Source organism: Carassius auratus, chromosome 14 (genome assembly GCF_003368295.1).
Source record: "Carassius auratus strain Wakin chromosome 14, ASM336829v1, whole genome shotgun sequence".
Classification (NCBI taxonomy): Eukaryota; Metazoa; Chordata; class Actinopteri; order Cypriniformes; family Cyprinidae; genus Carassius; species Carassius auratus.
In genome coordinates this window covers 12,604,210-12,863,160 of record NC_039256.1, presented here as the reverse complement: position 1 = coordinate 12,863,160, position 258,951 = coordinate 12,604,210, and the positions used below count along the sequence as shown (strand labels likewise).

General features: G+C 38.8%; 18 protein-coding genes and 3 long non-coding RNA genes across 34 annotated transcripts; 9 read left to right on the top strand and 12 right to left on the bottom strand.

Annotated features, from left to right (window-relative positions):
* The first annotated feature begins 3,642 nt into the window (after positions 1-3,642).
* On the top strand, positions 3,643-6,146 carry LOC113113674 (uncharacterized). Its single transcript, XM_026280065.1, has 5 exons — positions 3,643-3,778; positions 4,303-4,586; positions 4,698-5,313; positions 5,420-5,688; positions 5,809-6,146. Exons 2-5 carry the CDS (start codon positions 4,376-4,378, stop codon positions 6,105-6,107), a joined length of 1,395 nt encoding a protein of 464 aa, XP_026135850.1. The 5' UTR covers positions 3,643-3,778; positions 4,303-4,375; the 3' UTR covers positions 6,108-6,146.
* A 676-nt stretch (positions 6,147-6,822) lies between these two features.
* LOC113113673 (uncharacterized) lies at positions 6,823-12,515 on the top strand. The gene is made up of 5 exons (XM_026280064.1): positions 6,823-9,671; positions 10,198-10,482; positions 10,594-11,209; positions 11,316-11,584; positions 11,707-12,515. The coding sequence occupies exons 1-5, from the start codon at positions 9,224-9,226 to the stop codon at positions 12,003-12,005; spliced, it is 1,917 nt and encodes a 638-aa protein (XP_026135849.1). The 5' UTR covers positions 6,823-9,223; the 3' UTR covers positions 12,006-12,515.
* A 9,477-nt stretch (positions 12,516-21,992) lies between these two features.
* Positions 21,993-22,687, top strand: LOC113113671 (dual specificity phosphatase DUPD1-like; the record flags this gene model as incomplete). The annotated part of the gene is made up of 2 exons (XM_026280062.1): positions 21,993-22,233; positions 22,350-22,687. Coding segments are annotated over 2 exons (540 nt in total), but the record flags the coding sequence as incomplete, so codon positions are not given.
* Positions 22,688-23,692: 1,005 nt separating this feature from the next.
* On the top strand, positions 23,693-28,548 carry LOC113113670 (uncharacterized). Its single transcript, XM_026280061.1, has 5 exons — positions 23,693-26,186; positions 26,710-26,994; positions 27,106-27,721; positions 27,828-28,096; positions 28,211-28,548. The coding sequence occupies exons 1-5, from the start codon at positions 25,745-25,747 to the stop codon at positions 28,507-28,509; spliced, it is 1,911 nt and encodes a 636-aa protein (XP_026135846.1). The 5' UTR covers positions 23,693-25,744; the 3' UTR covers positions 28,510-28,548.
* On the bottom strand, positions 27,312-39,101 carry LOC113113672 (uncharacterized). Of its 2 annotated transcripts, XR_003293620.1 has the most exons (11): positions 38,663-39,101; positions 38,350-38,525; positions 38,025-38,183; positions 37,696-37,851; positions 37,552-37,626; positions 35,597-35,756; positions 35,354-35,443; positions 35,096-35,180; positions 28,187-28,386; positions 27,804-27,942; positions 27,312-27,727 (listed from the first exon to the last, which is right to left on the bottom strand). It is a non-coding gene; the product is annotated as an uncharacterized LOC113113672 (long non-coding RNA). The 2 variants fall into 2 exon arrangements; XR_003293621.1 differs by lacking the exon at positions 35,597-35,756.
* Positions 39,102-40,563: 1,462 nt separating this feature from the next.
* On the bottom strand, positions 40,564-58,341 carry LOC113113669 (spondin-2). Its single transcript, XM_026280060.1, has 6 exons — positions 58,223-58,341; positions 53,863-54,067; positions 50,125-50,345; positions 44,391-44,582; positions 43,076-43,238; positions 40,564-41,793 (listed from the first exon to the last, which is right to left on the bottom strand). Exons 2-6 carry the CDS (start codon positions 54,065-54,067, stop codon positions 41,606-41,608), a joined length of 969 nt encoding a protein of 322 aa, XP_026135845.1. The 5' UTR covers positions 58,223-58,341; the 3' UTR covers positions 40,564-41,605.
* A 5,945-nt stretch (positions 58,342-64,286) lies between these two features.
* On the bottom strand, positions 64,287-84,510 carry LOC113113667 (C-terminal-binding protein 2-like). 3 transcript variants are annotated; one of them, XM_026280059.1, is made up of 11 exons: positions 84,359-84,510; positions 83,237-83,298; positions 82,903-83,059; positions 73,537-73,691; positions 73,310-73,454; positions 73,014-73,220; positions 71,255-71,469; positions 69,407-69,537; positions 68,645-68,772; positions 68,332-68,452; positions 64,287-67,762 (listed from the first exon to the last, which is right to left on the bottom strand). In XM_026280059.1, the coding sequence occupies exons 3-11, from the start codon at positions 82,958-82,960 to the stop codon at positions 67,573-67,575; spliced, it is 1,350 nt and encodes a 449-aa protein (XP_026135844.1). In that variant the 5' UTR covers positions 82,961-83,059; positions 83,237-83,298; positions 84,359-84,510; the 3' UTR covers positions 64,287-67,572. The 3 variants fall into 3 exon arrangements, with proteins under 3 accessions (XP_026135844.1, XP_026135843.1, XP_026135842.1); XM_026280058.1 differs by having other exon boundaries at positions 82,903-83,062; positions 83,241-83,298; XM_026280057.1 differs by lacking the exons at positions 82,903-83,059; positions 83,237-83,298; positions 84,359-84,510 and adding an exon at positions 79,886-80,039.
* A 2,299-nt stretch (positions 84,511-86,809) lies between these two features.
* LOC113113666 (ankyrin repeat domain-containing protein 13D) lies at positions 86,810-99,829 on the bottom strand. The gene is made up of 16 exons (XM_026280056.1): positions 98,927-99,829; positions 98,705-98,840; positions 97,711-97,835; positions 97,500-97,545; positions 97,057-97,200; positions 96,793-96,982; positions 93,748-93,814; positions 93,563-93,644; positions 93,340-93,401; positions 93,113-93,243; positions 92,853-93,010; positions 91,426-91,539; positions 91,177-91,349; positions 90,003-90,082; positions 89,694-89,918; positions 86,810-87,290 (listed from the first exon to the last, which is right to left on the bottom strand). The coding sequence occupies exons 1-16, from the start codon at positions 99,008-99,010 to the stop codon at positions 87,227-87,229; spliced, it is 1,881 nt and encodes a 626-aa protein (XP_026135841.1). The 5' UTR covers positions 99,011-99,829; the 3' UTR covers positions 86,810-87,226.
* An 830-nt stretch (positions 99,830-100,659) lies between these two features.
* LOC113113665 (lysine-specific demethylase 2A-like) lies at positions 100,660-112,574 on the bottom strand. Of its 2 annotated transcripts, none has more exons than XM_026280054.1 (23): positions 112,382-112,574; positions 111,598-111,636; positions 110,812-110,950; positions 110,507-110,585; positions 110,374-110,420; positions 110,110-110,288; positions 109,889-109,995; positions 109,681-109,774; positions 109,026-109,179; positions 108,819-108,934; positions 108,608-108,734; positions 108,247-108,524; positions 108,067-108,144; positions 107,722-107,985; positions 106,941-107,078; positions 106,782-106,862; positions 106,365-106,628; positions 105,487-105,519; positions 104,432-105,351; positions 103,398-103,561; positions 103,170-103,316; positions 101,695-101,907; positions 100,660-101,598 (listed from the first exon to the last, which is right to left on the bottom strand). In XM_026280054.1, exons 2-23 carry the CDS (start codon positions 111,631-111,633, stop codon positions 101,417-101,419), a joined length of 3,840 nt encoding a protein of 1,279 aa, XP_026135839.1. In that variant the 5' UTR covers positions 111,634-111,636; positions 112,382-112,574; the 3' UTR covers positions 100,660-101,416. The 2 variants fall into 2 exon arrangements, with proteins under 2 accessions (XP_026135839.1, XP_026135840.1); XM_026280055.1 differs by having other exon boundaries at positions 101,417-101,598; positions 106,947-107,078.
* Positions 112,575-113,105: 531 nt separating this feature from the next.
* LOC113113663 (syntaxin-3) lies at positions 113,106-147,694 on the bottom strand. Of its 8 annotated transcripts, XR_003293619.1 has the most exons (12): positions 147,360-147,694; positions 130,051-130,125; positions 129,830-129,929; positions 125,313-125,387; positions 124,956-125,026; positions 124,770-124,878; positions 124,515-124,588; positions 121,661-121,795; positions 119,825-119,935; positions 116,976-117,950; positions 115,199-116,097; positions 113,106-113,485 (listed from the first exon to the last, which is right to left on the bottom strand). XR_003293619.1 is itself a non-coding variant. In XM_026280050.1 (11 exons), the coding sequence occupies exons 1-10, from the start codon at positions 147,387-147,389 to the stop codon at positions 115,201-115,203; spliced, it is 858 nt and encodes a 285-aa protein (XP_026135835.1). In that variant the 5' UTR covers positions 147,390-147,694; the 3' UTR covers positions 113,114-113,485; positions 115,199-115,200. The 8 variants fall into 8 exon arrangements, 7 of the variants coding, with proteins under 7 accessions (XP_026135835.1, XP_026135833.1, XP_026135832.1 ...); XM_026280050.1 differs by lacking the exons at positions 116,976-117,950; positions 119,825-119,935 and adding an exon at positions 119,566-119,676 and having other exon boundaries at positions 113,114-113,485; positions 115,199-115,278; XM_026280048.1 differs by lacking the exons at positions 113,106-113,485; positions 115,199-116,097 and having other exon boundaries at positions 116,904-117,540; positions 117,856-117,950.
* A 2,854-nt stretch (positions 147,695-150,548) lies between these two features.
* On the bottom strand, positions 150,549-153,868 carry LOC113113662 (GTP-binding nuclear protein Ran). Its single transcript, XM_026280045.1, has 7 exons — positions 153,754-153,868; positions 153,142-153,202; positions 152,057-152,141; positions 151,833-151,958; positions 151,562-151,749; positions 151,020-151,190; positions 150,549-150,931 (listed from the first exon to the last, which is right to left on the bottom strand). The coding sequence occupies exons 2-7, from the start codon at positions 153,172-153,174 to the stop codon at positions 150,887-150,889; spliced, it is 648 nt and encodes a 215-aa protein (XP_026135830.1). The 5' UTR covers positions 153,175-153,202; positions 153,754-153,868; the 3' UTR covers positions 150,549-150,886.
* A 1,224-nt stretch (positions 153,869-155,092) lies between these two features.
* On the bottom strand, positions 155,093-158,542 carry LOC113114468 (NADH dehydrogenase [ubiquinone] iron-sulfur protein 8, mitochondrial-like). The gene is made up of 7 exons (XM_026281395.1): positions 158,443-158,542; positions 157,846-157,897; positions 157,686-157,751; positions 157,517-157,606; positions 156,272-156,444; positions 155,660-155,788; positions 155,093-155,528 (listed from the first exon to the last, which is right to left on the bottom strand). The coding sequence occupies exons 2-7, from the start codon at positions 157,886-157,888 to the stop codon at positions 155,397-155,399; spliced, it is 633 nt and encodes a 210-aa protein (XP_026137180.1). The 5' UTR covers positions 157,889-157,897; positions 158,443-158,542; the 3' UTR covers positions 155,093-155,396.
* Positions 158,543-166,467: 7,925 nt separating this feature from the next.
* On the bottom strand, positions 166,468-167,474 carry LOC113113661 (uncharacterized). Its single transcript, XR_003293618.1, has 3 exons — positions 167,400-167,474; positions 167,180-167,234; positions 166,468-166,992 (listed from the first exon to the last, which is right to left on the bottom strand). It is a non-coding gene; the product is annotated as an uncharacterized LOC113113661 (long non-coding RNA).
* Positions 167,475-167,553: 79 nt separating this feature from the next.
* Positions 167,554-181,020, top strand: LOC113113657 (uncharacterized). The gene is made up of 10 exons (XM_026280038.1): positions 167,554-167,656; positions 167,932-168,044; positions 168,546-168,642; positions 170,754-170,861; positions 170,939-171,045; positions 171,147-171,261; positions 175,394-175,459; positions 175,548-175,737; positions 176,091-176,251; positions 177,766-181,020. Exons 2-10 carry the CDS (start codon positions 167,932-167,934, stop codon positions 180,841-180,843), a joined length of 4,035 nt encoding a protein of 1,344 aa, XP_026135823.1. The 5' UTR covers positions 167,554-167,656; the 3' UTR covers positions 180,844-181,020.
* On the bottom strand, positions 180,880-185,723 carry LOC113113660 (cell cycle checkpoint control protein RAD9A-like). Its single transcript, XM_026280044.1, has 11 exons — positions 185,447-185,723; positions 185,199-185,269; positions 184,958-185,080; positions 184,607-184,721; positions 183,152-183,251; positions 182,883-182,989; positions 182,698-182,804; positions 182,284-182,348; positions 181,598-181,699; positions 181,317-181,503; positions 180,880-181,225 (listed from the first exon to the last, which is right to left on the bottom strand). The coding sequence occupies exons 1-11, from the start codon at positions 185,523-185,525 to the stop codon at positions 181,103-181,105; spliced, it is 1,179 nt and encodes a 392-aa protein (XP_026135829.1). The 5' UTR covers positions 185,526-185,723; the 3' UTR covers positions 180,880-181,102.
* Positions 185,724-185,779: 56 nt separating this feature from the next.
* Positions 185,780-192,328, top strand: LOC113113658 (uncharacterized). 3 transcript variants are annotated; one of them, XM_026280040.1, is made up of 6 exons: positions 185,780-185,872; positions 186,570-187,658; positions 188,647-188,783; positions 189,034-189,550; positions 189,639-189,890; positions 192,070-192,328. In XM_026280040.1, exons 2-6 carry the CDS (start codon positions 186,894-186,896, stop codon positions 192,289-192,291), a joined length of 1,893 nt encoding a protein of 630 aa, XP_026135825.1. In that variant the 5' UTR covers positions 185,780-185,872; positions 186,570-186,893; the 3' UTR covers positions 192,292-192,328. The 3 variants fall into 3 exon arrangements, with proteins under 3 accessions (XP_026135825.1, XP_026135826.1, XP_026135827.1); XM_026280041.1 differs by having other exon boundaries at positions 185,788-185,872; positions 186,639-187,658; XM_026280042.1 differs by having other exon boundaries at positions 185,814-185,872; positions 186,888-187,658.
* A 937-nt stretch (positions 192,329-193,265) lies between these two features.
* On the bottom strand, positions 193,266-197,193 carry p2rx3a (purinergic receptor P2X, ligand-gated ion channel, 3a). Its single transcript, XM_026280043.1, has 12 exons — positions 196,957-197,193; positions 196,688-196,823; positions 196,511-196,582; positions 196,354-196,423; positions 196,113-196,209; positions 195,915-195,992; positions 195,449-195,590; positions 193,974-194,110; positions 193,806-193,899; positions 193,659-193,724; positions 193,502-193,579; positions 193,266-193,419 (listed from the first exon to the last, which is right to left on the bottom strand). Exons 1-12 carry the CDS (start codon positions 197,088-197,090, stop codon positions 193,291-193,293), a joined length of 1,233 nt encoding a protein of 410 aa, XP_026135828.1. The 5' UTR covers positions 197,091-197,193; the 3' UTR covers positions 193,266-193,290.
* A 5,459-nt stretch (positions 197,194-202,652) lies between these two features.
* On the bottom strand, positions 202,653-203,818 carry LOC113114467 (uncharacterized). Its single transcript, XR_003293737.1, has 3 exons — positions 203,716-203,818; positions 202,958-203,005; positions 202,653-202,876 (listed from the first exon to the last, which is right to left on the bottom strand). It is a non-coding gene; the product is annotated as an uncharacterized LOC113114467 (long non-coding RNA).
* Positions 203,819-219,553: 15,735 nt separating this feature from the next.
* LOC113113300 (uncharacterized) lies at positions 219,554-221,151 on the top strand. Its single transcript, XM_026279428.1, has 3 exons — positions 219,554-219,667; positions 220,197-220,526; positions 220,844-221,151. The coding sequence occupies exons 1-3, from the start codon at positions 219,622-219,624 to the stop codon at positions 221,149-221,151; spliced, it is 684 nt and encodes a 227-aa protein (XP_026135213.1). The 5' UTR covers positions 219,554-219,621.
* A 15,184-nt stretch (positions 221,152-236,335) lies between these two features.
* LOC113114466 (uncharacterized) lies at positions 236,336-239,891 on the top strand. Its single transcript, XM_026281393.1, has 5 exons — positions 236,336-237,269; positions 238,045-238,380; positions 238,577-238,810; positions 239,116-239,214; positions 239,297-239,891. Exons 1-5 carry the CDS (start codon positions 237,224-237,226, stop codon positions 239,359-239,361), a joined length of 780 nt encoding a protein of 259 aa, XP_026137178.1. The 5' UTR covers positions 236,336-237,223; the 3' UTR covers positions 239,362-239,891.
* Positions 239,892-248,038: 8,147 nt separating this feature from the next.
* On the top strand, positions 248,039-250,550 carry LOC113114465 (uncharacterized). Its single transcript, XM_026281392.1, has 5 exons — positions 248,039-248,258; positions 249,031-249,360; positions 249,672-249,905; positions 250,211-250,300; positions 250,384-250,550. The coding sequence occupies exons 1-5, from the start codon at positions 248,213-248,215 to the stop codon at positions 250,452-250,454; spliced, it is 771 nt and encodes a 256-aa protein (XP_026137177.1). The 5' UTR covers positions 248,039-248,212; the 3' UTR covers positions 250,455-250,550.
* The last annotated feature ends 8,401 nt before the right edge of the window (positions 250,551-258,951 follow it).

Below are 258,951 nucleotides of genomic sequence, written 5' to 3'. Positions count from 1 at the left end.
AATCTGATGATCTGCCATGACATGATGGTGGAGGATGCATTGATCACGCCATACAGTCGAGACGCATCCAGCCCTCCAGAGACTTCCTGAAGAAGCTGATGCTCCTCAATGCTGACCTTGTGAACAAGCGAAAACTAAAGTTAGAGGACATAAAAAAAGGCAAAAAGAGGAGAAAATGGCAGCTAAAAAAAAAAGTGTAGAAATATACTAAAAGATATACAAGAAAATGTTCACATCTAGAAATGTCAATAAAATGAATGGATAATGTCCTGATAATGAGCTGCTTTGTTTTGTAATATATTTATTTTTACAGTGCAAATGAAATTCTGCACTGATCGAATCAAAATCCTATCAGCATTGTATTTGATGTATTTTATGTATGTACTTTAATGAATTGCTTACAGTGCAAATGAATAAGTGCACAGATAAAAAATAAATAGAGGCATTGTTAGATGCCAGTGTTTCGTGATATAATTTCATGCAAAGATTTGATTAAAAAAATCTTTCAGATCATAGCCAGGGCCATAGCTGGGGTCAGCGGGGCCCCGGTGAAGTTTCCAGTGGGCCCTGTTTGAAATTGTTTAATTTAATATGTTCATGTTTAAGTTGTCTCAGGTGTTGTAGGTGTCCAGGTACAGAAAAACAAGAATTAAATATAAAATAGCACTGCATAGTCTTCACTGTATACATTAATTAACAGTCAAACAACAATGTATTCAGACACCTTCAACATTTCTTACATTATCACAGTTTATTTGCTCTAGTTTATAAAATGGTAATAAAATATGACAAGATCTCAAGAGTTTAAACTGTTGTCATAACAAATTCATCTTGAAAATGTTAGATAACTTTGATAGAAAGGTGTGTAATCGATTACAATCAACCAAAACTTCAGACAGTTGTTAGTATGACAATATTTACACAACTATCAATACTTTGTTGAACAATTACCAAGCAATGTTTAATTTTGTTCAGTCTGTGGTGTGAAAAGGATGCATTAGCAATTCAGGGAAAAAAAAACACGTAAGCAAAACATGGTGGGGTCAAAGTGTCTGAAAATTTTTTGCTCCCATTTTTTTCTATTAATTTCACTAGTACTCTCTGTATGAAGATTTTTGGGGTATGTCACAGCTCGCTTTATTTTGCTATACTCACTTACATTAATTATAGTGTCCTGCACCTACTATTAAAATGTAAAAATAAAAACAAATTTGGTTTGACTGTGCACTCATTCTTGTTAAAACTACGAAGTAATTCAGTCAAGAGCAGTGAGTGATTTTCTGTCTTTCATTTTCTTGGATTAACATTACCGCAGCTAGTAGCTAAATAAAGCGCGGTCACTTTAAGAGACAATGAATGCATCCAATATAATAGGCTACACATCCCATTTGTTTCTCAACTGTTTTATTGCTTTACGTAAATAACAGAAAATAAAGTGCAGAAAATGGTAGATGTGTTTGCATTTTTTAAGAATAGAATTAGAATACTGAGTGTTAAAGTTAGAGGGTCAAATAAAGATGGAAGAGATGTGTTTTAAGCCGATTCTTGAGGATGGCTAAGGACTCAGCTGCTCGGATTGAGTTGGGAGGTCATTTCTCCAATTAAATGGAGGTAACTTTTAAAAAAGCTTAAACCTTGCGTGTTTTCTCGCTCCAAAGCTCGCGTTTTTCTAAGCAAGTTTTTCTGTCTGAACGGTACAGTGACTGGCGCTTTAGAAACGCACTGCTTCGTGAACCTTTACGAATCACTTGTTTTGAATCAGTGATTAGAATCGTGTATCAAACCCAATCAAACAGCCAGAGTCAGTGGTTTCAGTAGAAGTTTCGTAATTTAGGCTTATGTAGCCTTCGAAATATCAGTTGTTCACCACTAGGAAAATTTGTAGACATTGTTAATGACACGTAACAAAAAGGAAGAATACTCTCTAGACAAAGCTATTTAATACAAAATAAGCTCGAAAACAAATAATAACACATTTACATATTCATGGCATTAGATGATTGGCGTATTGCATTTAATAGATATTAATTTAACATGAACATTTAATCATTTAGCAGACGCTTTTATCCAAAGCCACTTACAGATGAGAAGAGCAAATAAAATCAATTTAAACCAATAGGAGGGCAACAGTAGACAAGTATCAGTTAGTCTGACATACCAGTTTTCCCCCAGAAAAAGATACAAATAGAATAAGAACATTTTAGTAATAAAACATGTTTGAATAAAACATTTGCAAGATTTTTCAATGCATGTTTGGCCTGAGTTTTTGTTGCATTGCGCTTGACAGATGCGTTTGACCGCTGCAAGTTCATAACATAACGTTAAATATGAAAAGGATCCACTATAAACAGTCACACAATACTGTCTTGAACAGAAGATTTAGGGATCACTTGAAATGAAATAGCCTACTCTGGTGTGTGTGTGTGTGTGTGTGCGCGCGCGCGCGTGTGTGTGTGTGTGTGTAAGAGAGAGCGTTTGTGCGTGAGCGCGCTAATGCGTTCAAGATCGATATCAAAAATGCGTTCTGTGGGAATGACCCTTTATTATGCATTTACGTTTATTAAAAATGTTATAAATTAAATTACTTCAAACAAAAATGATTACAATCATTAAAATTACTCTGTTTCAAAATGTATTTGTTATCGAACAAATCAGTCCCAATTAAGGTAAAGTTAGACAGAAATGACCATAAGTGGAGTATCGCGAGTCTTCAGTACACAAAAAATGGCTTAATATCTAAAAATACTTGTACTTACAGTAGCCTTACAAGTTCATTCAGTGAAGGATTCATCCGACTAATTCAGATTCAAACCATGCGATCATGAAGCATGAAAATGAACTGTTTAACTTAAACGAATAATTTTTTTGATGGTAAAACTGCACTCAAACATAGTAATGTTAAATGTGATTTTTTTCATGCCGTGTTGCTGGAGATGGATCGCAGCAAACGCGGACATAAACGCGATATGAAATAGTGTTGAAAAACGCTATTAAAAATAATTCTTTATTTTCTGACCTAATGAGCCAATCAGCGAAAATGCTGCTGTTGGTAAACAATCCGTTTCCATGGCAACTGGAACAAGACGCGTCACTGTTTCATGACGTCACAGACCCAGTCAGTATAAAAGGTCTCGCCCTGGCAGAATCTCTTTAGTTGAGCGATGTTCGCAACAGAGACGTTCGTCTGAGTGAAGTCTGCGAAAACAAACCTAGCAACACTTGTACAAACGCCAGTCCGTATAGATCGAGATATATTTTATCTGTACAGACAGTGTGTATCAGATAACGTTAAAGTTCAAACTGACATTACCAGATACGGATTACTTATCTGTCAGTATGAGAACCACAGACACAATGTCCAAAGACATGAGAGAGGTGCTCCTGGAGGTGTACGTCAACGACGCCTTCTACTTCGGTGACAGCTACTGGGCATCAGATGATAAAGATGTTCAGCTGGAGTTTGAGATCACCGATGACATCTACGACCTTATCAGTGCATCTCGAGAGCTAGATGTGCAGCTGGAGGTTGTGACGGTGGATCATGTCTCAGGCAGATACTGCAGTCCAGGAGAGATGCGTGTGCAGCTGGAGGTTAATGCTTGTGACAACATCTCGGTCTGTGAAGTGAAAGATTTGCAGCTGGAGATGAACAGGAACGACAGCATCTCAGAGCTGAAGAGTCCTACGCTGGTCTCTGAAGATCTGAGCGACCCAGCAGGACCTTCAGTGGAAGAGGCCAATGATCAGGGTGTCCTGGATGCTGAGAACAGTCCAACAGGTGAAGACATGCATATGTCTTATTCATGTTTATTTGTGTTGTTAGAGATGTTTCTAATAGGAAATTATTATATGTTGGCTGTGACAAAGACCTAATACTGTTTTCCTACACCTTGTTGAGCTCTCGAGCTACAACCGCCAAATTTGTCAGCGACCTTTATGCTGATTTGAATTTTGGTTGCTATATTTTTTCTAAATGATCTGATTCATGGAATTCCTGTAGCCGACTTCCAAACGCTGTTAGATTTCCATTTAGAGCTGAAAACTTTTCAAAGTAATGCCCTGTTTAGAGTTGATCCACTCTCTCGATCTATCTGCTAAAAATAGTTGGATAGATGCTAGCAACAACTAGCAGAGGACTCGTAGTTGTTTGTAAAGGTCCGATTGGTTTTTAATTGTTATGAAGTTAATTATGATGTTTAATGGGGTTTGAAATGTTTTTCAAACTTTCAAGCTTTTAAAAGTTTTTTTTTTAATTTAACTCTCAGACAAGACTTATCTAGTTTGTTTTCTTCTTTTTTCCAGGACTCACTGTTGGGGAGATAACCAAGAAAATGGGGCAATCTTCCAGCAAATTTGGGCAGTTTTCCAGACAAAAATGCCAGAAACTGTCGGGCAACCTGAAGTGGATCTTCTCGATCCAAAGGAATCGTTTGTTCCAGATCCAAGTGCTCCCAAGCCAGAACCTGAATTGGATCTGTTAGATACAGAGCAATCGTGTATCCCTGAACCAGAAGTGGATCTTGTTGTTCCTTCTGAACCTAAACTGGATCTGGTTGATCCGGAGGAATCACGTGCCAGCCCAAAAGGTGAAAAGATGCAAATAGAAACGTCTTCTTAAAATTCGGACTAATTAATCATGTTTAATCTGGTGAGAGATGTTTCTAATTACACATTGTATGTTTTTCTTCTTTTGTCAGAAACTACCAAAACCGTGAAGAATAAGAAAGTTCATGGCTTCGTTGTAACCAAGAGAGTAGGATATGCTACAGTGAGGAATACGAAAAAAACCTTCCTCCAGAACGACAGATCGAACTCAGCATGGCCTGAGATGGATCTGAATGTTGGTGAACCAAAACCTATTGAGGATTTGGTTGCTCCTCCTAAATGGGATCTGGTTGATGCGGTGGAACTGTACACCACGAGTCCTAGCGTTCCTGAGCCGGACTCTGAGGAGGATCTGGATGATCCTCTTGAACGTGAATGGGATAAGGACTCGATGGAATTATATGCCCCGGGTTCAAGTGTCCCTGAGCCAGACCCTGAAGAGGATTTGGTTGATTCAGTGGAACTGTACCTCCCGGGTCCAAGCGTTCTCAAGCCACGACCTGAATGGGATCTGGCTACTCCAGTGGATTTGGGTGCACCAAGTCCAAGCGTTCTTGAGCCAGAGTCAACAGTGTTATCTGAACTTGCAAGTTTGGAAAACTACGTCCCTTTAACCATGCTCCAACTAGAGGATCGTTTGAAGCAGTGTACACTGCTCAAACAAAGACATGTCACCAATGTCTGGCCCAGGGTCTTCATCGGAGACGAGTAAGTCTGCAACACAATTGTATTTCTCTCATTGTTCTGTCATTTATTCTACAATGTAAATAGTTTTCTATTAAAGACTAACCAAGGCTTTTGTGTCCTTGTGCAGAGAGGCCGCAACAGACCGAGATATGCTGCAGGAGATGTGCATCACTCACATTCTGAACGCTGCAGCGCCCAAAAAGGACTTGAACTACTTCTTGGGAACATCTTATGTTGAAGATCTAGAAGGAACAGTCAATACAGGGTCCAGATATTACAGAGGCTTGCACATCAATTATTACAGCTTGCCTACAACGGACAGACACTGTTCTGACATCAGCAAGTGCTTCATGCCAGCTGCAAAATTCATTGACAAGGCCGTGAATAAACCAGGGAGTAAGGGCTGACACACACACACACACACACACACACACACACTCCATATATTGTCTACTATCAAGTGTGTTATAGTCTATTAATGAGTTTTTTGACCATAATTCTTTTTTGTTTCCTCAGGTAAGGTGTTGATTTGCTGCAAGCAGGGTGTCGACCACTCTGCGACTCTGTTTCTGGCATATCTGATGATCTGCCATGACATGATGGTGGAGGATGCCATTGATCACGCCATACAGTCGAGACGCATCCAGCCCTCCAGAGACTTCCTGAAGAAGCTGATGCTCCTCAATGCTGACCTTGTGAACAAGCGAAAACTAAAGTTAGAGGACATAAAAAAAGGCAAAAAGAGGAGAAAATGGCAGCTAAAAAAAAAGTGTAGAAATATACTAAAAGATATACAAGAAAATGTTCACATCTAGAAATGTCAATAAAATGAATGGATAATGTCCTGATAATGAGCTGCTTTGTTTTGTAATATATTTATTTTTTACAGTGCAAATGAATTTCTGCACTGATCGAATCAAAATCCTATCAGCATTGTATTTGATGTATTTTATGTATGTACTTTAATGAATTGCTTACAGTGCAAATGAATAAGTGCACAGAAAAAAAATAAATAGAGGCATTGTTAGATGCCAGTGTTTCGTGATATAATTTCTATGCAAAGATTTGATTAAAAAAAATCTTTCAGTATCATAGCCAGGGCCATAGCTGGGGTCAGCGGGGCCCCGGTGAAGGTTGTACCAGTGGGCCCTGTTTGAAATTGTTTAATTTATATGTTCATGTTTAAGTTGTCTCAGGTGTGTAGGTGTCCAGGTACAGAAAACAAAGAATTAAATATAAAATAGCACTGCATAGTCTTCACTGTATACGTTTAATTAACAGTCAAACCAAAATGTATTCAGACACCTTCAACATTTCTTACATTATCACAGTTTATTTGCTCTAGTTTATAAAATGGTAATAAAATATGACAAGATCTCAAGAGTTAAACTGTCAGAACAAATTCATCTTGAAAATGTCAGATAACTTTGATAGAAAGGTGTGTAATCGATTACAATCAACCAAAACTTCAGACAGTTGTTAGTATGACAATATTTACACAACTATCAATACTTTGTTGAACAATTACCAAGCAATGTTTAATTTTGTTCAGTCTGTGGTGTGAAAAGGTTGCATTAGCAATTCAGGAAAAAAAAACACGTAAGCAAAACATGGTCGGGTCAAAGTGTCTGAAAAATTTTTGCTCCCATTTTTATCTATCAATTTCACTAGTACTCCTCTGTATGAAGATTTTTGGGGTATGTCACAGCTCGCTTTATTTAGCTATACTCACTTACATTAATTATAGTGTCCTGCACCTACTATTAAAATGTAAAAAAAAAAAAAAAAGTTTGGTTTGACTGTGCACTCATTCTTGATAAAACTACGAAGTAATTCAGTCAAGAGCAGTGAGTGATTTTCCGTCTTTCATTTTCTTGGATTAACATTACCGCAGCTAGTAGCTAAATTAAGCGCGGTCACTTTAAGAGACAATGAATGCATCCTATATAATAGGCTACACATCCCATTTGTTTCTCAACTGTTTTACTGCTTTACGTAAATAACAGAAAATAAAGTGCAGAAAATGGTAGATGTGTTTGCATTTTTTAAGAATAGAATTAGAATACTGAGTGTTAAAGTTAGAGGGTCAAATAAAGATGGAAGAGATGTGTTTTAAGCCGATTCTTGAGGATGGCTAAGGACTCAGCTGCTCGGATTGAGTTGGGGAGGTCATTCCTCCAATTAAATGGAGGTAAACTTTTAAAAAAGCTTAAACCTTGCGTGTTTTCTCGCTCCAAAGCTCGCGTTTTTCTAAGCAAGTTTCTCTGTCTGAACGGTACAGTGACTGGCGCTTTAGAAACGCACTGCTTCGTGAACCTTTACGAATCACTTGTTTTGAATCAGTGATTAGAATCGTGTATCAAACCCAATCAAACAGCCAGAGTCAGTGGTTTCAGTAGAAGTTTCGTAATTTAGGTTTATGTAGCCTTCGAAATATCAGTTGTTCACCACTAGGAAAATTTGTAGACATTGTTAATGACACGTAATAAAAAGGAAGAATACTCTCTAGACAAAGCTATTTAATACAAAATAAGCTCGAAAACAAATAATAACACATTTACATATTCATGGCATTAGATGATTGGCTTATTGCATTTAATAGATATTAATTTAACATGAACATTTAATCATTTAGCAGACGCTTTTATCCAAAGCCACTTACAGATGAGAAGAGCAAATAAAATCAATTTAAACCAATAGGAGGGCAACAGTAGACAAGTATCAGTTAGTCTGACATACCAGTTTTCCCCCAGAAAAAGATACAAATAGAATAAGAACATTTTAGTAATAAAACATGTTTGAATAAAACATTTGCAAGATTGTTCAATGCATGTTTGGTCTGAGTTTTTGTTGCATTGCGCTTGACAGATGCGTTTGACCGCTGCAAGTTCATAACATAACGTTAAATATGAAAAGGATCCACTATAAACAGTCACACAATACTGTCTTGAACAGAAGATTTAGGGATCACTTGAAATGAAAATAGCCTACTCTGGTGTGTGTGTGTGTGTGTGTGTGTGCGCGCGCGCGCGCGCGCGCGTGTGTGTGTGTGTAAGAGAGAGCGTTTGTGCGTGAGCGCGCTAATGCGTTCAAGATCGATATCAAAAACGTGTTCTGTGGGAATGACCCTTCATTATGCATTTACGTTTATTAAAAATGTTATAAATTAAATTAACGTACTTCAAACAAAAATGATTACAATCATTAAAAATTACTTTGTTTCAAAATGTATTTGTTATCGAACAAATCAGTCCCAATTAAGGTAAAGTTAGACAGAAATGACTATAAGTGGAGTATCGCGAGTCTTCAGTACACAAAAAATGGCTTAATATCTAAACATACTTGTACTTACAGTAGCCTTACAAGTTCATTCAGTGAAGGATTCCTCCGACTGATTCAGATTCAAACCATGCGATCATGAAGCATGAAAATGAACTGTTTAACTTAAAGAATAATTTTTTTGATGGTAAAACTGCACTCAAACATAGTAATGTTAAATGTGATTTTTTTCATGCCGTGTTGCTGGAGATGGATCGCAGCAAACGCGGACATAAACGCGATATGAAATAGTGTTGAAAAACGCTATTAAAAATAATTCTTTATTTTCTGACCTAATGAGCCAATCAGCGAAAATGCTGCTGTTGGTAAACAATCCGTTTCCATGGCAACTGGAACAAGACGCGTCACTGTTTCATGACGTCACAGACCCAGTCAGTATAAAAGGTCTCGCCCTGGCAGAATCTTTTTAGTTCAGCGATGTTCGCAACAGAGACGTTCGTCTGAGTGAAGTCTGCGAAAACAAACCTAGCAACACTTGTACAAACGCCAGTCCGTATAGATCGAGATATATTTTATCTGTACAGACAGTGTGTATCAGATAACGTTAAAGTTCAAACTGACATTACCAGATACGGATTACTTATCTGTCAGTATGAGAACCACAGACACAATGTCCAAAGACATGAGAGAGGTGCTCCTGGAGGTGTACGTCAACGACGCCTTCTACTTCGGTGACAGCTACTGGGCATCAGATGATAAAGATGTTCAGCTGGAGTTTGAGATCACCGATGACATCTACGACCTTATCAGCGGCAGTGCATCTCGAGAGCTAGATGTGCAGCTGGAGGTTGTGACGGTGGATCATGTCTCAGGCAGATACTGCAGTCCAGGAGAGATGCGTGTGCAGCTGGAGGTTAATGCTTGTGACAACATCTCGGTCTGTGAAGTGAAAGATTTGCAGCTGGAGATGAACAGGAACGACAGCATCTCAGAGCTGAAGAGTCCTACGCTGGTCTCTGAAGATCTGAGCGACCCAGCAGGACCTTCAGTGGAAGAGGCCAATGATCAGGGTGTCCTGGATGCTGAGAAGAGTCCAACAGGTGAAGACATGCAAATGTCTTATTCATGTTTATTTGTGTTGTTAGAGATGTTTCTAATAGGAAATTATTATATGTTGGCTGTGACAAAGACCTAATACTGTTTTCCTACACCTTGTTGAGCTCTCGAGCTACAACCGCCAAATTTGTCAGCGACCTTTATGCTGATTTGAATTTTGGTTGCTATATTTTTTCTAAATTATCTGATTCATGGAATTCCTGTAGCCGACTTCCAAACGCTGTTAGATTTCCATTTAGAGCTGAAAACTTTTCAAAGTAATGCCCTGTTTAGAGTTGATCCACTCTCTCGATCTATCTGCTAAAAATAGTTGGATAGATGCTAGCAACAACTAGCAGAGGACTCGTAGTTGTTTGTAAAGGTCCGATTGGTTTTTAATTGTTATGAAGTTAATTATGATGTTTAATGGGGTTTGAAATGTTTTTCAAACTTTCAAGCTTTTAAAAGTTTTTTTTTTTTCATTTAACTCTCTGACAAGACTTATCTAGTTTGTTTTCTTCTTTTTTTCAGGACTCACTGTTGGGGAGATAACCAAGAAAATGGGGGCAATGTTCCAGCAAATTTGGGCAGTTTTCCAGACAAAAATGCCAGAAACTGTCGGGCAACCTGAAGTGGATCTTCTCGATCCAAAGGAATCGTTTGTTCCAGATCCAAGTGCTCCCAAGCCAGAACCTGAATTGGATCTGTTAGATACAGAGCAATCGTGTATCCCTGAACCAGAAGTGGATCTTGTTGTTCCTTCTGAACCTAAACTGGATCTGGTTGATCCGGAGGAATCACGTGCCAGCCCAAAAGGTGAAAAGATGCAAATAGAAATGTCTTCTTAAAATTCGGACTAATTAATCATGTTTAATCTGGTGAGAGATGTTTCTAATAACACATTGTATGTTTTTCTTCTTTTGTCAGAAACTACCAAAGCCGTGAAGAATAAGAAAGTTCATGGCTTCGTTGTAACCAAGAGAGTAGGATATGCTACAGTGAGGAATACGAAAAAAACCTTCCTCCAGAACGACAGATCGAACTCAGCATGGCCTGAGATGGATCTGAATGTTGGTGAACCAAAACCTATTGAGGATTTGGTTGCTCCTCCTAAATGGGATCTGGTTGATGCAGTGGAACTGTACACCACGAGTCCTAGCGTTCCTGAGCCGGACTCTGAGGAGGATCTGGATGATCCTCTTGAACGTGAATGGGATAAGGACTCGATGGAATTATATGCCCCGGGTTCAAGTGTCCCTGAGCCAGACCCTGAAGAGGATTTGGTTGATTCAGTGGAACTGTACCTCCCGGGTCCAAGCGTTCTCAAGCCACGACCTGAATGGGATCTGGCTACTCCAGTGGATTTGGGTGCACCAAGTCCAAGCGTTCTTGAGCCAGAGTCAACAGTGTTATCTGAACTTGCAAGTTTGGAAAACTACGTCCCTTTAACCATGCTCCAACTAGAGGATCGTTTGAAGCAGTGTACACTGCTCAAACAAAGACATGTCACCAATGTCTGGCCCAGGGTCTTCATCGGAGACGAGTAAGTCTGCAACACAATTGTATTTCTCTCATTGTTCTGTCATTTATTCTACAATGTAAATAGTTTTCTATAAAAGACTAACCAAGGCTTTTGTGTCCTTGTGCAGAGAGGCCGCAACAGACCGAGATATGCTGCAGGAGATGTGCATCACTCACATTCTGAACGCTGCAGCGCCCAAAAAGGACTTGAACTACTTCTTGGGAACATCTTATGTTGAAGATCTAGAAGGAACAGTCAATACAGGGTCCAGATATTACAGAGGCTTGCACATCAATTATTACAGCTTGCCTACAACGGACAGACACTGTTCTGACATCAGCAAGTGCTTCATGCCAGCTGCAAAATTCATTGACAAGGCCGTGAATAAACCAGGGAGTAAGGGCTGACACACACACACACACACACACACACACACACACTCCATATATTGTCTACTATCAAGTGTGTTGTAGTCTATTAATGAGTTTTTTGACCATAATTCTTTTTTGTTTCCTCAGGTAAGGTGTTGATTTGCTGCAAGCAGGGTGTCGACCACTCTGCGACTCTGTTTCTGGCATATCTGATGATCTGCCATGACATGATGGTGGAGGATGCCATTGATCACGCCATACAGTCGAGACGCATCCAGCCCTCCAGAGACTTCCTGAAGAAGCTGATGCTCCTCAATGCTGACCTTGTGAACAAGCGAAAACTAAAGTTAGAGGACATAAAAAAAGGCAAAAAGAGGAGAAAATGGCAGCTAAAAAAAAAGTGTAGAAATATACTAAAAGATATAAAAGAAAATGTTCACATCTAGAAATGTCAATAAAATGAATGGATAATGTCCTGATAATGAGCTGCTTTGTTTTGTAATATATTTATTTTTTACAGTGCAAATGAATTTCTGCACTGATCCAATCAAAATCCTATCAGCATTGTATTTGATGTATTTTATGTATGTACTTTAATGAATTGCTTACAGTGCAAATGAATAAGTGCACAGATAAAAAATAAATAGAGGCATTGTTAGATGCCAGTGTTTCGTGATATAATTTCTATGCAAAGATTTGATTAAAAAAAATCTTTCAGTATCATAGCCAGGGCCATAGCTGGGGTCAGCGGGGCCCCGGTGAAGGTTGTACCAGTGGGCCCTGTTTGAAATTGTTTAATTTATATGTTCATGTTTAAGTTGTCTCAGGTGTGTAGGTGTCCAGGTACAGAAAACAAAGAATTAAATATAAAATAGCACTGCATAGTCTTCACTGTATACGTTTAATTAACAGTCAAACCAAAATGTATTCAGACACCTTCAACATTTCTTACATTATCACAGTTTATTTGCTCTAGTTTATAAAATGGTAATAAAATATGACAAGATCTCAAGAGTTAAACTGTCAGAACAAATTCATCTTGAAAATGTCAGATAACTTTGATAGAAAGGTGTGTAATCGATTACAATCAACCAAAACTTCAGACAGTTGTTAGTATGACAATATTTACACAACTATCAATACTTTGTTGAACAATTACCAAGCAATGTTTAATTTTGTTCAGTCTGTGGTGTGAAAAGGTTGCATTAGCAATTCAGGAAAAAAAAACACGTAAGCAAAACATGGTCGGGTCAAAGTGTCTGAAAAATTTTTGCTCCCATTTTTATCTATCAATTTCACTAGTACTCCTCTGTATGAAGATTTTTGGGGTATGTCACAGCTCGCTTTATTTAGCTATACTCACTTACATTAATTATAGTGTCCTGCACCTACTATTAAAATGTAAAAAAAAAAAAAAAAGTTTGGTTTGACTGTGCACTCATTCTTGATAAAACTACGAAGTAATTCAGTCAAGAGCAGTGAGTGATTTTCCGTCTTTCATTTTCTTGGATTAACATTACCGCAGCTAGTAGCTAAATTAAGCGCGGTCACTTTAAGAGACAATGAATGCATCCAATATAATAGGCTACACATCCCATTTGTTTCTCAACTGTTTTACTGCTTTACGTAAATAACAGAAAATAAAGTGCAGAAAATGGTAGATGTGTTTGCATTTTTTAAGAATAGAATTAGAATACTGAGTGTTAAAGTTAGAGGGTCAAATAAAGATGGAAGAGATGTGTTTTAAGCCGATTCTTGAGGATGGCTAAGGACTCAGCTGCTCGGATTGAGTTGGGGAGGTCATTCCTCCAATTAAATGGAGGTAAACTTTTAAAAAAGCTTAAACCTTGCGTGTTTTCTCGCTCCAAAGCTCGCGTTTTTCTAAGCAAGTTTCTCTGTCTGAACGGTACAGTGACTGGCGCTTTAGAAACGCACTGCTTCGTGAACCTTTACGAATCACTTGTTTTGAATCAGTGATTAGAATCGTGTATCAAACCCAATCAAACAGCCAGAGTCAGTGGTTTCAGTAGAAGTTTCGTAATTTAGGTTTATGTAGCCTTCGAAATATCAGTTGTTCACCACTAGGAAAATTTGTAGACATTGTTAATGACACGTAATAAAAAGGAAGAATACTCTCTAGACAAAGCTATTTAATACAAAATAAGCTCGAAAACAAATAATAACACATTTACATATTCATGGCATTAGATGATTGGCTTATTGCATTTAATAGATATTAATTTAACATGAACATTTAATCATTTAGCAGACGCTTTTATCCAAAGCCACTTACAGATGAGAAGAGCAAATAAAATCAATTTAAACCAATAGGAGGGCAACAGTAGACAAGTCTCAGTTAGTCTGACATACCAGTTTTCCCCCAGAAAAAGATAAAAATAGAATAAGAACATTTTAGTAATAAAACATGTTTGAATAAAACATTTGCAAGATTTTTCAATGCATGTTTGGCCTGAGTTTTTGTTGCATTGCGCTTGACAGATGCGTTTGACCGCTGCAAGTTCATAACATAACGTTAAATATGAAAAGGATCCACTATAAACAGTCACACAATACTGTCTTGAACAGAAGATTTAGGGATCACTTGAAATGAAAATAGCCTACTCTGGTGTGTGTGTGTGCGCGCGCGCGTGTGTGTGTGTGTAAGAGAGAGCGTTTGTGCGTGAGCGCGCTAATGCGTTCAAGATCGATATCAAAAACGCGTTCTGTGGGAATGACCCTTTATTATGCATTTATGTTTATTAAAAATGTTATAAATTAAATTAACGTACTTCAAACAAAAATTATTACAATCATTAAAAATTACTTTGTTTCAAAATGTATTTGTTATCGAACAAATCAGTCCCAATTAAGGTAAAGTTAGTCAGAAATGACCATAAGTGGAGTATCGCGAGTCTTCAGTACACAAAAAATGGCTTAATATCTAAACATACTTGTACTTACAGTAGCCTTACAAGTTCATTCAGTGAAGGATTCCTCCAACTGATTCAGATTCAAACCATGCGATCATGAAGCATGAAAATTAACTGTTTAACTTAAACGAATAATTTTTTTGATGGTAAAACTGCACTCAAACATAGTAATGTTAAATGTGATTTTTTCATGCCGTGTTGCTGGAGATGGATCGCAGCAAACGCGGACATAAACGCGATATGAAATAGTGTTGAAAAACGCTATTAAAAATAATTCTTTATTTTCTGACCTAATGAGCCAATCAGCGAAAATGCTGCTGTTGGTAAACAATCCGTTTCCATGGCAACTGGAACAAGACGCGTCACTGTTTCATGACGTCACAGACCCAGTCAGTATAAAAGGTCTCGCCCTGGCAGAATCTCTTTAGTTGAGCGATGTTCGCAACAGAGACGTTCGTCTGAGTGAAGTCTGCGAAAACAAACCTAGCAACACTTGTACAAACGCCAGTCCGTATAGATCGAGATATATTTTATCTGTACAGACAGTGTGTATCAGATAACGTTAAAGTTCAAACTGACATTACCAGATACGGATTACTTATCTGTCAGTATGAGAACCACAGACACAATGTCCAAAGACATGAGAGAGGTGCTCCTGGAGGTGTACGTCAACGACGCCTTCTACTTCGGTGACAGCTACTGGGCATCAGATGATAAAGATGTTCAGCTGGAGTTTGAGATCACCGATGACATCTACGACCTTATCAGTGCATCTCGAGAGCTAGATGTGCAGCTGGAGGTTGTGACGGTGGATCATGTCTCAGGCAGATACTGCAGTCCAGGAGAGATGCGTGTGCAGCTGGAGGTTAATGCTTGTGACAACATCTCGGTCTGTGAAGTGAAAGATTTGCAGCTGGAGATGAACAGGAACGACAGCATCTCAGAGCTGAAGAGTCCTACGCTGGTCTCTGAAGATCTGAGCGACCCAGCAGGACCTTCAGTGGAAGAGGCCAATGGTCAGGGTGTCCTGGATGCTGAGAACAGTCCAACAGGTGAAGACATGCATATGTCTTATTCATGTTTATTTGTGTTGTTAGAGATGTTTCTAATAGGAAATTATTATATGTTGGCTGTGACAAAGACCTAATACTGTTTTCCTACACCTTGTTGAGCTCTCGAGCTACAACCGCCAAATTTGTCAGCGACCTTTATGCTGATTTGAATTTTGGTTGCTATATTTTTTCTAAATGATCTGATTCATGGAATTCCTGTAGCCGACTTCCAAACGCTGTTAGATTTCCATTTAGAGCTGAAAACTTTTCAAAGTAATGCCCTGTTTAGAGTTGATCCACTCTCTCGATCTATCTGCTAAAAATAGTTGGATAGATGCTAGCAACAACTAGCAGAGGACTCGTAGTTGTTTGTAAAGGTCCGATTGGTTTTTAATTGTTATGAAGTTAATTATGATGTTTAATGGGGTTTGAAATGTTTTTCAAACTTTCAAGCTTTTAAAAGTTTTTTTTTAATTTAACTCTCAGACAAGACTTATCTAGTTTGTTTTCTTCTTTTTTCCAGGACTCACTGTTGGGGAGATAACCAAGAAAATGGGGGCAATCTTCCAGCAAATTTGGGCAGTTTTCCAGACAAAAATGCCAGAAACTGTCGGGCAACCTGAAGTGGATCTTCTCGATCCAAAGGAATCGTTTGTTCCAGATCCAAGTGCTCCCAAGCCAGAACCTGAATTGGATCTGTTAGATACAGAGCAATCGTGTATCCCTGAACCAGAAGTGGATCTTGTTGTTCCTTCTGAACCTAAACTGGATCTGGTTGATCCGGAGGAATCACGTGCCAGCCCAAAAGGTGAAAAGATGCAAATAGAAACGTCTTCTTAAAATTCGGACTAATTAATCATGTTTAATCTGGTGAGAGATGTTTCTAATTACACATTGTATGTTTTTCTTCTTTTGTCAGAAACTACCAAAGCCGTGAAGAATAAGAAAGTTCATGGCTTCGTTGTAACCAAGAGAGTAGGATATGCTACAGTGAGGAATACGAAAAAAACCTTCCTCCAGAACGACAGATCGAACTCAGCATGGCCTGAGATGGATCTGAATGTTGGTGAACCAAAACCTATTGAGGATTTGGTTGCTCCTCCTAAATGGGATCTGGTTGATGCGGTGGAACTGTACACCACGAGTCCTAGCGTTCCTGAGCCGGACTCTGAGGAGGATCTGGATGATCCTCTTGAACGTGAATGGGATAAGGACTCGATGGAATTATATGCCCCGGGTTCAAGTGTCCCTGAGCCAGACCCTGAAGAGGATTTGGTTGATTCAGTGGAACTGTACCTCCCGGGTCCAAGCGTTCTCAAGCCACGACCTGAATGGGATCTGGCTACTCCAGTGGATTTGGGTGCACCAAGTCCAAGCGTTCTTGAGCCAGAGTCAACAGTGTTATCTGAACTTGCAAGTTTGGAAAACTACGTCCCTTTAACCATGCTCCAACTAGAGGATCGTTTGAAGCAGTGTACACTGCTCAAACAAAGACATGTCACCAATGTCTGGCCCAGGGTCTTCATCGGAGACGAGTAAGTCTGCAACACAATTGTATTTCTCTCATTGTTCTGTCATTTATTCTACAATGTAAATAGTTTTCTATTAAAGACTAACCAAGGCTTTTGTGTCCTTGTGCAGAGAGGCCGCAACAGACCGAGATATGCTGCAGGAGATGTGCATCACTCACATTCTGAACGCTGCAGCGCCCAAAAAGGACTTGAACTACTTCAATTCAATTCAATTCAAGTTTATTTGTATAGCGCTTTTTACAAAACAAATCGTTACAAAGCAACTTTACAGAAAATTATGTTTCTACAATATTTAGTAGTAGCTAGTAGTTTGTGCACATTTGACAGGATTTTAGAAAAACTAAAAAATAATAATAATACAAGACGTAGTCAGCTAGACGATGAACTATCAATATTATTAATTAAGTTATTATATGATTAAGTCACACATTTAGGAATAATTGTTAGTTCTGTTTGTTCATTCAGGGTTAGCATCATCTGAGGTCCTCTGAGGGTCAGCATCATCTCTTCTCAGGTGTTCTGGATCCAGACTGGAGCTTGTGTAAATCCTAGTTACCACGGGATGTGAATCCCGTGGCAAAACATAGAAACAAAATACAGACATCATTAGCATAGCTGCTGATCCAACAAAGTAAAATTAGTTTAACCCTAGCTAATGAATAAAAATGCACCTTTGATCAGATGCAACTACACTCACAATTAAAAAGATACATTATTCGAATGCTTGGCGAAAGAGATGTGTTTTTAATCTAGATTTAAACAGAGAGAGTGTGTCTGAACCCCGAACATTATCAGGAAGGCTATTCCAGAGTTTGGGAGCCAAATGTGAGAAGGCTCTACCTCCTTTAGTGGACTTTGCTATCCTAGGAACTACCAAAAGTCCAGCGTTTTGTGACCTTAGGGTGCGTGATGGGTTGTAACGTGGTAGAAGGCTAGTTAGGTACGCTGGAGCTAAACCATTTAGGGCCTTATAGGTAAGTAATGATAATTTGTAACTGATGCGGAACTTAATAGGTAGCCAGTGCAGAGACTGTAAAATTGGGGTAATATGATCATATTTTCTTGACCTCGTAAGGACTCTCGCTGCTGCATTTTGGACGACCTGTAGCTTGTTTATTGAAGAAGCAGGACAACCACCTAGAAGTGCATTACAATAGTCCAGTCTAGAGGTCATGAATGCATGAACTAGCTTTTCTGCATCAGAAACAGATAACATGTTTCGTAGCTTGGCAATGTTTCTAAGATGGAAGAATGCAATTTTTGTAACATTGGAAATATGATTTTCAAAAGACAAATTGCTGTCTAATATAACACCCAGATTTCTGACTGTAGAGGAAGTTACAGTACATCCGTCTAGTTGCAGATTGTAATCTACAAGATTCTGTGTAGTGTTTTTTGGTCCAATAATTAATATCTCCGTCTTATCCGAATTTAATTGGAGAAAATTCTTTGTCATCCAATCTTTTACATTTTTAACACAATCTGTTAGCTTAGATAATTGGGAAGTTTCATCTGGTCTCGTTGATATATATAGCTGAGTATCATCAGCATAACAGTGGAAGCTAATTCCGTATTTTCTAATAATATTACCAAGGGGCAACATGTATATTGAAAATAGAAGGGGACCTAGGACGGATCCTTGTGGCACTCCATATTTTACTGATGATAAATGAGATGACTCCCCATTTAAGTAAACAAAATGGTAGCGATCGGACAGGTAGGATCTAAACCATCTTAGAGCCTGCCCTTGAATACCTGTATAGTTTTGTAATCGATCTATGAGTATGTCATGATCTATGGTGTCGAACGCAGCACTAAGATCAAGTAAGACTAGAAATGAGATGCAGCCTTGGTCTGACGCAAGGAGCAGGTCATTTGTAATTTTAACAAGTGCAGTTTCTGTGCTATGGTGGGGCCTAAAACCTGACTGAAATTCTTCATACAGATCATTTTTATGCAGGAAGGTGCTCAATTGAGCAGACACAACTTTTTCTAAAATTTTAGACATAAATGGAAGATTTGAAATAGGCCTATAATTTGCCAGTACACTAGGATCTAGTTTTGGTTTCTTAATAAGAGGCTTGATAACCGCCAGCTTGAATGGTTTTGGGACGTGTCCTAAAGATAACGACGAGTTAATGATATTGAGAAGCGGTTCTTCGGCTACAGGTAACAGCTCTTTCAGTAATTTAGTGGGTACAGGATCTAATAAACATGTTGTTGGTTTAGATACAGTGATAAGTTTATTTAGCTCCTCCTGTCCTATGGTTGTAAAGCACTGCAGTTTATGTTTGGGTGCGATGGATGAAACTGAAGTGTTAGATGCTGTAGAATCTACATTCGCTATTGTATTTCTAATGTTATCTATTTTATCAGTGAAGAAATTCATAAAGTCATTACTATTTAACGTTGGTGGAATATTTGAATCAGGTGGCATCTGGTAATTTGTTAACTTAGCCACTGTGTTAAATAAAAACCTTGGATTGTTTTGGTTATTTTCAATGAGTTTGTGTATATGCTCTGCCCTAGCAGTTTTTAGAGCCTGTCTATAGCTGGACATACTGTTTTTCCATGCAATTCTAAAAACTTCTAAGTTAGTTTTTCTCCATTTGCGTTCAAGACTACGAGTTACTTTCTTGAGAGAGTGAGTATTACTGTTATACCATGGTACAGTACGTTTTTCTCTAACTTTTTTCAATTTGATTGGGGCAACAGCTTCTAATGTATTAGAGAAAATAGTGCCCATGTTGTCAGTAATTTTGTCTAATTCATGTGTATTTTTGGGTACAAATAGCAGTTGAGATAGATCAGGCAGGTTATTTGCGAATCTGTCTTTGGTGGCTGGAACAATAGTTCTGCCCAGACGGTATCGCTGCGACATATAGTTAATATCAGTTATACGCAGCATGCACGATACAAGGAAATGGTCTGTAATATCATCACTTTGAGGTACAATATCTATAGCAGTAAGATCGATTCCATGCGATATAATTAAATCTAGTGTATGATTAAAACGATGAGTGGGCCCGGTGACATTTTGCTTGACTCCAAAGGAGTTTATTAGGTCAGTAAACGCAAGTCCTAATGTATCATTTGTATTATCAACGTGAATATTAAAATCTCCCATGATTAGCGCCTTATCAACTGTAACTAGAAGGTCTGAGAGGAAATCTGCAAATTCTTTTAGGAATTCTGTATACGGCCCTGGTGGTCTATACACAGTAGCCAGAGCAAGAGATACATTAGATTTCTTTTGCATGTCTGACAGAGTAACATTTAGCATTAGTATTTCAAAAGAGTTAAACCTGTATCCTGTTTTCTGGGTAACATTGAGAATATCACTATATATTGTTGCAACACCCCCGCCACGACCAGTCTGACGGGGCTCATGCTTATAACAGTAGTTTGGTGGAGTAGACTCATTTAGACCAAAATAATCATTTGGTTTTAGCCAGGTTTCAGTCAAGCAGAGTAAATCAAAACTATTATCTGTGATCATTTCATTTACAATAACTGCTTTTGGTGTGAGTGATCTAATATTTATGAGCCCAAACTTTAAAAATTGTTTTTGTTCATTTACTTTACATTTTTCTGGTTTAATTACGATAAGATTTTTTCTAGATCCTACATTATATTTATATTTATATTTTGACCTCACTATTCTGGGAACAGACACAGTCTTAATAGGTTTTACAGCACAAGTACTTTTATCATTTAAGCGGGTGGAACAAAACTCATCATAATGGTTATTTGAGAATTGACTTACTAGTCACATGGAGCGAAGTGTCCTGGAGATGTTGTCAGAGAGAAGCTCCGCGCCGACTCGACTGGGGTGTAATCCATCAGCGCGAAACAGTCTAGGACGCTCCCAGAAAAGATTCCAGTTATTAACAAATAGCAGTTTCTGTTCTTTACACCATGACAACAACCATTCATTTAAAGCAAAAAGTCTACTGAACCTTTCGTGTCCTCGTCGATACGTGGGCAGTGGTCCTGACACGACGATCGTCGCCGCGGGCGTCGTGCTGCGAACCGTCTCGATCAGGCTCCTGAAGTCCCTCTTCAGCGTCTCCGTCTGCCGCAGCGTGGTGTCGTTAACCCCGGCGTGAAGCACGACCGCTCTCGGGCTCTCGTCGTCCTTCAGGATCGCAGGTATCTGCGCAGAAACATCGAGAACACGAGCACCAGGCAAACAATGAGTGTGCACTTTACCTTCGGCTAACGTAGCACTTACGTGTCGGACGATGGAGTCTCCGATGATCACAGCGTCGCGTCCTGTCTCGCGGAGGGGAGCGAAGCGGTTCTGGATGGAGATCTCGAAGGCAGGAGGGGGAGATGTCGTCGCCCGGGACCCGGCTCGCATCCCCCGCTGTGGATGCACCCAGGGTCCGTGGTGTCCCGGCGTCGCAGTGAAGGACATCTGGGAAGATCGCGTCCTGGGTGCACCGGGCCTGCGCAGAGAAACACACGGAGTAGACGTGGTGGGACTGTTAACAGCACGCTGGATACTTACCCCGGACTTGTGAGCGTCAGCCCGGGATGATTCCAGCGCGGCTCTCCGCTCTCTCAGCTCGGCCTGCCTCCGTTCCAGGTCGCGAATCTGCTTCCCCACGGCCTCGAGCTCGAGCTGCACAGAGTGGAGACATTCATCCGCCATTAAAGCAAGTAACAGTGAGTACAGCAGTGGTAATGTGTGTGAATAGAGTATTAGCAATGTAAGCTCAGTTAGCAGCAACCACGCTTGCTGATGCTAACTGGCTAAAAGCTAATAGCGGACCTGGGAGATCAAAATAAATCTAGTGATAGCGAGTCGCTCTAATTGATTTTGTTGTAGAATACAATAGAGGATATATTCACGCGTTATATAAACGGAAACGATGGTGTATAAAATAGATTTTTAAGTTAAAAATAGTCAATGAAAAGAATATAGTGACGGAGCTCAAACGCAGTTCAGCCGTCAACAACAAACAGCAAACTACTTCTTGGGAACATCTTATGTTGAAGATCTAGAAGGAACAGTCAATACAGGGTCCAGATATTACAGAGGCTTGCACATCAATTATTACAGCTTGCCTACAACGGACAGACACTGTTCTGACATCAGCAAGTGCTTCATGCCAGCTGCAAAATTCATTGACAAGGCCGTGAATAAACCAGGGAGTAAGGGCTGACACACACACACACACACACACACACACTCCATATATTGTCTACTATCAAGTGTGTTATAGTCTATTAATGAGTTTTTTGACCATAATTCTTTTTTGTTTCCTCAGGTAAGGTGTTGATTTGCTGCAAGCAGGGTGTCGACCACTCTGCGACTCTGTTTCTGGCATATCTGATGATCTGCCATGACATGATGGTGGAGGATGCTATTGATCACGCCATACAGTCGAGACGCATCCAGCCCTCCAGAGACTTCCTGAAGAAGCTGATGCTCCTCAATGCTGACCTTGTGAACAAGCGAAAACTAAAGTTAGAGGACATAAAAAAAGGCAAAAAGAGGAGAAAATGGCAGCTAAAAAAAAAGTGTAGAAATATACTAAAAGATATACAAGAAAATGTTCACATCTAGAAATGTCAATAAAATGAATGGATAATGTCCTGATAATGAGCTGCTTTGTTTTGTAATATATTTATTTTTTACAGTGCAAATGAATTTCTGCACTGATCGAATCAAAATCCTATCAGCATTGTATTTGATGTATTTTATGTATGTACTTTAATGAATTGCTTACAGTGCAAATGAATAAGTGCACAGATAAAAAATAAATAGAGGCATTGTTAGATGCCAGTGTTTCGTGATATAATTTCTATGCAAAGATTTGATTAAAAAAAATCTTTCAGTATCATAGCCAGGGCCATAGCTGGGGTCAGCGGGGCCCCGGTGAAGGTTGTACCAGTGGGCCCTGTTTGAAATTGTTTAATTTATATGTTCATGTTTAAGTTGTCTCAGGTGTGTAGGTGTCCAGGTACAGAAAACAAAGAATTAAATATAAAATAGCACTGCATAGTCTTCACTGTATACGTTTAATTAACAGTCAAACCAAAATGTATTCAGACACCTTCAACATTTCTTACATTATCACAGTTTATTTGCTCTAGTTTATAAAATGGTAATAAAATATGACAAGATCTCAAGAGTTAAACTGTCAGAACAAATTCATCTTGAAAATGTCAGATAACTTTGATAGAAAGGTGTGTAATCGATTACAATCAACCAAAACTTCAGACAGTTGTTAGTATGACAATATTTACACAACTATCAATACTTTGTTGAACAATTACCAAGCAATGTTTAATTTTGTTCAGTCTGTGGTGTGAAAAGGTTGCATTAGCAATTCAGGAAAAAAAAACACGTAAGCAAAACATGGTCGGGTCAAAGTGTCTGAAAAATTTTTGCTCCCATTTTTATCTATCAATTTCACTAGTACTCCTCTGTATGAAGATTTTTGGGGTATGTCACAGCTCGCTTTATTTTGCTATACTCACTTACATTAATTATAGTGTCCTGCACCTACTATTAAAATGTAAAAAAAAAAAAAAAAGTTTGGTTTGACTGTGCACTCATTCTTGTTAAAACTACGAAGTAATTCAGTCAAGAGCAGTGAGTGATTTTCCGTCTTTCATTTTCTTGGATTAACATTACCGCAGCTAGTAGCTAAATTAAGCGCGGTCACTTTAAGAGACAATGAATGCATCCAATATAATAGGCTACACATCCCATTTGTTTCTCAACTGTTTTACTGCTTTACGTAAATAACAGAAAATAAAGTGCAGAAAATGGTAGATGTGTTTGCATTTTTTAAGAATAGAATTAGAATACTGAGTGTTAAAGTTAGAGGGTCAAATAAAGATGGAAGAGATGTGTTTTAAGCCGATTCTTGAGGATGGCTAAGGACTCAGCTGCTCGGATTGAGTTGGGGAGGTCATTCCTCCAATTAAATGGAGGTAAACTTTTAAAAAAGCTTAAACCTTGCGTGTTTTCTCGCTCCAAAGCTCGCGTTTTTCTAAGCAAGTTTCTCTGTCTGAACGGTACAGTGACTGGCGCTTTAGAAACGCACTGCTTCGTGAACCTTTACGAATCACTTGTTTTGAATCAGTGATTAGAATCGTGTATCAAACCCAATCAAACAGCCAGAGTCAGTGGTTTCAGTAGAAGTTTCGTAATTTAGGTTTATGTAGCCTTCGAAATATCAGTTGTTCACCACTAGGAAAATTTGTAGACATTGTTAATGACACGTAATAAAAAGGAAGAATACTCTCTAGACAAAGCTATTTAATACAAAATAAGCTCGAAAACAAATAATAACACATTTACATATTCATGGCATTAGATGATTGGCTTATTGCATTTAATAGATATTAATTTAACATGAACATTTAATCATTTAGCAGACGCTTTTATCCAAAGCCACTTACAGATGAGAAGAGCAAATAAAATCAATTTAAACCAATAGGAGGGCAACAGTAGACAAGTCTCAGTTAGTCTGACATACCAGTTTTCCCCCAGAAAAAGATAAAAATAGAATAAGAACATTTTAGTAATAAAACATGTTTGAATAAAACATTTGCAAGATTTTTCAATGCATGTTTGGCCTGAGTTTTTGTTGCATTGCGCTTGACAGATGCGTTTGACCGCTGCAAGTTCATAACATAACGTTAAATATGAAAAGGATCCACTATAAACAGTCACACAATACTGTCTTGAACAGAAGATTTAGGGATCACTTGAAATGAAAATAGCCTACTCTGGTGTGTGTGTGTGCGCGCGCGCGTGTGTGTGTGTGTAAGAGAGAGCGTTTGTGCGTGAGCGCGCTAATGCGTTCAAGATCGATATCAAAAACGCGTTCTGTGGGAATGACCCTTTATTATGCATTTATGTTTATTAAAAATGTTATAAATTAAATTAACGTACTTCAAACAAAAATTATTACAATCATTAAAAATTACTTTGTTTCAAAATGTATTTGTTATCGAACAAATCAGTCCCAATTAAGGTAAAGTTAGTCAGAAATGACCATAAGTGGAGTATCGCGAGTCTTCAGTACACAAAAAATAGCTTAATATCTAAACATACTTGTACTTACAGTAGCCTTACAAGTTCATTCAGTGAAGGATTCCTCCAACTGATTCAGATTCAAACCATGCGATCATGAAGCATGAAAATTAACTGTTTAACTTAAACGAATAATTTTTTTGATGGTAAAACTGCACTCAAACATAGTAATGTTAAATGTGATTTTTTTTCATGCCGTGTTGCTGGAGATGGATCGCAGCAAACGCGGACATAAACGCGATATGAAATAGTGTTGAAAAACGCTATTAAAAATAATTCTTTATTTTCTGACCTAATGAGCCAATCAGCGAAAATGCTGCTGTTGGTAAACAATCCGTTTCCATGGCAACTGGAACAAGACGCGTCACTGTTTCATGACGTCACAGACCCAGTCAGTATAAAAGGTCTCGCCCTGGCAGAATCTCTTTAGTTGAGCGATGTTCGCAACAGAGACGTTCGTCTGAGTGAAGTCTGCGAAAACAAACCTAGCAACACTTGTACAAACGCCAGTCCGTATAGATCGAGATATATTTTATCTGTACAGACAGTGTGTATCAGATAACGTTAAAGTTCAAACTGACATTACCAGATACGGATTACTTATCTGTCAGTATGAGAACCACAGACACAATGTCCAAAGACATGAGAGAGGTGCTCCTGGAGGTGTACGTCAACGACGCCTTCTACTTCGGTGACAGCTACTGGGCATCAGATGATAAAGATGTTCAGCTGGAGTTTGAGATCACCGATGACATCTACGACCTTATCAGTGCATCTCGAGAGCTAGATGTGCAGCTGGAGGTTGTGACGGTGGATCATGTCTCAGGCAGATACTGCAGTCCAGGAGAGATGCGTGTGCAGCTGGAGGTTAATGCTTGTGACAACATCTCGGTCTGTGAAGTGAAAGATTTGCAGCTGGAGATGAACAGGAACGACAGCATCTCAGAGCTGAAGAGTCCTACGCTGGTCTCTGAAGATCTGAGCGACCCAGCAGGACCTTCAGTGGAAGAGGCCAATGGTCAGGGTGTCCTGGATGCTGAGAACAGTCCAACAGGTGAAGACATGCATATGTCTTATTCATGTTTATTTGTGTTGTTAGAGATGTTTCTAATAGGAAATTATTATATGTTGGCTGTGACAAAGACCTAATACTGTTTTCCTACACCTTGTTGAGCTCTCGAGCTACAACCGCCAAATTTGTCAGCGACCTTTATGCTGATTTGAATTTTGGTTGCTATATTTTTTCTAAATGATCTGATTCATGGAATTCCTGTAGCCGACTTCCAAACGCTGTTAGATTTCCATTTAGAGCTGAAAACTTTTCAAAGTAATGCCCTGTTTAGAGTTGATCCACTCTCTCGATCTATCTGCTAAAAATAGTTGGATAGATGCTAGCAACAACTAGCAGAGGACTCGTAGTTGTTTGTAAAGGTCCGATTGGTTTTTAATTGTTATGAAGTTAATTATGATGTTTAATGGGGTTTGAAATGTTTTTCAAACTTTCAAGCTTTTAAAAGTTTTTTTTTAATTTAACTCTCAGACAAGACTTATCTAGTTTGTTTTCTTCTTTTTTCCAGGACTCACTGTTGGGGAGATAACCAAGAAAATGGGGGCAATCTTCCAGCAAATTTGGGCAGTTTTCCAGACAAAAATGCCAGAAACTGTCGGGCAACCTGAAGTGGATCTTCTCGATCCAAAGGAATCGTTTGTTCCAGATCCAAGTGCTCCCAAGCCAGAACCTGAATTGGATCTGTTAGATACAGAGCAATCGTGTATCCCTGAACCAGAAGTGGATCTTGTTGTTCCTTCTGAACCTAAACTGGATCTGGTTGATCCGGAGGAATCACGTGCCAGCCCAAAAGGTGAAAAGATGCAAATAGAAACGTCTTCTTAAAATTCGGACTAATGAATCATGTTTAATCTGGTGAGAGAGGTTTCTAATAACACATTGTATGTTTTTCTTCTTTTGTCAGAAACTACCAAAGCCGTGAAGAATAAGAAAGTTCATGGCTTCGTTGTAACCAAGAGAGTAGGATATGCTACAGTGAGGAATACGAAAAAAACCTTCCTCCAGAACGACAGATCGAACTCAGCATGGCCTGAGATGGATCTGAATGTTCGTGAACCAAAACCTATTGAGGATTTGGTTGCTCCTCCTAAATGGGATCTGGTTGATGCGGTGGAACTGTACACCACGAGTCCTAGCGTTCCTGAGCCGGACTCTGAGGAGGATCTGGATGATCCTCTTGAACGTGAATGGGATAAGGACTCGATGGAATTATATGCCCCGGGTTCAAGTGTCCCTGAGCCAGACCCTGAAGAGGATTTGGTTGATTCAGTGGAACTGTACCTCCCGGGTCCAAGCGTTCTCAAGCCACGACCTGAATGGGATCTGGCTACTCCAGTGGATTTGGGTGCACCAAGTCCAAGCGTTCTTGAGCCAGAGTCAACGGTGTTATCTGAACTTGCAAGTTTGGAAAACTACGTCCCTTTAACCATGCTCCAACTAGAGGATCGTTTGAAGCAGTGCACACTGCTCAAACAAAGACATGTCACCAATGTCTGGCCCAGGGTCTTCATCGGAGACGAGTAAGTCTGCAACACAATTGTATTTCTCTCATTGTTCTGTCATTTATTCTACAATGTAAATAGTTTTCTATAAAAGACTAACCAAGGCTTTTGTGTCCTTGTGCAGAGAGGCCGCAACAGACCGAGATATGCTGCAGGAGATGTGCATCACTCACATTCTGAACGCTGCAGCGCCCAAAAAGGACTTGAACTACTTCTTGGGAACATCTTATGTTGAAGATCTAGAAGGAACAGTCAATACAGGGTCCAGATATTACAGAGGCTTGCACATCAATTATTACAGCTTGCCTACAACGGACAGACACTGTTCTGACATCAGCAAGTGCTTCATGCCAGCTGCAAAATTCATTGACAAGGCCGTGAATAAACCAGGGAGTAAGGGCTGACACACACACACACACACACACACACTCCATATATTGTCTACTATCAAGTGTGTTATAGTCTATTAATGAGTTTTTTGACCATAATTCTTTTTTGTTTCCTCAGGTAAGGTGTTGATTTGCTGCAAGCAGGGTGTCGACCACTCTGCGACTCTGTTTCTGGCATATCTGATGATCTGCCATGACATGATGGTGGAGGATGCCATTGATCACGCCATACAGTCGAGACGCATCCAGCCCTCCAGAGACTTCCTGAAGAAGCTGACGCTCCTCAATGCTGACCTTGTGAACAAGCGAAAACTAAAGTTAGAGGACATAAAAAAAGGCAAAAAGAGGAGAAAATGGCAGCTAAAAAAAAAGTGTAGAAATATACTAAAAGATATACAAGAAAATGTTCACATCTAGAAATGTCAATAAAATGAATGGATAATGTCCTGATAATGAGCTGCTTTGTTTTGTAATATATTTATTTTTTACAGTGCAAATGAATTTCTGCACTGATCCAATCAAAATCCTATCAGCATTGTATTTTATATATTTTATTTATGTACAGTAGTCTGTGCTGAGTACTGTAAGGTTAACCCTGTCTGGTTTAAATGTTTGAAAATGATTAACTGCTGAAAACATTCATTGGAAATTTTGAAAAGTGATCAAATGTAATCAGTTACATTACTTTAATAAAGTAGTTGAAATAGATAACTTTTTTGACTAAGGAACTTTAATTTATCCACTTTATTCTTGCAGTGTGGAAGTTATTTTCCGTGAAGGTGTGCGATTTCCGGTTCATTTGCCGATTTACGTAAATAACAGAAAATAAAGTGCAGAAAATGGTAGATGTGTTTGCGCTAAAAACAAGTATTTGGTGTTACGAGAATACATTAAAATAAAATAAATACCAGTTTCCTTCGTATCATTATATCGCTCTTGAAAAACCCTAGGCCTTCCCTACATTTGGAGTTTTGAGCTCTTCTAAGAAGTTAATCATTTTGTGAAGAAATTGGTTCAGTTGATTCAAAGTTTTGTAGGTTATTTTCTCCCATCAACTGTTTGACACATTTTTTTAAAGTTTAAATTATTTTACTTTGATGACGGGTTTTTAGAACCACGTTTCACGCACAAGGCACAAGTTTGAATAAGTCTGTCTTATCGTGTGTTGTATTGAAAAGCAATAGAAACACTAAACTGTTGATTGCAAGGTGCTGCTGTAGAATGTAAAAATCTATAAGAGTCAAGTGAACTCTTGACCTTTGTAGTTAAGTCTGTAAAACACTCGTCTCTCTGCTGAATTCAGGTCCCTATTATGTCGGTGTCAGTGAAGTGATGTGATAAAGAATATGAGATTAACTTCCCATTCCAGTCCACTTTTTCAGGATCATCCACATAAACTTGAAAAAAAAAACAAGAAAATACTCTTTTAACTCATTAACAGTATTTCACTTAAAATAGTTATTACAGCAGACAATCTTTTTTGGATCTACACATCTTCTGGTTGAATCTCAAAAAAAAAAAAAAAAAACACCATCAAGAAATGTCACCCGAAAATAAATATATGTGTGCACTATTTTTGTTTATATATATATATATATATATATATATATATATATATATATATATATATACAGTACAGACCAAAAGTTTGGAGACATTACTATTTTTAATGTTTTTGAAAGAAGTTTCTTTTACTCATCAAACTTGCATTTATTTGATCAAAAATACAGAAAAAATTTAATATTGTGATATATTATTTCAATTTAAAATATTTGTTTTTAAATGTATTATACTTTAAATTATCATTTATTTCTGTGATGCAAAGCTGAATCTTTAGGATCATTATCACATGATCTTTTAGAAATCATTCTAATATGATGATTCATTATCAAAGTTGGAAACAGTTCTGCTGTGATACTTTTTTTGGATACTTTGATGAATAAAAAGAAAAAAAAGAAACTGTTTTTAAAATATAATATTTTGTAATAACAATATACACTACTGGGATTTTATTTTTTAAATAAAATCGATACTTTTATTCAGCAAGGATGTGTTAAATTGATAAAAAGTGATAGTAAAGAAAATATATGATTAGACTATATATTATTCGATTTTTATTTTGAATAAATGCCGTTCTTTTTAACCTTTTATTCATCATATATATTAGACAGCAGAACTGTTTCCTATTTCCATTTCTAAATGATCATGTGATAGACTGGATGTTACATGTGACACTGAAGGCTGGAGTAATGATACTGAAAATTCAGGTTTGCATCACAGGAATAATTTTTTTTTAAGTATATTCAAATATAAAATTATTATTTTAAGTTTTAATAATATTTCACAATATTACAAATTTTTCTGTATTTTTGATCAAATAAATGCAGACTTGATGAGAAGAAGAAACTTCTTTCAAAAACATTATAAATAGTAATGTTTCCAAACTTTTGGTCTGTACGATATATATATATATACATTTTTGCATTACTTTTGCTGTTGTGCTGTCAAAGTGATGCCAAAATGAATGGGAGTCAATGCAATGCTAACAGCAGGTGGGGGTCCGCTAGCCAATGGCGGCGCCTTGGGGTACTTCAAAAAAATATGAAACCCTGTCATTTTGACAGCAAATAACTTACATCTGAGTTTAAAGACTCCATTTGCCCATTCATTATTTTTAAAGAAACACGAAAATGTATAAAAAGGCCCCATTGTATCTTACGTTGTGGCCCCATAAAAGCATTTTTTGTAAAAATAGGTTAACGATTGCGTCATAACCTGCAAATCACACAGTAGAGACATTACCGCATGGACAGGAGGAGAAGCTCGCGGGAAATCTTTTACTGTCTATGAGGCTATCGGGAAGACGTGGAAGGCATAAGCCCATAGAGAGTCCATAAAAGAAACGGGACAAAATTATTCAACAACGTCTGCAAGATTTGGTGAGTGATTCATATTTCTCTTGGCACAGCTATTAGAAGATTTACAATTGTCAGACAGGTTGCTCACGTGACATCTACGTCATCAAGCTCAGTTTGAGTCTGTGCCAGGGGGGCAGGGTTTCATATTTTTTTTGAAGTACCCCTGGGAGCCGCCATTGGCTAGCGGACCCCCACCTGCTGTTAGCATTCCATTGACTCCCATACATTTTGGCATCACTTTGACAGCAAATAACTTTACATCTGTGGCGTTTAAAGACTCCATTTGTCCATTAATTATTTCTAAAGAAACACGAAAATGTATAAAGGCTCCATTACCTTGTATCTTACGTTATGGTCCCGTAGAAGCAGTTTTTGTAAAAAAAATTAGCTACCGATTGCGTCATAACCAGTGACTCTCTGTCACACAGTAGAGAAATTACCGTATGGACAGGCGGAGAAGCTCGCGGGCAATATGTTACTGTCTATGAGGCTACCGGGGGGATGTGGAGGCATAAAGTCGAGGGAGATAATTAATCAGAATATTTACCAAAATTTGCTCCTGGCACGATGACGTGACATCTACGTCATCAAGCTCAGTTCCTGTGGGTTGGGCGTACTGCGCAGACTCAAACTGAGCTTGATGATGTAAATGTCAGGTGAGCAACCTGTAAGTCTTCTAATCGCAGTGCCAAGAGAAATCTGAATCACCCACCGAATCTTGCAGAGAAGGCGAGCGTGAACTGGAGCATTTTTTGGTAAGTATTCTGATGAATTATCTCCCTTGACTTTATGCCTCCACGTTCCCCCGATAGCCTCATAGACAGTAACATATTGCCCGCGAGCTTCTCCGCCTGTCCATACGGTAATTTCTCTACTGTGCGACAGAGAGTCGCTGGTTATGACGCAATCGTTAGCCTATTTTTTACAAAAACTGCTTCTAAGGGAACATATGGTAAGATACAAGGTAATGGAGCATTTTATTCATTTTCGTGTTTCTTTAGAAATAATTAATGGACAAATGGAGTCTTTAAACGCCACAGATGTAAAGTTATTTGCTGTCAAAGTGACGCCAAAATGAATGAAAAACCCGGAACCGAGTTAGCATTTTAGCACTTCTGGTTCCATCATTCCACAGTCGATGGGTTTTTCTATGGGAGTTTGGTTAAATATCTTAAAATAAGGTCTGTGGTCCACAGAAGCTCAAGATACTTTCACATTTTATTCTACAACATAAAACACACCAGTGACCCCACTCGTGATTTTTTTTTAAACTGTTATGTTTCTTATAGACGGTTGCTAGAAAGTTCTTGATTGGAACTGCAGCCATTGTTGGAGACATTAAACGTCATCCCACCGAACGGTTTATCAATTTACAGTATTTTCCAATCATAGTATATCATTTATGGTACAATTAATTGTAGAATAACCAATTAATAGTTTTCAGAAATTTATATTGTTGTTCGACAAGTTTTTTTTTTTTTTTTTTTTGCTTTGCCCTACAAGTCTAAGGTTGGAAGATGCTTGTTTTATTGCTTTATCACTGATATGGAAACCTTGGGTTCATACCATAAGGTAAACTCATATAATTATTCCATATAAACAACACATTTACTGGCTTAGTCATGATGAAATTGAAACTTTAACAATGTATAGTGGTTAAAGGTACTTTAAGATTAAATGTTTACGGTCTCAAGCAGCTGTTAGAAAACATGTGGATTAAGGATTTTCTAGACACAAGGATAAAATAACATTTTGTGCACCCATCCTAACAAAACCATAGCTGAAATTAGGTACTTTATTCACTAAAATAAGTTTAATCTTGCCATATCAAAAAATGAACTCACTCTGCTGTTATTTAATAGATTAAATGCACTAGAATTTTATTATATACCACATGTTGACATTTTTTTATTTAAATATATTAATCAAAGATTTATACCCTTTTAAAGGGATAGTTCACCCAAAAATCTAAATTATGTCATTAATAACTAAACGGTTCGCGTCTCCAATACGAATTAATCCACAAATTACTTAAGCAGTTAACTTTTTTAATGTGGCTGACACTCCCTCTGAGTTCAAACAAACCAATATCCCGCAGTAATTCATTTACTCAAACAGTACACTGACTTAACTGCTGTGAAGAGAGAACTGAAGATGAACACCAAACCGAGCCAGATAATGACTCGTTCACGAGTCAAGAACTGGTTGCATCGGTTTTCGGATCACCAGTAGTTCTTTCGGACAGTTCAATTCAATAAACCAGTTGAAGTCATTGGTGATGATTGCCCGTGATTCAAGCCTTCGGTTTACCCGTGCTCATAACATTAGCAATCAGTCCAGAATCAATCATCAAAAGAATCAGTTCGGTTCAGACGCTCTGTGTGTCGGTCTGCTTCATGCTGAATCACACATGCGCAGTATCATCAGCTCCTCAGTTCTCGAATCGGACGCATCTGACAGAAACTGTTCTTGACTCGTGAATGAGTCAGTCTGTTGTTAGTTATCTCTCGACTCTGTGTTCATCTTCAGTTCTCTCTTCACAGCAGTTCAGTCAGTGTACTGTTTGAGTCCTTGAATTACTCCGGGATATTGGTTTGTTTGAACTCAGAGGGAGTGTTAGCCACATTAAAAAAGTTAACAGCTTAAGTCATTTGTGGATTAATGCGTATTGGAGACGCGATCCGTTTAAAATGATTCAGTTCGATTTGGAATTTCATGTCCATTGGTTTTCATTATTTCTCTTGTTTACTATACTATTTATTACTAATCTCAATTTAGTTTTAGTTTGGATCTAGTTTTGTATTTATTCCAGTTTATATGAAAAGGTTCATGTAGCATGATTTAAAATTCATATACAGACTAAATCCTTTTAACTAAATGTGCTTAAAAGTTGTAGGAAGCATGGTGGTGGTAATGTTGAAGGGGCACGACCGAGGTGCCGTAGTTTGCTTATAGCTTAAGTTTAGCTTTCAAGTTCTGGTGCTTTTATTTTGGCTTCAAATTTCATAAAAGTTATATTTTGTGAAGATTTATCTTGATGGACAAAATGTGGAAGTTTCATGATCTATAATTGAACGCAGAGCTTATTCTTTGCAATAATCCAAAACCCTATGAAAAAATCCTATTGGCTTTTTGCCGAGAACCAGTTCGATGCTAACAGCCAATCCATCTACAAAGTGACATCATAGTTTCCCAATTCTTCTGACTGCAAACTTGCGTTCAAATCAAGCGACAACCTCCCGCTCTCTCTCATGAAACCAACAAGTAACTAAAACTGCAATTCTTCGACTGGCTGCTAAAGGGCTCGCTCTAAAAGCTAGTCAGTCCCATAGACTCCCCATGTTAAAATGCCCCATGTAAAAACTTTACAGCAGAAAATAAAATGTTTACAGCATGGTGCGAAATGTGGTTTTGGTCTATATAGCAAATTTTACCCTTCATGACAACTGTGAGGGGGTGATTTTTTTTTATAACTCATCCATTCAAATCATATTAAGCCCTAAAGATCTGCATAATTAAGGGCGTGGCCACTTGAGCGACAGGTGGATTGCCACTACTGTCACCGGTGTTGAGTTAGGTGGGCATGGCTACAGCAACCAGCTCCCGACTTTTTTTCAAATTTTGTGATTATCCGGGAGTGACGCACTTCCAAGATTGCGACAGCTGGGTGTGCCCACTTTGAGCTTCAAAAATGCTCTTAAGAAACCTACGGGTCACAGTATGTGGTTCAAATCTGCCTCCATTTCTGAATGAAACACCTACTTTACTGCATCCAATTAGTAACAATTATTTTTTTCCAGATTATTGTTTTCTTATTAATACGACACATATTTGTGAATTTTCACAATCAGTCTTCTTTTAATGTTGCTCACAGGTCTAGTATCTTTATGGAGGAATCACAGCAGTGAGAGGAAACACTGGGGCATTGATAGGATCCTCTTGGACTAGAGCTGCTTTAGCAGGAATCTCAGAGCAGTGAGGTTGAAAGAGGAGCTCTGGGACTTCGAGCAGCCTTGAACACCAACTGAAGCTGTGACTGCAAACACTGGAAACGACTTTGCTGGAACAATTTTATTGTTCTTTACCATCATGAGAGGAGCCTTTATGGTGGATAGGACGGGCATGTCCTCCAGACACAAGACTGTCCCTCTTCACCACGACCTACAGGACCTAAAACACAATTAGAAATTATACAAAATACACAAACATACTTCACAAGGTATAAAAATATATCTTGACATCTGTGTAGTGTATATGGATTGCCTATATAACAGTTGCAGAAGGGATTCTGATTAAACCAAATTGAAATAAATAATCAATCATTTTAGCTAGTGTAGACTTACCTTGAACCAGTCATGTGAGCCTATCTCCTCCAGATGAACCCTCTGCTCCGGGATGCTCCTTGGGCAACCACAAGAAAAAACGGCAGCATTCTGTGCAGAAAAATGAGAGAAATTTCTGATTATTTCCTTCAACTTCACACATGCTTTCTAAACTGCGAGATTCCTCCATTATCTATGAGGCCATTAGTTATAAAGCTGCTGTTTTCTCTGTTTTCATAATTAACCTTAAGATTAAGATCTCACCATCTGAGAAGCTGGGTTCGATCCAGACATCAGCGGCGCATCATTTTTATATCGCTGCTGTACAGATAACGGTTGGTCATTGTGCTAAACAGCAGCACTCACAGCTTCCCGCTGTACTCATACTTCTCAAAGTACTCAGGAGGACAGAAATTTGCTGTCCCTGGAGGAAAAAGTTTGTCAAATGTCTAAGTTTGCTTCACTACATTTCAAACTTTACTCTTGTCTTTTCTTCTTCTGAGAATGTTGTTAGTGCTTTGTTAATATTTGGCTGTGCCTCGTCTAATTGAGACATGCTGTAACTGGTCACTAGAGTTAAAATCCAAAATACATGTTTGATAGAGAATACAGGTCATATAATTAGAATATCATCAAAAAGTTGATTTCACTTATTCCATTCAAAAAGTTAAACTTGTATATTATATAAATTCATTACACACAAATTGATATATTTCAAATGTTTATTTCATTTAATTTTGATAATTATAACTGACAACTAAGGAAAATCCCAAATGCAGTATCTCAGAAAATTAGAATATTGTGAAAAGGTTCAATATTGGAGACACCTGGTGCCACACTCTAATCAGTTAATTAACTCAAAACACCTGCAAAGGCCTTTAAAAGGTCTCTCAGTCTAGTTCTGTAGGCTACACAATCATGGGTAAGACTGCTGACTTGACAGTTGTCCAAAAGACGACCATTGACACCTTGCACAAGGAGGGCAAGACACAAAAGGTCATTGCAAAAGTGGCTGGCTGTTCACAGAGCTCTGCGTCCAAGCACATTAATAGAGAGGTGAAGGAAAGGAAAAGATGTGGTATAAAAAAGTGTACAAGCAATGGGAATAACCGCACCCTGGAGAGGATTGTGAAACAAAACCCATTCAAAAATGTGGGGAAGGTTCACAAAGAGTGGACTGCAGCTGGAGTCAGTGCTTCAAGAACCACTACACACAGACGTATGCAAGACATGGGTTTCAGCTTCGCATTCCTTGTGTCAAGCCACTCTTGAACAATAGACAGCGCCAGAAGCGTCTCGCTTCAAAAAGGACTGGACTGCTGTGGAGTAGTCCAAAGTTATGTTCTCCGATGAAAGTACATTTTGAAATTCCTTTGGAAATCAGGGTCCCAGAGTCTGGAGGAAGAGAGGAGAGGCACACAATTGATGTTGCTTGAGGTTCAGTGTAAAGTTTCCACAGTCAGTGATGGTTTGCGGTGTCATGTCATCTGCTGGTGTTGGTCCACTTTGTTTTCTGAGGTCCAAGGTCAACATAGTATACTAGGAAGTTTTAGAGCACTTGATGCTTCCTGCTGCTGACCAACTTTATGGAGATGCAGATTTAATTTTCCAACAGGACTTGGCACCTGCACACCGTGCCAAAGCTTCCAGTACCTGGTTTAGGGACCATGGTATCGCTGTTCTTAATTGGCCAGCAAACTCGCCTGACCTTAACCCCATAGAAAATCTATGGGGTATTGTGAAGAGGAAGATGTGATATGCCAGACCCAACAATGCAGAAGAGCTGAAGGCCACTATCAGAGCACCCTGGGCTCTCATAACACCTGAGCAGTGCCACAGACTGATCGACTCCATACCACGCTGCATTTCTGCAGTAATTCAGGCAAAAGGAGCCACAACTAAGTATTGAGTGCTATACATGCTCATACTTTTCATGTTCATACTCTTCAGTTGGCCAAGATTTCTAAAAATACTTTCTTTGTATTGGTCTTAAGTTATTTTCTAATTTTCTTGAGATACTGAATTTGGTTATTAGTTGTCAGTTAAAATCATCAAAATTAAAAGAAATAAACATTTGAAATATATCAGGCAATATAAATATAATATGTCTGTGTGTAATGTATGAATATAATATACAAGTTTCACTTTTTGAATGGAATTAGTGAAATAAATCAACTTTTTGATGATATTCTAATTATATGACCAGCACCTGTACATACCACTGAAGGAGATTTGAGGCGTGCTCTTCAGAAGGTCCCCAGCACTGAAATCGAACAGTTTGACCTCCATGGTCTCTGTGTTGAACACAAGGTTGTACATCTTAATGTCCCTATGGAAGAGCAAACGACATCAGCGTCAATCACCTGCTCACTGAAGAGCTTGCCGTGATGTCCAGGCAGGACGAGGGCTGGTCGGGATGCTCCTGCAGTCCAGCAGCTCTATGATGTGGAGACAGCAGGGTCTTGATTGGTCGTGACTGTCAAAGCCAGCTCTGGAGGAACTGGACTGGGATGGTCAGGCTAGAAGAAAGATTGTTTTATGATGGTCAGATGGAAGTAGTTTCTCAGAATTTAGCTCAGTCTGTTTGTCTGTTGAAATATCTGTACTCTGTTTTACGTGAATCCAAGATCTTGTAAATTGCAAACAGTGAATGACAGATTAAGGAATGAAAGAGAGAACACAGACCACTCACAAGGCTGAGGTATGACTAGATTTCTGTCTTCGATGTGAATTTCACAGCCACCTGAAGACTTCAACTCCTCAACGATGGCATACGTCCACCAAATGAGGTCTATTACAAGATTTGTAAAAGTTTTTTTTTTTTTAAGTTCACACTGCAGTACTAAATGAACTGTAAAAAGAAGGAAAAAAAGCAAATTGTAATTAAAAAAACCTAAAAAAATCTAACTGCAGTTAGAAAAAAATTATTTAAAGCATACATTTTCCTAAATAAACACACACCCTAAAATAAATGAAAGAAGAGGCTGTGTTATATTTAGTTATGACAGTAAAGTCACCCTCATTCACAGTCCAGATGTCTCGGATGTGAAGGACTGACTGGACTGTCCTGATCTTGAGGCTGGACGTCCTGCATGTGCTCCTCTGCAGTGAGGGGTCTTCAGGAGGACTGGAAGGAGACTCCTGAGGATCAGTGTCCTCTACAGAAGACTACACCAGTCTGATCTAAACACCGCTACATCAACCAAAAGCTTGCTTTAATCTACTAATATCAGTAAAACATTCAATACTCGTATTCATTCTTCATTCAGGAGTTACTTTCGCTTACTTGAATCTTGAAATATGTGTCACATGAGTAGTGGAAAAACTCACTTAACTGCATTTGTATAATGTGATGGTACGTGAGCAATGAACAGACTCAGATGTTCATGTTGATTTAGCATCAGTCCAGCTCCTGGATGGACACACATCAGTGTCCTGCTCTCTCTGAGCTTTGGTGGATTTGTGAGGAGAGAAACAACAGAAGAAACCTGCTCTTTTTATGCTTCTTCTTCTCGTCTTTTCTCCTCTTCACCGACAGCTACAGGCGTCTCCTCAGGAGAAGATGGCTCCGTGTGGTCGGTGGGTGTCAGTGTTGTCCCTCCGTCCCATAAGCAGCACGATAAAACCCTATCAACAACTAAACTCACGGTAAACTGTTGATAACACACTCCTTACTTCCCGCGAAGTGAACAGATGAGTCCCGCGCTTTATATATTCCTCTCGCGACACCTTCTGAATCATAAGAGCTCAAACTAAACTGAGACTCTTGAAATGTTATCCCTCTATAAATTACGCTAAGAAATTTGAATATTAATATTTAGCCACTAAAAATGTATTTTAGGGCTGTCTAATGTCCCCTTACAACCAGTAAATGTAAAATGTATTAGCCATGTGCTTCATTTTTGGTAACCAATCATTAATGGAGACATTAGCACATGCCAGGTCACGTGGATGTAAAATATCATTGTACTACATCCATATCTGTTTTCTAAAGTATTTTATTATTTTATTGAACTTTTATCAAAACAACAACTCGAAGACCAACAAATCTGAGCGTCAGTCATAACAGACAAAGTCTTATCATGAGATTCATATTTAGTGTAGCTGGCATTATTAGGCAGTGTATTGTTTTAGGTACATTTTTGAAAGATGGAGAGAAAAATCTGTACCTATTTCATAAAGTATTGATGATAGTGATATGAGTGCATCAGAACATCAGGTTATAGTAATAAAACAAGTTGTTTGTTGAGGACCAAAATAAAAAGTGTTAAAAAAGGACAATTTCTTCGTTTGTTTTAACATTTTGCTGTGAATGACAAGTTAAAGAAACCGTGCCCTTGTTTTTCATATTTGGTAATACAGCATCTCCAGAAACTGTGAAATCTGTTTCCTCCAATAGATGACAGCATTTCAACACAATCAAGCTGGTTTAATAACATTGTTACATGGTTCTTTCCAAAATAATTAAATGATGAGATGTTAATAACCACCAAAACCTTGAATCATCTGTCCATCTAATTCTGCTTTGTTCAGAGGAAGGAGATAAGGACATATGCATCAATAAGTAATGAAGTTCATGAGCACATCAATGGTCGATCATCAACTCATATCATATTTATAAGAGCAGCTAATGTTTTTAAATGAGTTTGTGTTGTCATCTGCCCCAGCTGTGAGTTGTCTCTGAATAGATTTGTTATAAATGTACCATGTGATATTATTATAACTCTTTTTATTTAGTACATCACCATAGTATGAAGGGGAAATCAACCACACAGTGTTATGCCATTAACATGTGGGATGTAGTAGATCTAATTATAAAATCTGAGTTGGAGTTCAGATGTGTAACAGCACTAGAGAAAACACTCCTATTTGTCGTTCTTTTCTAATTTAATACCACTTTATATGATCAGCATAACTGTTAAAAGTTTAGCTGTCTTAACTTCACGAAATCAGATGATTCATGTTATCCAGCATGATGTTTCAGGTCATTTATTACTAATAATAATGTTAATACTATGAAGGAAAATGATTGTGAAATTCTACCATAAAGACACAACAAGGAGGAGATGATTTAAGAGAGAATGCAACATATACACTACCGGTCAAAAGTCTGGAATTATTATGATGTTATGATTTTGCTCTCACCGAGGATGCGTTCATTTAATCAATAAGACAATGAAAGCAGTAATATTGTGAAATTTAATAGAAGGTCAATTATTCCTGTGACGGAAAAGCTGAATTTTCAGCATCATTACTGAGAAAAGTTGTGATGCTTAATATTATTGTGGAGAGCATTATAATTAAAAGGTTGGGTAATTCAGATTATAAACAAAAGAAAGAAAATAAATGAATTCTTCTATTGAACAAGGATGCATTACTCTGATAAAAAGCGACAATAGAGACAAATGTCAAAATATATTTCTGTCTATGAATGCTGTTTTTCAAATAGTCAAATGCATTAAGCAGACTACAGTTTTCAATGTTTATTGAACTGCAAATCAGCGTATTAAAATGATTTCTGAAGGATCATGCGGCACTGAAGACTTGGAGAAATGATGCAGAAAATTCAGCTTTGTATCAGAAATAAGTTAAGTTTTACAATATGCTCAAATAAAACACATTCAAATGTAATAATAATAATAATTCACTGGATTTCTGTTTTACTATACTTTTGATCAAACTGGTGTGCATAAGTGACTTTTTCTTGACCGGGAACATCTTAATGTTCACTTTTTTTGATAAATGACTCTTGACATTTAGTTTTGTGTGACTCCTCACAAGAAAGTGTATGCATACTGCACTCTGGACATATTTAGGCTTGTATGAGACAGGAGCTGGGACGTCTCCAAGTCTACTACTAATGGACTACTAGATGACTTCTACGGCCAACTTCCTGATCGTGATCTGTCAAATCACTCAAAACTGCTGCTACTGTTGTGAATTCAATTGGAAAGCTTATGTTAATTCATGTAGTTATGTTAAAATCAGTGGTCGGGCAACTGCAAGTCGTCTGTTCAACAAATCTATATTGGCAAAATAGTGTGCGATTACGCAAAGATACACAGAGATTACTGCAAATACAGCAGCCATAATCAAAGTCTCTATTAACAGAATACGAGCCGTTCTTTTCCAGTGAGGAGAGGAGCCAATGCAGCTCATGGGACGTCCTGTCGGGCGGCTCTCCCACATTCTGCAGCAGTGACTCAGCATTGGTTAAACTCGGCTCTCCGCTTGGACAGCGTCAAAGTGTCTATGCCAGCGGTGTGACCGGCATCACTGATACGCCAGGCAGTTGTGCGGCGTGCACTCCTCCTGCTCCTCCAGCTCGGGGCACGGCGTGCCACTGTTGGCCGGTTTGAGCAGGATGTAACGGGTGCGATGGCGCAGGCCTCCCCGAGAGCACGGCCTCAGACACAGGCCCCAGGACGACCACATCGACACCTCGCAGTCCAGCGGCGTTTCTGCAAGACATGCGGGAATCATGAGGATCAGTGGCCAAAAAAGCTGTCTGGAATCAATCCGTCAGGAGATTATGTTTATGTGCATGTTTATGCATTGTCAATTAAAGAAAAACAGACCACTGGTGTACTTGGGCTGAGGGGCTCCGATAAACCAAATAATTCAACAAATGTTTATTTTATAGCAGGTTAGTGGGTCAGTGTCTAATTTGCTTAAATTTCAGGGTTTTTTTGCAATGTCCACTTTTTGAATGAAATTTAAAATTATAAATAGATATTTTTAAGTTTATATTATCTGTTTAAAATTTATTTCTACAACTTAAACCTTATTTAAAAAAACTGATGAAGTTGAGATTTAACGTTTCTTTTAAATATTTCAATTTACTTGTTTTTTATATATATATATATATATATATATATTTATTTTATTAAAGTTGATCTCAGATTACCTATTGTCAAGGAGTATATTAATCGCCTGCCTATATTGGGTACATAGTTATGGTTTGCAATATTTTTTATGATTGTAATCTAATCGAGAGAACATCTGTATAGCCAAACAAGAAGATAAAATAGTGAAAGTGTCGACTGTAACCTGTCAATCTGTACTATTTGTCCATAACATAGCTGACAAACTCAAAACATCTTTTTCTTTGTAATATCAAAACCATGTTTAATGACTAAGTTTGGCAACTAGCAGATAAGTTACATTTATTATACACAAAAATATATAAATTAAATCCAACAGTATGTAATATAGTGCTCCTGTAGCTCAAGTGGTAAAGCATTGCCTTAACAAGTGCTAGGTTGGGGTTTCAAATCCTAAGGAACACGTTAGGAGAAAATTGTTAGCTTGAATGCAATGTAAGTTGCTTTTGATAAAAGCGTCTGCTAAATGCATTAAAATATATATTTTTTTATGTACTCTAAATTATAGAATGACTCCTATGCATTCAGTTTGAAAGTCTCAATTCATGTGTGATACTAGCAATGAGTCATGGAAATTTAGTGGAACTTAGTTCAAGTTAGTGGAACAACACATGCTTAAAATTAATTTTGTGGAAGCAAATAAAAAGTGTTTACCACATGTGGTGTGCATTAGGGTTCACCAAATTTCAATTGTTTAACCCCCCCCCAAAAAAAACAAAACACTGCAACACATAAAATCGTGCACAATGCTGCGGTAAACCAAAACATCTACAAGAAGCACGTAGCACTTCTTTTTTGAAAGAATACAATCCATAGACAGAAAACTCTGCGGCTGAATGTCAAACGTGTGCAGCTCTACCTGAGAATCTGTGGGGTTTGGTTGTGTCCGGCAGGATGTGATTGGACACTCGGTTCTGTGTGCGGCCCTGTCGCTTCACCCAAATAGTGGCCAGAGGCGGGAGTTCGGTTAGCCGAGGGTAATAGAAGGAATTTGCCGGGTGGTTTGGCTTCTGAGAGGTGATCTGAATAAGAAGAAAACAGATGCTGATGCAGTAGAGTGGGGATTTGCATCAGCCAAAATGTAAGACATTGATTTCTAAATGTAAATCTAGAAAACAAAACGTTTTTATGATGCTTTTTAAAATTCATTTAGTTTTTTTTTTTTTGTCTATTTTGAGTTTGACAGCTCCTGGTCCCTCATCCACTCTAATTATATGGAAGAGAGCAGCGTGAACATTCTTCTAAATTTCTCCTTTTGTGTTCCATACTGACTTGAAATTTCAGGAGGGTGAGAAAAACATTCATTTTGGGGTAAACTAATCTTTTAAAAGTTATGGAAATTTCGATAGTGAATACATTGGTAACACTTCAGATTAGGGAACACATTCATTATGAGTTAAGAGTTCTGCCTCAATAAACTCCTCATTTGTTGCTTATTTATAGTCCGTAAGGTGATACAGTTTAGATATGGGTTTGAATTAAGGGATCTAAAATATGGTCATGCAGAAAAATAAATGTATATGTGCGTTAAACAGCAAAACAGTAGTAATATGTATTTTAATAAACGACTAGTTAATAGCGAGAATAGGTTCTTAAAATAAAGTGTTACCAATACATTAATGTAAGACGAATTCTCCCCTGAATTAGATTAAAATCTCAAAGAATGATTGTCTTATTACAGACACTGGTACCCGACGAAATGTTAATCTTACTTACAATCTGTTAAAAACCTTATCCAGTCACCATGAACAAAAAGTAAAGCCATAAAAATGCTTTGGCCAAAAATGCCAGAGCCTTCCTTCTACAGTTACTTGAAATCATATCTTCTTTTTTTTTTGAACAGGCAACATTTGATTGGTCCTCTCATTGTGAATAATGCACTCTCTAATTAAAAGGTTTCGTAATGTTATTGAAATGCATTTCTTAGTCTCATTAAGGCATGCAACCAGTAAAAAAATACAGTCAAATAATTCTTTTAAAATGTAATTTATTCCTGTGATCAAAGCTGAAATTTCAGCATCATTGCTGCAGTGTCACATGATCCTTCAGAAATCATTATAATATGCTAAACACTACATGTGTCTTTAATTTAACGTAAAAGCATTGATTTCTTCTTACAGCGCCCAACCTTTTAAAGGCTCGTGTATAGCTGGATCATGGGAAGCGTATCTTACCATGGTGATATTTTCTGGGGGTATTGTTGGAAAGTTTGGCGAGGAGAAAGTGAAGCCGCTATCAGTGCCAGCATCAAATGGGTGCAAGTCAAAGGTCACTTCCTGTTTCCATTGCCCACCCTCACACAGGTTCAGACTGTCCACCCCCACGAACCAGTCTGGACTGGGGATCACTTTCACGATCAGAGACAGCTGTGAGAGAAAACACAACACGATCAGTCATCATCAGCGCTGATTTACCCAATGCCTTTGCACTTGCTTTTCCCAGCATGCTCTGCTAACATAATTGGCTTCATAAGTCACATCTGTAACTTTTCTTTCTTGCCATTTCCAGTATTTTCCACTCCTTCCTGTGTATGTTAGGTTAGACCATCTGGGTTTTTTTTTTCTTCTCTCAATGGTGATGAATGTTTCCTTTATGAATATGACCTCATTCAGGAAGAGCCCTTGGGTCAGAGCAGGACGAGGGAATGGCCTCACCCTGCAATCGCAGAGAGAAACCAGCCATGGGGCGACGTCGCCTATTTTAGGACCAGCGCAAGCCTGATATTCGGCCAACGATGATTCATCAGACATGCAATAAATCCTAACAGATCCTGTCTGCTCGGGTTCACATAAGGTATATCTGTCAAACCTCGCCAAATCACATAGATGTTCAAATCTACTGAACAAACTATAAGTGCAAAACTCAGCAAGTGTGTTCTGGGTAGCTGCTTACTAGCACAAAACATTAGGGCTTTGCACACTTGATTGACTGAATGAATGGATGAATCATTGATTTACCATCTGGGGCTATTGCCTTTCTTAATTAGTTAACCCTTTATTATTCTAAATGTTTTTTTGCACTGGTTATACTTTACCAAGGGTTAAACTTTAATCCTGGGTATTAATAAACAGATGTTTCACACTGTATATTCATAAACTTAACATTTATATTTGACAGTAACTGGAGGAGTTTCATAACCCTGCAGCGCTAACATCGTTTCTAAATTACAAGTGTGAAACGTCTAAATTACCTGGGTTTAAAAACAGCATTTATACTTGCATTTATAATGATAACCCTGGGTTAAATAGTGTCAAAATCCCTTAAAAATCTCTTTAATACCTAAACTTTTTTTCTCAGACATCAATTAGATTAAATATAGAGAGAATGAGATTTTATGAAATGTCCTGCTTGGTTAGTTTTGTCTCTCTCTCCAGAGTTTGAGTAGAAATCTTAAAAATGTCTCAATCCGAATATCTGTAATAAAAAACACATCCACCATTTTATTGTTCTGTAATCTGTAAAGTATTTTAATATCTCATAGGAATTTATAAGAGAATCACTCAAGGCAAAGTGATTCACACTTAAAGCATAAATAAAAAATACATCAAGTCTGCCATTTTTAAACCAGAAGGTCAAAAATGTTTAAAAATATTTGATATAACAAATGTTAAAACTCCCCAAAACCATTTTCTTCGGCTAGGAAACTACATTTCATTTTTATTTGTCTATCAACAGCTGTTATTTTTCCTTAAGAACACCTTGAAACTTCTGGATTAACCCTTAACCCTAACCCTAACCCTCCCAACATTAATCCCCATTAATTATTTTATTCTATGAGAGCTTGGGAGTCAAAACGTTTGAGCATCCCTACATGAAGCCTCTTGAGCCACGGAAGAGCATACAGACTCATTACATCAGAATCACACTCTTAAAAACAAAGCCACTTTGGGTCCTCAAAGAACCTTCCATTGACCAGTTCTTAAAAGAACATTTTCTCTTTTAATGTGAAGAAGGTTTTATTCTAAAGAACAATTAAGAATGTTTTGTGCAATGGTAGGTTTCAATGGATACTGAAGGTTCTTCTTGGGAAAGAACCTTTATTTTTAGGACTACAGGTCTCATATATTAGTGTGAACTCCTCACAATAGGTAATTCCTAAAGCAAACATTAAAAGATATTTGTAGTCTGCTCTTTGCCTCCATATTTGGGCCACAGTTTTGTTACCTTATGACAACATCCAGTCTACAGCTGACTTTTCCCCAGACTGGATTTACTCTTGTCTCTCCCTCGTCTCTTCTCATTCTGTGGCTTTTCCAGGAATACCTCCTGCTATATCAATTTCTCTGGCGTGAGAGGCGAGCGATGTCTCATCCCTCTGCTGTCTGTTCCGGCCCTGCACTAATAGAGCTCAATCTCTCTTCAGGGCACAGAGTCACACGAACACATTTGCCAAACCAATGCCCCGATTTGAAAAATAATACACAGCTCATCTATTCCTCTGTCTGTCGGCATGCACAGCTGGAACGTGCCCTGGTTTCTTACATAGCTCAGTCTTTGTAGAAATCCACATCGCTGCCGCTGTCTGGATCTTATTAAATGCAAAAGAACCTTGATTTTGGCCAGCGCTTTGCTGTTTATGATCGACTTATTTTCCTGTTGATTTGAGGGTGTTGGTCATGCATTTGTGGGATTTGAGATTCGATACCGTGTCTGTTTTTTAGAGATCTTAATCAAACACATTGCAATTGTAGCCCAACAGTATATTTAGGAAGTGTCTTTGAAAATGACACAGAAGGATGATAAATGCTGCTTTCACAGGCAGTATACAGAGGTAAGAAGGCATCAAGGCACGTTTAATCCAGTGTTTGTATAACAGCTTGTCTACCGAGACGCCTTCAAACCTACAATCCTTTGGTAAAAATGTTATTTAGTAGATAAACAAGAAACTGAGTTTTACGTTTTCTGAAGAGCACACGAGTTGTGCAGTGTTTTTATTGCACTGCTAATGCGGGTTCTATGGTTTTCTGATTTTAAATTGCATGTCAAAACAGCATTTTCAGTTGCTTTTGATATATCTTGGGTCCCTCACTTTAAAAAAAAAAAAAAAAAGATTGCTGTGAATAGTAATCAAAACTTAAAAGCCAGCATTAGAATAAATAATGATGCATTGTTTCAACTTAAGAAGTAAGTGTTAATGCTTTACTTCAAATTATAAGTTTAGTTAACGTAGTTAAGTTGGATATTTAAGTTATCTCATCAAGTTTTATGTTGTTATTACCAGTATTGGGGGTAATGCGAGTTACGTAATCAGATTACTTTATTAAGTAACTAGTAAAGCAATGCATTACTTTTTAATTTAGAAGGAAATATCCAAGTTACGTTTTCAAATAAGTAACACCAGTTACTGTCCATAAAAAGTAACATAATTAGTTACTTTGTTAGGGAGTAACGCAATATTGTAATGCATTACATTTAAAAGTAACTTTCCCCAATACCGGTTACAACAATCTGCAGTAGCGTTTTTTTACATTGCTTCAATGTACGTTTATGGGATTTTTAAATCATTGATCATTTATTTTTAAGTCATTGTTCATCTCTCCTCAATAAGGTCATTGTTCATCTCTCCTCAATAAGCCACATAACTTGAGGCATCATTCATGTCTTGCAGAACAAGTTACTCACCAAAGTTTAATACTATACATATGTTTAATACTATAAGGCCTAAACAATCCGAACATCAATAATAAGTGATTCTCTCTCTCTCTTTCTCTCTCTCTCACACACACACACGTCCCAAGGCCACAGTCATACTCCCAGTCAAACCTCACTGCTATGCGGATCTAAAAACAGCAGACGTCCCTCCATGCTGTGGTTCAGTACCAGCAACAGTGAATGCCAGGCGCATCTGAGGGTGGCTGCCGTTTTTAATAGGTCTCCTTTATATTCCAGACTTTGGCAAAAAAAGATATGTAGGTCACCAGCAGCACCAGCGCTGCCTTTAGACCCTGTTACCAACGGTCTCGTGGCTAACAGGAAAATAAATATTCCAGAAAGGGAGAAGGAAAGGTTCCAGCCTCTCGCTGTCTGCAGGTCTGGTGGGTGCAGGAGCCGGAAGTGAGGGAGAGAGGGCTGTGGTCTGGAGGTCCTGGGACTCTGGATGTGGTTTTGGAGTCCTGCGCTCTGGTGAAGTCTGTCTTTGTGCAATATATAAGTATATTGTATCATTAAAGTGAGTCTGAAGTGAAATTTCATCCTTTCTGAATGCATTCTATTGGGAATAATTCATCTGTTTGCATGTGCTTTATTTTTTTAAAAGCATATTTGGACCTCATGGAATGAAACACATCCCACATCCCTCACACTAGGTACAATGCTCACTTCTTAATAGTAAGTAAGGTAGTTGTTAAGTTTAGGTATGGGGTAGGATTTAATGATCTAAAATGAAGATGCAGAACAAGGTGTGCTTTGTAAGTACTACAAAACAGCCTGTATGCTATTAATCAGCACACTGGTTTATAGAGAGAGCTGGTCCTTAAAATAAACTTTCGGATGTACGTCACAATACAGAAGAAAACATTCATTGCTACTTCCGTTTTGTCTTCCAGGGCCTAGTCTTTATTCAGGTTGTTTAATGCTCTATTAATTTGATGGCTTTACCTTAGTGCAGTGAAAATGTCTGAAACGAGGCAGTCCAAACCGTGGAATGGGAAATGTCTTCGGGGAATTTCCCCTTCTGACTTGCCATCCAGAAAATCATTATTTCTAAATAACTGTTTTCATTTCGATTCCAATGTAAAGTCAGCATATCCTTGACACAAGCAGATTTACCTGCTTCTCTACTGGACAGATGAAACCAATCCTTATTTGTACCGAAACTGTTTTACATCTAAGCTCTTTCATTAATGCATGAATTGGCATTCCCAATGAGTTTTTAGGCCTAAAACTAGACATGAGTAAGGACCAGTGCTTCTGGTTCAATTGACCAGAAATCAATAGGGTTTTTAATGGGTTTTTGGGTAAATGTCTGAAATAAGGTCTGTGTTTAAAACAAACTCAAGATATTTTCATGTTCTATTCTATTCTATTCTATTCTGTGCTTTTACTTGCATTGAAAAAGTCAGTTGCTAACCCTAGTGAAACATAAATATACTTAAATATATTAGAAATACATTTATTTCATGCTAATATACTACAAATACATTTACATGTACTTAAAAAAACACATTGCAATCATACTTTTCGTATAGTAAACTGTTATACTTGAAGTCTGCTAAACTACTTTTGTACTTAATGCATTTTAATTGTGCGGAAGAAGTGCAAAGATATACTGAAGTATATTTGATTGTACTAAAGTGGAACTATTGCAAGTATACTACACTTTAAATATCTTGGATTTAAAGACCAATATTATTCAAATATCATATGATCCTCATCAATAGTGACATTAAAACACATTTTAGACTTAATATAAAGAAACGTGCATTCTGCACAAGTACTTCAAACAAAGTGTCATTATAATTTTTATGCCAATAAGTCTTTAGTGATATGTCAGTAAATTTGTTAATAGATTTGAACTAGACTTAGTATGAAATAAATGTATTTACTTTTTTAAGTGGCTAAATTTGTTGGGGCATTAAATGTATTTTTTTGTCAATTTTACAGCCTCGGTGGGTTTATAATCAAACTCTTGCATATTATACTAACTCAAACTTTTGCCTTGAAAGACCAAAATAAGCTTAATTGTGGTGTTTTTAAGTATTGCAACCGTGGCGTACTTGATTATATTTATATTTTGCTGGTCACAGATCTTATTTTCCACAATAATCCAACAGCCAATAGAAAAATCCTATTGGGTTTTTGTCAAGGGAACCAGAGTGATGCTGACTTCTGGGTTTGCCTACCAAAATACGTCACTGCAGCAGTCTACTTATAAAACAATGGGCTGTTTTGTGGCCATGTCGACCTTACCAGCGGGGACCTGGGCGTCAGGAGCAGCTCTGTGGAGCTGTGGCCGAAGCCTGAGGGGATCCCGGCTGTGCGGTACATGGACCCCACCACTCGCCTCTTCCTCGCCTCCTTGGCATCCTTCACCAGATCCACCGTGAGTCCCTGCTCAGCGAAGCTCTTCATGCCATCGCTCGCCGGCGCCCCCTCCTGCCACAGCCGGTACTGCTCATTATGGGTCACGGCTGCACAGAAGTAACAGCAGCCAATGAGTGAAGGGTAAACTCAGAGAAAACATTTAAACGGCTCATGCTTTCAGGCCTCGTGATTCCTCGGGCACGTTCTGCAGTGGTTTGTCGAACATTACTACCAATCCATGAATTTTTATTGCTCATCAGATTTCACAAAACACAGATACAGCTCTGCCACCTTCTGTGTGCTCTACACACCTGGAGCTGTGGTATAAAGACATGCAGAAGCCTCCAATGCCAAGAGAATAAACACCTAAAAACAAAACCTTCAGTGAGAAAAAACAGACCAGTGTGCACCTAAAGTTCAGGGGTGACCGAGACTGTTATGTAATATATTAAAGTAGATTTTCATGTTTTAAGGTTTAAGTGTGTCAATTTATTGACGGGTTCAGAGCTGCTTTGACTTTGTCATGACACTCAGCGCATTATATTTTCAGTTAATTGCAATTGTATTTCTTTAAAAAAAGAAGTGGTTAAATATGTGCACAGAAAAAAAGACAAATCCCAGTTAGGTATGCAAACAGACACCAAGAAGACCAATCACAAACTGTTTTTATGATTTAAAGATGTAGTGTTCACTAAATGTCACATGGCATTTCAAATGCTAAACATCCATGTCAATCAAAGGGGGTTCGACAAACTTAAATCTTAAGTAGTTAGATGGGAAAACACTTTTTTTCAGGTTTTTTACTTTTTGCTATGCATGTAGCTTTCTGTGATTTCTTAGCAAAAACTTTCATCTCTCTCCATAACTGACCACAAATTCAAGCGCAGTCATATTTACTCTTTAAAATAAATGTGCTTATTAAAAGTAAAGCGATGCCGTAGAAGAGCCTTTCCCCCGCCAAAAACAAATGAGTCAAAGATTCTTTAAAGAACCATCTCTTTCTTATCCTTTCACAATCTGAAGAACCTTCTTTCAACACAAAGAACTTTGTGAAACAGAAAGGTTCTTCGGATATTAAAGGTTCTTAATGGAGCCATTTAAACAAAAAAAAAGGTTCTTAGCATCGTGAAGCAGCTTCATTTTTAAGAGTTTACTGTCGCTCGGCAGAACTTCATGGGTGAAATCCAGTCAGTTCAATAGAAATCTGTGCAGATTTTGCAGCAGGTCCAATTTTTCACTTAGCTTCGTAGCACTTACCAACAGAAAGTTGCTCAGTTTGAAAGAGACTGCTGAGCGAACTGTGCTTCATGCATCGCTACACTATTGACAATAGACAATGGACCTTTTTCACAACATTTGCCAATATGATCATACCTTATGACTTAACTTCTTTTCCAAAAGTGACGTTCTCTTCTTTAATAGGAATCTGTTCAACTGCTCTCAAAAACCAGAATGTCACGTGTAACCAGGCTAGAGTTACATTTTCTGATTTTTACATTTTCTTGCCTGTGTAAAACTTGCCACCTTGATTTGAAAGGTTGTAGTAGCAGTCAATGCAAAGGTGGTTTGATAGGTTACTGGAATCTTGCTATAAAGTTTGTTATAGTTACAAGATTGCTTTCTCAAGTCTTTGATGAATTTATTTTGTTAAAGGTTAATGGTAAAACACATCCATCTAGTGCGTTGAAACAGAAAAACCATTGAAACAGTTCAATGTACTGGAGAAAACCTGTTCTGTGTGATCTTTACCAAATGAAAAACTGCAAGGTCTAGAAACTTCTTTTAACTTGAGCACTGTTCTTTTACAACTCTGTCTTTGAGAGATGCTGCAAAAGACACAAGTGTAAAGGTCAAAAACAAATCGAATATCTACTCCTGTTTTCCCACAGAACACAGAATGTTTGGAACTACATAAGAATTTTTAAAGGATTTGTTCACTTCCAGAATAAACATTTCCTGATAATTTACTCCCATGTCATCCATGTCCGTTCATGTCTTTCTTTCTTCAGTCGAAAACAATGGGAGCCAATGGGTTGAAGTTCCAGATTGCCAATTCAGTGCAGCTTCAAAGGGCTCTACACAATCCCAACGGATGAATAATGGTCTTCTCCAGCAAAATGATCAGCTTTTTTTTATAAATGTGTTTTTTTTTTAGCCACACATGCTCATCTTGCAATAGCTCAGTATCACACAATAACAGTCACATTGTAAAGGTCACACGTGACGTAGACAGAAGTACCAACCTAGTTTATACAAAAACGTGCAAAGAAAGTCTTTATAAAAAAGTTAAAACAACAATGTTGGATGATTTTTAAGGTGGAGGAGAAAATGAGATGGTACACAGTACAACAGATGAAAAACTATCCAGACGTGACCTTTCCAACATCAATGCATCTTGTGTGAAGTAACGCAAGCGCATCACAGAGCTAGTGCAAGACGAGCTGTGGTTAAAAAGTTTATACTTTTTTTGTTTTTGTTAGAAATTGACTAATCTTTCCACTAGATTAGTCCCTTATTCCCTTATTCCTTTGTAGTTGCACTGAAACTGCAAACTCATTGATCCCCATTGAAGTCCACTATATAGAGAAACATCCTGCAATGCTTTCCTCAAAACCTTAATTTCTTTTTAACTGAAGAAAGAAAGACATGAACATCTTGGATAGCATTGGGTTGAGTAAATTATCAGGAAATGTTTATTCTGGAAGTGAACTAATCCTTTAAATACAGACAGATTATTATAATTTTTTGTTTCAAAACTAAACGTGCCTTGTTTGATAATTCAGCTATTAGCGCTTGATATCACGACAGAGGTTTGAAAGTGGAAGGAGCTAAGATGATGTTTCTGAAATGATTTCAGCCTCTATTTAACGTCCCACTGCGTTCTTCATAACTACAAACCATTTTGGTCTGGCAGACGCGGAGCTGGGAGCGAGAGCGCAGGAGAATGAGAGAAAATGATATAAGTGAGAATGAGAGGAAGGCAGGCAGCACGTCTGGCACGCTGACACGTCTAGTCTCTCCATGCTACACGTCTGGACAGAAAAATTGAAGAGACCTGACCTCAATCAGCTAAACCACAAACCGCAACCATCTCCAGCGCTTTTATCTCTCCATCTCCGTCTCTCCTCTAATAGTCCCATCCTTCAAATGTGGAGTTCATATGCACGAAGAATCCTTTTGATTACATGCAAAAATGTGCGGTTTCTGAACATAAGTGCGATACAACAGTGATAAATGGATAAAGAGAGAGCCGGAAAGCCATCCAGGAGGCAGGAGAAACCACACAGACATCGTCTCAGTGCTTCAAATCCACAGTCTAAACTCTAAGGATCTCTGGCTTGTACATGTTTTGGCTGGACCGTATAGACACCCCAAAGAGCACATCCTCAGAAAATCCAGCACACAGTGATTACATAATTTAATTACAAAATAAATTAACTACTGGTTTTACTTCATTTTAATGTGTCCTTATTTTACATTTAAGTACTGAGTAATGTTAATTAACTATGTGTACTTACTATACGGTTTGGATTAGGATTTGGCTTAGGGTGTAAAAGGACACCTTAAATAAAGTGTTACCTAACTGTGCCAGTGTCATAGCTATGCAAAAGTTTGATGTCTTACCCATGAGTTTTGACCACTGTGCAGGTGGTCGGAATAAGGGATACTGTTTGGGGAAGGTCTGTGGACTCCAGTGGCCGGTGAACACCAGGATGTAAGAGGCGGGTCCTCGAGCGCTGCACTCCGCCCCATTGGTCAGAGCAAACCTGAGCAGCACGACCAGCAGCTGCTGCAGCCAACCAGGGACAAAGACCTCTGATGACATCATCTGTGTCAGGGAAAAACAGAGCAGGAAAACTCATTAGCCAAGTTGAGGGAAAACACAGCTTGTTTCCTTTCTATTGTTAATATTAGTGAAACGGCTGTGTAGAAATAATATAATTTGCCATTTCAGTTCCTTGTCATGAACTCTGATCCACTCATGCAGCAAATATGTATTGAAAGAGGAAATTACATAACTTTGGTTCCTGACACCTTAATCCTCTGTCAATGGAGGCATCTGAGATTTGCAGCTTGCTCCGACAAGACTGCATGATTCCAAGACTCTCACCAGCTGATCTTACAATGAAACCCTTATGAGGATATCTGAGGATGACGATAGCTCACCCAAATATGAAAATACTGTGACATGCGTAAACCAGCTGACAGTGAATGTCATTAAACCGAGGTGGGACGTGTCTTGATGTGCCATGTTTAACAGGCACCCATTGTGTCGAGGAGATTACTTTTTTTTTTTTTCGCTTTGAAGGAGAAAATATTTAAAGGACTTTTACTACCTAAGTCATAGTTACCATAGATGTAATGCTGTTTACAGATGCTCATGAAGATGCTGAAATCTGATTGTGCTAAAGTTGTTACATCACAATATACTGAGCCTGCCGACCAATCAGAGCAGAACTGGCTTTTCAGACAACGGCTTTAAAAAGACAAGAACTGACAAAGAGCGTTTCAGGCAAAGGGATAAAAAAAAGGGCTGCTGCATTGTATAGTAAGAGAAAAACAATATTGTTAACTGTAACTCATGTAAATGAGTTCTAGCAGACCCCAAAAGTAAAATGATGAAATATGGAAACTTTTAAATTCATGAACATACATGATATTTTATGGATCTTTTTTTTGTGATTTAGGAAACCTGAGAGCCTCCACCTCCGAATTAAAATAAGTACACATTCAATATATCTCATGTGTTTTTCTTAAAAGTTAGACTTAGTCTGGAGCACCGTGAGAGTGAAGGTACATTTTTGTGTGAACCGTATCCCTTCAAAGCCAGACAGTCAAACAGTCTGCAAAGCCAGTTTAATAAAACTCTAGACTTTAGATGCTTTAAATAAAACATAGTTAACAGCTGCTGAAGGCATATATGATGAACTCAACATCACCACGGTACAGATTTACCAAGAATCCCACAGTCACAACAACCATAGGCTTGCAGTTTATTCCCAACTAAATTAAAATAACACAGCAGCAGGGTTGTGACTGAGTTATTTTCATCCCTCATAGCCTGTGATTGAGTGTTGAGCGTATTACGCAAGAGCAGCTTAGACCCCGGCAGAAGGTTTAGAGCGTGACCGCATGAGATACTGCACCGTCTGCCACTGCCTCTTAATAAAGAGCCCAGGTGACAAAGGGCAGAAGTTCAGTATTGCTCTCGCCCCGTCCACTGGATCCCCATAGTTTATAACCAGCCACGATCATATGACAGACCAGCAGATCACAGACACAGGCTCGCCGCGTCCCTGCTTCTGGTATTTTTATGCTCGCCTGTTAAAGTTTGGAGTCAATAATGTAGGTTTAGGTTGGACTCGTAGCTCATATTTTTGAGAGGGTGTCTCTGATGTTATTGAGGGGAAGCAGCGGACTGGGTTATAACAGTGCTCATGATGAACAGATATATTAGGATTCATGAGGAGAGAGGTCTTAAGTCACCAGAAATGACCTCATGGACATAGTTCTGGAGTGAGAAAGCAGCTAAAGCGCTCCTTGTTTTAAAGCCGGCTAGACCGCAGGTTCAATGGGACATGGATCAAATCTTACGAGCGAGGACTGAATGTGCACTCCTTTTGTGGTTTCCTTTCCTTTTCTTCAGAACTCACAGTCTCTTTCTCCTATATTTAACAGATCAGGTTTCCGCATCTTTTGGAAACTCTGAAGTGTCACATCACTTTCACAAATGCAACCTTTTCCAACTGCATTTTTTCCTTTAGAGGTGAGCGGTGTGTGATTAGAAATGCCGGCAAATCAGCCTTGTTTGCCAAGGCATCTCCATATTGATGCTATTTGTGAGAAAAACCCATAGCATTAATGGCTTGAGTTTTTATGAGTTTGAGGAGCTCTGAAATAAAAAAATAAAAAAAACTATTTGTAAAGGTGCAGATGCAATGTGTTTATGTTGGTTTCGGAAACTTATTTACATCTTTCATGCATTGGTCAATTTGAGGATTTTTCTGCTTTTTTCCCATTACTTGACTTCTTTCAGGCGTGTGGAAGAAAACATTCAAAATAAACATTTTTACAACACGTGTTTAAAGTTTTCTCAAAATTAGTATTTTTCCTCCTGCAACGAGCCAACAATCTCCACTTCAGCAGAACTTACACACACCATTTTATTCCAATCTATATTCTGAAGGTTTTTATAGAGGTGCTTGTTCATATATCATTTGTACATTTTCTTTCTGGCTGTTGACAGTATTTTCAGACTTCTCGAAATCCCTTATATGTCAACAAAAGGAAATGAGAAGTTTGAACCTATCAAATGTTGACTCAAATGTTGCGATTTATGTTCTGGAAATGTATGCAAATGTGTGCATACTTAATTAGATAATGCTACAATTGCATATTTAAACAACATTTCAGAAAAACTGTGAAAATTGAACTGTCAAATGTACAAATGTACCGGGATTAATCAACTGGGAAAGTATGTTGGTAAGTAAGAAGTATTGCCATAATGACTCTACAACTGTCATGTGGTGTAACCATCAGGTAAAATGTAATATTAATAAAAGTAATACGCAATTAACCAGGAATGTACACATTTCAATCCTTATTTTTAAGCTAAAAATGTTTTCTTTTAAATTAATAACTTATTAGTCTTTTGGGGAGTTGCACTCAATGACATTTACAGCCTGAACTAATCTTTCCCTCTCATAAAATAACGTTAAATAATCAGGTATTTTAAGAGACTTATTGACATGGGCTCACTCACAAGGGTCTCCATGATATCTATTTCTGTTTTACGCTTAGTTTGTTCATGGATGTTGGTAGCACCACATGAAAACCATTATCTACATTTTGGAAAGAAATTTTGTCAAATCGTACAAACATTGAAACAAAAGAGCTTTTCTCCATCTGAGTAGATGAAGGAATTGATCCAATGATCCTGGAACAGTCTGCGATACTAGATTCGTGGCGTAGCTGTTTAAAAGCCATTTCCACCAAATTACATCACAGAGATTTAACGGCGCTGATGGTGCCGATGTGTGAACGGGACCCAAAAAAAAAAAAGCTGGGGAAATCTGTGTGAACAGCAGATGTGGCATTTTCCAGAAAAAGGTAATTGGCCAGTTTGTTTGTCCTCAATACAAACAGATCTGTTTGTTCGTGTGAGACCCTGTAAAGCATTGAAGAAACAATGCTTTGTCTGTCCAGTGGAGTCATCATTCCCAAACATCATCCGCTGACTATTAAAACTTCATAAATATTGTGATCTCATTTTGTACACGTGCAAATGCAAATTCCCATGTTTTCCACATTATCTCTGTCTTGGACTGTGAAATTAAATCAAACCTTGCACAAAGTTCTTGTACAAAGTGTACTTGCCAGTGGTTGCAGATGCTGCACGACACTGACCTAAAGCAAAGCTCCCTGTGTTTGCCCTCTTCAGCGCAGTGTCAAAAGACACACATTTCTCAAACATCCAAAAGACACAGCAAATCTCCACTCCCAGCACGAATGAGACACAATAAAACCAGGGGCGACTGAAAAGTGCCAAAGAAAAGAGCTTGCGGCTTTTTTTGCCACTTAAGCTTACACTTAGGAAGAGCAATTATGAAGCCGCAGTGAGCTTGTACTGCAGAAAGAGGTCAGGATTCTTGCATTTCAGTTGCATGCAAACGCAAAAACCACACGGGCAGAGTTTAGAAATGAATGAGAAGAGTGGGGGGGATAGTTAAATAACTGTAAAGAGTATCACATGTGTTAAAATACTTAAACACAGCAGCATTGTTCTTCAAAGAGACGTCAAACCTGCAGAAGCGGAGTGTGGGAAGGTTGCGGTATAGAGGCAGAGCAGGAAAGTGGAGAAGCAGAAACAAACCCTTGTCTTAACCTTTGCCACAGCAGCCAGCATAAGAGCAGGACACACACACACACACAGGCGCACACACACAGACAGTGGATCACATGCTAGTGAACGGCTCACTCTTACCGGGCTGTGATGGTAGACAGCAGGACAGGGCTTGTGGAGATGTGCACTACAGATCAAGACACTTCACTTTCATGCTCTCTTTCCCCTCCTTTCTTTTTTTCTTTCCTCTCTCTCCTCCCATTCTTCACCCCCACCTCTCCGTGTATGGGAACACACACACACACACACACACACACACACACACACACTCTCAGTCTTGCTCTTTTTCCAATCCTCTCCTTTTATCTCTTTTCTGGAAGTTGATGTGTTCATATATGAATAACTCTATCCTTAAGGAACTCATATAGCAGTTTGTGAGCCGTGGGTTTCTGTTTGTAGCTGGGAACTTCATCTATGTTATTGTTAAGTATCTTCATATTTATTACCTTCATAACATCCCTTAAGTACGCAGTTACAAACAGAACTGTTTCATGTGAAAATACTTTCTCCTGCCCCCGTCTAACATTGTAACACAAGCAAGCCATTTGTAGGTTGCTTCTCCTGGAAAGTGTAAACATTTCTCTATGTTTGTGCTGCCACACTGACACAGCAACAGCTCAGCCAATGGCGTGAGTTTGGGGCGGGGCTCTCTGTTTGTTCTACCAATGGTAAAGGAGTGGGAGTGTTTGGGAAACCTGTCTGAAAACAGTCATCAGATGCATTCAAATATGCATACAAATATGCTAAAAATGATATGTGAAAAGAGCATGTCCAAATTCACAGTATTTTATTAAAGTATCTGAAAAGTATCTGTTTGACCTAATACTTTCAACGAGATTCTTTAAGCTTAATATTACACAAATTTATACTACATATAACTGCGTAGATATTACACACAAAACCTTCAAAGCTTTACATACTGTGCAAATAAACGATTCATATACAGGCTGCATGTAAATAGTGAAAAATGCCTCCTTTGTAGGCAGGCAACAAGACACATCCGAATCCAGTGATCATGTCACATCCTGTCTACTGAGATGCCTTATTTTAACGATTTTTGAAGGCAACACAGACGTATCCTTCACTGCCTATGATCTCCCACAATCCTTTTCATTCCAGTCCGTGAAAGTTGATAATCAGTTTTTGTGTCAGACATATGCTTTTAAGATTTATACTGTAGTCTTTCTCTTCCTTTAAAATGGCTCAGTCATCTCGGAAGTATAACCAAATGTGTCCAATTATTCAAATTTTCTTTAAAATGAGAATGTCTCTCCCTCTAATAGCATTTACTGCCGACTAAAAACAGCAAGAAAATCATGATTTGTTTTTATACATTAAACACAATTTTGTTTCCAAACAGGTTTCCCCAACACTTCCTCCATTTGTCATTGACCAGAAAAACTAGAGCTCTGCCCCAAACTCACGCCATTGGTTAAGCAATTATTGCTATGCCAGGCTTCTCAAATAAACAGTTTCAATAGCACCAGAGTGTGGAAATCAGCCTACAAATGACTTAATATTGACTTCATTTTTAAAAGGCATTGCTTTGACTTTGAAATATGAAAACTGACAAATACAAAATCCTAACCTTTTACACATAAAAATGCAAAAATGGCATGGACGTTATTGGTACTCAGGATTTAGAATTTGGCAGTACAACCGCTGGACAGAAGTACCGTATCTAACACCTTCCCACTACTTCAGTTTATAGGTTAGCCCATCCGGCACTATGCAAAACTTACCAACACAATGCCAGAGTTTTCCTTCAGTTTCGGTGAGCAGCAAGCTGCTTAGAAAAAAGTCCATATTTGTTTTGAGAGCCACAAAATTAATTCCATATACCATATCAATAGTACGAACAGTCTGGGACATGACATTCAATACTTAGGTGTAATATTCAAACAATAACAAAAGATGTTTTATAAATACAGCCCTGATATTGCTGATCTACAGCAGCTCACACACTCGCACAAGAAGCTTTAGCACAGGAAGAATGGCTTTCATAATAACACACTCATAGAAGGGAATGACATCTGGGAATTATCTGGTTAGAAAGCAGTCAGTCCCTATGAGAGCTCACGTCAGTCCAATATAAGAGACATTTGTCACCGATTGCCCGTCAAGAAAAGACACTAACGGTAATACAGATGAAAGCCAAGAGGTTTTACCAGTCACTATAAATCAAGGCTAGCATTTACAGGAAAAGACCCATGTAAAAGCATCTATTCATCAAATTAGGTAATGTTTACTGCGTCAGGGCGAAGATAGCCATCACTTCATCAGAGGCCAGACTCAACATCGATTCGTTTGCATTGACGCAGATGGGATCAGACCCCAGAAAGTGATTGGTTTCTGTCTCAATGAGTGTTATGAGCACAGTGACCCTAATGTGAAACACTCTTGGACAAAATACTTTAATAAATCCTTCAATGGATAGCCCGATGAGACCAAGAATTTACTAGAAACTTAACAGGGTGTCTGGGTTTGTGTAGCATTTCCACAATTGTTGCAAAGTGCTTCCCAATGCAGCTAACACTTGGCGATCTGTTTGCCAATATTTCAGTAGTACACAGAGAAATTCTTTGCTAAGATTTATTAACTTGTTTGTTCATTTTGAAAAACTTTTGTTTCAAAGCAGCCAACATAAAGTTTTGTAATCCAAAAATTTGACCGATTTTGGGTCATTTCGGGTAAAGGGTGACGCAAGGTAGATGAGCTCATGCTCAGTCATCTAAGCACAATAAAACAAATTTAGTATCCAAAAAGGTCGTTTCTGCTCAGTATTTCAAGCACGGCTGTCTGCTCCTTCAACAGCTCACTTTTTCCCGGCCAACTTGTCAGTGGGTCGCGGGACGCATGACGTCATTTTGTGGGATTAAATGTAGATGCGTTGAATCCATGTCAAGTACACTGGCAATGACTCTGAGATGAACATCTACAGAGAAAACATTTACATGGGGACAGAGTGCAGCATAAACAGTCATTCTCTGCTGAGCGACTCCCATAAACAGTGGAACCTACTTTTACGTCTTGTCTGAGGGAAACAGTTTTAGACATAATAGATGGTCACCTTCTCATCTGGAGGTGCAGCGCAGACATACGATACAGCATCTCGTCTGTAATCCTCTGGGTCACTGGCACACAAACACACACTTACTGCATTACAGAATAGGAGTTTCCACTTAAAGGCCACTGAAATGAAGGTTAATGTGGGGGGAAACATGGGTAACATGGGTTCATTTTAAGAAATGTAACCCATTAAAATGTAATTGTGATGAATGAGGACAAGCAAATTTGCTCATTATGAAATAAAAAACTCATGAAGTTAAAATGGCCAGTAGCAAGTTCAGTTAAGTTAAAATATCTAGCTCAGGGATTTGTTTAAACATGCAACTTTTCACCTCACAAGGCGTTAATTGATGGACTGGAGTCAGGAGGATTACTTGTGGATTATACCAGAGATTGTTTACTACTGGGTGATGGGAGGGTATGTATTACCACTGCATGGAGAAAGTGTAACGATCGACTTGGATCTGCACCTTGATAACCAATCACATTATAGCCTTCACATCAATCACAGTTGTGACACTCGCCATTTATAGATAGATTTTTGGTGTAACCTCTAAAAAGTTAAATTCAAAACTATTGTTTTGTGTAAAACATATCAAATATTACCCAATAGCCTGTTAATTCATTAAATGAAAGGCTGTTTCCTAAAAAAAAAGCAGTTTAGTCAGCGTAGTGAAGCCTCTCCTCCATTGACATCCATTAAAAAAGCCTACAACATCAATCGAACCAAACCACACAAAGACACTGACCTAGCAAATAAGTATAGTAAACCACAAGATAAAAACTACAAAATTATGTTCTATTATGTATGGAAAGCAATACTTTCCTCCATTCTCTCTCCGTTGCAGACACATAGAAAGAAAGACACGTGCACAGAAACACGGTGTCAGCCCTGCTTCTATAAGCTACACGCAGTGCTGGGTATATTGTTTAAACATTTTAGTCTGTTACAGATTCCAAATAACATGAAAAATGTAGTTAGTAATGTAATCCAGGTTACTCATTTGAGGTAATGCACCCTGACTACTTTTAAAATGATTTTTATCTTGTTTTAAACTTAACATTAAATGAAACATTGAAAACGTACAAAAGCAAACATCAAGAAAATATTGTAAAAAGTTTATATCAACATTATAAAATGTATTAAACTTTACATTACACCAGGGTTTAAGAACTGCAGAGTATGGAAATCCATTCCACCACTGAAAAGAATAAAAGGTAAATGCGACTTTTTATCTCACAATTCCGACTTATTTTCTTAGAACTGCATGATCTAAAGTCGATACTGCGAGTTAAATTCTGCGAGAAATAAACTCAAAATAACCTTTTTTTATATATTTATTAAGTGGCGGAAACGGGCTTCCGTAGCAGTGGGTTTGTTTAGTTCATTAAAATATATATAATACATCATAAATTACTGCCACACTGTGTGAATAATACGTAATCGTGAAATCCATAAAAAGTCACTAATCTGATTATGAGCATTTCAAAACTGTAATATGCACAAATTACAAGTAGACATTTTTGAAATCTGATTATATAATCCAGATTCCACGTAATAAATACACACAGCACTGGTTACTCGTCATTTCTCACTAGTGAGGTAATAACGGCGTGGTTCGTAAAACAAATGAATCTTAGTGGAGACACTGCTGTCGAACAATGTTGAGAGAAACACACGGGTTCAGGAAATTTACTTAATCTCTCACTCATAAATGCATTAATAACTGTTAGTCTGCCGCCAGTGACCGTTTTAAGAGCAAAACCTGACAAACGTCTTGAAATACAACAATGAGCAATGTCATTCAACGGCCCACTGTAAATGAATCCTTACTTATTGTGATGTTTTATCAGCGGTTCGGACTCTCATTCTGACGGCACCCATTCACTGCAGAGGATCCACTGGCGAGCAAGAGATTTCGATGAAGAAATATCTTGATTTCGGATGGACTGATTCGAGTACAAATTTGATGTGTGCAATAACTGGACATTTTCAAAAGCATTTAATAAAATACACTTTATTATGTGAAACTGTTTATTGATGAACATCATGGAAATATATGAAGAGGTAAGACACTTTGAAACTATATTAGACATATAAAATAGGGTTTTAAAGAGAGTTTTAAAATTGAAAGACCGTTAATGAACAAACACAAAAACAAAGGAACTTGCTAAATTAAACCAAAAACCTTAGGGTTTCAATAACTTCATAAACATCACCGTGTTTTGCAATCCTTATGGGACTTCAGACATAATGGTGAATCTGTGCATTTCCATCTTCACTTTTCTGACTTCATCAAAACATCATAAAACAAATGTAGAACACAATTTCACTCAACTATATAGAGAGAAAGCCATTTATTTCGGCCCATTTAAACAGGTTTCTTTTATTTATGAATGTTCACTGCCAAATCTTTATGGTAAACCTACACTCTCGAAACTTCAGCTTTCAACAAACTGAAATGGTACAAACTAAAAACACGTTTTAACATATACATAACTCATTTATGCACATAAGGCTTTTCCGGTCCTAAATGGATGGCAACAGGACTTAATGTGGCAGAATGAGTTTCTCAGAGACATTTGGTAACAATTTGAGCTTTAGCAGAAGTAGGGGGTATATGCCCCGAACACCTCATTAACCTGATTGGCAACACATCAGCAGCTGGGGACATTAGCTGATAAACAACCATCAGGACACATTCAGAGGGAGAACCCTGCGAAAAATGCACTGCTAAATACTTTCCTGCCTTTAATCACCTCAAACTCTGCTTCTCTTTCCCCTTCAGCCAAAGATGTTGTATGAACAAAACCGCTAACACCTGAAGAGCAAGTCTGGAAAACTCCTGTTATGAGTGCTTGTGTAAACTCACACCAACATTTCAAATAAACCTGCCGACAGAAATGACACGGTTAGAGTTAAACTCAAACTGACACGACTAACTTCATGTTTCTGGTCTTATCGTGTATGACTATCAATGCATTTTACTAAATTTCTCACTTTTGAATGGTTGTGTACATCTTTACTCAAGAGTTCAACTTTAATTCGGTTTATAAAAGAGTAAGCAACCAAGGGTTTAATCTTTAGGATTTTATTAAAATACATTGTGGAATTTACCATCAGAGGTTACCATCACAAACATGATTGTTTTCTAATAAAAAAGTAAACAAAAACAAAAGTAAAGCTTAAGAGCCTAGTTACAGGATTTTTTGTTGTTTTTTTGTTGTTGTTTTTTGCAGTCTGGTGATGGGGAGAAAATAAAATCAATTCACAACAAAACGAAGGTAAGAGAAAGGAATAAAAAGTTCACATGTTGTAAAAATACATTTCCCAACTTCAACGTTACACGCAGTTCTATTAAAACATTCATTCTTCTGTTGTTAGGAGTCAGTGCGACAAACACGCAAAAAGTAAGGAGAAAAGAGTGATAGAAAGGAAAAAATATCACTGTTGAAAGACGGACTGTGTAGGAGAGCTCTGGAGACATACAACATGATCTTCATTGGGATGGAGGAAGAGTGTAACTGGCGGCTGTAGGGTGTGTGTGTGTGTGTGTTAGTGCCCTGAGAGAGAAACCAACTGCTGCGAGTCCATATCGGTGCTCTCCAGCACTAGATCTAACCACATCGGCGGCTCCTGAAAGGGTCTTTCATAGTGCCTGAGCATTTCACACCTCAAAGTGAAAGCCATTTGTGTTCTCCAGAAATATGCATCAAGCACACGGAGCAACATATGGCTAAAGAAAACAGCCTCCTCTCTCTTGCATGTGTGTTTGCGGGAGGAAAGAGGAGAATGGGGGGAGGGGGGTCTATGATATTAAGGCAGCGAGGGTACCACGGGGGGTGCTGGAGGTGAAAGGATGAAATGAGACTCATCTTGAAATGTTTCAATACAACATGTTGAACACTGAATGACACTATCTAGATCGAAACGTCTCATTTCTTGTTTTTTTTTTTTAACAGTGCACATCTCATATCAAAGCTGGATGATGCAGACGGCAAAGAAACACCACGATAATGCTAGAAGTAACTCGAAAAATTAAAAAACGCTGTAGTACGGAGAATCTTTACAGAGCAGCTAGAATAAAAGGGCATCACTTCAGTCTAGGAAAAGCTGCACGTCAATCAAAATTCAACATCACAACCGGGCCAATGGGAATCGAGGGGGAGGGGCCTGATAGGTACGAGCATCTCGTTATGCACGAATCCATGAGGATCGAGGACACGGACAACATCTGCCATCAAGAACGCATCCTCAATCACATAGATTCAAACCTAATCTCGACGAAGACGTGAAACGGTGCTCCTTTATACAGAAAATTACAAAGATCACAGATCAAGAACTTCCTAAAGCTAAAGCCTGAGATTCAAACAATGCCTAATGAAACAATGTAATAGATATCCAATGCATGGAGGAGAAAAAAAACAAAAGCGCTTAATTTTGTCATTTGCGAATAACTGAATAAGCGGTCACACACGGCCACATACATGCAGACGCATTCACACCCCCTCAGAAATAGGAACCTATGATCTAAAAAAGCTGTACAAAGCGAGAAAGTTTTGAGCATACATTCAATATCTGTTACTGAGGTACTAGAAAGGCCTTTCTCTTCAGACACTATCCCGAGACACTCTCCTACCTTCCTTGGAAAGCAACCAGCGTTCCAGTGACCTAGCTTTTACATTCTTTCCACCGTATCTTCTGTGCTGTAAATGGTGAAAATGCAGAGAAAACGAAGGCTGATATCATAGAAGACGCCCATGAAAGTGTCAAGCTCAGGGTATATGAACTGCTTTAATTCGCCACATCACCCATCCAGAGTATAGGGAAGTGTGTCGACAGATGGTGCAGCCCACAACAGGTCTGTATGATTTTCTGCTAAACCTTCGGTCGGCTGAGTGTGGATGAATTTATCAATAAGACCCTGAAGGGGAAGAGAGTCGTCGCCATCTGCTGGCCTTCAACGCTACAGCAGCCTCCGGAGCACCAGGACTTCCTCATAAAAAGGTGGATGGAGCTCAGTTTGTCAGGTCTGTATGAAAATGTGTTTGTGAGTGTGTGTTAAGAGTTTAAGTGCCTTGTGGGAAGGAGGAAGGGCAGGGCAGACGGGCGGATGCACTACACAGTGATTTCATGGGAACTGATGGAGGACAAGCCGTGTCACAAAGAGAAGGCCTAATCGGAAAAAGGAGGCACAAGGAGGAAGTACAAGAGATAATCCAGGACAGAAAGAATATTTGAAAAGCCAAGGCAAACATTCTTCAAATGGCTACGTTAAAAAAAAAAAAAAAAAAAAAAAAGGTGCCAATGTTATCAGCTTAGCTATGGTGGATCTCAGTATGAGTCAAGCGGAGGTCAATGTTTTTTGAGGGTTAGGTTTAGGGTGTCAAATCTTGCAGATATGTTTAAGTTAGAGATGCTATACACTAGGAATATGGCTTTGTTTGAAATTTGCATTAATGAAGCTGGATCTCCCATCATAGTCATCATTCACAAGCAGCGCACGAAATAAAATCAAGTCGGCCATCACGAGACGATGGAATCTCACGTATGCGTTTCTCAATGACACTGTTATGCAGACCTTAGGCATTACGGATGCTGTAAATCTTGTGACTTAAAGTGGAGCACATGATAGAACCCCCAACAGCTCTGGGGGTGAAGCTCTTGTTTTCTGCAAAAATAAAGAGAGAGAGAGGATGGACAAATCTAGAAGATGCCTTCCACATGAAGAGAGAGTGAGAGGAACGTGAAACATCTGAGCTCTTCCCATGGACTGTTACTCTTAGCCACGGGACACAGCCTTTAGCCTTGACCTCCGTTACTGAATACCAGCTGTGAAATAATTGCTGCTGAATTTAAAGACGTTAGTCAGCTGATGCTTTGTTTCGATCAAACGATTGCTAAGATGGGACAGGTTGAGAAGGTTTTAGAAAATGTACGCTAGGAGGAGGATGGGCAGCGGACGAAGGAAAGAAAACAAGGTCCATGCGTTTATTTCCAAGCTGTTAAAACAGATAAGAAAAGAACAGAAATGTAAGAAACACTACTCAGAAACAAACTCCAACTAGTCCAGAGTAGATACAAAGCAAAGGAGCTGGGATTTCGTAGCTTAGAAATAGTGTGTATCAACCCAATTATTGAATCCTTGAGAGAAGTTATTGCTTTCTGCCAAAGTGATCAACAGAGGAGACAGCGAGTGGAAATGAGGGGTACGTTCGGGGTACAGGGTTTCACTCCTGTGTTTGTACACATGTTCTGTTGGACTGGGGTGACCCAAGGTCACATCGAAAGCAGGGGCGTCAGTCCCCCCGGGTGAGGTGAAAGGGCATCGATCAGGGCAAAGATGGAATGTGCTGGGATGCTATTGGTCAGAAGGGATGTCTCTGTCCGCCTCGGCTTTGGAGGGCTGCCCGGGCGACGGGGTATGAGGTGGGTGTGAGACCGGGGCGATGCTGTGGGCCAGAGGCAGAGATCCAGCCACAATGCCCTCCACTCCTGCCCCGGCTCCAGGCAGCCCGCCCGCTGCTACACCAATCAGCCCTGGTGGGAACCTACGACAGAGACATGTTTTCACTCACAAACACGCCGAGATACAGTACAAGCTAGGGCTGTGACGATAAATCAAGGCAGAATTGATTCTTGGATTGTTTCCGAGATCTTCCGAATGCATCGTGATTCTCTCTGGAATTGATTCTGAGTGTAGATTATAACAGCAGATGGCGCTCTAATCTAGTTTTAGTCTGTACACTCAAGAGCTAATGAAGAGTGCTGAAGAACGCTTGTGCGTTTGGATGAGTGTGCTTTTATGACGCAAGATTAACAGAAACAGAGCACACTGTGTGTGAACACCCTTGTAATTCCCTTCAACCTTTTAGAATTTAATGAATGATTATTTTTGATTCAAGTGTGTGGGTAAGGATTGGGAAACAAGCAGAGTATGGATGTTTCTAAAGCATGCATTGCCATCTGCGTTCAGTTCAAAACTAAGTTCAGAATTGACTCGAGAAAGAATCGCGATGCTGTCTCAAAATCTCAGAATCAATGCTTTTTCGAGATGCATCAGTTTATTTCCCTGCCCTAGTAAAAGCACTAATGGCAGACAGGAGGGAGGGGTAGTTACCTATAGGCTGCAGCTCCGTTGAGTTCAGAGTGAACAGTGGTGGCCTCCATAGACGGCCACTGAGAGGCTGCCATCAAATACTCCTTATTCACGCAGTTCTTCAGAGTGTCTGGGATACGACCTGCACACACACACACACACACGAGGGCGCAGTGTCATTTGGACATATGCAAAAACTAGCTGCAGCTCAATTAGAACTGCACATGTATACTTCAATGTTTTGTATTACTCTGGCATGCTTTGCAACACTTATTAAAGAATTACAAAATCACAGCAGGCACGGGCTGATAACAAACACCTAGTGTTTTCTGACCTGTGATGGCTCTGCGCACCTCCCGCGCCGCCTCCTCTCTGGCCTCAATGGAGGCCTGTTCACTGTACCAGGATGTGTGTGGGGTACAGATAAGATTTGGGGCGTCCTTCAGTGGGCCCTGAGAGAAACTGTTGAAAGAAGTGTTAGTGTCACGACAGAAAGAAAAATAACCTCCAGTGTGAAGGTTTTGACAGGCCAATTGTTGAATGTGGATTAGAAAATGATTTCATAGTAGTTAAGTGAAACTGAACATTACTGTAGCAGTAACATGTCAGAATAATAACTGCATTATTATGCGTTTCAACCAAAATTACCCGGGACAATTGTACCAGAAACTTCTTTCCCCAGGAACTATTTATTATCCCCAGACCTGTTGCTTTCTGTGTTTCCACCGCTGTCTAAAGAACTGGGAAGATTAGACAAATAGTCTAGTGACGTAGGTCTGCATGTGTTTCTCAATACAATGTATGCAAATTTCGGACTCGCATCCTCGGTATTTCAGACTTCGCACATTCGACTCACAATCAGGATGTTTAGCGCCCAAGTCCTGCCCCTGAAAGTTCTGGAACTCTGAAAAAGTACTACCTCAAGAGCAGGGACTTTCTGAGGGGTATTTTTATTTTTTACCGGGATCTTTATTTAGTTCCTGGTTCCTGTGGTGGAAACACACCGAGTACCAGCCCAAAGTCCCTAGTTCCTGGGTAAAGTTCCAGCGGTGGAAACGCGGCTTAAGCAAGCAAACAGCAAACTTGTGTCCCTCACCTGAAGGGCTCGGTCTCATGGACGTCCAGGGCTGCTCCCCGTATTCTGCCCTCTTTCAGAGCCTGGGCCAGGGCCTTCTCATCCACCAGACCTCCACGCGCCGTGTTCACCAGGAAGGCACCCTGACGCATCTACGAATAAGAGCATTTAAAAATATTAAAAATAAGGCAATTATTCAACTTGCTTGTTAGAGTTCACACACTTGTGGTTCATTTTCACATTAATCTCCCAGGGTTCCTACACATTTTCCATTTCAAAATTCCATACTTTTCCAGACTCATATCAAACCTTTCAGCAGATTTAGATCAGACAATATGTAACAAACAGCATTATATTTGTTATACAGTGCAGTCATCTCTAAATATCTTTATTTTCTCCGTTTTTTTTTTATTTTCCTCAAAGTGACCACACCGAACGAACCCCTACAATAAATATATAGTCAAACAAAATTTATTCAGAGACCTTTAAAAAATTTCAAATTATAACCGTTTATTAGCTGTAGTTTAGAAAATGGTAATAAAACATGACAAGAACTTAAACTGTGAGAACAAATTCATCTTGATGGCGTCAGATAACTTTGATATGAAAGTATGTAATGAACTTGGTTGAAAAGCGGTCAGTTGCTAAATTTAAGAACATTAACATAATACCAATTTAGGTCAAGCAATTACCAAGCAATACTTAACTTTGTTCAGTCTGTGGTGTAAAAACATGGTCAGGTCAGTGTCTGATTTTTTGGTAGTCCTCTTTATGAAGAATGTTTGGTTATATCACAGTTTACTTTATTTTGCTAGTCTCACTTACATAAATTAACTATAGCGTCCCACACCCACTAGTATAAATATATAAAACATTATATCTGGTGTCTGAATAAGTTTCGGTTTGACTATATATTATTAATATAAATTTAAAATAATATAAATATAAAAATAAAAACACTTTAGAAACTATTCAGGTGCACATGATAATTTTTTGCATGCTTATACGTTACAATATCTAGTTTTATATAACCTTCATCAGTGCCATCTTACTAGGAGTAAAACGAGAGCATGGATTCGCACTCAACGCGTCTCTTTATGGTAGCACCTCTAATATCAAGGTCTATGTACAATTTAACATCCTCTGTGGCAGCGGAGGAACCATGACATCAAATGGGCTGATGTCACAACAGCTTTAGAGATAGCAGGGCAGAGTGCATTGTGCTATACGCTAAATTTAATTGTTTCCTGTGTGCACAAAAGTCTAAAATAATACGGTAATAACCCAAAATGCTTATGACCTGCATAAAGTGCACGTTAAGTTCATTCAGTCGTGTTTGACAATCACTGCCATGAAAACACTTTATATGATACATTTATTTTCATTCAATTCTAAACTATTACAAACTAGATAGAGGACAAAAGTCTGGAAATGATAATATTTTTCCATACTTTCCCAAACCACAGGTCTCTTTTTTTCCTATCTAGCAGCACCCGAAGCTAAGCATCTACCGTACACTGTTTGCATGACTTCTTCACCATTTTTGCTCCCTTTCGAGTCAGAAAGAGTGTTGTTCTCGGTGTTGTATTGAAATAGTTGTGCAGAATAAACTTTTGGAAATTCTTGGAAATACATGTGTAATGCACATGGCATGGCCAGTTTACTTTTGAAAATCAGGCCAGATTGTGAGCCCACATGAACCATAATCCAGCAATGGGTGCGGACCCGCTGCGTAAACCCAATGCCTTTCACATTAAGCAAATGAATCAAACTCTGATGTCAGACAGACCCAGGTTCACACCAAAAGCAGTCAGAGAAGCGAACGGCTCCCACAGTGCTGTTTAAGCAGAAGCGTGTCAGCTTTAGCACCTGTTTGATGGTGAAGTCGTTGATGAGGTGGTGGTTGTGCTCGTTGAGGCTGCAGTGTAGCGACACACAGTCCGAGTGGATGAGCAGGTCCTGTAGTGTGGCCATGCGCTGGAGTCCTAGTGACCGCTCCACCCCGTCCGGCAGGTACGGGTCATAGAAGATCACTCCATACCCAAAGGCCTTCGCCCTCAGAGCAACTGCTTGGCCAATACGCCCTAAAAACAGCCATCATAAGAAATAGTTTTAGACTCAGTTGGGACCACATTACTAACGTCAAACCTGAGATTAGATTGAGATTCAGAAAAGACGACTCACTGATGATTCATTTTAAAGCAATACACCACTGAGTTTTTAAAAATAAGTAAATAAATCGATTACACCACACTCCTGAAGATGATTGATTACATTAAGAATTGCAAATATTTTTTTTATGTAGGTTTTCTGACATTGTTTCAATATGAAAATGACATCTAATTAAAGATGCACTAATTCTCATAGATTTCCAGAACAGAAATATGAACACTGGATAAAGCCAGGACCTACATTTACATAACATTTTATTTAGATATTACAGTAATTACAAAATACTGTGAATAAAAATTTACAATGATTTCAGGAATAAAATACATAAAATCAGGCAGATTATAAGAACAAAGTGTGCTGTAAAATCAAATCGCATCCTAAATTTAATTTGTTAACATAATATATAAGGCTGCCCTCTAACAGTCAAGCAGAAGAGACTAGGTCTGACAACATTTTATTAGTAACTTAGTCACAGATTTGTTTCTTTTTTAATCCTCAGGGGATGTCATGCAGTCCGTGACTAACAGTACATTGGGCAGGGCATTCAAACACTCATCTATCACTCCTTGAACTGAATTTGGTTTATCATCTGAAATACGCAAGTATTAGAAACTTTACATAGTTGCTCAATCTAATGTTAAGAAAAAGAAATGTGTGTGGTTCAGTGTCTGTGTGGAGCTGAACAATCGCTCTCTGCAGGACAGATGGAGGCAGCGGTGCGCTCACTATTAAAATAATTCCCATGTTTGCTCATACAGATAATACATCTTTCAAATCTGTAAAGACTATGTTTATTTGAGTGCACAATTATTTATTATTATTTTTTAAATGAATGCAAACATGATGTGATTTTTGCCGTTTTGGTCTCTGTTAAACTTGAGCGTGAAACTCTGTATATCTTTGCTGTAAAGACACTAAAATATATCAATAGAGAATTACATGTCTACTTTCAAGTGAACAAATTCAGATGGAAGACAAATATTCTCCGATTATGTAATCTGTATGAAACACATATACATGCGCATCACTACCACGGAGATGACGAGTCTGTGTCGCAAAGTGCATCTTTTAAGCCAAAAACAAAGAAAACAAGTTTATTACATTATTAAAATGTTAATGCAGTCTCCTTACTTTTTCCCCCTACATATTCATAATTTGCCGGTGCGCTGTAGCATATTATTAACTAGTCTGAAACCACACATTAAGAAAAGCCCAAAATCTTTCAATTTCAAACTAGACCAGCATATAAAAAAAAAACATTTTGCCTAAAGTGTCTTGCTCAAGTCTTTTTTTTTTAATTCTAAATATTTAATGTTAATATTTAGTTTAAATGAAGTTGCAGTTTGGCATGTTTTATATTTAGTAGTACAACTTATATTCTAGTTATAGATGTAGAAGTTACATTTGCCGTCAGCTGTTGCCTTAATTGAGCCGAGTAAAACGCATCAAGACTCACCCAGTCCAATGATGCCCAATGTTTCCCCTCGAATACGTGCTGCGCCTCCGGCCACCTCCCGGATCTGCTCCACGCTGGAGGCACGTGTGCCCTCGCGCAGAGCCTGATGCATCCAGGTGACGCGGCGGTACAGATTCAGAATTAGACACATGGCGGTGTCTGCCGTCTCCTCCACAGACGCGGCTGGCACATTACACACTGCTATTCCTGTTTAAGACAAAGAGCCAGTATACAGTCACTCAGTCTGACCGAAACTCACACAGACAGACATTTCACAACACAGGAACAAAACTCACCCAGCTCTGCTGCAGCTTTAATATCCACATTGTCAAATCCACTGCCAATCCTCACAATGACCCGAAGACCTTTGAACTTGTCCAGGTCGTCTCGCGAGAGCGTGATGGTGTGGTAGAGCAAAGCTGCAACAGCCTCATTTAAGACCTGCAGCAGCATGAAATGCTCAAGAGTAAAAACCTATGAAACGTATAAAGGCCTGAGATATGGCTACGATCTGTGACTTTACCTTCTCGTGGATCTCCTGGGTGGACTGGGCGTCACAGAAGGCCACGGTGGCCACGTCCTTCAGGATGGGCATCTCCACCGTACAGTCCCGGCCATCCAGCAGCGCCACCAGAGGACGAGGGTGCATGGGGCCATTGAGGATGGGTGGTCGAATGCCTGCAGGTCACCCAGAATAACCTTATTAATCATTTCTTACATGCAACGGGAACTCAAATTCTTCAAATGCCTACAATTCTGGGCACTCCACATTGTGTTCATTACAGGTATCTACAGCTATGTTTGCATCACCCTGTTTTTTTTATGCACTTTTTTTAAGTATCGCATCAGAAATGAGTGATGGAAACGGCCAAATTTCAAATAAAAACGCTTTAATTTGCCAAAAAAAAAACCCACTTGTTTTAGGTGGTTTTTGTGAAACCCTTTTTTGCGAAAAGAGTTAGTGAATAATGGGAAATGGAGACGCATTTGGAGAGTAAATTCCTCCATATAAATAAAAAAAAAGTAATGTAACTTGTGCGGCATGGGACGACAAAACTTTGAAATGTTATGGTCATTTTAAAATGCCAGGAAAAAGTCTGTCGAAGCATTTTTGTATAACTGCCTCCAAGAACTAGCGTTCCCAAACAGCAGCCGCTTCCAAAAGCAATGACCGCATTTATTTGGTTTCATCTGCTCGCTCTGAGGCGAAAGTAACTTATGTATGAAAATTATTATATTCAGTGACTTCTATTTTTGATGATTTTGTTCTCTGACTAGTTGGATGGAAATGGTGCAAATGCTATGCAATATTTCAATTTTGCAAAAATGTAATTTGCAATTTTGCATGGATAACTGGCTTATAAGGAGACATTTTAAAAATTGCTTGGCTTTTGGATGCTACTCGTGTTAATAGACAACAGCAGCATCTACAACCAAGATTCACGTCAAGGTTCATTAAACCAGATTAGGTGGTACTTATGATCGATTGACTGATTTTAAAAAGGCCTTTCAGTTTCTTTTTAGCAATGCTGGTCAACAGTAAAACAGCATTAATATCTATTCTATAAAAACATCCTCATTACGAGGCTGAGACTACCAGCATTGCTATCAAATAGATGATTTACATCAACAAAAGGCCATATGAATTGATGCCAAACTATTGCAAAGCCATAGAGAATTTCATAATATTTTGAATGCTAGTGGCCTCAAATGGCAGGAAACTGTTTTATGATCATTACTTATTATGAGGGAAGATAACATCTCCCAATAACTCCAGGGTCCACCCCAACCCCCCCAACCTGACAAATGAAAGTGTGAGCAGGGGACAGAAGGAGGGAAGGAGATGAGGAAAGGGGGCAGGGAGTCTTCACATGACTCATAATGACCTACATTCAGCAGACTGGAGGCTAAATTATCTTTGTCTTCATCCTACTACTAAACCATCACTACCCACTTCTGGTCTAATACAGATATCAGATAAAGAAAGCGGAATTAAATAAATATAGAAACAATAATGAAAAAGATTTCATCTACTCACTCTCACGTGGCTGTATCTATTTTAAAAAAAAAAAAAAATAAGTGTGACACCAATATGTTTTGGTGTCTGCCCATTGACTTTCACTGAAATGAGAAAGAAAAAAATCCCCTCTACCTTACTTTATACTCTACTTTAAAAATATCCACTTTTGTGAAAGTCAGTCAATGGGGTTTGGAATGATATGAGGGGCAAGTAAATAATTTACATTTTTGATGAATTATCTCTATTAGATGATATGTAAACTTCAATATTTGTGAGCCCTGCATTCTATTCTACTCCATTACACTATATCTAGTGGTAAAATAGAAATTGTGCATCTCTATTCAGTGATAAATACAACAAAACACCAAGGTCTTAAAGCTACTTAACTAAACACATTTAGAAAAACTATTACATATTAATTGTAATAACCAATTTAAAAACAGCTGATTTAAATGTGTTTTGAGGCAACTTTTTAGTGTGATAAACCAGAGATATCAGCTTTCTGTAAAGACCATGAAAGTTTAGTTATTTGGCCAATTTATTTGCTGATGATTTATCAATGACCCTACTGCACTTTACCTTCCATGCATCCCTAAGGAACATGTTTGCTAAAGAATCTAGTGGTCCATTTTGAGTACATGTTGATTTGAACATGCTTACTAAGAACCGGTCACTTACAAATGCATCTCTGCACATTAAAAGCACTGTACCTAATGGAAACACATGTTTCAGATCGAATTGAGAGAAGCAGAGAGACTACAGAACATAATAGTTGGCAAAATGGTATAAAAGGATACTGACAATGCAATACAGCATCATTACAAAACAGAATCCCAAATTGGTAGAATTTGTAGATTGGTAGAATTGAATTAGAATTGGTAATACAGGCCTTCTCACAAAGCAGCACTGTATTCACTGCATATATAGCACATGGCAGGCTCTTCACAGAAACCGTGTGAAAGCAAGTATTTTAGTTCACAGTCACAACTGACTGCAAAAAAGCAGTGATGGCTTTTTTTTGTTAATCGTTGCACATTCTTTTAAAGCGGCAGGGTAAAAAGCTGACATGTCAGACAATGAGGAACTTCTGCCTGTTACAGCCAAACACAGAACAACTACAGGAAGGACATTTCTGAGCAAATGCAAAAACAAAACCAGCCTGGGCCGAAATTCCCAAACCTACGACTTTTGCAAGAGAACAGGATTCCCAGGATGAGACAAGAAAGGGAGCAATAGAACTTAATTGATCAGTGGAATCAGATTCCCATCATGCATCAGGATGTTCTATGCACCACAATCATTAAACTGCATTACATAAACATTGCAGCAAACGGCAAAATTCATTACAGCATCACAGAAACTGCCCATTTTAATGAGGTGGCATGTACCAGAAATATCACACAACGAGGAGTAAGATGTTGCTCATCATATAATTATGATCTCATTATCATACTCTAATAATAGCAGTCTGGAAATGGCTGTTGAACCATTCATCCAAGAACTCACAAATCCTTCAGCTTTGAAGAACTTCCGGAGAACACAGTAGTGGGTGGAGCTAATGCACAAAATAATCTTATCAACTGGCACTCACCTATTATAGTCACCGTTTTAATTTCAGCAAATCATCCAGCAATGTCATTGGGGGTACCATGTCATTCCAATATTTAACATTTTGGATGAAAACCGGGAGGCTTGTGACTGTCCCATTGACTGTCAAGTAAAATACACTGTCAAGGTCCAGAAAAGTATGAAAGACGTCATCAGAATAGTCCATCTGCCATCAGTGGTTCAACTGTAATGTTACGAGTCAATGAGAATACATTTTGTATGCAGAGAAAACAAATGTCTGCGTTCAGCTCATTCTTCAAAATGGCGCTAGGGTGATGTGGAGAGACACAGAGGAGACAAATTGTTTAATAAAGTTTTTTAGTTTATTTGCATACAAAATGTATTGTTGTTGCCTCAATGTTATGCACTATTCTGACAACGTCTTTCATTCCTTTATTGACCTTAATACTGTTATTTACTTGGCAGGCTATGGGACAGTCACAAATCTTAAATTTTGTACTGAAGACAATAAAGGCTTTTATGGGTCTGGAACAACATGGGGGTAAGTGATTAATGACAATTTTCATTTTGAGGTGGAGTGTCCCTTTAAGATTTTTTTCCTTTAGAAAATTTGGCATGAGTACCTGATATATACATATATATATATACACACAAAAGAATCGATACTGAATCGAAAGCTTGTAAATGAAAATTGAAAAATTTGTGTCAAAACTAGGGGTGCTCAGCCGATCGTTAATGCGCATCTCGTCAGTAAAGCCGGTTATCTAATCAGCGGCTAATTCCATCAGGTGCGTGATTTCACATAGAGCAGCTGTTACTACACAGAGCTGTTGTTAACTGAGAAGATGCGTCAAAAAACGCTGAAAATGAAGTGGATTTGCGCATCTTCTCAGTTAACAACGGCTCTGTGTAGTAACAGCTGCTCTATGTGAAATCACGCACCTGATGCAATTAACCGCTGATTAGAGAACCGGCTTTACTGAGGAGATGCGCATAACGTAGCACCCCTACTCAAAACCCAGCCCCTTTATATTATATATCACTATTATATCATCACTCTTTGATGATGAGAGTATGTGCATGTATAACCCCAAATTGTTGTTAATGTACATAATGAATTGTATATTGAGCATTTTCATCAAAACGTTTGTCTTTCTGTGGCTCTAATAAAGTCTGTATGCTTCATTTATAGAGCTATAATATGTATCACTCTTTCCGTTTGCTCTGTTTTTTTAAATACTGAACTTCAAACTTATCTATGCCTCATTGTTCACTCTTGAAATAAACTTGTGTCCATTTGGTGAATAAACGGTTTTAGACCGCTGCTCGAGTTGAATGCAATGCATCCGGAGTGTGTGTGATACTGGTGAGATCTCCTAGACTCAGCACTGCTCTTTTTTTATTTTGATTAGATAATCATCAAGAGTTCAAGAATAAAAGCAGTTAAAGTAAGAGTATACATTTATGATTTACGATTTCCGTGATGCGGAAAACACGGACGGAATCCAGTCATAAAAACAGAATTCATAGTTAAACACGGAATTGGTCAAATTTTGAATGAATTAATCAAAAGTAGGTCATTACCTGCATGTTTTGCGTGACTAATGAATGGCGCAGACGCGAGGTTTCATTTGTACTGAAGCGTGTGAGACGCTCGCAGTGATTTCAGCTTCTGTCGTCTCTTTAAATGAGGATGTGAACACATGAACATCTCCAGAACTACTCTGAAAAAGATTTCATGAGCTTCTGACCATTTGAATAAAACTAGCCTCATATCACACACAGAACTATAAAGGTATTCACGGCAACCCGTAGAATGTACATAAGCCTACTACTACTACTGCTAAAATGAAACCAACATTATTTAAGGAATAAATCACACATTTCATGTTTTCATTTTAATAGTCAATCTCCTTTGTTTGCCAAAATAAAGTTTGCTTAATTTTCAGTAATTAAAAGATAAATTAATTTAATGTTTCATGCCTTGAATTGATAAGGCGGAAATAACAGAATTTGGAAAAAAATTAAATCATGGTCATTTAAAAAATTTTACTATTGTTAACACTTTTATTATTACTACTACTACGAATCAGTCCTTTTTTTTTTTTAAATAAAGCAATATTTTAGTTTTTGTTCAGTATGAATTAAAAAATATATATATATATTGGTTTCGGCCAGTGTGGTCCAACCTAACTATCGATAATGGCAAAATCCACTATTGGTCTACCTCGTGCGGGGGTGCGTGCGTGCAGCTCAATTGGTAGAGCATTGTGCTATACATCGCAAGGTTGGGGGTTCGATTCCCCAAGAACACCATGATAGGTAAAAATTGATGGCCTGAATGCACTGTAAGTCGCTTTGGATAAAAGCGTCTGCTTAAAGCATAAATTTAATTTAAATTTGATTTTAAATCCTAATTTAATATATAAACAAACAAACAAAAATGTACTAGCCAGTGGAGATTCAATTGCCAAGGTGTCTGTAGAGGGTTGAGTTACAGCTATGTTGAGATTCAACGCCCCCTTCATCACTGACAGGTGTTTCTGCACTGGCGGATGAGATGGGGGTGGGGTAAGATGCCTCCGTGACATTCACAAAAATGTCTATTTCTCGCGTTATCACACTCCTGTGTACGGTGAATGATTAAGTGATCTTAAGACAAATATTTGCATTCTTTCCCTGCAAATCAGCAATGTGTGGAAAAGCACACACTAATGGAGGTAAAAGAGCACGTAATATTTAAAGCAGGCAAGAGGAGGAAGAATAAAACGGCTGAGGGGCAAAATTCAGTCGCAAAGAACAATGCAAACACACTGCTGTAGGGTCAGGGCGAGAGCGCGCTGAGAGCACAGATGCCGTGTGTTGAGGCCGCGCCAGGCTGAGAGAGAGAGAGAGGGCCGCAGCACAAGCATGGCCATGCAAACAATGCCATTCATTCAGCGCTCGTTTCTCCTCCGCTCCACCCCCCTCCCAAACCTTCTCTCGCTCTCCCTCCCTCACCCTTTCACCCCCCCGACACGGTCCACACGGTCTCAAGGAGAGGGGGGGAAGGGTGGGTGGATGAGAATACAGCTGCACCACACCCTGCCTCCTGCCTGGCCAGCACACACACACACACACTCAAGCTGCAAGGACACACACTAGACACGGCAAAAAAAAAAAAGAAAAAACAAAAAAAAAAAAATCACGCCTGCTTCTGCAACCACACCCATGTGAATTACTGCGTCTTCGAGGCGACACACACACAAACACACACATCAAACAGGTACAAGTAGGTCCAAACCTTGCATCATGAAATCCACGCGCCTGTCTTCTCTCCCCTCCTCTCCTTCTATCGCTCGCTCTCTCTCTCCACCCTTTACAATCAGTGTCAGGCTGTTTCTGCCTGGAAGACTCCCATCTCCCATGTCATCCACACTGGCCCCTCCCCCACAGCTGTGGTCCAATCAGAGGCCTTGTCTTTGAGCACTGACCAATCAGCACAAGCCTCCACGGCATTGACAAGCAGCACTCGAGGCAGTTAGGCAGTTGTTGTTTTTTAAAGAGACAGTCTCGTTCTGCTCACATCTACATGACCCCGCTCTTCTGAAGAAACAACCCGGTTATCCTCGTCACCCGCCCCACTCTGCTCTTTTGCTGTCACTTGGATAAATATCACTGCCACCTGCAGCTGTAACCGTAAAAATTCCTTTAAATATCAGGAAAATGATCAGCAATTTAATTTTTTTTTAAACAAGGTTTTTTTGCAATGCAAAAATCGTATTGTCTGTGCAAATGACACTAAATATTCTCACAGGATGATATCTGCAGACAAAACGACTCGCTTTGATTAATAGAAAGGTTTGACCCGAGGCAACAGCTGACGAGACCGTGAAGCTGCCGCTTACAATCTCTATGTAAATTGTTTAACGGCAAAAGACACTCTTCCCTATTTGAATTAGCATTTAAAATGCCACAATTAAGCAATAACATACAACAGGCTGTGCCATATGGTTAACAATGTCACCGCAAAGGGCACAACAGGAGATAAGGTTGGAAATCGAGAACCATTTCCATTTGGTCTTTTGCTCTTGTATTTAGCAAATGCTTTAAATACAGAACAACCTTTTAGCCATTTCAGGTTCTCTCAGAATAAACCCTGACAGGGTGATCCGATTTTATCAGCTTGACGGGGTTTATTCTGAGAGAGCAACCGGCTGGATGTACATTATCCCTCTTTTTACACGGCTACTTGCCACATAAGTTAATAGTTAGACGTGAAATATTGATATTTAGTTGAAATATTTCCGTGAAGACAGCAGTTGCGAGCAAGCGGCAAATTCAAATTAGACGGACATTTAAAGGAAACGGTGCGGTCAAACCACTTATTACACATTTCACCACAAAAACAATAAAAATTAAGATGAAATTTTTTTTAAATCCTACCAGTTTGTTAGTTCTCTTATGATCCATTACACCGTACAAAACAGTCGTAGCAAAATGGCAGCAGATGCGTTTGTATAAAACGAGAGCGGGTCCGTGATACAAGGATGGCAATTAAATAATTGTATACCATTTTTAATCAAGTTTTAATATTTTATTAGATAACAAACGCAAAGTTTCCACCAAGAAAGAAACGGTTCAAGCAAGATTACAGCGCCGACTGCTGTTACCCGGGTGAGCCTGTTTTAGTTTAACTCCATTGTTATCGAGGGATAACATAACGCTGAATGTCACAACTGACCAATCAGAATCAAGTATTCCACAGAGCCGTGTAATACAATCGCAATAAAATAGAAGCAACAGATCTTTTATTCAGCATTTTGACGTATATCATTATCGAAAAGAAGAAAAAAATTAAAGGATGGGAACTTGGTTCTAGGTTCTTAGATGTGGGCATACCACTCAAAAGTGGAGGCAGATGAAGGCAAGACTGCAAGAGCAAGGGTCTTTGACGATTGAGGAGACCCAGTCATTCTGATTAAAAATTAAGTAAACTTTTTTTTTTTTTAAATGAACATGCATAGATGCATTAAATTATTAATGTTATTGTAAAGATGCCATTTAGAAAATGTATAGTGAAATAAATTTTTGAGAGTGTGAAATTTAATTCCGTGCAGACTTTAAGTAATAAGGCCTGCAAAAAAAAATTTTTTTACAGGTAATTTTAATGCCATTTATATCAACTCTTAAAAGGCATGCAAATGCAGACCAAAACCTGAAAAAAGAAATAATAATAATATTCACAACACTGTTTCTAAGTTTAGCAAATTGCAACAAATTGCAGAATACAGTATTCATCTAAAAGTTTTAATGTAATGCCAAATAGATACTGCAGATTTCACAAATCCAATCATACAACAACTACCCACCAAACACAGGCCTTAACTAAGGATCTATTAAAATTTTAGCGAGAAAATCTAAAATCAACATCTACATCTCTAGCATCAGTTCCTCTTTGATGAGGAGTAGTTACACCTGCCATAAACACAAAGGGGACTGCAATATACAGCCTGCCCCCTCTGAGCTCATTACACACCTCCAAAAGAGCATCTTTATGAGATGAGACTACATCTGCCAAATCTAAAGAACTAGCTTTTCCTAGATTGTATTAAAGTGTCAAATGGACAGGAGTCCCATTCATTCAGTAGTAATGAGCTATTTAATACAGTACGGACAGGTTGTTAATAGCAGTTTGATCTGCGGCACACAGACAGGAAGGAGAAAAGACAAGAAAACAGAGCACAAACTGTCTCGCATCTCCTGTGCCTGACAGACAAACACGCCAAACATTCAAGAAACGACCATCTCTCACCCATCCATCGCTCCGTGTCTGTTAGTATTGACAGTGCCAGAGGATTCACTCAAGGTTTACACACAAAAGAATAAATCACTACTCAAAACATCATTTCAAGAAAACATTTAGGTTAAATGCATACATGTTGAATTAAAGTAGATTAAAGTTACAAAGACTAAGCTAAAGGCTTAAAAAGCAATGCTTTTCAGAACTGTGCATCTGAAAGCCAACACTACATGTTCATCAGTGCACATTAAACCAAAGATATAAATTATTTTTCATCAAAACAAAATATCTTGACTTGAATTAAGCAACAGGTGTGTGCGGTTCACTTTCCACAACCCAATCAATTTCCAGATAAAATCAAGCCCCATCCTAAATTCTGTCCTCGAGTTTCTCTTTCCACATCTCACATTATGGATGTAAAGTGGTGCAAATGATGGTTAAAGAGACCTGGACTGCTGATCGTCATTAAGATCTATGTGTGTCCATCTCATCTGACTGCAGGAGTCGTATCTTCTCACCTTCACAGATGCGGTCCAGTCTCTGCCGCTTCACTTTGTGTTTGTCCATCAGAGCCATCGACTGGCAGTTCTTCAGCAAGACCAGCTACGGCCACGACACAACGAAAGATGGGGCACAGCACACAGTTCAGTCCCGAAAACACCCAAATCCTTAAAACACCTGCAGAGATGAATTTCACAGGTTTAAGATTCTGAACTACAAATCACACCACATCTGATTACCACGCCACATGCATGCAGTAAAATACTGCTTATTATAGAAATGGTTAACTTATCACTCGCCCACATACATGACTGATACTGAGTAATAGTGCTGGGAAAAAATGTCAAATACACACCTGATGACGTCAAAGCCAACCAACTACTCCGCTGACGTCACGGTCTTAATAATGGCAGCTGAAGAGAGAAAAACAAACCTCAGCGTTAAACAAGCATTAGTTATAAACAAGAACAGAGCGTAAAAATATTGGCTTTAGTTCGTTATTAAGTAACAATAAACCTAGATACATCTGGAGACGTTAGAAAGAGAAGTGACGCCCATTTCTTCACGAGCATTAATGTTATAACGTTAGCCCCTCAAAGAGACTAAATCTGGTTTCAAACTCACTTATTTAGGACCAATTTCACTTAAATTGGATACTTAAAAGTCTAAACTACTTTGTAAAACGAACGATTAAATAAAGAAATGCACGTGTTTTCAGAAACAACATTAGGGAAACGTGCGTTTAGGGAGAACCGCATCTGGTGATCACTTCGTGATGGTTAACTTCAGTCTCATTTATCTCATTTCTTCAGTCTCAGAGTTATTTCTCTCTCTTGTTGCTCATTAAACAAAATGAAAAGTCTGTGTAAAGTAGCTCAGGGTTGAAAAGACTCCAGAAAAGCGCATAAATGGTGTGAAATATTTAACGATATTTAGCGAGCTGGAGACAGACAGCCAAAGCCCAGTTTATATTTCTGCGTCGAGCGTTGTATATTAAATAAACGGCTTAAACTTTCGCATAAAATCTAACAAACTAATAGTTAAGAGGATTTAACATTATTAACGGGGCGTTTTGTTTTTGTCGCGCGCTCGCTGAAAGTTTTTCGGTTAGCGCTGCGCTAGCTAATTAGCACATGCAGCTATACACGATACGACGGAAAAGTTGCATTATTAACCCCAAAAAACATCATACAAAACACTGAGAAAACCCTACGAGCTAGTTTGTGATTATAAATCGCTCTAATAACTGTATTGGTCTCTTGTAGCGTCGCACCTCTGCCTGTGAATGCACACACCGCGAAAGGCGCTTATGGTTGCTAACTGAGCTACCAAACATTAAACACAGTGTGTGAGAGAGAGAGGGGTACACAGTCATAACAACACACGGCAGTCTCCCAACACATACTCAATCGAGAGTCCAGTGTGAATATGTGTCAAAGATAAGCCAGAAGCAGGGAACCGCCGCGCACTCACCGGGAGAAAGCGTCTCTGGAGGCTCGGTGTGGTCACGGGAGCTGAATCAACTCTTCCCCGCTATCACTCGCCATGAAACCTGCACAGAAAAGGAAGTCGAGGCCGCGCAGACAACGTGCTGTAAAGAGCGAGCGCTCGGAGCAGACACATGAGCTCTGCGCGGATGAGCGCCTCCTACAGGACAGTGTGTGCCACTGCGGGGCCCGGAGCCTGAGACTGAGTCTGAGCCTGAGACTGAGCTGAGTTTATTCCGAGACTGCTGTGTAAGGGATGGAGGGGCTAGATAGGCGAGCTGTCTTGCTTCCCAAATTTGCATTATGTGTCACATGATCATATATATATGATATACATTATATGACTATAAATAAATAAATGTTAACATTTTCTGTATGTGTGTGTATTTATATATGCATAATAATACACACGCACACACATGTATTATGTAATCAAAAACTTCTATTTTGGATGTGATTAATCATTTGAGAGCACTACTGTTTACTAGAGGGTGCAGGACACTATCTCCCGGTTTTACAGACCCACTATTTCTGAGCTCTCAACAATAAGAAGCATGCACTGATCTTAAAATATGGCTTTGTTTTGTCACAAGATGCACACTAGTAATATTTTTTTTTCTAAGGCATGTTAATAAAATTCAACTAAATATCCAAACCGAACTATGCCCTAATCCTTGGTTATTCAGAGACTTTATTCTGACCATATTTGCTGAAGTGCCATGCAAATTTTATTGCAAATGCAAACTTTTTACACCACAGATGGAACAAAACTGAGCATTGCTTTATAATTGGTTGACCTTAATTGGTATTATCTAATTAAGTTTAACTGCTGACAGATATTCAACCGAATATCCAAAATTTTCATGCATTTTTTCATTTTTTTTATGCTGTCCACATTCTATTTATGCTGGTCAATGTATAAATGTATAATGTATAAAACCATGTAAATTAATTTGACCATGCATTATTAAATAAAGCATTTCCCCACAACAGTAGCTGTGGGTTAAGTGTATCAGATGCTTGAGGTAAAGTGTGTCAGTGATCTTGGTATTTCCTCTGGTGTTACTGCTTTATGACAATGCTGCTTGCTTTATTCAAACTTTTATTAAACGGAAACAGGCAGCGTTTACATGTTGAATAATGTTAAATAATTAAAACAATATTTTATGGACGATTCCAGAGGATTCAAGATTCAGGATTCAACTCAGAAAGTTCTTCAATGAAACCAAATTATTTGAGGGGAGAAAATACATTTTCAGTTTAAATCTCCACAAACATACACACACATATTCTTATAATCATGGGGACATTCCATAGGCGTACTGATTTCTCTACTGTACAAACTATTATATCACAGGAAACTTTCTGCATTTTAAGATTTTCAAAACTCTTCATTCTCTAAGATTTCTAAACTCATGGGGACCAAAAAAAAAAAAAAAAAAAATTATTATTATAATAAGATTTGGTCTCCATAATCAGTTTTGGGAAGTAACTAGTAACATGTAAATAAATAATGTAATCTAATTACAAAATAAATGTAACTAACCAGTCACAGTATAGAAAAGGTTAACATCGATTACAAAGGGGGATACATCTGATTTTTTTGCACACAGATTTAATTGATTTCTTTCATGAATTGCATTGACTGCTCTAAAATATGGGACACCAATGTTTCATGAGTTTAAGACACAGAATAGGACACATATGATTCAATAACTGTTTTATTTCCTATCTGGGTTAATGTATATGCTTTATTTCTTCAAGATGAACTTTTTTCCAAGGCAGTATTAGATGGCAGTGTCTCTGCAAAGATTTGATTTCAAAAACAGCATCATAGCTACTAAACTATTTCTTGTTATGATTTAAAATCTGTATTTAACCTCAGAATGATCTCAAAGTAAGTCTGATTTTCTGGTGGCTGTGCATTAAAATTAAATTATTATAATCTTAATTCAAGTGAAGAAGGATTTTGAAAGTCTGACGGTGATCAGTGTTGATAGTGTAAGGTTAACCCTTCCTGGTTTACATGTTTGAAAAATATCAGTTGAAAGCATTAGAAATTTTGAAAAGTATCATCAAATTGAAGTCACTTATTACATGATACATAACTGTAACTTATTACATTTCCAAAGTAACCTTCCCAACTGATTGAGAACCAATGAGCTAGTGGAGAATACCTTTCGATTTGTTGCAGATGTATGATTCAGTTGTCTTATATAACAAAATGAAAGTGGTATACAAGAATAATAATAGAAACACTGCATTATGAAGGATCTCTGCAGCTAAATCACATACATGCATTGTCTGTGTGAAGAGCAGCTTTTCTGAAGGCAAAGGCTATTTGAATCCCTTTACCATAATAATGTTTTCTTTGTCTGCTGTCTGTGTGTTAGATGCTTGCTTCCACATGCACACAAAAACATCATAACAGAGAGCATTGTTGTGAAAGTGTTTGAGCAACATTTAATACTTATACTTTCATGTTATCCACCATAAGTAAACTCATTATTTTATGCAATAGTATTTTCAGTACTTTACCTTTATGCATTATCATAGTCATCAATGTTCATAATTTATATTCACATTTTCATCTGCATCATTATACAATGAAGTTATAGTTGACCTTTTATCACTCAAAAGACAGTGGAACATTTTCATGCCGTGCTCTTTGATTTAATGAATCGCTTCAGTCCTTGCTCACACACTCTCTCCGATTCCTCTTTATATTCCTTTTATTACTTTGGAAAGGAAATAAAGAGCGATGAATCTAGAAGAAGAATAATTTAACACAGCAGAAAAACAAAAAACACAACCAATAATGACTCTGTTAAACCCACATCAAGCAGGGCTACAGTTACTTCTCTGTGAGAGACAGCTGTAGTATCCTCTCCAGCTCTTCCTCCTCTTCCCTCCTCTTCCTTCAGGGAACAAAAAGAGCAAGAGCAAATACATTAACTCTGTACTACAGTGTCTATATGATTTAAAGATGGTCTCTACTAAACCCATGCAATCACACATATGGTATGAAAAAAAAAACATTCCTCACATTAAGTCGAGACATTGAAAATATAAAGAACAAAATAGTAATAGGTGTTAACGTTTTTGTGACTGGAATAGTTTCTGTATGTAGACAAGGCAAGAGGAAAAAAGCAAAATAACAAATTATTCTTTTGAGGGAAAGATGTGTCATAAACGTGCTTAAAAACACTTTTCTTTTATTGGTCGGATGAAATATGCTAATTTTTTGAGACTTTGGGTTTTCATGAGCTGTATGCCAAAATCATCAGTATTAAAACAATAAAAGACCTGAAATATTTCAGTTGGTGTGCAATGAATCTAAAATATATGAAAGTTTAATTTGTATCATTACATTATGGAAAATAATGAACTTTTATCACAATATGCTAATTTTTTGAGAAGGACCTGTATAGTGCAACAGAACAACAAAAACCCCAAAACAATAGTGTTGGATGAAAAGACGTGTAGTACATGTGCTTGCCAGCTTCTATACAATGTAGCAAAGCAAATTAGAAACTAAAAAAAAAAAAAAACATTTAGTAATGAAACTGTTATTTTTTTTTGGTGTCAGAAATTCTCCTACTTATAAAAAAGCTACGTTCATTACACTGGTGAACATCATGAACATGATAAACATCATGCATACACCACCTCAACGTATATATAACAAATGACAAAGAGCTCATTCTGAAATATTTAAAAATGTCTAGTAAATGTCCTTGTCATGTTGTTTTTAACTAGGGTGACCTCTCTTTGGACCCCCCAAAAAAATGTCTAAATCGTCCCCAAAATGTCTAGTATTTGGCTTTTACTTTCTACAGTCACCATTCATAGTTTAAAATGATTAAAGACCTGCGCGGGACTATTTCCTTAATCCCTCTCCTGCTCCATTCTGACATTGCATATCATTTTAGGGAGCCGCCATCAATGTACAGAGAATTTAAATCGCTTATGAATGAGCACTCGTTGTTCACTTTCACTTAAGATTTGCCGATCACACACACTCTGTGTAAAGGAAGCACATCTTATAAGATCTCTGTCCTTTAGCATGGTCTGTCAGTCATCTCTCTTTGCTCTCAACCAGTCATCAGTTAAGATCAGACTCCTACAGCTTGTGTTGGATGCAGGGTTGCCAAGTCCGCATTTATCCCCCATGTAATTGGGCTAGTGTTGCCATGGGCTGATCTCCTCCCGTGGGTTAAATTTTTAAAATAAATTACATTTGACTGAAATGCTTGTCACATGTTGCATTCTACCCCTGATAAACTGTGGTAGATGTTAAGTTTTGTGAAGGAATGCCCCTGGTAAGAAGCCTTTTAGCTTGGTTTATGATCAATCTGCATATTAGTGACCGTAAAATATGGCCCTTAGGTATGGAAATTTCATATTTTGAGTTTTGATATTATATACAACCCCCCCCCCCCCAACTGGCCTCCACTGTCCTCTTTTTGGAAAACTGAAATATGGTATTACAGCACAACAAAACAAAAATGAAACAAACAACAAATAAAACAAAAATTGTCTCTTAAATAAATAAATGTGCTTGTCAGTTGTTCATAGAGCAACAAAATTAAACTAAACAGACAAAGAAAACAAAATAATTTCTTCTGGATGAAAATGTGTATTAAACGTGCTTGTCAGGTTGTTTTTAGTGCAGCAAAACGAAAACCTGGATGACAAAATGTGCAGTAAATTTGCTTGTGAGACTGTTTATAAATACAAAAAAGAAACAAAAGGAAACAAAAGAATTCAACATTTTCTCTGTGATGAAAAATATGTTGTAACCTAGTAAATGTCAGGTTGTATATTAGTGCAAAAAAAAAAAAAAAGTTTTTCTCTTGAATGAAAAATGAGGTCAATGTGCTTATCAGATTGTATATAGTGCAACAAAAATAAACCAATTAAAAACACAAACAAAACAACATTTCTTTCATAAAAAAGGCAAAGAAAAAAAGAATTATCTTGGATGAAAAACGTGTAATAAATGTGCTCATCAGATTGCTTATAGCACAAAAAAAAAAAACCTAAAATGAATCAAAAAACAAAACAGAAAAACAAAACAAAAAATGTATCTGATAAATATGTGTAGTAAATGTGCTTATCAGGTTGTACATAGAAGCACAACAAAAACATGACATAAAATAAAACAAAGCAAAAAATTATTCAAAAACAATAAACAAACAAACAAAAAATAATTTCCTCTTGGATGCATGCAAAACTGTCTTAGACTTTAGCTCAGCAGGTTTGGGACCAGGGCTTATGTGTTTGGATCCTGTTGTTTCTTGCTCCTCCGTCATTCGTACCTGTCTAACTCCTCCTGTTCTCTGCAGGAGAGCTCCATCGCGATGCGTAGCTGTTCATCAAAACTGGTGGCCACAGCAATCGCACCCGGCGCACGAGGCTCGCTCAGTGAGCTGTAAGACGGAGGTGACATGAGTGCGGGATCAGACAGGGATAACTGCTCTCCAGCATCGGACTCCACACTCTCTCCTCCAGCCAGCGACAGAGACAGAGATTCCTGAATAGCCCTGTCAGAGACACAAACACATTTCAAACAGATGAACAATTGGTATGCACATCCTCACACTCAATCCACACACACACACACACACCTCTCAAGCTGAGAGTCCTCCTCATAAAGCGGAGGCTGAGAGACTGGACGAGTGTTAGTGAGAGCCTCCCATATGGTCACCTACAGAAACGCACAAGAAAAGAAAGAGGAATGAGGGAGTGGGTGGAAACTGTGGAGGGAATGATGAAAAATTGATGTCTGCTAATAGTTTAGTATTGACTAGAGCTTCACAATTACTCATAATAATAATAATAATAATAAAGACTATGACACGGCAGACATATAAACACAGCCAATGATGTTAAGCCTGTGTCTTATTAATAACTAGTACAGTATAACCAGCTACACATTTTGATGACTGACAAGTTTTTTTTTTTGCAACACTTAAACTAATCAAAGAAATGTCTGCTGTGCATATTAATGATTTTTTTTTAATTAAAGAAGTATTTTTTTTTGTTGGCATTTATCCTGAACAGGTTGAATATGTGGTTGCAGTCTTAGTTATAGCACAAAAAAAGCAGATGGTTGTTGAATAAATGATTCACAAGTTTGTTATGTAATGTTTTAGTTGTTGGTAAGTTTAGGTGTTAGTAGAGATGTTAGAATATCTAAAATGACTAATGTTTGGTTTTGCATGAAAGTAAAACAAAATAAAATAAAAGAATAAAAAAACAGATATTTCAAAATTTATTGGTACTAAAATCTACACGTTAAAATTAAATAAAAAATTAAAAACTGGGAACAGGGATTATGTTTTTGGATTCTGCAATTTTCATATATATTTCAATAATGTTATAATCACAGGGCAGTATTAGTATGAGTGGCTTTAGACCCAAATCTGACTTTTTTTCACCCAAAATAATGTCTAGATTATTCCACAGTCATAAAGGGGAAAATTCAGTTCTAATAGCAGGAATCTAGTTTAATTGCTAGTTAATGTCTAAATAGAAACTCTGATTACCGTGCTTCTAAAATAAACTCTGGATATCTTTAAAATATAATAATCAAGATCAAATAATTAACTCTCTCTCAAATCATATAAACTTAGTACCTTGGAAAACATCTGTTTCCAGGCAGACTGATAAAAATATACAGCGACTCTCAGCCAGCCAATCAGAACAGAGCTTGCCAGATCGTGAAAGCGCATGGAATATTTTGTGTGCAATGCATTAGAATGGCGATCCATGGACATACCATGTGATGGATGCTGTTACCTGGTCACTCTCTGTCCCCGCGTCCAGCAGACTCTGCTGTATGGCGAACTGGAGTAAATTATCATCCTCATCCCTCATTGGTTCGCTGCGGCCTGGTCCAAGTGTGGTGTATTCTGGGGGAGGCTCAAACACAGACGGGTCGATTTCACACTGCAGAGGGGGAGGCGTCTGACCTGGAAGCAGGGAGGTGAGGCTAAATACCCGGCACAGTCACAGTCAGAGCAGTTTTAGACCTGAAGAGATACTTACCAGCCTCGGTGGCTCCTTGAGGAGACTGTACTGTAACAGAACTGACCGGTTCATCACAGCCACACAGATTGCTGAATGTCACTCGAGCATTCAACACGTGGAAGAGAGGAATTTCTAAGAGTCAGGACAATGACTCAATTTATACTGCCGTTTACAACAATTTTTGGTATAAAAAAGGATATTTCTCAAGAAAATATTTTAAATAAGAACAACAAATAAATGTAATGTGCATACCGTATTTTCTGGACTATAAGTCACACTTTTTTTCATAGTTTGGCTGGTCCTGCGACTTATTTATAAAAATTAATTTGACATGAACCAAGATAAATGAACCAAGAGAAAACATTACCGTCTCCAGCCGCGAGAGGGCGCTAGATGGTAATGTTTTCTCTTGGTTCTTGGTTCTAAATAAATGCAACTTATAGTCCAGCACGACGTATATATGTTTTTTTCCTGACGTATTTTTGGACTGATGCGACTTATACTCAGGTGCGACTTATAGTCCGAAAAATACGGTAGATGAAAAATTAAATTCTGTCATCATTTAATCACCATCAAGCTGGAGAGTGCGATATGACCAAAATCTAATATCACGATAAGAGTAATTTAATTAGTTGTTTTGAGATTTAAAGAAGGTCTTTATGATATAATTTATTTTGATACGATATACATCTTTTAATTCTTGTCGCAAAACTAATACTAGCCTAAATAAAAAATTTAATTTCAATGAAGACAAGTAAACAGTCATCAATTAAATAAACAAATAAGACTACACTGTATATACTTTATAGTAATCAAATGTATAAAAACTGCATATTCTTCACTGTATAAATGTATTGTATTTTTGTTCTTACTATAGTTAAAAAAGTGGTAGAGCATTGTGTTAGGAGCGCAAAAGGTTTTGGGTTTAATTCCCAGGAAAACACATTAGATTTTAAAAAAAATTTATATCCTTACATCCCGAATGCACTGTAAGTCGCTTTGCATGTAATGTAAATGTAAATGTAGACTGCTGTCACTTTAAGAGCTGCCCCAGATCCAATATACTGTTACATGCTTGTTTTTCTTTCACTGCTGTTTGTTTTCAGGTAAGACTTAAATCACTGTGTTTACGAGGATACTTGCTAAGACGTGCATTTTAACACATACAAGTGTGTGCATTTAAACTTTCAAGACCTATAAAGCAGCAAAAATAACTTAATGGAATCAATGGGACCCGAAACAGTTTGCATACTAACATTCTTTAAAATATCTTCTTTCTTGTTCCATAGAATAAAGAAATTAGCAAATGATGAGGGTAAGCTAATGACGACAGTATGTTTGGGTAGACTGTCCATTGAAGAAAGTGAAACACAAAAGATTTTGATTGCATGTTGACTTTAAGGACATAAAATGATCAATCAACATGATATGACAGATCTTCTCACCAATCTTTACTGGAAAGCCAGGTGGCAGGCGTAGGGTTATGAAGTCACGCAGCTTGGCAAAGTGGGCGTTAGATATGGCCATGAGGTCAATGATGGGCGTAACCTGCTCAGCCAGTGATAGCGGATGAGCTTCACTCAACCACAGTGTGGCCTTAAACCTGAGCGAGACACACAGAGGTAAAGAGACAAAGCAAATATTCTTAATTCACATGCAAACAGGTTCAAATCATGGTACTTTGGAGTTGCCATAGAGACGGTACCTCTGCACTTTGCTGGTGAGCTCAATAGGCCGCCCAATATCTCTGCCATTCAGATTAAACTCTGCATCAAAGTACTCCTCCGCTGTGATAGCTGTTGGGTTATGGGGACTAGCGCACTGAGAAACCTGACTCTAGAAACAATCCAACAATCTCCAATCAGCACAGTCACAATGTCTTTAATTTAAATCATCAACCATGCTCAATAAAAAATCCGTGATCACACTCACCCCAGTACTAGAGATGTGCTGCTCAGCAATACCAAGGAACGACTGTAGAGGAGTTCTACATCCTGAAGGCACAGAGAGGACAGGAGTGAGTGGAAGGTGACATCACAGAAAGGGAAATGCATTTGAGAAAATACATGCATATGTACATAAACTATATGTATGTGTATTTTTGGGTTAAATTGACTGTCAGTATAATTTTTCTGTTTGTACAGGTTTTAAGTACCTTTACTCCTAGACTTGTCCTGATCAGAAAGGTGTTCGGTCCGAGAACGTGTCACTAACTCCACATTACTGGCACTGTAAACCTACAATTACGTAAGTATAAAAACATTCAGGGAGGTCATTTTGTCCTCTGCACAGGTGCTTTCAGCAAGGCTCAGAGCTGAATGTCTCTTAAAGTGGACCCACCTTTGCTTCATATCCACTAACAACCTCTGTCTTCTCAGAGCGCCATCCCCAAATCCCAGACTTATTTCTAGAGTCAGACAGAACAGGGAATTAGATGTGCAACAGATGTTTCCAGAGGTAAAAAAAACTATAAAACTCACTACCTGGAGGAATGTATTTTGAATGCTAAATTATAAAGCTTGAAAGACAGACCTACCGTGAGCTTTAAAAGGGTCATGAACTGAGAAATCAAAATTCCCCTGATCTTTTGACATTTAAGAGGTCATTGTACTATACAAACATGCTTTATATTTCAGAACTCAAAACTTTCTCGTTAGCCTAAAAACAGCTTATATTGAAGCCAGTCTGCCAAAACAACAGTTGTAATAGCCTGCTTCTACATCATTGCCTGTTTAACTCTGCCCCAACTATTCTACATCACTGCCTGTTTAGCCCCGCCCACCATTTTCCATTTTTTGAACTGCCTTTTTTATTATTTTGTACTGTTCTCTGAGGTCCACTTATAATGTTATCAAATTCTCATGACGGTAATTTTATTTTAAAAAACATCATAATTTAGAAGTAATAAGCTATTTTCTGTCCTGTTTTGATGCCCCCTATCAGAACAATGTTTGAATAGGCGTGGCAGATTGTAGACTCGGAAATAAACGACCACTCTTATGATTAACTAACAGTTGTGCAGTTTGGGCGGGTTTAAACAGGCAGTTATATAGCATCAGTGGGGAGGTTTAAACAGGCAGTGATATATCATCGGTGGGCGGGCTAAACAGGCAGTTATATAGCATCAGTGGGCGGATTTAAACAGGCAGTGATATAGCATTGGTGGGGAGGTTTAAACAGGCAGTGATATATCATCAGTGGGTGGGGCTAAACAGGCAGTTATATAGCATCAGTGGGTGGGGCTAAACAGGCAGTCATATAATATCGGTGGACGGGTTTAAACAGGCAGTCATATAATATCGGTGGACGGGTTTAAACAGGCAGTGATATAACATCGGTGGGCGGGATTAAACAGGCAGTTATATAACATCGGTGGGAGGGTTTAAACAGGCAGTGATATAGCATCGGTGGGCGGGTTTAAACAGGCAGTGATATAACATCGGTGGGCGGGATTAAACAGGCAGTTATATAACATCGGTGGGAGGGTTTAAACAGGCAGTGATATAGCATCGGTGGGCGGGTTTAAACAGGCAGTGATATAGCATCGGTGGGCGGGTTTAAACAGGCAGTGATATAATATCGGTGGACGGGTTTAAACAGGCAGTGATATAACATCGGTGGATAGGTTTAAACAGGCAGTGATATAGCATCGGTAGGTAGGTTTAAACAGGCAGTGATATAACATCGGAGGGTGGGTTTTAACAGGCAGTGATATAGCATCGGTGGGTGGGTTTAAACAGGCAGTCATATAATATCGGTGGACGGGTTTAAACAGGCAGTCATATAACATCGGTGGACGGGTTTAAACAGGCAGTCATATAATATCGGTGGACGGGTTTAAACAGGCAGTGATATAACATCGGTGGGTGGGTTTTAACAGGCAGTGATATAGCATCGGTGGGTGGGTTTTAACAGGCAGTGATATAACATCGGTGGGTGGGTTTTAACAGGCAGTGATATAGCATCGGTGGGTGGGTTTAAACAGGCAGTGATATAACATCGGTGGGTGGGTTTTAACAGGCAGTGATATAGCATCGGTGGGCGGGTTTAAACAGGCAGTGATATAGCATCGTTGGGCGGGTTTAAACAGGCAGTGATATAGCATCGTTGGGCGGGTTTAAACAGGCAGTGATATAGCATCGGTGGGCGGGTTTAAACAGGCAGTGATATAGCATCGTTGGGCGGGTTTAAACAGGCAGTGATATAGCATCGGTGGGCGGGTTTAAACGGGCAGTCATATAACATCGGTGGGTGGGTTTAAACAGGAAGTCATATAGAATCGTGGGCGGGTTTAAACAGGAAGTCATATAGAATCGTGGGCGGGTTTAAACAGGCAGTGATATAGAATCGTGGGCGGGTTTAAACGGGCAGTCATATAACATCGGTGGGTGGGTTTAAACAGGAAGTCATATAAAAGTTATATATAAGTCATATATCCTGTTTATCAATTTGCACTGGCTTCCAATAGCTGCTCGCATAAAATTCAAGGCATCGATGTTTGCCTACAAAACTACCACTGGCTCTGCATCCATTTACCTAAATTTGTTACTTCAGACTTATGTGCCCTCTAGAAGCTTGCGTTCTGCAAGTGAACGTCGCTTGATTGTGCCATCCCAAAGAAGCACAAAGTCACTTTTACGGACTCCCCAACTCAATGCGAGCAGCTGAGTCCTTAGCCATCCTCAAGAATCGGCTTAAAACACATCTCTTCCATCTTTATTTGACCCTCTAACTTTAACACTCACTATTCTAATTCTATTCTTTTAAAAAATCTAACTACCTTTCTAATCTTTTTGTATTCTATTTTCTCTTCATTTATTATGCAATTGTATATGTTTTCTTTTTATTTATCATATTATTTAAAATCCCATGCTACGTGTACTGTGTTAACCTAACTGAGACTTGTTATAGCACTTATATATCATTGCTCTTTTTGTTGTTTTTGATTGCTTCCACTGTCTTCATCTGTAAGTCACTTTGGATAAAAGCGTCTGCTAAATGAATAAATGTAAATGTAAATATAACATTGGTGGGCTATAAATGTAATTATATATATATATATATACATACCTTAAATTAATAGTTGCATTTCTCCATCATTTTAAATTTGTTATTTGCAATCTTTCATTAAAACCATTAAATACACAGTCTTGTAAGAGTCCTTTTGTCTGATTTCCCAACCTTTGTAATATTGTGATTCTTCTCGAAGCTGGCTGGTTTGGTTCATGGTTTATAACACTTTTAACAATGTTTTTTTTAAATCCCTTTGGGAAAAATTAATGGAAAAAACCTCGGGAATCAGCGCCACTGAAAAACTGGCCATGCCCTAATGCACTCCATACAGACTCTGACAAATTAAATCTGTGGTAAAGCCTCTTCCTGTACCTCTCGAAGGCAATGTTGCGTGTGTTGAGATGAGTGGACACTATAGGAGAAGTGAGTCTCTGGGCCGTGCTCTCCTGCGAGGGTAGCATAGCTGCGAGTAGAGAAGGAGCGTCCCGTGGAGACAGAGACAGCGGTTCTGTATACACCACCTGTTTCTCGTGGTCCACCTCCATCACCATGGCCCCACTCTCTGCAAAACACACAAACCCCCTCAATGCACTGAACCCTCTTTAAATCCTGCATGAATGCACACTGAAGACTCACCTCCTCCTTTAAAGATGTAACTGCGTCGGCCCTTAAGCCAAGTCATGTGCTCAAAGCCCAATAAAGTGGTATCGACCCTCAAACACGAACCGCTTTTCCATACACGATACACATCACTTGGACAAACTTTCGAAACTAGAGGAACTGAGTAATTGAGACAGAATGACAACTGACTGTCAGGAACAATTGATCAGAGGAGCTGTCCACGTCTGTGGTGCTGAAATGGTTAAAGCTGTCATATAGGTTGCCAATGGTGGGTTTCTTTGTAGTTTGGTTTTATTTCAATGTATTGCCGTATCAGCTTCTCAGGGTATTAAATGGCAGATGCAGATTCAACATTTAATAATCAATAAATAAATACGATAAAATTTGCCAAAGGTGAGACAGAAGTGATAGCCAAAGAGTTTGTGCATCTATCCAAACTCTTTAGTTTTCAAACTCACCCCAACTAGTAAATTCCCATTTCATCTCCACGTAGAAATCACGTGCCTGCAAAAAAAGATGACATGTTGTTAGAATACCTTCTGAAAGAGGACGGCAAATCAAACCAATACAGTATCTAATGAGTTTATAAAAAAGTCTAATGGATTTACACAATGAATGCATATCAAATGCATCTTCAGTCAAGGGTGTAAGTGTGTGCATATGGATCACCTGTCTCAGTTTGCGCAGCAGCTCAGGAATACCAGACAGTCTCTCTGTGGCTCTTCTGAAGTCTCTGTACTGAAGGATCAGCTGCACCAGCTCAGGGTCTCCGGTGCTCACTGCCTCCTGCAAAACTGCACACACAGTTCAACACTGCCATCACCACCACCGTGCACCAATGAGATTTACTGAAGATGCACATGTTGGAAGACAAGGAGAAGTTCTTAAATGACAATGAAAATTAAACACTAACGACCTTTCTGTGTGAGTCCAGACCTGTGTGAGGAATATGAACAGAGATATTCTCCAGAATCCCATGGCAACTCTTTTCAATATAATGAAGGAGAAATGAAAAAAATGAAAACAACATCAACATGAAGTATCAGCTTGTGTGGTAAAGTCCAAAATATACCACAGTAGCTATGTTTACATGCACCCTAATAATCCATTATTAATCCGTAATTGGACTGATGTCTCAAATGAACTAAGAGGCCTGTTCTCTTATTGAGTTTGAATTCAATTGCATTTTGATTGGCTTGAGAGAGGTGGTGTAGCCCTGAAATAATATGATCAAGAAGAAAAAATGAAGCATTTAAATGCTTGAATCTTATCTATTTTCTCAGTCGGTTTCAAAAACACAGTGCACATGATGCAGTGTTGAAATGACTGAAATTTGTATTCTGCTGTATTTCAGTCTGCACTTCACACAAGTTATTATAGTATGGCTTTACAACTCATATGGACTATTTTATGGTGCTTTTGTCATTTTTGATGCTTAAACTTTATTTTATGTTGCAGATCACTTTGATACATTTCAGTGTTTTGAGTTATTGGAAATACTGGTTAACTAACCTATCATGTTTTCTTGAAATGTTGTGACTTTTTATCATTTAAGGTCATGAAAATGCAGTGAAAAAGCCCATCTCTCTCCTCTCTTCTTGTGTAAAGTCACACATGCTTGCACGGATTGGTTGCTCAGCGTGTGAAGGCTGTGAAGCTGTACCTGTCCAGCCCTGTGTGTTGCTGTGTGTGGGATCCGCGCTGTGTCTCAGAAGCACGCGCGTGGACTCCAGATGCCCGAGACACACGGACAGCTCGAGCGGCGTGCGCCCGCGCGGATCCAGCCGCTCCATGTCATGCTGCAACACACAACATACGGCCTTAGAGAGGAAAGACATACTAATTATTCAATGAGATACTAAATAGTTTAAACTACTCCATGTACCTGTTTTTTCTGGAGCTCTCGGTCCAATTCTAGAAACTGGTTGTCCCACACCAGATAATGTAAAGGAAACGCCTCTTCAGCCATTTCAGTGATGCTTGATTTATGTTTTCAGTAGTTTAGATTTTATTTGTTGCGTGGTTAAATTGTATGTTTGGCCGCCGAGTAGGTTTTTAGGAAATGTTTATTGGGTTGCGGCCACCTTATCATCTAAACACATTCAGTAACACGCTTTTATTTACGGACCGTTCATTTCCTTTAATAAAACATGTCGTTTAATCTATTCACTGAATTCATTCCCTCCGGGCTCCAGATGTCTCATTTACACTCATCACCGGTCTGATTCGGGTGCTATTTTGCTGTAAATCCTCCCGTTTGCTCCAAATATCCACTGACAAGTCAAGCCAACAGCTGCTTAGCTAGCGAAGCTAAGTAAAAATTTCTGCAAGTCTTTATAAAATATCCTCTTCGAGGCTAAAAGGGTTGAAAATTGATCGTGAAAATTGAGCGGCGTTCCGTTATAAGAGGTAAAATCGAGATCACGGATGAGTTAGAGGTTTATTTGCAGTAAAAGCATCCTTGCGTTAGCAGATAGCTTCCCAACATCCTCCTCCTCCTCATCAGACTAGTGCTGCTGGAGCTCGCTGACACATGATGTTAATAACACTGTTCTCTGACAGAGAAAAGGACTGCTTTCCATTATATTCCGACCAGGCTGTACTGAACCGGGGGTAAATACCGATAACCCACCGCGGAAAGCGATCAGAGGCCTAGTTTCCATCCATGTTGATGTGAAAACGCCTCGGATGCAGGCTTGGCTGTGCTGATACCCTCCTCAACTCATCTGACATCAGACAGCAGCTCGTACAGAATTATATAAACTCAGCTGAGATCAGATAACAGCACATGCTGAATTAAAAAAGTTCAATCTGCATCATAACCGCATTTTATAAATGGAGCGGAGATGAGCTTGTCTGAGGTCAGACCACATAAAAAAAAAGTTTTAAAGATCAAAATGTCAAATGGATGTGGTAAATTCTGAAACTATGATTTTATAAACTGAAATCACGCTATCTAAAATGTATAGTGCATGACATATTTGTAAATTCATCTGAGATTAGATAATTTTTAAACTTGACAGCACAATTTATAGACTCATTTGAGATCAGAAAGCATCTCGAGCTCAATTTATAAACTTATCTTGAGATGAACCAGCATCATGCACTAGAACATGTAATTTGATCTGATATCAGATCACTTCGAGACAGACACTGGAAACCCTTATGAGATCAGACAACATTTTGTCCTGACTATACAAATTCATTTGAAACCAGACAGAATCTGAATAGCATACTGATAAAAGTATGAACAAAATTTTAAATGTCAGACTGAGTTTAGTAACCCACCTGAGCACAGTCTTCTGAAATCACATTTTTACTCAAGGCAGGAATAATGAAAACCATCATCTTTTTACCTGTTGATGGTTGAATGAAGACATTTGTTTGCTAAAGGACTGGCTGCCAAAATTCTGTAATGAATAAATGTGCATTATATGACTGCACAGGGCAGCTAGGTCTTAATAGCCAATGCACACATTCATTTATATCCAGTGTTGTAAGGCATCTAATCCAATCGCACAGCATTTAGCTAATCAGTTAACCAAGAAAGAACATATCATAAACATTTTCTATAAAACCGCTTCAGATTTCAGCATCTCCAATGAATTCAAAACCAAATCAAGCTCACATTTGTATCATTTTTATTTTCTTGAAAAAGAAAAACAAGTGAAAAAGCTTCTGAAAATAATTATAATGCTACAGATTTCTTTCTGTCGTACTACGGGAGGAGAGGAATACATTTACACAAGGGTGTTTATATATTTATATATCTCTATACTCTCAGGTATTAAGGAGGGAGAGGAATTAAGAACAAAAAGGTATTCCTCAAGTAAAATGACATTTAAGGGGATGAGTGGGGGGAGAAAAAGAAAAGAAATGCAATGCAATGAACCTCCACACTACTGAGGATAAATGGATCTGTATCAAGATGACGGGATCTGGACAGTGGATTAGAGTATCGTTCAGCAGTAAAAGCAAAGGGTTTTAACGGCAGACAGAAGGCTGCTCTGAAACAGAAATCAAACTGTAAAGGAATAGCACCTGTTGATCTCTTTAATAGAAGAGCCCATGGCATGACAGGCCTGAGAACCCATCTGATTGCCAATTGCAGTGTTTGTGTGTACACAGAACAAAGGGAAATAGTTAACTACAAAAGGATACTCATCACCCAGACCCATTTATACATAAGCCCCGCCCTGGATGCTTCAAGCTCCTCCCTCCTAAGCTGCTATACATGAAACCCGGTCCTCTGTCAAACAGAGAGCCTCCCTACAGACCTACAGAAGCCATCACTCACACGCATTCGGACTCTGCAGTCCATCTCAGTCAAACAAATATTCACAAAGTCTCTCTCTCTCTCCCTGAGGAGTGGGTTTTACGATATCCTCTGGATGAGCTTGTCATCTGATAGGCAGTAGAGGGCATTGACAGACAGCTCGGAGATAAAGCTTTCGCACGCCTGTCGCGAGACCCCTTTGCAGCCGCGCAGGTCCAGTACGGAGAGACAGGACAGGCGCCGCAGGTACACAAGACACCGGTCTGTCAGGCGGCTACAACCTGACGACGACATCAAACAGGGAAGTTTTAGCAATCATGTTTAACATTTGACTCCTTGGTTGAGAGCTGTGAATGGGTCGGTGTGTGTCTGCGTACCTGCTAAGTTGAGGTGTGTGAGTGTGTTGCGTGTGGAGGAGCCCACGGCGCTGAGGAGGTTGAGAGCACCATCTGTGATGGGACAGTGCGAGAGCTCGAGGCGAGTGAGCAGAGGCATGTGTCTGATGATCAGCCTCAGCGTGGCTTCGGTCACCTCCAGACCGCACAGCCACAAGCACTGCATGTGCTTCATCTGGGAACGGTTGTCGCTGCCTATGGACACACAAACATGTAAGGTTTCAACTTGGGGTGTGTGATATGCACCGCTTACATTCATTTCAGTTTGCACATCAGGAAGATTTACAAGCTTTCTTGAGCGGTTGTGTCATCTCCAAGCAACACAGGACTGCTTCAGTAGTGAATTGATCTTAAATCGATTTAAAAAAACATGATTCAATGACCAAATGAATCAGCCAGCTGAATGAATGATATGAACAAATGACTCCAAAAAACTAAGTTCATCCAAAAATGAAAACTTGCTGATATTTACTCACCTTCTCAGTCCATTCCAGGTGAGTTTCTTCCTCACTTTCTCAAGTGATTTTGAGAAATTTCGCAAATCAGTTAAGCTTTTAACTTCACAAGACATTCATTGATGGACTGGAGGGTTACTTGTGGATTAATGTGGGGTTTTATTTTTTAACAGCTGGTTGGACTCTCATTCTGACAGCACCCATTCACTTCAGAGGGTCCATTGGTGAGATAGTGGTGTAATGCTAAATTCTCCAATTCTGTTCCCATGAAGAAACAAACTTACCGACATCAAATTTTATTTTTTGGGTGAACTCCCCCTTTAAGACTTGCATCCACCCACTCTAACAGTTTGTTTCATACTTAATGTATTAATTTTCTTAAAACTATTTCATAATTAAATATATATATATATATTTTTAAAACGACTGTAAATGCATCCAACCCACTTCTGAGCTGCATCAAAAATTGTGTAAATAAATGCTTTTTCAGATGTATCTTCTGTGTCACCGCTGCAGTCCAAAAATGGATTTTGTTGATTTCATTGTAATTGTACGTACTTACTTAATCCTCTTCATCCCACGAGAGACATAAGGCCTTGTTTTATTTGTAACAGTATCTTATTCTAATTGAAATTATTGTTAAAAGTAACAATGATACATACATTTTATAAAGTATAAAAAAAAAATGCCCTAAAAATGTTAATTGAAATTAATTTAGCGGACAAAATAGTGCCTTGTGGTAATCTGAAATACTGCTGTGAACTGACCATCGCACATAAATGACACGCTTTGGCAGTCAGCCGTTCATGACAGGCCTAAACCAGCCATGGCACCAGCAAAAAAAACACACTCAGCAAAATATGCTCTAATGATCATAATCGCCAAATCCCAGGAAATATTGAAAATAATATTTTTGAAACATTACTGTCAATATAGCACACTCCTATTTTCATGTAATAGAAGAAAAAGTAAGAAATAAGAGTTGAGCTGTTTTAGGATTACCTGGTGGGTTCAGCAGCTCCCTGATTTGTGCATCTTTGACACCATCGGCCCAGCTCAGGTCTAAAGAGCGCAGTAAAGGACAGCTTGGAGAGCTCAGTGCGCAGACTGACGCCCAATTACACCCTGATAGCACCAGGTCTTTAAGGCCTGTGAGAGAGCTGCCTGTGAGTCAAATCATAACAAGTACAGGGTATAAAACAGATGCAGTGCTGATGTGAGAACAGGCACCTGGCAGGCGGTTGATGAGCCAGCTGAGCTGCTTCTTGGAGATGTTGGCCGAGGAGAGGTCCAGTGTGACAGGCTGCCGTTTGATGATGCCCGTGAGGGCCTGAGGACTTATAGAGCGGCAGCGGCTCAGACTGATCCGCGTCCATAAACGCTTGTCACAGCCCCTAGAATCACACCACTGTATTAAAATACACACACACACACCTTTGCTCTGTTCCAAAGCCTAGTGAGATGCCTTCACAGGCAACATTTAAAGGCACCATAGGCAATATATCTTGTCTGGGCAAAATTCTGATGCAGTATCAAGTGTATACTTCATGATGAAAGTTATCCCAGAATGCACTGCATCAAAAATCCAAGATGGCCAACAAAGAGAAGGAAATGTTGATTATAAATAAACATTCCATGCAATGGCGAAATATCTTAATGACTAATTTACACAATGTGTATGCAGTATGTTTATGATTAGAATGGCACGCTGTTATCTTAGCAACAACAGTTTCAGAGTGAAGCGTGGCACTGTGTTTATGTACACATGAGCAGATCATAAGCCAGTGTTTTTAGTATCTCAGAGTGGCTCGGTTCACATTAATGGCTGCTCTGCACATACTCCATCTCTAAATCTTTTATGTGCACTTGAAAATGCAGCAACCATTTCCCCAAAATTGTAATGGGATAAACATACAAACTGCCCACTGTCAATGTAAAGAGAAGCTTTAAGGTCTCCCTTCATTTTCCTGCCAAAATAAAAGCTTGATGTCTTCATGTTTTTAAAAAAAATAGAGACAGTCAAAACGTATTAGTAATGTCATTTTACAGTTATACTGTAAAAATATTTTTTTTAACTGTGAAATTACAATAGCTATTATTATATTTTTTTAAATGCACAGATATAGAAAATAAGTACAGCATACAAGATACATTTCTTAAAAACATTATAATTAAAAACAACAATAACAGTAATAATAATAAGAATTACTAGTATTAACACGCAAGAAGTTTTTTCCCCCCAAGTGTGGTAATTGTGTACTCACCATTTGTACCAACTCTTGCAAACAGCCATGCAGACGCACAGCTCTGCACGAGTCAAGTAGCGGAACACGGACACCCACACCTCTCTCTCCCAGCCGGGCTCGTTCCCTCCGTTCTGCTCCGCTGACGGCCGCAGGGTGGAACTGGAACAAGAGTCTGAGGACTTCGCCTTTTCCGATCGAGTCTTTTTCCCAACTCGCTCCTGAGTCAGCCGGTGAGGGGAATCTTTGAAGTTTGATCTCAGACTCCGCACCATGTGTGAGTGTTTGGATGCGCTTCTGGTCAGAGTGTGCGGTGATGATGAAAGAGCATGTGATTTGTTTACGTGCAATCTGTCCGCAGGCGAACGAGGACCGTCTGAGTGAGGGGCACCGTTTCGCAGTGGGGGACGGAGCAGGGTTTTGGGGTTTTGCGGAAGGCTTCTAGAAGACAAGTTGGCTTCCATTTTGGGAACAATGGCGCTAGGGTCGCGCCTACCCCTCGATGGCTGTAACGTCACTGTGACGCAGGACCCCTGGCCTCTGACATCATCATTTAGCACCACAGAAGTGTCAGATGGAGTGGCCTCTCCTCCCTCACTGCTCCCCTCGCTCTCTCCGTTTCGATGGCTTTCTCCATTCTCGTCTTCACCAGCTTTAGCTCCTCGTCTCTGAGGACGGTTCTCTTTACCATTATACTGTCCGTTCTCTTTCCTCTCCTCCTGTTCTTCTTCCACGGAGTCATCTCTTTCAACCTCCATCTCCATTCTTTCTCTCAGGCCTCCCCCTCGGCCACCGCCTCGGAGTCGTACCCCTCTTCCGCGAAAGGAGGACACCCCTCGGCCACGTGAAACGCTCCGTCCGGGTCCCGCTCTGACTACGCCCCCTCTCTCCAGACTCCGCTGACGCAGGAGCTTTGGAGAAAGAGAGACAGACGAACGGGTCTGAGAGACAGACAGAAATAGAGAGAACGAAAGCACAGCCGAGAGCCACAGAGAAGAGCGTGTGAGAATGGGAAAAGCAGGATTACAGATGCGCTGCGATGAGGGAAGCAAATGTTAGAGGCTCAAAACACTTACCGACTGGATGATTTTGTTCCGTTCTAATTTTATCTGCAAAAGACAATAAGAAATCAAACATGCATCATTATTTATATATATATATATATATATATATATATATATATATATATATATATATATATATATATATATATATATATATATATATATATATATATATATATATTAGTTTAAATAAGTTTTAGTAAAATATTACTACTTCAATTGTAATAAAAAAAAATAAAAAAATAAAAAAAAAAGAGTTAGCCAATGAGACTGGAGCTTGAATTATTTTAAAGTGCCTTTCATTTTTGACTGTCTATAACAATGCTGTCGGTTCTCATACTGTGTTCTAGTATGTTTTCTATTGAATTTTTAACATTTGATTCATCAAGGACGCACTATTAAATCAATCAAACGTAACAGTAAACATCTAGAATCATTACAAAAGTTTTACGTTTTTTCGAATTTTTTTCAAGTTTCTGCAAAATATGCAGCACAATGGTTTTAACATGTAGAATAACTCCAACTGTTTCTTGAGCAGCAAATCACTATATTATAATGATTTCTGAAGGATCATGTGACAACTGAAGACTGGAGTAATGATGCTGAAAATTCAGCTTTGATCACAGGAATAAAATACATTTTACAAAACATTTAAATAGAAAGCAGTTATTTTATATTGTAATAATATTTACTTGATTTATAGTATTTTTGATTAAATAAACACAGCCTTGATGTGGATAAGAGACTTCTTTCTAACACATTTAAAAAACCTTACATTACCATTCAAAGGTTTGGTTCGGTATCTTCAACTTGTTGTCAAACAAATGTAAATTTAATGAATGGAAACTGTAACACATATGTACTGTGTGTGCACCTGTTTGCATTCTTACCCTTTTCCTGAGCTGTAGCTCCAGCGCTCCTGCTCTCCTCCTGTTCTGCTGGTGCTGCAGCAGGAGTCTCTGGGAAGGGGGCGGCTGTCGTCTGGAGCGGGTCAGAGGCGGGGAGGAGAGGGAGAGGGGCGGGCGACCTCTGCGTCCTATACGCAGACCCCCCACCCCAATCCCCTCTCTGTATGCCCGCTTAGCTGGAGGACCAGACAAGCGACTGCCGTTGGACACGCTGCTGTCTGTCTCCTCATCACTACTACTGGAAGACTTCAGAAAAAAACAAACAAACACTAATTACACAATTCGTCTTTAGATCCATTTATCATCTGAAGAGTGGGTCAAGCAAAGAGCAAAGGTCTGTTTAAACAGGATGACTTATTGCATTAAAAAAAAACAAAAAAAAAACAGCAGAAAGCATACCTCGGTTTTTTTGCCCTGGACACATTTTGGACATTCCCAACAACTGGGAAGGTCCTTATTAATAATACCCTCACCGGGCACCTGCAATATACACATAGTATTAACACAGCACATATAACAGCTAATTTCACACAAACAAGATGTGGGACAGACACGTACATGTACCTTTATACATTCTGGATGAGTGATCTGAGCGCATTCGGAGCACTCCATGAGCGTTTGGACGGACTCGGGGTCTATAGACTCCTGATAGCCTTCCTTACATATGGCACACACTGCAGTAAGAGGTAGCGCCGGCTAGAAACACAACACAAGTGTGAGATACAACACTCTCTAACATAGCACAGAGTTCATTTTTACACAATTTATACTTTTGTCTTTTTATGACAACGCTTTGCTTCATTGTCAAACTGTATTCAAGTCGATTTTTCTATATACACTACCATTCAAAATGTTGGGGTTTATACATGCGTTTTTGAATTAAGGTCATTATGCTCAATTCAGATTGCATTTTTTTTTAATTAAAAAACACACAGTAAAAACTGAATAATTATTACCATATAAAATAACCATTTAATCCATTTTAATATGCTATATTTGAATATTAATTCTAGTTCTTCATCGTTCTTATATGCTGGTTTGTTGCTGATTTTTTATTCTCAAAGCTAAAAACAATTGTGCGGCTTAATATTTGTGGATATTTCTTAGAATTCTTTGATCAATAAAAAAATTCCAAAGAACAGCATTTATTTGAAATCGTAATCTTTTTGACTATAAATGCCATTACTGACTTTTTTTTTTTTTAAATAATAAAAGAAATAAAAAAGCCCAGACTTTTGAAAGGTAGCACATATGGACAAAACTTTGACCAAATTTTCTAACACTAAAAACCCTTGCTCTCAGTAATTTGATGGCATTAACGCTGAACACAGATACTCACTGCAAGACACTGACGGAGAACACAGCTCTTCTTGAGTCTGCCCGGCCCTCCAAACTTCCTCATGTCCCGACAGTAGTTACAGTCGCCACACTCGGTGCGCAGACAGGCCTCGCAGCGTTTGCAGCGAACGCGTCTGCGTCTCAGAGCAGAGATGGAGGAAGACGGCTTCACGGGTCGAGGAACCGGTGGCAGCACGGGGGCTGAACCGGGAGCACGCGGGCGGTACAGCAGAGACAGAGGCGGAGGCGGCTCATACCACGAGGGCTAGACAGACACAGACACATTTTTACATCAACTCAATACTTCTATACATGCTGTATGGACGGTGGACAGTGTATAACCTACCCTTTTGGGCCATTTGACGATTGGTTTTCCAGTGTAAGACAGTTTGGGGTTATCATTGGCATGTTCCTCTAGCAGCTTCTGTTGGGACAGAAAGAAAAATAGAGAAATGAGCTTAAGTTAACAAAACAACAACAACAACAACAACTATATTTCTATGGCCACATGGTGTTATGTTCGCACCCGTATGTCACTGAGTAGTGCAGGGGCGTTTCTGATGCCTGCTGGAACACATTTCTTGTGTGCTGGCAAGTCCTCCAACTTGTGCAGTAGTTCCCAAAGCCCTTCCAGCTCTAAGGGTGTCAGGTGAACTTTCACCCCTGGACGAGTAGGGGATGCTGCCTCTTCCTCCGGCTCCTCTTTCACCTCCTCCTCCTCCTCCTCCTCCTCCTCCTCTTTCACTACAGTTTCTCCTTGATCATTAAAGCCTGCTTGTTTAATCACATCCTCCTTCTTTAGCCCTGTGAAGCACAACACACATGTACCAATGTAATTAGGATTGTATTGATATGTTATTGTACACATTTATGGTGTGTGCACTGACCAATGCCCAGTGAGTGCTTCTGGAACTCAGGTGTGAGGTGAGACGTGTTGGTCAGACAGTACAAGTAACGCTCCAACACATACCAGCACATCTCAAAGTAGAAAGGGTAGCGGAACTTAGCAGGGACCTGCACGGATAAACCACAGAGACAGTCCGAAAAAGCTCATGAATGGGCATAAAAGGAATAATTGAGGCTTGTTTGAGTGCTCACCCGTGTGCGGTCCTCAATGTTATAAATGTTGAGCTGCATGGGAATGTTAAAGCTGTGCAGAAAGTTTCCCCCAAACACCAGCGTATCCATCGGAGTGTAAACTGCATGGATCCACCCTACATACACACACAGAGACACAGTGGTTTGGTCCTAGAAAACCTGGGAGATTCCTACCTGAAGTGTTTAATGCATGAGAAACATGTGTACCTGAGGGGATCATGAATGTGTAGCCTTGCTTCAGTTCAATCCGTTGGCACATCCTGGCTTTATCGCCGAGAAAGATGTCACCCTGCTTCCCTGACAACACCCAGTTCTCATAGAGCTCCAGGTTCTGAGGTGTGGGCGGGATCAGCCAGAACACCTGAGATCATTCAGAACAACACGGTCAACAAGGACAGCCGATTAGGAATCACCAGACGAGCTGACTGACACATAGATTTCGAAAAGTTTATAAATGCCGCAATTATGGAGAACAAGAGGATTTGAGAAGGAGAGGACAACCCAAAAAGATCAAACAACCTGACAGCAATAAAAGCTGAGAAAGAAGATTCTCACACATCTAATGGTTTGAAGTACCAAGAAAGCACAAAATTCGAACTATGCTACTGGTCAAACGTTTAGCATTGCTGAGCAGAAGAAACTTAAAAAAAAAAAAAAAAAAAAAAAATGTATATATATATATATATATATATATATATATATATATATATATATATATATATATATATATATATATATATATATAGCAAATTTGCCATATATACATACACACACACACACACATATACACAACCGAATTTCCTTCTGAACTCATCCTCTTTGTGAGCACACTACAGTGTTGTATCTTTAAGACAGCACTCACCTTCCTTCCCCTGAGGATGTGGTACCAGACCGATGTGCCGCCAAAGTCTATGTGGAAATCTGTGAAGCATCCCTCGACACTCATCAGACAATACCTGAAAAACACACGGCTGTATGATCAACCTTCATAAACCAAGCAAATGTTGCTCTAATGTTAGAATGAAAAAAAGTTAAAATTATATTGTATGAATAAACAAAACAAAACGTACTTCTGTACTTTAGGGTACTGCATGTCTATAATGGCATTGGTGGAGTCTCTCTGACTCTCTTTAAGATGCCGCGGCCACATGTTGTCCACCCAGTCAATCATATCAACCTAATGAAAACACAAGCCATTATATTGGCATTCTTCTTTTTCATTATCAAACAGTGCCGTCAGGATTTCTCAAAAAAATGAATATCAGCTGACAATAATTGCGAGTGCACACACCGAGGTAGGTCTCTTGACTAGATTTTCTAGTTTTGTGTGACTGAACTCCAGACTGATCACATTGTAGAGTTTTTCACGTTCTGATGCCGGGGTCTCATAGTATCTCCTCCACTGCCCCATTGACATCTCAATGCCTTTTTGAGTGGTCACATCCATCACATCCACCATCCTACGACTGCCTATCAGAGCAAAGGAAAGGGAGGGAATGTTAGCAGGAGTCAATGATAATAAGAGAGAGATAGAGGAACAAAAACTTGTTCTTACCCACAAACAATTTCACATCACTGACACTGAAGTCTGGGTCAGGCATCCTACAAAAGACAGATAATATAAAGAGCTGATAAGTTTCAAATGAGTTCAATGACTACAAACACTGGCATGATGAAATAAGCCATACTTTATGCCAAGACCATCTGCTTTCTTGAAGATAATGGGGTCCCGGAGTCCCTCCCGTTGGATGTACTCCAAGGTGAAGTCTGCAAAGAACACCATATACGGTTAACATGGGCCTCCAAATATGCACGTTTTCACAATGCAAAGTATTTCAAAGCAGCTTAACAGAACATGACGCTTCAAAGCTAAATCATAGGTGGCAGTGGGAAAGAAAACTTTCAATATGGTTTAGCTAGGATGAGAGGAACTGAAACTCAGCACATGGAGCTCACCATGAGAACTAAGCAACATGCAAAGTTCAGCACAAACCTTTCCCGTCCATAATTTTGACCAGATCCGAGTTGTATCGGTCACTTTGGAGTTTCTCTTCAATGTCGAAGGATCTCTTCCCTTCGATTTCATCGTCTGAAATGCCATCATCTTGGTAACGCCGCCGAGTGCCAGTCCGCTGAAAACAGATGACCAAGAAACAATACTCAGATTAACATAGGAATGCAAAAGCCATTTCTGCCCAATTAATCTCGATTCTCATTAATACAATAGAATTTTCTACTACAACCATCAGACTTTGACTTCAACATTTACAGACCAGCGGTAACACACTCAAGTCATGTGTTCACAAAACCAATTCACAAATCCAGCTCAAATTCAAACTAACCAGCATTTTCCCAGAAAAACCCAAGGGTTACCCTACATGCTCTTTTTCTGGACATTTCAGGCAACTTTGAAATCAAAGCCAGGAGGACATGTCCAGGAAAAAGAGGATGTACGTTCAGCCAAACTTTCCTTATCTTTAGTTTCAAATGCAACACCAGAGCTTTCTGGCAAAGGTGAACATCCCCATGTACAGTTCTTATTGATTTATGAAGCCTATTTATTATTATACTGCTGCTGAGGCACGGTCTAAGTGTACACAACGATGTTTTGACAGTCTCTTCCTCAGGCGCGTGTTCACCCGCGAGTGTGACGTCAGGCCTCGAGCGCCAGCTGTCGACTTAATAACGCCGTTACATCTCGGTTAAAAACCTCAAACAAACGTTCCCAGGACTGCAATTTTGTGCACATTTTAGCTGTTGAGTAACATGAGAAACTTACCAGGCGTTTGCTATAACGGGAACTCTCCCCTTCCATTCCCTGAAAAAAAATAAAAGGATACATTTTGAACGTTTCCTGCAGACAATGTAAAAAATGAAATCAGGTGAACCGAGAATAACTGCAATAGTGAAACTAACTAGTTATCAACACACACTAAATTTAATTAAACATACAAGTACCTACCGCAACCGGGTTAAGTTATATGTCACAAAACCGACTGAGCTGCCTAACTTTACCAAACAGTCTTCTGGGCATTAGTAGGGAGTTAAATGCTGTCTATGTGGGAGGCTCGCTAGGCTTTGAGACAATCATTATATAAACCAGCAGTGCGATCAGACAACAGAGTGCGTCTAAATGATCCACATTTACCATTCACCAGGTAATAAATCAAAACGAACAACACATTTTAAAAGCTAAGCTATTGGATATTTGTGATCTGCAACTAGTGAAGTAAACGAACAGCGAGGAGCTGTGACAGATAACTGACATTTATTGCAGTTGAAGCTGCTCTAGTTCTGAAGCGGTTAGCTTGAGCGAGCGCTCCACTACTTTTGACCGGGAACCAGTAATGTTAATATAATTCAACCTAAAAATTGGCTTGTCTGCATCACAAGGCTCAGTTGTAGCTGCTCTATTACTAAAAAGTATAAGGTGGATTTAAAATAGCAAAGTTAAGCCCTTGAGAGTGGGTGCTAACCAGCTAATCCACTAGCATTACCATTGACAGCCCGCGCTAGCCCGTTAGCCTGCTAGAAACAAAACAAAAAAGACCTTTAAACAATACCTTAGCCTTCAACTTTCGCTTTCTGCCGATAGTGTCGAGTCGCTCTGTGGGATTAAAAATTCCCGTTGGACTGCGAATTCATCCTGTGCAGTGGTGCTGTTCTTCACTTCATATTATTATTTTTGAACGATAAAGTTAAATCAATCCGCTTTCATCCGCCATTTTCAGATTGTCATGATACACACACTCCACTACTAGCTACTCCCACGACACGCCCTCTTAAATAAACAGCCAATGAGATAGCGGGAATGCAAACTAGGCGAATGATGATTGGGTCAAAAGGACGCCAATCATACGGGAGCTTCTGATTGTTAACGCCCCTTGTTGGTTCATTATATTTCGCGGGCCAATAAATGTTCGTATTGTTGCTCATAACGGGCAGTTTATTGGCTGCGGAGTGAAAATCGGGTCATTATGGCAGCCTATTGCTGGCAAAGAATATTTTAGTTGAAATATAAACCTATCAACGGACGTAAACTATCTCTGAAAACCCATTGGCTGATGTTTGCTCACCGGCCGCATTTCTCAAGAAGAGGATCGAAAACGAAGATAGTTATTGTCTTGTAAAACAGCCAAGTCAAGAGCCACCTGCCATCATCCAGAAACATCCAAGAGTGTCTGTCCACATCAAATATAACGTATTTAAAAACCTTTCAAAGATTAAACCTCGACTAGTATATGAAGTAAGCACATTAAAACAAAAACACCTTTCTTAAATCTCATTTTAATAGATAGATAGTTACAGAACACATGAAATACATCCCTTACTGAAGTATTCAAAAGATGTAGTTTACTACAATTAACAGCAACACCAAAACACACAACCAAACAATATATGAGAATATAAGACACAGCGATATGAGATATATGACTATGAGGAAAAAAAGTCAGAAACACAAAGAAATAGAAAATATATATATATTCATCTCTCTCTGCTGCTTTCTGTCCACGTCATAGACCCCTGAACATAGATGTGTGTGTGCAGCAGGAGGCGCTGGACCCTGGGATGTCTGTATGAAACACTGCATCTCTGAGACATCGAGAAGCAGCGAGGGCAGGAGATAAGGGCAGCAGACTAAACTGTGGTCCTGAGGTCACTTCAGCCTGAAAAACAGTGAAAGAGCGAAAGTGAGACAGTAAGATAGTGAGAGGAGATGAGCACACACATGAAATATAAACACTGGGATCTGTTGGTAAGATGATGATGTTTAATATATATTCATGTTTCTATTCAGCAAGGACAAATTAAACTGATCAAACATGAAAAACTATTTATTTTATATAAATTCTATTCTTTTGAACTCTCTATTCATCAAAGAAAATAATAGTATGATGGTTTCAACAAAAAAATATGATGCAGCACTGTTTTCAACATTCATATGAATATATTCATTAGCAGAAATGTTTCTTGAGCAGGAAATCAGCATATTAGACTGATAGCCATCTTCAAGAATCGTCTAAACACATCTCTTCCATCTTCATTTGAACCTCAAACTCTCTGATTATATTCTTAAAAAGAAAAAAAAAAACCTTGTCCCTTTTAGACTTGCACTCTATTTATTTACTGCTTGTTTGTCTTTAAAAAAACACTAGTTTTTCTAATCTTTTTTTCCACTTATTTTAAATGACTAAATGAAAATGTACATTTCTGAAGGATCATGTGACACTGAAGACAGAAGTAATGATGCTGAAAATACAGCTGTGCATCAACGGAATAAATTACATTTTAAAATATATTAAAATAATAAATCACTGTATTTTGGATCAAATAAATGCCGCCTTTAATTTTAAAAAGTAAGGTTCAAATAAAGCTTTCACCCTGATGCACAGAAGGACCATTGTGAGGTTCTTAAAAGAACCGCTTTAGTTTGATGGACATTACAAAAATCCTCTATAAGGAAACTTTTGTGTAATGAAACACTTCCGTGGATAACAGAGAACCATTTTAAAAGTGTTGATGAACACAAAAGACTTCTTGGTATATGAAGAAAACTTTTCACACACATTTCACCTTGGTTATATAGTTGTGAATGCATGTCACTGTGGTTTTACAGGTTTTTTTTCTTGGTTTGCTACTATTTTCACAAGTAAGGTGCATAACTCTTAGTACAAAACTGTAAACTGATCACTTGTAACACCACTAGTCATTCTTTCAAAACCTATCTCATGATTTCATTGTAGTTGCACATATTTTCATTCCACATAATCATTGTTTCCCAACACAATATCATTGTGATGTGTATTGAGAACATTTCAATGAATCACCAAAACACAACAGTATGATCTTCTTTCAATTTAGTATTTTTAACAATCAGTTCATTCAAGAGCAAACAATGCTAGATGCATGTTTCAAATCACCGTTGTTGCTGAAATACTTACAGTAATACAGGCAATAACTGTCATGTTAGAAAATACACTTACATTAACTTGCATATTGCACATAAAATCAGTAATTGTAATATAATGTTCTAATACAGTTTAAAATAGGCACTTTTGATGATCTGTTGTGATGTTAGTACGAAGAGTTTTGTAAAAGTACTAATTGATTGTGAAAATTGCATCAAAGCAATAGAAAAAAACCTGTAATGTGTTCATTTGTTTCCCCAAAGGATCATATGATGACTACAGTCTCATTCCACGAGGAAAGTATATTCAAAATCAATATCACATTTAAATGAAAACAAACAACACTGCTGGAGAAAAACACACATTCATATAACTGGACTGTTGACTCAGCATCTATAGTTTCTATAGTTTTCTATGTGACAACTTGCCCCGGTTTCCCTTATATATGTGAATGCTAATGGGAATGCTTACCATTAAGAAAAGAAGCTGTACAGATAAGAAAAGACAACAATCCCCAGAATCACACAGCAAAGCATGATCATCATTTTCTTCTACAGAGAGAAAGACGCAAATGTATGAGACAGTAACGACAAATAATAGAGAACAGAAGTTAGAAAAAGCACGTAAAAAGGAAATAAATTAATGCTACTAAATCTTAGTTTACACAGCAGATCACATCTACTAAAAAGTTGCTTTAAAAAATCATGCACAATTCTTTTAAAATGAACAGAAGGGAGAAAGAGGAATAAAACGAAGGAAAGGTTTAGGTTAAAGGTCTGTGTGTCTGTGTCTTTAAGAAAGCAAGCACTCACTTACCATCAGGTGTAGAGGACTTTCATAATACAAACCACACAAGCAGTTCTTCTGTGCTTCCTAACAACATGATTCTGCTTCTTGCACAAAGAAAATGCGTACAGATCACAAACCTGCTGATATTACCTGATATAAACCTTCCTCCGTGTCAGTCAGTAAAGGATAGTTCAAGGACAAACAATATATTTCAACAATATAACACACCTACTGTCATGGAATGACATGCCACCAAACATGTTTAGAAATATGTAGAATATTACTGGTAAAGCACAGATACTGATACAGTATGTCTTCCAGAAGAGAAGAAAAATAATCATATGTCACATGACATCACAAACATCTTAAGTTAGAGAATACATTTGTGTCTTAAATTAAGAGGCTGCATTTTTAGACCGGATGCATCACATCGGTGCGATGAACGCTGTCCCAATTCAAAGTCTCCGTCAAATGCTGCCTCAAAATGCATCCTTTGTTTCCCGGTCAATGAAGGATAGGAATAATGAACTTTCCCAGGATTCATTGTTCGCTGGTGATGACAGGATTTTTTACATTTAGTTCTTTTGCGAGAGAGAGAGAGAGAGAGAGAGAGAGAATGCCAGATTATACTTTAATCTGAATACAATCTAATTTTACAAAAAAACTAACACTTTAAACTGGTATAAATATAGAAATATATTAGTTTAGACAATTTTTATCTACATAAATGGACTAAGTAAATATATTTACACAGGGTGTGAACGATGCAATCTTCTGTCTGTTTCATTTAACAACGCTTGCTTTAATCTTTGCAGCCGTTGAAGGCATGGTCATATATCCTATTCTTTCACAATGGACAATCCCTTAATACGAGATCTAGAAAACGTTTTTCTAAAAATTGTTATTGGCAGAAATAAAATTATATTGTTTGGACCACATTGTTCAAACTGAGGTAAATCTCTAAATAAATCATAGTAATCCAAAAAAAAAAAAAAAGTGAAGTCAAGTGCTCTAAATGTGTTGTGCAATGATATTTGCAAGCTAAAGCCGATCTTCAACTACAAATTGCCCAAAAATTAACATATTTTGATTTAATTTATAATAATTTATTACAAGGCACACTCAAACTAAGTTATACTTATAATGCGATTTAGCATTTTAGCTTTTTTCTTTTTTTTGCTGGTCTGTAACCTCTTTTTTATGGCTGGGAATATCAGTTTAACTAATAGTGTAAGTACTGAACCCATACTCCCATATAAACCCATATTCATTGACTGCTAAATATGAAATTATATATTAATATGATTTATTATATAAATAATCACAGTTATATGATAATGATTACCATGGAATCCATCCATTAATTTCTCAAATGTTAACAAAATACTTAGAAAACATATAATGCAATTTATTCCTTTGGTTAATTCCCATACAAACGTTCATCACATTAGAAACATACACATGTGGATTTCTTCCATTCTGGACGAGCCATCAAAACTTAGCTTATTGTGTTCACTTCACAGGGATCCAAAATAGAGCCCTTTTGATCAGGAACAGTTCAGTAGCTCAACCAGCAGATGTAGCCATAGACGTGTCTTAAAAAATGGAGGTTACCTTTCTAAGTCTCATAAAAGTCCTTTATTCTGTGCTCATGGATTTAAAATGTGCTTCCTTCAAACGCCATTCCTGGCATGTAATAGAAGTTCCTTCAACATTTCCCATCAAGTCCTTTAAAAAAAAAAAACACAATCTGTTTCCTTGACCCCCACTAGGGTTCCAGCAGAGTAGATTCCCATTGGTTTGTGCTGATGAAGGGAGGGGCCTCAGGGGCAGGGGGCGGAGCTTTCATCTTGACGTACTTCCAAGGAAGAACAAGGAGGATGGAAAGGAGTGGAGGAAATGATCTTCTATAATAATAAAGAGTTCATGAGCAGCCACAGAGGTTATCATAGAACCTGTGTGAGGATGATGATGATGATGATGATGAGCACCACAGCACCAATCACACCCAGTATGATCATCTTCTACAAGAGACCAAACAGAACACGATCCATTAATCCAACAGCAAACATCTAAAGTCTTCAACCCTTCACCACCATAACAAACAGAGCCTAAAAGAACCAAAACGCACAGAGAACATAAAAACTAACTTCACACAACCAAACAAAAGGATGCTCGGGAGATCCCAAAGCCCAGAGAAAGCATGCTTTACACCCCTGAGGAAGACTAGAGAAGATCAGCTAAAATCCCGGTCACCAGCTCCATGTCTGCGTAACATCAAACACCCGCACCATTCCCCTTTCCCAAACCTTACACATGCTCCTCTGAAATTTACTCACCAGAGCCTTTATTGTTTTAGACCTACAGATAAACCCACTATCAAAGCAATAACTGCCAAAACTGCCAAAACCACAGACACTATGATAATGATTTTCTGTGAATAAACACATAAAAAACATCTGTTAGCATCTACTTTAACATTTGAGTAACAAATAAACAGCTCACTCGGATATAAAGAGTGATCCAAAACATGATATCTGATGAAAAGATATTCGTATGTGATATTCATTTCAGGTATTGCATTTATGGAAAAGACAAAGGGTTGGTTCATCAAAAAATGAAAATTCTGTCATTACTCACCCCCATGTCATTCCAAACCCGTAAGAGCTTTGTTTATCTTCAGAACATAATGTAAGATATTTTTGATGAAATCTGAGAGCTCTCTGACCCTCCCACAGACAACAATGAAACTGACACGTTCAAGGCCCAGAAAAGTAAAGTCATTGTTAAACAAGTCCATGGGACATCAGTGGTTCAACCTTTATTATATGAATCTGCAAGAATTTCTTGAGGGAAGCTCTCGGATTTAATCAGAAATATCTTAATTTGTGTTCTGAAGATAAACGAAGGTCTTACAGGTTTGGAACAACATGAGGGCGAGTAATTCATGACAGATTTTTTTATTTTTGGGTGAATTATACCTTTAATGTCTAGAAAACTATCATTGAAGATTCCAAAAATATTTTCACATTTAAAAAAAAAAGAAAGAAAGAAAGAAAGAAAAGAAAGAAAGAAAGAAAGCTTGTGCGCCACTATGGCATGCTCATCATATTCATAATTTTCAACCCAAATTGCTTTCTTAATATGATGTATTTCCAGATGAATGTATTTCCACGCACTATAAACCTTCATGTTTAATCATTACTTGTTTCAGTTTTGATTAATTTCTATTACTTTTGTATTCCTTGTAGCTCTTTTGTTCATGCCTCTATACATAACTCATTTTTATATAATTTTATGTATTATTTATTTTATTTTATTACTATATATTTAAAGGGACAGTCACCCAGAAATTAACTTTCTGCATTACTTTCTTTTTTCTGTGCAACATATAAGACATTTTGAGAATAATCATACTCATTTTGCCCATACAATGGAAGTCAATGGGATCCAGTGCTGTTTGGTTCCCAACACTCCTCAAAATATATTATGGTGTGTTCCAGAAGAGAGGAAGTCATACAGGTTTGGAACGACATGAGTAAATAATGACCGTTTCCATTTCTGGGTGGAGTGTTCCTTTAATTTTAATATGAAAATCTTTTGTACCTGAACAATGACAACAGAGAGAAGTAGTTTCAGAGGCGGAGTATTTTTGAACATATGCACGTGTTTTCTGTTATTTTATCTGTATAAAGCGGTAAAACTCCTGACTTCATGAATGGAGGTGACAGATCAACCAATGCTAACTTTCGCTTGCACCAAAAAAAAAAAAATTTCTCACATTTTAAGACAGAACGGCTTTGTTAAAAAGTGTCCTTCTCAGCTGTGTGTGTCAACGTTTTTGTTGCTGTTAATTGAACACATGTGGATTAACATTGTTTTTTCATCATCTGAGATACACTGAAATCCTGTAATGGAAAGTTTCAGGGCGTATCAGGATTAGTAATAATCATTGGGTTTGTTTGTGTGCGCGTGACGTCAGTGGGACACAGTAAGGAGAGGCAGGGCGGGACGGAGGGGGCGGGGCCTGATATTCATCATGAACTCACACGTCGAGCCTCCTGCTGATATTTAGCAGCTTTTTTAGTGTCAGCAACCGCCCGCTCCACAAAACCCACTGACTGGTCCATGTTGTTCTCAATCCTCTCAATCATACCACCCTACAATGGATTTTGGGTGAAGAAGAAAGAAGGAAAAGAGAGAGAGAGAGAGAGAGAGAGAGAGAGAGAGAGAGAGAGAGAGAGAGGCAAAAACAAAGGAGAAAAGAAACAGCAGAAGCTACATTGACTGTTACAGAGAGCTCCGTACCTTCCGCGCTTTACTCTGATACCTGACTGCTTTCTTGGTTTCAGTCTTTGCCGCTTCAACATGATCGACTGCTTTACCTACATTCACCTCAATGTTATCAACCATGTTGCCCTGAAACATAATAAAAAATATGAAGAAAAAAGAAATATGAAAAACACATAGAGGGTGTCTTTATCTCTAAAAAAATACATATCTATAAACACATATACCCACCATGCACCCCAGGTTCACCATGCACACATACAGAGGGGTAGACCGGGGCTAGTTGTCACACAGGAAAGTAATTCTGAAATTGGTCTTAAAGTGGTAGCTCACCCAAAAATGTAATATTTTTTAAGTTGTTCAAAACCTTGATGAGTTTTGTTTTCTGTGAAGAAGGTATTTTAAAGAATGTTTGCAACCAAACAGTTAACGGTACTGAAAAAAATAACTATGAAAGTCAATAGGGAATAGAAGCGGTTTGGTTACTCACATTTTTCAAAATAGCTTTTCTTGTTCAACAGAAGAAAGAAAGATATACAAGTTTGAAAAAAAGTTGAGGGTGAGTAAATGATTTTCTTTTCAAGCAGTCAATGCGTTTAAAGAACTTTTTAATTTTCCAGGGCAATAATGGTAAACATGTTGAATATATCTTTCTAGTCAGTATATTGGCTATATAAAAACTGGATTTTAAAACCAAACCTTTTCCTTATTCACTGAAGTAAAAAGAGTGACAACTAGCCCTAGTCTGCCTTTTTGTTGACACTCTGAAGGACTTCAAATACATTTACTAGGGAAATACTAGAAGCTTACCGTTCAGTTTTTTCTCCATAGTAAGCAGTTAATAAGCAAAATAACGGTGGATTGGTCAATAATTTATCAGAACTCTTTAGATTGTGTTGAATTAGCTCTGCTCCAAAACCTAGTGAACTGCTTCACTGTTTATAGTCTACACAGACAAACTGAAATGAGTTTATAAGTGATTTCTTTTAAACACATCTGATGGGAAACAATCCAGTAAAACACTGTTTATTCACAAAATATGCACCACCATTCAATAGTGTGGGGCCAGTAAAACACTTTTTAAAAAAAGCAATAATGTATTAAATTGATCAAAAGTGATTTACAAACAATTTTATGTGAAATAAATGCTGTTATTTTGAATTTTATATTCATTAAAGAATCATGAAGAAGCACATTGTTTTCAACAATGATAATACATTTTTCTTCAGCAGCAAATCTTCATATTATAATGATTTCTGAAGGATAATGTGACACTGAAGACTGAAAATTCAGCTTTGCATCACATTAATAAATTACATTTTAAAATACATTTAGTTATTTAATTAAGCCTAAAGGTATTTTAAATTGTAATATTATTTTACAAACCGAGGTATCTTATATAAAGAAGTATAATTTAGTTACATTTAAAACATCATCTAGTTGTGCAGCTCACTAGGTTTTTGGAAAAGCGCAACTGACTTTCTTCTAATCAAGGTGAAGGTGTAATGGGTGTATAAAGTTTGTGACCAAATAATGTAAATGAATGAAAGGAAAACAGACAGTAAGGGAAGTAAAAAGGTCATGCGAACAAAGAGGACAGTTAGAGAGCACTCACATGTGAGAGAGAGGGCTGATGGGAAGTCAGTCTGAGCAGCTGCATACGGCTTAGCAGCCAACAGAACGAGTTTGAACAAAGAGGAAGAGAGACAAGTATGCTACAGACAACAGACAGAGAGAGAGAGAGGCAGAGAAAGACAAGGAAATGTATGATAATGAGGGGGAAGTCAGAAAACACTGATAAAGATGGATGAAAAATGTCGGACAAACAGATGCGTGATGAACGGAGGAGTGTACCTGGCTCTCCACCAGCATGGCGATGTCCACAAACATGTCATGCAGCTCCTTTATGCTGCTCTCCAGACGCACAATGTCTTTGTGACGCGCTTCAATCTCACTCAGCGCTTGTTTGGAAATCCCTGAATCCACAATCTACAACACAAATGGCAGATTTATCAACATTCACATTCAACAAAAAATTTGAAAGTGTGGGGAGTTTTGCTCAGTTTAGAGCAAATTATCACAGGAAACGATCAGAGGATCCAATCGAGATGGACTATAGATCTTGTGGTCTTGGTTTTGGTATGGTATCGTAAAAGCAACATGCTACATCGTTAAATTGTTATTTCAAATATAAAGTAACCATTTGCACTACATTTTACTTCTTGTGAAAAGTAATGTGTTATTTGCATCACATTTGCATTATAAAGTGTGTAGGTGGGATACATCTCTACTGCTGTGAAGTCACCACAAAACCTGCTTTGAAGGAGCATTTATGATATAAGATACTGTGATGATTCATATGCCTGCCAGAGTGCACATATTTGAATACAGCCAAAACGTTGCATTATATGTGGACATAACAACCAAAATATTTTTTGTGCCACTTTAAATCCACAATGTCAATATTTTTTTTATACATTTTATTGTGTGGTAACTGTTTTATAAAAGCAGTAAGGTACTCGAGGCCGTGCTGTATTGTGATTAATCACAGACGAAGACTCTTCTTCACGTAATGCCTAACAGCCGTTATTCATTCACAATACAGCACAGTCTTGAGTACTTTACTGCTTACATAAAAACAATAAGATAATAATAAGAGCTGAATGTTATTCAGGAATCCCATTCTTTTAAACAATACATTTCCAAGACTTTTGCAGTTTTTTTTTTTTGTGATTTACTGGATAGGGATTTAAAAATTTATATTTTTACACACAGTTTCTACCCAATAAAATATTTTAAATCTTGGTATAATAAAAAAATTAGTGTATTTCATGTTTTAAAAAATGTATTCTGTTTTAAGATTCTCTTCATTTACCTGACTTTTTCAGGTCTAATAATCTCACATTTTATATATATATATATATATATATATATATATATATATATATATAGTCTTTCTCCCTCCATTCATAGCAAAAACCCTAGAATGAGTTGTTTTCAACCAGGTCTCACTGTTTTTATCCCAGAGCAACCAACTGGACGCTAACCAGTCAGGTTTCAGGAGTGGCCATTCAACTGAGACTGCGCTACTGTCAGTCAAGGAAGCTTTGTGGATTATAAGAGCTGATTCCAAACCATCAGTTCTTATTCTGCTGGATCTATCTGCTGCTTTTGACACTGTGAATCATCAGATCCTCCTGTCTGACCTCTCATCACTGGGCATCACAGGGATTCCACTTCGCTGGTTTTAATCCTATCTTACCGATAAGTCCTGGGATGGGGAGGTATCCAAAACACATCAACTGGTCACTGGGGTTCCTCAGGGATCAGTTCTTGGACCCCCACTCTTATCCATATACACAACATCACTGGATCCCATCATACAGGCACATGGCTTCTCCTACCATTGCTATGCTGATGACACACAGCTCTATCTCTCATTTCAACCAGATGATCCAACGGTAGCTGCACTGATCTAAGGCTGCCTGGTGTACATCTCGGCATGGATGAAAGAACATCATCTACAGCTCAACCTGGCAAAGACTGAGTTTCTTGTCTTCCCTGCCACTCCAAATCTACAGTATGATTTCTCCATCCAGCTAGGCTTTTCTACAATTTCCCCATCAACTTCAGTCAGAAATCTTGGTGTAACCTATGATGACCAGCTGACCTTCAAAGACCACATTGCAAAGACTGCAAAGACTGCTCAATCTTTCAGATTGGCATTGCACAACATCAGAAAGATCAGGCCCTCTCTAATGGAGCTTGCTACACAACTTCTTGTCCAGGCCCTTTTCATTTCTAGGCTGGACTACTGTAATGCTCTTCTGGCTGGACTCCCATCATGCACAATCAAACCTCTACAAATGATTCAGAATGCAGAAGCATGTCTAGTCTTTAACGAACCCAAAAGAGCCCATGTTACACCTCTCTTTATCTCCTTGCACTGGCTACCGGTTGCGGCTCGCATCAAGTTCAAGACATTGATGCTTGCACATAGATCAGCCTCAGGCTCAGCACCCACCTACTTCCACTCACTATTACGATTCTACATCCCTTACAGAAGTCTGAGATCCACTAGTGAGCGACACCTCATGGTACCATCACAGAGAGGCTCAAAAATCACTTTCCAGAACATTCTCATTCACCGCTCCTGGCCGGTGGAATGATCTTCCCACCCCAATCCGGAATACTGAATTCCTGACCATTTTCAAGCAAAAATGTACCTCTTTTGACGCTATTTCAACCTAAAAAAAAAGTAGTCTGAACAATGCCTTAAACTTTGTATTATGAGCACTTCCTGTGTCTATTTGCCTCTTTAGAATCACTTTATGTATTCCTTATTATGTATTTATGTCACTTTGGATTAAAGGGTCTGCAAAATGACAAAATGTAGATGTACATATATATACAACCAAAAAAAGGTACATATCTTTCACCAGGATGGGACACTAAGGTACAAAAGCTAAAGGCTACATCTGAGCTTGTATCTTATTTAACCCTAGTACATATTAGTACTTTAAAAGAGTATATTAGCACCTAAAGTGTACATATTAGTACATTTTTAAAGGCTACTGCCACATTGACAGCTTTGTACCCATTTCTGAATGCTGGTTTAGATTATCACTGCCTATGGGAGCACATTATGAGGAAGGGAAAGGTTTTGAATTGACTCCAGTTCTGCCACACACACGCATGCATGCATTACCCCTGCTGTGAAAACGGCTGCATTTCCTCCCTCCAGCATCTCCTCCAGCTCCTCATCAGTTGTGGATTTACCAGCTAGAGCGAGAAGCACAACAAAAGCAAGTCAAAGACAGAAAAGGGGAATAGCACAGTGTCAGTTTGACACGGTTCAACCACAATCTTGAGAAAGAAACGTGTTGTACGCAGTACACAGTTTGATAAAAGCGGTCTCATGCACTGCTGTTTAGTGAGGAGTGAGAGTTTGGGCCCCACTTACTGATCTCTAATTGTCTCTGAATGCGGCCTTTGCTTTTCTCTCTGAAGTCCAACTGAGCTTCATTGTATTTGGTCATCACATCAACAAACTTCCTGGAAAGTACAGCATGCTGGCAGGGCAACATGAGGGCAGAGTTAATAGAGCATGTGTATTTGTGTTTGTTACGTGAGAAGGATGTTGACTCACCTGTGATTTGCGTATTCTCATGTCAGCCGATACTCTTTCCACTTCTTCCATCTCAAGATTCCTTTCGATGGCTGTACAGACAGAAAGACACAAACACACACAGGGTAGGGTTAGTATAGTTACAGTAACTAAACACACACACACACACACATATAAATATAATTGATGCTAAAATAACACTGACAGAGAGTAAACATTCCTTTTCTAAAGGTGGATAAATGACTCAAATTATTCTGGGTCAGTAATGTTTGAAAAGCCAAACCTAGTTTCTTGTGGCCTATTTTCAAGAAAACCACAAAGCAGGGCAGTATATGTGTAAATACACTAGCAGGCCTGAATGCATGTGAATATACTTACTCTTTAGTTTGTTACGAGCATTGTTGGCCATTTTCTTGATATCATTAGTAAGTGCCTCCAAATCATCCTGTGTCTCTGTTCACAAAGAAGAAAACAGATGTTAAGCAGTTATATGGAGAATGGAGACATGAAAAGGAGACTGAGTGCTGGTTTGTGTGTGTTTTGTCATTGTTAAACATTTCCAGAGGAATGTTTTATTGCTTGGAGGTTGTTCTTTCAAAGCTTAGGAGACTAAAGCGAGTTAGGTTTCATGTACACTACCGTTCAAAAGTTTCCAAAAAGTTCTGTATTTTTCTTTGTTTTTTCTTTACAAAAGTCAGTACTGTACAACTTACTATAATGTATCAGGTCTCATTTAATTGACTTCAATAAAAACAGTTAATAAACAATATGTCATGTAACACTTACCTCAGGAAAGCCATACAATAACAAAATCATTAACTCTTTAGTCAACTAGAAAGGAGCATTTTGCTCAATGCACTATAATACATATTCTTTATATTTTTACTTAACCTGATAGCCAGGTCTTGCTTATCTATACTGCCATGAGTTTAATATGGAAATGTATATAAAAACCCGGTTTGTGTGTAAATTAAATGTTTGTACATAACTCAAATCTGTGTCAATACCCAGCCCTAGGTCTCTTTTGATAAAATTGATACCACCTAGATACTGTAACATTAAATAATGCATTAGGTATTGTTTTTGTTTTTGTTTTACAGTTAATCAGTTAATCGGTTAATACATATTTTTTTTGTAATTTATCTAATGTTAACGTATACAGCTTGATATGTTAAAAATATATTAGAACATGTACACTGTAAAAACTATAATTTTTTCATTAGAACTTGGCAATGTTTTAGGCAACATAACAATATTTCAACTATAATTTTTTTAATAATAAAAAAAATTATATGTGAAGTGTCATGCAGGGACATGTCCTTTTATTGATTCAAGATGTATTTTTTTTATGTTTTGCCTTTATTAACATAGGACAGTGTTATGACAGGAAGTGAATTGAGAAGAGGGGGCGGGATCGGGGAAGGTCCAAATGCGGGATTTGAACTCAGGACGCCTGTAGCACAACTGCACTGTATGTCAGCCTGATGCCCACAAGGCTATCAGTGCTGTCATGTCATTTTATTGTTTTTCACTGTAAATTATATGGCTTTAATTATCTTAAACAAAACAAAAAATCATTAAGAAGACCTTTGTCTCAAAATATAAGCATTAATTTGAGCTATTCTCATTTGCTATGTAAATCTACACAAGTCTCGTACTCTATAGCATACGTTGTCAGTGTCGTGCGTTTGCTTAGACCTTTGTTGTGATAAACAGTAAAGTGTGTTCAGCTGAATTCAATTTCCGTTTTGTCTGACGGGTATAAAAAAGGTTAGTATACCATGGCAGTGGTCGACGCAGCCCTCTGTTAAGCCCTCTTCGTGTGAAGACCGAAGAGTGTAAAGACCATCGACTCTACCATGTGACTCCACCGGGCAGGAACACCAGCAAGGGATATAAGTATTGTTTTGATTAATACGTTTTCCCTCTTGTTTCACTTCTGTTTGAGTTTTTATAACCAATTCTTACTATGTGTTTCCAGATCCCTACTATCACTACCACTCGCAAACCACGCATCACACAATGTAGGCAGCGCAATGTTAACAACCTGCACACTTTGCCTGTATCTGCTAATACACTAGTTTCTTTTTCTATTGGTCTCTGGAATTGCAGGTCTGCTGTAAACAAAGCCGATTTCATTACTTCGTATTATAAGTCATTCAAAGGTAAATCGCTGCTACACCTACAGCACTCTCCAATAATTTCTCATTTTCCCACTCCCCCCGTTTGACTGGAAGAGGTGGAGGCACTGTTCTGCTTTTCTCTAATGATTGGAAATTTAATCCTTTACCATCTTTGGGTATCAAGAGTTTTCAAACTCATCCTTTCTAATCATCCTACTAATTGTCCGATTGATCCTTCAAGCCATTTCTCCTGCAGTTGTACCTGCACTCACTCACATCATTAACATATCCTTCCACACTGGTGTTTTTCCCTCAACATTTAGACAGGCTCGTATAACTCCACTACTTAAGAAACCCACCCTCAACCCATCTATTTTAGAGAACTTCAGACCAGTTTCCCTTCTTCCTGTCATTGCAAAAACACTTGAACGAGCTGTGTTCAACCAAGTCTCTGCCTTTCTCACACAGAACAACCTCCTTGACAGCAACCAATCTGGCTTCAGAAGTGGACATTCAACTGAGACTGCCTTGCTCTCAGTTGTTGAAGCTCTAAGACTGGCAAGAGCGGAATCCAAATCTTCAATACTTATCCTGCTTGATCTATCCGCTGCTTTTTACACAGTTAATCACCAGATCCTCCTATCAACCCTACTGGCAAAGGGCATCTCAGGATCTGCACTCCAGTGGTTTGAGTCTTACCTATCAGATAGGTCCTTTAAAGTATCTTGTAGAGGTGAGGTGTCCAAGTCGCAACATCTAACTACTGGGGTGCCTCAGGGCTCAGTTCTTGGACCACTTCTCTTCTCTGTCTACATGGCATCATTAGGTTCTGTCATTCAGAAACATGGCTTTTCATACCACTGCTATGCTGATGACACTCAACTCTACCTCTCATTCCATTCTGATGATCCGACAGTAGCTGCTCACATCTCAGCTTGTCTAACAGACATTTCTTGTTGGATGATGGACCATCACCTTCAACTCAACCTTGCCAAGACAGAACTGCTTGTGGTTCCAGCAAACCCATCGTTTCATCACAATTTCACCATCAAGTTAGGCACATCAACCATAACTACTTCAAAAACTGTCTGGTCCTGCAGATTTGCTTTATTCAACATTAAGAAGATCAGACCCTTTCTTTCGGAACATGCTGCACGACTCCTTGTTCAAGTTCTTGTTCTGTCCAGGCTGGACTATTGCAATGCTCTTTTGGCAGGTCTTCCAGCCAGTTCTATCAAACCTTTACAATTAATCAAGAACGCGGCAGCAACATTCATTTTTAATGAACCAAAAGAATACATTTCACAACTCTTTTTATCAATTTGCACTGGCTACCAGTAGCTGCTTGCATAAAATTAAGGCATTGATGTTTGCCTACAAAACCACCACTGGCTCTGCACCCCTTTACCTAAATCTATTACTTCAGACTTATGTGCCCTCTAGAAGCTTGCATTCTGCAAGTGAACGTCGCTTGATTGTGCCATCCCGAAGAAACACAAAGTCAATTTTACAGACTTTTAAATTAAATGTTCCCTCCTGCTGGAATTACCTCCCCAACTCAATCCGAACAGCTGAGTCCTTAGCCATCTTCAAGAATTGGCTTAAAACATCTCTTCCATCTTTATTTGACCCTCTAACTTTAGCACTCACTATTCTAATTATTTTCTTAAAAAAAGATCTCAAACACTAGCTTGCTCTATTCTTTTTCTATTCTATCTGTTTTCTTTTTATTTATTATATTATCTAAAAGCCCTTGCTATGTGTACTGCGTTTAAGCTAATTGAGACTTGTATTAGAACTTGTATATCATTGCTCTTTTGTTGTTTTTGATTGCTTCCATTGTCCTCATTTGTAAGTCGCTTTGGATAAAAGCTTCTGCTAAATGACAAAATTTAAATGTAAATCTACAACAGTTTAAAAACATAAAATATTAGACCAAGTAGGCAGAGAATGAACTTTGCGCTGCTCCCCACGATCGCATCTGCCAAATATTCACGTGCATCTTGAAAAGCTGTTCCAAATGTTTTTGGAAGTAGCTACGCCATGTTTTTGTGCAATCTAGTTGTTTAGAGGAAAGGGCATCTTTAGCCCCATTGTACCCTATGTTTCATTTTCATGGCTTTCAGTTTTTCTCATCACCTTCTCGTCACCTTCCTGTTTCCTTTTATAGCTTCTTGCCATTCATCACACTCATTAATCAAACACAGTTTGTTATTTTTGGCTCATCATCACTGTGTATTTAAGTTCCTCTTAGTTTTCTGTTCATTGTTAGTTGGTGTTTTGTACACACTGTTATGCGTTTTGACTTTGCTCATTAAAATGACCTTCGTTTTGTAACTTTTGCAAAAGTTACTTACTTTACTAGGAACTTGCTAAAACGTGACAAATTTACAGTAAAATTACATATAATGCTATGTTAAACCAATGTCAGTTTTTCACTGTATAAGGTAACAGTTAACCAATTAACAGGTTTTTATTGTAACATTTTTACAGTTTTTTAAGAGATGTGCTGTTCTACACATTCTTACAGTGTTAAGATTAACATTTAGCAAATGCAGTAAAAATATTGTTGATTGTTAGTTCATGATAACTACTGCATGAACTAATACTAATGCACAGAACTTTGTGTTTCACAAATGCATTAACACTATATAATAATTTGTATATTATATAAGATCTTAGAGTCTATTTCACCTGTTCTACAAGACAGTGGAAAACAATGCTGAACTGGTCAAAAATCACACAATGAGTGCACATGTGAACGTCTCTTACTCTGGTCAGATGTTGGTGCAGAAAGAATAACTGAGTAAAGTTTCTTCACTTCGGCCACATTCTCGTCGATCTTATCAATGCTGTGCCTGATGTCTTCAATCTGAAACAATCAAATTAACATCTTTTAAAATGCACAAACAACACAGTGGCACCCATTCAGAATTAAGTACATCAAAAGTGTTTTCATAAACACACACTGTAAAACACACAGAAGGACATGCCTGGGAAAAGAACTCATCCATAAAGGCAGGATTGTCCACGGCGATCTCAACATCTTCATCATCATGATCGCATGTCTGAAACATAAGACATAAAAAGTGCTTTACATTTTATGTATATTTTTTATTATTACCATAAATGCACTAAGCAGAGCTGGCCTAAATAGGATAGGAACTGTCTACAAACAGAGGCTGTGAAGTGTGACGCAATATGTTGATGATACTTGGATGGAGTTAAGAAAATGTCTTGCAAAGAAGTAAGTAAATATAATTTGTTTTAATGAGCTCATGCTGTTTTTCTATACACCCTTATATTGTTATAACTGGTAAGTAAATCACTCTCAAGTCCACTTCTTTCGATATTTACAAATGAGAAGTTACCTTAATTCTATCGACTATTATAAACAAGGTGGGAAAACGAATGTGCTTGATAGTATTTTATTAAAGACAGCTGCACTGAAAAGTAAAACAATTACATATATTTATGATCAAGTTACAGCAAATAATAAAGGTTCAATAAATATTAAACAAAGTTGGGAACTTGATTTTGGTGTTATACTGGAAGACCAGATATGGAGCAAAGTATTAGATCATGCAAGACAAAGTACCAAATCAAACAAATCATATAAAGTACAATATAAAATTATTAACAAGTTGCATGTGACTCCTTTAACGCGAAGTAAATATGACGCATGTACAAAATTTAGTTTGAAGTGTAAAAGGGAAACTGGAACTTATTTCCACTTAATATGGACCTGTCTTTTAATTGCATCATTCTCGTCTTCGGTTGTTCAGGAAATTGAAAGATCTTTTGGGATTAAAGTGCCACTGGATCCCAGAGTGTGTATTCTTGGTGTGAACAATTGTGTACTGGAAACAAAAACAATATCTATAATGCTTTATGCTGCTCACCTTTCCATACTTCATGTTTGGATTAAAGAACACCCTCCTACTGTCACTGTTACCATATGAAAGACTACTGGATGGAACTCTGGATATTTTTGTAAATGATTGGTTTCCTCTTAAAGATTATTTAGGATGTGTTTGGCAAGCAATAACATGTATTGATTAATATGGATTTTATGTATTTATATGGATTGAAGGCTTTTTTCATTTAGTAATTAATTAATTAAATTTTTTTTTTTTTTACTATATGTTATCTTGTCCATTTTTTCTGTATATGGTAAGAAAATATGAAAATTAACAGATTAAAAAAAATCACTCTCACTAATTCACTATGCAAAGTGCATACTAAATTACAATTTAATACACATTTAGAAAGATATTTAAAGGGGTTGTTCACCCCAAAATAAATTTTCTCATCAATTACACACATTTAAGTTGTTCCAAGTTTTTTATAAACTATAAAAACTATAATAGTAAAAAAGTCAATTGGAAACAAAAACTGATTGGATACTCACATTCTTCAAAATATCATTGATTTTTGAATGGTGACAAAATTATTCTTTAGGATAATTCACTATATTCTATAGTGGGAGTGAAATATCCCTTTAAAATTAATATTGCTTATACTGAGTAACTCCTAAAAAATACATTTAATATCCAGGCTAGGGCATTTCTAAGCCAATAACAATAACTAACAATCAAAAACTTGTTGTGGTAGATAATTTTACTTTTAGCATTTTAACCCTTTCAAACCCATTTTCAGCTAGTTAATAAGCTAATTTATTCAAAATCACAGATAGCAAACTATTAAATTGTGATTTGCAAGCTAAAGAGCTTGCAAATCACAAAGAGCTAAAGAGCAAATTTCCTATAGAGAAAATTTCAGCACGCATTGTTGCTAATGTCGCGTTGGGACTATGGCTCATGCAAGGATTGCGTCTTCACTCGAGGATTGCCTTTTTTCAAAAAGGTGGTCCCCCTTGCTCAGGTCTCCCATTTCCTTTCTCTCCTAAGCAAAAGAAACAGCGGAACAGCAGGTCCTTCTCATCAAATTTGAGCGGTGTCACGTCGGCTCAGTGTCCACATGCCCCACCCTCCCGCGTCCTCTTGTCTCGCCGGTGTATTTCACACAAGAAGACCAGCAGCCCTCTTCGACTGCGAGTGGCTTGGTCTCTTTTGGCACTTATGAGGAGGTCATCAATGTGGACTTTATCCCTTACTACTCTATGTACTTGGCAGCGTATGATGCAGACAAGTGGGGAGGATCCGTCGGAGAGCCTGAAGTCCTTCCCCCTTCTCAAACTCTGAGGCAGAATCAGGACGCCGAACTCATCCGTGTCCTGTTGAAGGTGGTAGAGGATCTGGGCCTCGAGTGGTCGGCTCCAGAAGAGCCCACCCATGGCTTGTTAGACGAGTGGTGCCTGCCGGGAAGCCATCAACAGTCCTCTTGCCAACAACCCACCCGTTCTTGCATGCAGTTCATGACGAGCTCACCAAGACATCCCAGCAGTGGCTCTCACCACCATTGACAGCGCTGATGACAAGGGATACAGCAAGCTCCCCCCTCTGAAAGAAGCAGTTGCTGCTCAACTGTGCTTGCTATCTGCCCACAGATTCAAAGACCACACAGTGCATCCCTCTTAGTCCTGCAAGATCACCTCAGCACTCGCCAATAGGGTATAATGCAGCGGACGGCCAGACCGGGTCAGCGCTGCTAAAATGGTGGTTCTCCAAGTGATTTAAGCCAAGCTTCTCCACAGTTTGACCAGTCTGGCCAAGAACACCAGTAGGCTCTCAGGAAGCTGCACACATCAACAGACCTAGCTCTGCGTGCCATGAAAGCAATGGTGCAGGATATCGGCAAGACCATGACCAGTTTGGTAGTGCTGGAGCGCTCCCTCTGGTTAAACCTCACTGAGATCAGGAACGCTGATCAGAAGAAGGCTTTCCTCGACTCACCGGTCTCCCTGGAGGACCTTTTTGGCCCTGCTGTGACAGGTTTGCAGAAAGGTTTTAGGAGACTCAGAGCTTCACAGGCGCTGTGTCACTTCTTTCCCAAGCGCCCTGGCCCCAAGGCTGCTGGCCACCAGAAGAATCCTGCCACTCAGCCTGCAAAGCTGGCGCAGCCTCAGACTCAATGGAAATCTGAGCCTGGTCTGAAGCATCACCCCCAGACAGCAAAATGCTTCCCCTTTCCGAAGTGTCAAGCTCCCAGCCCACGAGTTAGACCATGAACTGCCTAAGCCACCCTAATGCACTAGAGAGGAAGAGAAGGGGCAACGGCCCGCAAAACAGCTTGCTTTCATCGTCCATCTCTCCGAGCACCTCTGAGCAATGGATTTTCATTTCTAGCGGGTCACGTTTTGCAGTTCCAGCGCGTAAAAGTAAAAGAAGCTGTGGAGTCAATGAGTCAGGCTTTTTCAGCCGCTACTTCCTCCTTCCAAGGAGAGTTGGCGGGCTCAGACCCATCCTGGATCTCAGACATCTGAACCACTCGCTTACGCACTGGTCATTCAAGATGTTTACTATCAACAAGAACCTCATGCACATTTCCCCCGAGGACTGTTTTATGGCAGTCGGTCTGAAAGATGCCTACTTAGCCGACATAGCCCCTCATCAAAGACCATTCCTGAGATTTATGTTTGAGGGAGTGGGCTATCAATATACAGTCCTTCTGTTTGGACAGTCTCTGGCTTCATGCACTTTCACGAAGTGCATAGATGTGACTCTTTCCCCTCTCAGACAGATGGGAATCCATTTTTTTAACTACCTTGACAATTGGCTGGTTTTAGCCATGTCAGGACGTGAGTTAGCTGCTCACAGAGAGCTTTTACTCAGCCACTTAGAGCATCTCTTGTTGATTATCAACCCGCATAATAGTCAGCTGTTGCCCAGACAGCGAGCTGTCTTTTGGGGAAAATTTTAAGACTCCGCCCCAATGTGGGCATGGATTACCCTGTAACAATCCCTGACTATTCAGAGATTGGTGCCGTCTCTCAAACCTGGGACAACATGCCACCTGAAGGTTTTTCAGAGGTTGCTCGGTCTTATGGTGGCCACAACTTCTTTAATTCCTCTGGGCCTGCTTCTCATTCCCTTCAGTTCCCTTCAGTTTTGTCTCAAAGCCCACGTTCCAACCCATGCTTTACACCTGGGGTGGTTTCCTGTCAGGGTAGAAGACCACTGGATCAAGGATGTGGCCCCCTGGATGACGTCTTGCCTGTTCCAAACAGGAACGAGATTAGGCCTAAATTGCAGAAGGAAGGTAGTCACAACAGACAAATGAAAAATGGGTTGGGTCGCCCTGTTGGAGGGCATTCCGGAGTTTGGCTCCTGATCAGTCCCGGAGCAATGCCTGCATATCAACTGCCTAGAAATGTTAGCTTTATATTTTAGCCCTGAAAACATTCCTTCCACCTTTTAAAGTCTACCACGTCTTGGTCCGGTCAGACAGCATGAAGGTGGTGGCTTACATCAATCACCAAGATGGTCTCAGATTACACACTCTTTACAGGATGGCTCCTTTTTTGGTCACAGAAATAACTCCTTTCATTAAGGGCGGTTCATGTGCTGGGCAGATTGAACGGAGGCAAGGTAGAAAGGTCCAGAGGCAAGGTAACCTCATTGGTGCTACACCCTCAAATGGTTCAAGAAATCTGTTCGGTCTTCGGGAGGGCAGAGGTCGACCTCTTTGCCTCAGAACACATCTCTCACTACCCAACATACTTCTGGACCATGACTGGCTCAGTGCTCACCTATAAGTGTTTCCCCCGACCACCCTGATTCCTCAGGCTGTCAGGCCAGTCAGGGAAACCAAGTGCTCTCTTCTCCTAGAGGCCTGCTTCCCATAGATAGTGCATCTCTCAGCTGAGGAGAAACCTTATCTCACAGGTGAAAGGCATGATTTGGCATCCCTGGCCAGAGCTGTGGTATCTTCATATGTGGTGCCACAATGGGACCTTAATCATTTCCAACTGTGTACAAGACGACATTACAACCTAAAATAGTCAGTCTTCCTTAACTGGTGTTCTGCATGCAGCAAACCATTATCTCTAAGCTGGCCAATCAATTGGCAAAAAGGACATTTTTGTTCACCCAAAAATGAAAATTAGCCCATAAATTACTCACCCTCAAGTCATCCTAGGTACATATGACTTTCTTCTTTCAGACAAATCCAGTCGGACTTATATTATAAATTGTCTTCGATCTTTCAATCTGTAGTGAACTGATGCATTTTTGTGAGAAAAATAACCATATTTAAAATGTAATAATACATTTAATCTAGCTTGCGCTCACTGTTGTACATGGAAGCAGCTCTGGGCGGATGATTTATGAATAAAAGTCGTCTTGGTGTGTCCTGGCCTTCAGACTGTGCCGTTTTGGGACTTGTCTATAATAATAATAATAATAATTCATTACATTTATATAGTGCTTTTATAGACACTCAAAGCGCTTACATTGTCAGGGGGGTATCTCCTCATCCACCACCAGTGTGCAGCATCAACCTGGATGATGCGACGGCAGCCATAGTGCGCCAGAACGCTCACCACACACCAGCTTACTGGTGGAGAGGAGACAGAGTGATGAAGCCAATCAGCAGATATGGGGATTGTTAGGAAGTCATGATGGTCGGAGGCCAATGGGCGAATTTAGCCTGGATGCCGAGGTCACACCTCTACTCTTTTCGCAAGACCTGGGATTTTTAATGACCACAGAGAGTCAGGACCTCGGTTTAACGTCTCATCCGAAGGACGGTGCTTGTTGGCAGTATAGTGTCCCCATCACTACACTGGGGCGCTAGGACCCACACAGACCCCAGGGTGAGCACCCCCTGCTGGCCTCACTAGCACCTCTTCCAGCAGCAACCTAGTTTTCTCAGGAGGTCTCCCATCCAGGTACTGACCAGGCTCAGCCCTGCTTAGCTTCAGTGGGCAACCGGTCTTGAGCTCCAGGGTGATATGGCTGCCGATATAGTCCTGCAGGCCCTGAGAGGGCCCCCTTTCGAGCTGCTCAGTTTGGTCGATTTGTGGCCCTTATTGCTTAAAATGGTCCTCCTCCTTGCCTTGGCGTTGGTTAAGCAAGTGGGTGACTTGCAAGCACTGTCAATAAGCGACTAGTTTTATTGGGACTAAAGACTGTAAAATCATTTTAAAACCAAGATATGGTTATGTTTCTAAAGTGATCTCAACTTCGTTCAGAGCTCAGGTGATCTCCCAACTGATGCTCCCCATTACAGATGGTGAGCAGGGTACAAACATGCTCTGCCCAGTAAAGACTCTGAGAGTATACCTAGAGCACTGTAGTCTGTTTAGACAGCCAGGGCAACTTTTTGTTTGCTTTGGACAGTGGTGTCAAAAGTATTGGCTTTCATTACTCAAGTAGAAGTATAGATACTAGGTCTTAAAAAGACTTTTGTAGAAGTTGAAGTATCAACTCACGCTTTTTACTCAAGTAAAAGTGTAAAAGTACTGGTTTAAAAAACTACTTAAAGTATAAAAGTAAAAGTAATGTAAGGGAACAAATGCCATTAAGAACAAAAGCTTAGGCCGCACCACAGGGGCCTATTGTGCACTACCCCACCTCCTAAAAAAAAACATTTTTCTAAAGGCCATAATGAATATAATGTTATATTAAATGTTGATGTTGAAAAATTTGGGATGCACTAGGCTACATGTTTCAGCAACATATATGCCCATTGAAAATGAATGCATTTTAGTACAATGCAAATACATTAAAGGACTAGAGATATGATTACTAGTTGCCAATAAGTATTGTTATGGTGCAAAAAGTCAAACTTTAGAGCAGTGGTTTTCAACCTAGGGGGCCGCGGTGGTATTGCAGGTGGGCCGCCAATTATTTTCTGTTCATTTCCAGTCCATTCTAGGGCTGTGCGATTAAAAGAAAACGTCCTAAAATCACGATTTGAGCTAGCGCATATGCCTAACTCCAGGTTCACACACTGTCTGTGATGGCTAAGAAATAGGCTAGAAATAAAAACGTGCGAAAATAATTCATGTCTAACACATGAGCATAGAGTGAATTTGTTAGTGAACAGGATGCAGTTTAAGTGAGAGGAGACACGTTTTAAGTGTGCACACTGTCTCCTCGCAAAGCAGCGTGTATCTGAGCAAGCACGACCGGTTTTGTGACAGAGCAAAGGAAATCTGCTGCGAACAGAGAGATTCGCACTCGTGCATTATTTTAATGTGCTTTCGCGTTATATTTATGCGCTCTCACTGCTGACCGCATACACATAGCTACTGTATACACACTGCAAACACCTGAGGCACCGCTACAATTAATGAGCTCTATGAACAATGCATGGCAAAAAAGAAAAAAAGTCCCTGTATACAGGATTTTTTATTTATTTATTTTTTTTGCCACAAGTCTATACATTTTTTTACATGTTCACTATAGTGATAATTTTGACTTATGTCTGTTCTAGAGATGTTGCAACTTTTTGATAAAGCTCTGATTGGTTTTCTTTTGGAAATATGTTTCAAATTAATCCTGAATGCATTTATGACTAAAAGCACAATTGCAAAATTGATCAAAAAAATCGCGATAGTTTTTTTTTTTTTTTTTTTTTTGTCCATATCGCACAGCCCTAGTTTATTCAATAAATATAGTTTAAAATCTAGCTTCTGAGTACTAAGTTATTAACCCAACAATATCGGGGTCAGTTAATTTTTTTGAAGTGGGCCGCGCAAACATATGTGTTTGGTTGTGTGGGCCGCGAGTTGAAAAAGGTTGGGAACCACTGCTTTAGAGGCATGTCATCAATAACCTTTAATGGAATGTAAATGTACATCCAAGCTTAGCTGCAGGAATCTGCGAGGACAATGGACAAGAACATTGGTGCAGGCTTAGTAACAATTACACTTGTATGGCTGTCTATTTACAATAAACATTATAGTGCTGTCAAAATGAATGATTATTCCAAGTGATTAATCAAAAACTAAAACTGAAAAATAAGTCATAATCCCGATACCTTCTTGATTGACAGCTTCCTGTATTCGGTACATACGTATGCTATGTTAAGTTACAAAGTTGGTATAGCCTAGATATCACAACATTGTCAATCGCAAACGATAATTTATTAAAACGTCTCACTACCGAACTACCAACAGTAGCTTTATTTGTGGAGAACGAAGATAAAGCACCCATTTGGTAAATGAGCCAGTGAGAAATAATAACTTTTAAATAGGGTCCAGTGCCTTTTCGATACTTTTAAAACAGTACAGGCGCCTAAATGGTGCCTGAACCTATACTTAAAAAAAAGAACCTAAAAAAAAAAAAACTATGGATAACTTAAAAGAACATTCCAAATATTTTAAATAAATCCATAGCTTTCACCTTGGATGCTCTCACTTCCCAAGTTGTGCTTCCCTTAATCTAAGGCTAATAAATGTATTTCACAATCTGGGTCATTATTTAATATAAAACCACACATAATTCTACTGTATATCTGTCACTCACTCTGATATTTAGTTAAGATGAGTGCTGTCTGTCACTGTCTTAAATCAGTTCTGTGAATGACTGTATGCTCATTCTTTATAAAGTAGCAACAATGTCGTTTGTAAAGTACAGTAATGTGCAAAAGTCTTAGGCACATTAGTATTTTCACCCCAAAAAAGGGTTTTAAGCCAGTAAATCTTTTGCTTTAGTGTGTCCATAGTAAATATCAGTTTGCCATTAATTTTAATAATAATCTAGTGCGATTTTGAATGCACAAGCAGTTTGACAACGGCAGAATGAATGTTTGGAAATGTAAACTGATATTTTCTACCGACACACTACAGCAAAATATATAAATAGCCGAACACCATTCTTTTAAGTGAAAATACTAACGTGCCTAAGACTTTTGTACAGTAGTTAGTGTATGTATAAAGTATGTATGATTAAATTAATATTTAGTATAAGTATATTTAAATAAGTGTAATTAAAGTATTTGTTCGGTCATATGTGTTAAGGGCTAGATTTTCACTGGAGTAAACGGCTGTGACAAGCGAAAACTTTACAGTAGATGAGAAAGCGACAGCTTCTTCGCGACCTTTTGTAAACTGTATTTATGACAAATAACTTCACTGATACAGATTCTAACAATCTATTGATAAACACACACCTTATGTCCTCTGTCTCTGTTTGAGCTCGTGCTGCTCCGCCGCGATCTGCGGATTGAAGAGCGCGCTCAAAGACGGGAGGAGACCGGTCTGACGCCGGTTTCATATGAAATTTAAGCCGACTGACTCTGAGGCGATCGGATACCAGTTCCATACCCAACCCTACTTTTAAGAAATACATTTTATGATAAACGAACCAAAAACTGTCTATGCCCTTGCTGGAGGGTGATGTAATTTGTGTCATGTGCAGGTGCGATGGATCGCGTAAAGACCAATAGGGTGTCGGGATGGTATCTGTTTATACTTCTCATCCAACCACAATCAAATTCACTCCATCCGGATGGCGCGATTTATCTGGATAGGTTTTTTTTTTTTTTTTTTTTTTTTTGAGTGATGACAAGCCGAAATGAAAACAAGGCGAAATGAAATACCAGTAACGAAGCTATTTTTAAAATGTAAGGAGTAGAAAGTACAGATACTTGCGTGAAAATGTAAGGAGTAGAAGTAAAAAGTCGGCTGAAAAATAATTACTCAAGTAAAGTATAGATACCCCAAATTTCTACTTAAGTACAGTAACGAAGTATTTGTACTTCGTTACTTGACACCTCTGGCTTTGGATGGTGCCATAAAGGACTGCCGGCAATAAAACAGCGACTTTCTCGCTGGATCATTGATGCAATAAAAGGCTTGCAGTGCCCTATAGGTGTGGGGGCCCATTTCACAAGAGTGATGGCCTCCTCCTGGGCATGGTCCAGTGGAATTTCTACTGGTGAGATCTGTGCGGCCAGCAACTGGTCGTCGCTGTCCACATTTGCCAACGAGTGTTGGCATACTTGCCACGCTTTAAGCTGCATGCAAATCGATGACTGTTGCCATTGGTTTCTGCAGCCACAAACACATGAACAAATCAGGCTTTAGCGCAGAGTACAACATTAGTTTTCCCCTTAGTGTCCCAAGCAACGCTTGTTCCCTTATCTCAGGGAACTGAGGTTACGTCAGTAACCAGAGCGTTTTAACTTTTTTTTTCTTTCCCTGTTTTAGTAATCTTGTTAGGTGCATTTATCTTTTCTTTGTGTGTGTTTTTTAACACTTCTACTGAGTTTTAATTTGTTTTTATTTCACTTAAAATAATTTGAGTACTTAAACCTATTTTAGGGAACATTATAATTTTCATTACAGCTTTTAAAATGTAAAGTTTTCATTTAATATATATATATATATCTTAAAAATTTTCAGCTTAATTTCAATCAACATAAAGTTTCAGTTAGTATAAGCAACGCTGATTCAAACATTCAACTACAGCAACGTCCATGAGTAAAAACACACAAGGGTGTTCACACAAGATGAAGCACAACAAAATGTATCAGAATGGACAGGTCTGGTGTTCTCTATTTTTCAACTTAAAACGTGAAATGTTCCCCAGTAGATAATAAAGACACAATTTTAAAAAGTAGCACAGATTAAGCCAGTTTTTTTAATTATTATTTTGCTTATTGCTTACTTAAACATGAACAGAATTTGGCATAAAAAGCCATATTTTATTTACATTAGATGATCTGATTAAAACAACCCAAAGCACAGCATAACATCGTACATGGATCCTAAATAAATCCTCACAAAGTGAAAAAACAAACCAATATGTTTAAAACAAGGGATATTTCCAGGTCACGCTGTACATGGTCACTGATGCATTTTGTACTTGTATTCATAATAACTGAATATGTTATCAACGAATGGCATAGTTCACAAGTTTATAGTCTAGTTCTCTTTAGATGTTGGTTCTTTTATGTTTAGTTAATGGGTTTTGTTATTAAAATGCACTTTGAGAACATGGATCACATGAACATCCGGTGTTACAGGCCTCTGCTGACGAGGCACGTTGTAAACTGCTGTGAATCAACAGAAGGACTGTTGGATTAGCAAATCTAGATTTTTTTGCATGTAAAGTCTGCTTTAATATAAAACTCGGCTGAAGTATAATGAAGTTTATTCATGAATAGGGTAAATAGTAATTTTGTGTGGACTTTAGAAATGAAACAACTGCCAGTGTGTCTTGCACTGCACTTTTATATGCCAAGCACATTCAGGTGTATCTTGTGATGTTTTATGAAGAGCATGTGGAGACCAGTACTGTTTTCCACTGAATAATAGCTTAACTGTCAAATGACATATCAGCAATTTAACGCACTGATGCTGTCAGGGAACAGAGATTGGCGTGTGATAGCATTATAACTCAAATGCGAGTCAGAAGACACGAGGTTTGAAGTCCGAGTGAAAACACACCTTCTTTATGACACCACTCAAGGATTTCTCTGCAGTCATCAAACTTGTGGCTCCATCACTCCACCACAGAGGAGCCAAACACACACACACACACACACACTGTGAAACCCTGAACACTAAGACTCATTCAGCATTTCTCAAGGCTCAAATGACACTTTCAGAAACACTCCATGGTAACCACGGTTTCTGCCAAATTCACCAGTTATATTTAGTTACCGTTACATATGCTTCTGTATGCTTTTTTGTTTTTCAACTATCCATCATCAAAGTATATTAAGAAATGTATCACGGTTTTTACACAAATATGAAGCAGCATACCTGTTTTCAAGTTAGAAATAATCAGAAAAGGTTTTTTGAGCAGCAAACCAGCATATTACAATGATTTCAGAAGGATCATGTGACACTGCAGACTGGAGCAATGATGCTGAAAATTCAATATTACAATATTACTGCTTTACTGTATTTATATTAAATAAACAGCCTTGGTGAGCATAAGAGACTTCTTTCTTTCTTTCTGACTCTTAATTGTAAAGCACATACATCAACCCAAATAGGAAATAAAACACTTACTGAATGAACACGTCCTATTCTGTGTAATAAACTCCTGTAACATTGGTGTCTCATATTTAAGAGCAGTCAATGCCGTTTATTAAAGTCAATTAAATATGTATGTGTGTGAGAAAAAATTCAGATGTACCCCTTTGTAATCGTTAACATTTTCATAAGTAACTCTAATTTAATTGTATTATTAAATTGTAACATTTATTTTGTAATTAAATTACATAATTATGTTGCATGTAACTAGTTACTCCCTAGCATTATAGATGAAGTTAAAAAAAAGATTTATTGTAGAAATAATAGATTTTTGTAAAAGCTATACTTTTACATTTTCTGAGGAAATGCTGATAATCTATCACAAGGTAAGAGGTAAGGTAAGAAATGCCTTTTTGGTACCAAAAAAAACAAAACAAGAAACATAATCTATCATAATCATATTCTTTGTCTTTACTTATGCATTAGTGAACCTAAATCTGCTCTGTGATTACTTTACATGCAGCAAGCGATCAAAACTGGAGCAGTCAATTCAAGTTCACCTGATTTCTGCATTTTCACAGACTGCCATCATGATCAATGACACAGTTTACACTCCAGACAGTCAGTTATTTACATTAAGTAAGCTAAGAGGAAAGTGATGAAGTTTCTATGGATGAGACTGCAGAAAATTGTGCTGCAATGAGGAGGTCATTGTGATATTTGTGTGTCAGTAGCCTATGTTCGATGCAGCAGGAGTCATGCTGTAATCAACACTTCTCACAATCAGTTAATCTTGGCGACTGCTGCAGGAAAACACAGTAAATGTTTTCTAGAGAGCTCCACCTGTAATGTTCATTTCATATGCAAAGATGTTAGCCAATCATAGCAGCAGCTGTTTAGATCGGCGTCTCACCGCAAACACTTCCTATCACAGGGCTGAAATCAGGGTAGAACATTACCATTAATAACTGAATATGACAGTTTTGGATGAAAACAGAAACTAAGATTATAAACACACCTCAGTAAACATTATGAAATAATTTAAAAAACGATTTACTATTGGAAATAACATTAAATTACCGTAATTGTATTTTGTATTGCATGTTGCTGGGTATTTTTCTATACCTACAGAGCCCACAGGACAAAGGTATATTGATTCTGGTCACAAATTATGAATTTGTTCCCTCGTTTTATTAATTAGTTCCATTGTTTTAGTTAAAACAGCCACAAATTATGAATTTGTTCCCTCGTTTTATGAATTAGTTCCTACGTTTTAAAAAAACACGACCGGCTGGAGGCGTGACGTGTGGGCGGAGCTAAAGAATCACGAGCGCCAGTAGGCTTTTGTGTTGAGAGCGCTAGAAACTGTGACATTACCGTGAGGAAAATAACATCATCCAAAACAAACCATGGCTAACAGTCAGATTCAGCGTATATTTATGATCCAGAATCAGATCCAGAGGCTGAAATTTAACAAGAGCAGCATCAGCAACGACTACAGGAGGATGTCTGTATGTGGTATGTATTGAAACTGTATATATTTGCTTAGTGGTTTTGGAAAATGACTAAGTTACACTTTATGTCGTCTTTTTTTTTCTTCTTTTTTTAAGCTGTACATGTGGAAAGTGCAGTTTGATGACAACATCGCATGTTGTTTACTTGATGTGCTTACGCGCCGATAGTTAAGTTAACAACACAGAGATATTTTAAGCAGTTTTACTCACCGCATGTGGTTCCAACACACGATCGTGACCCTTTTTCATTGGGACTGCATTATCTTTAAGAAATAAATGATATGCAAATCCGGCGTCAAACTGGGCCTTGTTTGTAAAACAAGCATTTTCGAAATGCAGGGAACAAACAAAAACACTTGCACAACTCCGTTGATGCTCTGTAAAAATAAACTCCATCCACTGGTCCCCTAATGCTGTTTTTTTCTTTGGTCTGCTGTGCTTTGGTGACATTTCCCGACGCGCTCGCTCTGATCAGTGAAGTCTGTTGTGCTCTCAGTGCTCTGCTATACGGGAGCGCGCGCTCTTCTGGCAGACATGCCTCAGGACCCATATAAGGAAATTCCGCTCCATCTAACGTCACACAGAGCCATACTCGAAAAAAACGTTTCGAAACTTGTGACAAACCGTTTTTTGGAACAAAAATACTCCTTCAAACGTACAACTTAATTTTTTAAACTTTGTCCATGTTTAGCATGGGAATCCAACTCTTTAACAGTGTAAAAAACTCAGTATGCTTGAAATAGCATTTCACCCCCCCCCCCCCTTTAAATTATGGCCACAAATCAATAGCCTCATTAATTCCCTTGTTTTGTTAATTAAATAAATATTTTTTTATGTATTTTTTTCCATGCATGTCAGGTGTAGGGCTCTGTGAATGCCTGTAAATGAGGATAACTTGGTGGCAGCCGGTTATTTACCATAGTACATTTTTGTAAAAAACCATGATCTAAGATCTAACATAATTAAACATTATGAAAACAAGCACTTACTGAGATTGTACTAAAGAATTTCAGCTGAACTATTCCTGTGACAAAATGTAATTTTACCCAATGTGCTGACAAAGACATCAGCTCTCCTTTCAAGTTTATTTGTAGTACTAACAATGTGTTGCCAAACCAACGGGTTTCTGTGAAGGTCAAAGACACTCACTCACTCTCACACACACACACACACACACACACAAACACACACACACACACAGACACACACACACACACACAAACACACACACAAATGCAGTGTGCTGGAAAAGCTGTGAACTGAGGTAAAGAGATAAGCCTAAGAGACTTCCTGCTGAGGGAAAATAAGAGCGAGAGAGAAAGCGTCTTACTGGGTAAAAGTATAGTGAGTTCAAGTTAACAGTGTGCCTTAAGAGTAAAGTCTATAATATGTGCGATACAGTGTGTTTTTCCTGCTAACCTTACAGAAGAAGGGCTATTGGAGATCCCGGAAGGACACATTCACTCTCACACAGTGTTCAGCTGTTTAATATCCCACAGTTCCTTTATTTCTCCAAGAAGAGCACCAGTGTGTGTGTTTGTGTGTGTATACCGTGCCTATAACACTCTTATACACACAAAGAAGAGGAGAACAGTGCCACACCAAGTTAAACATTACAGACAGAAAAACCCAAGTTTCAGGAGGTTAGAGCGGAAGATGTGTTACTCTCAGCAGGATTTCCTACAGCAAGGGGTCACACAGACATGCCCCAAGCAACTTATTTTAGTGCTCTTTGCTAAGACAAGTATAACTGATATTGTTACTCATAGTTAAGGTTAAAGATTTGAACAAACACCTAAACCTACAAAATGCACTTTACTGTTTAAAGTTTCATAGAGTAACTATTCCAGGCCTGCTGAAAGACCAAATCATGCAACTTGTGCTATTAAAGTGACTGGACTTAAGGTTTTGCCCTGGTAAATAAATAAATAAATAAATACAGACACACACAGCATATATTTTGAAAATATTTACATATAGTTTAAATATAGTTTACATAAATATAATCAATATTTTAAAAAAGAGCATAATCTTAAATATATATATATATATATATATATATATATATATATATATATATATATATATATATATATATATATATATATATATATATATACACATGCATGTGTGTATATTTATATATACATAATAAATATATACTGTATACATATATTATGTAAACAAAAACTTTTATTGTGGATGTAATTAATCGTGATAAATCATTTGACAGTACTAATATATATATATGTATATATATATATATATATATATATATATATATATATATATATATATATATATATATATATATATATATATATATATAATTTTTTAGCAAATACCAAAAGGTGTTAAAATCTTATCTCTGATATTATCTTACGTTAATAAAGAAACATTTAAAGATTAAACCACTAAAAGGAGCATACAGGGAAAAAAACTGAGTGAGATTCTCTGTATGCAAAACAGCATTGAAGCACAACTATGACTAATGTAAATAAGGTTCAGCCATAAACACACACACACACACAAGTTCCTCTTGCCTGCTCGGCAGCTTCAGGTAACAAAGTCAACAAAGGAAATATTTGACTGAGGCAGAGTCGCCACAGAAACAAATCCTCACCTCTGACCCTGCCCATAAGATCTGACACCCGTCTAAAACATCCGAATAAACTCAGCCCTGCCAATCCCTGCCAGCAGTACTCTAGTATCATATCATACACACTACAGTGATGTCATCAGGCAGTAAGACCATAGTACTTTCATATACTATATTCATTTAGTGCACACTTCAATGTGCCTGAAAAAAAAAAAACAACAACAACATCATACTGCCAGAATACATGCCCAAAAAACTTGTGTTTTATAAATGATGTCTAAAAAAAATTATATGCCCAATAAAACATGGAAGTAACATGGTATGTGTCTGAAATATGACACACCAAGGTAGGATTCAGTGTGCAGGTTAAAAACATGCCCAAATGCCAAGCTAGTATTGAGTTACATGTCTAAAAACACTGTATCAAAAATCATGGTAGTACCATAATGATTAATGTAGTATTGAGTTATAAGTGGTACATGGTACATATATAAAAAAAAAAACATGGCAGTACCACGATCCATGCCCCAAAATGTGGTTGTATTGGGTTATAAGAAAAAATGGAAATATATTGCTATATGTCTAAAAAAACATGGTACATAATCAAAACAACATGGTATTACCATGATACATGCCGACAAATGTGCTAGTATTGGGTTTTATGCTTGAAAACATGGTTTCATATAAAAAAAACACGCAGCACAAAGATACATGACCCAAATGTGGTAGTAGGCTACTGGGTTATAAGTAAAAAACAAAAACAAAAAAACATGGTAATTATCATGATACATTATATGTCTGAAAAACATGGTACATATAAATAAAATGATAGTTCTATGGTGCATATACATAAAAAAAAAAAAAAATTATTATTATTATTTTATTATTGTTTTTGGTTAGCGTGACAACGGAATGGATGGCAAACTCTGTCTATTGTTATTTTTTTATATTTCAATAAGCATTTTAAGATCACCCTCATCTCTCCAGAGGCCCGTGACCCCCTCCCTGAGTCAGGTGACCACTTCAGCTGTCCAGCACTGTCCGCTCTCCTCTATTCTCTCCCTACACCGCATCTAACATGACTTATGCTGCCTTTAGTGAGCACTTGTTGGACACTCATCCACACATAGACTCCATTTCAGTCGCTTTCTATCTTTTATATAATTTATCTTTTGAGCAGCAGCCAAAAATGTACAGAAGTTACCCAATGTCCCCTCTTCACACTATAATCCCAGTCTAACAGCGCTGAATCTGTAGAGGAGGTTCGAGATCAACTCCATTGCGTAATGTCTTTCCCATACACTTGTGTGAATAAGAGCTTGCCTCCGTCGCGAAATAGAAGCTGACACTTACCGCCTTTAGTTGCTCCAGTCGGTCCTTCATCTTTCGAGTTGTTGGTTAACACTATCTAAAAACAAAACAAATAAATAATAAATAGGAGAGAGTCGCAAGTAGCGTCCGCTCCTGAAGTCCTCGTATTTCTAGTCTTGTTATTCCACCAAAGGTCCATGCAATATGGCTGCTCTTCCCCAAACCAGTAGTTTTTTTCCTCTAAATCTATCCGCTCAGGGGATTAAAACAACAGTTGTGTTCAGTCTGTTTAATCTGTCTTCCTCCCTCTCCCTCTCTTTTCTGTTTATAATCGGTCTGAAAGAGCTCTCTCTCTCTTTCCCTCCCTCTCTCTCTCCCTCTCTCTCTCTCTCTGCGAACACATAGGTGTGTGAGACTCGATACACATGTATTCCCTGTAAGTTGAAACTGATTCAGTGCAGAATTGTTTTATTTTCATTTGTATTTTAATTAACCTATAACATTATTTTCTCACATATTTTGTCCAATTCTGTTTTAATACATTTCTTTGTCTGATTCATTTTCAAGTTTCATAAAATATTTATTGCATTTCCAGAAAGTTGACACTGCTTTTCATTGACCATTTACCGTAAATATAAAAAATACATATATTTTTAATTATAATAAAATAAATATATATTTTTTATATCCAGTTTTCCCGTAAAAGCTAATAACGATAAAATAATGACTAGTACAATAATCATTTAAATAACATAAACTATTGCATTACTAACTAATATTTATATACTAGTATGTATTCATTATATACAAAAATGTATTCTTTAGTTTCTATTAATTATTCTTGTATTTAAAAAACACGATATAACCTTTTTTTTCTTTCTTTCGCACACACTTAAAGCGGATGGAGTTAAAGATCAATGAGTATAGGCCACTTCAGCACACATGAAGCACGAGCGCTGACATTCATTAACCCTCTCTGCTCTTCATCAGGAAGCGCAGTCAAACCCATCATCATGGCTGTCTGTGATCACTAATCTCTTCTGAAAGTTTGTGAACCCATAGCTCTCACATGATTGAGATAAACGACTATCTTCCGCCCTCTTCTGCTACCGTTGTATTATTACGCAGAACTCATTATTACGAAACCGTGCAGCTACTAATCGTTTTACTGCATCACTGTCATCAAAAACAAAACGACACGCTTCTTACACTGTATGAAGGAGAATCTCATATTACTTTACAGTGGTAACTGATAATTTGACTACTGTATTTTGACGAGAAACTATGGTCACGTTTTGTATAGTCAGCCAATAGAGATAAAGGCAGCTTTTGATATTTTACTACTACATTTAAATAAAAAAAAAATAAAAATTAACGTTATATAATGCATAAATATAAAATAGCTTGTAACAGTTTTTATAAGTGATAATCGAAGTCTTGGACCCATGCTGAGTGTTCATCATGGAGTATAAAGTACAATTCACACAAATAATTTAGATCACACACACACACACAAAAACATCGTATTTTCCCTTATAATGTGAAAAATTAGGATTTTTAAAAATGACTAAATGGATTTCGCCCTGTGGCATATCTATGTATGCAACCACTTAAATTCAACTTCACAATTTTAACGTTTTTATTATTATGCAAGTATAGAATATGACGATGTTTACATTGTGCCAAATACAAAATAACCAGAACACACACACACACACACACACACACACACACACACAAATATATATATATATATATATATACAGTACAGACCAAAAGTTTGGACACACCTTCTCATTCAAAGAGTTTTCTTTATTTTCATGATTATGAAAATTGTAGATTCACACTGAAGGCATCAAAACTATGAATTAACACATGTCGAAATATATATAGAATTATATGCATAACAAAAAAGTGTGAAACAACTGAAAATATGTCATATTGTAGGTTCTTCAAAGTAGCCATCTTTTGCTTTGATTACTGCTTTGCACACTCTTGGCTTCTCTTGATGAGCTTCAAGAGGTAGTCACCTGAAATGGTCTTCCAACAGTCTTGAAGGAGTTCCCCGAGAGATGCTTAGCACTTGTTGACCCTTTTGCCTTCTGTCTGCGGTCCAGCTCACCCCTAAACCATCTGGATTGGGTTCAGATCTGGTGACTGTGGAGGCCAGGTCATCTGGCGCAGCACCCCATCACTCTCCTTCTTGCTCAAATAGCCCTTGATGCCTTCAGTGTGACTCTACAATTTTCATAGTCATGAAAATAAAGAAAACTCTTTGAATGAGAATGTGTGTCCAAACTTTTGGTCTGTACTGTATATACTAACCCACAACATTACAAGTCCATATCTGATATTAATTTCAACATTACTAAATGCCATGCAAATATTTAAATGTATTCATTTTATAAAATGTTCCTTGAGTAAGTGCTGTTGCCTGTTTTCTTGACTGTGATGCTTCACAATGAGATTTTGCCTTGCACTGAACACAGAGTCAGTTTATGTAAGACACCTCGCCCATATTTCTTTAAAACCACATCATATCTTAAACTAGGCACATGCTGATCTATTCTCATGGACACCATGGATAGTTGTTAGAATCAACAGCAATTAGCACTACAAAAAAATAACCACAGTATTTACACATCACAATCTATAACTAGCAACTAGTGGTTGTGTTTTTTGACAGCCAATGCCGATATCTTGGAAAGCAGGGGGGCCAATATAATTATTTTTTAAATATTTAAGAAATGAAATAATGTTAGTGGATTTAAAAAAAAAAAAAAAAGTGTAAAATAAACATGCTTATACTTCAGATGACAACTTTTCACAAATATTTAATAGAAATATAATTAAAAAGTTAACACTGTAATGAACAGGAAAGTCAGTATTCTATGAAGTGTGTGTGCACTGGGATTCATATTTTTCAAATCAACTCAGGGTATCCCTCATTTTACATACAGCACACAGTGAAAATGGCCCGAATATGACAGTGGGCAAATGCATAAAGCGCAGTATAATTTGAAATCATAAGTTTAAAGTTGAAAGCCTTAAATTCACAGACTGACCATCATGCAGAGAACACGTGATCATGCTGAATACACACACTTCACAAGATCTGCTTTGTCAACAACTGAGTGGAAAAGGGGAAACCATCAGTCCTGTTCCACAAGTAGGCCACTACAACTTAAAATTCACACCACATTTGCTCAAAAAAAGACCAAGCAAAGATTATTATATTGAGAATGTTTTTATTCCAAGAATTCCTCTTAGTGCTTAAAGCCTTACATAGAGAAGTAAGCACTGGGACACTCAACCTGCTCTCACACCTTTGAGTGAGTGAGTGTGTCAATGTGTAGGCATGTCTGCGTGTGTGTGTCTGGTGGCAACAGTTAGCATGTCTACAATGAAATCAACCACACAATTTACTCAAATCCAAAACACAAAACAAACCAAGAATCGAAAAATAAAAATATTCTGCGCTGGGGTTTTACAGTAAAAGGGGCAGGACGAGGAACCATCACTGGGAAATCCCAGTGACATTGCCATAAGGAGGTAAGAGGGCTAACAGGTTAAAGGTCGTCATCTTCATCTGGGAGAGCTGTTTCTGATGCCACCTAGAAAAGAAACGACAGTCACAGATCAGCACGGATGAAACAGGAACCCTTCTGGGAGCAGTGGCAGGTATCGTCTCGATGCACTTACTTTCAAGTCGTGCTCATACTGTGCAGCAAGTGATGGGTCCATAGCAATTTCAGGGGGTGCGAGGGCAGGCATCTCAACAAACTCCAGATTAGGGTCGCCAATCAGCTTCCGTGCGAGCCACAGGAAGGGCTTCTCAAAGTTATAATTACTCTTGGCAGAGATGTCATAGTACTGAGAAAAAGAGAGGAGGATACATTGATTAAGCCTTACATTTAAAATCAATAACCTGACATACAGCCTTTATATCTACAGGCTGATAGCTTAAAGTTGCATTGATTTGGAAGTAGTGACAGATCATTTCCATATTCTACCATACAATCATGATTTGTGTTTTTGCTAAAATAAATTCCTTGTGTGTAAACACCTGGCTATAAAGCTTATTCGGATCCTGTTTAATGGATTATTAAAAACAGGGCGGAAGATTGAGTTATGACACACATTACGAGCTCAAAGCACTTTTGAAAATTAAACCAGCCTGTGTGAATTGTTCACAACAAGCATTTAGAAAACAGACAGCGGGAAGTTCACGAGGTGCCCTCTACCTGTAGATTCTTCTTACGATGGAACACGATGCTCTTTGCTTTGACCTTCCTGTCTTTGATGTCCACTTTGTTGCCGCACAGCACGATGGGAATGTTCTCGCACACACGCACCAAGTCACGATGCCAGTTGGGCACATTTTTATAGGTCACTCGAGAAGTTACGTCAAACATGATGATCGCACACTGAGCTGTAATGAGAGAGACGCACATGTTAAACCGCTGCCGGACAGTAGGGGTGTAATGTATACACATATGATAAAACACTGCATACCCTGAATATAATATCCATCTCTCAGGCCTCCGAACTTCTCTTGTCCGGCTGTGTCCCATACATTATATTTGATGGGTCCTCTGTTAGTGTGGAAGACCAGGGGATGTACCTCAACTCCAAGCGTGGCTAAGAGGACACAAGGACATTTAAACAACTGTCGCACCAAAGCCACACATTCCTCCAGAAGAGTTGTGTCGAGACGCCATGTGAAGCAAAAGACTTACCAACATATTTCTTTTCGAACTCCCCAGTCAAGTGTCTCTTCACGAAGGTGGTTTTCCCTGTACCTCCATCTCCTACCAGAACCAGCTGTGGACGGGAAAGACAGTTTGTATGAGTGACCAACACCAGGTTTGAGACAGCAGTAAGGAAATACTATACACTATAATTATATAATTAAATGCTGTTTTGAATAACTACACCGAATACTGGTTCTTAAATCCTACACCATGAACAAATATTTCCATTAAGGCCATAAGGTAACCGCTATAATCCCATCTGTCAATCATGATCAGAATTTGATTAGAAATGTGAAGGGTTGTTGTATTTTATGTCTTGATTTCATGTAAGCATTATTAAAATGGCTGGTGTGAAGAGTCACAAACTCAACTATATTGTAACTAGAAGAGTTATAAATTTAATATTGTTTTTGGGGGTGTGATTATGTATAACTAAGTCAATAGCAGATATTTCTGTGATGATTGCGGTCTTATTTTGCATAATCTCCTTATCAGGCAGTCTTAATCATGCACAGCATAGTTTTTCTATAAAGAACAATATTTGTTTAAAAGAAACTCAATTATCAATACTCTGTTGCATTTATCAAGTTCATATTACGTGCAATTATATCAGTGGGCACATGAGAGAAAACTATACATCTTGATTGAGTGGATTCATTTTCATTAGAAAATATAAGGTTTCAAAACTATTAAGTGGCTGCTCTATGTATTCTTTGTTTATAATTCCTCTTAGCGCCACAATTGCCTTAGAGTAACAATAAAAATGGTAACCTAGCCTTTAGTCACATCATTAGCTGGAACAAAAACAGTACGTTTTTTAAGAGACAAAGTATGTCATATGTGACAACGGAACACTTAAATGTGTAAAAACACAGAAAGTTACACGGCGGAACTGAATTTACAAGAAAAAAAAACATTCTCCTTTTACCTTGGCGTTGGTTATCTTGTAAAAAACTGCTAATTCATTTCCAAACCGTTTAGCAATTCATACCGCTAACGAGTAAACAGACTGTTTAATTCATTACTCGAGCCTGTCGTCACTGTAAAAGTTGAGGTTTGGTTAACGTTACCTTGAACTGAACTTGCGGCTCGTTTTCTGCCATCGCTGTTGGTCTTTGTGCTGCAGTCAGTCTGCGGGAGAGATGATGGCGGGACACGGTTAGTCAACACACCGAAGGCCACAGCAGTCACAAAACACGACAACAAGCACACAGAACTACTCAACAACAACACTTTTTCACTCATATTAAGAGTCAAATAGCATATGAAGCTCAAAACACACGACTGTGTTTGCCACCGAACAACTCCCGCGCGTAAATAAAAGGATGCGCGCGAACACACACGAGGCCGCAGCTTCAGGAGTCGCCAATAAAGGCCTCAAACAGGCCAGCGACGCGGAAATCAATACATGACGCAGTTAAATTTACGGAAAACGAGTGAAATTCTCAAAGAGGCGAACAAAGCGCGCGTTGTTTCCGCCAGCATCGCGCGCTGCGACAGAGACGAGCGACTGTGATCAAACACGCATAACTCCACATCAGTGGCTAATAAAAGCGATCCGAGCGACTTAAGACAAGTTTAACAATAAACAAGGGCTTTCGGGTGTGTTTTGTGTTCGGCGGAAAACAGCTTCTTTGTGAAAGGCGCTCGCGGCGCGCGGAGCAAATGCGTCCCGCACTCACCGGTGCTGAAGCGATCGAGGAAGAGAGCAAATGGCTGCGTCCGCGCGGGATTCAGCATGGCTCACATAAACGCTTCCGCCCAGCCACGTGACGCAGCGGTGACGCGCGACGAGCGCGCCCTCTGGTGTTACTGCGCGCGGTAAACGCAGAGCTGGACAGAACCTGTTTATTACATGCATATGATGTAGGCTACATGTAATCTAGATTACGTAATCAGATTCCAAAAATTAAGTACATGTATTTAGAATAAATTATATTTTAAAATAGCCCTACTCGTAATTAGACCACTGTTAGCCTACTTTTTTATTGATTACATATTATTTACAGCAATAATTTATTCATAATTCATCCCTATAATTCATTTTTCATATTTAAATATGTACACCTTTTTAAAATAGCCTACTGCTTATTATACACTTAGAAAGTCTTCCAGTTTTGTGGACATTAACACAGAGATCAAGCAATAGAGGCTACATTGCATTTGACCACTGGATTTACAAAAAAAAATCATTACAGGTTTAAGAAGTGTTTCAACATTACATCAACTGCTGGTGATGAACACATTCATTTTTATTTGAATTATCACTCAGTCAGTTACTCTGCCATGTATTACTTTGTTGGTCAAACACATTAAAATGCACAAATTCACTCTTTCAATCTTTTTGGCATCTGATTATCTTTCACCTAGTATACAGTAGTTTTATTTGAAGTCCCCCTGAGATTTTAAAATTAATATTTTAATAATAAAGTATCACATTTGCAAGCTCATGGTTCTCTGATGTTGATTATGGTCACATGCATGCAGGTAAAAAATAAATAATAATAATACATAAATATTTATTTAAATACATATTTATAATAAATAAATAAAATTTTATATATTATGGAATAGCATATACAATTTGAGTTATCATTATAGTTAATTATTATCATTATCTACATTTTTTTTAATTTCATTAAATCACTTCATCAGAGGATAACGGAATATGTTAATTTAATATTGACATACCTCTGTGCATAATATGTGCTCTGGGAGAAACCTATTATGTTTGAAATGCACTGCTTTAAGTAACAGATTTGTGTGTTCAAATTATGTTATACTACATGAAATAATATATCATTAACAATTTAATATAATATATACATAGAATATGTTCCAATTAAAATTATTATATGTACAATATATATTTCGCATTTATAATGTAGGATTAATATGATATAGGCCAAAGTAAACAAAGCCAACAATAATAACATTTTTAATCTAAACAGTTACAATATCAGCTTTATTTAACTTTGCATTAGAAAAGAAGTACATTGTATTTTATTTCTTGTTTTATTTGTCATTTAATCACTTTATCATAGAATAGATAAATATGCAAATAAGCTGTGAACATTCATATATATATATATATATAATTGTGCGTAATATGTGAGTATAACCTACCGTTTGAATGCTTACAGATATGCATTGCATATTATATTGTGTCTTGTGCTTGCTTTGTGCGTTTAGACAGCAAATATATTCATTCTTTTTTTGGTTCTATACAAAGTGCCATTTATATGACTTTTTATATGAGCTTCTGAAATGATGTTTTCTACTGTTTATTTCGCTGTTATCAGGATCCTACTTGACCTTTAATGGTTCATCTGTAAAGGTAATCTGCCTGAATGTTAGCAGCAATCTCAGCCTCCCATCGATCGCCATTATTCAACAGTTTTTCCTTATTATACAGCAGCTCTTCATGAGTCTCAGTGGCATATTCAAAATTAGGACCCTGGCACAAAGAGAGAAAGGAAAATGATTACATTATCAGTGTACAACTTCAGCTGTTTTGGACTAAATGTATTCTCTGTGATGTGTCACATCAGCTCGTATCTGATGTCTCAGTGTAATGCATGTGAGTACCTCTACGATTGCATCCACAGGACAGGCCTCCTGGCAGAATCCACAGTAGATGCATTTGGTCATGTCAATGTCGTAACGGGTTGTTCTTCTGCTGCCGTCTGCACGGGTCTCTGCTTCTATAGTGATGGCCTACAGGAGACAAAAGCACTGCTGACACAAATCCTGCAGAGCTAATCACTAAACTAACACAAACAGAAACCATTAAAACTTTTGTTACTTGAGATGAAATAGACCTTAAACGAAAGAAAATAAAACATGAATCTAAAAACTTTTAGTTAAGCAATTTTTAATATATATTATTATTATATTGCTCTTTTTGTTGTTTTTGATTGCTTCCACTGTCTTCATCTGTAAGTCGCTTTGGATAAAAGCGTCTGCTAAATGAATAAATGTAAATGTAAATATTAGCTGTCAAGAATACACATTTTTTTTGCATTTAGTTTGAACTGATGTATTAAAATAACTTAAACTTTTATTAAAAATAAAATAACTAACAAACATAAATTACATGAAATTCAAAAACAGCAATTCAAAACAACAAAATTGTCATTGTTGAATATAAAACTATAATAGTACGCCACTGATACTAAACACTAACACTGTTCTATATACCTGAGCAGGACACACAGCCTCACACAGTTTGCATGCAATACAGCGCTCCTCTCCGTTGGGATACCTGCGCAGTGCATGCTCACCACGGAAACGGGGAGAGAGAGGGCCTTTCTCAAAAGGATAATTAATAGTAGCTGGTTCTCTAAACAAATAACTCATGGTCATGCCCAAACCTGCAATACAGACAAAGAATATAATAATAATAATAATAATAATAATAATAATAATAATAATAAATTAGTGTTGTTATTTTTTTGTTTGCATTATTATTAGTTAAGTTATAATTATTACTCATGTCTAAACCTGCAACAAACAGAATATAATGATAAAATAATAATAATTATAAAAGTATTATTACATTTACATTTAGCATATTTATTATTTAATGCCTAAACATGCCATAGACACAGAATAATAATATAATAATAATCATAATAATAACATATTAATAATAATAATAACTAGAAAAAAAGGTTTGTCAAGACAAACTTTAAATTGGCTTGAGAAAGCCAGACCAGAAAGTTTGAAAAGTTTAAAAAGTGAAAAGTTCAAAAAAGCAAGTGATGGATGTTGCTTAGATTACTACCAAGTGACTAACATGGCATTAGCATGATTTCTAGCAAGATTAGCATGATGTTAGCAAGACACTAGCATGATTAGCAAGTCACTAGCATGATTAGCAAAGTTACTAGCATGTCGCTATCATGATTAGCAAGTGAGTAGCATGTCACTAGAATGATTAGCAAGTTACTAGCATGTTGCTTGAATGTTTCTAGCCATAATTAGCACGTGACTAGCATGTTTCTAGCATTATTAGCATGTTGCTAGGATAGCTAGATAGATAGAAAGTCAGATGATAGATAGTCAAAAGATGGATAGATAGATAGATATAAAAAGTCAGATTATAGATAGATAGATAGATAGAAAAAGTCAGATTATAGATAGATAGATAGATAGATAGATAGATAGATAGATCTATAAAGATTATAAAATAAGAATTATCACATAATAATAATAATATATTATTATTATATTAAGTCACTGTATAGTAGGTTTTGACATAAATAATAATACATATTATTTTTATAAGGATAATAATAATAAAAACAACAACAATTTATTATGATCATTATTATGTACTCGAAAAACACAAATGTATATATTGCTAAGCCCGACCATGTCGGTCCAAACGCAAAAAAATGCTATAAATACAGGCAGAAAAAATAAATGTACACAAGCAGACACCTCTGAAGAGTTCGGTCCACAGCAGTGTTTGTGCTGCGCGGTCAGTGATGGACTTCATGTCCAGAGGCAACTCCTCAGCATTCACATTTTCTGTAGAGAGACAGAGAGAGGGACATTGTAGGACATTGTGTAGGGTGTGAGACTGCAGTCTGTGTGTGTATGATCTTACTGTAGCCTCCCCTGTGGACGGTAAGGCTAAAGGGACGGACAGGTCCAAGTCTGGCTGTGAAAGTGCCTGAATGAAGTCAAACAATTTTGCTTCAATATGAGCAATAAATACAACATCAACTATTCTCAGACTGCTACATCACATTTAAACATAAACTCACCTGTGCGGCATGAGAAATACAGTACGCGCAATGTCACCTCCATCCTAATCAGCTAAAGAGAGACAAATATTTATGTTCACGATTAATCTAGTTTTATGTTAGTGGTGCAAATATTCCTCTTATATTGAAACTGAAACAGTCGGGCAGGCTTCATGCCAAATGAACAGATCTGTGCCATAAGCCTGCTGCTGCTAATCTGCTTTCCCAATCTGTCAGACCTTATGAAACAACTTGTGTCATACACGTCAATTAATGTTTTACAAATGCCTTCTGTAAGCATAACACACTGTTTTGAGGTAGACTTCTCTGTGTGGTTTATTATATTTATGTAATATGATCAAATTATCTTTAGGCAAAGATGCCGACTAAAGCAAGCCCTTACACAGGCTATTTGTGAAGTTTTTTAGTTATTGTTTTTATTTATTCATTTACCATTCCTTACGCTTTTAAACCCCCCAAAAGTAAAGTAAGCCTAACCCAAGTCTCACAGATTGTCCCGCTGTCCTTGGCGTAACGTTAAACCACATTAAAAAACAATGCAACTTTCCGTTTATGAACTGTTCAGATCAGTCTACATATTAACACTAATGAACTCACCAGGATGCTTCTGTCGCTTGGTAAGAGATAAGGATCTTTCCAGCGCTCGCGCTTTTAAGAGCGCGCACTGGTCACGTGGTGTCCCTCAACCTGCTGCGTGACAGACACAAGCGATTTATTTGTGTCTTTTATCCCGCAACTTAAATGGCATAAGTGAGACATTGTTTATTTTACATTATCACTCCATGTTTTATTCTATTTTGAGAAGCGGTATTACGACATCTTACGCATTTAGAAGGCGCTAAAGTGGCACATCCGGTATTATATGAAAGAAAAGAAAGAAAGAAATAAAGAAAGAGAAAAAAATATTTATAAGCTTTCAAAAGTTTTATAAATTGTTAATTTTTCTTGTTAGTATCATGTGTCACTGAATGTATCAGGGCCGGATATTAATGGGGGTTGTATCAAAAATTCTACCAAAACGAATAAACTTCACCACAAATTTAAGATAATGGGGCAATATTTGCCCAGCAAAATTACATTAGATCTATTACTGCGTTACTGAATTTTAATAAATAAAACATAAACATAAAAAAATATATGACAAAATATATTGTAAAATACATTTATTTTGAATAGCTACACGTGTGTTAGGCTATATATATGTTATGATAGGCTACAATTTAATGGCTAAATATTTTACACATAAAATATTCATCACACATTGTTTTAATGTCTGTTTTAGTGGTCTTATGTTAACTGGACTGTTTTGTTATAATGCACATCTTATGTGTTTGCATTTTTTTTAAGTGTAGCTACAAAGGATAAAATTTGGAATAAAAACATTTTACCACAGAGTCTCAGTTCTGTTTAGCTGTGCTTTATCTCTGAAAAGTATAACAGCCTCATCTTTCATACATTTGTAGATCATGATAACCACAGCACCTCACTACCATGGTAAAAAAGTAACTATATAGTTTTTAATATTTGCTGTGAAAAACAATAACCTGAAGACATTCAGTATATGTACAAATGCACAACAAACAAATGATATGACAAAAATACTGTGACTATATTCCATTTCTCCATAAATATATTTAGTACATTATTAATATAATACAATTCAAAATGAATATTATACTTTTCTGGCACAATACCATGGTATAGTATAGAGGTCTCAATATGTTACTGCAGCATTGCATAAAGAATGCAGTGTTTTATACATTAGAGAGAGTCGGTGCCAGTGGCATTCTGCCAAACATGCATGCAGCAGCCGCTTGCTTTAGTTAAAAACAATCAGAATCAGCTTTATTCACCATGTGTGCACAAACACACAAGGAATTTGTTGTGTTGTTTTAAGAAGCTCTTGGTAGATACATGCATAAATACATATACATATAGGTTATACATACATGTCTGACATGAGAATAGAAACATTTAAATAAGACTTAGCAATAAATAATAATGTGTATGAATCTGGAACAGAAGATTATGTACAGATTACTTACTTTATTATGCACAAATGTTCTGTGAATGTTGCTTTAATAACAAATATTCATCGGGAGCGTGAATGCTCTGATTTCATAAATTTAATGGAGAAAAAAGTGAAGTAACAGACTAATGTAACTAATTAATTACGTTTTAAATAAAGTAATCAGAACAGTAACGTGATTACTTTTTAAAGGAGTAATCAGTAATTTAATTAAATCTTCAGAGTAACTTATAATGCACAACAGATTGCTAATGCTCAGACAGATAGATTGGTGAGGCAATGACCTGTGAGAGACCTGAACTCAAACCACCTCCTGAAACACGAACCATCTCACCACCTCCACATCACAGAGAAACTGTCGGAAACATTATTTTTTTGGTGCAATTTGAAGTGTATGGGATTTAAATCCTGCCATGATTCAAAACTGAAAATACAGTTCTGAAAGGTTGAAACTAAGTGTTCGAAAACTCAAAATCTTACAAAAAAAAGTTTCGCAAGTTCGAAAAATACGATTTGCAAGCTTGCAAAATGTAAAAAAAAAAAAAATATCTCTGCAAACATTGTGTTGTTTTTTAGATTTCCTTCTTCAGAACTGCAACATTTTTTTACGATGTTGCGCAAAGAATTTTTCAGAGTTTCAAATTTGTCAGTGTTCTCCCACTGTATTAGATTGTTTTCCAGGTTAGAAACCTTGTAAATGGTGATCTGGAAACTGGTGTGCGAATGTGTGAAAAAAAGTTTTGAAACTCTGAAAACAGAGCTTTGCAGGCTTGCAAAGTGGTAAAAAAAATTAAATCTCTTCAAACATAATTTTGTTTTTGAGTTTTCCTTCTTCAGAAGTGCCACACTCTTTTTAATGGTGTTGTGCAATCATTTTTTCAGGGTTTCGAATTTGTCACTGTTCTCCCAGTGTATAGTTTGTTTTCAAGATTTGAAACTCTGTAAATAGTGATCTGAAAACTGGTGTGCAAATAGGTGAAAAAAAGTTTTGAAACTCTGAAAACAGAGGTTCGAAAGGGCGAAACTTATTACATTACATTACATTTGCACTCCTATGCAGACTATTTTTTCAGAGCCGAGTTTACAACACCCACTTTGCGGAGATACGCTCACACAGTTGTGAGTTTGCGACTCACGTGATTTGTGGCAGTGTTGTCACGCAGCTCTGCTCTGAAACTCTGAAACTCAGACTGAGCGAAAATGAAGCTTCGCAACCTCGTAACTAAAAAAAAAAGCCTGGAGGGAGGGCCTTCTGCTCTTGGCCAATGCTTTGCTGTCTGCTGACGTACAGTCCAATCACAAGTCGTATTTACCTGAAAGGTGGGATTGACCGACTGCTCCGCCAATGACAAAAGCGCACCGGATACGCAAACAGAGGATGCGCAGATTTCTGGCCACAAGACGGTCCCGGATGGCTGGCGGTCTGGTTCTAAAATAAGGTTATCAACTTGTCGCTGGAATTCACCATACAATTGCCAGTAGCCACTGAGTTTACCACTGATAGTCCGGCGGTGCATCAGTATACACACTTTCCTCACCTGGCGACTCACTTTCCTCACGCATTCCTCATGCATCCAAAATAATATTTAGATATTATATTTAAATATTCTGAAAGGTGTACAGTGTATGTTTTACTTTTATTAAAATATTTCAGTAAAATTATAAATAATTGCCTATTACAAATTTATGAATGCATGGTTAACTTTTTTCTGTAATCACTATAGGCTATATGTATTGAGACATTTTAAAATCTATATTTTGTAAAAATAATAAAAAATAAACCTGAATTATAATCTGTATTTTCATATATTATATAAGTAGTATAGCCTATATATATATATATATATATATATATATATATATATATATATATATGTATGTATGTATGTATGTATGTATGTATGTATGTATGTATGTATGTATGTATGCATGTATATATATGTGTATATATATATATATATATATATATATATATATATATATATATGTATATATATATATATATATATATGTATATATATATATATATATATATGTATATATATGTATATATATATATATATATATATATATATATATATATATATATATATTGTGAGCCGTGTCCCGGGCACCGATCAGCGTCACCCTGGCAGAGGAGATCCACCTGCACACAATCACCGTGGGCTGATCGGTCCCAGCTAAAACCGCTCATAGGACGACTACAAAAGCTGCATCCGAAAAGACACGGGTGAGAAAGCTCTTCAGCAGAAAGCCAGCTAATGGTGTGTATCTTATCTCTCCAGAAAGCGAGTGACCGACCAGCCCGCCACCTGAGCACCGGACACCGATTCCCCTTGCACTCAGCCGGCCGGCGAACAGGATCACGCAGCACCGAGGACGAGCACCGGACACCCCTTGCACCTTAACAAACACAACCACCAATAAATACACCCTCCGCGGCTTTAAACTTTCACCACAGCCTGCCGTGTGATTCTTCAGCCCGCGACTATATATATATATATATATATATATATATATATATATATATATATATATACAGCTTAAAACAGATCTTTTCCAAATGTATTTGACCCTCTAACTCTAACACTCACTATTCTTAAAAAAAAAAAAGAATAATATTAAGCTTTCTAATCTTTTGTATTCTATTGGTTTTCTTTTAGTATTAACAAAGGCAAAAAAAAAAAAAAGACCTCTAACACTAGCTTGCTCTGTAATGTTTCTATTCTATCTGTTATCTGTATTTCTTTATTATATTATTTAAAAGCTTTTGTTACTTGTTATAGAACTTGTATATTTGTTGTTTTTTATTGCTTCCATTGTCCTCATACGCTGTTTGTGACGGCGAAAAAGAAACTGAGTTGAGGAAAGTGAGTCGCCAGGTGAGGAAAGTGTGTATACTGATGCACCGCCGGACTATCAGTGGTAAACTTAGTGGCTGCTGGCAATTGTATGGTGAATTCCAGCGACAAGTTGGTAACCTTTTTTTAAATTTTAGGACGGTTTATTTTGCGTATCCTGTGCGCTTTTGTCATTGGCGGAGCAGTCGGTCAATCCCACCTTTCAGGTAAATACGACTTGTGATTGGACTGTACGTCAGCAGACAGCAAAGCATTGGCCAAGAGCAGAAGGCCCTCCCTCCAGGCTTTTTTTTTTAGTTACGAGGTTGCGAAGCTTCATTTTCGCTCAGTCTGAGTTTCAGAGTTTCAGAGCAGAGCTGCGTGACAACACTGCCACAAATCACGTGAGTCGCAAACTCACAACTGTGTGAGCGTATCTCCGCAAAGTGGGTGTTGTAAACTCGGCTCTGAAAAAATAGTCTGCATAGGAGTGCAAATGTAATGTAATGTAATAAGTTTCGCCCTTTCGAACCTCTGTTTTCAGAGTTTCAAAACTTTTTTTCACCTATTTGCACACCAGTTTTCAGATCACTATTTACAGAGTTTCAAATCTTGAAAACAAACTATACACTGGGAGAACAGTGACAAATTCGAAACCCTGAAAAAATGATTGCACAACACCATTAAAAAGAGTGTGGCACTTCTGAAGAAGGAAAACTCAAAAACAAAATTATGTTTGAAGAGATTTAATTTTTTTTACCACTTTGCAAGCCTGCAAAGCTCTGTTTTCAGAGTTTCAAAACTTTTTTTCACACATTCGCACACCAGTTTTCAGATCACCATTTACAAGGTTTCTAACCTGGAAAACAATCTAATACAGTGGGAGAACACTGACAAATTTGAAACTCTGAAAAATTCTTTGCGCAACATCGTAAAAAAATGTTGCAGTTCTGAAGAAGGAAATCTCAAAAACATCATAATGTTTGCAGATATATTTTTATTTTTTTTACATTTTGCAAGCTTGCAAATCTTATTTTTCGAACTTGCGAAACTTTTTTTTGTAAGATTTTGAGTTTTCGAACACTTAGTTTCAACCTTTCAGAACTGTATTTTCAGTTTTGAATCATGGCAGGATTTAAATCCCATAGAAGTGTGCTACACACAGGTGAGAGGGCCTGTACAAACCACCTGTAGTAACACACTCTCCTCTATGTGCACTAGACACTTTTCACACACTGCTGTGTACACTCTAAAAAATGTGGAGTAGAATTTACTTGAAAAAAGCTTGGAAACAATTTTAACTCAGAAAAGGGTAGCTAATTTACAAAAAAATACAATAAATAAATGAATAAATAAAGAGAAGTAAAAGCCTAAAAATAATCATTAATAGCTTTAAATATACATTTTAAAGTTAAGTTTACTTGGAAATTCACAGTAAATTTTACATACTCATCAATGTAAAAAGTATGCTGTTAAATATCATTAATTTACTGTACTGTACAATATGTAAGATTTACTTATATTTTATCAAATTTACTTTAACAAGGTAACACTCAAAAACAACCATGCTATTAAGCATGTGATTCACATGCAAACATGCAAATAAGCAGACAGAATTAATCAAATTAACACAGAGAACTTGATACTTGGTACACCATGCACTTGGTAACAATCAATAGATAGTGTTTGAGCATGTATTGATCATTTTAAGTAGAAAATAAACGGTAGCACTTTATTTTACAGTCCTGTTCCTCATGTACATACTATGTACTTATTATAGTAATTACAATAACTATGTAATAACTACGTACTAACCCTGAACCTACCCCTAAACCTAACCCTACCCCATTTAGTTACCTTGTATTACCAGAACTTTCTTAGATAAATACACTGTAAGTACACTATAAGTACATGTTAGTACACGTACTGTTAAATAAAGTGCAACCAAATAAACTCCAGAGGTCACAAAACATTATGTTCCTAAAACTGACAACAAAAACAACCCTAAAACAGTGTAAATACAACTTAAAAACAGTGAAGAATTAAACTTTATTTTTTAATTATTCATGCCCAGTGCATGATGGGAAATAGGGGATCATAACAGATATTTACTTAAAGAATCCTTGTAAACATAACAAACGGTTCCAAGTAAAATAAACTTATGAGTTCCAACTTTAATTTCTACAAGCTTAAATTTATTACTAATACAGGATTTACTTTTTTTAAATTCTTGCATCAAATTATTTAATGTAGAAATTACATTTGTTTTTATGTAGTATTTACTTCATCAAAAATAATATTTATCAGTGTACATAATCCCAAAAAAGACTCAGTAATACGTTTACATGCACATGCACTACAAATCATCTTGCACTGTTCCCCAGCCAGCTGCTTGACTTAAGATGTTTCTCTTTGCACATGTACAGTATTATGTGAAGCATTCATATAGATTTTATTATTTTTTTAGTTTATATATAGGCAAACATTTATATATAGTATATTTATAGTCAAAATCTGTCAGTATGTTAGTTGTGTATAGGTTTATACAGTTTTACTTCATTGTTGTTTGTCTGTATTTATGTAGCACCGTGGTCCTGTGAGGCACGACATTTCAGACACGTCACATCCATAATAAAGTTTTGTCACATCCAATATCTTTGTTACACTCCATAAAAGACTTAAATATTTTAAATGTTGTTTTTTTTAATGTTCAGCTAAGACCCCTTCATCATGTGGATATCAATATTTATACATTTGACTTAAAAGTTCACAGACATTAAAGAAAATCATGCACAAGCAACAATGAAAATTATGTTATTTCCTATCACATCCATAACACATCACTATTTGACTTGTTGTGGGAACGAATCTGCACTAGTTTGGGCTACGCAGCGCAGACCGTTTATCTGCTTGAGCCGGAGCCGCAGGCTGACCTCGATCACACAACACTGTTATACACAGCGCTGTATCACAGACTGTGGAAACTTAAAACTGGACTTTAAGCAACTTGAGCTATGAGCTTCTCCACCCTTCCTCCAGACTCTAGGACTTTGGTTTCCAAATGAAATACAGATCTTGCTCTCATCTGAAAAGAGGACTTTGGACGACTGGGCAACAGCCCAGTTCTTTTTCTTCTTCTTAGCCCAGGTAAAATGCCTCCTACCTTGTCTGTGGTTCAGGAGTGGCTTAACAAGTGGAATACGACAACTGTATCCAAATTCCTTGACATGCATGTGTGGTGGCTATTGATGCCTTGAAACCAGCCTCGGTCCATTCCTTGTGAATTTCACTCAAATTCTTGAATCAATTTTGCTTGACAATCCTCATAAGGCTGCGGTTCTCTTGGATGTTTGTGTATCTTTTCCTTCCACTCAACTTTCTGTTAACATGCTTGGATACAGCACTCTGTGAACAGTCAGCCTCTTTTGCAATGAATGTTTGTAACTTACGACCCTTGTGAAGGGTGTCAATGAATGTCTTCTGGACAACTGTCAGACCAGCAGTCTTCCCCATGATTGTGTAGCCTGAACCAAACTGGGAGACCATTTTGAAGGCTCAGGAAACCTTTGCAGCTGTTTTGAGTTGATTAGCTGACTGGCATGTCACCATATTCAAATTTGTTGAGATAGTGAATTGGTGGGTTGTTGTTAAATGTGAGTCAAAATCATCACAATTATAAGAACCAAAGACTTAAACTACTTCAGTCTGTGTGCACTGAATTTATTTAATACACAAGTTTCACAATGAGTTGAATTACTGAAATAAATGAACTTTTCCATGACGTTGTAATTTATTGAGAAGCACCTGTAGTTTAGTTGTAATTAGCTTTTTAGTAGTTTAGTGTTTAGCTTGTTAAATACTGAACCATCCAATCATATTATTAATAATGGAGTTATCCAGAGGTTCATGTCACGGGTCTGGATCCAAATCCTGTCAGAGCCGCTTCATAATTCAGTGTGAATGCTTCTGCCCAGAGAGGTCACAGGCACCACAGAGGTCACTCCACAGGGTCCTTTCCAGAGCTTCTTGTCCCCGCCTGAATATTCCTGCTGCTGTTGTAACCCCAGAAGAGGTTTCCGAGATGATTGACCGGGTCACACTGATGTTCCTCTCATCATGATGGTAAAGAACAGTTCAAGGCTGCTCGAGTCCCAGAGCTCCTCTCTTAACCTCCCTGCTCTCAGAGGCTCCTGCTAAAGCCGCTCTGATCCAAGAGGATCCTCTCACAGCCCCAGTGTTTCCTCTCACTGCTGTGACTCCTCCGTAAAGATACTACACCTGTGAGCAACATCAAAAAGACTGTGATTTTAAAATACACAGAAATGTGTTGCTTTAATAGGAAAACGAGACAATCTGGAAATATTAACCGTTATTTCAGTTCTAGAGAGGTTAAGCCTCTCATTTTAGCAGTTTATTTTTATCACCTTGAATGTTGTTTTGAATAATAATAAAAAATAAAACTCACCAAGTTTTGTATTAAACTCTTCCTTTTTGATCTGTACGGTGTAGCTCTGGTATTTCTAAAACAATATTGTGATATGAGCCATATGGAATATAATTTAAAACAAAGCCAATGTCAAATTCTCAGAAAGTTTCCCACTTCATCCTCCTTCACTCTAGTCCAAATATTACAAATATTCAAAAAGTACAAATATTCAATATAGTCTCGATTAATGTGATGCTACCTGATGTATGTCTTCACCACAGGGCACCAGTGCAACTGCACTTTCAGTTCCTTACAACGGTTAACGCAAGAAACCACTGGGCTATAAGATTGTCATAGTAAAGGAGGACCTTTCTTCCTACTGTCAGTTATTCAAACACACACACACACACACACACACACACACACTAGCTGACTTTACAGCGGAAGTCTTTATCTTAGTTGTCTTCCCTCCCATCAGAGGACAACGGCAACTTTGAGTTTGGCAGAAGCGTGAAGGTAGCTTTTGCTTTATTGACTTTTATTGCACAATTGAGTCTGTTTTTAAAGTTGCTCTAACTGTATTAATGATGATTCCATGCTTAATGTGCATTAATAAATACGGTTCAGTTCCAAATCAATGCATGCTACAGGTTAAACATCAGTACATAATACAGTGCCATGTATATTGTGTCATGCAACTGAATTTGCTTTTAAAATGGCGCTTGTTTGGTAACAGAAATGAGACAGAAATCCATTCAATCATGGCATGAATTTCTCTCTCATACGCACAGATGTCTGTTAAACCAGACGATAGCAAGGATGAAGAGGGGAGTCATGGGCCGGAGGTCACAGTTGTGGAGACGAACCGCTTTGGCTTCATTCTAGGCAATGGAGAAACTGACAGGTCAGTGTTGATGTCTGTTCATCACGGCTTAGAGTTTGGGTGATTTGAGTGTTTGTGACTGTATTTATATGCTGTAAGCCCTGGTTGAGCAACAGTGTGTGTGATTAAATGTATCATCTGTGGTCAGATCAATTTTGTAAGGCGCTTTGATCCTGTATTACCAGTATTGATAACTCATAACTCATGATTATACTTTACCGTTACCTTCCGCACCTCTTACTCTCATTTTCTCCTTCTCAACATCCTGTCATGTTGCCATGGTGATTTCTAGGCTGTCAGAGTGTGGTTTCCTGTTTTCTGTGTGTTTGCCTCTTGTGACACTCATGCTTTTCTCTGCTATGGGGAGTGTGCTTTACTGAGAGTAAGTTAGGAAGCAGGGTAAAGGTGTGTTATTTCTGCTTTGGTGTAAAGTATTTTTCTCACTGATTGTACAGTGTTGGTGACAGTGAAGCATGCTGCTGTGCTGTGAGTGTAGTTGCTGATTGTGTGTGTTGTTGACAGGGATGGTCCATGTCCTGAGTTAGTGAGACACCGAGAGTCCAAGTGGCTCAGCCTCATGACTCAATGGGAGCAAGTGATGGAGAAAAAGAGCAACAAGGTGTGTCTGGCTTGCTGTTGTATACTTGAGTGTAAAATTGTATATAATAAGAAAGGTCAAAGGTCATCTGGTACCTTTAGTATAATTACTTGTGGGCCCCATCCATATCTAGGTACCAGAATATCATTCAGACATTTATTCTTTTTTTTTTATTCAAACACTCCCAGCAATATCTAAGTACTATGATAGAAAATATAAAGAGTTTTTTTAGTTACCTTGTATTACCAGAACGTTCTTAGATAAATACACTGTAAGTACACTATAAGTACATGTTAGTACATGTACTGTAAAATAAAGTGCAACCAAATAAACTCCAGAGGACACAAAACATTATGTTCCTAAATCTGACAACAAAAACAACCATAAAACAGTGTAAATACAACTTAAAAACAGTGAAGAATTAAACTTTATTTTTTAATTATTCATGCCCAGTGCATGATGGGAAATAGGGGATCATAACAGATATTTACTTAAAGAATCCTTGTAAACATAACAAACGGTTCCAAGTAAAATAAACTTATGAGTTCCAACTTTAATTTCTACAAGCTTAAATTTATTACTAATATAGGATTTACTTTTTTTAAATTCTTGCATTAAATTATTTAATGTAGAAATTACATTTGTTTTTATGTAGTATTTACTTTACCAAAAAATAATATTTATCAGTGTACATAATCCCAAAAAAGACTCAGTAATACGTTTACATCCAGAATATCATTCAGACATTTATTTATTTTATTTTTATTCAAACACTCCCAGCAATATCTAAGTACTATGATAGAAAATATAAAGATAAAAAAAAAATCTTATTTTTCAGTTGGAATGTGTAATTCACATGGAAAAACATAGTCAGGTTAACTCTAACATTGTAGTGGCAATATTTGCATGGCACAGCACTGCCTTTATTCTTTTCCAAAAAAAAAATTAAATCATGTACACATTGTTTTAATCGTTCCATGATAAAATTAGAAATTTTTGCGCCAAATGCTTGTGGAAAAGCTAGTACACTTTAGTATACTTTAAAGAAAAAAGACTACTACTACTAATATACTTTTATGCTAACTGAATGTAATGTTTTCAACACTTAATTGCATGTTAAGTGAAATTAAGTTGTATTACAGTTTAAAATAAATAATTATTAAATGCAAGTAGCTGAAATTTACAGTGCTTTTCAGACCCACTTAAGTAGGGCTTAAGTACATATATGTAATTTCATTAAACTAAAATATACCTTAATATATTTTTTATTTAAACCTGTGAGTAATGTCATTTAAATGTATTTGTAATTTGTAATGTTATTAAGTGCACTTTTACTTGTGTCTTGAAAGTTTAGTTTTTTTCAATTACACTTAAGTGCCCTTTTATTTTATGCACATTAAATAATATGTCTGATGGTAGTTTATGAATACCTTTAAGATTTGAAGTGCACTGTAAATGCACATTCTATACAATTACACATTTATTTTTCACTAGGGACAGAGTAGAGAAAGATTAATAACATTTCAGATTATTTCTAAGTTTAACAGCTGTTAACTGGAAAGGCCTATTTATGGAACTAGAAATTGATAAATCAATAGTTATTGAACTAGGCATGTGTCAGCTGCCCAGTCATTGGTTCATGCTGGCCACAAAGAATAATACTCTCCTGTTTGAATTAGATGTGCTGACATACTAAACCATCAAACTAGTTTTGAAAATGTTTGTATTCAGCTGATCATTTATGATCTCGGTTGATTCTTTGAGCATTGATTGATCTGTTGATTATAGTTGAGACCTCATGTGTCATTGTCAGTCAGCCTACATATGATACAGGATGTTGAATGTCAAATACTGCTGGCTACAAATGAATGCCAAATTCCTCTGTATGTACAGTACCTTTAACAATCATTAAAAAAGTTGATCATTATATGATATAATTTGGGATCATTATATGTAAAGAATTAGGTGATTACTAAAAAAAAAGTAATATTTTTTTATTCTTTTTTTTTTTTTTTTTGCTAACATTTCCAAAATCTGCATGGCTTCTGGAGTTATTTTCAGTTGAAACAGCTTTCATAGCATGAGTCTTACAATAGACATCTGCATGGCTCAGCTCACTTCCTTTGTCTCAGGTCAAAGGTCAGTGTCAGAAGGGCATCCCAGCATCGGTCAGGGCAAAGGGCTGGCCACTGCTCTGTGGAGCTAAGGATAGAAAAGAAAAAAATGAGAGTCTCTACGAAGTAAGTGACTGGTCCTATTTGTATCATATTTTTTATACTCTTATATAAGCCCTGTGTTTCCTCTGTGACTCGTCTAGCGTCTAGTCAAAGCTCCAGATCATCAGGGATGGACCGATATCATCAAAAGAGACACCGACAGACAGTTTCCCTTCCATGAGATGTTCCAGTCCAAAGACGGCCATGGGTACTGTACTGCCTTTCCCTTCCCTTGCAATGTTCTCTACAGCATTATAATTCACAAGATTAGTCATAAAGCTTCTTTCTCACTGGTGTCTGTATGAGCAGTCAGAAGGACTTGCTCGAGGTCCTGAAAGCGTACACTCAGTATCGCCCAGACGAGGGCTACTGTCAGGCGCAGGGTCCGGTGGCTGCTGTCCTTCTGATGAACATGCCTGCTGAGGTACTGCTTCTGTCATGATTATTTACCTGGCTATACAGAAAACGACAGATATAACAGAATAAATGACCAAATAATATGCAAAATTTGATACATTTATAATGTACACAACTTTTTCTGTTTTTAGAAATCTCTTGTGCTCGCCAAGGCTGCATTTATCTGATCAAAAGCACAATATAACAGTAATATACTGAAATATTTGTATGGTTTTAAATAGCTGTATTTTTTAATTGATTTACAAATTTAGTTTATTCCTGTGATCCACAGCTGTATTTCTTTAGCATCATTACTCCAGTCTTCAGTGTGACATGATCCCAGGGAACATGTTAGGAGAAAATTGTTATCTTGAATGCAATGTAAGTCGCTTTGGATAAAAGAGTCTGTTAAATGCATAAATTTAATTTGATCTCTATTAAAGAGAAAAGAATCACTTCATCCGATGTTTAAAGTGAATAAAATAGACTTGACAGCCTATTATATTATTTACATTTACAAGTAGTAGACGCTTTTATCCAAAGTGACTTACAAATGAGGACAATGGAAGCAATCAAATACACAAAAGAGCAATGATATATAAGTGCTATAACAAGTCTCAGTTAGCTTAAACACAGTACACGTAGCATGGGCTTTTAAATAATATAGTAAATAAAACGAAAACAGATAGAATAGAAAAAGAATAGAGCAAGCTAGTGTTTGAGATCTTTTTTTTATAATTGTATAATAAATGAAAAGAAAATAGATAGAATACAAAATTATTTTTTAAAGAATAGAATTAGAATAGTGAGTGCTAAAGTTAGAGGGTCAAATAAACATAAAAGAGATGGGTTTTAAGCTGATTCTTGAAGATGGCTAAGGACTCAGCTGCTCGGATTGAGTTGGGGAGGTCATTCCAACCGGAGGGAACATTTAATTTTAAAGTCCGTAAAAGTGACTTTGTGCTTCTTTGGGATGGCACAATCAAGCAACGTTCACTTGCAGAACGCAAACTTCTAGAGGGCACATAAGTCTGAAGTAATACATTTATGTAAATGTGTGCAGAGCCAGTGGTAGTTTTGTAGGCAAACATTAATGCCTTGAATTTTATGCGAGCAGCTATTGGTAGCCAGTGAGAACTGATAAACAGAGGGTGTGGCATGTATTCTTTTTGGTTCATTAAAAATGAATCTTGCTGCTGCGTTCTGGATTAATTGTAAAGGTTTGATAGAATTGGCTGGAAGACCTGCCAAAAGGGCATTGCAATAGTCCAGCCTGGACAGAACAAGAGCTTAAACAAGGAGTTGTGCAGCTTGTTCCGAAAGAAAGGGTCTGATCTTCTTAATGTTGAATAAAGCAAATATGCAGGACTGGACACTTTTAGCAATGTGGTCTGAGAAAGTCAGCTGATCATCAATCATAACTCCAATGTTTCTGGCTGTTTTTGAAGCAGTTATGGTTGATGTGCCTAACTTAATGGTGAAATTTTGATGAAACGATGGGTTTTGCTGGAACCACAAGCAGTTCTGTCTTGGCAAGGTTGAGTTGAAAGTGATGGTCCTTCATCCAACAAGTAATGTCTGTTAGACAAGCTGAGATGTGAGCAGCTACCGTCGGATCATCAGAATGGAATGAGAGGTAGAGTTGAGTGTCATCAGCATAGCAGTGGTATGAAAAGCCATGTTTCTGAATGACAGAACCTAATGATGCCATGTAGACAGAGAAGAGAAGTGGTCGAAGAACTGAGCCCTGAGGCACCCCAGTAGTTAGATGTTGTGACTTGGACACCTCCCCTCTCCAAGATACTTTGAAGGACCTATCTGATACACTGTAGGTAAGACTCAAACCATTGAAGTATGGTTTCTGAGATGCCTTTTGCCAGTAGGATTGATAGGAGGATCTGGTAATTAACCATGTCAAAAGCAGCGGATAGATCAAGCAGGATGAGTATTGAAGATTTGGATTCCGCTCTTGCCAGTCTTAGAGCTTCAACAACTGAGAGCAAGGCCGTCTCAGTTGAATGTCTACTTCTGAAGCCAGATTGGTTGCTGTCAAGGAGTTTGTTCTGCATGAGAAATGTAGAGACTTGGTTGAACACAGCTCGTTCAAGTGTTTTTGCAATGAAAGGAAGAGGGGAAACTGGTCTGTAGTCCTCTAAAAAAGATGGGTTGAGGGTGGGACTCTTAAGTAGTGGAGTTATACGAGCCTGTCTAAATGATGAGGGAAAACACCAGTGTGGAGGGATATGTTAATGTTGCATGTTGTACTAATATGTTGTGAGTGAGTGTATGTTTGCTGGTGATATGAGCTTGAATGATTGTGGTGTGGAAAGTTGTGCACTGATGTTTTTTATTTTATTATTAAAAAACATGGCAAAGTTGTCAGCTATTAGAGATGAAGGAGGGGGAGGAGGAGTACAAAGGAGCGAGGAATTTTTTTTAAAAAGCATGTGAGATTTAGACGAATTGTTAATTTTTTTATGATAGTTAGTCATTTTAGCAGTGGAGACATTAGCAGAGAAGGAAGAGAGGAGTGACTAATACACATTAAGGTCAGTAGTATTTTTGGATTTACGACACACCCTTTCAGCAGCTCTAAGCTTAGAACAATGTTCGCGTAGAACATCAGATAACAAATGGGCGGTACGGGCTGGCCTGGAAGACAAGGGGCAAACAGTGTCTAAACAAGATGTAAGAGTGGAGCAGAAAGTATCAGTAGCATTGTTAGCATCCAAAGATGCAAAAAGTTTAGAGGGAAGGAAGTGAAGAATGAACCATTGCAGATAGCTGGGAGGGTGAGAGAGAGCGTACATTACGTCGAAAGATGACATGTGGCAGAGTAAGTGATGTGTCAGGGACCATGTTGAGGTTAAGAGTGAGGACGAAGTGATCCGACGTGTGCAGTGGAGTAACCAGAACATGATCAGTAGAGCAGTGTCATGTATAAATAAGGTCCAGTTGGTTGCCTGATTTGTGAGTAGCAGTAGTTGACACTCGGTTGAGATCAAAATAGGCAAGCAGAGTCTGGAAATCAGTAAATAGAGGTTTATCTAGGTGGATGTTGAAATCTCCAAGCTTAACTAGGGGAGTACCATCCTCAGGAAAGGTTGAGAGCAGCATCTAATTCATCCAAAAAGTTACCCCAGTGGTCCTGGGGGTCGCTAGACAATTACAAAATGTATTTTAAGAGGGTAGGTAACAGTTTCTGAATGAGATTCAAAGGAGCTGTTGATACCTGAAGATGGTAAAGGATTACATTTTCAATCATTAGAGACGATCTGATCCAAGTCTCTGTCAGGGCCATAAGATTAAGCTTTGAATGACTAATAATAGAAGTAATGAAATCGGCTTTGTTTACAGCAGACCTGCAATTCCAGAGACCAATAGAAAAAGAAACTAGTGTATTAGCAGATATAGGCAAAGTGTGCAGGTTGTTAACATTGCGCTGCCTACATTGTGTGATGCGTGGTTTGCGAGTGGTAGTGGTAGTAGGGATCTGGAAACACATAGTAAGAATTGGTTATAAAAACTCAAACAGAAACGAAACAAGTAGAAGGATAAAGGGATTAATCAAAACAATACTTATATCCCTTGCCAGTGTCCCTTCCTGGTGGAGTCACATGGTAGAGTCGATGGTCTTTACACTCTTCGGTCTTCACACAAGGAGGGCTTAACCAGAGGGCTACTGCGACCACTGCCACAGTATAACAAACCTATTTTATACCCGTCAGACAAAACGGAAATTGAATTCAGCTGAACACACTTTACTGTTTTTCACAACAAAGGTCTAAGCAAACGCACGACACTGAAAACGTATGCGATAGAGTACGAAACGCAGCACGTCTCAACACAGTAAACAAAATTGTTGTTGCAAGCGATTCCTAGCAACGACAACTGCGCTAAACACTAATGAGAAAAGAAATAAATACACTTACAATCTGCTTTTAACTCTAGAAGCAAAAAGGGTATTTCTTTACACTGTTTTTTACTAGCGCTTGAACACACTTGGTCCCAGACGATTTACTAATGGTCCCAGACGGTTTAATTTCATGAGTGGTGTCCCGCTATTATCCCAGAAATTGTATGTATAGTCTACAGTAGAAATAGTTTGTTTGCTTGCAAGCTTGATGCTTAACATGGCCTCATTGTTTGCATTGTTTTAGGAGGCGTTCTGGTGTCTGGTGCAGATTAGTGAGCTCTACCTCCCTGGATACTACAGCCCTCTGCTGGTAGGGCTTTATCTTTACAGTAACCATAACAACAATGGTTACATTTCTATAAAGTTATAAATAGACTTTTCTTTTTCTTTTTCTTCAGGAAGGTGTTTTATTCGATGCTGCTGTTCTCTTAAGCATTTTAAAAAAACAGTGTCCAGCCGCACACAAACACCTACAGAGTCAGGGGGTGGAGCCTCTGATGTTTGCCACTGATTGGCTGATGTGTTTGTACAGCCGTCACCTGCCCTTCGACACTCTGCTCAGAGTCTGGGATCTCTTTTTCTGCTATGGTTGGTTTTCAAATATATATTTGCATGCTTTAAAGGTGTTCTTAGTAATTGTTGGTTTGACTTTGGTCATAGACGTTATACTGGCACCTATTGGCTTTGATGGTGAATTATGGAAAACATTTTAGATACCAGATGCCATTATTGCATTATTTTTTCCTATTTATGCAGTTTATTCTAAAACAAAAAAGTATCTGTACACGTAAGTATTTTCCCTTTCAAAAAAGTATTTGTTAAAGCTTGGTGGCATAAATCAAACCAGCCAGCCAGAGAGATAGTGCACCTTTATTCCACCTCTTGCCATGTTGAACTGTTGTTAATGTCCATGTATTGACCACAGCTTGTGTGTATTGCAGGTGTGCGTGTCTTATTTCAGGTCGCTGTGGTGCTGGTGCGTCGATGTCTTGGAGAAGGACGTCTGCGAAAGGAGTGTGATGGACAGATGGAAACGCTGGAGAGATTGCGAGGTGTTAAACAGCGTGTTCAACATGAGCAGACTGATGCCTTTATCCACGAGGTAATATTACTGATTATCTCAGCTCATCTGAATAAAGGCCTGTTCACACCACAATGAGATTTTAATTCGAATGACATACATTTGCATACCATCGATGCTATAGATTTTTACTAATCTCTTTTTCATGGCACTACAAAGAAAATGGACCAACCAGTAAGAACTGGTGCTGTGAGAATTGGTCTCTCCATTGAAATCGTGTCTCCATTAAGACCCCAAGTGTTCGCTTGGACTTTAATGGATTAAAAATCACATTATGATAACTACATTATAAGGACCATCAATGTGTGCTTTAGTAAAGGGGGTCGCACACCGGACGAGAACCGCAGCGCTGCGTCGCGCCATGTCTTTAAAATTCGAACACATTATTCTCTATGAGTGTACACACACCGGTGGCGCCATTCGGATTTTAAATTGTTGTTCATGTGTGCTTAGTTTAACTATTAGTTGATTGAGAGCTAACTTACAACACCGTATCTATTGTCTCTACTCATTTATTTGGTGTTGTTTGATACACACCACAGTGAAAACAAAAAATCTGAAAACGGAATATTTGAAAACATTTTAACAATTTTTGTTTGGCTTCTTTATTGTCCTGTAAGTCATGGTGTACTTCTATTTTTCTAAAACTGCCACCTTCTGTCAGAGACTGAATATGCATTTACATTTAGACCATCTGCTGTTTTTATGCATTACATGGATAGCTCACCAAAAATGAAAATTATCCCTTGATTTACTCACCCTCAAACCATCCTTGGTGTATATGACTTTCTTTCAGATGAATACAATTTAAAACAGTTATATTAAAATATGTCCTGGCTCTTCCAAGCTTTATAATAGCAGTGAATTGGGTTCAAGATTTTGAAGCGCATAAAAGTGCATCCATCCATCATAAAAAGTGCTACACACGGCTCAGGGGGGGTTAATAAAAGCCTTCTATAGTGAATCACTTACGTCGTCCATTAGAAAGCCACTCTTGTATGATGGATGGACAAAGTTTTTCATGCTTCAAAATCTCAACACCCATTCACTGCCATTATAAAGCTTGGAAGAGCCAGGGAATTGTTTAATAACTCAGATTGGATTCTTCTGAAAGAAGAAAGTCATATACACCCAGGATGCCTCGATGGAAAGTAAATCATGGGTAAATTTAAATTTTTGGGTGAACTAACCCTTTAACTAGGGTTAAATCATATTATATAAAAAATATAAAAGACAATTTTGGGGAATTCTAAATAATAGACTGAATCAGGCAGTGAAAGCATTAACTCTAAACATGGATATGCAGTAGTCTAACCTATGTGCACACTCTTGCTGTGTTATTGGTTGTTTTTTTTTGCGATTTACTCAATAATGGCTTATCACATATGATTTAAACAACAATTACTGTAGATGATATATATCGCACACCCCTAATGTGACTATGCCAAAAATGTAACTCCAAACATTTGTATTGAAGTGAACAGTCCTTTAGTCCTGACAGACTTATTTACTCAAAACCACTGTTACATTCTCAGGTATGTTCGGTGTCCCTGTCCTTGACAGACCTGCAAAAACAAACTGAGAAAGAGCTGGAGAAATGGAAAAAAGAGAGACCAAACTCGACCTTTGACCCGCGCGGGCGATGTCACGGATGCCGGATGGTTTGGGAGAGAACACAGGAAAAGAAAGAGCGACCGAAGGGGAGCCTGACTCTTCCTCTCACACGCTCACAATCTTCACTTTCTCCTTTGGCTCTGCGCAAGAAATGGAGGAAGAGGAGCAGTAAGAGTGACATGGAGGAGTGGGATGGAGGAGGAAGAAAACTCACAAGAAGCGTGATGGAGGAGAGCGATGAGGAGGAGGTGAGGAGGAGGAGTGTGTGCGGTATCGTTGGGGAGCAAAGGGCCAAACGGGACAGGCTTGCAGACGAACTCTGCTCACACAAAGATCACAACACACATCCTAAAATCTCAGTGGTGGTGTCCTCCAGCATTGACTGTGATGGTTTTGAGAAAGAGCATACAGAAACGTCTTTGAACCAACAGAAGGATCCTTTAGAAACAACACGAGGTGATGAGAAAGAAAGGGCCGCTGCTTGTGTGGTTGAGGAGAGCATAAAGACACTTCACCATATACAGGACACAAATCAAGATGCACAGATTACAGAAACACAAGGACATCCGGTTGAACAGAAGACAGACATAGACAAAAATCAAGATGATCAGAGCACAGAAGCACCAACAAATCAAGATGAACACAATACAGACAAACAGACGTGTCAAGATGAACAGACTGTGGAGACTGAAACAATTTTAGAGCCAAGTGAAGAAAGTACATCACAGGAAGAAGACATACAGTCTGACTCCAGTAAACAGGAAGAGGAAATACAACCACACAGCAACATCCAGGAAGAAGATACACAAACAGAACACTGCAAAAAAGAAGAAGAAACAGAAGATAGGTTGCCAAACATCATAACGACTGAAGAAAATGAGGAAAATATCCCAGAGAAAGAGGTACAGATACATGTTGTTCAGGAGGAAGAGAGCTCTCAAACATCTGGTGATCAACATGAAGAACAAGAACTTTCAGAAAGCCAGAGAGAAGATTTGTTCATTGACACAATTATAGAGGAAGATGAGGAGACTGAAAATGAAAACCATACTGATGCAGACAAGGAGGAAGAGATTCAGCAAGAGTTTGATCTTCTTCCTGAGGAGACCACAGAGATATCCGACCCTTCAAACATGTGTGAGGAGAAAGATGATGAGAGACAAGATACAAGCTTAGACGAGAGCGACAGTCACTCTCGTAGTGGTACAGAGACATTGCAACCGCCTGAAATAGTGCTAACATCATTTTCTTTAAACAGTGAACAAGAAATTGAAACTGAGCATCTGGATGGACCAACAGATCCCCAACAGCAATCCCAATCAGATGACCGAGAGCAGAGTGATGTGGATACTTCTGTTACTTCCAGAGAGTTGAAGCATTGTCAAAAAGATTCCACTGTGGAGGATACAGACGGATCTGGCAACCTGACAACTGAGCAGAGTGAAGTGAATTCTGCTGATGACACCAACATCCTTGAACCTCAGGAAGAGGGTGCAGCATCCACACACTCTTTTGGCATATGTGATAAAGAAGTCAGTGAGATCAAACCCGAAAACAGTGAAGTAAATAATTCACCTGAATCTAAAATCATAGAAAGTTGTGAAATCAATATTGATGAATCAAGCAACCTCACAAACAATGTAGAGGATGATACTTGTAGATCTGTCCATGCAGAAAGCAATGAAATGCATGCTGCTCCTGGATCAGAAAGCCTTGAATGCAACACAGTAGACATTACTGCTGATTCTGGCAAACTAGAAAGCAATAGTCTGGAAACTGCTGTTGGATCTGGCAACCCAGATAGAAACAGTGTCCCTGTTACAAGTGAATTCGGAAACCCAGAGCAGAAGGAAGTGGATTCTGCTGATAGTAAACTTGAAAACAATGATGAGCATGTTACAACTGAATCTGGCAACCTTGAATGCACCATGACAGATGTTACCACTGAAACTGAAAAAATAGAAAGCGATGGCATGGATGTTGCTGTTGGATCTGACAATCCAAAGAACAATATAACTGGTTCTCCTGTTGAAAACCCACAATGTAAAGATGTACAAATTACAACTGGATCTGGCAACAAAGAGAACAATATAGTGGATTATGTTATTGGATCTGGCAACCCGGATCACAAAGTAGTACATGTCACAACTGAATCAGACAACTCAGAGACCAATATAGAGCATGTGACCACTGGATCTGACAACGCAGAATGCAATGATGTGCCTCCTACAAGTGAATCTGGCAACCCTGAGAACAATATAGTGGATTCTGCAGCTGGATCTAGCAATCCAGATTACAAAGAAGATCAAATTACATCCAGTTCAGAAAACCCAGAGACAGACATAGAGCATGTAAGCTCTGGATCAGGCAACCCTGAGTGTAAAATCGAGGATTGTGCTGCAGAATCTGGCAACCCTCATAACAATGAATGTGCAGGACCAGGAAACAGCCAGGGGTTAGAGTCACCCTCTTCAAATTCAACTTCTAAATCCCCAAACCCAAATGTCCCACCTGCTCACCTCAGCACCTCCAATCCCACAATCCTCTCTGAGGACACCTCCAAAGAGCAACAGCAGCAAGAACTCACACATTCAGAGCAGACTACACCCTCACCGCCTCAAGAAACAGTCCCTCAGCCCACCTCACCAACAAAGTCAGTTCCTCCAAAACGTCTGGGTCTGTTTAGCCGTCTCCGAGGGGAGACCAATAAAACCCCCATCCCTAAAATCCTCATCCAGGACTTTAGCGAGAAAGAGGAGAAGCTGACGGCAAAAGAGAGGCGGCGGCGAAAGAGAGACAAAGAGCGAAAAGAAAGAGAAGAGAAAGACAGAAAGAAACGAGAGAAGGAAATGGAAAAGAACAAAGACAAAGAAAGGAAAAAGCCTCAGACAAGAGGAAAGAGCTTCCAGGTGCTCAGCAGGAAAGGTGCTGATAATGCTGAGACCCCCGGGAACAGTGACTCTCAGACGTCTCACGACAGGAGAAACTCCTTTTTCTGACAGGGATTTTAAAATGATCACAGACTCAATCACATATTTGTATTCCACAGTGGGAGTGAGATGTTTTAATGTGACTTGTGCAATGATTTGATGTGGTTTGTTATATTCACATATTCACATCTCTTGGTTTAAAACCATAATTATTTTCATAGAAAAATAAAATCAAGTGGAGACTTCTGTGTAAATGTTTTTAGCAGTGTTTGTGAGGTTGGGGATGTGGGAGAGTTTTTCCACATCGTTTAGTTCAGTCGATGGGCGGTTATGATGTTTCGGTCTGATTTTCGTCTTCACTGTCACTTGCCAGCACTTCCTGGCTCTGCATGGTCTGATTGGGCAACTGAGAGGGAGTGGGCAGAACTGAACCGAAGAAAAGTGAACAAAACTGAAAAACAAGAAGGCAGGGACTGAATATTAGTGGGATCTGGGAATTTGGTGTTATGTTTTTAAATGATTCATTTAAGTGATTATTGTACCTTTTTGTTGGGAGGTCCTTCTGCAAGTGCTTCCTCTTCACTGAAGGAGTGCTTTCTGTTACTGGTGGGTCGTGGTGGGGACGTGGGGACATGTGACGGTCCAGGAAGTTCGCTGGTCTCCATGGCAATGAGAAACGAGTCCATGTCGTCGCTCATGAAGTCGTCTGGTGGCTGTTCTGTGTCAGGGCTGAGGGGAATAAGTATTAAAGGGTTAGTTCATCCAGAAATGAAAATTCTGTCACAACACAAGAGTATATTCAATATTTCCTGATTTTACTTACCGTTTTGTGTTGACGTGGTTCTTCGGATGCGAGTCCTCTGACAGTGTAGCGAGGACAAAATTAGCCTCCAGAACACTGTCTGTAACACTCAGGATAACGGGACTTAAACACAACCACAAACACACACAGGTGAGAATACACAAATATGCTGATATTGGAAAAAAGTTATTTGTTTTATTTATAATAAATACATATTTCTATTTAGAAAGGATGACAGTAAAGATATTTACAATGTTACAAGAGACTTCAAATAAATGCAGCTCTTTTGAAATTGAAATTTCTATTTATTAAAGGATCCTAAAACATTTTATTGAGCAGCACGACTGAGTTCAATGTGCATAATAATAAGAAATATTTCTCAAGCAGCAAATTAGTATATTAGAATGATTTCTGAAGGATCATGTGGCACTGAAGACTGGAGGAATGATGATGAAAATTCAGCTCTGATCACAGAAATCAATTACATTTTAAAATAAATTCAAATAGTAAAGAGTTCTTATAAATTGTAATAATATTTAACTCTGTTATAGTTTCTGCTGTATTTTTGACCAAATAAAAGCAGTCTTGGTGAAATTTTTTTTTTTTAAAGTAAACAATTTACATATGCAAACTTTTGATTGGAAGCATATATTTCAATTTTAAATATTTTAAAATAAAGTGAATTAAAAAGGTGAATAGAAACTAACCTGCCTGGCTCATCAAAATACATAGAAATGGGAAGACCAGACGACTCGGCAAATGCAAGCAAACCCTGATGATGGAAAACCAGAGAGTTTTCAAAAAATTTGTTTGTTTTAATGCAGGTGAACATATATATCTATAACATTTTAGTTCATTCAAAATTGCTTTATTGGCATGAGTATAAATGATACAATATTCCCAAAGCTTAGAATAAATATACAAAATAAGAAATAACAATTTGCAATATTAAGCAGCATAGCATGCTGTTTTGTACAGATAAATGTAACTGAAAACAGATAAAACCGGAAAAATAAGGTGGATATTGGGGTCTTAAATACTGTTTCACTGAGAAAATAGTGACTGTGTTAGATGTGCTGTATTCACAGCAGTCTTTGGGATTTGTGTGAGAACTCACTCACCCTGAGCTCTTTGAGGCAGAAGGTGATGCTGGTCTGACTGCCGACGGCAAAATGATCAAACTCCTCCGAGCTCAAACACAGTTCAGTCATCATTGCTCGTGATGAGTCTGAGAGAGGAAAAACTTTGTTTGACTTGTTTCTCTATTCCTGCATATCAGCAGATTATAGAGTGACATGACTGATACCTGTATCATCCTCCACGTGGTTCCTGAGCCACACGCGATCACTGCTCACCGACAGATTCACCTCCTCCAGAGACGGAGGGAAGTGCAGAACTGTGTCCACCATCAACCTACAGAGAACAACAGACTCTGATCAAACAGACTCTGAATGGAAATGCACATGGATCGATATTACACTAGTCAACATTTGAAGTTTTCATCGAAGTTCTGTTTTTTTGATCCACTTCAAATGTTGACTGCTGTAATACTGAGGTATTAAAACGAATGCGAACCTGGGTTGAGCCTGTAGCACATTTGCACAGCTCTCTTTATCAAATACGGCCTGCAAACCCTCACAGTCCTGATAGGACAAATTGTGCGTTTTCAAGAGCCCTGGAATAAACACACACAGTTTAGGTGATCATTCAGTAAAATATGCCATTTCTATGCAATATTCGACTCAAGATTGACTCAAAAACAATATGTGACCCTTGAGCACAACAGCAGTCTTAAGTCAATGGGGTATATTTTAAGCAATAGCCAAATAATTGTATGGGTCAAAATTATTGATTTGTCTTTTATGCCAAAAATCTTTAGAATATTAAATAAAGATAATGTTACATGAAGATATTTTGTAAATTTCCTACCGTAAATATTTCAAAACTTAATTTTAATTTTTGATCAGTAATATGCATTGCTAAGAAGTAATTTGGACAACTTTAAAGGTGATTTTCTCTATATTTAGATTTTTTTGCACCCTCAGATTCCAGATTTTAAAATAGTTGTAGTTTTAAAATAGTTGTAGTTGTAATATTGTCCGATCCTAACAAAGCATACATCAATGGAAAGCTTATTTATTTATCTTTCAGATGATGTATAAATCTAAATTTTGAAAGAAATTGACACTTAAGACTGGTTTTGTGGTCCAGGCTCACATATTACTGACTGATAACTACGCCATAATCTAAGTTAATCAAGTTAATACTCACATAAAAGCAACTTTAAAAAAAAAAAAAAAAAAATCACATTTATTAATATTTAAACTACAGTATAACTGTTTATATCTTAATATGTTCATTCCTCATAGTCTCATAGATTAGAGCTGGGATATAATATGGTTACATTTTTCTGACAATATAAAAAATCAGGCATTTGAGCTTTTCATGCTTTAAGTGAGTATACCGTATGTATGCAGGTAAAGTTTAATACTTGCATATCTAACGTCATAAACTATTATGGAGAAAAATATCGGGACACCCCCTTCTAATGAACAGGTTTGACTATTTTAGTAATTCCCAGGAGCACAAATCTTAATGTTTAAGCATAAAATGCTATTCTAGGGAATTGTGTGTTTCTAATTTTATAGAAACAGTTTTAACAGGACTCTTTTCTATTCTAACATGACAAGGTTCAAAAAGAAGTGACTGATTGAGTCAGTGTGGAAGAACTTGACTGGACTGCAGAGAGCTAAGTCCAAATCCCAGATGAACACCTCTGGTGTGACTTTAAATGCAGACCTTAATCACCAAACACCAATGACTTGTACATAAGTGTGCAGTCATTTTAGACACTTCCAAAACTGTTGCAACAGAGATATAAATCAAAATTTTATATACATTAATTATGTTTCCATCTTTGGAAGTGCCTTTTTCTGTTCATTAGAAGGGGGTGTCCCAATATTTTTTTGCAATATAATGCATATGGAGGAGGAATTGAATTCTACAAAAAAAAAATAATAATAATTTTACCGTGTTTACAGTGCAGAGTTATGGTCAACCGACTCTTTTCACTGTTCAACTGAATACGGCATTTTTCTACAGAGCGGTCCAGAGACGTCAGGGATTTGAACACAGCCTGAACGCTCTGAAGAACACAAGACAAACACAGAATAACAGGAAAACATTCCCATCGAGAACACTTTGCAGTACAATTGGAATTTTCTTTGATGCCACATTACATTTCAGCCAGACTGAAAAGTTTGTATGTGCAAAGTATTAATATATAGACACATTTGAATGCACAAGTGATGAATGGACAGGTATTTAGCTCATAAAAGCGTAAAGAGGAACTGCAGGGATGGAAGGAACAGGAAACGTTACCTTGATGGGCATCTTGCAGCGAAAGCTCTGGTCTGAAGGAGCCTGGTATCTCTGGAAGAAGAGAGGAGACAGCAGGAAGCAGGCGAAGGCTGACCGGGAAGAGTTGACTGACCGCAGGGCCAACTGAAAACACAGAAGACAAGACCATGTTCTCACAGTACAGGAGCTGACATTATATACATAGGTTTAAAACCTTACATCTGATTAAACAAACATAAACAGTCGTAAAAACAACACATACCCCATCCTCCATCGGCTCCATATACAGCTCCTCTCCGATTCTTGACAGGGAATGGATGGCTTTAGCTAAAACTACAACAAATGTGGATCAGTGTTCTTCTATTCATACTTAATTTTATGTAAGGTTAAGTGCACGAGAAGCGTGTTTACACAGAAAGCGTCTATGTTACGTCACTCCACTAGCGTTGTGTTTTAAGTTTATTTAATAAATCTTTGAGAACGACTCTCACTAGTTGCTTTAGTTATTACCTTTAACGTTTCCTCCGGTCGCAACACAATCCATTATATTTTGCTTGTCAACAATATTATTTCTAAACAAAGTCTGCATAAAGTATTCAGCGGCTCGAGTAACGTTAGATTCTTATCGCCCACATGACGCCAGTAGCCAATATAACGCGAGAAACTAATCGTAAAAAAAAAACGTTAAGAGCGGTTGTCTGTTATAACAAAACGTATTATAAGCGGATAATTAAAGAATTTGGCAGAGTGCGCCACTGTTTACTTCGAATCCGACATGTGGCGCGTATTTTCCGCTCTAGCCAATCAGCGCGAGGGATCAGATGGATAGCGTTTGCGTCATAACAAAGCGCCAACATATAAAAAGTTACGGATATGAAATTAATAGAATAAAATGCGTAAGGAAAGAGGTTAAATATGAGCAACAGGTTCTGAAAGGTATGCTTAACGTTAAATAAAATCACAACAATATTAATCATTATAGTTTAAATAAATTATTCAAAATAAGAACAGAAATGCACATCTATTTGATAGACTAAAAGTAATTTACAAGTAATATACCTCAAGATTTATATTTCCTGTTTAACCATAAAACAGAGGCGCAGTCTCACTTTCACAATACTGTCTGTTAAAGAACTGCAATATTTTGTATTTTAATGGAAGTTGAAATGATGTTATTTGATGTGAATCTGAATTGTTTGATGCTTAATCTGTCATTCAACTAAAGTATTTAACTCCAAAGGTTACATCATTTTAAATCGTTAATTTGACGTTTGATACCATTACCAGAATAATTTCATTGTAACTATACATTCTATTGTTTTAACTTATATAAAAAGGAATATGAATCTAGAGCAGTTCATATAAATATCATAATTACTACAATTAGTGATATGGTAAAACAAGTTTTTTCACATTAGAGAACTGCAATTTGTTGGGTGCTTAAAAAAAATAGGTGACCAATTAAATTTAATTACTCCACTTCGTCAAAAAGCAATGACTTCATATTAAGATGTCAATGTGTTCTGAAGAATTTTGAAGACGCATTGCTTCTGACATTCAGTGGCTGGCCAGAGGGAGTGACAAAAACACAAAATGTTTCATCCTGACACACTTGTCTTACCTGTCCATCTAGGTGTTGGACACACCTTTTTCTGGCTTTTGCACTATTCTTTATGACACTCCTTCCTTCTGCAACATTCAGAAATCAGGAAACGAGTAAACAGTTTTGAGAGCTCGGATAGAAAAACTCGAGGATCTGAATGACTGATGGACATAAATACTTGTGTGGACTAACGTGACGATATAACTGAAGGATCTCTGGAACCGTACAGCTTAAGTAGTAACTATCATGGGTGAAAGTTGAGTGTCTAGAGGGAGTCTGCTTGTTTGTGTACACGTACCCAATATCTGTGAGTTGTCTTTACTCATGTTTTCGTATGTGGTACCATAGAGTCCAATGGCGGAGTTGAAACCGGTCTCAGACACTCATTCAATACTGGAATCTATGCTTCAGAAATTACGACTGAATGCTCATACCAACAGTAGCTCAGTCACTGACATGCAAACATGCAGTCCATCAGGAGAATGTAATGCTGGACCATTGGAAGATTCATCTAAAAGAACAGTTTATCAGTTAGGGTTTGGTTCCAATGTTAAAGAGCCAGATGGAAGCACCTCAGTCTCCAATAAGTGGGAGAATCCTTGGACTCAACCATCCTCTCATTGTGTGGATGCATTGACTCCTGTTGCTAAACAACCGGTCAGAAGGATCAGTAAAAACAACTCGGGATTCTCTGGTAAACCTAAACGTCCACCGTTGATTTGGGGGGAATCAGACGATCAGATGCCTGGGCCGGAGAAGAAGCAAACGTTTTCTCTGGATAGGGAAACCAACTCAAAATTGCAATCGTTATACAATACAGAATCCTTCCAAAACCCTCCTGATCTTTTAGCTCCAACGCTAACAACATCATCTACACTGTTGGGAAAACCAGAGGTCAGAGGTCAAAGTGGCACATGGAGTTGGGGTGCTGCAATTGAGAGAAACGAAAGCCCCAGATTTCATGAGCAATCAGTAAAAACAACAAAGACAAGTAGGAGGAAGTGGGGGGACGCTAAAAGGTGGGCTCAGAATGTGAAAGAGAGATGGAGAGAGAGACACAGAACCACACAGACCAGACAAAGACATGATGGAGAAAGACAAGTGCAGAATGAAGTGCAAGTGAGTACTTGTGTTTGATTTTATACAGTCAAAGAACGGTTGATATAAAACTGTATTGTGTTAGCTATTGCACAATTAAATCCCATAGAACCACCTTTCACTGTTGTGAAGATGATAAAAATTGTTATTGTCAAAAGTATAGCACCATCTAGCAAAGTGCACACTACTCCACGTTCCCTGAGTATGAGTTATCAGTTCAAGACAAGTTCACTTAAACTTGACAAAATGTGTTTTTTCCGAATACACTGCTTCATCATCGCACACAGACGACATTTGAGTCACATATATTAGAGGAGTTAATGGCTTGATGTCATGATACACTTATGCAAATAAATCTAAAGTAAATTACAGTATGTTCATGTAAAATACTTATTTATATAATACATCAATGAGTATTTTTTGAAAATCATAATCATAAATGTAATCAATATAATTAATATATAAAAAAAAAATTGGTGATAAATGTCGGTTGCAGTGTTTAATATAAAAATAAATGTGTATTTTATTAGATGTCTTTTATTTCACTTTAATCATGATATTAGCATTTTAACAGTCACATCTCACACAGTCACCTGCAAATCCCACCTGGGACTAATTCATTTCAATAGTAATGCCAGAGACTCAGTGCCTCTGTTTTAAACTTCAAACTTCTTTATGTACTGGACCGATTATCAATGACTGGTGGGTAAATGTCCTTCTCCACTTCCTATGATCAATATACTCTTATTCCCTCCCTATGCCATTTAACCTGAACATGCTTGCTCCATTGAGACTGGAATCTCACTTCACATGGTGCATACTCTGTTAGGTCCATTTTTTATTTGAATAAAATGCATCTAATGTGCTAAAAACTTCCTTGGAAACCTTATGGCAGTGTGCCAGCATTCAGTCACCTGAACTATTCAGCATCATGGCTGACATTTTATGGGCAAGCATAGGCAAAATCTAGAATTATTAAAAGTGAAATGTCTTTTATGTTTATTTACAGAGTTATCGCTCTTCGTTATTGGTGCCCATCAATGTGAATGAAGCTCCTACATCACCCACTGAGACCACCGATATCCATCATGAAGAGATCAGCACAGCGCTGGATGAAGATGGCCCTGGTTCACTCAGCTACATGAGGTAAACACATCAGCCAGTGACATCAGAAATATGCATCAGACATAGTTATCATTGCGCATGTGTGATCCATTAATCACTTTCTATTTCATGTGAAACCGTCTAATTGAAAAGTATGAAAGTATGTGTGACCCCTTAGGGCTTAAACAGTCAAATGAACTATTGTATCTATCAAAGACACATCCTGGTTGAAGTTGTTTTCATTGGCTGTTTTTGGCTTTCTGTTTACGTGATCTTTTATTCTTCTTATCAGTGAAAGTCTGTTCTCATTTGGCACTACTTCTAATTTAATGGAGGAGATCTTCAGCGGGACGGAGTGGGCTCAGTTTCTCTCAGTTAACAGCTCCAAAATGCACCAGTCTAAAGAGTTACCAAATACTAATAACCGATCAAGTGAAGAAGAACTGCAAAGTAAATGGACTCACGAAGGCACAACAGATTACCAATTAGATTCGACTCAGCTTTCACTTTCAGAGAGCTTTGCACAAGACATGGCCTCCGATAAACAAACCGAGACGTCTCAAATGAGTGTTACTTATCTCCCCACAAATCCTTCACAAACAGACCTGTTTAGAAACCAGTCACAAAACACCAATCTGAACCCCAACGAATCTCACAATGGTGAGCAATCATATGGACAGTCACATTTTTCCCAGCTTGATCCAAATGAATCAAAGGCAACATCTAGTCAAGTGTACGACCCCAGCCATAACCTGCCACAAGGTGGGACGGAGGATTTTATACCCCTCATTGACCTTTCATACGCTAAGGTGAGAGTATAAGCATTATGAGCAGAAGCAATGTGGTATTAGTATTTAAAATGCTCTATCTTAACTCCTTTCCTCCTTTTCTCTTAAGTCAATAAAAAGATCATCTGTAACATCCCGTGGATCTCTGAGCCGGAAAAGAGAGCACTGGACAAAAAGCAGGGATTCGTTTGAACACACAACACAAGAGATGGAGGAGGAGGAGAACGGTGGCTCTTTCACAGCCGCACAGCTGACTTCAAACTCCCTCCGCAGCCCTTCACCAGCGTCTTCACTCGACTCAATGAACTCAATCTCTCAAGACTCAGAGACCTCTGAAACTTTGGAGACTGCAAACAAAAAGGTAGGATATGTCAGAAGCTAATATGCATTCAAATTAGATATCGGCTGGCTTTTATTAATTTTGAGATCAGTGACTTTGATTCACACCACAGACGAAAGTTTTAGAATTTATTGATTAAAGTTTTGGGTTTGGAGTGAGTTTGTTACACACTACGGAGACACGTGTGTTACTGTTGGGATGGTTGTGGTTTTAGTGCCATGTTGGGTGGTGCTGAATTTTCAGCTTGTTTTTGAGGATATTCCTTATAAATTTCAGTAAGCTTATACACTACCGTTCAAGGGTTTGGGGTCTTTATTATCTTTTTTTTTTTTTTTAAGAAATTAATACTTTTATTCTGCAAGGATGCACTACATTTATCGAAAGTGACACAGTAAAGATATATAGAATATACAAATTATTTCTTTGAAATTAATGCTGTTCTGTTGAAAAATTCTGAAAATGTATTACGGTTTTCAAAAAATATTAAAGGGTTAGTTCATCAAAAACCAAAATTATGTAATTAATAACTCACCCTCATGTCGTTCCAAACCCGTGAGACCTCCGTTTATCTTCGTAACGCAGTTTAAGATATTTTAGATTTAGTCCAAAAGCTCTCAGTCCCTCCATTGAAGCTGTGTGTACGGTATACTGTCCATGTCCAGAAAGGTAAGAAAAACATCTTCAAAGTATTTCATGTGACATCAGAGGGTCAGTTAGAATTTATTGAAGCATCGAAAATGCATTTTGGTCCAAAAATAGCAAAAACGACGACTTTATTCAGCATTGTCTTCTCTTCCGTGTCTGTTGTGAGAGAGTTCAAAACAAAGCAGTTTAGTGATATACGGTTCACGAATGAATCATTCGGTGTAACCGGATCTTCTTGAATCAGTTCACCAAATCAAACTGAATCGTTTGAAACGGTTCACGTCTCCAATACGCATTCATCCTCAAATGACTTAAGCCATTGGTCTCAAACTCCCAATTGTTGCTCCAACCCTAATCAAACACACCTGATCCAGCTAATCAAGGTCTTCAGGATTACTGGAAACTTCCAAGCAGGTGTGATTTGGAGCTGGTTGGAGCTAAACTCTGCAGAGCTGTGGCCCTCCAGGAATTGAGTTTGAGACAACTGACTTAAACTGTTAACCTTTTTAATGTGGCTGACACTCCGAGTTCAAACAAACCAATATCCCGCAGTAATTCATTTACTCAAACAGTAACACTGACTGAACTGCTGTGAAGAGAGAACTGAAGATGAACACCGAGCCGAGCCAGATAACGAACAAATCATTTACTCGTTCTCGAGTCACGAACCAAATATCACAAACTGCAGTGTTTTGAACTCTCTCACAACAGGCCCAGAAGAGAAGACAATGCTGAATAAAGTCGTAGTTTTTGCTATTTTTGGACCAAAATGTATTCTCGATGCTTCAAAAAATTCTAACTGACCCTCTGATGTCACGTGGACTACTTTGATGATGTTTTTCTTACCTTTCTGGACATGGATACCGTACACACAGCTTCAATGGAGGGACGGAGAGCTCTCGGACTAAATCTAAAATATCTTAAACTGTGTTCTGAAGATAAACGGAGGTCTCACTGGTTTGGAACGACATGAGGGAGAGTTTTTAATGACATCATTTTGTTTTTTCGATGAACTAACCCTTTAACTGCTGTTTTCAACATTTATAATAATCAGAAATGTTTCTTGAGCAGGAAATCAGCCAATTAGAATGATTTCTGAAGGGTCATGTGACACTGAAGACGGCGATGCTAAAAATTCAGCTTTTCATCACAGGAATAAATTACACTTTTTAATGTATTAAACATTTAGTTAAACGCAATAATATTTCACAGTGTTACTGTTTTACTATATTTTGGATCATTAAATAAAGCCATTTATTTGTTATTTCAGAGCTTGACAGGCCTAGTTTATTATCATCTGAAAAGAGTGGCTGAGAGAATAGGAGAAGAACCTTTGTTTTTCATAAAAGGAGTCATACAGGTTCACATGAGGGTGACAAAATGATGACAGAATCTGTGTGGCTTTTAGTTGTGTAAGCCTGCTATAGCTGGAAATTTCACAAAGGCAGTTATTTTCAGTTGATGAATCTATTCTAAGCACATTCTATAGTTTGTGAATCAATCCCTATGTGCACATTCCCAATACAGCCTCTCATTATTTCTCTTGTTCTCCCAGAGGAGGATGGAAGACACTCGACGCGTTCGGTTCTCTGAGGAGGTTATCATCTTACCGCCCACCTACTGGCCAGAGTCTGATGATGATGATGAAGATGATGATGAAGAAGACGAAGAAGAAGAAAATGATGATAATGATTTGCAGGAAGAACCTTCTCCCCGTCATTCTTTCCCTAAGTGGATTGTGTCTCTAAAACCCAAAAGTGGAAAGTACAAATTTTAAATCTCTTCTCATCCGACTCCACCTCTGAAATTCTGCAGCTCACATAAACTGAAGACTGTGTTTCCTGAGGCAAGAGCAACACGGCACACATAATCGAAAGTTATCATTATTACATTCTGAAAAGAAATCTTTTTAATGAGACTGTGATATGCCAGCATCAATTTGACATGTCATTACATTAAGTAAATTTTTTAAATAAAAATGAAGGAAAATTTAATACAAATAACAATAGAAATATTTAACTAAGATGTTGTGCAGTTTATTTTCTAAGGTAACAAAACGTACAATCTCAGTCAAAGTAAATAAAGTCAACAGTATGAAAATCAAGACTATTTAGACAATGAATTCACATTAAACACACAAAATATCCATCTATACTTTTAGCTTCTGAAAGGAATCATGTATATACTCACACACTCTCTTTCTTTATTTTACATGCTCAACAATTATTTTTTTCTTAATGAAATAATTACTGTTCTTTGTAAATTGAATGTACGGTTGCTTAATTACTGTTTGTATATATTCACCGTCAGTCAAAGCTTTGACTTAAACTCTTACTTGTTATCTAAGAAAGCTTTAAATTAAAATTTTAGCATACAAATATTCATTAAAATGTGATCATTTGTGAATTTCTTGAGAAAATGAGATGTATAGACCACATGGAAAGCAGTGCCCAGGATATATGGAAACAATATGAGATAATACGATATTTAATATTTTTGTTTACTATGTAACTATTGTACTTACGTTTGTGTTATTTCAAAGTTGTGTTAATTCAAAGATAATAATAATGATGACCAGGTGTGTACAGACTTTTGACTGTAGATGTGTGTCTTCTCAGGGTTTGTGGTTGACTGAAGAAAGCCTTTATTTAAATTAGTTTTATCAAACCAAGCCCTAAATGTTCACAGACTATGATTTGTATACTGTTACTTGACTGTTACTGTATACTGTTGCATAAAATCACAAATCCAGAAGTAGGAATACTATTTGAAAGTCTCATTGGTTTGAAGGGCTGTGTGTCTCCAGTCGTCCGATAGAAAAGGTCCCGGAGTCATTTGAGCTCTTCTCCAATGCTTTGCTGGACATCTGGCTGTTGTTTGCTGACTCAGGCACAACAGCTGAAACCTGTTCATGAAGAGGACAGAAAGATAAGGCATCACTCTATTTTATCTCTACATACTTACATGACTAAACTCATTTCTGGCACCTCTTCAAATTTCTTTGCTTTGTACTCATCCGCCCCTTTATCAAAGTTGAGAAGGATGATGTCACAGAACACAGTAGCCTGCAAAATATACACCGGTCAGATATTATGTGCCTTACTTTGTTTTTGCCAGCATTAATGTGTGTCACAGTTGTCTTACCAATCCCACTGAAGTTAAAGCTGCCACCAAATTAATCAGAAACGGCACAGTCTTAAACTTCCCTGCCTGCAAATAAGCAAAGTTAGACATGCACAAGTCCATATGTGTCACTGCTTTATAGCATTTAGGTCTATACAATCTACCCACATTGCCAGACACGATTATTTCGAAGCGGATTGCTTTAGCTTTATGAAGCATTCGACGCTCAGTCCCATCTTCAGACTGATAGTATTTAGCAAACCTGGAAGAGACAAACAGAAGATGCAGTCGCAGGAAAGACAGCATGATGCATGAGTATATGTGTTTGTGTGCTACCTGAAGTTATATCCTTTAGAGGCATTGCTGTTCTCGAAAGCAGCATCCAAGCGTGTGAAGAAGTAACTGGGATTGCAGTAATTTACATTATAGTCCAGATTACACTTCCAGTTGATGTTAATACCAATCTCTCCACCCTGACACAAAAACACAGATCAAACAACACAAAACATTGGTGACTTCACATGTACATCTACATTCCCATCATATGGGTCTATACGTGACCCTGGCTGTGATAACCCATCTAAAGACATTTTTTTGGTGATTTACTGCTTTCTACATGAAATCAACCTTCATTAGGACATTCAGGCAAAATGTAACATTGTTATATTTTATATTGACTGAGTAGACCATGTCAATGGTTGAAATCAAACTTTGATGCTTTTTTTTATATCATAATACAATTTTGAGACTGGATTTCACAGAGAGGGTAACAAATGTATCATTTTCACATTTAAAAACACACATGGGCACTTAAATGGTGTTTATCAGATTTAAGTTAACTCACTTTTGGGGACAACCTTGTTCTTTTCTTTTGTTTAAGAAAAAGAGCTGCGAGTAGACGTGTTTTTGTATACTTTGTTTTTGTCTTCTCTGCACTCGACAGATAATACACTTCCTCATCACTCAGATTTCTAGCCTGTTCCCTTCATCATTTTAATTTAAACGAATCGCTTCATTTATTTTCTTTCATTTTGCTTTGTGGTTTCCCAGCATCTTCCTCATTCTTTCTTTCTCCTCCAGGAGGCGATCGAGTTGCCCTATTTATGTTAAAGGTGCAGTGTGTAGATTCTAGCGGCATCTATCGGTGAGGTTGCAAATTGCAACCAACGGCTCAGTGCCCCGCTACCCCTTCCCATTAGACAAGCTACGGTCACATGACATGTAAATTTAATCTCTTTTGTATTTTATTGTGATCAATTACATTATTATTATCATTTTAGCTCATCATACATTCCTATGAGATTTTAATTGAGGTATGACATTTAAACGTAAAATCCAACATTCAAATACTTTTGCATTGAATATGTTAAATCCAGTATAGCACTTATTTTGGTGGGATATTGTTGAAATGATGTTAACTTCTATACACAAAAGTGTTGGAAATTATGCAGATGTGAATGGTAGAGGAAGTGAATCCAGCACACACAGCATCCCCAAAACCCACTGCAACGGTCTCATGAATCCCCAAGGGTTCATGTGGGAAGCCCTGCTTCAGTGGTTCTTCCATATATATATATATATATACATATATATATATATATATATATATATATATATATATATTGATTTCAATTGCTCTGCAGTTCTGGTTACAGAACAGACTGTGTTTAACACCATGCCAATCAAGACCAGACTATATTAACTTTTGCTCTAACAATTCAGCAGCAGTCAACTGAGAGGTTTAATGGATTGTTTACAAAATATAATGAAATAGAAGTGGTCAGATGAGAGGAAAAGCTGAGTGGACCTACTTTTTCAGTAATGTCATAAAAACTTTGATTGATGTGTCTTAGGATATCTCCCACTTTAAAGACCGGACAGAACGGATTGTCCACCGGGTCGTAATGACAGCTCTGAATGTAAAACTGGTTCAGGCTTGAAGGGAAATTGCCTCTGTGAAGGTAAAAGAGTGAGAAACAGGACACATGAAGCAATGACATAACTAAAAACAATAGTATTATTCTTGGTTTTATTATTCTGGCCATTTGAACTTTCTGTGTTTCAAAGGGGGGATTATATCAATTAAATTAAAATCATTTTAATTGAATTATTGACAATCACATTTATCACATTTCATCTTAATAATTGAGATGAGCACTATTTCCATATCAGAGATACATTTTTGCATAATTAATTGTCTAATTTAAATTATATGAACTCCAGAAAGAATTGGCTTCTCACAACAACACTAAGTTTTTTTTGACTGATGAAACTCACCTAGTGACGTTAAACAGAGGGAAGCGAATGCTGTTCTTGATGAAGATGGTGAAGTTCTCCGCCTCATTCATTGGCTTTCTAAGAGCGAGCAGATTCATTCGTGCATCTCACACAAGCTTAATCCAAGCAATTTTTAATGACAAGATAGTATCTGCATTACAAATCTAGAGTGCTCCAATTCATGCATGTGTTTCTTACGGTGAAATATTGTCATCCTCTGCAGGGCACCAGCCTTCAATTTCACACCACCCTTTGGTGTCGTTAGTACTGTTCAAGCACATGCCCGTTATAATACCTGTGATAAAGGAGACATGCATCTGAAGCAATCTAGAAAGTATTAGCATGCTTCAGTCTCTACGATATAGTTATGCATTGAAGTTTAATGAGTATTAGTAGTACTGATAGTTATATCAGCCTCTAGAAGACTGAATGAACTCACCATTTCCTAAGTTTGAGCCCAGGTTTTTGATGCAGTCATCATCAGTAGTGCATTTAAACTTAGAATCAGTCTGACAGACAAGAGAAGAGTTGAGAGAGTGCATGTGTTAAGAGAGTATATTTCAAGTATATAAAGTCAGCTGAGGTTTGTGTGTCACCTCAGGGCACCGTCCTTGCGTCTGATTGGCTGTGATGACCATGCTGGTGATGATAGAGAAGGAGGAACCACCCTGAAAAATGTGCAGAAACATTCACCCAGGATCACGGCTTCACAGAGAGCAGGATCATGAAATGCATAATTTCATATTTCAGCATTAAAATGGACATTTGCTGACCTGCGAGGGAACGACATAGTCTGCCACGTCCATCACGTGGTTGTTCAATTTGCCCAAGCCCTTCACTTTGGTCATGACCGCAGACTCGATCCCCGTGTCCCGCTGCTGATGTCCTTTCTCATGCATAAACACCCAGCTGAAAATACAAACACGCACACAACAACAAATAAATGATTGAACATGTTCATTATGAAGGACTAGCCCTTTAACTGAAACTATAAAATGTAAAATGGCTTTAAATCAGCAATGAGGAAATAACCAATGCTTACCCGATGAAATACAGAATAATTAACAGCTGGACGACACGGTTGATGATTCCAACAGTCCAGCTCTTCACCACGACCGACTTGGCTGTTTCATAGACGAAGAAGTCAGCGATGAAGTTCGGGACTCTTGGAGCCATAGTGGAAGTGTGTGTTGTGTAATATTAACAAGCATACGCTAAAGAAACTCTTGAGCTGAGATCCGGTGTTCCTCACTACTGTTCGTCTGCTCAATGAGGGATCTTATTTGACATGATCCATTAAAAATCAACCACATTTTCCCTCCCCTTTTTGTGTTCATGCCTCTCCTCTCTTTGGCCCCCAGGGACCTTGACCGTCCGTTTCCCTAATAGCCTGCTCATTTTCTAATCACTTTCCAGCTTTATTTTAGGGAAATCTGTCTTTTTTTTTCTTTTACAAACCAAACCTTTTATACATTTAAACACATTAATATGTCTAATTATACCAGTGTATTTGTGAAAGTGACTTAGACTTGCAAAAGGGCACGCATATAGAATTTTACTGTATATGAATCATGAATTCAATGCATTATTTTTTGTAACTCTACAGTTTGTTACATTTTTTCTTTTGTTTGACATTTTCATCACACATACAATATGCAGTGGCATTGTTGTTTTCATTAGAATCACAATCATGTTGGTACTTTTTTCCACATAAGTGTTTCAGAAGTAAATGATTCATTTTTACAAACTCCAAACCGATCCCCCTTGTGGCATCGCTATTTAGTAAATCATTCAAATCCTGCTATTGTTTAGGACTGTATATGTTTTGCTGAAATGTAAATATTTATAATATTATAATATATAATATAATATATATGTGTGTCCATCCAAAGCTACAAATTTAACTTATGTGCAAAATTGGAATATCACACAAAACATTTGCGAATAAAGCATATTTTCTCAGTTTCCATGGAGAACAAAATCGTCACTTCCTGATTAACTTTAGCTAAATAACACAAAGAAAAACTAGCATTTCAGATGCTGTGCTGTATTTTTTTATAATGAAATAACACAAGACAGAAATCATCCCATCATATGGAGACACCACTCTCTCAAGTATGGAGATTTTTTTTTTCTATATTAAATACCTTTTATACAGTGATATGAGGACCTGAACCTGAAAAATGGTGTGTATTGAATTTATTTCTGCGGTTGAAATAATTGAATACATGGTGTTTATTCATGTTTATTTTGTGCTATAACTAGTAATAAGGAAGAGCTAATTGGTTCACGTGCCGCTTAAACTAAGGCATCACAGTGAGCCACAAAACTGTATTTATTCTTTGAATTTCTGAAAAATAACAACATTTGAAAGCTGATACTTTGTTTCATACCAGAAGTAACTTGCTCTGATGCCTCACTTCATCTACAGCGATATTGTTGACTTGATTGCAAATAAATGCACAGACACTATTTAAACTGAACAGAGATGACATCACTGAATTCAATGATGAACTGCCTTTAATTGTCATTTTGCATTTTTGACACACTGTTTTCCTAATGAATGTTGTTCAGTTGCTTTGACGCAATGTATTTTGTTTAAAGTGCTTTATAAACAAAGGTGACGTGACTTGACTGTCTTGTCTACACTATGTATTTTTTACTGTGTGAGGACATCTGCAGCAGGACAGAGATGCTTGGCTTGTCAGACGTCACAACAGTAACTAAAGGGAAAATCTATAAATTAATAGACCCGATATTTGTCAGTTAAGTAAAAATAGGATCAAAGTGATTTTAAAAAAGCCTATTTTCCATATTTGCTGATTCCCTGGTCTACTAGGAAATTTCTAGAGTCATTTGCAAATTGTGTGTGCTTAAATTTGAGACTGCATTTCCTCATCACTAAAGCGAGCCCATTATGTTTGTGGTCAATTACGACGTCACGTCATCTCCAACTGGAAAGCTTTCAGTGGACGCAACTTCCCATCATTTACAAATGCCAGAGTCATGAACATCATTGAGCTCTGGCATTATCCACTCTCACACATGGCACGCAATTGATTTTCCTTCAAACGGGACATACAACGGCACCCAGGAGACAAAACAGGAGTTTGACAGAGAGAGCGAGGATGGGATGAGATGGATTATTTTAATTAGTTTGTTTCTATTTCAAATATATTTACTCATAGAACAGACACTTTTATGTAAATATGATATTTTAATTTCATTTTAAACCATTTCAGAAAAAGACAGCACTGAGTGAATTTAATGAAACCTTACATCCAGACCGTCCAGTACAGCTAGGCTCCACACTTCTCTCTTACCCCTCTATCATATTAAAAACCACAACTTCAGCTTCCCTTTGCTTTTGACAGACCACATATCTTCAGCATGAAAGTCTCATGCTGTATTAAAAGCCACAGGCTCTCACTGTAGGCCATTACTGGTACTTTATACCCCTGATGGGGTTTATTTACTAGCCTTTCAGTACTAACAAAGCCATTTTGCTTGAATTTGGCAAGAAAGGGTGGTTGGTTGAGTCATCTTAGATGGCAGGGCATGTGTCAGGACAATGCCTAAGGAACTTTCTAAGTGGATTCTTTGAGAACATAATGGAGTTTAATTTCCCCCAATTACAGTATAAGCAGAGCAATCCTCAAACTTTTAGGCAGTTGAAATACTTCTGCGCTCGATACGAGTAAATCACTATCCACAGTTTCTGTGACATAGTATTGTTTCATAAATGTGTGTGACATGTTTTTGACGCCAGAACTGTGTTGTGTTTTAGCACTTCTGGATCCATCATAATATTGAAATAAGTGGGTTTTTGGTGAACACATCTACCCACTAGTGTGTTTTATATCTGCACTCTTGCAAACTATTTTAACTCAAACGTTCAAGGATAATGTTCTTTAAGTTTAGTAATGGTGACGTTGAAGTCATGTCACTTTTTAAGTGTTCAAGATTAAATCATACACTTTTTTGATCTCTTATGATCTATTTTAATACACAAGCCAATTTAAAAAAATCCCTATTGGTTGTTGAGGGGTAATGTTATCTCCTGGGTTGGTCTAAATGAATAGGACAGGGCATCTACATATTTAGATTACTAGGATATTGTAAAGCTTAAATCACATGCTTTCAGATAACTTTGCTTTTTACATTTTCATTTCCATATTATCAAAGTTATTCTATACATAATTTAACTATAAAAGAAACAAAACAATTACAGATTTTTGAACACAAAGGCATCACCAGCTTCTTGCGTGGTTGTGATTGACAGATCATACCAGTGTATTTTGAGGTCATAATGCATGCAGTTTAGCAGGTCTGTAAAGTCTTTAACCTTGTTTTCTTTGAAGAAAAAAAAAGAAGTAAATGAAACCATTTTTTATTCATTAACAAAGTTTCATTAAATTTCATTAAATCAGTTATACTAATTACTTTATTAAAACATATTATTTGAGGTGTAATTCTGTGTAAATAATTTTACAGGTATATAAGATTTGCGTTGTCTTAGCATGATGTCAATGTCGAAAAATTCCTTGACAACATCTTGATGTTGTTTATAACCTGCGGCTGTATGATTGAAGCACTATTTTAAAGACTGACCATTCACTTCCATTGAATGTGCTTAACTGAAAATTAATTATGGCCCAAATGCTATCAACTGAGTATAAAATGTATTGTCAGCACTTCTTCACCGCTTCTCCTCAACCAGTAGGTTTCATCATCTGTAAAGAAGGCCCCTAAGTGTCTTCGGTCAAGGTATCACAGGACCATCTCACACACACACACACACACACGCACGCAGCACGCACGCACGCACGCACGCACGCACGCATGCACACACACACACACACACACACATACTTTACTCTTAAAGCTGTTATTTCTGCCTTTTTTCTTTCTCTTCTTTCTCTTTCTCCTCCACTCTTCTTCTTCCACCTTCCCTCATTTCTTTTTCTTCCCTCTAAAAGCACAAGCTATGACTGCGTCAGCATGCAGGGCTGCAAGTAAATGGCATTTTACTCAAATATTTCAGGGCAACAAATACTTAGCAAGGATGCATTAAATTGATCAAATATAACAGTAAAGACATTCATGATGTTACAGAAGACTTCTGTTTCAAATAAATGCTGTTCTTTTGAATTGTTTTATTAATCAAAGTATCTTAAAAAAATGTATCATGGTTTCCACAAAAATATGAAGCACCGCTGTTTTCAATGTTGATAATAATCTGAAGCAGCAAATCAGCATATTATAATGATTTCTGAAGGATCATGGGATACTGAAGACTGGAGTAATGATGCTGAAAATTCAGCTTTGATCACAGGAATAAATTAAATTACATTTGACAATATATAATCAAATTTTAAATTGTAATAATAGGTCACCATATTTCAGTGGGGTTTTTTTTTTGGCTTGGCATTGTCAATCATATAAATTGCACTGTATGATTATTTCTTGAAAATGCTTGCTTTCAAACAGTGTGCAAACTGAAGTTTACATAAATGTACAAATATGCTTTCAAATATAAGACAATTGTGTCTGCACCGATGGCCTTGTGAGCAGAGTGCTAACATGTAGTGCTGTTGCACTCCGGGCATCCCGAGTTTGAGTCTTGGCTCGCGGATCTTTTCTGATCCCACTCCATATAAGATCTGTTTGATAGATCTGTCTGCTCACTTAGTAACAGACACCACTCTTCCTACACTCTCATATTGTTTCTTGGCCACTTTTGCTTTTCTGCTCCACTCCTGTACACACAAGAGACATTTTTCCTAACATACTGATGAATCAAATAAACAAATCTGTTGACTCAATAACAACACAGCATCAGGAGTTTATGCTTCAGTCTTCTATCTGCGGCGCAATAAAACAAACCACAGACAAATAATTCAGCAAGTGGCTAATAAATGTATTCAGTGGTGCAGCAAACACTCTGCATTTGCAGGAAAGAAAGCAAATTTTCTCGAAAACTACACTCCATGCATAAAATATTACATTTGCCACAGAACTAAAATCCGTAAACAATGTGTTTTTAACTGATGAAAGAGTCAAGACGTTGTGAATTATGAAAATACAGGCATTAATGATTGAGCATGCAGTTTCCTGCAATGAATTCAATTCAAACTGCTAAACATTCAGGCTTAGTTTCAATTGTGGATTTGCTATATATTACTTAAAAAAGTCTTATGGCCGCCAGTGATGTTATTGCAGTATCTACACACTGAATTGTAACAGGCTTTTACTAAATCAGAATCATAGGTTACTGATGGAAAGTAACTTAAATGTCTCACTTTTTTCAAAAGGAAAAATAAATAAAAATAAAAACAATTAAAGCAAAACTAATTTTGAAATTAAAAATGGTAATCAGAGACCCTTAATAGGGTCTGTGAAGACATTCTGGTTACGGGTGGTTGTATGTGTGTGTGTGTGATTTTAATGCAGCTGACCTCTTTCTGGTGTTTGCTCTGCTGTTTCCATTTTTCTCTAGCCATGTAAAATTCATTGACTGATATCCCAGTATTTTCACTCTTGATACACTCTCTCACAGCATGTAAGCGCTCATCGCCTCTTAGGAGCACCTGCTTCCTTCACCTTTTTCTGTTCACTACAGACAGAGGAAAAGACGTTTAATTAAGTTTTTCATTTCAAGTTTAACTTTCTGAACTGTTAAACAGATGCCATTAAACTTAGGTATTGCATAGTGTTGTTTATTTTGTGCCATTTAACAGACAACAACAAATCAGCAACATCTCTCTGATGACTTTGATCTAAGAGATAATTATAAGAATACTGAAATACTGACAAAATTAGTACGACCTCTTTTTGTGTCTTTCTCTTTCATCTTCTTCACCACTTTCTTGGGCTTCTTTTCAGCTTTTTTCTTCTTGCCTTCATCCTCACTGTCTCTATCATCTGCCTCACTATTGCTCTCTGAAGCGTTACTGTAATTCCTGCACAGAGATAGGATTATATTATCAGAGTGAAAGGCTGACAAACCTTGACAAAATCACGTAAAAAAAGTTTAAAATCACTTTTAAACTTCTGGGATGTCATCGGCCTCTTATCCAGGTTGAAAGACTCTACCAAAAAAAAAAAAAAAAGATATTAACTGCTGTAACTATCAAACAATAAATATTAACTACAGTATCTACTCCACAGAATTCAGCATAATCCACTTACAAAACTCACTTTGAAGTGCTATTACTTTAAAGCATCAGAGGCATGAAGCATAAGTTTTTTTATGCCCTCTGTAAATTTTAAATGATCATGACACCAGCATACTGTAAAGCTTATATAATTATTATAGAAAAAACATATCTGGTTACGTATGTACCCATGGTTCCCTGAGAAGGGATCGAGACATTGCATGCTCTAGTTATCAGCTGGGGGATGACATCTCAGACTGCCGCCAGCCGATGTTATGTTAGTGTCTCGATCCCTTCTCAGGGAAACATGGTTACATATGTAACATGAGACGTTCCCTTCCAAGGGAACTTTGAACTGCATCTGCTAGGGGTCACTATGGGGAATGGTATACCCATGCCGCCATGCTAAGGGGAGTGCATAACAGAAAGCATGGCCAGCCAACACTACCATAGAAAAAGGAGTTGCCCCAAGGATGTCATGACGGCTGTAAGCGAAATTATCCCCTTTGGCCAAGGGCCTGAGCTGCATACCCTAAAATAACTTACCTGGATATTCCTTTAAGGGGATACGACCACATGTTTAAAAAAACACCCATGGGGGCTACCTCCGGTTCTGCATAAACCTGCTCAAGAAACTGACTCACCAGATCTTTGGTAGCCACACCCTGCTCAGAAATGTAGCGGCGTGTTTGCAAGAAGCCCTTCATGGTGAGAGGTGCACAGCTAGCTCACTTAACAAGCAACCTGCCAGGGTGGCAGGAGATGGCCCACACACTTGGTATGGCTGCTATCTGGAGCTCAAAATAGCAGAAACCCTACTTAAAAAAATTGAAGGGGGACAGTGCTCATATGAAACCCCTTAGCGTACTGCTAAGCTCAACCCACAAGGAGAGGAACTCAACAGGGAAGCGGAGATGTCTAACAAACTGAGGCCACTACTCAATGGAGCTCAAACAAGCAGGGGCAGCAAGAGGCCCAACTACCTGATGTCACTGCCACAGAACTCAAGAGCGGAGGGTTCAACCCCTATCAAGAAGAGAGAGGAACCCAGCTAGACCTAAGCGATCAATAGCCCAAGGTCAGAAGACCTAACTTTTTAAGTCGAGAGGAGAACTCACTCAGTCTGCCCCAGACAGACAAGCTCAAAGGGACCCTCCCACAGTGAGGGGAGCACAGCCAAGTCCAGGGAGCAGATAGATTGCAAATGGGATATCAGAAATGGGATCATGCTAGAAGGGGAGCACACATTTCTACAGGGAACAACTGGATCCCAAGATAGAGGCAACTGAGGAGGTGCAGAGATGGGCCTAAAATTGATTTTTTTGGGAGCAGTGCTCTCAGCTCAACCAGAACAAGAAGCTAGATTAGAAGGGGTACCCCAGCAGGGACCAATAATAGACAGTCCACTGGTACACCTCATGCTCTTGGACACGGTGTCATGCTCTCTAGAGAGCATAGGTCCCATATAACCTGACCCGAAGAAATTTTAAATCAAATAACCATTCATGCGTATAGAGCTTACTGCTCGTCAGGGCAGAAGCATACAAGAGGGGTTTCTGCAGAAAAACAAATACTTTGTACATCAGGAAACACCCCAGACCGCTATATGATTCTGCACTGGATCCATTTTCAAACCTGCAAATCCACGTTATAGTCACATTGAAATGAGTGCACATTTTTTCTGGAGTTCAGAACAGAAGACATCAAGATGGTTAAGGCAGATACAGACTGCTTACTGTTATCCTCAAAAACCTCACCAAGGTATGACACACAAGGTATTACATTATATTGTTTGGAATGTTTTTTTTTTATTGTTTTATATATTAAAATTAAATTAAAAATTAAATGTATGCATTATTCAGATTTAACCTCCTGGCCCCTCGATGAGGTCATGCTTACCCAAAGACTTTCCATTCACGGGGTCATGATACGCAGCAATAGCGGCAACCTGGACTTTGAGGGTGGAGGAAGACAGCCTTCGCTCCGGCCCTTGCTGCAGAAAGGAAGCACGACCACAACCGGGCACCTTCGGGGTCTTCTTGGCGAGAAGAACACCATTCGACGAACAGGTTCCACTACAAGACATAAGCGTGTCTCATAGACGGTGCTCTTGCCGAAGAGATGATGTTCACTACCTCTTGGGGTAGGTCACCTAGAACCTCAGCGTCCCATCCAGGGATCAGACATGGGAGTTTCCAAACGTCTGGACGCGGGTGCCAAATGGTACCCTGTCTCTGAGTCAGTAGATCTCCTCAGAGGAATTGGCCAAGGAGGGGCTGTCCCGAGGAGCACTAGTTCGGGGAACCAGGTCCTAGTGGGCCAATACAGCACCACTAGCAAGATTTGCTCCTCGTCCTCCCGGACTTTGCACAGTGTCTGTGCGAGAAGGCTCACTGGGGGAAACGCATACTTTTGTAGTTGAGTAGGGGCGTTGAGAGCGACCGACTGAAAGGGATATTATCTTTAATGTCAAATATCTGATTCGGGCCAGTACTGTATTCAGGCCATCCCTCCTTTGTTAAACTTTTTAACATTTTGTAGATTCTGCAAGTGTGTAAACTTTTGACCTCATGTGTATCTATATACAGTATGTATGTGCATGTACAGTATGCATGCGTGCTTGTGTATATATGACAATAGCATTTCTATCCATATTTAAGCTTATTTTTAATTTTTTTAGATACAATGAAAAGGAGGGAACTGTCTTTAAGCTGTGGAATCAGACGGTGGCCTAACATTTACCTCAAAAAAGGCAACATTGCAGATGGCTCTATTACAACTAGAACCAACTCAAGCACATAATTGTGACACACATTTGTAAGAACTTTCCCTGTGATATAAACATTTCCCTGTGGTAATAAATCAGTTTTTTCTCATTCTCATTGTGTAGCATTGGTTTAAAGGGATACTTCACCCAAAAATGACAATTCTGTCATTAATTACTAATCCTCATTTCGTTCCAAACCTGTAAGACCTCTGTTCATCTTTGGAACACAAATTAAGATATTTTTGAAGGCCATCCGGCCTTACTTCCACCCACCCAATTACGCACTTCTTCATGTTGGCCGTTAGCCCCGCCTGTCTCAGCGCCCCTTGAATGGCCCTCAAATGCTCCACATGCTGCTGCCAATCCCCACTGTAAATGATGATATCATCCAAGTAGGCAGAAGCATAGGCAGCATGGGGCCATAGAACCCTATCCATGAGGCGCTGAAACTTGGCTGGGGCCCCGAACAACCCGAATGGAAGCATCACAAATTGTTGTAATCCAAACGGCATGGTGAAGGCTGTTTTCTCTTTGGACATGGGTGATAAGAGGATCTGCCAATATCCTTTCGTTAAGTCCAATGTCAAATAAAATTGAGCAGTACCATAAGCATCAAATTTTGACACTGCGTTCACTCCACACCGAGCTGTCTGTTTAAGGAACCAAAACTATCGGGCTCGCCCAGTCGCTGTGGGACTCCTCAATTACTCCCATCTCCAGCATTGCCTCTAATTCCGTCTGAGCCACTTTTTGTTTGTGTTCAGGTGATCTGTACGGCCGGCTGTGAACCACCACGCCCGGCTCCGTCTCATCGTCTCGCTGAGAAGTTGCGGAGCACCACTGCTTATGGATATTGCGTTGCATAGTCGACTATAACTAACGCAAAGCGATGTCCCCGTGCCGACCATTCTAATGGCCAGATGAGGTCCATACCAATTCGTTCGAAGGGGACCTGCACCAGAGGTAAAAGGCACAATGGCACTTTTGGGGTGGCCGGTGGGTTCACCAAATGACATTCCCGATACGACGTGCACCATCTACGCACGTTCTTGTGTGAATGCCTGGCCAAAAGAATTGGGTTATTAGACGATTTAGTATCGCTGTCACCCCTGAATGCCCTGCCATTGGATTACAATGTGCCATCTAAAAAAGCATTTCCCGACGCCTCCGTGGTAATAATAATTGGGTTGTATCTTCCTTTGTCTGAGTGTCTTGCGTCACTCGATACAACCTGTCTTTAATAATAGCAAAATACGGATAGGAGAGCGTGCTGTCAGGTTGAAGGACCAGTCCGTAGATGGAACGGACCTGTTCGAATGCATGTTTGAGCATCTCATCGACGGACTGTTCCGGGGGAAGTCATCATGGCTGGTAGGTTTAGCCTCGCCAAGCCGCTTGGTTCCCTGAATCCGCGCAACTGGGTCCGGGCACAGTTTCTCCAACCTGAGCACTCAGCTTGCCACCCGCCACCTGCCACCTTTTTTCCCGGAGACATCCCCTATCAAACAACCCAATAAATGTTCAAAAGCAGGTCAATTGGTTCCCAAAATTAGCAGATGCCGGAGGTGTGGGCTAACGGCCACCTCCACCTGCTTTTGACCCCTAAATTTGATGGATATTGCTTTTACGGTGTATTCCACTATATCCCTGTCCATTCACCTCACCTATACCATGAGGCCCGTATCCAATGTCCCAGATTGTTTCAGGCTTTGATGGATGGAGGTCTGGTTACAACATGAATCCACCAAGACCCAATAGGTACCCCCCTTAATATTTACTGCTATTTGGTATATCCGGACCAATGTCCCAACTTCCATAACCGGGCACCGATCCACGAAATGCCCCGGATCCCCGTAATGCCAACAGGCCAGCCCAGGCCTTCCCGTCGCCCTAGTAGCAGGTAGTGGGTCAAACGATTGACATGGGGTGGCAGTATGAGCCTCTTCAGACCCCTCCAGTTGAGGCGACCCCACTCCACGGGCAGAGCCGGATTAAATAAATGGACTACACTAGGCAGGCTGCATTTTTTGGGCCCCCCTCCATCAATGTTATTTATGAATTGAAATCTGAAATTTACCAAAGTTACTAATAAAAGTTAATTCACATTTTACATAGGCTAGTCTTTGGTTACAAATTGGTTGTGTTGTATATTAAACAGTCTATCAGACTATTTTTTGATATTCATTATTTATACGCCATTACAAGGCTCTATTAAATGCTATTAAATTATAGGGAAGTTGTGGCTGCAGGAAAATTGTAGGTGGGGGGAATGCATGTACAGTGCTCTCTCCACCCTCAATACCACGACTTAGGTGCCCTTGAGCAAGGCACTGAACCCCCATATGCTCCCCAGGCACCGCAGCATAAATGGCTGCCCACTGCTCTGGGTGTGTGTTCACAGTGTGTGTGTGTGTGTGTGTGTGTGTGTGTGTGTATGTGTGTTCACTGTTCTGTGTGTGTGCACTTCGGATGGGTTAAATGCAGAGCACAAATTCTGAGTATGGGTCACCATACTTGGCTGAATGTCACGTCACTTTCACTTTCACATTCACTCATCCATTGGGAGTGTCATTGTTAAGGCAGTAGTACCAGTAAATAACCAATAGGTGTCAGTAAACTGTGTAAACAGAGCAATTTTATCTTTATCTTAATAGATAAAGATTATCTTATTTGCTCTGTTTACATTTAATCAACACATTCAATTAAGATTTTCTTGCAATAGCTTACAACAGTGGTTTTCAACCTGTGGGTCGCGGTGGTATTGCAGGGGGGCCGCCAATTATAATAGCTATTGTTAATGTAGCTGCCGTCAGATGCAACTTCATATATTTCATTCATTATATGCACTTTACATTTAAAAGGTCAATTAATAGTTAAAATGTTCAGAATAATCATTAGAATAGATAAGTAATACATTTTTGTTAATACATGTCAATTAATTACATATTATTCAGCTAAAACCTTAGAAAAGGGGGAATCTATTTATTTTTTATTTTGTTCCGCTTGGGAATTATTTAATTGTTGCTATCAGAATAGTTTCCGGTGCACTACCTGTAAGAAGAGCCGCACGAGGTGCCGCACTAGTAACACATGTCTGTAAGAGTTAAGCCATAAGTGGTGCTAAGAGATATCAAGTTTTTGTTTAAAGGAAGCTGTAACCCTCTAAGTTTATTCCTCTTGAGTCAGAGAGGCCAATGAGGTATGTGTTTTATCGTATTAACTGGCTTCCATATGTGAACGTTTGTTACGTGATCGTGTGTTAATGTATAATTAGCCAATTAAGTGTATTTACTTGCTGGTGGAAAAGTACACTTTATTTATTCGTTTGTATGTATTTTTTTGTTTATCATTATGTGTAAAACATCTCTTTTAGAGGGTTAATTTAAGTTTCGTGTATTTTCTTTCATAGTTCTGACGGCATTGTTGGGACATAAAAAAGGCTAAAAGACTAGCATGTACAAGACATGTTGAAGACTCGTGTCCAAATAAATGTCTGTTAAAACCAAGAACGACCTGAGCCTTTAATTCAACTCGAGGGGAGTAACAGTTTACATAACATAAATATAAGTCCTCCTCGGACTTAACTGGCTGGCGCCTCTATATAAATACAGTCATGGGCTGGCGTTAATGTGACGTAATGTAACGGTCTATGGTTAAGATAAACATCGTCACTATTTTTAGTTAATTAAAAAATATTGATATAAATTGTAGATAGGACATTTGTACATTTTATTTTTATTTTATTTTTTTGTATTATTATTATTATTTTTTATTTTATTTTCCTCTGTCTGGGCCCCATCCCGCCAATCGGGCCCTAGGCACGTGCCTAGTTTGCCTTTGCGTTAATCCGGCTCTGTCCATGGGTGGGGCCTCGGGACCTAGCTGCTGCCTCAGTCCCCATCCTCCAGCGAGGAGTGGCCCTACATGGCCCAGCAAATCGGGTCCTGGGAACAGGAACGGGCTTAGGGGAAGGGGAAGAGAGAGAGAAAGGGGAAGAAAGAGAGAGAGAGATGGATGGAAGGGGTTCACTGACCCCGGTGCACGCCACCAGCTGGTCCTCCGTTAGTTGGATGGCCAGATCCAACGATGCTGGCAAGTGGCACTGGACCCACTGGGCTGTTCTCTTTGGTAGTCGGGATATGAACTGCTCCAATACCACCTTGTTGAGGATGGCCTTGGCATCGCTTCCGCCAGGCCGACCCTCTGGAGAATAGCTCTTTTTAAGTCAGCGTACACCAGGAGGTTCTGGACAGGCAGTTGTTGGGCAGCTTTCTGGGCTTGCCCCGACAGCGGTGGAATCAGCCACACCAGCCAGCTGGTCGAGGGCCACTCACATGCCTCTGCCGTCCTCTCAAACAGATCCAGGAAGGCCTCTGGGTCATCCGATGCATTATGGAGTTTTCATAATGGCGCCGGCGTTCTCTTTCCTTCCTGGGTTTTGGCACCAGTGTAGTACAGTTTCTAGTTGTACGGATGAGAAGGAAGGAGACCAGGGTCAGCTTTCTGAGGCTTGTGGGTATTAATTACTTGAACAAAGAAAACAACTGCGCCACATGCGCATACACTTCAAACAACTTTTTTACTACACAATACTGCAGCCTTCGTATCTTTGGGCTTCCAGATCATGCTCCCCAAGAGTCCTCAGCTCTCTCTCCTTAAGCCAGTTTCAAACTGGCTTTTATACTGCCTCCTCATGCCAATCACTGCAACGAGACCCAGGTGTTAGTTATTTTACACTTGACCCACCTGCCGCCGCTCGTCTCCTCTTTCTCTCTCCCGTCGCAGACCTAGCTGAACCACACCTTTCCCGGTTTGATATGCTTAGAACCTGTATGATAAGAAATAGAAAAATCAAAACGACAGAAAAAAAGGGCCCACCATGCCTGCGTAGAGTTTAATCTTTTAGCGGACTTGATGTATTCAAGATGTTTGTGATCGGTCCAAACAATAAAAGGAACCCCCGAACCTTCCAACTAATGACACCACTCTTCCAAAGCAAGCTTGACTGCCAACAGCAATCTGTTACCAATGTCATATTTATGCTCGGCGGGGGACAAACGGTGAGAAAAATATGCGCAAGGATGCACCTTAAAAACGCTGGGATAGAACTGTGCCAACCCCCACCTCTGATGTCAACCTCCACCACGAACTGCCGGGAAGGATCAGGGGCAATGAGGATGGGAGCTGAAACGAAGCAACTTTTCAGTTTGGCAAATGCAGCTTCCGCTGCACTAGACCAACTGAAGTCAGTCTTGATGGAGGTTAAGGATGTCAAAGGGGCGGCTAGCTGGCTGAAATTGCAAATAAACCGCCGATAGAAATTGCCAAAGCCCAGAAACTTCTGCAGGGCCTTACGAGACTCTGGGGTTAGCCAATTTACCACAGCCTGAATCTTGTCAGTATCCATGCGCACTCCCTCGGCCGAGACGATGTATTACAAAAAAAGAACAGACTGTGCATGGAAAACACATTTCTCCACCTTGACAAAAAACCCAGTCTCTAACAGCCTCTGAAGCACTCGCCTGATGTGTTGAACATGTTCCTGGAGAGAATGAGAAAATATCAGTATGTCATCCAGGTAGACATAAATGAACTGATCTACCATATCTCTCAACACATCGTTGACAAGTGTTTGGAATACTGCAGGGTTGTTACAAAGGCCAAAAGGAAGAACAAAATATTCAAAGTGCCCCCTGGGGGTATTAAAAGCGGTCTTCCATTCATCCCCCTCTCTTATGCAAACCAAATGATAAGCATTATGGAGATCTAATTTCGTGAAAAATTATGCCCCCTGCAGACACTCGAAAGCTGATGACATCAACGGCAAAGGATAAGTATTCTTCACTGTGATGTCATTCAACCCTTGATAATCAATACAGGGACAAAGAGAGCTGTCCTTCTTTTTAATTAAAAAAAAATCCTGCACCCGCTGGAGAGGAAGAGGGGCGGATGATCTTGGCTGCAAGAGAATCAGAAATATATCTCTCCATGACCTGCCTCTCCGGATTTTGAAAGCGAATATAATTAGCCTTTAGGCGGAGATGTACCTGACAATAACGCTATAGCACAGTCATAGGGGCGATGCGGAGGTAGAGAAGCAGCCTGAGACTTACTGAAACACAGAACAAGACACAGGAAAACATGCAGACAACAGACATGACACATGACAATATTAACTCCAGGACAAGACAGAATTTTTTCCCCAGTTTAGGTGGGGATTATGGAGCACTAGCCAGGGATGCCCCAAAACCACAGGAGCAGCAGGAGTGTCAGTGAGGAGAAAGTCAATGTTCTCAGTGTGTTGTCCAGAGATGATGAGTTTGACTAAGACTGTGGAATGTGTGATGGAGGGTAACGGCTGACCATTTAGTGCCAACGCAGAGATGGGCTGAGAGAGTTCCACCATGGGTATCTTAAGTCTTTTAGTTACATTAATGTGTAGAAAATTACCCTCCGCCCCCGAATCCACCAAAGCCTCACAGTCAAAAGTTAGAGAATAGAGTGTCAGCCTTACCGGTAGTGACGTGACAGAAAGAGAGGATTTATTAAGAGTTGCCCCACCTGTCAGTAACCTCTTACCTTCTGGCGGGAACTGGTTTATACTGGACATTCCAGAACGATGTGACCAGCAGCAGTACGAGCACAAACCTCTCTCTCTGCGTCTCTGCTTCTCCTGATGTGAAAGGTGAGACCTGCCCATCTGCATGGGTTCAGGATCTGGAAAAGTGAACTCACTCTCGCCAGTGACTGATGGTAGGCTGCTCTGATGAGTGACGTCAGGGATTCTCCGTAGTGTCTTCTGTTGGACATACCTCCTTACTCTGGCATCCACCCGAATAGCCAGCTCAATGAGCTTATCCACCCCCGCGGGTAAATCCAAGGAATAAATATAATCCTTGATGTTGTCCGAAAGTCTGTGTAGAAACAGGTCTAACTCTTCCTCAGAATTCCAACCGCACTCCGCTGCTAAAGTGCGAAATTCGATAGAATAATCGGCTACGGTGCGATCCCCTTGTTGCAGCTACGCGAGAAGTCTAGCTGCCTCTCTGCCATAAGCAGCACGATCAAATACCTTCTTCAGCTCCTGTGAAAACGCTTGGAATGAAGCGCAGCACGGAAGTCTCTGTTCTCACATGGTGGTTCCCTAGCTTGCCCCTTGTCCATTGAGCAGAGTTATAATGAATGCTACCTTAGATTCCTCGGTGGGAAACGATGACGGTTGAAGAGAAGTATATAGGGAGCATTTAGCCAAAAATGAGCGACACAACCGGGGTTCCCCAGAATAAAAGGCTGTTGGTGGTAGACCAGACTCAGGTGAAAGGATGCTTTGATCCACAGCAGCTGGTGGATTGGACCCAGGTGGTTGCTGAGAAGAGACGGTCTCTAACTTGAAGCGCTGAAATTGAGTGGTAAGTTCCGAAACCGGAGCGACCAGGGCTTAAACAGCACGACCCGTGGCCATCATCTGATCCTCCTGGCGTTCCATGTGAGAGTAACTACTGGTTAAAAAGTTTTGTAATTCTGCCGAGCTTGCTGGCTCCATTCTAGTTGTTCCGTTCTGTCACAATGATTGAGTCACGAGATCCAAGTGCAAGGTAAAAAAATTTTATTTGTAGGTCAGACAGTCAGCAATGAGAACGTAGGAAGACGATGGCATAACCCCAGATTAATCATGTCCAGACCACTCAAGCAGCAGTGACTCAAACCCAGAGCAGGAATCCTAGGCGGGTGAGGAATAAGGTCCGGAGAATCCCAAAAGTGAGGCAGCTCCAACTTTGCAAGGACAGTCTGGTGCTTCTGACTCAAAGCCTGTAAGTACATGTTTTATTTTTTAAGAATTCACCACTGATGATTCAAACGTGAGTTTTAAGCAGTGTAGAGTAGTGCTTATTTTTGTAATTTCTCCAATCACAAATGCAGACATGGTTTTATGTTTATGGGGTGTGATACACAACACAACGTATAAAAACACAGTATAAGTCATTATAATCAAGTAATTATGTCCCTACTGGATGCAACAAATGCCTTGTTTGTAATGGGATTTATTTGTTTTGTCCGGTTGTGCCGGGAGACTGCATCACAGTATGTTAAGGGGTGTAACATTTTCGTCACACGGCACACGCTTGAGGTAAACAGCCAATCACAACACACTGGATAGCTGGCCAATCAGCGTACACCTCGCTTTTCATACAGATGAGCTTTGTAAAAAGCGCGTTTCAGAAAGGTGCTGAGTGATGATTTAATTCAACCCCTTTATCTTTTATTTTTCTATTTAATTTTGATGCCCAATATTATTGTTTAAATGTCTTAAACCATTTTTTGAGTAATGCTGATATAATATTTAGTTTTATCTCCTGAGGTTGACATGCACTATTTTGTGAAAAGTTAAGAACCTATAATTATTGAAACTAAAACATGGAATGCTCCGTATATTTAGTTTGCATTATGTGTTTTAGTTTAGTGTAGGTGATTTTATCACTACAGTCTCCCTCTTCTCTGATCTTGCCCTCTTCTTTAATTCTTTTCATGCGTCATACTGGACTTCATCAGAATCACTGTAACCATCTGCACCTTTCATGCCCTAACACACACAAACAGTTTGATAAATAATGTGAATGTAACACATTACTGTTCATGCTGCTGCTGTCCACAGAACGTTAATGTAGTTAAAGTGTGTCACCATCAGGGGCATTTCAGTATGAACACACGCAGAGTCTGGATCATAGAATTAGAGGGTCAAACACTCTTCCTGCCTATTCCCATAGGTGCAGATCCATCAACAGAATGGATTGTTTATTTCATTAAAACAAGTTTCAGATTGTGCATCCATCCATGCATGAGCAAAACATGCATGTGCTTTTGGGTGTGTCTAGAGGAAAAGCTCCTAGTGTAATCTATTTAATTATAACTCATACAACATTTGGAAGAAAACATGATCAGTAATAGTCATCTGTCAGAACCAGTTAGAAAAAGGATAAAAGGGAAAGAAAGGAAGCAGATACTGCATATGTGACATAATGTGGCTTTATGTTTTTATTATGCAACATTGCGAATGATGTGATAATTTTTATGTATGAGAGAGAAAAGACCATTGCTTTTGAAATTCTAGAAATGCTTCTAAAGCAGCACTGTAATCAAGTTAAATCAATACTGTGAGTAAGATCATAAGAGTACTCACATTATGCAATTATGATAACTGTGATTGAATTGTGCTTAACAGGCATGTAAATGCTTTAATTGCTTTTAGACCAATGAGCTGTTGCGAGAGATTATGTCCTGCACTCATGCGCATGTTTAAAAATATGGGAAAGTAGAAGAAACCTGAATTTGTTCTAATGGTTTATATACATTACTGTTCAAAAGTTTGGTTCTGTAAATAAATAAAAAAAAATTTGTCTCCTATATGCTCATCAAGGCTAGATTTATATGATCATACAAACGGTAAAAATAACCATTGTGAAATATTACAAATTTAACAGAAATCATTATATTCTGATTTGCTGCTCAAAAACATTTCTTATTATCAAAGTATTATTTTTAATATTGAAAGCTTTTCTTGTGGAAATCGTATTTCTTTTCAGGATTCGTTGATAAATAGGAAAAAGAACAGAATTTAATAGAAATATGATTTTTTTTAATCAATTTAATGCATCCTTCTTGATTAAAGACAAAAAACTTTTTAACACTAAACATTTAAATGGTAGTCTAACTAAGATTAGCTGGATTGTATAGATTGTATAACTAAGATTTATAGATTTATAACACTTCCTGATTACCTTTTTGACCCTGCTGACCATCTCACAGAGTGACCCATAAATGCCTTCAAAATGCTTCTCCACCTCATCCCTAGAGAGAAGAGAGACAGATCCAGTCAGAGAAGCTAATGCCCCTGGCAGAGAGAGAAAGTCCTGTTTACTCACTCGCTCATGTTGAGAGCAAGTCTGATATTTTCATCTTTGGAAAAGAAGAGGATGAGGAAATGATAATGTGTCTGACCCTGTTTAATGCATGGGTCGAGACTGATCCGGAAAATAAAAGGATCGAGAAAAAAGCCCTACAAATAACCACACAATTTTTATAAAGCATCTGTCAAGATTTACTTGGTTTATGATGAAAGAATTATGTGACTCTTCATTTAACCAGCAGGTGGCAGCAGAAACGCTAAATGCAAATGCTAATTCAGAGTTTTGTTTGCATGAACCCTAAATGTTGCAATTCATTTCACATGTTTGCTTAAAAGTTGTGAAATGATGATGATGATGATGATGATGATGATGATGTGACAGTCACCAAGACCATCACCACACGTGCAAACCAGAAGCCGTGGATGACAGCAGAGGCTTGCGGGCTCAGAACAGCAAGAACCAATCTGTCCTGTGGCATCAAAAATGCAAAACAAAACAATCAATTCACAAAAACTGCCCATACCTCCCAACAACCAGGTGCTATGTCTGTCTCCAGCCGATGTAAGGAAGACCCTATCTAGGATTAACCCTCACAAGGCTGCAGGTCTTGATGACATACCTGACCGTGTACTGAAACACTGTGCTGCACAGTTGACAGATGTCCTAACAGATATCTTCAACACCTCGCTGAGTCAGGCACTCATCCCCACATATCTCAAATCCACAACCATCATACCGGTACAAAAGAAATCACCTGTGTCCTGTTCGGGGGCTGACTGGCCATCTGGAGGTTCTGGAGAAGTCCAGCACGGCCATACATCCGAAGGCCGTCGGCCTACTGATTCATCATCAAAGAAAAAGTGTCAGATAAAGTGAGGTTGACAGCTGACAAAAGGGGGAGCTAATGCAATCTATTTTTGCTAATCAGAAACCGAAACTGCTGTATACGGCCCGCATTGTTTTTGGAACGGCCTGCTGGATCATTTTATACTTATATGTTATAGGATTGTTTGGAAATCTGTTATTTAAATCTCCATCATACCACTACGCACAAACAACGGGTTGCACTTGCCTCAAATTTCAAGGGTAAAATGCATTGTCAAAAAAGTTTTTTGCCAAATGCATGTGAGTTCTTAGGGTTTCCCTTTGTGGACAGAATGACAAGAACTGCAATATAGATTAGTATGTAGATTAAACTTCAAAAAGCTATGATTTCACTGAATAAACTTGAGCGCTGCATGTTTCAAAGTCAGGCGTGCTGTTTTATTCTGCAGTTACCGGGGAAACGGATATATTTCTGCAGTTCTGAAAGTGAAACTTGCTGCAGAGAATGAATGTGCTTTTTCAATAAGCACGTCTGCTATTTTTGCTACATATTTTTAAATGTGAACCAGTGGATCGACAAAAAGCTAATGCATTATAAAAATCTATTAAGACACTAAAATATATTTATGTTATTAAATATAATAATAACAATAATAATTGTTTAAATTAATATAATAAGTTAAACTTTTGACTCTTCCCTTTTCTTAAAAAATTTATTAAAAGCTGAAATGTGAAATGCAGGTTTTAAAAGCTATTAGATTTCCAGTCATTTGCTTGTTGCAAATTTACAGACAATGCAATTGAGATGTTTATTTGTTGGGGTGATATTGCTGTCAACTGACAACAAGTTTCCCCTCTCAATTAGCTTAACTGCACAAGTTTTATAGTTAATAGTTTATAGTTTTATAGTTAATTTTCAAATTACATTAAATATAGCCTACTTTAATTTCCTTCAATAAAAAGGAAATTGATAAAGATGCAAAAGGTGTGTGAACTTGGATTAGTAATCTGGCCCCTTGGTATAATGGAGAACAAATGCTGGCCCTCGTCACTATCAAAGTGGCCCATCCCTGCTATAGAGCATGTAGCCTATGAGCACTATGTTAAAATCCCAGCACACCCCTAGTCTGAACTTTCACTGCGATTTATTACTCAGCATCGTCTGATATGAATATTCCATTCTGTCATAAAGAGACTGCAGTGATTCAGTTACTTTTAAGATATAGGCTTATTGAGCTTGAACATAGAATTAATGAAATCGCCTATAAGGTGACAAGTCTGATTAACATCACATACACACACACACACACACACAGAGAGAGATGTGAATACTCAGATTGAAGAATTCTGTTGTTTCATGTTTCTCAATTCAGTTTTATGCTTATTATTGTCATATTACACATTTTGCATTCTGCTTTTTCTATAGATTTCAAGTATTTACTTCATACAATAAAACAATCCCCTACTGAAAAAAAGAGAGAAGAAAACCACATTATTTATAATGATTTTACTGGTTATAATGAAATTTGTTTTAATGGAGACTGTAATGGTGCCTATTGGTCTCTACTGTTAATTGGTCGCCTTCTGTTGGTGGATTTTGTTAAAACCACTTAATCCTAATGTAATATATCCCAAAAAACACTACACGATACCATTATTTAATGGTTAAAAGTTGATGATTTGTAGTGGTATTTGTAGTGGAAAACATTACAATTTCTGTGATGGTTTCTACTGTTTTTGTCAGCAGGGTCACATGGGTTTTGTGATGTTATTTGTCATAAATGTGACAGGAATGCTGTAATATTGTGGAATAGTAGCTACTGTTTGTAGCTGTGGTGGGCCTATTTGGGAGGAAATCCAGGGCAGTTTTTCACCCCCAGTCCATCCCTGCATAGCACTGTCCACTCAGATAATCTCTCTCGTGTAACAGAAAATGCCATAATATTATTATTATCAGGTAGTTATCTTACCCAGTGACAGTCAAAAACTCAATTTTGAATGTCAGTTATGTGTACAGGTTACACAAAGAAATCAGTGTCCCTATGGATTACATACTATGTTAATCTTCAGTGAGATTAATATAATCAATGCAAAATTTAAAATTTCCATAACACTCCTACCTTTTGATTATTACTGATCACTTCTATTGATTATATGCAAGTATTTAAAAAAACAAAAACAATTTAAACAAACTTTCTTTCGGGTTGCATCTCGTAACACGTACAAGGACCTGCTTTAGACCCTCTTTATTCTACAGCATGAAATGCTTATTTATTACTCTTCTTCTGTAGAGCTGCTGCAGTTGTCAGGTTTTAGCATCTCATCGTTTTCATCAGGAACACTAACATTATTCTCACACAAGACATTGTACATTAACATCGGACAAACTGCTGAAGATTTCATGGTCCCTCTGAAGGAACTTCCATAATGCCTGTATGAAAATCATGAAATGGTGGTTAGATATATTGTATTGTGACAGACCTTGTGTTAAATTTTCTCCCAAATCAGACTGTAAAACTCTTGACTCATGAATCAGACAGCGTAATGGTCATTCTGAAAAATGATTTATTGAATATTTAATGTAAACTCTTAAGGAATTCTAATAATGCATGTTGAAAAAGCAGGAAATAATCAGTGTTATAATGTATTTTAACAGACTTTATTTTTCTCCAAATCTACACAGTAAACTCTATCCTTTATAATGTCCAATATTAGCATGCTTTTTGGCTGCTTCATGTATCCGTTCCATAATTCCACAAACAGATGTGCAGCAAAATCCAGATAGCTGCTCACTTGACCGCGGTCCACACAATGACTGAAAAACAAATTTATTAGCTGGTTATTTTTGTACCTTGGCTTTTGCAAGATGTGAGATCACAAACTGCATCAGCATATGCCCTCAACTTCCTTTTCTTCAACAGAAACTGCAGTAGGTGTATTAATATATTGTACACAGATGAGTGTTAGTTGGGCTCTTCTGTCGAAGACACTGAAGCAGCATCACACTCTTCTGCTGGGATTGGGCCCTTCTGGAAACCGGACTGTTCTGAGAAATGATGCTGATCTTTGGACTGATGCTGCTGCTGCAAACTACTGCATGTGAGTCACTTTCACATAAAAAGAAAAGGAAGAATTAAACTAAAAAAGCTCTAGATTGGATTCAGAACAGTTTGCAGTGCTCTAGTCTTTATTGTTGTAAAATGTTTTATGTTACATTTACATTACATTTAGACATAGCAGACACTTTATCCAAACTTACAAAGAAGGACAATCAAAACAATCAAAAGCATCAATAGAGCAATGATATGCAAGTGCTATACAACTATATTTATTGTTACAGACTCATGAAGTTGAAATGTAAAGTTTGTGGCTTTAAGTTCACTTTGTGAAGAAGTCTGAATTCATCACCCTCTAATTAATCTCCACAAACTCTCATTAGAAATCTCTCTTTTTAAAGTATAACAGTATAAACTTATTACTTTACCTTGCAAATTTAGGTAACAATTTAGTTAAATTGTTTACTTTCCCTCTATTTCTTACAGCTTTTTGTCTAACTTCCTCTTTCACTCATTCAAAGCAACAGTTCTTCTCTCTTTATAGACATTCATGTGTGTGTTTTGTTTTTCAGGTCTGGATCAGTTCTGCAGGTTTAATCAGTCTGATATCTGTTATGCAGCTCTGGGACACAAACTCAATCTGCTGATGGTGCAGAACACTAGTGTATATGACACGACGATACAAAAGAATATAAACTACAACACAGCAACTGATCCAATTTGTAGAGTAAAGAATGACACGATGAGAGTTTGTGATCTTTATAGAAACAGACCTGTTACAGTCATTAAAGGGACTCTGATCATAAACCGTGTGATCAGAGCAGATTCAGGGAATTACACAGTAAGTTTCTCTCACTCAGACGGCTCAGTCACATCTACAGATCTTCAAGTGAATGTTGAAGGTACAGAAACTCTCTCTTCAGACACATTACAATCTCTTGTTCTCCAAAGATTTCACTCTCAAATAAATCAGTTGAATCTCTGTCAAGGTTTTTAATAATGCAGCTCTTTATTAAATAACTGTACACTATCTGCTGTTTTAAATTAATGTGAAAACAATTTAAACACTCATTTGATACATTGTTGTCACATGACTAACCTATGCTGCATGTTTAGTTCAGTCCAGTTTTCACCTCAGCAGCACATTTGGTTCAGAAATGTCTTGACATTGACTTAGTTGAGGAAGGGTTGTGTGACGATCACGTGTCCCTCCCTCCAGCTCCTATTGGCTCAGTGGAAGTGTCCATCAGCTGCTCCTCCAGTGGGGTGATGAGGGCGTCCTGCTCCTCTGAGGGCGATCAGCTCCTCTACAGCTGGACTCTGAATGGAGATCCTCTGATGGATGGAAACTCCAGCTTTGATCTGAATGAGGGAACTGATGGAAACATCACCTGCAGTGTGAAGAACCACGTCAGTCACGGACAGAAGACCGTTAGACTCAAACCCTGTCCTGGTGAGCTTTCAGTGAATGTCCACATATTTATAAAAAACACGGCAACACCAATGATGCAAAACAGTCATTTCTAATTCTTGAAAAGTGTCATTAATTTCATGACCACAACAGTGAATTGTGTTGATGTAGTTTAGAGAGAAAGCAGGTTATTCTGCACTGATGTTTTAGTACAGGACCCACTACTGCATCTGTGACCTCTAGTTTGACCTCTGCAGTGACCAGAAGCACACAGACATCTGAGTTTAACTAAACACACTTAAGGAAATATGAAGGATGGTTTCCGATGTCTGTCTGATTGTTGTTTTTTAGTGTTTTCAGTGACTGTGTTTGTGCTGGTCTGGTGTTTTCAGCTGATGGTTCTTTTGGGTTTGTTTCACATTGAACTGAGACACACATCAGGTGAGAGACATTTATTATCACCATCATGGATTTGACATGCAAATATTAAGAGTGTGAAGGTGATGATCATGTGATGCTATTAGGAAAGAATCAGGAAGATCAGAAACTGAGAATGAGAAGATTTAGAGAACGACATGAAGCAGAAGATTCATGAGACCAGCAGCAGATCATCACATCTATGAGAAATGACATAATGTCATATTGTCACAGATTCTCTCATGAATCCAGCTTTCACGACAGGAGATCTACAGAATAAGCCAGGAGACCTTTTCTACAGGTTTAGTTTTTCTGTGATTAGATTTTTCAAAACAAAATTTTAAATTATTTTTTAAATTATAGTTTTTTGTTTTTGTTCTTGGTAACAGTGTTGTTGCTTATTTTTTCATTTGACTTTATGCTTTGAATTAATTAGTAGTATTTTATACCTTTACTTGAAATCTCTTCTGTTCATGCATGATATTTCTTTCTCTAAATCAGATCTGGCAGATTGTGAAGTCATTCTGTGTGTTTATTTTCCATCTGCTAGAAATGAGTTTACTTCACATTCCTGCTCTTGCTCTTTTACTTTATTCTGTTGGTTTTGGTTGATTTATTTTATATACAGTGTCTCTCGTTTTAAGTTTTATCTGTTTGATCCGTCATCTCTGTGTCAGTTTTTGGGTCACTGGTGTTTTCTGTTTTTAAACTTTTGCTTGCATGTGCAGTTCCTCCCAGGAACTCGAGCTGCGTCAAACAACACTTTGGGGAACGCGCTTAGCGTGAGTGACTCTGAATAACGTGTGTAATCAGTCAAATTGAAGAGCGTGACGTCACAGGCGGGGTGACTTAAGCGACCAGGAAGCTATAAAAGCACGTGCCGCGAGGCTGGCGTCAGCTTTGCGTCTTTCAGCAAGCGCTCTGTGTGTGAATGTCACTTGTTTGTCTTGTGAGTTTTATTTACTGTCATCTGTTCAGTTAGAGCTCCAAGTCGAATCCAGATCGCGTTATAGGTTGTCTGCTCCTCCCTGCCCGCGATATATAACGAGCGGGGATACACAGCCTATGCGTGGTCTGCCTGGGAGCGAAGCACGCTGAGTTGGCCCTTGAGGGTGCACTGTGAGATAATGGCGGTGTGGCTGCTTCATTCACGGAGGGCCCTCTTCGAGGAGGGAGCCTTCGCCAGCATTCCCTCGGTGCTGGTCCCACTTCTGCAGAGGCAGAATGGCGGCTGCACCCGTGGGGTTCGCAAGTGGTCAATATCCCCTTCCACTTCCGCCAGATCCGGCGCCCAATCTCTGACGCTCTCGAGCTATCTGTCCCCCGGTGCTGCATCGTCTCTGAAGGCCTGCCATTGGCCTCCAAGCCACTCAGAACAACATCGGCTTTGGTGGGCAAAGGGTATGCGGCTGCAGGTCAGGCTGGTGCATGTCTGCACACCATGGCGGTGTTGCAGGCGTACCAAGCCGACCTGCTGAAAGAGCTAGACAAGGGATTTTTTAGCAGCGTGGAAAGCCTACCAATATCGAGTACTTCCCTTCGGCCTTGCACACGTTCACAAAATGTGTAGACGCGGGCGGCTCTGGTTCCCCTGCGCATGCAGGGCATTCGCATTCTCAACTATATCGACAACTGGTTGATTTTAGCTCAGTCAGAGCAGGTTGCGGCTCGGCATCGAGATGTCTTTCCCCCACATATGGGGGAGCTGGGTTTGAGACTGAACGCCAAGAAGAGTGTACTTTCTCCGGTTCAGAGAACCACCTATCAAGGCGTAGTATGGGATTCGACCGCGATGCAGGCACGATTGTCCCCTGCTCGTATCGAATCGATCCTCATCTCAGTCACTCACTGTCAAACAATTTCAAAGAGTGCTGGGTCTGATGGCAGCTGCGTCCAACGTGATACCTCTTGGCCTGCTGTACATGAGACCCCTACAGTGGTGGCTCAAGACTAAGGGATTTTCCCCGAGGGGCAATCCACTTCGCACTATCAAGGTCACGCAGTGCTGCCTCCGTGCCTTAGACATGTGGAAGAAACCTTGGTTCTTGAATCAGGGCCCAGTGCTGGGATCTTTTGTCACTGTGTAATACTAGCACTAACTTTCCCCTTATTGCTCTGCTCCCTGGAGTTCTGGCTAGAGTACGCTGGGACAGGTTCCGTCTGTTATTATTAGCCCCATTCTATCCAGGCCGAGTATGGTTTGCAAACCTGGTCTCGCTCCTCGACGGCTGTCCATGGGAGATACCGATCAGGACATACCTATTCTCACAGGCGCAGGGCATATAATTCACCCTTGCCTGGGGTTGTGGAAGCTGTCGGTGTGGCCCCTGAGGGGGCACAACTATTAGCAGCTGGTCTCTCAACCGAGTTTGTTGAGACCCTCCTCCAATCCAGAGCTCCCTTAACAAGGAAACTGTACGCCCTGAGATGGAAACTCTTCACCTCATGGTGCAGAGACCACCACCTAGACCCAGCAAACTGCCCAGTTGGTACAGTTCTGGAGTTTCTACAGGCAAGGCTCTCTGCAGGGTTGACCCACTCCACGCTGAAGGTTTATGTGGCAGCCATTGTGGCCTACGACGCCCTTCTCGATAGCCAGTCTTTGGGAAGACACCCCTTAGTTACACATTTCCTCCACGGTGCGCTGAGGCTGAGACATCCAGTACAGTCCCGTATAAGGTTCCCTCTGTCACACCACGACCTGTAGTGCTGCAGGCCTTCTGTCCTCCTCCCTTTTGTGAGCTCGACCAAGTGAAGCTAAATTGTATGTGTCCAGTTCGAGCGCTTGATGCATACGTCCACAGAGCTGCCCTGTGGAGAAAAACACACCAATTGCTTGTATGCTACGGTCCCCCCAAGAGGGGTTCTCCTGCTTCTAAGCAGACTATTAGTCGCTGGATAGTCGAGGTTATCAACGCCACCTATGAGTTTTCTGGTCGTCCCCCGCTGTCGGGAGCCAAGGCTCACTCTACTAGGGGTATGGCGGCCTCCAAAGCCTTCCTAGCAGGTGTATCCATGCTGGACATCTGCAATGCTGTGGGGTGGTACACACCCTCTACGTTTGTAAAATTCTATGGCTTAGACATGCCAGTCACTCCAGGCGCTTCTGTCCTCTCATCCTAAGCTGTGCTCTTTGGATACACACTAGGCAGGGATTTGGTAGTCTGGCGGCGTTGGTACTCGTTCCCCAAAGCGTTGTTTGACGCAGCTCGAGTTCCTGAAGAGGAAAGTCTCTAGGTTACGTATGTAACCCTAGTTCCTCAAGGGAACGAGTTGCTGCGTCTCGGAGCCATACCCCTGGCATCCCTGCTGGCGCTTGCTGGTACTCGAAGCTGACGCCAGCTGCGCGGCACGTGCTTTTATGGCTTCCTGGTTGCTTATGTCACCCCGCCTGTGACTTCACGCTCTTCCATTGGACTGATTACACGCGATATTCAGAGTCGCTCACGCTAAGCGCGTTTCTCAAAGCGTTGTTTGATTCAGCGTCTCTTTCCCTCAAAAGAGAACTAGGGTTACATACGTAACCTAGAGATGTTTTTAACCTGTTTAACCACATTCATATATTTTTCTTCATAAGATCTTTGTGTCATTATAGAATATTGATAAACATGTCACACAAGAATTGTAAATGGAGACAATGCTGTATTTATTCTGCTTTCTGAGTTAGATTAAAATAAAACTTTGAAATTATTATTATTTTTCACAAAAATCATAAATTTTTGTTAAATATTCAGTTAATATTTTAATATAACATCTGTTATGTATCTTATAAATAAGTTTAAATAAATCAGTGTAAGTTTATTTTAAAGCATGAAGTGAATGAAATGAAAGTAGAGCTCGGTGGAAAGAATTCAGCTGTGGTTATAGTTTCCTCCTGCAGGTGGCGCTCTCTAGACAGAGTTATGGCAGTAAATGGGGTGTGTTTGGCAGGTGGTGTGTGGTACACAATAAAGATCCAGTCAACTACCACATTTCTTTAGTTCTGGACTTCATGCAAGAGAAATTGTCAACAGGCATATGCCCTGCTACTCTTAAGGTTTCATGGCTGCTCTTTCGGCTTGCTACGCCTTGATTGACGGGGTGCCATTCGGCAGACGCCCTCTGCTCTCTCGCTTCCTTCGTGGGGCCAGACGACTGAGGCCTACAGTGAAAACCAAGATGCCTTCTTGGGATTTAGCTATAGTTCTCGAGGGTCTGGTTGAAACCCCCTTTGAACCTTTAGAATCAGCATCTGATAAACTTCTGACTCTAAAATGTTTTTTCTCATGGCAATAACTTCTTTAAAGAGAATTGGGGATATGCTCTGTCTATCTCAAAGCCATCATGCTTAGAATTTACCCCAGGGAGGGTAAAAGTAATTTTGCATCCTCATCCTGATTACCTGCCTAAGGTTCCGTTTTCGGCTGTACATCCGGTCATTTTAGAGGCCTTCTGCCCTCCTCCGTTCACAACGTCGGAGCAGGAGAAATCTTATAGACTTTGTCCAGTCCGTGCTCTTCAGACTTATGCCCACCACACTAGCCAGTGGCGTAAGTCAGAGCAACTTGTCGTCTGTTATGGTATGGTAACAGAGGAGCAGCTGCCACCAAAAGGCAAAGGGGGAGGAGTTGCTTTAATTTATAACAACGTTTTCAGGATTTCTCAGAAGGCAGGCTTCAAGTATAACTCGTTTGAAGTAATGGTGCTACATATAACATTATCCAGAGAAACAAATGTTAATGATAAATCCCCTGGGATGTTTGTACTGGCTACTGTATACAGGCCACCAGGCCACCAGGCCACCATACAGACTTTATTAAAGAGTTTGGTGATTTTACATCCGAGTTAGTTGTGGCTGCAGATAAAGTTTTAATAGTTGGTGATTTTAATATCCATGTCGATAATGAAAAAGATGCATTGGGATCAGCATTTATAGACATTCTGAACTCTATTGGTGTTAGACAACATGTTTCAGGACCTACTCATTGTCGAAATCATACTCTAGATTTAATACTGTCACATGGAATTGATGTTGATAGTGTTGAAATTATTCAGCCAAGTGATGATATCTCAGATCATTATTAATTCTGTGCAAACTCCATACAGCCAAAATGGTAAATTCTACTTCTTTTTACAAGTATGGAAGAACCATCACTTCTACCACAAAAGACTGCTTTTTAAGTTATCTTCTTGATGTATCCAAATTCCTTAGCATATCCAAAACCTTAGAACAACTTGATGATGTAACAGAAACTATTGACTCTCTCTTTTCTAGCACTTTAAATACAGTTGCTCCTTTACGCTTAAGGAAGGTTAAGGAAAACAGTTTGACACCATGGTATAATGAGCATACTCACACCCTAAAGAGAGAAATGGAGCACAGCTGGAGGAAAACAAAACTAGAGGCATTTCGTATTGCTTGGCAGGAAACTAACATATCCTACAGAAAAGCATTAAAAACTGCTAGATCTGATTACTTTTTTTTATCTTTTAGAAGAAAACAAACATAACCCCAGGTATTTATTCAATACAGTGTCTAAATTAACGAAAAATAAAGCCTCAACAAGTGTTGACATTTCCCAACACCACAGCACTAATGACTTTATGAACTACTTTACTTCTACAATCGATACTATTAGAGATAAAATTTGAACCATTCAGCCGTCAGCTACAGTATCACATCAGACAGTGCACTATTAGACCCTATACCATCTAAGCTCCTAAAAGAGGTACTTCCAGAAGTCATAGATCCTCTTCTGACTATAATTAATTCCTCATTGTCATTAGGATATGTCCCTAAAACCTTCAAACTGGCTGTTATTAAGCCTCTTATCAAAAAACCACAACCTGACCCCAAAGAACTAGTTAATTATAGACCAATCTCGAATCTCCCTTTTCTGTCCAAGATACTAGAAAAGGTGGTATCCTCACAATTCTATTCCTTCTTAGAGAAAAATGGTATTTCCAGTCAGGATTTAGACCGTATCATAGTACTGAGACTGCTCACCTTAGAGTTACAAATGATCTGCTCTTATCATCTGATCCTGGGTGTATCTCTCTATTAGTTTTATTGGATCTTAGTGCTGCGTTTGACACAATTGACCACAACATTCTTTTGCATAGACTTGAACACTTTGTTGGCATCAGTAGAAGTGCGTTAGCATGGTTTAAATCGTACTTATATGACCGCCATCAGTTCATAGCAGTGAATGAAGATGTATCATATCGATCACAAGTGCAGTATGGAGTACCTCAAGGCTCAGTACTAGGGCCGCTACTCTTCATGCTTTATATGTTACCCTTGGGAGATATCATCAGGAAACAGCTCTATTTTTGTTCGCGGCCCGGTGAAACACACCAATTTGAAAAACTAATGGAATGCATAGTCGATATAAAAAAAAACTGGATGACGAGAAATTTCTTACTGCTAAATTCAGAAAAAACAGAGGTGTTAATTATAGGACCTAAAAACTCAGCTTGTAATAACCTAGAACACTGTCTAAAACTTCATGGTTGCTCTGTCAATTCTTCGTAATCAGTTAGGAACCTAGGTGTGCTATTTGATCGCAATCTTTCCTTATAAAGCCACGTTTCTAGCATTTGTAAAACTGCATTTTTCCATCTCAAAAATATATCTAAATTACGGCCTATGCTCTCAATGTCAAATGCAGAAATGCTATTCCATGCATTTATGACCTCAAGGTTAGATTATTGTAATGCTTTATTGGGTGGTTGTTCTGCATGCTTAGTAAACAAACTACAGCTAGTCCAAAATGCAGCAGCAAATGTTCTTACTAGAACCAGGAAGTATGACCATATTAGCCCGGTCCTGTCAACACTGCACTGGCTCCCTATCAAACATCGTATAGATTTTAAAATATTGCTTATTACATATAAAGCCCTGAATGGTTTAGCACCTCAGTATTTGAATGAGCTCCTTTTACATTATAATCCTCTACGTCGGCTACGTTCTCAAAACTCAGGCAATTTGATAATACCTAGAATATCAAAATCAACTGCGGGCGGCAGATCCCTTTCCTATTTGGCACCTAAACTCTGGAATAACCTACCTAACATTGTTCGGGAGGCAGACACACTCTTGCAGTTTAAATCTAGATTAAAGACCCATCTCTTTAACCTGGCATACACATAACATACTAATATGCTTTTAATATCCAAATCTGTTAAAGGATTTTTAGGTTGCATTAATTAGGTAAACCGGAACCGGAAACACTTCACATAAAACACCCTATGTACTTGCTACATCATTAGAAGAATGGCATCTACGCTAATATTTGTCTGTTTCTCTCTTGTTCCGAGGTCACCGTGGCCACCAGATCCAGTCTGTGTCCAGATCAGAGGGTCACTGCAGTCACCCGGATCCAGTACGTATCCAGACCAGATGGTGGATCAGCACCTAGAAAGGACCTCTACTGCCCTCAAAGACAGCGGAGACCAGGACAACTAGAGCCCCAGATACAGATCCCCTGTAAAGACCTTATCTCAGAGGACCACAGGACAAGACCACAGGAAACAGATGATTCTTCTGCACAATCTGACTTTTCTGCAGCCTGGAATTGAACTACTGGTTTCGTCTGGTCAGAGGAGAACTGCCCCAACTGAGCCTGGTTTCTCCCAAGGTTTTTTTCTCCATTCTGTCACCGATGGAGTTTCCGTTCCTTGCCGCTGTCGCCTCTGGCTTGCTTAGTTGGGGTCACTTCATCTACAGCGATATCATTGACTTGATTGCAAATGAATGCACAGACACTATTTAAATTGAACAGAGATGACATAACTGAATTCAATGATGAACTGCCTTTAACTATCATTTTGCATTATTGAGACACTGTTTTCCAAATGAATGTTGTTCAGTTGCTTTAACGCAATGTATTTTGTTTAAAGCGCTGTATAAATAAAGGTGACTTTGACTTTTACTTTAACCAGACAGACCATGTTTCACTAGGTCAGGGATGCTATTGCTTTGGCTTATGAGGCACACAGTCAAGCTTCACCTATAGGTTTTAGAGCTCACTCCACAAGGGGGGTCGCCTCTAGTGCTTTAGCAAGGGGTGCCCCCTTACAACAGGTTTGTAATAGTGCAAGGTTGGTCCTCCGCACACATTCATAAGATTTTATAGTTTTGATGTCCATGCTAGTCCGGGCTCTCATGTCCTTTGGTCAACATCACAAGCTAATGTCTGAGGCCTTCTTGTGGTTTGGTAGCACACCTGAACAACCTTAGGGGACATTTTTCAAGCACGGCGCCATGGGTATTCTCTTTCCCAATGCACTGAGCAGCGCAGCATTGACTGAAGCTTTCAAAAGGAAACGTTCCCAGTTACTTGACTGTAACCTTGTTCCCTGAGAAAGCGGAACGAGATGCGCTGCGTTGTCTTGCTGAATATGTCCCAGGACTGCTCTTCAAACAAAATGTCCTGTTGATGCACCTGTAGTTTATCTATTTACAGAGATGACATCATCAACTGAGGCTATATTACCACTGGGTCAATTTTATCGACGTGTTATGGTGCTTTCCACACATTTAGTTCGGTTGAATCGTACCAGAGTTCTATTTCCCTTTGGTGTGGTTCGTTTGGGCAGGTGAGAAAGCAGCAATCACACTCGGTGCGAACCAAAAGCGGACCAAACAAACATACCGAGACCTGCTTGAAGAGGTGGTCTCGGTATGCTTTCAAACGAACTCTGGTGAACTCATTTGTGGTGAGAATGTGATCCGACCTCGAACAGACCCAACTGCAAGAAGTACTGATCATTTTTGGACTAAACCAGCTGCCGAAGTCAGCTGCGCTGTGCATTATGGGACGAGGAAGTGTTTGTTGACAGTTTGCACTTTAGCATGGCAGCTCGTGGACAAACTTGGAGTAGTGAGAAGGTGCGGAGCCTCATAGAAATTTGGTCTGATGACTGAGTATGTCAGAGTTAAGAAGAATTAATGCATGCCTCTGCTTGAAGTTACGAGCGATGCCTGCTCACCATTTGCAGTGATTTAGAACGTTGTTTTTAAGCCGCATCCGCGCTTCATTATAGAAATGTATTGTTTGCATATTGTGTTGTATACAAATAATGTAATAGATTATGGCGAGGGACAAAACCAGCCCACGCAGACGTCTCTCCATAGTTGTGTTGTCTCCGTGTTGTATGCTGGCTTTCCCTCTTATGTTGGAATTTTCCCACACGTAAATTCTGACCAATCGAAAAGCAGTTTAGGAAATATGTCATGGCTAATGAGTGATGTAGATGTTGTCATGTGACTGCATTTTGGTTTGTTTCAACTGGTATGGACCAAAGCAATCAGTGTGGTGTGAAAAGGAACCAAAAAAGTTGAAAAATGCTACAATGTATAATTGTTTGCCCTTGGTTCAGACAAAATGAACTGAACCAGAGATGTTAAAGCACCCTTACACACATTATTCACAGCTGTTCACGAATAAGACATTTCCCAATGTGCTGAGAAGCGCAGTATGTCATTCCGCTTTCTCAGGGAACAAGGTTAAAGTCAAGTAAGCGGGAATGTCCCTTTTTAATTCAACAATTTCCCGACTTGTTAACTCTATCATAAAATATCATGATTCTTAAATATAAGTAAATACATTTTGCAACTTTATAGATCATGTTAGTTTATCTTTAACGGGCTGTGGGAAAAGTAACCTAATATTAGTACAATCTATTAACTAGGTGAAATAAGCTAAAATGGGACAAAAAAGTTGTAGCCTCATATCTCTTTAAATTGTTACAGCCAATCATATTAACTGGTCTTGCTTGAAATGTAAAAAATAATTTAGAGTTTTTTTTAAGGGGGGGGGGGGGGGGCAGAGTGTTACATGAATAAATTGTCAGAGAAATTGTAAGGTAAGTGAGCCTGACAGTAAATTTCATTAATCACTAATCAGAGAATACTAAAGCAATTGTGATTAAGCTTGCCAACAAAGCAAAGGTTTATGAACAAGCTTTTTGACATGCTCTTTCAAATAAATAAGTTTAATTTAAAAAATGAATTTTGATTTTAACTGGCCGGAATAGGTGCAATGTTAAGACCTACAGTATAGGAAATATTAAATAGTGTTTGTTTGTGTGTTTTTTGTAAAATATGTCCTAATCTTTAAAGGAGCTGTATGTAAGAAATCTATTTCAATTAATAATAAAATGGCCCTGATGTGTCACTAGACATTAAGAAATCATGTTCATTTCAAATACTTATATCACTGACAACAGTAGTCCGGCCAGGGTATTGTCATTTAAAAAGTTGACTTGCAGCCCTCAACTGATGTTGTTGTTGTCATTTTGTGTTTTGGCCTGACGCGCCTCCCTCCACCTATCTACCAATCATGAAGTCAGTAGTGTTTCGGGATCCGTGTTGCCAGCTTTGCTGTAACCTACCCTAACTCCAGTCGCATAAAAATGTCTAATGTTACTAAATCAAAAAGACCAATGCTCGTGCATTGCTTGATAATGCCTGAGCATGGAGGAGGTGTTATTGTTGTATGTCAGCTCCTTTAGGCACAGCAAGCATTTCACCTAGAAACATAAATGAATAGACATTAAATATAATACAGCCTTATAGTGAGTATTATTATTAGATCAAGACAGTAAAACAATAATAATACACATACCTTATTGTGTCCCACCTGTCACGCTGTCAGCCTCTGTTTTCCTGGGTGTCCACTAGTGAGCTCACTTCTCCTTAGGCACTTCACCATAGGCACTATAAATCCTCTAGTCTGGTCCTGTCTTCACAGTAATTGCACTCCAGTTAATAGCACAGGTGCATGTAATCTATTGTCATTAGTATCCTTATAAATACCTGTCTTTCCCTGTTGTTTGTATGGAGTCCCTACCCTTCGTGTACCAATGTTCTCATCTCCCGAGACTTACCCTTGCTATCTCGTCCTCCGAGTTCCCTTTCCGTTCCATCCGCTTCCCTCTTTTGTTTTGTTTGTCTCCTTGGAGTGTTTGTTTTGGATTACCCTTTTTTTGTTAAGTAAACGTACCTGCAATTGGATCTCTCCCTCTCCTTGTGTTTTCCTGATGCACGATTGTCACAGAAGGACTCCATCCAAGAGATCCAGCGGTATGTCTGCTCCAATTTCCTCCCCAGCCATCAAGCGGGAGAGAAATGGTTTTGAGGGTACTTGCCAGGTTGTGCTCAGTGGAACCAGGGGAGGTCGCTCCGGAGTAAGCAGTCGAGAGGAGGTCCGGCAGCGATCTCCACGGTGGGCTCCCGTTGACCCGGGGTTCGGTTGGGAGCAGCCATTTCCCCATTATGAACAGACAGGGGAGAGGAGACGCAGATCGGCTGAGCCAGCGCCGCTGTGCAAGATGGCCGCCAGTCCAGTGCCGCTGCACAAAATGGCCGCCAACCCAGCACCGCTGCCCGGCATGGCCGCCAACCCAGCACCACGAGGCAAGATGGAAGCCAGCCCCACGCCACAGCACAAGATGGCTGCCAACCCAGCGCCAAGAGGCAAGATGGATGCCAGCACAGCGTCAACGCACAAGATGGCTGCCAGTCGAGCACCACAGCACAAGTTGGCTGCCAACCCAGCGCCAAGGGGCAAGATGGACGCCAGCTCAGCGCCAAAGCACAAAGTGGCCACCAGTCCAGCGCCACCGAGCAGGATGGCCGCCAGGTCAGTGCTAAAGCACAAGATGGCCGCCAGTCCAGCGCCACAGCACAAGATGGCTGCCAACCCAGCGCCAGGAGGCAAGATGGACGCCAGCATAGCGCCACAGCAAAAAGTGTCCACCAGTCCAGTGCTACAGTGCAAGATGGCCGCCAGCTCAGCGCCAACGCCAAAGATGGCAGCAGAGACATTTTTGGATTATTTCTCCAGGCTGTCAAATAGCCTAGAGATTCCCAAGACTGTTCACGTCACATCTGCGGAGTCAGCACCACTGCACAAGATGGCCGCCAGCCGGAGCCACTGCAGAGGAAGGCAGTTACAGTGGGCTTTCCTGAGTTGAGTCAGATTCCTGTTGACCATCCAGAGTCGAGTCAGGTGCCCGTTGACTTTCCAGAGTTGAGTCAGTTTCCGGTTGACCCTCCAGAGTCGAGTCAGGTGTTCATGGACCTAGTCACCATCGACCTTCCAGAGTCAGGGTTAGTTACCGTTGACCCTCCAGAGTCAGGGCTAGTTCCTGTTGACCTTCCAGAGTCGAGTCAAATTCCAGTTGACTGTCCAGAGTCAAGTCAGGCTCCTGTTGACCTTCCAGAGTCGAGTAAAGTGTCCATTGACTTTCCAGAGTCGAGTCAGGTGCTCTTGGACCCTCCTAAGTCGAGTCAGGTGCTCATGGACCCTCCAGAGTCAGGGTTAGTCACCATTGACCTTCCAGAGTCAGAGTTAGTCACCATCGACCCTCTAGAGTCAGGGTTAGTCACTGTTGACCTTCCAGAGACAGGGCTAGTTCCTGTTGACCCTCCAGAGTCGAGTCAGGTGTTCGTGGACCCTTCAGAGTCAGGGGTAGTCACCGTCGACCCTCCAGAGTCAGGGGTATTCGCCGTTGACCTCCCAGAGTCATGGTTAGTCGCCGTTGGCCTTCCGGAGTCAGGGTTAGTCACCACTGACCTTCCAGAGTCAGGGTTAGTCACCTTTGACCTTCCAGAGTCAGGATTAGCTACCATGGACTTTCCAGAGACAAGGCTAGTCACCGTTGACCTTTCAGAGTCAAGTCAAGTCACTGGTGATCTTCAAGGACAGAGTCCAGTCACTGGTGATCTTCAAGGACAAGGTCAAGTCACTGGTGATCTTCAAGGACTGAGTCAAGTCACCTGGGATCTTCATGAACAAATGCAAGTCACCAATAATCTTCATGAGCAGAGTCAAGTCAGCACCGATCTTCTGGAATCCAGTAGAAACACCATAGGATTACCAGAGGTTCGTCCTCCCGTTGGTCGGGCCACATGGAGGTGGTGGTCTTCTACTCCGCCCTGGGGGACTTCGGCCTCGACCACAAGGATGTGGTGGTCTTCTGCTCTGCCCTGGGGTCCTTTGGCCTCAACCACAGGGATGTGGTGGTCTTCTGCTCCACCCTGGGGGACTCGGACATCGACCACAAGGACGTGGTGGTCTTCTGCTTTGCCCTGGGGGACTCCGGCCTCGACCGAAAGGATGTGGTGGTCTTCTGCTCCTCCCTGGGGGACTCCGGCATCGACCAAAAGGACGTGGTGGTCTTCTGCTCCACCCTGGGGGGCTTCCGCCCTGACCGCACGGTTGTGGTGGTCTTCTGCTCTGCCCTGGGGGACTCTGGCATCGACCACAAGGACGTGGTGGACTTCTGCCTCCGCCCTGGGGGACTCCGGCCTCAACCACCGTCCCGCCCCCTAGTCCTCCGCCGCTCCACCTCCCTCGTAGCTTCTTTATCTGTTGGTTTTCTCTTGGTTTCAGGTGGAGCATCTGGCCGCTGCTCCGTGGAGGAGGGGGTAATGTCACGCTGTCAGTCTCTGTTTTCCTGGGTGTCCACTAGTGAGCTCACTTCTCCTTAGGCACTACACCATAGGCACTATAATTCCTCTAGTCTGGTCCTGTCTTTAGTAATTCCAGTAATTCCTGTCTTCCAGTAATTGCACTCCAGTTAATCGCACAGGTGCAAGCAATCTATTGTCATTAGTCTCCTTATAAATACCTGTCTTATCCTGTTGTTTGTATGGAGTCCCTACCCTTCGTGTACCAATGTTATCATCTCCCGAAACTTACCCTTGCTATCTCGTCCTCCAAGTTTCCTTTCCGTTCCATCCGGTTCCCTCTTTTGTTTTGTTTGTCTCCTTGGAGTGTTTGTTTTGGATTACCCTTTTTTTGTTAAATAAACATACCTGCAATTGGATCTCTCCCTCTCCTTGTGTTTTCCTGGTGCACGATCGTCACACCACCATTTAAAAAACACTCCCAGACAGGGGAGGATTTCCTCTTTCTTGCTGGCTCCATTACAAGGAAAAAGGAAGAGTTCACAAAAAGCAAACAAATCCAAAAGGGCAATCCAAATCAAAAAGTAGTCCAGTCCAAATCCAATCCAAAAAATCTTATCTAATTAATATAACAACACTATAATATAACTACTTTAATTAATAATAACAATATACTATAACTAATATAACCTGATATAATCTAATAATATACAGCCCTAACACATATATGACACAATAACGATGACGACACAACTATCTAACTCTAACTCTGACTCTCTGAATCTACTACAACTGATTCATCTACTCCTGACAACACCCACAAGGTGGCGTGAGTTTCGAACCCCCTTTATCTGGAAACGACACTCAGACCGAACCGATGACGTGTCCACACAAACTGAGGCCCCATTTGTCATCAGTCACGTGATTTCCATGTTAACAACACAAGCCTCGAATCGTGGCTTCATCTGGCATGCCCCTTTTTTCTTGACTCAAGCTCTGACGCCTCGGATCAAATGTCACATCACTGTATTCTCCCATGCTTACTCCGAGTTGGTACTGTCTTTGGCTTATGGGAAGGAAGCGGATATTAATGAGCGATCAATGACTGTGGCTTTGACGTCAGCTATCCGAACTAATTCACCTGTGAGATTCCCTGTTTCACGTGAATACCAAACTGCCTGCCCAGGAAGAACGGAACTTTACTGTGCACGAAGACACGAAGACACACTGAGCACTTAAACTCTTCTTTAATAAACACTTTCTGAATTCACCTTTACATCTGTGTCCCGAGTCCTACCTGACAGATCCGTCATCTGTGTGTCTTGTGTTTTCTGTTTTTAAACTTTTTTCTTGCATGTCCAGTTTTTAACCTGTACATTCATGTACTGTATTGATAAACATGTTGTTCTTTAAGAATTGTAAATGTAGTCAATGCTGTATATTTTCTGCTTTTTGAGTTAGATTAAATAAAACTTTGAAATTATAGTTTTTGCAGTCACAAAATCATCATGAGTGGACCCGGTTCAAATCATGTTCCTGGAGGAGCAGTATTTCGGCTGGGCCCCTCTCTGGTCTAGTGCCCTGGGCCCGTGCATTAATCCCTGTTACATTGTGGTCTATGGAGTGGCCTGAAGTGGACATATGAAGCAGACTCACTCCCTCTGTCAAAATCAAGGGGTCAAGGGTCTGTCCATATAAACTTATCCTGTCCACTTCGTGAAGAGAAACGCACTTCAAAATGGCAGTGGGGATTCCCCCGAGGGGAAGTGCTTAGGGAAGTGCTCGAGTGCGTGTCTAAAAGTGGAGTGGAACACAGCCCAGATGACCTGAGGGCCAGAATCCTCTCTTCAATCACACATGAACTGACTGGATCCGGGTCAAACGCTACTAAACCATCACACACTCAATGAGAGGAAGATATTACAAACAGCCTGCACAACACTCACATATAGACCAGATTCTGGTTTACTCTCAATAAAACTGTCAAGAGCATTTTATCAATAAATTACAGATACAGTTTTATTTGGTTTGCAGGAGAATGTCAAGTAATTTACATGAATCAACTCCATCCCACGTGTTCCTTCTAAAACAAGAATTATTTTTTTTTGCATGAAAATTTTTCTCTTTTTTTTTTTCTCTTATGAGTTTCAGTCTCTTGTTTTAGATGTAACGTCATCTGCCTTCCCCCATCAGAGGAAACTTGCTCTTCCTCTCAGTGAAGTGGTCAGAGATTTCCTCATGTGTCAGTCTAGTCTGAGTCTCGCTGTGAAGACGCTTCTTGAGATCCAGAACAGAGACAGACAGGAGTCCAGATGCTCGTGTCATGATCTGAAGCTGGGACTGGGCTCTTCTGGATACTGGACTTTAGAGAAATGATGCTGATCTTTGGACTGATGCTGCTGCTGCAGACTGCTGCATGTGAGTCCCTTTCACATCAAACTCTGTTCTGATGCTCTTCAGTCAGGTGAACCTCTGATGAGAATCATTTCTGTTGTAATGTTATATTAAGAGTCTACAGTGATGTATTCATAGTGTTTTCTGAGCTTCTTAACAGTTTGGAGTATTAAAAATGCGAGAGAGTGTGTAAATGTATTTATTATTTTATTAAATATTTTGCATTTTATGGAGGATTCATCAAAGAATATCTGTCCATTAAAAATGATATCAGAAAGGTTTAGACATTATTAATAAAGTGAGAGTTGTCACAGGTTAATGTGCAGGACAAAGTCACAATGTTCTGCATTATCAGAATATCACATTAAAATGTGTGATGTGTTTGCAGAAAGTGAAAGCATGAAAGTTTATTTTATTAAAATCAACATTTAGATTTGCTTTATGAATTTTGACATACAGACTAGTGTTTTAAATGTAATTGTTTTATCATAGAAGTTGTTTTTATTACACACTAAACTTTAACATAAATCTGTGAAGTAATATGAGCTTGTTGAGTAATTCAGAAGGAGACACAAATCACACTTTCTTCACAGAAAAGAGTTTTTTATAATGGATTATTTTAGATGAGCTGAGATCAGATGACTGGAATCAGATCAAGAGTCTGTCAGATGTTTTTTTATCTGTTGAAGTTTGATTCTGTGCATTTCTGTCTGATTTTATATCATAATGGGAGAGATATTTATACGCATTGATCAGTGTGTGTGTGTGTGTGTGTGTGTGTGTGTGTTTTGTTCTTCAGGTCTGGATCAGTTCTGCAGGTTTAATCAGTCTGATATCTGTTACGCAGCTGTGGGACACAAACTCAATCTCCTGATGGTGCAGAACACTAGTGTATATGACACAACGATACAAAAGAATATAAACTACAACACAGCAACTGATCCAGTTTGTAGAATAAAGAATGACACGATGAGAGTTTGTAATCTTTATAGTAACAGACCTGAAGTTACAGTCATTAAAGGGACTCTGATCATAAACCGTGTGATCAGAGCAGATTCAGGGAATTACACAGTATCTTTCTCTCGCTCAGACGGCACATTCTGCACATCTACAGACCTTCAAGTGAATGTTGAAGGTACAGAAACTCTCTCTTCAGACACATTACAATCTCATGTTCTCCAAAGATTTCACTCTCATACAGATGAACCAATTGAATCTCTGTGAAGCTTTTTATTCAGGAAACATACAACATACTCCATTTATAGTCTGAGTAGTGCAGAAGAACTACATTCTGTGTTTGTCATGTGACTGTCACGTGTCCCTCCCTCCAGCTCCTATTGGCTCAGTGGAAGTGTCCATCAGCTGCTCCTCCAGTGGGGTGATGAGGGCGTCCTGCTCCTCTGAGGGCGATCAGCTCCTCTACAGCTGGACTCTGAATGGAGATCCTCTGATGGATGGAAACTCCAGCTTTGATCTGAATGAGGGAACTGATGGAAACATCACCTGCAGTGTGAAGAACCACGTCAGTCACGGACAGAAGACCGTTAGACTCAAACCCTGTCCTGGTGAGCTTTCAGTGAATGTCCACATATTTATAAAAAACACAGCAACACCAATGATGCAAAACAGGCAGTTCTCCTGATTCTTGTCATTAGTTTCATGACCACAACAGTGAATTGTGTTGATGTAGTTTAGAGAGAAAGCAGGTTATTCTGCACTGATGTTTTAGTACAGGACCAACTACTGCATCTGTGACCTCTAGTTTGACCTCTGCAGTGACCAGAAGCACACAGACATCTGAGTTTAACTAAACACACTTAAGGAAACATGAAGGATGGGTTCTGATGTCTGTCTGATTGTTGTTTTTTAGTGTTTTCAGTGACTGTGTTTGTGCTGGTCTGGTGTCTTCAGCTGATGGTTCTTTTGGGTTTGTTAGGAGGGTTTCACATTCACATGAGACACACATCAGGTGAGAGACATTTATTATCACCATCATGGATTGACATGCAAATATTAAGAGTGTGAAGGTGATGATCATGTGATGCTATTAGAAAAGAGTCAGGAAGATCAGAAACTGAGAATGAGAAGATTTCGAGAACGACATGAAGATTCATGAGACCAGCAGCAGATCATCACATCTATGAAAAAAGACATAATGTCATATTGTCACAGATTCTCACATGAATCCAGTTTTCACGACAGGAGATACTACAGAAAAAGCCAGGTTTCTACAGGTTTAGTTTTTCTGTGATTAGATTTTTTCAAAACAAAATTTTAAATAATTTTTTTAATTATAATTTATTTTTTATTTTTTATTCTTGGTAACATTTTTTTTGCTTATTTATTAATTTGTCTTTATGCTCTGAATGAACTAGCAGTATTTTATACCATTACTAAAAACCTCTTCTGTTCATGCATGATATTTCTTTCTCTAAATCAGATCTGGCAGATTGTGAAGTAATTCTCTGTGTTTATTTTCTATCTGCTAGAAATGGGTTTATTTCACATTCCTGCTCTTGCTCTTATACTTTATTCTGTTGGTTTTGGTTGATTTATTTTATATACAGTGTCTCTTGTTTTAAGTTTTATCTGTTTGATCCGCCATCTGTGTGTCAGTTTTTGGATGTCTGGTGTTTTCATATATATTTTTCTTCATACGATCTTTGTGTCATTGTCGCTCAGTGCTGTATTTATTCTGCTTTCTGAGTAAGATTAAAATAAAACTTTGAAATTATTATTTTTTGCAGTCACAAAATCATTCATTTTTGTTAAATAACATAATGTATATGTATCTTTTAAATAAGTTAACCTATATCTGTGTAAGTTTATTTTAAAGCATGAGGTGAATGAAATGAAAGCAGGGCTCGGTGGAAAGAGTTCAGCTGTAGTTATAGTTTCCTCCTGCAGGTGTCGCTCTCTACGTGAGCAGCTCACAGCTACAAACAAATGAGTCTCAGCTGCGCCCTGCTTAACATTCGGAAGAACACATCCGGGGACTTTGATCATGACACAGCGGGCTCCGCGCGCAGACCGATTAAAGGACCACCAAATTTCATTAATCACTAATCAGAGAATACTAAAGCAATTGTGATTAAGCTTGCCAACAAAGCAAAGGTTTATGAACAAGGTTTTGTCATGCTCTTTCAAATAATTTTCAAAATAATTAAAGTTTAATTTTAAAAATAAATTTTTGATTTTAACTGGCCGGAATAGGTGCAATGTTAAGACCTACAGTATAGGAAATATTAAATAGTGTTTGTTTGTTTTTAATTTGATTGTTCATTTTTAATTGCATTGTTTATTGAAATATTGGTTCAACTTTCTATTAAATGAAATTCATTCATGGTGTTGGTTGCAATGGCACACTTGATTTACTATTAAAAAATACAGTTATTTCAGCTGAAATTACCTGGCCCATTTTAACTGAACAGTTGGTCCATTTTACCTGAATGTTGTGCCAAGGCTCAAGAAGGTAACTTCTGGTACTCTAACTCTCATAATTATACTTTTTCACATTTAAAATATAAATAGGCCTATATTTAACAGACCATCGCTAATTGAAAAAAAAATCATTAGATCTCATGCATAGCTTATTTGATGGTATTATAAATCATTTACCAAAAAATCTTTTAACTCGTACTAGATATAGGTGCCATGTCTTTTAATATTTTTAATACGACTGACTTTATACTTAATGTGAACTTAAAAAATACATTGTAAGGTACTAATTATAACACTTTCATTGCTGCATAAAGACAGTAAATAATATTTACATTATCAAAGAATATTAACTTAAGTCTAGACAGAGTTCAAGCACTCTATACAACTCCCATTATAATCACTGAAGCTGTTTATACTGCAAAATGTATATCATATTTATGTACACACATCTGCACTTTGTTTATGATGAGAATTAATTCGCCAGAGAGCAGCGTTCAGTCAGCGAGCGCACACTGAACAAAACACAGGCTTTTCAGTGATGACTCATCTGAATGTCACTGATTGGCCAATGCATTCATAAGCTCAACAGAATCCTGTGTGATTGGTTATAGTCAAGTCAAGTCACCTTTATTTATATAGCGCTTTAAACAAAATACATTGCGTCAAAGCAACTGAACAACATTCATTAGGAAAACAGTGTGTCAATAATGCAAAATGATTGTTAAAGGCAGTTCATCATTGAATTCTGTGATGTCATCTCTGTTCAGTTTAAACAGTTTCTGTGCATTTATTTGCAATCAAGTCAACGATATCGCTGTAGATGAAGTGACCCCAACAAAGCAAGCCAGAGGCGACAGCGGCAAGGAACTGAAACTCCATCGGTGACAGAATGGAGAAAAAATCCTTGGGAGAAACCAAGCTCGGTTGGGGGGCCAAGTCTCCTCTGACCAGACGGAACCAGTAGTTCAATTCCAGGCTGCAGCAAAGTCAGATTGTGCAGAAAATCATCTGTTTCCTGTGGTCTTGTCCTGGTGGTCCTCTGAGACAAGGTCTTTACAGGGGATCTGTATCTGGGGCTCTAGTTGTTCTGGTCTTCGCTGTCTTTCAGGGCAGTAGAGGTCCTTTCTAGGTGCTGATCCACCATCTGGTCTGGATACGTACTGGATCCGGGTCACTGCAGTGACCCTCTGATCTGGATACAGACTGGATCTCGTGGCCACGGTGACCTCGGAACAAGAGAGAAACAGACAAATATTAGCGTAGATGCCATTCTTCTAATGATGTAGCAAGGACATAGGGTGTTATGGGAAGTGTTCCTGGTTCTGGTTTACCTAATTAATGCAGCCTAAAAATCCTTTAACAGATTTGGATATTAAAAGCATATTAGTATGTTATGTGTAAGCCACGTTAAAGAGATGGGTCTTAAATCTAGATTTAAACTGCAAGAGTGTTGCTGTGTCTGAAATCCCTCACTAATTCACTCATTCACTAATCCCTATATAGTGTGTATGGCTGTTGAGTTCACTATATAAGGAAGGAGTGAACAAATAAATAAGCGAAAGGATTCGGACAGTGACGTATAGCCTACACTGTGCGTGAGACTTAGAGCTGTTGCAAAAACATTGCCATGTGTACTTTTATATTACATGTACCTAATTTTAGAAAATAATAGTAATAGCAATAATACTCAAAATTACTTTATATTGCAATTATACAGTACAATCCTCCGGCTCAGCTTTGTGGTTTCATTGATGGTATATAATTATTATTATTTTTTGTAATGCTTTTATGTTCATAATCATTAAATGCTATTAAAATAACGTACTGAGAACAAAACTAAACACACATAAACACGTTCATAATTGTGTATTCATTATTTTTTGTATCTTGACACTCGCTCAAGCAACGTTGAGCTCAGATAAGATGGTTGTAGAGCGTCCTCAGGCGACCATTAATTTAACATCAGAATGCACTACCTACGGATGTTCTAAGCGGCCATGCATTATAATTTTTTTTCTTCTTGTTTTCTCGTTATAACTACTTAATTTTCTCGTTATCTCCACATAACGAAGGTTGTTTTCTCGTTATAACGACCTAATTTTCTCGTTATCTCGACATAACGAAGGTAATTTTCTCTTTATAATGACTTAATTTTCTCGTTATCTCGACATAACGAAGTTTGTTTTCTCGTTATAATGACTTAATTTTCTCTAAGAAGTTACAAAACTGCACCAGCAGATGGCAATATAGAACTGAATATAACTGATGGGGTGTTGTAAACTATCCACTTTACTGTACGCGGACCTTCCTCGTGATTGCTATAATTTGTGCAGTCTTATTTATTACTGACATTTAATTAATTCATAAATGTTAAATGCTTGAATATGAATATTTTGTGTATTAAGTTCCTGCTAGATGCATGAGTTTCACCAACGCGTTCTGTTTCATATAATAACTGCTTACAAAAACCAAGCTTGACATCACTGTATTCTGTTTGCACCTATATCTTTTATTTGTGCTTCTTTTAGGCACACGATAGGTAGTTCATAAGCGGAGATGTTCTGTTTATCAACAGTAGGATGGGATTTAATAATGTAGGCTATTTGTGATGTGCTTCTTTTCCTTATTATTAATCTTTATTGTTAACCATATTGATGAGAAATGTGATGTATATGTAAAATCCATAGGCTAATTTAATTTAGTTTTGTTCTATAATGTTGTAATCGTTTTTTTTTCTACACACACACACACACACACACACACACACACGCACACACACACACACACACACACACACAAACACATACACTACACGTACACATGAACGCTCTTTTCAAACAGAAGCTTGTAACACGCGACATCTGCCACATCATATAATGACTACTACAAATTACAAATTATATATAATTTTATTTCAATTAAAGGGAAAATTGTGAAAAATTTGGAGAAATTGTGGAAAAAAGTGAGTTTAATCATGTCATTATAACGAGAAAACAAACTTTCGTTATGTCAAGAGAACGAGAAAATTAAGTCGTTATAACGAGAAACAAAAAGGAAAAAAATTATAATGGATGGCCGCTTAGAACTTCCGTAGTACCTGTTATTAACGAAAAAATTTTAATTACCCACCAAATTATCATCATTTTTGTAGGTTAACAATGATGCCACCCCAGTAAATTAGTCAAATATTAAACTGAGTTATTGCCTACATAACATATTTTAATATAAATAATGTAGGAAAAACGTTTAAACAGAATTAATAAAGATGTAAACTTCATCTCTCATTCAAACTCGCTCGCTCCCGCTCTCGCTTCCAGCTCGACGCTACCTGCATTGGATTGTGGGAAACAGTGCTTCAGCGAGTGTGCATCGGTTGTACACTCGAAATCAGAATGAATTGTGGGTAAAAAGTAGTGGACAAATGTAGGGAATGAAGTAGTTCACTCAGAATTCGGACAGCACTACAAAATGGCTGACACCCCATATAGTGCACTATATAGTGGATAGGGAGCGGCTTCGGACACAGAATGTGTCTGCCTCCCGAACAATGTTAGGTAGGTTATTCCAGAGTTTAGGCACCAAATAGGAAAAGGATCTGCCGCCCGCAGTTGATTTTGATATTCTAGGTACTATCAAATTGCCTGAGTTTTGAGAACGTAGTGGACGTAGAGGATTATAATGTAAAAGGAGCTCATTCAAATACTGAGGTGCTAAAATTTAGGGCTTTATAAGTAATAAGCAATATTATGATGTTTGATAGGGAGCCAGTGCAGTGTTGACAGGACAGGGCTAATATGGTCATACTTCCTGGTTCTAGTAAGAACTCTTGCTGCTGCATTTTGGACTAGCTGTAGTTTGTTTACTAAGCGTGCAGAACAACCACCCAATAAAGCATTACAATAATCTAACCTTGAGGTCATAAATGCATGGATTAACATTTCTGCATTTGACATTGAGAGCATAGGCCGTAATTTAGATATAATTTTGAGATGGTGTGACGGCTGGTGAAAGGACAGTCTGGAAACAATAGCGAGTTCATAGTTTTAATGAGAAGATATGGCGATGGTACATAAACAAACAATAACGATGAGACAGCGATACTCCGAGGGGATGGTGAAGCGGTAAGAAGTCCAGACGGTGGTGGAGAGAAGGTGAGGAATCCGGATGCAGACGGCGTGAGGCAGCAGGAGAGAGTGGCACAGGAACTGCGGGGAATAGAGCTGAAGCTAAGTGTCCGTGGCTGAGTGAACGTGCGAAGAGTGGATGAGGTTCTGGGGAAACACAGACATCCAAACGCAAAACAACACTGAAGCCAGACGGGGGGTAAACACATCGAACATAGAACAACGATCTCACAAACACAAGACGTGAGACAAGCCATTATATAGTAGATGAGTAATGAGTGGCAGCTGTTGCTGATACAATTAACGGAGACGCCCACAACTAATCAGTGCAGACGCGGCTCACACAGAATTCACCACAAAGTGTAAACATCCCGAGATCACGGTTTACCAACCGTGACAGTACTGCCCCCACCCCAAGAACTCCTCCTGGAGTTCCCAGAAGGGTCTACCTGCTGCTTGTATTCATCAATAAGGGAGTGATCCAATATGTCCCTAGCAGGTACCCAACTCCTCTCCTACGGACCGTAACCTTCCCAATCCACCAGATACTGGAATCCTCATCCCCTCCGTCTCGAGTCCAGAATACGATTTACAGAATATGTCGGTTCCCCATCTACGAGACGCGGCGGCGGAGGAACCGGAGTAGGCGGATTAATACGTGCATAAAACACGGGTTTAATTTTGGATACATGAAAGGCGGGGTGTATCCTCTTGTACGCAGGAGGTAGTTTGAGGCAGACTGTCACCGGACTAATGATCTTGGTGATAGTGAACGGGCCGATAAATTTAGGAGCTAATTTATTAGAAACGGATCGCAAGGGAATGTTACTGGTAGAAAGCCACACTTTTTGACCCACGACGTATACGGGAGGCTTTGACCGGTGGTGATCGGCTTTGGCTTTAGTGCGCTCCCTCACCCGGAGCAGAGTCTCACAGGCTCTGGTTCAGGTGTGGTGACACCTCTGGACAAACACGTGAGCAGAGGGGACCGCGACTTCAGATTCCAGACTGTGAAACGCTGGTGGCTGGTACCCTACACTACACTGGAACGGAGACAGGCCCGTAGTTGACACTGGCAACGAATTGTGGGCGTACTCCACCATAGAGAGTTGTTGACTCCAGAAAGAAGGACTCTTGGAGACCAAACATCTCAATGTCCTCTCTAAATCTTGGTTGGCTCGCTCAGATTGTCCGTTGCTTTGGGGATGATAACCCGATGACAAGCTAACTGACGCTCCTAATAATTTGCAAAACTCTTTCCAAAATTTGAATATAAACTGAGATCCCCTGTCTGAAACCACGTCTACCGGGAGGCCATGAAGCCGAAAGACGTGATCTAAAACAGTAACTGCTGTCTCCTTGGCTGTAGGTAATTTGGGCAAGGGAATGAAATGTGCCCCCTTCAAGAACCGGTCCACTATGATCAAAACGACCATCATGCCATTAGAGGGCGGGAGGGCGGTAACAAAATCTAGAGCGATATGGGACCAGGGTCTCCAAGGGACAGACAGCGGTTGAAGAAGCCCATCAGGAGGTTGGTTAGATGACTTACCACTGGCGCTTACTGCAGTTGTGATCGATATGATACATCTTTATTCACTGCTACGAACTGATGGCGGTCATATAAGTACGATTTAAACCATGCTAAAGCACTCCCATTATTGCCAACAACGTGTTCAAGTCTATGGAAAAGAATGTTGTGGTCAATTGTGTAAAGCGCAGCACTAAGATCCAATAAAACTAATAGAGAGATACACCCAGGATCAGATGATAAGAGCAGGTCATTTGTAACTCTAAGGAGAGCAGTTTCAGTACTATGATACGGTCTAAATCCTGACTGGAAATCCTCACATATACCATTTTGTCTCTAAGAAGGAATATAATTGTGAGGATACCATCTTTTCTAGTATCTTGGACAGAAAAGGGAGATTCGAGATTGGTCTACAATTAACTAGTTCTTTGGGGTCAAGTTGTGGTTTTTTGATGAGAGGCTTAATAACAGCCAGTTTGAAGGTTTTGGGGACATATCCTAATGACAATAAGGAATTAATAATAGTCAGAAGAGGACCTATGACTTCTGGAAGCACCTCTTTTAGGAGTTTAGATGGTATAGGGTCTAATATACATGTTGTTGGTTTAGATGATTTAACAAGTTTATACAATTCTTCCTCTCCTATGGTAGAGAATGAGTGGAACTGTTCCTCAGGGGGTCTATAGTGCACTGTCTGATGCAATACTGTAGCTGACGGCTGAATAGTTGCAATTTTATCTCTAATAGTATTTTAGTATTTTAGAAGTAAAGTACTTTATAAAGTCATTACTGCTATGATGTTGGGAAATGTCAACACTTGTTGAGGCTTTATTTTTCGTTAATTTAGATGCACAGAACTGTAAAAACGCATCTGGCTCAGAGCCAGACAAAGCATGAATTTGAATCTGGCAGAGGATACTGTGCTGCACTGAACGTTCTAATCGTATCAAATATAATTGTAAAAAAATATATTATTCAGCCATTTTTGGTCTTTTGGTCATAGATCCTGAGGGGGCCCGGTTAAAATCATGTTCCTGGAGGAGCAATATTTCGGCTGGGCCCCTCTCTGGTCTAGTGCCCTGGGCCCGTGCATTAATCCGTGTTACATTGTGGTCTATGGAGTGGCCTGAAGTGTACATATGAAGCAGACTCACTCCCTCTGTCAAAATCAAGGGGTCAAGGGTCTTTCCATATAAACTTACCTCGTCCACTTCGTGAAGAGAAACGCACTTCAAAATGGCAGCGGGGATTCCCCCGAGGGGAAGTGCTTAGGGAAGTTCTCGAGTGCGTGTCTAAAAGTGGAGTGGAACACAGCCCAGATGACCTGAGGGCCAGAATCCTCTCTTCAATCACACATGAACTGACTGGATCCGGGTCAAATGCTACAAAACCATCACACACAAAATGAGAGGAAGATATTACAATCAGCCTGCACAACACTCACATATAGACCAGATTCTGGTTTACTCTCAAAAAAACTGTCAAGAGCATTTTATCAATAAATTACAGATACAGTTTTATTTGATTTAAAGGAGAATGTCAAGTAATTTACATTCATCAACTCCATCCCACGTGTTCCTTCTAAAATAAGATTAAAAAAAAAAATCTTGCATGAAAATGTTTTCTCTTTTTTTCTCTTATGAGTTTCAGTCTCTTGTTTTAGATGTAACGTCATCTGCCTTCCCCCATCAGAGGAAACTTGCTCTTCCTCTCAGTGAAGTGGTCAGAGATTTCCTCATGTGTCAGTCTAGTCTGAGTCTCGCTGTGAAGACGCTTCTTGAGATCCAGAACAGAGACAGACAGGAGTCCAGATGCTCGTGTCATGATCTGAAGCTGGGACTGGGCTCTTCTGGATACTGGACTTTAGAGAAATGATGCTGATCTTTGGACTGATGCTGCTGCTGCAGACTGCTGCATGTGAGTCCCTTTCACATCAAACTCTGTTCTGATGCTCTTCAGTCAGGTGAAGCTCTGATGAGAATCATTTCTGTTCTAATATTATATTAAGAGTCTGCAGTGATCTAGTCATAGTGTTTTCTGAGCTTCTTAACAGTTTGGAGTATTTAAAAATGCGAGAGAGTGTGTAAATGTATTTATTATTTTATACAATATTTTTGCATTATATGGAGGATTCATAAAAGAATATCTGTCCATTAAAAATGATATCAGAAAGGTTTAGACATTATTAATAAAGTGAGAGTTGTCACAGGTTAATGTGCAGGACAAAGTCACAATGTTCTGCATTATCAGAATATCACATTAAAATGTGTGAAGTGTTTGCAGAAAGTGAAAGCGTGATAGTTTATTTTATTAAAATCAACATTTAGATTTTCTTTTTTAATTTTGACATACAGACTAGTGTTTTAAATGTTATTGTTTTATCGTAGCAGTTGTTTTTATTACACACTAAACTTTCACATAAATCTGTGAAGTAATATGAGCTTGTTGAGTAATTCAGGAGAGACACAAATCACACTTTCTTCACAGAAAATAGTTTTTTATAATGGATTATTTTAGATGAGCTGAGATCAGATGACTGGAATCAGATCAAGAGTCTGTCAGATGTTTTTTTATCTGTTGAAGTTTGATTCTGTGCATTTCTGTCTGATTTTATATCATAATGGGAGAGATATTTATACGTATTGATCAGTGTGTGTGTGTGTGTGTGTGTGTGTGTTTTGTTCTTCAGGTCTGGATCAGTTCTGCAGGTTTAATCAGTCTGATATCTGTTACGCAGCTCTGGGACACAAACTCAATCTGCTGATGGTGCAGAACACTAGTGTATATGACACGACGATACGAAAGAATATAAACTACAACACATCAACTGATCCAGTTTGTAGAATAAAGAATGACACGATGAGAGATTGTGATCTTTATAGAAACAGACCTGTTACAGTCATTATTGGGACTCTGATAATAAACCGTGTGATCAAAGCAGATTCAGGGAATTACACAGTATTTTTCTCTCTCTCAGACGGCTCAGAAACATCTACAGATCTTCAAGTGAATGTTGAAGGTACAGAAACTCTCTCTTCAGACACATTACAATCTCATGTTCTCCAAAGATTTCACTCTCATACAGATGAACCAATTGAATCTCTCTGAAGGTTTTTATTCATGCAGCTCTTTATTGAATATCTGTACACTGCCTGCAGTTTTACACACAATTTAAACACTCATTTGATACACTGTTGTCACATGACTAACCTATGCTGCATGTTCAGTTCAGTCCAGCTTTCACCTCAGCAGCACATTTGGTTCAGAAATGTCTTGACATTGACTTAGTTGAGGAAGGGTTGTGTGATGATCACGTGTCCCTCCCTCCAGCTCCTATTGGCTCAGTGGAAGTGTCCATCAGCTGCTTCTCCAGTGGGGCGATGAGGGCGTCCTGCTCCTCTGAGGGCGATCAGCTCCTCTACAGCTGGACTCTGAATGGAGATCCTCTGATGGATGGAGGCTCCAGCTTTGATCTGAATGAGGGAACTGATGGAAACATCACCTGCAGTGTGAAGAACCACGTCAGTCACGGACAGAAGACCGTTAGACTCCAACCCTGTCCTGGTGAGCTTTCAGTGAATGTCCACATATTTATAAAAAACACAGCAACACCAATGATGCAAAACAGTCAGTTCTCCTGATTCTTGTCATTAGTTTCATGACCACAACAGTGAATTGTGTTGATGTAGTTTAGAGAGAAAGCAGGTTATTCTGCACTGATGTTTTAGTACAGGACCAACTACTGCATCTGTGACCTCTAGTTTGACCTCTGCAGTGACCAGAAGCACACAGACATCTGAGTTTAACTAAACACACTTAAGGAAATATGAAGGATGGTTTCTGATGTCTGTCTGATTGTTGTTTTTTAGTGTTTTCAGTGACTGTGTTTGTGCTGGTCTGGTGTTTTCAGCTGATGGTTCTTTTGGGTTTGTTTCACATTGAACTGAGACACACATCAGGTGAGAGACATTTATTATCACCATCATGGATTTGACATGCAAATATTAAGAGTGTGAAGGTGATGATCATGTGATGCTATTAGGAAAGAATCAGGAAGATCAGAAACTGAGAATGAGAAGATTTAGAGAACGACATGAAGCAGAAGATTCATGAGACCAGCAGCAAATCATCACATCTATGAGAAATGACATAATGTCACAGATTCTCACATGATTCCAGCTTTCACGGCAGGAGATCTACAGAATAAGCCAGGAGACCTTTTCTACAGGTTTAGTTTCTCTGTGATTAGATTTTTTCAAAAAAAAATTTTAAATTATTTTTTTTAATTATATATATATTTTTGTTCTTGGTAACAGATTTTTTGCTTATTTATTAATTTGTCTTTATGCTTTGAATGAACTAGCAGTATTTTATACCATTACTTGAAACCTCTTCTGTTCATGCATGATATTTCTTTCTCTAAATCAGATCTGGCAGATTGTGAAGTCATTCTCTGTGTTTATTTTCCATCTGCTAGAAATGAGTTTATTTCACATTCCTGCTCTTGCTCTTATACTTTATTCTGTTGGTTGATTTATTTTATATACAGTGTCTCTTGTTTTAAGTTTTATCTGTTTGATCCGTCATCTCTGTGTCAGTTTTTGGGTCTCTGGTGTTTTCTGTTTTTAAACTTTTGCTTGCATGTGCAGTTTCTTAACCTGTTTAACCAAATTCATATATTTTTCTTCATAAGATCTTTGTGTCATTATATAATATTGATAAACTTGTCGTTCTTTGAGAATTGTAAATGGAGTCAATGCTGTATTTATTCTGCTTTCTGAGTAAGATTAAATTAAAACTTTGAAATTATAATTATTTTTTGCAGTCACAGAATCATTCATTTTTGTTGAATAACATAACACTTGTTATGTATCTTATAAATTAGTTAAAATATATCCATGAAAATTAATTTTAAAGCATGAGGTGAATGAAATGAAAGCAGAGCTCGGTGGAAAGAGTTCAGCTGTAGTTATGGTTTGCTCCTGCAGGTGTCTACATGAGCAGCTCGCAGCTACAAGCAAATGAGTCTCAGCTGCGCCCAGGCGGCAAGGAAGTCGACCGGAAGTTGAAGTCAGCCGCGAGCTGCCATCTTGTAGCAGAACTTCACATGCATTAGCATTCCCATTGACTCCCATTCATTTTGGCGTCACTTTGACAGCGAATAACTTTACATCTGAGGCATTTAAAGACTCCATTTGTCCATTATTTATTTCTAAAGATGCACAACAATGTATAAAGGGCTCCATTACCTTCTATGTTACATTATGGCCCCGTAGAAACAGTTTTTGTAAAAATAGGCTAACGATTGCATCATAAACACTCGATTCTCTGTCGCACAGTAGAGAAATTACCGTACAGACAGGAGGAGAAGCTCGCAGGCAATTACCTTAATATGGCGTACTGGCGTTACATTTTAAAATACTATACAAAATAATTAATCAGAATACTTACTCCTGCTCACTCACGACAAAGAACTCCCCGCTCAAGCTCGCCGTCTCTGCAAGATTAACGATGGCAGTTTTCATGCACAGCCACTAGAAGATTTACATCTGTGAGAAAGGTTGCTGACGTCGTCAAGCTTAGTTTGAGTCTGCGCGTCAGAAACGGAAGTGCTAAAAAACGCTAAAAATGGGCTTCAATTGTCTCAGTTGAGTTCCAATGGGGTCGCTGTGTCCATTTCTTTTACTGTCTATGGCTGTGCCCTGCTTAACATTCGGAAGGACACATCCGGGGACTTTGATCATGACACAGCGGGGCTCTGCACGCAGACCGATTAAAGGACCACCTCGGCTGAAATTTCGTTCCTTTTTAATTCAACAATTTCCCGACTTGTCATGTTAGTGTATCTTTAACGGGCTACACCTGTCCCTCACCTAGTGCAATCTATTAACTAGGTGAAATAAGCTAAAATCGGTCATCGGGTAAAATGGGACAAACAAACTTGTAGCCTCATATCTCTTTAAATTGTTACAGCCAATCCTAATAACTGAACTTGCATTGAAGCTTCGACACTTGCTGAAATGTAAAAATAATTTATAGTTTTATGAGGGCTGAGTGTTACATGAATACATTGTCAGAGAAATTGAAAGGTAAGTGAGCCTGACAGTAAATTTCGTTAATCACTAATCAGAATACTAAAGAAATTGCGAGTAAGCTTACCAACAAGCAAAGGTTTTTGAACAAGGTTTTGACATGCTCTTTCAAATAAATATGTTTAATTTAAAAAGGAAACATTGATTTCAATTAGCCTAAATAGGTGCAATGTTAAGAACTACAGTATAGGAAATAGTAAACAGTGTTTGTTTGTTTTTGTCAAATATGTCCTAATCTTTAACAAAACATTCAACAAATATTTGACAAGCATACACACTTACATGCACACAAAAGACACCAATGCACTGAAATACACACCTACACAACATGATTTGTTCAATTTTAATTGCATTGTTTAATGAAATATTGGTTCAACTTTCGTTTAAATGAAAGACATTCATGGTTTTGTTGCAATGGCACACTAAAGACAAAAGTGTCAATTTACTATTAAAAATACAGTTATTTCAGCCGAAATTACCTGGCCCATTTTACCTGAATGTTGTGCCTAGGCTCAAGAAGGTAACTTCTGGTACTCTAACTCTCATAATTATACTTCTTCACATTTAAAATATAAATAGGCCTATATATATATTTAACAGACCATCGCTAATTGAAAAAAAATAATCATTAGATCTCATGCATAGCTTATTTGATGGTATTATAAGTAATTTACCAAAAATGGCCCATCTTAGCTGACTTCACCCTAGCCTATGCATTAAACCCGTCTTTTAACTCGTACTAGATATAGGTGCCATGTCTTTTAATATTTTTAATATGACTGACTTTATAATTAATGTGAACTTAAAAAATACATTGTAAGTTACTAATTATAACACTTTCATTGCTACATAAAGACAGCAAATAATATTTACATTATCAAAGAATATTAACTTAAGTCTAGACAGAGTTCAAGCACTCTAAACAACTCCCATTATAATCACTGAAGCTGTTTATACTGCGAAATGTATATCATATTTATGTACACACATCTGCACTTTGTTCATGATGAGAGAATTAATTCGCCAGAGAGCAGCGTTCAGTCAGCGAGCGCACACTGAACAAAACACAGGCTTTTCAGTGATGACTCATCTGAATGTCACTGATTGGCCAATGCATTCATAAGCTCAACAGAATCCTGTGTGATTGGTTATAGTCAAGTCAAGTCACCTTTATTTATATAGCGCTTTAAACAAAATACATTGCGTCAAAGCAACTGAACAAAATTCATTAGGAAAACAGTGTGTCAATAATGCAAAATGACAGTTAAAGGCAGTTCAGAGAGCAGAGCAGAGACATTCACTGATCAGAGCGAGAGCGAAATGTCACAAAAGAAGTGTGTTTTTGGTTGCCAGGGCAAGACAACCCTGCACAGATTACCAAAAAAAAGAAAAGAAAACGGCATTAAGGGACCAGTGGATGGAGTTTATTTTTACAGAGCATCAACGGAGTTGTGCAAGTGTTTGTGTTTGTTCCCTGCATTTTCGAAGATGCTTGTTTTACAAACAAGGCCCAGTTTGACGCCGGATTTGCATATCGTTTATTTCTTAAGGATGATGCAGTCCCAACTAAAAAGGGTCACGATCGTGTGTTGGAACCGCAGGCGGTGAGTAAAACTGCTTAAAATATCTCTGTGTTGTTAACTTAACTATCGGCGCGTAAGCACATCAAGTAAACAACATGCGATGTTGGCATCAAACTACACTTCCCACATGTACACCTTTAAAGAAAAAAAAAAAAAGACGACATAAAGTGGAACTTAGTCATTTTCCAAAACCGCTAAGCAAATATATACAGTTTCAATAGATACCACATTACTCCTGCTGTAGTCGTTGCTTCTGCTGCTCTTGTTCAATTTCAGCTTCGGGATCTGATTCTGGATCATAAATAAACGGCTGAATCTGACTGTTAGCCATGGTTTGTTTTGGATGATGGTTTTTTCCTCACGGCAATGTCACTCACAGCTTCCAGATGCTCTCAACGCAAAAGCCTACTCACGCTCGTGATTCTTTAGCTCCGCCCACACGTCACGCCTACAGCCGCTCGTGTTTTTCCAAAAAAAAAAAAAAAAAACGGTACAGACTATCTTTTTCTTATAAATATGAAAAAACTAAAGACTTTTTGGAGATATGAAGGATGCAGTACTACTCTATAGGTTCTCAAGATTAACAGGAGATTGAGTGAAAATGAGCATTTCACCCCAGCTTTAAATAGTGTCTGTGAATTTATTTGCAATCAAGTCAATGATATCATCCATCCATCGGTAACAGAATGGGAAAAAAACCTTGGGAGAAACCAGGCTCAGTTGGGGGGGCCAGTTCTCCTCTGACCAGACAAAACCAGTAGTTCAATTCCAGGCTGCAGCAAAGTCAGATTGTGCAGAAGAATCATCTGTTTCCTGTGGTCTTGTCCTGGTGGTCCTCTGAGACAAGGTCTTTACAGGGGATCTGTATCTGGGGCTCTAGTTGTCCTGGTCTCCGCTGTCTTTGAGGGCAGTAGAGGTCCTTTCTAGGTGCTGATCCACAATCATGTCTGGGTACGTACTGGATCCGGGTGACTGCAGTGACCCTCTGATCTGGATACAGACTGGATCTGGTGGCTAAGGTGACCTCGGAATAAGAGACAAACAGACAAATATTAGCGTAGATGCCATTCTTCTAATGGTGTAGCAAGTGCAGAGGGTGTTATGGGAAGTGTTCCCGGTTCCGGTTTACCTAATTAATGCAGCCTAAAAATCCTTTAACGGATAGAGAGAGCATAGGCCGTAATTTATATATATTTTTGAGATGGAAAAATGCAGTTTTTCCAATGCAATTTTGCAGTAATATTCCTGCTCATCTCGGGTCTGTTCGTACTGAACAGCTTTGCTTTAACATCATACACCCGACAGGAGATTTTGGAAATCGGTGAGGACTTTACCAGCAGTTTTATCACCAATCTTCGACTCATCCCTGAGATCGCTAGAAAACCCGAGGCTACGCACTCTACCCGGCCGGGCGGAAGTGCTCGCAGGCGGCGTCGAGATCGTAAACAAAGGCGGGGGAAGTGCGGAGGTCTAAGAGTCAAGCTAAAGCTAACACCGCTCCGGCTCTCTTTACCCAGCATTTTCCTCGCTAATGTGCGGTCACCGGTGAACAAAATGGATGAGTTACGACTCCGCATCTCCCACAGTAAGAGACTTCTGGACTGCAATGTCGTGGTTTTCACAGAAACATGGCTACACAGCGACGTACCCAACAATGCTATTGAGCTAGCCGGACGCTACATGCTCCGGGTAGATAGAACGGCAGATGACTCCGGCATGACAAGAGGTGGTGGATTGTGCATTTATGTCAACAAAGCTTGGTGTACGAACACTGTCATTGTTGGGAGACACTGCTCAGCTAACCTAGAGTTTCTCATGGTTAAATGTAGACCTTTTTGTCTGCCATGGGAGTTCACTTCCACTATAATAACCGCAGTCTATATTCCACCAGACGCTAATGCCAAGCTTGCTTTGAACGAACTTCATGCAGCCATTAGTAAACAACAGACTGCTCACCCGGAGGCTGCTTTATTGTCGCGGGTGATTTTAATCACTGCAAATTAAAAACAGTACTCCCCAAATTTCACCAGCATGTTTCCTGCCACACCAGAGGAGACAAAACTTTGGATCATGTTTATACAATCATTAATGGGGCTTACATTGCGAGCCCCCTCCCCCACCTCGGACAGTCTGATCACCTTTCTTTGTTTCTCAGTATTCACCCCTCATCAACCGTGTGAAACCATCAGTGAGGACCATCAAAGTGTGGCTGCCTGTGGCTCTCACATGGACATTGATATCTACACCTCCTCTGGACTGGATCACATCAACTCCACCATTGACAGTGTAACAACAGAAAAACAGATAACAACATACCCTAATCAGAAGCCATGGATGAACAAGGAGGTGCGACTTCTGCTGAAAGCCCGCAACACTGCCTTCAGGTCAGACGACGCTCAGGCCTACAGTAAATCCAGGGCTAACCTGAAAAGGGGCATCAAAAAGGCCAAGTACTGCTACAAGCTGAAGGTAGAGGAACACTTTTCCAACTCTGACCCCCGACGCATGTGGCAGGGCATCCAGATCATCAGTGACTACAAGTCAAGCAACTCCACACCAACGGTCACGGACGTCTCCTTCCTTAACGAGCTAAATGACTTTTATGCTCTCTTCAACAGCGACAGCAAGGAGACGGCTACCAAAATCTCAGCCTCAGCAGACCACCAACCTCTCAAACTCACCTCCACAGATGTCCACACTGCACTGAGCCGGATCAACGCACGCAAGGCTGCTGGCCCTGATGGCATTCCTGGACGTGTGCTTAGGGCATGTGCAGAGCAGCTTGCAGGGGTCTTCACAGACATTTTCAACCTGTCCCTCACCCAAGCAACTGTGCCAACATGTTTTAAGTCCACATCCATAGTGCCAGTACCGAAACACTCCTCCCCAACGTGCCTCACACCCATCATTATGAAGTGCTTCGAGTGACTGGTCCTAGCACACCTCAAAGACTGCCTCCCACCCACACTGGACCCACACCAATTTGCCTACCGAAGAAATAGGAGCACAGAGGATGCAGTATGCACAGTGCTGCACTCTGCACTCACACACCTGGACCATAACAACACGTATGTTAGGATGTTGTTTGTTGACTTCAGCTCAGCATTTAACACCGTCATTCCCTCCAAGCTGACCACAAAACTTGGAGACCTGGACATTAACACCTCCCTCTGCAACTGGATTATGGACTTTCTGACCAACAGGCCTCAGCATGTTCGGTCAGGCCACACCCACTCCACCACCATCACACTTAACACTGGCATACCACAGGGCTGTGTGCTGAGCCCATTCCTCTACTCCCTCTACACCCAAGACTGCAAGCCATGTGCATGGATCCAACTCCATCATTAAGTTTGCAGATGACACCACGTTGATTGGCCTCATCACAGACAACGATGCGACTGCCTACAGGGAAGAGATACAGCACCTGGCCACATGGTGCGCTGACAATAACCTGCTCCTTAACACCAATAAGACCAAGGAGCTCATTGTGGACTTCAGGAAGAAGAAAGGAAGCACTCATGACCCCATCCACATTAACGGGAAGGTTGTTGAACGTGTCTCCAGCTTCAAGTTCCTGGGAACCACCATCTCGGAGGAACTGTCCTGGGCCACAAACACCTCCAGCCTGGTCAAGAAGGCTCACCAGCGCCTTTTCTTCCTCAGGACACTGAAGAAGAACCAGCTGTCTTCAACCATCCTGGTGAACTTTTACCGGTGTGCGATCGAGAGCATCCTGACCAGTTGCATCACAGTCTGGTATGGGAACTGTTCAGTGGCTGACCGCAAGGCACTGCAGAGGGTGGTGAAAACTGCCCAACGAATCACAGGGTGATTTCGCTTCCTGCTCTCGAGGACATCCAGAGGAAACGCTGTCTACGTCGAGCTCGCAACATTCTCAAGGACTCCTCTCATCCGGACCACGGACTGTTTAACCTCCTCCCCTCCGGGAGGCGTTTCAAGAGCCTCCGGACAAGGACCACAAGATTCAGGAACAGTTTTTTCTCTAAAGCTGTCTCCTTGCTGAACTCTGCCCTCTGACACCCCTCAACACCCCCCCACACCACACACATAGACTCCTCCCCCTCTTCAACACTCTGACTGATTTATTTATTTTTTCACATCAAGCAAAAAACAGTAACTTGTTATTACTTGCACTACTGCCTGTTCATCCAGGAACACTGTATAATCCATTTGCACACTTAAATATTTTCTATGCACTTTTCTCTCCATTGCAATACTGTAAATTATGTTCATAGTTCTGCCTATAGTGTACATACACTTTTACATAGCCTATCTGTATAGTATGTTCATAGTACACCTATCTGTATATCGTGCTTATAGTATTTAATATCTGTAAATTATGTCCATAATACTTACCTGTATAGTTATTGTACATATTATAGACCTTTATTCTGTACTTACTGCTTATTGCACTTCTGGTTAGATGCTAACTGCATTTCGTTGCCTTGTACCTAAATGTGCAGTGACAATAAAGTTGAATCTAATCTAATCTAATAATAGTCAGGAGAGGATCTATGACTTCTGGAAGCACCTCTTTTAGGAGTTTAGATGGTATAGGGTCTAACATACATGTTGTTGGTTTAGATGATTTGGTTTAGATGAAGTTTATACAATTCTTCCTCTCCTATGGTAGAGAATGAGTGGAACTGTTCCTCAGGGGGTCTATAGTGCACTGTCTGATGCGATACTGTAGCTGACGGCTGAATAGTTACAATTTTATCTCTAATAGTATTTTAGTATTTTAGAAGTAAAGTACTTTATAAAGTAATTACTGCTATGATGTTGGGAAATGTCAACACTTGTTGAGGCTTTATTTTTCTTTAATTTAGATGCGCAGAACTGTAAAAACGCATCTGGCTCAGAGCCAGACAAAGCATGAATTTGAATCTGGCAGAGGATACTGTGCTGCAC

Excerpts from the sequence above, each read along its gene's own strand:
- LOC113113300 (XM_026279428.1), top strand. The coding sequence starts at position 219,622 with ATGATGCTGATCTTTGGACTGATGCTGCTGCTGCAAACTACTGCAT. Across the intron at positions 219,668-220,196 it reads GCTGCTGCAAACTACTGCAT|GTCTGGATCAGTTCTGCAGG; the intron begins GTGAGTCACTTT and ends TTTGTTTTTCAG. Across the intron at positions 220,527-220,843 it reads TCTTCAAGTGAATGTTGAAG|CTCCTATTGGCTCAGTGGAA; the intron begins GTACAGAAACTC and ends CCCTCCCTCCAG.
- LOC113113663 (XM_026280046.1), bottom strand. The coding sequence starts at position 147,389 with ATGAAGGACCGACTGGAGCAACTAAAGGCG. Across the intron at positions 130,126-147,359 it reads GACTGGAGCAACTAAAGGCG|ACATGCGATCATGATGATGA; the intron begins GTAAGTGTCAGC and ends CTTATGTTTCAG. Across the intron at positions 124,879-124,955 it reads TGAGAATACGCAAATCACAG|CATGCTGTACTTTCCAGGAA; the intron begins GTGAGTCAACAT and ends TTGCCCTGCCAG.
- LOC113113662 (XM_026280045.1), bottom strand. The coding sequence starts at position 153,174 with ATGGCAGAAAACGAGCCGCAAGTTCAGTTCAAG. Across the intron at positions 151,959-152,056 it reads GTTCGAAAAGAAATATGTTG|CCACGCTTGGAGTTGAGGTA; the intron begins GTAAGTCTTTTG and ends GTGTCCTCTTAG. Across the intron at positions 150,932-151,019 it reads AGTATGAGCACGACTTGAAA|GTGGCATCAGAAACAGCTCT; the intron begins GTAAGTGCATCG and ends TTTCTTTTCTAG.
- LOC113113665 (XM_026280054.1), bottom strand. The coding sequence starts at position 111,633 with ATGGAAGGGGAGAGTTCCCGTTATAGCAAACGCCTG. Across the intron at positions 109,996-110,109 it reads TAGTCAAGAGACCTACCTCG|GTTGATATGATTGACTGGGT; the intron begins GTGTGTGCACTC and ends TGTTTTCATTAG. Across the intron at positions 108,935-109,025 it reads CACATTCATGATCCCCTCAG|GGTGGATCCATGCAGTTTAC; the intron begins GTACACATGTTT and ends GTGTGTATGTAG.
- LOC113114465 (XM_026281392.1), top strand. The coding sequence starts at position 248,213 with ATGATGCTGATCTTTGGACTGATGCTGCTGCTGCAGACTGCTGCAT. Across the intron at positions 248,259-249,030 it reads GCTGCTGCAGACTGCTGCAT|GTCTGGATCAGTTCTGCAGG; the intron begins GTGAGTCCCTTT and ends TTTGTTCTTCAG. Across the intron at positions 250,301-250,383 it reads TGAACTGAGACACACATCAG|GAAAGAATCAGGAAGATCAG; the intron begins GTGAGAGACATT and ends TGATGCTATTAG.
- LOC113113673 (XM_026280064.1), top strand. The coding sequence starts at position 9,224 with ATGAGAACCACAGACACAATGTCCAAAGACATGAGAGAGGTGCTCCTG. Across the intron at positions 11,210-11,315 it reads AGGGTCTTCATCGGAGACGA|AGAGGCCGCAACAGACCGAG; the intron begins GTAAGTCTGCAA and ends GTCCTTGTGCAG. Across the intron at positions 11,585-11,706 it reads GGCCGTGAATAAACCAGGGA|GTAAGGTGTTGATTTGCTGC; the intron begins GTAAGGGCTGAC and ends TTGTTTCCTCAG.
- LOC113113669 (XM_026280060.1), bottom strand. The coding sequence starts at position 54,067 with ATGATGTCATCAGAGGTCTTTGTCCCTGGTTGGCTGCAGCAGCTGCTG. Across the intron at positions 50,346-53,862 it reads ACAGTGGTCAAAACTCATGG|CCGTGACCCATAATGAGCAG; the intron begins GTAAGACATCAA and ends ACTTCTGTGCAG. Across the intron at positions 41,794-43,075 it reads CAAACCCCACAGATTCTCAG|AAACGCCGCTGGACTGCGAG; the intron begins GTAGAGCTGCAC and ends CATGTCTTGCAG.
- LOC113113667 (XM_026280057.1), bottom strand. The coding sequence starts at position 80,009 with ATGGGAGATGGGAGTCTTCCAGGCAGAAACAGCCTGACACTGATTGTA. Across the intron at positions 73,692-79,885 it reads CGTGGATTTCATGATGCAAG|GCATTCGACCACCCATCCTC; the intron begins GTTTGGACCTAC and ends GGTGACCTGCAG. Across the intron at positions 67,763-68,331 it reads AACGGAGCTGCAGCCTATAG|GTTCCCACCAGGGCTGATTG; the intron begins GTAACTACCCCT and ends TCTCTGTCGTAG.
- LOC113113657 (XM_026280038.1), top strand. The coding sequence starts at position 167,932 with ATGTCTGTTAAACCAGACGATAGCAAGGATGAAGAGGGGAGTCATGGG. Across the intron at positions 170,862-170,938 it reads AAAATGAGAGTCTCTACGAA|CGTCTAGTCAAAGCTCCAGA; the intron begins GTAAGTGACTGG and ends TGACTCGTCTAG. Across the intron at positions 171,262-175,393 it reads TGATGAACATGCCTGCTGAG|GAGGCGTTCTGGTGTCTGGT; the intron begins GTACTGCTTCTG and ends GCATTGTTTTAG.
- LOC113114468 (XM_026281395.1), bottom strand. The coding sequence starts at position 157,888 with ATGGAGGTGACATTGCGCGTACTGTATTTCTCATGCCGCACAG. Across the intron at positions 156,445-157,516 it reads GTGGACCGAACTCTTCAGAG|GTTTGGGCATGACCATGAGT; the intron begins GTGTCTGCTTGT and ends TCTGTATTGCAG. Across the intron at positions 155,789-156,271 it reads AGGCTGTGTGTCCTGCTCAG|GCCATCACTATAGAAGCAGA; the intron begins GTATATAGAACA and ends TGTCTCCTGTAG.
- LOC113114466 (XM_026281393.1), top strand. The coding sequence starts at position 237,224 with ATGATGCTGATCTTTGGACTGATGCTGCTGCTGCAGACTGCTGCAT. Across the intron at positions 238,811-239,115 it reads TAGACTCAAACCCTGTCCTG|TGTTTTCAGTGACTGTGTTT; the intron begins GTGAGCTTTCAG and ends GTTGTTTTTTAG. Across the intron at positions 239,215-239,296 it reads TCACATGAGACACACATCAG|AAAAGAGTCAGGAAGATCAG; the intron begins GTGAGAGACATT and ends TGATGCTATTAG.
- LOC113113666 (XM_026280056.1), bottom strand. The coding sequence starts at position 99,010 with ATGGCTGAAGAGGCGTTTCCTTTACATTATCTGGTGTGGGACAACCAG. Across the intron at positions 96,983-97,056 it reads TTACATCTTTAAAGGAGGAG|AGAGTGGGGCCATGGTGATG; the intron begins GTGAGTCTTCAG and ends TGTGTTTTGCAG. Across the intron at positions 90,083-91,176 it reads CGGGGACAGAGAGTGACCAG|GTGACCATATGGGAGGCTCT; the intron begins GTAACAGCATCC and ends GCGTTTCTGTAG.
- LOC113113658 (XM_026280040.1), top strand. The coding sequence starts at position 186,894 with ATGGCGGAGTTGAAACCGGTCTCAGACACTCATTCAATACTGGAATCT. Across the intron at positions 188,784-189,033 it reads GGTTCACTCAGCTACATGAG|TGAAAGTCTGTTCTCATTTG; the intron begins GTAAACACATCA and ends TCTTCTTATCAG. Across the intron at positions 189,551-189,638 it reads TTGACCTTTCATACGCTAAG|TCAATAAAAAGATCATCTGT; the intron begins GTGAGAGTATAA and ends TTTTCTCTTAAG.
- LOC113113670 (XM_026280061.1), top strand. The coding sequence starts at position 25,745 with ATGAGAACCACAGACACAATGTCCAAAGACATGAGAGAGGTGCTCCTG. Across the intron at positions 26,995-27,105 it reads ATCACGTGCCAGCCCAAAAG|AAACTACCAAAGCCGTGAAG; the intron begins GTGAAAAGATGC and ends TTCTTTTGTCAG. Across the intron at positions 28,097-28,210 it reads GGCCGTGAATAAACCAGGGA|GTAAGGTGTTGATTTGCTGC; the intron begins GTAAGGGCTGAC and ends TTGTTTCCTCAG.
- LOC113113660 (XM_026280044.1), bottom strand. The coding sequence starts at position 185,525 with ATGCAGACTTTGTTTAGAAATAATATTGTTGACAAGCAAAATATAATG. Across the intron at positions 185,270-185,446 it reads GACCGGAGGAAACGTTAAAG|TTTTAGCTAAAGCCATCCAT; the intron begins GTAATAACTAAA and ends CATTTGTTGTAG. Across the intron at positions 181,504-181,597 it reads AACCACGTCAACACAAAACG|CCCTGACACAGAACAGCCAC; the intron begins GTAAGTAAAATC and ends TATTCCCCTCAG.
- p2rx3a (XM_026280043.1), bottom strand. The coding sequence starts at position 197,090 with ATGGCTCCAAGAGTCCCGAACTTCATCGCTGACTTCTTCGTCTATGAA. Across the intron at positions 196,424-196,510 it reads CGCAAGGACGGTGCCCTGAG|ACTGATTCTAAGTTTAAATG; the intron begins GTGACACACAAA and ends CTTGTCTGTCAG. Across the intron at positions 193,420-193,501 it reads AAGCAAAGAAATTTGAAGAG|GTTTCAGCTGTTGTGCCTGA; the intron begins GTGCCAGAAATG and ends CTTCATGAACAG.
- LOC113113674 (XM_026280065.1), top strand. The coding sequence starts at position 4,376 with ATGCCAGAAACTGTCGGGCAACCTGAAGTGGATCTTCTCGATCCAAAG. Across the intron at positions 4,587-4,697 it reads ATCACGTGCCAGCCCAAAAG|AAACTACCAAAACCGTGAAG; the intron begins GTGAAAAGATGC and ends TTCTTTTGTCAG. Across the intron at positions 5,689-5,808 it reads GGCCGTGAATAAACCAGGGA|GTAAGGTGTTGATTTGCTGC; the intron begins GTAAGGGCTGAC and ends TTGTTTCCTCAG.